We start from the raw sequence: 288358 nt of genomic DNA on the forward strand, positions 1-288358 counted from the left end.
ACCCTTTTGACCGAGTCCTTTGTGTTCAGGGCTCAGCCTCCCAGCAGCCGTCGCATCCGCCAGCTAAACGGCCTGCTTGTACGGGCCATGTCCTCCCAGCTCCTCCGGTAATCCTTTGTGCAGGAGGGGAGCAACATGCCGAGTTGGCCAATACCCTGCCGGCACTACTTTTAACGCACGGCCATCCCAGCACTGCACCGCTTTGCGATGGGCAACGTGGAGCGTGGGCTGGATCATGCGGTGGGTAAACGGGTTCATGTGACCATGGACTCCTGAAACAGCAGGTTTCGGGACAAACCGCTATCTGTCCTTCACAGCGCACTGGATCAGTTTGGTGGAAGGGGGCGAGGAGGGGACAGCAGCATCGGGCACAGCAGCAATCCAGTGGGTGGTGCCACCCCGCAGCAGGGTCAGAAGTGCAGCAGGTTGCTCAGATCCGGTTTCGCCCTCTGGCAAACCCGCCGCCGCCAAACGCCCCGCCTCAGCAGCAGTGTGAAGGCCCGCCACTGCCAAGCGCTGCTGGAGATGGTCAGCCTGGGGAAGGCCAAGCTGACGGCAGACCACATCCTGGCAAAACTCCAAGATCAGGAGAGGAGTTGTCTGACCCCCAGAGGCCTCAGAGTCAGAGAGGTGGTGTCCGACAACGGGGCCAGCCTGGTTGCTGCCATCCACCAGGGAGACCTCACCCACATCCCCTGTCTGGCCCACGTCCTGAACCTGGTGGTGCAGAAATTTGTGAGCACCTACCAAGGGATGGAGCCACTTTTGAAAGCGGCTCGGAAGACGGTGGGTTATTACCGCCGCTAGGGCGGTGCCTCAGCGGCCCTGGAAGCCGTGCAGCTGGAACTGAACCTCCCACGGCACCGGCTCATTATTGATGTTGCAACACGATGGAACTCCACCCTGGCCATGTTAGAGCGTCTGGTTGAACAGAGGCAGGCTGTCAACCACTACCTGGCCAGAGCCACCGCAGATGCCACCGTGTTCGGAACCAGCACCACCCACCTCCTGGACATCATCCTGAATGCAGAGTGGGAAAAAATGCAGCTGGTGTGCTTGGTGCTGCCACCAACATGGTCAGCCGGAACCGTGCATCACTGTGTGAGTGGGTGAGCATGGTGTGCATGCTGGACAAGGCCCTCGATGCTCTGCTGGAAGTGGAAGAGGCAGCCATGATCCAGCAGGAGCAGCAACAGCAACCTTCACAGTCCACCTCTGTGCATCAGGAGGAGGAGGTTGAGAACTTGGAGTTGGAGGACTTGGAGGTCCCTGACCTTGAAGATGAGGGGGCACAGCTGAGTGCACCTGCAGTGGTGTGGGAGTGGAGAGAGCAGGGGGAGGCTCAGGAATCAGAGGAGGAGGACAGCACCGGGGGTGATGATTCAGTGTATGGGTCAGCAGAGATGGCGTCCCTCTTTCCCATGGCAGTGCACATGCTGCAGTGCCTGCGCAGTGACCCAAGGGTCAAGCAGATGCGTGCTCGGGAGGACATGTGGATCACCCTGATGCTGGACACGGCTGAAGGGGAAGCTGCATCAGTTCCTGCCTGCAGGAGGAGACCCTGTGCGGCAAATGAGGGACTTGCAGCGGTTTCTGGTTCGGCACTTGGAGGAAGCCTTCCCCTAGACTCCCCCCCCTGCTGTCACAGTCTAGCCAGCACAGCAGCAGGTGCCTGCGTCCATCAGCAGCAGGCACCCATCAAACCTGCTGTCTCTCACGAAGGCACTGTATGCCACGCCAGTATAGCTGCCGACTAAGGAGGTTCCTGCAGCAGCATGTGGCTATCAAAGCCAGAACCAGCGTCTGACCTGGATGGTGGCAGACTACATGGGGTCCTACAGCGGGCTTGAGAGCGACACCCCTGTGGACCCCTTGGATTACTGAGTCAAGCACCTGGATATTTGGAGCGAGCTGGCGCAGTACGCCTGGAAGTCCTTGCTTGCCCCCCCTTCCAGCGTGGTGTCCGAAAGGTGCTTCAGTGCGGCCAGTGGTGTGGTCACCAAAAAGCGCTCTCGTCTGTCCACCCAGTCTGTGGACAGACTGACGTTTCTAAAAATAAACCAGGCTTGGGTGGTTGGTGAATTCCTGGCCCCTGTTGTTGGCAAGAGGAGGAAATGAAGTGGCTGGAAATCACTATGCCTGCCTTACCCACCCTTTACCACATACAACCTCCAGGCTCCGTCTTGACTTGAGTCATAAACCTGGTTCAAATTTTTTTTTACAGCCGTGGTACCAACACACTAGATGCCATGGAGAACTATGTAAACACAATTTCTGTGTAATTTTTTTGGAGGTGTCTCTGCTGTCCGAGTTGTGGGGAGGCCCCAACTGCAGCAGTATGACCGCTTCCTGGAACCTCTCCTAATGTTTTAACAGTGCCGTGGTACCAACACTAGGTACCCATGGTGAACTATCTAAACACAATTGCTGTGTAATTTTTTGGAGGTGTCTGTGCTGTCCGAGCTGTGGGGAGGCCCCAACTGCGGCAGTACGACCGCTTCCTGCAACCTCTCCTAATGTTTTAACTGTGCCTTGGTACCAACACTAGGTGCCATGGTGAACTATGTAAACACAATTACTGTGTAATTTTTTGGGAGGTGTCTGTGCTGAAAACTGTCATGTCCCAGATGTGCGGTTGGACTTTGGATACAATGTGGGCTGCACGACCGCTGTCTGGAACCTAGTCCTGATGTTAATTGACAGCCATTTTTTCTTTTTTTTTCGGGGGGGGGGGGGGGATTTTAAGTCCCCACATCATAAATTAGTGTTTCCCTTTAAAAAAACAACATAATGCTACATGCCTCATTTACCCTATAAAAACGTTTTAAAAGCAATTTAAAGCCCACTTATGGTTTTTCTATTCGGATATCCGAATCCGCCCGGATAGCCTGGATAATGTGCTCGGATATCCGCATGCACGCGGATATCTGAAAGTTCGGCTTCGGGTATGCGATCCGGATCCGGATATCTTGGTATTCGGATCCGGATCAATTCGGATTTTGAAAAGGGGTATCAGAGCACCCCTGGTCTCCAGGGGCGCTTCTAGGCTCCTAAGAGATCCGGGGCACTTTTAGGCACTCCAGCTGGAAAATGGGTGTGGCCATGCACCAGAATGTGGGTACTGTCACGGAAGAGCCATCAGAAAAGAGAATGCAATCGCAATCGGTTTGCTGCATCGATTGTCGTTGGTGTGCCAGATCAAAATCTTATGTGTGGGTCCTTGCAGTCAGCTTGGGGGTCTCTGTTTTTTTTCATAGCTGCTAGTGGAACTCTTTTCATTTAGCCCCTTTTGTCTTTGACTGTCCCAAGGTTTGTTTAATTAGCAAGGAACAAAGGGTTCATTTCACAGGCAGATCACAGTTAAGTGTGAACCTGCCATTTGAAATCATTTGGGGATTCCAGCAGAACTGAACCTTCCACACAGCAGGGCTTCAGACATGTCGGAGCCATTACATCAGCATTAAACATAATGTAGTATATGATTTTTAGCCTGTTTAACCACTTTGTCCTCCTTGACATATAAAAACGTCAAGGAGGACAGGCGCACTCCCGCGTCCGATCGTGCGCGTGCACGCGCACTCCCGGCCGCGGATTCGGTAGCCACGGAATCAATGTATCGGGCTATGGAGCCCGATCACTGATTCCTCTCCCCCGCTGAAAAAGCGACAGCTTCTCTCGGAAGCTTCGCTCTTTCTGAAGCTGTGTCCCTCTAAGCGTACATTGTACGCTTAGAGTGACGTCATGTAAACAAACTCGAGATTGCCATCTTGTGGCCAAAAAGTAAAACTACAAGTAAATTAAAAAAAACATTACAATACACAAATATTTCCCCAAATAAAACACTTTTATATCCCACCCTCCCAAAAATGCCCACATAAAATGTTTAATAAAAAAAAACAAAAAACATTACTATAAAAAAAAACACATAAATATTTGCCTAAGGGTCTAAACTTTTTAAATATCTACGTGAAGATGAAATATTTCTCTCTATTTTTTTTTTATAAGCTTGTAAATAGTGATGTATGCAAAACGGAAAAAATGCTCTTTTATTTCCAAATAAAATATTGTCGCGATACATTGTGATAGGGACATAATTTAAATGGTGAAATAACCGTGACAAATGGGCAATTACAATACGTGGGTTTTAATTATGGAGGCATGTATTATTTTAAAACTATAATGGCCGAAAACTGACAAATAATTAATTTTTTCATTTTTTTTCTTATTCTTCCTGTTAAAATGCATTTACAGTAAAGTGGCTCTTAGCAAAATGTACCCCCCAAGGAAAGCCTAATTGGTGGCGGAAAAAACAAGATATAGATCAGTTCATTGTGATAAGTAGTGATAACGTTATAGGCTAATGAATGGGAGGTGAACATTGCTCGGATGCATAAGCTGAAAACGACTGAGATGTTAAGTGGTTAAGGAATACAGTTTATATGAGAGGTATGAAAGTTATATCATTTGATTCGGGGAGTCTTGACGGACATTTTGATACCAGTCCTGGGGGCCAGGGATAAGCCACAACAGAGTATTAAACCTCTCAGGAACTAAACATAATATGGTAACCAAGTCTGATGTCATAGGAATTGTCATATTCTGAAGAATATGAATCTGTCATCCACACAAATAATGCATTTCCTGTTTTTGAATTACTGCATTTTACAGGTAAATCTAAAATCTCTCTCCAATGAATGAACTGTGATTGGTTTGTGAACCGGAGCGGGACGGCTTTGTTCCACCCCCAAAACTAGCTTCCATAAAACCAGGATGCATACAAGGAGGGGCAGTCCTTCCTTGTGTACCATCACCTGATAAAGCCAGCCAGCCAGGGGACCATGTGGCTGGCGGCCATTTCCTGAACTGAAACAAAGGACATTTTCTGTGTACTCAGATTTGCCAGAAAGGACATATTTTTGCCTGACCTTAAAATGAACCTCTGGACTAAAAATCGACTCAGAAGCACTGAAAAGGCTTTGTGTTTCTTTAACAGTTTCACAGCATCAGAACTTTGTTTCTCTTATACAAGCCTCATTTTTAGCTGCACAGAAGAAAACTGCCCGGGCAGTTTTCCCCTTATGCTGTGCAAAGCATGATGGGATTTCTGATTTTGTTGTTCTCGTTCTGCTGTCTTGGTACAATTTTTTTTTTAATTTTGAATTTGACATTTAAAGCCTAGCGTGTGCAGCTGGGAGGGGTAATCAGGACACAGGACAGTTGAACTGTGTCTCCTGCTCCTTGTCACCTCCTTTCAACCAAAAAGATGGCTGCCCCCATGACCAAGATGGCAGCCCCCATGAATCACAAACATTTGCCTGTTCTTTTAAAACAGGGTGAGTAAGAGATTATATTACCAATCTATTCGAATTAGCATAACTAATGTAATTTAATGACAGTATGTTTGTTTAGTCTGAAGTTCCCCTTTAAGAATACGTATTTTCCTTCCCTTTTTATTTTTATACTGTGCTACGATTGTCTCTATAATTGTTGATTTCAATGATTTTCGGTATATATTAATTATTCTGTCTGCCTTCGCTGAGAGGGGCGGGGGAGAGGCGGAGATCCGCCGCTGACAGACGCGTGTGAGGCAGGGCTGCAGCTCATAGCCCGGCCTCACACAGAAGCGCACAAGGGCAGCAAAATCCAAGACCAAGAAAGTCGTGGATTTTGCAGGGGGGATTTGGGGGGTAAAGACCCCTCGATATGCTGCAGGATAGCGGTGTTTTAGCAGAGGCAAACATGCCCCTGCTGAATATAAGCTAAAAATCCATTTTTTATCTGGCTTCAGATTCTCTTTAAACATAACTAGGCACAGTTACCTGGCTTCTGTGCTGGCTGGTCTGGCTTTCTGCTGGGCAGGCTGGCTTGCTGCCAGGTTATCTGGCAATTCCTCCATAGCATTCCCTGACCTTCTAGTGGACCCTTTATCACGGGCCCCCATTGAGGCACCACAACTCCCAGCATGCCCCTATAGAAGAATCACAGCTCTCTGCATGCCCCCATAAAGGCATCATAGCACCCAGCATGGTACCACAGCACCCAGTATGCCCACATAGAGGCATCACAGCACCTAGCATAACCCCGATTGATGCACCACAGCTCCCAGCTTGCCGACCATTGAGGCACCACAGCTGACTCTGCCTGGGAGACATCTGGGGCACCCCAGAATAGATCCTGTGCACATGCCATTGGTATTTGGGGCTAGCAATGCCCCTGGCTGTCTGAGATCTGTCTCAAGCAGGTTAGTACATTGTCCTTTACTAGTTATAATTTACTAGTTGAATTTTAAATGGAGGGTACTGTCAAGAAACATTGTGGATTATCTATAAACTTTTCTCATCCAATATCTCACCATATTCTGTCCTTTCTCATGAGTTATCGGTCTGTATCGGTTTCCACTGTAAGTAAAAGACTCTTTAAAGACCCACTATTGTGAAAAACTGTAAAATTTAAAATATATATACATAAAATAAACAGTTCTCTCAGAGTAAATTGCACTATAAATTATCCTTCTCCTATGTTACTGTCACTTAAAGTAGGTAGTAAAAGGCTGTCACATCGGACAGATGTTGGACTATTCTATCCCCTCATGGGGTAATCACAGTATTACCTTTATTCTTTACAAAAGCACTCCCTAGAAAGAATCTCTACAGAGATGTCAGCCAGCTTGCTTACTCGTTTGTACGTTATTTTGCCAGTTGGACTGAGCAACTGCAGTTCAGTAAGTACTTTTGTAAATAGAGAAATAACTGAGAATCCCTCATGAAGAGATGGACTAGTCCAAAACCTGACAGATCTGTCAGATTTTTTCTACCCGTTTGTAAATTACAGATATATATATATATATATATATATATATATATATATATATATATATATACTAGCCGACCCGCGGCGTAGCATACGCCGCATACGAGGGTAGAGGGCAAGAAGGGGGTATTGGGCACAGCGGTGGGGAGGGGGGTTGGACCCTCCCTCAACTGGGTCCCCCATGTGTGCTCTACCTCCAGCTTAAGCTCAGCAGGACCCCCGCCCCCCCCTCACCTGGGTCCCCATGTGCACTCCCCCTCCAGCTTAAGCTCAGCAGGAACCCCCCCCCCCTCACCTGGGTCCCCCATGTGCACTCCCCCTCCAGCTTAAGCTTAGCAGGAACCAATCCCCCTCGGTCCCCCATGTGCGCTCCCCCTCCTGCTTAAGCACAGTAGCAGCCGCCACTATTAGTAAGCGGCAGCGGGTGGGGATGACTCACCTCTACCGTATTCCATCGTGCGTTCCACTGTCGTCACTTCCTGCAATGCCGCACACTGTATTGGTGTAATTTGACTTTATAAAACAGAAGGAAATCTGCAATAATTCAGCTATAAGTGAACATTTGTGGTTACCCACAATGCACTGCTACTAAATATGAAAATTACCCCTTTTCCCCCTTGGTAAACCAAGCAAGCATCCAGAGCTGCTGGTGTAAAGCAAGCATATAGCTTTAAAGTTTACAGTCATATCAAACCCACATGTAGACAGCCTGTTTCAGACTTTTGGTCCTCATCAGTACATGGCAGGGATTGATACGGCTGTATGAGATAGGGCTTGGACCAGTACAACAGAGTAACCAAGCAGCTCAGGGTGACCCAAACCACTCGTAATGTATAGGGGATAAAAGGGACCAAAAAGCCCTCCTACTAAAAAAAGCAAAGCTTGGTGTAATTTGCCTTCCTAAAACAGAAAGAAATATGCAATTATTCAGCTATAAGTGAACATTTGTGGTTACCCACAATGCACTGCTACTAAATATGCAAATAATTCCCTTTTCCCCTTAGTAACCCAAGCAAGCATCCAGAACCACTGGTGTATAGCAAGCCTATAGCTTTAAATTTTACACAGTCATATCAAACCCACATGTGACAGCCTGTTTCAGACTTTTGTTCCTCATCAGTACATGGCAGGGATTGATACGGCTGTATGAGATAGGGCTTGGACCAGTACAACAGAGTAACCAAGCAGCTCAGGGTGGCCCAAACCACTCGGAATGTATAGGTGGATAAAAGGGACCAAAAAGACCTCGTACTAAAAAAATCAAATCTTGGTGTAATTTGCCTTCTTAAAGGACTTCCGAGGCCAAAATCTGCCCCCAAAACGTAAAAAAAGTTAACTACCTGCATGACTTTGTTAGGCAAGGAGGACGCCATCCGTGCCCTTCTGTGTCGTTCCGCCTGGTCCCCTCTGCTCAATAGCCCCCAGAAAGGCTGCGACCCCACGGCCGGGGTCGGTATCTGCAGCCTGCATAAAGATGGCCGCCGGAGCTGGCCACGGCTGCGCAGTCCGCATAGGCTATCATTCATAAAGCATTTCCGCATGCGGAAATGCTTAAAACAGCTGACTTTACCGACCACTTAGCAAAGTCAGCATTCATAAAGGCTCTTTCCGCATGAAAAAATGACACTACCGAGCAGAGTGATAAATCACCGCCTTGTGCTGTGATTATCGGAACAAATGTAGCAAAATGTTAATTCATAAAGATCACCGCAAGCGGTGTGAGGTCGGGAAGTACCGCTCCCTCTGATGTGGCGATGCCAATGTAAGTGAATGGAGACACACAGACCTCCCAGGCAGCTGCAGCAGAGCGGAACGCGGAGAAATGTATTAACTCGGCAGCTTCCGTGTCTCCGCAAGCCTACTGCCTGCCTACCGCCAGCCTAGTTCAGGGAATCTCTGCACTGCTACCGCACATGGATACTTTTTTATGAATGCCCACCCAGAAGTCTAAAACACCGCCAGCAGTGTTTTCCCGCACTGATTCTCCATACCGACAGCACTTTCATGAATGATAGCGATAGCCGCTACTGCGGCTGCGCAGCTCTAGGGCCAACCCCTGATCCACGTAACAGGCAGCGTGGATCGGAGGGTTGGTCCTAGAGCTGCGCAGCCGTGGCCAGCTCCGGCGGCCATCTTTATGCAGGCTGTAGATACCGACCCGGACCGTGGGGTCGCAGTCTTTCGGGGGCTATTGAGCAGAGGGGACCAGGCGGAACGGCACGGAGGGTGCGGATGGCGTCCTCCGTGCCTTACAAAGTCATGCAGGTAGTTAGCTTTTTTTACGTTTTGGGGGCAGATTTTGGCCTCGGAAGTCCTTTAAAACAGAAGAAACTCTGCAATAATTCAGCTTTAAGTGAACATTTGTAATTACCCACAATGCACCGCTACTAAATATGCAAATTATTCTTTTTCACCCTTAGTAAGCCAAGCAAGCCTATAGCTTTAAGTTTTACACAGACATATCAAACCCACATGTGACAGCCTATATCAGACTTTTGGTTCTCATCAGTACATAGCAGGGATTGAAATGGCTGTCTGAGATAGGGCTTGGACCAGTACAACAGAGTAACCAAGCAGCTCAGGGTGACCCAAACTACTAAGAATGTATAGGGGGGTAAAATAGACCAAAAATCCCTCCTACTAAAAAAAAGCAAAGCTTGGTGTAATTTCCTTCTTAAAACAGAAGCAAATCTGAAATAATTCCGCCATAAGTGAACATTTGTGGTTACCCACAATGCACTGCTACTGAATATGCAAATTATCCTTCTTTGCCCTTGGTTTGATATGACACTACTTCTTCTTCTTGCTTGGACCAGCCCCTTCTTCTTGCTTGGACCGGCCCTGGGGGCAGGGCGCTACTTCTTCTTCTTGTTTGAAGGTTGAGGCACTTACTCTATTATATATATAGATGATTTTGGCATACAGCTCATGAAAACCCAAATTTCCTATCTCAAAAAATTAGCATATTTCATCCGAACAATAAAAGAAAAGTGTTTTTAAAACAAAAAAAAAGTCAATCTTCAAATAATTATGTTCAGTTATGCACTCAATACTTGGTCGGGAATCCTTTTGCACAAATAACTGCTTCAATGTGGCGTGGCATAGAGGCAATCAGCCTGAGGACTGGATTTTGACATCCCTGCCATAGAGGTAAGAAATAAGTAAGGAGAGATCATTTGTGGGATCAGATTTATGAAACAAACCCATTGTTTTAAAGTAAGGACTCAGTTCAAGTTAAGGCTGAATTTCTTCGAGTTTAAATCTTGATTGATATTCATCTCACAGATACTGGCTGTCAACCACAACCTGCCAATCCCTTCATCCCAATCTTCTTAAGCTTCATCTATTTCACTGGCTTTGTTCTGAACTGTATCAGTTTATGGATCTTATGGTTCAAGGTCAAGCAATGGAACGCAATGGTGGTTCTCCAGTTCAACTTGGCCATCTCAGATGCTGTGGTCACTCTTGCGGTTCCTTTGCTCATTATCAATGGCCTGAACAAGCGATTGAGTTTTGGGGTGTTCTTATGTCATGTCAGTTTAAAGTCTTAAAGTCTTTATACTGAGCATCCATGTGTATGGGAGTATTTATTTCCTCACCATATATTTCTCAGTTACCTGCAATGTCAAAAGAAAGGCTTTGACAAGAAAACCATTTATCAAAAAACTTTGCCTTATTATCTGGAGTTTTCTGATGTGCAAAGCGATTCCTTCTTTTTCCTTAAAACTTCTGAGATTCATGGAGTTACAAAATGCTTCAACATCCATGAAACTGAACAAACAAACATAATATTTGTCTGGACCTGGGTCAACGTCATGACTGGGTTCCTCATTCCTCTCTCTGTAATTTTGGCCTGCTACCGTCTACTAATTAGGCATCTCATCAGGATCAAGCCAATGAACACTCTCAGCAAAATCATGTTACATAGTTACATAGTTACATAGTTATTTTGGTTGAAAAAAGACATACGTCCATCGAGTTCAACCAGTACAAAGTACAACTCCAGCCTGCTCCCTCACATACCCAGAGGCGCTTCTAGAGACCAGCTGACCAGCTAATTGCCTAGAGCAGATTTATTGCAGGGCGGCTTTGAGGGAAAAAAAAGTTTATTTTTCCTGTCCTTAAGAGGCTGAAAACTCAGGGAACAGAGATAAAAAGTTCTAATGAAAGCCTCTACTGCTCAGCCTCAAATAAGGAATCTACAAACCTTTTGTCTACAACACTTTGTATGGCATTCCCTAATGTTAGTGTTATCTCAGGATCTAGAGTGTGTCTGTGTGACTCCTGTCCTGCCCGCCCCTCCTTATGACTTAAGAGGAGGATGGTGTCTTTGTGTGCATTCCAGAACGGGACTTGGCAGGAGGAAGGAGTGAGATTTTTTTCCCCCTGCTACTGGTACAGTGTAGAAGTCTGTGGTTTATGGAGAGCCAACAATGTGAATCACTAGGCTGGCTGAGGGAAATAAATGTACAATTTGATGGCAAGCTGATAAATGTACACAGCATGATGCAGAAGAGAGGCTTGCCTCCTACAGTGTCTCTAGAAAAAAACTGTCTGCTTTCTCGCCATTGTAAAGACTGCATGTGGTCAGCTAGATAAGGTCGTAGCTCCCAAATGTCCCTCTTTTGGAGGGACAATCCCTCTTTGGGAGCCCTGTCACTCTGTCCCTCTTTCCTCCTCATATGTCCCTCTTTCAGGATTTTGTCCCTCTTTCTATGTAAATATATATATATATCTCTACTAAAAATGTGTTTGACTGTAAACTTTATTCCCATCCTTTACATTGATATATTACTAATTTTAAAATGTTAATATGAAGGAAAATGACCCAGGATAGAAAGGACCAGTGTGGTTTGAATTATAAAACAACATATTTTTCTTATGAAATCTGTACGGTATACGTGACTAGGGGTGTGACGGGGGAGTGATCAGGGGTGTGGCAGGGGCATGGCAGAAGTGTCCCTCTTTTTTTCATCTCAAAAAGTTGGGAGGTATGTATTACACAGGTTGAAAAGATTTAGACAGTCCTTAGACTCCAGGAGGGCTGCTGCAGCCTTGTGTAAGAGACTGGCAGGACAGGCGTCACATTACAGGCAAGTCGCCTCCGTGTTATGTGGCTGCAATACAGATAAGCTGTCTGCTCCATCTCAGGCTATTCTCAGTCTCTCTCCACTCCTCCTCTCTCCCTCATTCACCTTTGATTCCCCCCCCCTTCCCCTAGTGCTGGCTGTCTACTTGTCTTAAAGGAAAGCACAATAAAAGTGCTTTTCCTCCTCTCTCTGGATAGTGTAATTGTTAAGGGCTCTGCCTCAGGCACAGGCAACCTGGGTTCAAATCTCTGCTTCTTCCTACTCAGTAAGCCGGCACCTATTCAGTAGGAGACCTTGGGCAAGACTCCCTAACACTGCTACTGCCTACTGAGCGAGTCAACACTGAGTCCGCGAGGAAAAAAGTAATTATAAATGTTCCTTGTTACTCTCTACTTTGACCCCCCCCCTAATCCTACCCTTACAATTTAATCACCCAATCTTGTTATTAGTAACCCTAGCCTATAGCTGTCAATACATGCATTCATTTTTACAGACAGATTCTTTCAAAATGATCGAATATGGTGATTATCAACCACCACATCAATCAGAATTTCAATCAATCCATGGCAAAAATGTACCAAAAGTACAATCAAGTAGTACATTTTTACAATTGGACACAGTGGTATAGTGGCGGTAGATCACGGCTCGTAGTATTGCACTGAACCACTACTGTAATACAATTATTTTCTGGTGAAAAGCTGCCACATTGCAAATATTTTCATGGAGAGGGCGGGGGGGCCCACAGGTCTCCTTGCCTGGAGTGACAAAATGGCCAATGGCGCCCCTGCACATACCCCTGTTGATCCAGAGGAAGGCGAAAAAAACCCCACAAGGCATGGTCCAATTAGCCCCAAAAGGGAAAAATTCCTTCCTGACTCCAGATGGCAATCAGATAAAATCCCTGGATCAACATCATTAGGCATTACCTAGTAATTGTAGCCATGGATGTCTTTCAACGCAAGGAAAGCATCTAAGCCCCCTTTAAATGCAGGTATAGAGTTTGCCATAATGACTTCCTGTGGCAATGCATTCCACATCTTAATCACTCTTACTGTAAAGAACCCTTTCCTAAATAAATGGCTAAAACGTTGTTTCTCCATGCGCAGATCATGTCCTCAAGTCCTTTGAGAAGGCCTAGGGACAAAAAGCTCATCCGCCAAGCTATTATATTGCCCTCTGATGTATTTATACATGTTAATTAGATCTCCTCTAAGGCGTCTTTTCTCTAGACTAAATAAACCCAGTTTATCTAACCTTTCTTGGTAAGCGAGACCTTCTATCCCATGTATCAATTTTGTAGCTCGTCTCTGCACCTGCTCTAAAACTGCAATATCTTTTTTGTAATGTGGTGCCCAGAACTGAATTCCATATTCCAGATGTGGCCTTACTAGGGAGTTAAACAGGGGCAATATTATGCTAGCATCTCGAGTTTTTATTTCCCTTTTAATGCATCACAAAATTTTGTTCGCTTTAGCTGTAGCGGCTTGGCATTGAGTATGATTATTTAACTTGTTGTCGATGAGTACTCCTAAGTCCTTCTCCAAGTTTGATGTCCCCAACTGTATCCCATTTATTTTGTATGGTGCTAGACCATTGGTACGACCAAAATGCATGACTTTACATTTGTCAACATTGAACTTCATCTGCCATGTTATCCATGTCAATGACTACATTTGTGAGTTTGATAATATTCATAATCTGCTCCATTCCCAGTAACATCACCAGGGTGGTGGCAGCCACCATTGCATGTATCTTCCCAGGCTATAGTTCATGGTTGGAAAATGCTGAAGATGCCTTTAATATTAACGCAGCAATATTGGGAACAAATTGCTTGATGGACCCCATACTGTACTGCTTGGCTTCTGATAAATATAGAACTACATTCACAAGTTTGTGTGCTTCTTTCTGGTGTCCTTCTCTGCAAAGACAACATCAGGAGAACATCAAAGACTGTTAATGTGATTGACCAGGTTTAGGCAATCTAAAGGTATGATTTTTGTTCCTCCCTCCAATTGTGTTTATAAAAGTAATGGTCATAATGATGATTGTATTTGTATTCATGTAACAAGTAGTAATCTATGAAGCAGCAGAGTGAAACCAACTGGGTTTGTCCGTCCTCTTCCCAATAATGCATTTGGTAGGTCTCTGCATACATAAGAAGACAGGGCTTCATGTATCGGGATGGTTGGCAATGCCAAATTCCAATGCCGTAGAAAATCCGGTTTAAACCCTTGCTGATTACCGCTACTGCTACCGATTCTGCTTTCCGCTACCAACTTCCGCATTCCGATGCGGATTTCCGTGGAAATCGTGGACATTTTCTCCAACTTTAACATTGAATTTCTAAAAAACTACAAGGTCTTTTTGCCAAAAAATGTTTCGTCTTGTTCCCACACTTCTGATTAACATACCCTGAAACGTTGGTGTTTCTAGGACCTATGAGGACTTTGCTATTAACCACTAAAGTCGGCGGATTTTGACTGTAATGTAAAATGCAGAAAATTCGCATTACTGATACGCAGTAGTTTTATGACACTCAGAAGACTCAGAATAATTAAACCAATCAGAGCATTCTCTGATTGGCTTAAAATTACTGCATATCAGGTAATGCAGATTTTCTGCATTTTACATTACAGTCAAAATCTGCCGACTTTAGCGGTTAATAGCAAAGTCCCCATAGGTCCTAGAAACACCAAATTTACAGGGTATATTAAACAGAAGAGATGTAACAAGAAGAAAAATAATTTTTCAAAAAGACCTTGTAGTTTTTGAGAAAATCCATGTTTAAAGGGGAACTGAAGAGAGAGGTATATGGAGGCTGTCATGTTTATTTCCTTTTAATCAATACCAGTTACCTGGCGGCCCTGCTGGTCTATTTCTCTGCAGTAGTATCTGATTAAAACCAGAAACAAGCATGCAGCTAGTCTTGTCAGATCAGACTTATAAGTCTGAACCACTGAAACACCTGATCTGCTGCATGCTTGTTCAGGGGCTATGGCTAATAGTATTAGAGGCAGAGGATCAGCAGGGCTGCCAGGCAACTGGTATTGTCTAAAAGGAAATAAACAGGACAGCCTCCATATACCTCTCTCTTCAGTTCCCTTTTAAGTTGGCGGAAATTTCCACGAAAATTTCCACAATTTCCACGAAAATTTCCACAATTTCCACGAAAATTTCCACAATTTTCGCAGAAATTCACCTACCACACTTGTATTAACAATTTCTGCATTCCGATGTGGAAATGCAATTTCTGATCAGGAATGGAATCCGAACGAGCATCCCTGGTCATGTAATGCGCAGTAGTGAGGTCCTCCTGCGAACCCCTTGAGAGCTATATATGAGCCTGTTCCCCCCTCTCCCCCCAATCCGACGGCATTTAGACCATAGAATACACCATTTTTGGAAATTTTAACGTTCCTTTATGATTTATTAAGTTAAAATATTCACAAACCTCTAAACGCTGGAATTTATTAACCTTTTTTTTTTTACATGGAAATTTATAGAGAGTCTACATTTTCAAAAGTATGTAATTGAGAGAGCCAATTGTTGCCAAAATGTGCAACAGAGTTTGGGCAGCCTCTTAAAGGGTACCTAAGGCGATGTGGCATGATGGGATAAACATGTGTATGTACAGTGCAAAACATTAATAACCAGTTAAGTTAAGTTAAGTTAAAGAGTTAAGTTAAGGTATGCAAGTGACAGCTCTGCCTTGTCAGCAGCGCCAGATTTAGGCCTAGGCCACCTAGACCATGGCCTAGGGCACCACAGGAGGAAGGGCACCAAAGCAGCAGGCTGAACTGGTGCAGCATTTGCAAGCTTGGAAATGCTGCAATGCAGGGAGATCAGGCGAGCACCTGACCGCGGTACTCTGCTGCTAGCTGCCTGCGCAGCAGTCACATTGCTCTCTGTGCACGTTTGTATTGTGGCCGGCAGCTATGGACTTGGGCAGCATTGGAGACGGAAAGGAAGAGGAAGCTTCTGCACTGGAGATGAGCAGAGAAATGAGTGACACAGATGGCTGCTGGCTACCTATACTGAAAGGTGTGGGTGGAGGGGGAGTAGGGATTCATCTGTCTACCTATACTGGAGGGAAAGGAGGAGGAGTCATATGGCTACATATACTACAGGGAAGAGGGAGGAATCATACTGGAGGGAAAGAGGGAAGGAGTCATCTGGCTACCTATACTGGGAGTCATCAGGCTACCTATACTAGAAGGAAGGGGGAGGGGTCATCGCACTACCTATTGAAGGAGGGCGGCTGGTGACAGTGGCCTAGGGCGGTAAAGAGTAAAAATCCGGCCCTGCTTGTCAGGAATATAGTAAACCTCACTGATAAGCAAATTAGAGCCATAAAAGTTTTCCTGGAAGAATACAACTTCTGGGGGCAGGTGAGAGATAGAAAAGGTCAGTAGTCCAGGGTCCATATGCAATTAACTTTTTCTTATGAATTTTCTCCCAGATCTTTTTTTCATCTTCTATTTGAAATGATGTTTCAGCACTTTCCAACTGAAAAAGTACAGAAAAGTAGATGGAAAAGTACTATCAAAATTATTTTAAATCGGAATGAAACACAGCATTTCTTCTTTGCTCTAAAAAAATTATTTACAGCAGATTATATACAACCAGCATTTTGCAGCATTCAATTAGTTAAACACAGGGCTTGAAAGTTCAGTGCAGAGAAAGCTGGACGCATCCAAAGTGGAGATAATGGCGTCAATTCACCAGAGGTTACCAACCTATTTATCTCTTGGGAGGTAATTTACCTCCTGTGATATCTCCAAATAGGAATTCTCCAGAAGTATAGGGGAAAATATCGACAGAGAGAAATGCAAGAGATAAATGTGAGATAAGTATGAGATAAATAAGTGATAGTAGTTAGTTTTTCTCCAAATCACAATTCACCAGGGAAGCAAACAAGTGGTTCGACCCAGCACTCTCAATGGAGACAAGCGTGCTATAGCTGATCAGAACTTGTTGCTCATCAAGTTCAAAAATAGTGAAAAAAGAGATATCAGCAGCACCGCTACAGTGAAAAAGTTAGCTCTTTATTAGTGCAGTAAAATCATGTGGCAAAGATAGAGCTGGAGGCAACAGTTGCCTCCAGCTCTATCTTTGCCACATGATTTTACTGCACTAATAAAGAGCTAACTTTTTCACTGTAGCGGTGCTGCTGATATCTCTTTTTTCGCAATTCACCAGGGAAGAAAGGGGGTGTGGCCATTCGTTATTTTTTCATCTCTTTATCCCCTGAATAAACCTGGAGATATCGTGGTTTTCACACAGCAGCTGCTGCTGTGGAAGATGGAGCCTTTTGAGCTTACTCTGTTAGGCCTGGTGCACACCAAAAACCGCTAGCAGATCCGCAAAATGCTAGCAGATTTTGAAACGCTTTTTCTTATTTTTCTGTAGCATTTCAGCTAGCATTTTGCGATTTTGTGAAGCCTTTTTGGTGTAGTAGATTTCATGTATTGTTACAGTAAAGCTGTTACTGAACAGCTACTGTAACAAAAACCGCCTGGCAAACCGCTCTGAAGTGCCGTTTTTCAGAGCGGTTTGCGTTTTTCCTATACTTAACATTGAGGCAGAAACGCCTCCGTAATCCAAAATCTGCAGCAGCCCGGGAGTATGCGTTTCTGCAAAACGCCATCCCGCTCTGGTGTGCACCAGCCCATTGAAATACATTACCCAAGCGTATCCGCAGCCGCAAGCGGATCGCAAAACGCAGCCGAACCGCTCTGGTGTGCACTAGGCCCTAGAGCTTGCCTCTATTATGAGGAGACGAAGGCGCAGGAGGAGGGTCTGTTTAATCGCCCCTCGTATTTTTCGTGAGAGAACAGTTCTTGATAATTTTACTGAGACAGAGGTGGTGAAGAAGTTCAGACTCACTCGTAACATGATTTATGATATGATCCGGCAGTAAAAGGCAGGAATACTCTGGTCAGGTAGTGGTAAAACTCCACCTCCTACCCACAATGCTGCACTTTCAAGCTTACAGAGAGGAAAAGTATCCCATGTAAATCATTAATACCGATTACCTAACTCTCTGCTTTCTCACACTTTCCTCATGCATATCTCTCCATTATCCCCTGCTATCAAACACTTTTTTCTCTGTCCTCTAACACTGGTGAATTGACTCCAGAGTGTTAAAATACCTCATGAGATAAACTACCTACCTTTTTTCTCTTAGTAAATCCTCTCTGGTGAATTGACGCCAATGTTATCTTGTGTTTACTTAATTGTATCAAGTGAGGAATGTGACACATTCTCTGACTGTGCAGAAGCTCCTGGACACAGACAGAAACTCAAAGCATTTCTGCCTTCAATACAAGATGAATAAAACCAGTTGTGAATAAAAAGCAAAGGCCGCTTTCAAAGCAAAAAACTGTACTTTTGGGAACTTGTAATTTCTAAATGAATAATAATACTTATGCACAAATGCAAATATGATAACCGTATGGCATATAAAAAATAGGAAAACGTGTTTTTATTGAATATTATGTCAGAGTTTTATACCGTTTTAAGTATTTTCTTGCTTTCTAGTGGCTTAAAGGGCATTTTATTGACAAGTTTAAAATTATCCCATAGGAGAAAAATGTAATTGCATATGGCCCATATATTTTAACTCTGGGGCTCATATGCTATTAACTTTTTCTCTTGAGTTATCTCCTAGGAGATCATTTTCATATACTCATTAAAATAACTCTTCAGCATTTTACTAATGAAAAAGTACCTAAAAGTTATTGAAATGTAACTACAAAATTATTCTGTGTATTTTTTTGCTTGATGGTGGTTTTAAAATGGCATTTCATGACAAGGTGTAAAAATATCACCAAGGAGAAAACTCGGGAGAAAAAGTGAATTGCACATGGGCCTGGGACTTTTAATAGACTGCCACTGAGCAGAAACAACAAACCATGCAATCTACTTTGTAATTGTTTAAATATAAAATAAAACTATGGGTTGTCTAAAAAAAAGTCATTTTAGGAGTAAAAGCTTAAATACAATTGCTTATCTCATCAGTTTATTTTGACCTCGGGTTCACTTTAAAGGATACCCGAGGTGACATGATGATACTGCATAGACGTGTGTATGTACAGTGCCAAGCACACTAATAACTATGCTGTGCTGCTTTTCTCTTTTTTCTTTTTTTTTTTGGCTGAGTCAGGACTCGGTCAGACTATAGCATAACCCTCACTGAAAAGGAATTACAGCCATTAAACACTTTCCTAGCAGAAAATGGCTTCTGAGAGCAAAAAAGAGATAAAGGGGTCAATAGTTCATAGATTTGAGCTCTGGTATACTTCAGTGAAGGTGTCACTGAGCAGAAACAATTAAACTGTAAAAACTTAAAAAGTAGATTTAAATATAAAAGAAATCTGTGGGATATCTAAAAAAATGTCATTTCTAGAAGAAAGAGGATAGATGCAGTTGTTTCTCACATCAGTTAATTTTCACCTCGAGTGTCCTTTAAAGCCACACCTACCAATAGAAATTGTTTTTGAAGTAAATAATGAAATAATAACCAGAGAGGCTTGTTGCAGCAAATGGTGGGGATCCCCTGTCCCATGCCTAGTGTTGAGCTTGAATTTCATACAACTGTAATTTTACATCAAAACTCACAATGACAATGCAAAATTTCTAGCAAATCCGTAATTCATTCAATTTCGAAATTGTAATCAAATATACTCTTAAAGAGACTCTGAGGTCTTTTTTGCCTGCTTTTCTCATAAAATCCTCTTTAGCATGATTGCCCCACTTGAATCGCCGCATCCCCGCGGCAGATGGGGGATTTATTACAGAGAAATAGCCCTGCATAGCTCCCGGGCTCGCAGGGCTTTACTTCCTGAAAGAGGCAGGGCTTTATGCTGTAGCTCTGCCTCCTACGAAGTCAACCTCTGCTGATCGCCGCCTCTACCTGCCCCTCTCAGTCTTCTTTCACTGAGAGGGGCGGCGAGGAGGCGGAGATCCAAGGAGATTGATTGCGAAGAGGCAGAGCTCCAGCTCAAAGCTCTGCCTCTTTAGGGCAGCACGATCTGCGACCTACAAAGTCATGGAACTTTGCAGGTCGTTTTCTCTGTAACAAATCACACATCTGCCGCGGGGATGCGGCGATTCAAGTGGGGCAATCATGCTGAAGAGGATTTTATGAGAAAAGCAGTTAAAAAAAGAGACTTCAGAGTCTCTTTAAAGTCAGTGGGCCAGATACTTACCTAAGGAGACGGAAGGCTCTGGGTCCTATATAGCCCTCTTGCTCCTCTCACAGTCTCCTCGTTTAAGGGATAGCTTCCCTGTTTGAATCCCCCATCGCATGGGACTTCGGAAATCTTCGGGAATAAAGTCCTTCCGAAGACAGGCGGCTTCATACTGCGCACGCACGAGTGTGCGAGAGAGGGCGCTCGTGCGTGCGCATTATGGAGCGGCCCATCTTTGGGAGCACTCGAGCTCCCGAAAACTTTGGTGGCGGAAAGCAGTATTTAACCAGGGATGAGCAGAAACTACGCCAGTGCAAATTTACGCATCGTAGTTCGCATCTACGCATCGTAGTTCGTAGGTGAAGTTCCAAAACTACGCTTATGAATTTACACGCAGCAAAGTACCGTTACGCGTAGCTTATGCCCACTATGCGTAGTTAACATGTGTATTGCGTAGTGAACTACGAATGCTTTACTCGCGGCCAATTTTCCGCTTGCGATTGTATGCTTACAAATTTACGCATTGAAAAGGGGAATGTACGCATAGAAGAGTTACTGGTATAAGCATTTAAAGAGGAATTAATGCGTGAAATTTTCGGCATGCTGACATAAGCATCCGCATACATTACGCTTCGCACTACTCGTAATTGCGTATTTTAACGCGTAGTCTATGAAATGTATACCAGCCCTTAATTTAACCACTTTGGTCAAATACTGCTACCGAGGGAGCCAGTGCTGGATTGGGGACCAAGAGCAGCAGGAATGCTCTATAGCAGTGTTTCTCAACATTTTATTGGTATGTACCCCCTTTAAAACCCGTGTACTCACCAAGTACCCCCTAGCATAATAACCATTATGACAAGTACCCCTTTAACAAATACATATTGAATCGTAGTGCATAATAATGGTTCTAAACAACTTCCAAGTATTTACTATTGCTTTTAATTAGCTAAAATACTAATTTGGTGTTGTTTAAATAAGATTTATAATTTTCTAAATCTCTAAATTGGTTATTCTTGGTTAAGTGTATCAAGCCCGAGTACCTGGAACCATCAGAAGTACCCCCTGGGGTATGCGTACCACACGTTGAGAACCTAGGCTCTATAGGACCCAGAGCTTTCCCTGTCCTTAGGTAAGCATCTGGCTGATTTTTTTTTTGTTCCCATTGACTTAAATTGCACACTTTTACATACATATTTCCCCAAGCAAAATTAGCACATTACAAATCATCACTACCCTTGGCCATCATCACTCATGCCCGTCGCCTACCTTCACTCCTGGGCCACAGATTGGGAACCATTGGTGGAAAGCACTTGGATTTCTGCTCTGAGTCTCAGGTCACAAGCCTTTCTGACTCATCAGTTCCACATTCTAAAACAATGTATCTCTAAAGTTGTGGTCAGTATCTTCAGTATGAACTTTTCCTACTTGGCATCAAATTCATATTTGCACTGATGTGTTAGGGGAGTTTGACTTTGCAATGGTCACATTGCCCTTTTTACTCATTTGTAAGGGGAAAAGCCCACGTTTGACAGGAGTTATATCAAGGCACCAGACAGAATCTTGTTCAGTTTTTATCAGACATCTGAGCTGTCTCCGCGATCTGTCTCGTCAGTCTCGTCTCAAGCAGGTTAGTGTATTGTACTTTATTACTTTGCAACTCAACTTTGTAGGTAGGACACCAGGGGCTTAACAATAGACCCTGCAAGGGATGCAGCCACAGAGGGGCCAAGAAGCTGCAGGGGGGCCCCATGTGGGAGAAGTTTATTTTCTCTGTCCTGAGAGACTGACAACTAAGGGCACAGAGAGAGAAAAAACTTTCTGCTCTCTGCACAATTGTTCTAATGACTGTATCTGCTCAACCACTGATAAGGAATCATACAAAGTTTTGTAGACAAATATATGTACACAGTTCCTATTCAGTGTTCAGCAGGGTCTTGTGTACAGCGCCCTGCCCCCCCCCCCCCCCCCCCAACCTCTCTATCCCTCTCCAAGTGCTCTGTATTGTAGTGATGCTGGAGTCTGCAGAGCTAGTTCTGCTCCATCTTAACTGCATAACGACTGCATCACGGCAATGGGCGTGACCACGGCAACAGCCCCAGGACCGCCTAACACCGATTGACGTCAAGTCCTGGGGCTGGGTTTTGCAGGAGATCCCGCGCGGATACGTGTGCCTCTCCGCTTGGAAGGCAAAGCTCCACTCTGCCTTCAGTCTCCCAGCGGCGACCGCTGCTCGGAGACTGTTAGACGGCGAAATCAGCGTCTTTAAACATTGCACAGCGCTGCGATCTACAGCAGCACTGAACTGGGGACAGCCATGTGACACGGCTGTCCCCGTGGGACACAGGAGAGTGATCGGCTCTCATAGGCTGAAGTCTATGAGAGCCGATTGCCGTCATTGGATGACTGGGGGGAGGGAGGGAGTTAGGCAAAAAAAAAAAAAAAATACGTACATTTATTTTTTAAAAAAATAACAAAAATATTTTTTAAAAAAATAAATAAACAGTGGGGGAGCGATCAGACCCCACCAACAGAAGGCTCTGTTGGTGGGGAGAAAGGGGGGGGGGGGGTTACTTGTGTTCTGAGTTGTGCGGCCCTGCAGCGAGGCCATAAAGCAGCAGCGGCCAATTTACAGAAAAATTGCCCTGGTCTTAAGGGGGGTTTAACACTGCGGTCCTCAAGTGGATAAACAGGAAGAAAAAACAGCTAATACACTGATAAGGGGCATAACTACAAATCATGGAGCCTCCCAGCAAAACTTTGTTGGGGTCCGTCAATGTTCACACCCTTCCCTTGCCTCTTCTTGGGGACCCTCATAGCCAGTGGGCCTGTCTCACAAGGGTCATAAAACAAGTGTGGCCATCAGGATCTTCTCACTCATAACAAGTGTAGCCATAAAAACACCTGATCTGGAGTATCAGAGAAAGGGAAGGTGAGCAGTTAGGCCTCCACACAACTCTGGGCCAGGGGCGAAGAAATAGGGGTTGCAGAGGTTGTGACCGCATCAGGGCCCTCCCTCAACTACAGTATTAGTTCTCTATTTGTCCTGTGCTCATAATAATCACTTCTATAGATACTTTGAATAGTAGTAATCTGTAACGATTGGTGTCAGCACACAGAGAGTATCTGATTATTGATGATCTGCAGTATCACCAACAATACAGATGTATACCTGATTATTAGTGATCTGCAGAATCACCAATAATACAAGTATGGCTAACCTCTGGACACCTAATAAAGTGTAAGTGTTTGGGTGCAACTGTAACTTTAATAGTTTGAAGAAACCTCACCAGAGGGGCTGGTGAGGTACTATCAGTACACGAAGCGTGCACTAGCGTACAAACTTCAGCAGGCTGGAGAGTACAACAACGAAGAGGCTGAATCTCCCAAGGAGCGGGCGATTCAGAATGTAATGCAGGCAAGAAACAATAATACTACAATGACAGATACCCTACAGAGCAGGTAACTAAGGCTGAATACAGCCTAGCAGAACTACAACACTAGAGGGGCTGGCGTAGCTATACCTCACCAGTGGCGAGGGCCCACAGGTGAGTAGAATGGTCAGGCAGGCAAGGTTCGGCAACAGAGAGGTAAGTATCGGTACAAGATCGTGAGACAGAGAGTAATCGGTAATCAGGCAGAGGTTCAGCAACAGGAAGGTACGTATCGGTACAGAATCGTGAGACGAGAGAGTAATCGGTAATCAGGCAGAGGTTCAGCAACAGGAAGGCAGATAGGCAAAAATACAGGATCAGAAAGCAGGATCAGAGTCAGAGAAATGGCTAAGAGTCATACACAGGAGATCAATACAGTAAGCAATATCCTAGTCTGGGTGTGAACTCCTTGGCATCAACACCCGGGAACTAGTCTACAATAAACAATAGCAAGATAGCAATATCCTAGACTAGGTGTGAAATCCTTAGCATCAACACCAGGGAACTAGCCCAAGGTCTGAGCGCTAACACGCAAGCATTCACGACTACAGACAAAACTTGAATGAAGCCCGGAGGCTTAAGAAGCAGAGGAGACCCCACTGGCATGCCCCCCTACCAGCAGCCAATCCTGGGCGCCGTGGGGCTCCTCTGACATCAGCCGACCAGCAGGTCAGCTGACGTCTCTCCTCCCTGAATAAAGGTCCTGTCTGTGCGCGCACCCGCGCAAGACAGCGACCCTGTGAGCGGGAGAAAGCCCCGTCCTCGGCGTGCTACACGCCGAGAAGACGGGCAGGGGCACAGAGACGACTACGGCGGCGGAAGCGTTTGCCGCAGCCGACGTCCCCCAGACCACCTCCGCCGGAGGAACGAGCAATGCCCTGGAGGCAGCTGAAATGACGGTGCCGCTCGCCGCAGCTGCTATTACATATTCATTAACAAACTGTTCCCCATCCCTCTCTTGCACCTCTAATACTGTGGATGGCCTTTGGCAGGTTTTGGTGCAACGTATTGTTATGTATAGAGTGCTTTGGGGACCCCAATGTAAAACTTGCATCGGGGCCCACAGCTCCTTAGCTACGCCGCTGCTCTGGCCACCCTGCAGTCGCAGGTGCTACTCCGCTCTAGTTACGCCCCTGATGCTGACTCAGTAGCAGAGCAGGGACAAGGTCCTCCAGCACCAAGGCTGAGACGCCAAAGTGCGCCCCTCCATCCCCCCCCCCCCCCACCCCAGCTGACACACACTGATTGCTATTAGACTAAGAGGGCCACAGGGCCCACAACCTCCCCAACACCTTAATCTCTAGTTATCTGGCTTGCAGTCACTGCTATGTATCCCCTTTTCTTATTTCTTTCTGCTTCATACACAATTAGGAATGACAACTGAATGAATTGTGCGCCCCCTCCTACACTGCACCCTGAGGCTGGAGCCTCTCCAGCCTATGCCTCGGCCTGGCCCTGCTCAGTAGTAAAAAATAAGGGTATTTGTGGTCCAAAACTGTTTTCCAGGGTCAGTAAATATTAGATTAGCTAGTCATTTCTGAGCCATAGAACTGTCTTTACATACACCTTATTTTTCAGAATATAAGATGCACTTTTTGAAAAGTGGGTGTGTGTTATTATATTCCAAAATACGGAATGTAGCTATGCAGAGTGTGCAGGTAAGCTACTGCTATACTATACTTGCTCCTGCCGCCGCAATCCCCTCCCCTGGCTACAGGTCCTGCATCTTGTGCATTCCTCTTTTTCAACCTCTGCGATTGTCTCCCCCTGATTTTTGACCTCAAAAACTAGGTGTGTCTTATGTATGCCAGAGCATCCTAAATTCCGAAAAATACGATAAACTCTGTCCAGTACTACCAGGTTTCTCCTTCCATGTCACTCCTCTAAATCCAAGGATCCCAGGACTAGGACTGCTCAAATTCGGATCTGGGAGATACCTGGATAGTTGCTGTCCCTGTCCCTCGGCGCCTCCCATGATGCACTCCATGCGCGTCACGTGATTGCAAACACTTCCTCCTTCAACCCGGAAGGAGGAAGTGTTTGTAATCACGTGACCGCCGCATATACCGCATTGTGGGAGGCGCTGAGGGACGGACCGAAGAAGACGTCAGACAGGTAAGATTGAACCCCGGCCCACCCCGCACAGGTTTACTGGGAGATATCCGGATAGAACTATCCAGATGTCTCCCGGATCGGATTTGAGCAGCCCTGCCCAGGACGTATAAAGTACTGTGTATCTAAATTGTCAGATACAGTTGCATTGCTTTTTGCCTTAGGTAAGAATCTAGCTTTTTTATTATTTGAAGTCACAGGTTTGCTTTAAAAATAACTTAGAAGTGGGGAGCCTCTCAATGACCCAGATCCTCCCGGACCCCACTGCTGCTGTCTGGGACCCGTTTTTTGTTAGCAGCTGTGCTTCGTGTACTGGGCATGTGTGTGTATGGTCTGCACATGCTCAGTGGCACAGAGCTGATCGTGCATGGAGGAGAAAACTGTACACAAGCTGCTTGGTGCAACATGTGCAGGGACAGAAAATATTCCCACATGCACATAATGGTTGTGCTTGTACACGAATGGGTGCATGGCCAGAAAAGCACGTTCAACAAGCCATTGTCAGATATGCATAGAGGGACCCTGTGCTGGAACAGTGGGCCACAGGATGATCAGGGAAGAGGCTTCCCATTATTTATTGCATTTATAAAGCACTAACATATTACGCAGTGCTGGACACTGCGTGATGTCACTGTTAAAGTTACAGACAATATTTAGGGGTGACATACAGCAATAAGACAATACAGGAATACATGCAAACCAAATCACGCAGCACAGTATAAGTACACGATAATGTTTAGTCAGTCACTGGATGGGAGCATGGGTATTAGGCAAGTCGCATTCACTCAAGAGTTCACATTTAGATCCATAGGATTGGTGTACGGTAATGGAGGTGCGTGAACAGGTAGGAGACACAAGGAGGAGGACCCTGCCTGAAGGCTTACATTCTAGAGGGAGAGGTAGGGACACGGGAGGTAGGGGACAAGAGTTCAGCCCTCGGGTTTAGAGTAGCAGTAAGGGGGGTTGGTAGGCCAGAGTGAAAAGGTGCGTTTTGAGGGCCTCCTTGAAGATGCTGAAGAAGGGGACAATCCTAATGGGGGAGGTAGGGAGTTCCATAGTGTTGGAGCAACTCTTGAGAAGTCCTGGAGGCGAGGTAAATATCTATCTTTATTATTTTTGGCATCTTCAGGTACACTTTATCTCTTAAAGGACCAATATCAAATCGTAACATTTAAAATACATGTAAACACATTCAAATAAGAATTACATTTCTACCAAAGCAAAATAAGTCATAAATTACTTTTTTTTTGTAATGTTGCTGTCACTTCTAGTAGAAATCTGACAGAACCGACAGGTTTTGGAGTAGCCCATCTTCTCATAGGGGGTACTCAGGGTTTTCTTTATTTTCTAAAGCACTTAGCGAGTGGCGGTTGCTGTGTCCATCTGCTAAAAAAAGTGTGAGACCCCGTTTCCACTATCGCGAATCCGCATGCGTCTTGCGTATGCGGATTCGCATAGACAATATAAGTCAATGGGCCTGTTTCCACTTATGCCTCTGCGGGAGCGTTTTATTGTGCAGAGAAAATCTGCACGGAACACCCTGCAGAATTCGCCTGCGTGTGGATTGCAGGCGAATCGCACACAATGTATTTAATAGGGAAATCGCATGCGTTTTCCCCATGCGTTTTTTTGCCGCGAATTCGCATGCGAATTCGCATAGGTACCAATGTGAATTCACACAGGCAGTGACATGGTTAAAATCGCATATACCCTCACCTATGCGAATTCGCATGCGAATTCGCGGCAAAAGACGCATGCGGAATCGCATCCGCATGCGATTTCATCAGCGGTGGAATCCAGGCGATTCCGCACCGCAATAGTGGAAACGAGCCCTGAAGCAAGCAGGGAGGCTGGAGGCATCATTGTATGAATCTTTTCAGAAACTGTCTTTATAAAGGATAAAGGCCATGCTGAGAATCCCTCATGGAGAGATGGACTAGCCCAAAACCTGTCGGTACTGTGAAATTTCTACTACCTACTAGAAATGACAGCAACACAGGAGAAAGGTAATTTATGACTAATTTTACTGTGGAATAAATGTACTTCTTCTTTGTATGTGTTTACATGTATTTAGAATTTTACGATTTTCGAGATAGCGGTCCTTTAAATTACTCTTTTCTAGTTGAGGTTAAATAGATACATGCATCATACATTGATAAAGATAAGAGGGTTGTTTCCAAAGCTTTTCTCATGAATTAGTTTATCTTGCCTATTTTTTACTTCAACAGTAAGGACAGCTAATTTATGAGATAAACAGATAAGGGGCCCTTAATCAATTTACATTTTCACCTAAAGTGAACCTCCGGACTAAAAATCTAGTCAGCAGAACTGAAAAGGCTTGGTGTTTCTTTAACAGTTTCACAGCATTAGAACTTTGTTTTTCTTACCAAAGCATCATTTTTAGTTGCATTTTTAGCTACGCTCCACCCCATCAAAGAAAACTGCCTGGGCTTTTTCCCCCGATGCTGTGCAGAGCATGATGGGATTTCCTATGTTGTTATTCACATTGCCTAGCAACTGGGAGAGGTGCTCAGGACACAGGACAGTTGGAACTGTGTCTCATGCTCCCTGTCACCTCCTTTCAACCAAAAAGGTGGCCGCCATCATGAAATCAAACATTTGCCAGTTCTATTAAAACAGTGTGGGTAAGGGATTATATTACCTATCTATTTTAATTAACATAACTAATGTAACTTAATGACAGTCAGGGCCGGGCCGAGGCATAGGCTGGAGAGGCTCCAGCCTCAGGGCGCAGTGTAGGAGGGGGCGCACAATTCATTCAGCTGTCATTCCTAATTGTGTTTGAAGCAGAAAGAAATAATACAAGGGGATACATGGCAGTGACTGCAAGCCAGATAACTAGCTATTAAGGTGTTGGGAAGGTCGTGGGCCCTGTGGCGCCTCTTAGTCAATAGTAGAGATGAGCGTAATGACCTAATTACGATTTTGCGAAATTTCGCGTAATTAGTGTAATTACGATTATGGCCGTAAGTACATAATCGTAATGAAGAAGGATTTCGCGAAATTTCGCGTAAGCGTAATTTTCGCGTAATTTTCGCATTACAGTCGTATCATGCCGTAATTTCGCATTAAACGCTACCGTAATTTCGCGTTAAACCGTAACGCTCCGTATAATATAAAAAAGCCGCCGACTTTAAGGGTTAATAGCAAAGCCCCCTTAAAGAGACTCCGTAACAAAAATTGCATCCTGTTTTTTATCATCCTACAAGTTCCAAAAGCTATTCTAATGTGTTCTGGCTTACTGCAGCACTTTGTACTATCACAGTCTCTGTAATAAATCAATGTATCTTTCCCTTGTCAGACTTGTCAGCCTGTGTCTGGAAGGCTGCCAAGTTCTTCAGTGTTGTGGTTCTGCTATGCACTCCCCCCTCAGGGGGGAAAGAAACACACAAATGATCTCTTGAGATTCAAAAGGAATGCTGTATACAGCCTGCTTATGTATGGATGTATTTTCTATGTGTGGACATACTGTACATCAACCTACTTCCTGTTTTGGTGGCCATTTTGTTTGTTTATAAACAAACTTTTTAAAACAGTTTTTAACCACTTTTAATGCGGCAGGGAGCGGCGAAATTGTGACAGAGGGTAATAGGAGATGTCCCCTAACGCACTGGTATGTTTACTTTTGTGCAATTTTAACAATACAGATTCTCTTTAAATGCTAAGAGCCTCAAATTTGGAGAATATATTAAGGAGATCAGGAGGAATAAGAGGAAAAAATTTTTTTTCAAAAAGACCTTATAGTTTTTGAGAAAATCGATGTTAAAGTTTCAAAGGAAAAATGTAAACATTTAAAAACCCGCCGACTTTAACGGTTAATAGCAAAGCCTGCTTAAAGTTTAGGAACACCAAATTCCCAGGGTATATTAAGGGGATCAGTGGGAATAAGAGGAAAAAATTTTTTTTCAAAAAGACCTTATAGTTTTTGAGAAAATCGATGTTTAAGTTTCAAGGGCGAAAATGTCTTTTAAATGCGGAAAATGACAGTTTTTTTTGCACAGGTAACAATAGTGTATTATTTTCATAGATTCCCCCAAGTGGGACGAGTTTTACTTACTTCGTCCTGAGTGTGGGAAATATAAAAAAAAAACGACGTGGGGTCCCCCCTCCCAGACCTCTTTAACCCCTTGTCCCCCATGCAGGCTGGGATAGCCAGAATGCGGAGCACCGGCTGCGTGGGGCTCCGCACCCTGACTATACCAGCCCGCATGGTCCATGGATTGGGGGGTCTCGGAAGGGGAGGGGCAGCCAAGCTTTCCCCTCCCCCTCCGAGCCCTTGTCCAATCCAAGGACAAGGGGCTCTTCTCCACCTCCGATGGGCGGTGGAGGTGGAGGCCGCGATTTCCTGGGGGGGAGGTTCATGGTGGAATCTGGGAGTCCCCTTTAAAAAGGGGTCCCCCAGATGCCCACCCCCCCTCCCAGGAGAAATGAGTATAGAGGTACTTGTACCCCATACCCATTTCCTTTAAGAGTTAAAGTAAATAAACACACAGACACTTAGAAAAAGTATTTTAATTGAACAAAAAACATAACCACGAAAAAAGTCCTTTAATATTCTTAATTAACCATTAATACTTACCTGTCCCTTTAAATAAATGATCCCTCGCAATATCCTCGGAAATGTTCTATCAGTTACAATGTAACAAAGTTATTACAATGTAACAACTTTGTTACATTGTAACTACGCCGCACCCGACGTCACTCACCGCCGCCGCGTCTGTGCTGCAGGACCCGACAGAGCTCTGAGCTATAGCTCAGAGCTCTGAGAAGCATCTTTGTATTTGGGCTCCAAGGAGCCCCATTGGTCCTTAGCAGACCAATGGGGTTCCTTCAAATCAGAAGGAACCCCATTGGTCTGCTAAGGACCAATGGGGCTCCTTGGAGCCCAAATACAAAGATGCTTTCGAGAGCTCTGAGCTTAAAAGACATTTTTGCCCTTGAAACTTAAAAATCGATTTTCTCAAAAACTATAAGGTCTTTTTGAAAAAAATTTTTTTCCTCTTATTCCCACTGATCCCCTTAATATACCCTAGGAATTTGGTGTTCCTAAACTTTAAGCAGGCTTTGCTATTAACCGTTAAAGTCGGCGGGTTTTTAAATGTATACATTTTTACTTTGAAACTTAAACATCGATTTTCTCAAAAACTATAAGGTCTTTTTGAAAAAAAAATTTTTCCTCTTATTCCTCCTGATCTCCTTAATATATTCTCCAAATTTGAGGCTCTTAGCATTTAAGGGGGCTTTGCTATTAACCCTTAAAGTCGGCGGCTTTTTTATATTATACGGAGCGTTACGGTTTAACGCGAAATTACGGTAGCGTTTAATGCGAAATTACGGCATGAAATTTCGCGTTGAAAATTACGCTTACGGTATTTTCAATTACGATTTTAATGGCAATTTCGCTACGCTAATTTCGCATCGTAATCGCAAATTTCGCATGCGTAATTATAGTCATGCGAAATTACGACAATTTCAGCTCAACTCTAGTCAATAGCAATCAGTGTGTGATGGCTGGGGAGGCAGGGATGGAGGGGCGCACTTTGGTGTCTCAGCCTTGGGTGCTGGAGGACCTTGTCCCGGCTCTGATGACAGTATGCTTGTTTAGGCTGGAGTTCCTCTTTAAGTTTTCTCCTAGTTGATAGTTTTCTCCTAGTTGATAGTTTTCTCCTAGTTGATAGTTGTCTCCTAGTTGATATTACACTGTGAGCTTACCAATAAAATGCCTTTTTCAGCCACCAGCAAGCAAGAATATACTCAGAATAATTTTGACAGTACATCTTCATCTACCATGTGGCCAAGTAGCAACATTTTGGTTGCCCTTCACCGTCCTCCCCCCCCCCCCCCATTTATTTTATAAGGTTCCTTTTTTCTGCCCTCCCACCCCTGAATTAGGATTCCCCTAGTATTGGTAACCAGAGGTAGCCTCAGTACTAGGTAGCCCCCCCCCCCCCCTCCACCCATGGGAAGACAGTCCATTGTTTGAAAGTATAGGAGACTCAATTCAAGGTAAAACTGAATTTATTTGGATTGAATATAAAATATAAAGTCACTGATTGATATTCATCCCACAGATGTCTGCGATGTTGAACTCTTCTGGGAACGTTACTGGCTGCCAACCACAACCCGTCAACCCCTTCATCCCTGTCTTCTTAAGCTTCATCTTCTTCATTGGCTTTATGCTCAACTGTGTCAGTTTATGGATCTTCTGGTTCAAAGTTAAGCAATGGAACGCAATGGTGGTCCTCCAGTTCAACTTGGCCATCACGGATGCCTTCATCACCCCAGTGGTTCCTCTGATCATTACATACTGCCTGACGGGCCGATGGAGTTTTGGAGTGTTCTTCTGCCAGTTTAAGCTCTTCATACTGAGCATCCATGTGTATGGGAGCATTTATTTCCTCACCTTAATCAGCATCCACCGATATTTCTCAGTTACCCGCAATGTCAAAAGAAAGGCTTTGACCAAAAAAACATTTGTCACAAAAATTTCTGTTGTTATTTGGGGTATTCTGATGTTTCAAGGCCTTCCTTTTTTCTTTGTTCTTGAAACTTCTGAAATTCACGGCGTGACAAAATGCCTCAGCATCCATCAAACTGATCACATTAATTTATTTTTTGTGTGGACCTGGCTCAATCTCTTCTACGGGCTTCTCATTCCTTTTTCTGTAACACTGGCCTGCTACAGTCTACTAATTAGATACCTCTTTAAGGTCAAACCAATGAACGCTCTCAGCAAAGTCATGTTATCCAAGTCAGTGATGACTGTCTTTGTGTCTTTGATAATATTCATCATCTGCTACATTCCCAACAATGTCACCAGAGTCGTAGCTGCCTCCTTTGCGTGGATCTTCCCAGACCATTGCTCATTATTGGAAAAGTCTGAAGATGCCTTTAATATCACTGCAGCAATACTGGGAACAAATTGCTTCATGGATCCCATACTGTACTGCTTTGCTTCTGACAATTATAGAGCTACATTCACAAGTTGGTGTACTTTCTGTTGTACTTCTCTACAAAAAAACCATCAGGACAACATCAAAAACTGTGATTGTGGAGTGCAGGTTGAGGCACCTTAAAGGACACCCGAGGTGGAAATAAACTAATGAAATAAACAATAGCATCTATCCTCCTTTTCCTAAAAATGACTTTTTAAGATATTCCACGGTTTTATTTTATATTTAAATCTACTTTTTAAGTTTTTACTGTTTTATTGTTTTTGCTAAATGACACATTCATTGAAGTATGCCAGAACTAAAATCTATGAACAATTAAACCCTTTTTTATCTCTTTCCTGCTCTCAGAAGCCATTTTTCTGCTAAGAAAGTGTTTTATAGTTGTAATTTCTTATCAGTGAGGGTCACACTGTAGTCTGACCCAGTCCTGACTCAGACAGGAACTGCCACTTACATACCTGATGTTTAACTCTTTCAGGCAGAAAAAGTACAAAAAAGGAACACAGCCTAGTTATTTGTGTGCTAGGCACTGTACATACACATGTCTATCTCATCAAGTCCCATGTATCCTTTAAGATATTCAGCAGCATCCTGTTCTTCTTACTATGGTCAGCTCAGAAAACAAAGAACTGGTTTAAAGACTACATCAATTAAAGGGAACCTAAATTAAGAGCGATATGGATGTTTCCTTTTAAAGGATACCCCTGATGAAATTGACATGGGTATGTACAGTGCCTAGCACACAAATAACTATACTGTGTTCCTTTTTTTCTTACTCTGCCTGAAAGAGTTAAATATCAGGTATGTAAGTGGCTGACTCAGTCCTGACTCAGACAGGAAGTGACTACAGTGTGACCCTCACTGATAAGAAATTCCAACTATAAAAACTTTCCTAGCAGAAAATGGCTTCTGAGAGCAAGAAAGAGATAAAAATGGGAATTTCTTATCACTTCCTGTCTGAGTCAGGACTGAGTCAGCCACTTACATACCTGATATTTAACTCTTTCATGCAGAGAAAGAAAAAAAGGAACACAGCATAGTCATTTGTGTGCTAGGCACTGTACATACACATGTCTATCTCTTCATGTCACATGTCACTTTGGGTATCCTTTAAACAATACCAGTTGCTTGTCAGTCTGGCTGCAGTAGTGGCTGAATCCCAGACCTGAAACAAGCATGCAGCTAATTCAGTCTGACTTTACACAGAGCACCTGATCTGCATGCTTGTTCAGTGGCTGTGGCTGAAAGTATTAGAGGCACAGGATCAGCAAGAGAGTCAGGCAACTGGTATTATTTTAAAAGGAAAAATCCCTATCCCTCTCAGTTTAGGTTCCCTTTAAGAGCAAAACAAAAAATGGATTTGGATAGAAACTGGTCGAACAAATCATGATCTGGCTTCTAAAAGAGAGCTTGAAGTGCTTCGAACAAAGCATTTACACTTTGAACAAAGTACCATATTTTTCGAACTGTAAGATGCTACTGACTAGAACACACACCTAGGGTTAGAGGGCAAAAAACAGGGGAAAAAAATATATACTAAACCCGGTGTGTCTATTGTCCAGGGGCGTCTTATAGATGTTTTTCCCCCAATTATTGTGTCCTCCTCACATGATTCCCGCACTCTGATTGGCCCAATAAGGTGCTCAGGGCGGGAGGAGTGGAGCGGACGTTATGTTACTAGCATTCGTTATGCTGCAATACAGCAGTATAGCGTGTGCTGAGTGCCCGCCCCCCTGACTGAGTCTGATTACTCACGCTACTCTGCCACTAGCACGTGTCGCATGCAGGGAGCCAGACATCAGGCACTCTGATTCACTAGCACGCGAAACATCAGCTTTATGAAGTGATTTTCTGAGCAATTTTTTGAATGAATGAGTGTTTCTGCTCATTCATTCAAGCTGAATCGCTACAAAGAAATGCTACATGGCAAGCGTTTGCGATTTTATAAAAAATCACAACGCTGCTGTGGAAACACCCTCATAGGGTTTCAGTAGCCAACCGCTTTTCAAAGCGCTGGCGATCTGAAAAGCGCTCAGAAGTGCTCTTGGTGTACATCATCCCAGAGACAGCTTGAGATAAGGTTTTACTGCCCTGTTTTATAACTTAAAAGACAGAGGCCCATATGTAATTCACCTTTTCAGCTGCGTTTTCTCCTAGGAGATAATTTTTTATTTTCAATTTAAAATAACTTCACAGCACTTTTCAACTAAAAAAGTACCAAAAAGTAGGTGAAAAGGTACTATCAAAATTATTTTGAGTATTTTCTTGCTTTGCGGTGGCTTAAAATGTATTTTACTGACAAGTTTAAAAATATATATCATAGGAGAAAACTCAGGAGAAAACGTTAATTGCATATGGGCCAGAGTGTGGTTTCTAAACTGCAAATATGACAGTATGATGCAATGGTATATATGTATATTAAAAAAAAGCTATATAACTGAAAATAAAAATATGAAACACTTTTCTTTGCTACTAATGTTCCGTTCATCATTCGTACTACACCAGGGGTGTCAAACTAAAATAGTTGGAGGGCCGAAATGTAAAACTTAGACCAGGTCGAGGGCCGACAGTCATAACCCCAGGCATAGCAGGTGCTCCAGTATAGGTAGCCAGGCTTGGCAGGTGCCCCAGTATAGGTAGCCAGGCATAGCAGGTGCCCCAGTATAGGTAGCCAGGCATAGCAGGTGCCCCAGTATAGGTAGCCAGGCATAGCAGGTGCCCCAGTATAGGTAGCCAGGCATAGCAGGTGCCCCAGTATAGGTAGCCAGGCATAGCAGGTGCCCCAGTATAGGTAGCCAGGCATAGCAGGTGCCCCAGTATAGGTAGCCAGGCATAGCAGGTGCCCCAGTATAGGTAGCCAGGCATAGCAGGTGCCCCAGTATAGGTAGCCAGGCATAGCAGGTGCCCCAGTATAGGTAGCCAGGCATAGCAGGTGCCCCAGTATAGGTAGCCAGGCATAGCAGGTGCCCCAGTATAGGTAGCCAGGCATAGCAGGTGCCCCAGTATAGGTAGCCAGGCATAGCAGGTGCCCCAGTATAGGTAGCCAGGCATAGCAGGTGCCCCAGTATAGGTAGCCAGGCATAGCAGGTGCCCCAGTATAGGTAGCCAGGCTTGGCAGGTGCCCCAGTATTGGTATCCAGGCATAGCAGGTGCCCCAGTATAGGTAGCCAGGCATAGCAGGTGCCCCAGTATAGGTAGCCAGGCATAGCAGGTGCCCCAGTATAGGTAGCCAGGCATATCACGTGCCCCAGTATAGGTAGCCAAGCATAGCAGGTGCCCCAGTATAGGTAGCCAGGCTTGGCAGGTGCCCCAGTATAGGTAGCCAGGCTTGACAGGTGCCCCAGTATAGGTAGCCAGGCATAGCAGGTGCCCCAGTATAGGTAGCCATGCATAGCAGGTGCCCCAGTATAGGTAACCAGGCATAGCAGGTGCCCCAGTATAGGTAGCCAGGCTTGGCAGGTGCCCCAGTATAGGTATCCAGGCATAGCAGGTGCCCCAGTATAGATAGCCAGGCATAGCAGGTGCCCCAGTATAGGTAGCCAGGCATAGCAGGTGCCCCAGTATAGGTAGCCAGGCATAGCAGGTGCTCCAGTATAGGTAGCCAGGCATAGCAGGTGCCTCAGTAAAGGTATCCAGGCATAGTAGGTGCCCCAGTATAGGTAGCTAGGCATAGCTAGGTTTATTTGCCTGACATTTCCTTTAACATTGCATCCAGGCTCTCACAATGCAGCCCCAGGCCCTATCACCATGCGGCACCCCAGCCTCTCTCAAGATGGCGTCCAGGTTCTCACCATGCAGCCCCAGCATCTCTCACCATGGCACCCAGGCCGTCACCATGCATCCCCAGCATCTCTCACCATGGGACCCAGGCCATCACCATGCATCCCCAGCACGTCTTAACATGCATCCAGGCTCTCAAGATGGCGTCCAGGTTCTCACCATGCAGACCCAGCATCTCTCACCATGGTACCCAGGCCGTCACCATGCATCCCCAGCACGTCTTAACATGCATCCAGGCTCTCAAGATGGCGTCCAGGTTCTCACCATGCAGCCCCAGCACATCTCAAGATGGCATCCAGACTGTCACTATGCTGCCCAGAACCTCTCAAGATGCATCCAGGCTCTCAAGATGGCTTCCATGCTCTCACCATGCAGCCCCAGCACATCTCAAGATGGCGTCCAGACTGTCACTATGCTGCCCAGAACCTCTCAAGATGCATCCAGCGTCTCACTATGCCGTCCCAGCATCTCTTAAAATGGCATCCATGCTGCCCCAGGTGTCCAGCACATCTCCAAATGTGACCCAGCAATACTAATGTCGCCCCAGGTGCCCAGCACCTGTAAACATGTCAGCACAGGTGCCCAGCACCTTGAAATATATAATCATAGGCGCCCAGCCCTATAATTAACAGACTTAATTTGCCCAGCACTGCTGTAATATGCCTGCTGCTCTTACCAATTTGCTAACAGAGCTTCACCAGCCACATCGCGTGGCCCCTGGTGGAAAGACAGACGTCAGGAGGTGGACCAAGAGAGAGTGACAGAGCGTAGCCATGCTCTATCACTTGTGCGAGGAGAAGGTGGGCGGAGCAAGGGTGACGATGGGATAGGGGCCGGCTACCAGTGTGAGTAAGGATGCCGGGCGGGGAGCCGCTAACTAGCAAAGCCGCAAGCCAGATTTTATTTGCAATAGTGAACTTGCTGGCGGGCCAATTTAAAAGCGCCGCAGGCCAAACGCAATGTTAATTAAAAAAGCACTGACGGCCCAAGTTTTCTGGTGCTGCAGGTCAAATTTGGCACATATGTACTACACATATAATTCATTATCACATAAGTTTATTTTTACTCTAGTGTCACTCTAAGACTTGCTTTGCTGTCCTTTTAAGGGAAGATCTGACGTCCATGGACGTCAATGCATTTCCTTTTCAGCAAAAAGCAGAAGAACGTTTCCACGAACACACTGCACATAGTGATGAATAAAATAAATAGCTTTTGCTTTGCCACCATCTCTGAGGTCATCTTTAAAGTGTGTCGGGCATCGTTTTTGAAAGTGAATAAAAGGGGAAGTCCTGGCTGACTGCAGCCAACACCATGGCTTAGAGATTCTCCAGCTAGAGCATGCTATACTCATCCTAAGAACTGGTCAACAGTGACACCTATGGATGACTAAGCAGAATCTACTCATCCGATAACTACAGAGAAAGCCAGCATGCTATGTGTTTATCCAGGGCCAGATTTACCATAAGGCACTGTAGGCACATGCCTACAGGTGCCTGATGATAAAAAGGTGGCTCACTCCTTTCCCTAAGTGCCTTCATCCCTATGCAGAGTCCTGATGATAGTGTAAATGAGCAGTTACTCACCCTGCTCTTGGCAAGCCACTGACGAGATCTCCCTTTAGTCAGGGGCAGCTCTAGCTACCTAATACTTAAGGGCACTTCTAGCTACTTAATGTTGACGGTACCTCAGGCTACCTAATACTAAGGGGCACCTGTAGCTACCAATGATGGGCAAGTAAGGGAGAGGTGGCAGCTGGGCCAGCCAGCACACTTGCGGTGCAGTTCGGTTGGGATTTTTAGGTTCATGGAGGGTGAAGTCTAAGGACATCTGTGCCTATGGGCTCCTGTGAGGTAAATCTAGGCCTGCGTTGATCCATATAGTAACATACGGAACTGGCTTTTACTTATTGGATGCATTTTTAGCCAAACCAGTGGGGTAGGGTACAGGTGAAAGGGTGGTCAAAGGACCCTCTGGAGGGAAAAACAAACAGAGACAGCAGGAACCTTGATGGTGCAGTCAGTCACGACGGGAAAAAGAAAGCAAAAAAAACAAATGTGTACTCACAAAGGAAGTTTGCAGAAGCACAACCAACCGCTCTAGGCAGGTGGGCATCTATAAACCCGACTCAACTCGCGTGTCCAGGCAAGCTGGGTGTGGTCACGTAACTGGATAGGCTTATGGTTGGGTGAACGGCACAAGGGGGAAAAAAGAGCACCCAGGGTATGATAAAACTAAGTTAAAACCAGCTTAAAAAAAAAAAAGTTGAGCTAACTTACCTCAAATAAAGACACAATCATACAATTAATGACTTAATGTGCACTGGCAACATGTTTCGTGCGTCTGCGCCCACTTCCTCAAGCCAAGTAAAAGTGCCCATACAGTGCATAGAGCCAAGTTTAGACACCTCTTGACGCCTCTTTTTTCTTTTTAACTGGTTTTAACTTCGTTTTATCATACCCTGGGTGCCTCTTTTCCCCCAGTGGGGTAGGGATCCACTATGGGGGCTGTAACCACAGGGGGAAGAGGCGGTGGCCAGCGGTGAAATGGGGGTCTGAGAGGCAGGCCTCGTGGAGACTTACAGCTGGCCCTTGCTCTCCCTAAGTGCAGAGTAGCATCAGCAGGACTCGGGAGCAACAAGTGACTCCCCTCTCTGGGCTCCACCAGTAATCTGCAGTCCCCAGACATCCCTGTCTCAATGACTATAGCGCTAGAGGTTGGTCTAATCATAGAGATGGAGCTGCCCGGACAGGGACAGCGCTGCCATAAAGGTAAAGGGGGAAACTGCCCCAGGGTCCCCAGCACTACCGGACACCCTAGGCGGTCTCCCCGACTGCTCCTGAGTGCCTGCAGCCCCTGGAAGATATGTGGCTTCATGTCTGTATTGTAATAACTCACCTCCCCGGTGTGTTGCTCTGTCCATGCTCCATCTCTCTCTCCACTGTCTGCCTCTTCTCCATGACCCAGGGCAGGTAATTGAGGCATACAGTAACATGCAGGCCAGGCAGCAGGGCTGAAGACAGAGCACGGATGCAGCAGTGCGCCGGGACAGGTGAGTTATTACAATGCAGCCAGCCACACATCGTGCAGGGGCCCCGGGATCTCGGGAGAAGTCGGGGGGGGGGGGACCACCTGGGGGATGGGAGGTCTGACTTCGCTGGGGGTAGGTAGAGGGTCATTACACTACTGAATGAAGTACTGGCAATAATAAATAATTATACTTTACCCACTGGGCTAAAACCAATATGTACATAGAGGAGGTAGAGGGTCCCCATATTACCTTTGCCTTGGGGCCCCCGTGACGCTTAAATCGGCCCTGCACCCAGAGAGGATAGATTGGCGGTGGAGCCTGGAGAGGTGAGTCACTCGGTGCTCCTGAGTTCTGCTGCCACTACTCTGCACCTCTGTCTATCATTACCGAAGGGCTACTTAAAGCTGGGGAGCCCCTCTGGCTACTGAAAATTGGTGTGTGGAGGAAGGTGCACAAATGTGCCTTAAAGGGACACTTAAGCCTGCTGTGCCTGGCTACCTATACTGGGGCACCTGCTAGGCTGAAGTGGTTAAAGAGACACTTAAGCCAGAAAAAAAAATGAGTTTTACTCACCTGGGGCTTCTACCAGCCCCCTGCAGAAGTCCTGTGCCCTCGCAGCCACACACTAATCCTCTGGTCCCCTGCTGCCAGCTAGTTTCGTTTTTGCTGACAGGCCCGTCAGGACTGGCCACGCGTAGCTTTTTCCGCATTCACGAATGTAATTAGCGCTATTGGGGGCCGCAACGCGTACAAAGATACGCGGTGCCGTATTACCAACGCATAGATATGCGGCAACACGTATCTTTGTACGCGTTGCGGCCCGCAATAGCGCTAATTACAGTCGGGAATGCGGAGTAAGCTACGCATGGCCAGTCCTGACGGGCCTGTTGGCAAAAACAAAACTAGCTGGCAGCGGGAGACCAGAGGATTAGTGTGTGGCTGCGAGGGCACAGGACTTCTGCAGGGGGCCGATAGAAGCCCCAGGTGAGTAAAACTCCTTTTTTTTTTTCTGGCTTAAGTGTCTCTTTAACCACTTCAGCCTACCGGGTTGAGATTTGTTTACATCTGAGCAACTTTCACCTCCCATTCATTTGCCAATAACTTTAGTACTACTCATCACAATGAATTGATCTATATCTTGTTTTTTCCGCCACCAATTAGGATTTCTGTGGGTGATACATTTTGCTGAGAATTAATTTAAATTAATATCTAAATCCATTTTAACAGGAATATTAAGAAAGAAATGGAAAAAAATAATTATTGCTCAGCTTTTGGCCATTATAGTTTAAAATTAAGAAATGCTACCATAATTAAAACCCATGTACTTTATTTAACCAATTTGTCCCGCTTATTACACCATTTAAATTATGTCCCTATCGCAATGTATGGTGCCGATATTTAATTTGGAAATAAAGGTGCATTTTTTCAATTTGCATCCATCACTATTTAGAAGCCCATAATTTAATAAATCATTTTGCTATACTCCTTTGACATGAATATTTAAAAAGTTCAGACCCTTAGGTAACTATTTATGTTTTTTTTTTTTATGATTGTAATTTTTTATTTTATTTTTTATTAAAACTTGTATGTCGGTGTTTTTTGGTGTGGGAGGGAAACAGGGGATTTTAAAAGTTTGAAATTGAATTTATTCAATTCTATGTGTTTTTTGGTATAGTTTGCTATTTGGCCACAAGATGGCCACAGTCAAAAAGTCCTGGGAGCAATCGATCTCGCTCCCAGGAAGAAGTATGAAGACAGGGAACTTTTTGATCTCAGAAAAGCCGCAGCGTCTAAAGAGACCCTGTCGGCTTTTCTCCGGGGGGGGGGGTCCGATCAGTGAAAGGGATTTATAATCCCTTTCATTGATCGCTGGGCTAACGGCCAGCAGCGGGGGCGCGCACGGGGGGGGGGGGGGGCCCGCTGGAGCGCGCGCGACCCGCGGGAGTGCACGCAGCCTACCTGGACGAAAATTTTCGTCCAGTTAGGCTGAAGTGGTTAACATTTCTTTTTGTGGGAGGGCCCCAACCAAAACTTTGCTATGGGGCCCCATAATTTCTAGCTATGCACCTGAGCCAACCACCCAAATTTAGACACTCCATGAGGCCCTCAGTTGGCTGCAATATTCCATCTCTAATTGTCACTGAGGCTGGGTGCACACACAGCAGGAATGCTAGCGTTGCGGAAAACGCTGCGTTTTTGGCGCTAATGGAAGTCTATGGGCCGCAGAAAAAAACGCATACAAAAACACATATACGTTTCCAAACTTGCATTTTTAAAAACACTGGTTTTGTTGCATAATATTCATAAACGCATCAAAAACGCACATAATGAAAGTCAATGGGAGTGCAATGGTATGCGTTTTTCATGCGTTTTTCATGCGTTTTTATATGCATTTTTTCCCCCCAAATAATTGTTTATGCTGTATATCCACTTCCTGTTGTCTTCCTAGTGATTTGCATAAATGGAAATATAAAAACACATGAAAAACGCATACCAAACGCAGATGTGGTTTTGTATATGCAAACCACAATCGCATTAAAACGCATGCACAATGCATGAAAAACGCATCGCAAACACAGTAAAAACGCACACAACATTAACATAAAACATGACATAAAACACATCCTTTCACTTATGTTATGTGTGCACACAGCCAGAGCCGGCCTTTGGGGGTGGCAAGTGGGGCAATCGCCCCAGGCCCCGCATACTCTAAGGCCGCCTCTGACACAGCCTAATGCTGGGAATACACGGTTCGTTTCTGCCGTGCGTTTCTGCTCTCAAACGTTTCTGCCGCTCTATCTCGGCAGACGATTCTCTTATCTTCCGCTCGTTTTTCTTATCTTTTTCCATTTACTTCTATCAGAAAACAAGTGGCCAAGGAGTCGAAAGGAAGATCGGACATGTTGGAAATTATCGATCGAACCATCTAATCAGCTAAAAAAACGAACCGTGTATTCCCAGGACACAGGTATTATCTAGAATACTCAAGGGCAATAGTGGTTATTGTCTCGCTTTGGAGGGTGTGTGGCTGGGCAATGTGAACTGCTTCTGATTCTTCTTTCACCCACCGCTGCATATACTTATACATGTGATCTGATTGGCCCTAAAGTCCCATCTACACCATACAATTTGTTGTGCGATTCGATTCAATCTGACATGTCCGATCAGGATTCAGTTAGGTCCGATTTATTTTGCCATTGCAGAACAATGGCAAAATGAATAGAATCGAATCCTGATCGGACATGTCGGATTGGATCAAATCGAGGAATCGAATCGCACAAAAAATTGTATGTTGCAGATGGGGCTTTATGCTTTTCATGGAATCTTGTGGTGAGTTTATGCTATAGGAATACTTTTTGTTGTACATTTATTGTTTTGTTTTTTCTTACTTTATTTTAGAGTTCCCCAACCCTATTCTCAAGGCCCACCAACTGTTTTGCACTAAACCACAAATATTCACAGGTGAGGTAATCAGTGTCTCAGCAGAGCTGATTAGCTACCTCTGTGGCTGTCCACAAAACATGCACTATTGGTGGGCCTTGAGGACAGGGTTGGGGAACACTGCGAGACATATTTTGTATATATATATGCTCCACAGAATTCTTGTGAAATAAAGCTATTGCTACCTCCTGTGTATGAGTCATGATCCTACCATTAGTGGCCTTAACCACTTCAGCCCATGGGTTGTTGTCACCTTATAGACGCAAGCAGGGATGCTCAAAACCGAATTCGGGTGAAACCCGGATAGTAGCTATCCGGATTTCACCCTTCTAATTACAATTAGCTGTGCGGGCTGGGCAGGCGGGGGGTCAATCTTACGTCTCTGATGTCTTCTTCGGTCCGTCCCTCGGCGCCTCCCGCGATGCGGTCCACGCCGCGGTCACGTGAGTACAAACACTTCCTCCTTCGGGGTTGAAAAATGAAGTGTATAGTCACGTGACCGCCGCGTGGACCGCATCGTGGGAGTCGCCGAGGGACGGACCGAAGAAGACGTCAGAAAAGTAAGATTGACCACTCCCCCCCGCCCAGCACGCACAGCTGATTGTAATTGGAAGGGTGGAATCCGGGTAGCTACTATCTGGGTTTCAGCCGAATTCGGTCTTGAGCATCCCTGGACGCAAGCAATTTTCACATTTCAGCACTCCTCCCATTCACTCACCAATACCTTTATCACTACTTATCACACCTAAATAATCTATGTATTTTTTTTTTCAGGACAAATTAGGCTTTATGAGGGTGATAATTTTTTTTAAGTAATTATTGTATTCTCTCTGCATTTTAAAGGGAATAAATACACTATTTTTCCATTTCCACCCACTAAAGTTTTAAAATAAACTATGAGTGGTTAAAACTCACACATTTTATTTGCCCATTTGTCCTGGTTATCCCAACATTTAAATTATGTCCCTAGTGTAATGTATGGAGATATATTATTTGGAAATAAAGGTGTGTTTTTTCTTTGCTTTTTTTATTGTTTTCTCATTGTACCGTAGCAATAATTGCAAGCCCTAATTTGCAAAAATCAAAATAATATATCTTCATGGCATACATAATTAAAAAGCTGAGTCCCTAAGGTAACACTTTATGTAGGATGGATTGAGTTTGTCCCCATCTAATTTATATGTGACAGGGGTTCAAGCAAAAATTATTTTACAACTCATTATGAATAAATGAGGTCATATATATGTTTGATAAAATTGATGCACAGCAATCCATTATTTTCAAGGAGCGCCTATGGCTATTTTGCAGGTCGTTCAGATAGGAACTGGTTAGTGTTGGGAGTAGGTGATGGGTGTTTATGGTTGGGAATAGTTGAGGGGTTGTTAGGGTTAGGCATAGAAAGTGGAGGGTTCAGGTGAGTGTTAGGGAACAGTGAGTGATAGTAGAATACTGGTTAAATTAGTAATATTCTTCTATAGTGGAGAATTGAATATTGGTAAAATGACTGATATAGGTCTTGATTCACAAAAGAGTGCTAACTTAGTTAGCACGCCTAAAAACCCCTTAGCACGCCTAAAGCCCTTTAGGACACACAAAGTTTCAAGTTCAAGCGGTGCACGCGAAACATTGCACCGGGTGCACATATACCGATGCACCCGGTGCGCCTAAAAAGCCCAAAACGTCGCACCGAGTGCGCCCACAACATCGCACCGTGCGTCGACATTTTATGCGCACCCGGTGCGACGTTTCACGCATGCCGAACAGTGCTACACTTTGCACGCAATCAATAAAAGCTTTGGGCGTGCTAACTGAGTTAGCACCCTTTTGTGAATCGAGCCCATTCTATTACTGTGCTTTTGCACCTATTACCAATATTTTTCATCCATTCACCTACCTCTAACTAGGGATGATCGGAATGAGCAAATTCCGTTCCGCCGGAATTTCAGAATTCCGCCAGCGCTAAATTGGGTAGACTTATACTTGAGTCAATAAAAAATGCCAGCTTAACCTAGTTTAGTTCCTGGACATAGAAACTATGCCCAGGAACCATGCGCGCTCCCGCGCACTCCCGCGGCCGATCGCATGCGTGCACGCGTGCTTCCGTCCCACGGTTCGTTAGCCAAGCAATCAGTGAATCAGGTTATGGTGCCCGATCACTGATTCCTCTCCCCCGCTGAAAAAGCAACAGCTTCTCTCGGAAGCTGCGCCTTTTCTGGCTGTTGCCTCCCCCATGCGTCTCTCTAAGCGTATGTTATGCTTAGAGTGACGTCATGTAAACAAACTCATGGCCGCCATCTTGTGGCCAAAAAGTAAAACTACAACTAAAAGTAAAAAAATAAAACTCAAGACACATTTACATTATAAAACTATTGTTTACATCCCACTCTCCCAAAAATACCCAAATAAAATGTTTAATATAAAAAAAAAAACATTACAATAAAAAAACAAAAAACATGTAAATATTTACCTAAGGGTCTAAACTTTTTAAATATATATATAAAGATGAAATATTTCTATTTTTTTTTTTTTTTTTAAACTTGTAAATAGTGATAGATGCAAAACGGAAAAAATGCACCTTTATTTCCAAATAAAATATTGTTGCCATACATTGTGATAGGGACATAATTTTAACGGTGTAATAACCGGGACATATGGGCAAATACAATACGCGAGTTTTAATTAAGGAGGCATGTATTATTTTAAAACTATAATGGCTGAAAACTGAGAAATAATGAATTTTTTCCGTTTTTTTCTTATTCTTCCTGTTAAAATGCATTTACAGTAAAGTGGCTCTTAGCAAAATGTACCCCCCAAAGAAAGCCTAATTGGTAGTGGAAAAAACAAGATATAGATCAGTTCATTGTGATAAGTAGTGATAAAGTTATAGGCTAATCAATGGGAGGTGAACATTGCTCAAGTGAAAACGACGGAACGCGAATGGGTTAAGAGGGTTGAATATTGGAGTCGACTTATACACCAGGTATTCGAGTATATAAGGTATGTTCTTCCTAAAGTGATGCTGAAGATGTCTTTGCTATTTATTGTAAATACATAATTATAATAATACTAGCCAACCCGCGTCGTAGCATACGCCGCATCTATCTATCTAATAGAGTACGTGCCTCAACCTTGAAGCAAGAAGAAGTAGGCTTTCCATGAGAAAATGTATGCGTGCTCAAACACCAAGTTTAACCCTAGCAAGTCTGGCTTTGCAAATCCGGCCTAATTGGCTATTCATGAGGCAATGCTCATGCAAATATGCATTTGCTTTCGCATGCCAAACTATGCAGGGTCCAAAAACCAATACCGCAAAGCGATCGCCCTGCGGGTATTAGTTCATGCTACATTAGCACTATCCAGTAGGGCCACGGGGAGGATTCCGAATGCCCCCATACAACCGGGGGACTGCGGGGTCCCAGGCTCTCTTACTGCCTGGGAACCACAGCGGCACCCCGGAGGGGGAGGCTGGGTGGCGCAGCTGCACCCCCCCCCCCCAAGTGTGGTCAGCGCCGGGAAAAGCCATCCGCACCCACCTCCCAATATTAAAAACAGGCACTTACCTTAACGTCCATTGCGTTCTGCAACATGCACATTAACTTGGGGGCACCACATGAGAAAGGAGTGAAGCATGGGTCACCCCGAGCTTTAGAGCTCAGGGCTGGCTCACATACAACACTCCGGAATGGGGGGAGGACAGGCGCAGACAACTCACTCCAGGGCTCACACCACAAGAGCAAGCCATCCACCACCTGCCTCCAAAGGATACAACTGCAAAAAATGCTTTCCATGAGAAAAATTTTGCGTGCTCAAACACCAAGTTTAACTCTAGCAAGTCTGGCTTTCCAAATCTGGCCTAATTGGCTATTCATGAGGCAATGCTCATGCAAATATGCATTTGCTTTCGCATGCCAAACTATGCAGGGTCAAAAAAACAATACTGCAAAGTGCTCTTTCGCTGCCTGGGAACCACAGCGGCACCCCGGAGTGGGAGGCTGGGTGGCGCAGCCGCCCCCCCCCCCCCCCCCAAGCATGGCCAGCGCTGGGGAGAGCCGTCCGCACCCACCTCCTAATATTAAAAACAGCCACTTACCTTAACGTCCATTGGGTTCTGCTACATGCGCATTAATTTTCTCATGGAAAGCATTTTGTGCAGTTTGTATCCTTTGGAGGCAGGTGGTGGATGGCTTGCTCCGGTGGTGTGAACCCTGGAGTGAGTGCGCCTGTCCTCCCCCCCCCCCCCCCCCCCCTCTGGAGTGCTGTATGTGAGCCAGCCCTGAGCTCTAAAGCTCGGAGTGACCCATGCTTCTCTCCTTTCTCATGTGGTGCCCCCAAATTAATGCGCATGTAGCAGAACGCAATGGACGTTAAGGTAAGTGCCTGTTTTTAATATTGGGAGGTGGGTGCAGACGGCTCTCCCCGGCGCTGGCCACACTTGGGTAGGGGTCGTCCACGCCACCCAGCCTCCCCCTCCGGGGTGCCGCTGTGGTTTCCAGGCAGTGAGAGAGCCTGGGACCCTGCGGTCCCTCCAGTTGTATTAAAAGGGGGCATTGGGAATCCTCCCCGTGGCGCTCCTGGAGGCCTGGAGCACACCAAAAACTGCTAGCAGATCCGCAAAATGCTAGCAGATTTTGAAACGTTTTTGCTTATTTTTCTGTAGCATTTCACCTAGCATTTTGCGGTTTTGTAAAGCGTTTTTGGTGTAGTAGATTTCATATATTGTTACAGTAAAGCTGTTACTGAACAGCTTCTGTAACAAAAACGCCTGCAAAACCGCTCTGAACTGCCGTTTTTCAGAGCGGTTTGCGTTTTTCCTATACTTTACATTGGAGGCAGAAACACCTCCGCAATCCAAAAAATGCCTCACCTCGGGAGTATGCGTTTCAGCAAAACGCCTCCCGCTCTGGTGTGCACCAGCCCATTGAAATACATTACCCAAGCGTATCCGCAGCCGCAAGTGGATCGCAAAACGCTGCCGAACCGCTCTGGTGTGCACTAAGCCGGATAGTGCTAATGTAGCATGTAGCAGGGTGACTGCTTTGTGGTATTGGTTTGTGCATGCATTTGCATGAGCATTGCCTCATGAATACCCAATTAGGCCAGATTTGCAATGTCAGACTTGCTAGGGTAAGGCCTCTTTTCCATGGACTGTGAATAGGCAGTGAAATGGCTCTCAAACTCTCACAACTGCTCACTGCTGCCTGGTAACTGCTCACTGCTGCCTGGTAACTGCTCACTGCTGCCTGGTAACTGCTCACTGCTGCCTGGTAACTGCTCACTGCTGCCTGGTGACTGCTTGTTGCTGCCTGGTAACTGCTTGTTGCTGCCTGGTAACTGCTTGCTGCTGCCTGGTAACTGCTTGTTGCTGCCTGGTATCTGCTCACTGCTGCCTGGTATCTGCTCACTGCTGCCTGGTAACTGCTTGCTGAGCACACAGCTCAACAGTCCGTGGAAAAGAGGCCTTAAACTTGGTGTTTGAGCACGCATAAATTTTCTCATGCAAAGTACTTCTTCTTCTTGTTTGAATGTTGAGGCACTTAGTCTATTATATATATAGATTAATAATAATATGGTAGGATATTAGTACCATATTATTAAGTATACTGTATATATATATATAGCAATGGCACCTTCTGCAGCACTTTACAGAGTACATAGTTATGTCACTGACTGTCCTCAGAGAAGCTCACAATCAAATCTTACCATAGTCATAATCTACCGTAATGTCCTACCATATTATCATGTATTTATATAGCACTGACATCTTCTGCAGCACATTACAGAGTACATAGTCATGTCACGGACTGTCCTCAGAGGAGCTCACAACCTAATCCTACCATAGTCATAGTCTAATGTCCTCCCATATTATTATTATTATTATTTATTTATATAGCAGTGACATCTTCTGCAGCACTTTACAGAGTACATAGTCATGTCACTATGGCGCTTAACTTGAATCCTTGTGCAGATCGCTTGATACTCCTCCCTGTATTGCCTGATGAAGCGGGATTAAGCCTGCGAAACGCGTTGCAATTTTTTGGGAGTTTCTAATAAATGTGTTTGACTGTCTGAATCGCAGTCGTTGTCGTGTCTGCTTGAGGGAGGTAAGACCACCACTTCCTCCTTCATTTTTGCCAATTAAGTTGGTTTTTTAAGCTCATTTAATCTAATTTTATACTTTTGGTGCCTCTGTTCCTTATATACAATAGTCATGTCACTGACTGTCCTCAGACGAGCTCAAAAATCTTATCCTTGCCATAGTGAAAATCAAATGTCCTATTGAACTGAGCGTGTGAAGGTGTTACCCCAGCTCGCCTGCAAAGCACTTAGCCCCAGAACTGCCGCTTGAAAGATCAAGTACCAGTCCCTTTGGGGTGACAGTTAATGCCAGTGTGTATGCACCCTTAGGAAGTGAGGAGCTGGTGAAATTAGAGGCGCAGACACTTTAACCCAACTTATCCTAACCATTTAAATGAAGAAAGGCCAAATTTAGTGTGAAAAAAATTTAAAAAGACGTATATGATTATTTTTGATTTATAAAGTGGCAACATATTCCGTGGCGCTATACAAAGTAAGAAACAAACATGATGTACATAATAATACAGACAATGGTGTACACCAAATAGAGATACTGGTACAAGATACAGTATTGGTAATTACAGTAGCAAATGTAACATGAGGACTAAAATGATTGCAAGACACAAACTGAATAACATATTTACAGACACAAAAGGGTGAGAGAGCCCTGCCCTTGTGAGCTTACAATCTAAAGGAATGGGGAAGAGGGGGGGGGGGGGTAGTATTCAATATGCATACCTAGACTAGAGGCATGTTGTATCCATGTATGTGTAGATAATAAGATCAGGTAACCCAGAGCTATTAGTTTTGTATATCAGCAAGCACATAGGCAGCCAAGCTATCTCTGTTAAGGTGGCCACACACGATACAATAAAATGATCCGATTTTCCAGCAATTCGATAAAAACGATCGGATCTCCAGGAAAAATCGAAAGCTTTATTTATTTTTCATTCGACTGAAAAATCCGATCCGATTTCCCGTTTTTTTTTATATTTATCTATCTGGAATGCCAGATATTTTTCTTCAATTTCTCTAAAGATTGTATGGTGTGTGTTAGATTGTCAATTTATTAATATACACAACCATGCAATTTTCTCAGAGTTTCCAATCATTTTTATCCTAATTGGGGAAAAATTGAACATAGGTGTGTGGTACATTAGTCATATTGTTTTGAAATGTTGCAATCAGTCAGAAAATTTGATTGCAATTCTTAAATTGAACAGATATTTAAAAAAATGTATGGTGTGTGGCCACCTTAAGTGAGGTCCTGTTCTACAAGTGGAAGTATTCAATACTGGACATATACAGCAGCCAGTAAACACTAGTGATGATTGTAATGAGCTCATTACGATTACGGAATATTTTGCGTACATTTTCGCATTTACGCCTATACGTAATTATGATTTGTAAAATCAATTGATTTTGAATAATCAATCATAATTTTGCATACAATTGCGTAATTTCATGGCAACTTTAGCAGTTAATAGCAAAGCATACATGCTATTGCTCCTAAAATTGCTACATATGTTAAAGGGACACTTAAGCCAGGAATAAAAAAATCAGTTTTACTCACCTGGGCTTCTACCAGCCCCCTGCAGCCGTCCCGTGCCCTCGTAGTCATTCACGGAGCATCCGGTCCCCCACCACCAGTTAGTTTCGTTTTCGCTGACAGGCCCGACAGACCTGGCCACGTGAATTTTTCTTTACGTTCCCGTCCACAATAGTGTCCTGCGCCTGTGCAGGATGCTATTGAGGACGGGAGCATGAAGAAGGATACGTGTGGCCATGCCTGTGCAGGTCCAGGAAGCCCGCCGACTCCCTGTCAGGGCCTGTCAGCGAAAACAAAACTAGCTGGTGGTGGGGGACTGGAGGCTCCGTGAGTGACTGCAAGGGCACGGGACGGCTGCAGGGGGCTGGTAGAAGCCTCAGGCAAGTAAAACGGATTTTTTTTTCCTAGGTTAAGTGTCCCTTTAAGGAGAACAGTGGGTACAAGTTTGTGGTGGGTCAGAGTTTTTTCAACGCTGAAAAATTACAGTTTAAAAAACATTTTTCTTTGCATTTTTAAAATAAATCGATTTTCGCAAAAACTACAAGGTCTTTTTGACTTTTTTTTACTTGTACTCACTGTTCTCCTAAACATATATAGCAATTTCGGTAGCAATAGCATGTATGGGGGCTTAGCTAATACCTGCTAAAGTCGGCACAAAATTACGCAAAAATTATGCGACAAATTACACCAAATTATGAAATACTACTATTACATACGAAATTCATTACAATTTTCTCTGAAATTTCACATTACGATTACGATGCGAAATTTCAGCCCATCACTGCTAAACAAATCCGAACCTTTTATCCGATAGTTGTTATCCAGATTTCATCCTGTTAAATCAAAATACCTGTGCCGGCTGGGCGGGGGGTTAATCTTACCTATCATGACGTCTTCTTCTGCGGTCCGATCCGGCGTCACGTGACTATACACTTCCTCCTTCAACCCGGAAGGAGGAAGTGTTTGTAGTCACATGACTGCCGCGTGGACTGCATCGTGGGAGGCGCCGAGGGACGGACAAAGAAAACGTCATGATAGGTAAGATTAACACCCCCCCTCCCCCCCCCCCCCCCCCCCCCCCCCTCCACCGAGCAGGCCCAAGTGATTTGATTTACAGGATGAAATCCGGATAACAACTATCCGGATTTCATCCAAGATCGGATTTGAGCATCCCTGCTGGTAAACACTGGAAACATACAAAGACATTGCTAATTGATGACAGAGACATTGGGAATAGATACAAAGCAGTAGGACCAAAGGCCTTTACTAAAAACTACATGTAAGGACCATAAACTTTAACTTTTAATCTGTCCATTAAAATAGTATGCTCATACTCAAGCCCTCCAGTACTGGTAGCTAGAGGTAGCTCCCAGTATTAGCTAGCCCTAGTCAGAAGAAGTGCCCCCCCATAATAGGTAGCCATAGATGACCTCTCGTATAGGTGGACAGAAGTAGCCCCCTCAATACAGATAGCCAAGGAGTCCCACATATAGGTAGGGCAGTGGAACTTGGAGAAGGAAGTCCCTTATCTTATGCTGCCACTGCTGCAATGCTACTTCTTTGGGGGAGGGGGGTAGGATCCTCAAGAAGCTCACTGTGAGCCCCCATGCACCATAGGACCAATAAAGAGCTAATACTCTCAGGGCCCCTCTGGCCCAAGTGTGGTTGCAACCCTTGCACCCCCTATTGCTATGCAGGGGAGTCTTTAGGCATAGGCAGTACACACCATTGTCTGGAGTGACATTGGTCCTGGGGGCGCCATGTTGCTGGATTAAGCCCTGCCCCCGAATTAAGCCCTGCCCTTGGATTAAGCCCCACCCTGTGGGTGTTCTATTACTTGCTTCTGCTGCATATACTTAACATAAGTTGCAGGCAGCTACCACCTCTGTGCCTTGTGCATCCTTCCTTCCCCTTTTGTGCCTCCTGCTGTCCCTTTTGTGCCTCTTTCTGTCTCCTTCTGCCTCCTTCAGTCCCACTCTGCCTCCTTCTGTCCTCTTGTGCCTCCTTCTATCTCCCTTTGTGCCTTCTTCTGTCTCCATGTGCCTCTTTAGTCCCCATGTGCCACCTCTGTCCCCTGAACCTTCCCCTGTCCCCCTGTGCCTCCTTCTGTGCCCCTTTGTGCCTTCTTCTGTCTCCCTGTTGCTCTGTCTGTCCCCCTTTGCCTCCTTCTGTCTCTCTATGCCTCCTTACATCCCCCTCTGGCAGGGGCGTAACTAGACATCACTGGGCCCCCCTGCGAAACTTTGGATGGGCCCCCCCCCCCCCATGAGAAGCTTTGGATGGGGCCCCCAACCCCCTCGCTGCACAGGAAAACTGAGGACCAATGTGTTTTCCCCATGCAGATAAAAACACTTAGACTTAAAGGAAATGTCAGGCAATCTATACTACCCCCAGATCTACTTACCCGGGGCTTCCTCCAGCCTCTTGCAGCTGACAAATCCCTGGTTGCAGCTCTGCTCCCAGTACCTACATACACATATACACACACAGCTGTATTATTTTACTACATGAGAGCACATGCTATATGGAGGAACAACAATGACATGCTGAACATAAGATATAGTATTCTTTGTAACTTTGGCAAAACATTCAGAATGTCACTGATTGATACTCTTATTACGGGATCTTGGACTCAGTGAGACAACAAGCTCTCATTGAAGCAACAACAGTAAAGGTCCGTACACATGCCGAACTGGAGGCAACGACGGGTCCGTCGTTACCTCCCGCTGGGTGGGTGTTCCAACGACAGTCCGGCGTGTGTACGCACTGTCGGCGGACTGATACGGTTGCTTCTGAGCGATCCGCCGGGCTACTTCAGTGGTTTCCATTAAAGAGCACAAAGATGGAAAAAACAACAATATAGTCACACCCATTGTCCTTGTGACATGTAGAGATGAAGCGAACGGTTCGCCGGTGAACGGTTCCAGGCGAACTTTGATGGTTCGCGTTCGCCTGCAACAGGCGAACTTTTCCGAAAGTTCGATTCGCCCCATATTGCACTATGAGGGTCAACTTTTACACTCTGCATCACAGTCAGCAGGCACATTGTAGCCATTCAGGCTACACTAAGCCCTGGAGCCCCCCCCCCCTATATAAGGCAGGCTCGCCGGCCATTACAGTCACTCGTGTGCCTGCTAGAGACAGACTAGGGACAGCTGCTGCAGACTTGTTCGCCTAGGGACAGATTAGTTAGGTTCTTGGCTGCTTAGCTTGCTCCTGGCTGATTATTAATTGCTTTTATAGCACCCCTCAACAGCTCTTTTCAGAGCTAATCCTGTACTTTTTTTTTCTGTGTGTCAAAATGACACTTTTGTTGCATGCACAGCCTTGCTAATTCATAGTGTGTGCCACTGCCAGCAGCCCAGCACATTCAGTGACTACCTGTGTGTGTGTGACAGGGAGCTGCACATTGTACTACCCAGTACTGCATATACCCAGTGTGACAATCCAGCCCCGCGATCCCGTCGAGATCTGCTCCCGTTAGTGTACGCAGGAAGTACGGGCGCAGACGGACAACGAGACCGGTTGCTGGATCGTCAGAGGGAAGAAGAAAGAAAAGGCGACAGAGCGTGCCAATCCCGTCTAATCTGCTCCCGTTAGCATACGCAGGAAGTACGGTGAACAGACTGACAATAAAGATTGGTCGCGCAGCTGCCGACAATATGTAATGGGACAATCACTCACCAATCCCGTCTTACTAGGCCACTGTTGCCATGCAGGTCTCATGCACTAGAGACTGCTGGAGGCAAATTCACTGTGTGCGTAGTAAACGGTTAAGATTGGTTGGAGGTGCCCATACATGTACAATTCTGATTGTATATACAATCGGTAAACTAAAAATATCGATTTCGCGCTGGAAATCGGGTAAACTGCCACCACTGTCTGATTGGATGAATGGAGCAGACAGTCTCCAACTGGGGCGAAGAGACCCCAACGCTATCATAATAAGGTAGCCAGCCCAATCACGTTCAACACGCTCCAGTCACCGTTTGGGGAATAGTCACTTCCGACGGCTTAAAGACTGTGAGCAATGTGACGTTAAAGAAAGGTTACTGGGTCCCTATATGATGCAATCTCGAATTGTGTTTACAATCGAGAAACGAAAGTTATCGATTTCGCACAGGAAATCTGGTACTAGCTAATCCTAGAAGGAAGAAACGGTTATTTACAACCTAGCTAGCAAATCAACAATTTATAAGCAAACCATAAAACAATGCGGTAGTATGACTGACTCTTCAGAGGGCAAATTCGTTATAGCAGCAATCAGATGACCAGAACAGGCACAAGACTGAACGATAAAAATCGTTAGTTTATTTCTAAACTACATACACACAGCTTATTTTAGAACAAATTGATTGACAGAGAGAAAAGAGGAAAAGGAACAGAATGTCTGAATATACACAGTTCAAATACCGTTATTGGTAGTCCATGCGGCAATCGCAAGTCCTTGGCGTAATGTCCAAAATGGCGGTTGCCATGCAGCCAACAGGCCTTTGTTAGAAAGTTCCAAGATGGAGGTTTTGGCCCGTGTCCTTGCGGGCTGCCAGGATGTTACTAGGCATCAGATTGAAAGTAAAGGACTCAGAGCTTTCTGGGTTCTGTCTGGTTATAGCCCCCACTCCAGCAAGGAGGGGTTAGGGGGCATGGATCACACACCTCTTTGGAATAGGAGATCTCTGCCCCTCTCATAGAGACACAAATTTACCTGAATCATGATAAGTGTGCTCATCTGCAAACCGTACAAGTTAGGTTAAATCTAATAACATTTTTAGGTTTGTCAGAATTTATCAAGAACGTTGATACCAAACTTGGGGGATCAGACCCCTGGGGTATTAGAGGGTTATTTTAAAACAATCTTACGCTAGATCTGGCAGTCCGATTGGTCCGTAAACCTGTCAGAACCAGCGCCCTGTGGAATCCCATAACCTGTGCAGATTTCATGGCCAGGGAGATCTGCTATGCCAGGAATTATGAAGGAAATATGGAGAACATATGAATATTGGGATTCCTGAGGTCACAGCAGGTTTTCCTAAGGTCAGAAGTCTTTTGAAGCTCAGGGAGCAGCCGAGGTGTCAGATCTCATGCTAAGACTGGGGCCGATCAGGCTGGAGAAAGCTACACTTTATGAGCTTCTGTCAACTGATATCTACCCTTCACCTGATGGATGAGGTCATAAACACCTCAGGGGGTCCCCTGTGCTGGCAGAGAATCTTTTCACAGGAGGCTAATTAACTGACCATGAAAAGATTTCTCCAGCCCTTTGGCGAAGGGAAAAAAAAAGTGTATTTAAACCAAAAACTGTCAGTTTGGTTGGTTTGCGAAGAACTGGCGTTCGTAACTCCATGACGCATTCGATAGGTCATATCAACGGCGTCACATCTCCCCCCTTTACAAGATTGGGGAAGGAGCGGTTAGCAGGACCTTGACTGAAGCAATACCAACTTGCTACTTGAGCTCATTACAGCGGGGAAGCCTGGGTTCCACATGACCTTGGGGTTTGCCCTTTTTGTGTTGGTCAGTGGTTTAGCCAGGAAGCTACAGGGCTTCGCAAACTCCCTGTAGTATCCCGCTGATCCCAGAGAGGCCTGTACCTCTGTCATGACAATCTGATCTGCGTCTGGTTCAACGGTCAGATTGTCAGCTGACAGCTGTCCTAGTACCAGGGACGAGTGATCGCAGTGTTGCTCCCAAGTCGGGGGGAACACAGGGATGTCATCCGGGTACGTGACTGTACAACCGTGCTTGCTCTTCCACAGGTCGTTCCACGCCTGGGGAAAGGTGGCTTGGGCATTCATCATACCAAAATACATCCGCATCGAGGCGTTTAAGTCCAAGGGCAGGGTAAATGTGGATTCCAGGCGCGCCTCCGGCACGGTTGGAATCTGCCAGTATCCGTAGCTCCGATCCATGATCGTTAGGTAGTTGGCGGATGCCAGCCAATCCAGCAGAACACCGAGGGGAGTCATGGGATACGCAACGGTTATTGGGAGGTCGTCCGGCATCCTATAGGCCTCACAGAACCTGGTGGTCGGTGAGCTAGAGGATTTGCGGAGGACAGCCATCTGCAACATCTCCTCATACTTCATCTTTACTTTTGCTTGCACCTCCGGAGAGGCGCTGTGGGGGACCTGCCGTAAGGGCTTGTGAGTCCCCGGGTCCCTTCTGTGAACTGTTGTATCCTGCCCAGGGTTGCTGCAAAGATTTCGCTGTGGGGGCGCAGTGCACTTCAGCGAGGCCTTCTGGGAGTATGAGAGGTGGGGGGTGACTTTCACATCATCCGCCAATCCTCGTGTGGGAGCTATCAAGCCTGACAGGGGACCTGTGTCTTCCTGCTCTAAGTGGCCGTACTCTCCTAGAACTAACTGCGTTCTATCTGACTGGGCTTCTAACAGATCCACAAGGACCGTGCTTCCACCTGGGGTGTCAATTACATGGGGGATGGGTTCACTGGAGTAGTTACCATTCTCCCTGTACACCTGTAGTGGAGCTTCCACTGCGGGCGGCTTAGCAGTCTGGCCACTAAGCGCCTCCAGGTTGGAGTCTCTCTGTAGTATCCTCACGGATGTGGGACTACAAATCTCAGCTAGCTGCCTAGGGCGATCTGAGGTCAGCTGCTGAAAACCACACTCTCTGGGGTCAGAGCTGACAGGAATGCCTGCAGGCTCTGAGCTCAGGTTACCAACAGTACTGTGTGTGTCTGTCTGCACAGGTACACCACAATAAACATCACCTTTTGGGTAAATCAAAATCACATCAATATTGACATTGGTCTGGGGGTCAGAGATATCAGGGGAAGTCGAGACTTCTCCAGATAGTCCTGAGTCCGGACTACTGGTGACACTGAAGGCGTCACCCAGCGTACTCTCACAAACATGCACAACATTATCAAAAGCGTTTGCATAACATGACATGTCATTTTTAGCATGAGTGTCCCCCGCCTGAAAGTCAGAATTGTCAGAGGGAATCCCTGATGTCAGCTCTGAGTCCATGCGGATGGCCATAGAGCATGTAATGGCCAAAAAATGTACAGCGTTTCTATCACAATTATCACTGACACATGCAATTTCATTAGTAATAACAGGTGCAGAAAGAGATAAAAGACAGTCAGTTGCTGGTACATATAAATCTGAGGGTACCGCCCGCCCAGTGGCGTTAGGTACAGTAGCAATAGCAGGTAAGGGGTTGACATCTCCCTGTTTTCCCATAGGCTTGTACAGTACCTGGTGGTCAGGGAGTCCTGCTGGGAACTCCTGCATATCAGCAGAAAATTCCGAAGGGCACACAAGCGTGCCTAGATCAGTGCCAAGCACAGGAGGAGAGGGAAACTCAGCAACAGCCCACTCTGGAAAACCCACCCCCCATCCGGCCTTCTCGGGACCTGGGATAACAGGGTTGTGGTAGTTGGGCCTGACTTCAGTCAGGGTGAGGAGCTTTTGTGGGAGAATATCTTCCTCTGTGGCAAGGTCGGAACAGACCAAGGAAACATCTGCTTCTGGAGCACTGGAGCAAAAGATGATCTGGTCGTCCACTGGAGCACTGTGACGATTTCCGGAACCATAGAGCATCTCTGACATGCTGACAGGCTGTGCAGAGGGTGATGCAGGTGACGGATCAGGGTTGCTAGCCATCTTCGGGCTAGGGACGGTCGTTCTCTCCCTCTTGGGACAGAAGAACTTTATGTGGCCGGTTGCGCCACAAACATTACACGTGCGAAAGGCAGGTGTGTCAGACTGGGATGCAGCAATAGCAGCAGCTGCAGGTCTCAGTGGCACAAAGCTCACCGGACCAGGAGGAGCGAATGCAGTAGGTTTACCTCCTTCCAAGTCTTGGGACAGTGTTCTGGGACTGTCCAGCACCAGGGTTATCTGGCTGTCAGGTACAGGAACCTGATGGTACGCCCTCTCAGAGGTGCGTACAGGAAAGTCTCGTTCCGTGCCCTCTTCCATGGCAGGAAGATTTGCTGTGGGGGTCACGGGTAGAGGTTCGCATCTCTCCACCGAAACACATAGTGAAGAGTGCTGATTTGATTGGGTTAGCTGGGCCAACTCCAATTCACACTGGAGCCGTAGCTCTTTGTCCTGGAGATCCCACTGGCGCAGTCGCTCTTGGTGCTCTGCTTCAAGCTGGAGCATCCTTGCTTCATGCTGGCGCTGACGTTCTCGGAACTCCTGGTATATGCGCAGATCCTCACCGGTCAGGTTTGCCAACCACTCCGGGGGTATCAGGACTGCAGGGAATAGAGGCATTAAGCAAGGTGGCGACAAGGATTCCATCTCTGGGGTTATGCCACCAGCTCAGCCTTGCTTGTGCTGCAAGAAGCAATGCCGTGCGATTCGCAGAGGGCATGCAATTTCGGAACTGACCAATTCTAGTGAAACTGAACTGAATCAGACATTCAGAAGAGAAGAGTACAAGAAAGAGTAGGATATAGCAAAGAAAAAGTTAGGAAATGTAGACCAATCTATTCGCTATCAATGTGTACCGTTTTGTGCCCAGAACTCCGGTTCTGCAAGACAGGATACTTAGCGACCACTGTCTTATTATTCTGGTTGCAAAGACTGAGTTTGTCAGATCTTTGCGCTCTGATTTCCCAAAAGCTGGCTATGCCTGGTTTTGGGGTGTGCTATCACCACCACTGCCCACCAATGTGACAATCCAGCCCCGCGATCCCGTCGAGATCTGCTCCCGTTAGTGTACGCAGGAAGTACGGGCGCAGACGGACAACGAGACCGGTTGCTGGATCGTCAGAGGGAAGAAGAAAGAAAAGGCGACAGAGCGTGCCAATCCCGTCTAATCTGCTCCCGTTAGCATACGCAGGAAGTACGGTGAACAGACTGACAATAAAGATTGGTCGCGCAGCTGCCGACAATATGTAATTGGACAATCACTCACCAATCCCGTCTTACTAGGCCACTGTTGCCATGCAGGTCTCATGCACTAGAGACTGCTGGAGGCAAATTCACTGTGTGCGTAGTAAACGGTTAAGATTGGTTGGAGGTGCCCATACATGTACAATTCTGATTGTATATACAATCGGTAAACTAAAAATATCGATTTCGCGCTGATTGGATGAATGGAGCAGACAGTCTCCAACTGGGGCGAAGAGACCCCAACGCTATCATAATAAGGTAGTCAGCCCAATCACGTTCAACACGCTCCAGTCACCGTTTGGGGAATAGTCACTTCCGACGGCTTAAAGACTGTGAGCAATGTGACGTTAAAGAAAGGTTACTGGGTCCCTATATGATGCAATCTCGAATTGTGTTTACAATCGAGAAACGAAAGTTATCGATTTCGCACAGGAAATCTGGTACTAGCTAATCCTAGAAGGAAGAAACGGTTATTTACAACCTAGCTAGCAAATCAACAATTTATAAGCAAACCATAAAACAATGCGGTAGTATGACTGACTCTTCAGAGGGCAGATTCGTTATAGCAGCAATCAGATGACCAGAACAGGCACAAGACTGAACGATAAAAATCGTTAGTTTATTTCTAAACTACATACACACAGCTTATTTTAGAACAGATTGATTGACAGAGAGAAAAGAGGAAAAGGAACAGAATGTCTGAATATACACAGTTCAAATACCGTTATTGGTAGTCCATGCGGCAATCGCAAGTCTTTGGCGTAATGTCCAAAATGGCGATTGCCATGCGGCCAACAGGCCTTTGTTAGAAAGTTCCAAGATGGAGGTTTTGGCCCGTGTCCTTGCGGGCTGCCAGGATGTTACTAGGCATCAGATTGAAAGTAAAGGACTCAGAGCTTTCTGGGCTCTGTCTAGTTATAGCCCCCACTCCAGCAAGGAGGGGTTAGGGGGTGTGGATCACACACCTCTTTGGAATAGGAGATCTCTGCCCCTCTCATAGAGACACAAATTTACCTGAATCATGATAAGTGTGCTCATCTGCAAACCGTACAAGTTAGGTTAAATCTAATAACATTTTTAGGTTTGTCAGAATTTATCAAGAACGTTGACACCAAACTTGGGGGATCAGAACTCTGGGGTATTAGAGGGTTATTTTAAAACAATCTTACGCTAGATCTGGCAGTCCGATTGGTCCGTAAACCTGTCAGAACCAGCGCCCTGTGGAATCCCATAACCTGTGCAGATTTCATGGCCAGGGAGATCTGCTATGCCAGGAATTATGAAGGAAATATGGAGAACATATGAATATTGGGATTCCTGAGGTCACAGCAGGTTTTCCTAAGGTCAGAAGTCTTTTGAAGCTCAGGGAGCAGCCGAGGTTTCAGATCTCATGCTAAGACTGGGGCCGATCAGGCTGGAGAAAGCTACACTTTATGAGCTTCTGTCAACTGATATCTACCCTTCACCTGATGGATGAGGTCATAAACACCTCAGGGGGTCCCCTGTGCTGGCAGAGAATCTTTTCACAGGAGGCTAATTAACTGACCATGAAAAGATTTCTCCAGCCCTTTGGCGAAGGGAAAAAAAAGTGTATTTAAACCAAAAACTGTCAGTTTGGTTGGTTTGCGAAGAACTGGCGTTCGTAACTCCATGACGCATTCGATAGGTCATATCGACGGCGTCACACCCAGTAGCTGTTGTGTTTACTTAACCCACCTCATCACTGCATATACCTAGCTTTGTGTTGAGTGAACCCAGCTCACTGCATCTAACTACCTGTTGTGTTCAGTGAACCCATCTCACTGCATCTAAGTACCTTTACTGTTCAGTGAACCCACCTCACTGCATCTAACTACCTTTACTGTTCCGTGAACCCACCTCACTGCATCTAACTACCTGTTGTGTTAAGTGAACCCACCTCACTGCATATACCTACCTGTTGTGTTGAGTGAACCCACCTCACTGCATATAACTACCTTTACTGTTGAGTGAACCCACCTCACTGCATCTAACTACCTGTTGTGTTGAGTGAACCCACCTCACTGCATCTAACTACCTGTTGTGTTGAGTGAACCCATCTCACTGCATATAACTACCTTTACTGTTGAGTGAACCCACCTCACTGCATCTAACTACCTGTTGTGTTGAGTGAACCCACCTCACTGCATATAACTACCTTTACTGTTGAGTGCACCCACCTCACTGCATCTAACTACCTGTTGTGTACAGTGAACCCACATCACTGTATATACCTAGCTGTTGTGTTGAGTGAACCCACCTCACTGCATATAACTACCTTTACTGTTGAGTGTACCCACCTCACTGCATCTAACTACCTGTTGTGTTGAGTGAACCCACCTCACTGCATATAAATACCTTTACTGTTGAGTGAACCCACCTCACTGCATCTAACTACCTGTTGTGTTGAGTGAACCCACCTCACTGCATCTAACTACCTGTTGTGTTGAGTGAACCCACCTCACTGCATATAGCTACCTTTACTGTTGAGTGAACCCACCTCACTGCATCTAACTACCTGTTGTGTTAAGTGAACCCAGCTCACTGCATCTAACTACCTGTTGTGTTCAGTGAACCCACCTCACTGCATATACCTAGCTGTTGTGTTGGGTGAACCCACCTCACTGCATATAACTACCTTTACTGTTCAGTGAACCCACCTCACTGCATATAACTACCTGTTGTGTTGAGTGAACCCACCTCACAACATATACCTAGCATCCCCCCGAGATGGACAAAATGGACAAACCAGGTAGAGGAAGAGGTAGAGGCAGACCCAGAGGAAGGCCACCAGGCACCGGCAGGTCTGTGCGAGGTGGTGTTGTTGTGATTTCGTGCGGACCTGGCCCAAAGTACAGTGCTCAGAAGAAGGCACGTGCCATCACTTCCCAAAATTGTGAGGACGTGCTTGAGTATTTAACACAGAACACCTCATCTCCCGCAGCTACCAGTGCTACAACAAGCACCACATCCGCTGCATTCGACACTTTGCAGGAGTTATTTGGTGGTGGTGAAATCACTGATTCACAGCCACTACTGCAACAGCAACAAGAAGGCGCAGGTACACTACCTCATACGTCTGAGTTAGGTGGCAATAGTATGGACGTAACGTGTGAGGAGGGGGATGATGAACCACCTGAAGTTGGTGCAGTTGAGAAGGTGTCTGAGGAAAGCGAAGCTGGGCAGGAGGATTATGATGACGGTTATAAGGATACCACGTATGTTCCCAGTAGAGGAGATGACCAGGGGGACAGTTTAGAGGGGGAGTCAGAGAGGAGTAGGAGGAGACGACTCCATGATAGAAGCAGAGGGAGCTCGTCCTCAGAAACAGCTGGGGGCAGTGTCCGGCACCATGTATCACCAGGTATGGACAGCCAGCCAACATGCCCTTCAACGTCAGCTGCTGATGCCACCGTAGCGCCAACACCCCAGGGGGGCTCAGTGGTTTGGAAATTTTTTAACATGTGTGTCTCAGATTGGAACAAAGCCATCTGTTCTCTCTTACAGCAAAAATTGAGCCGTGGAAAGGCCAACTCTCACGTAGGGACAAGTGCCGTACGAAGGCACCTGGAGTAAAGGCACAAACAGCTATGGCAAGAACACCTGAGGAAAAGCAGCACCCAAGACAAGCCACCCTCCTTCTCCTCTTCCTCCTTCAGGTGCATCGTCTTCATCCACTTTCTCCCTTGCTCCTTCACAGCCACCCTCCTCCATACCGCCTCTTCCCTTGAGCGGTTCCTTCTCCTCTGCCCACAGCAGTACCCAGCTGTCCGTGAAGGAAGTATTTGAGCGTAAGAAGCAAATGTCTGCCAGTCACCCTCTTGCCCGGCGTCTGACAGCTGGCGTGGTGGAACTATTAGCTCGGGTCAACCTGGTGACCGATGGCAGCAAGCAGGGAGTAGGTGGCTGCGCAGCGGACCGACTTGTCACACCTCCACGGCTTGCAGGCAGGCCTCCAGCCACCTCCTCTCCGCCTGCTACCACCTCTTCGCTGTTGTCATCCTCCTCCTTGGCTGGTGCCGCGATCTCCTCTCCAGCTACACAGCCCCTGCACACCAGGGCCTATGCTGCATGCCAGGTACGACGGTGTCACGCAGTGTTAGACATGTCTTGCCTCAAAGCGGAGAGTCACACTGGAGCAGCTCTCCTGGCTGCTCTTAACAAACAGGTGGAGCAATGGCTGACCCCACACAAGCTTGAGATCGGCAACGTGGTGTGTGACAACGGCAGTGATCGCATTTCTGCGTTGAATTTGGGAAAGCTGACACATGTACCCTGCATGGCACATGTGCTGAATCTGGTTGTGCAAAGATTTGTGTCCAAGTACTCAGGCTTAGAGGACGTCCTGAAGCAGGCCAGGAAGTTGTGTGGGCATTTCAGGCGCTCTTACACGGCCATGGCATGCTTTGTGGACAATCAGCGTAGAAACAACTTGCCGGTGAGACGCCTGATTTGCGATAGCCCAATTCGCCCCTCCAGGAGAAAGACGTCACCCAGTACCTGTATCATTACAGTACAAGGACAAAATCTGGGAGGATGGGGATGTTGTGGCTCAAAAACTGGACACTGATGCGAAATGCATGCAGGGTCATGGAGCCCTTTGAGGAGGCGACCAAACTGATGAGTCGCGCTGAAGGCACCACCAGCGACTTGATCCCCTAACGCCTACTTCCTGGAGCGTGCCGTGCGTAGAGTGGTGGATACAGCTGTGGAGGAGCGTGAACGAGAACAGTTACGGCAGCAGGAGTCGTGGGAGCGATTTACATCCGAACCTGTTGTTTCCACAACACCTGCGGCAGCACAGAGGGGGGAGGAGGAAGAAGAGGAGTCGTATGGGGAAGGAAAGAAGTCAGACTCTGATGATGAGGAAGGTGTTTCTGTGGAGGAGGAAGAGGCGGCGGAAGAAGAACAACCACGGCAGCCATCACAGGGGGCTTCTGCTGCTCCACGTTCCCGTGGTATTGTTCGTGGCTGGGGGGAGGAAGAGGAGTTGCGTCCTGTCACTGAGGAGGAGCAAGAGGAGATGGAGAGTACGTCTGCATCCAGCTTTGTGCAGATGGCCTCTTTCATGTTGTCCAGCCTGTTGAGGGACCCCTGTATCAAAAAAGTCAAGGCGAATGACCTGTACTGGGTGGCCACGCTACCTGTTACCAACTCAACAGAAGGCGGAAAGGATGCAGCACTTGCAGAACAAGCTGTCGATGATGCTTTACAATGCGTTTAAGGGTGATGTGGCTGCACAAGGCAATCAAGGTACCACTGGCAGTAACCCTCCTCCTCCCAAGTCCACGCAGGCAAGGACAGGACGCTCCAGCGATCTCAGGGTGATATCGGACATGCGGACATTCTTTAGTCCAACTACTCACCATAGTCCTTCCAGATCCACCCTCCACCAATGCCTGGACCGGCAGGTAGCCGACTACCTGGCCTTGAGTGTGGATGTAGACACTGCGAGCAGCGACGATGAACCCTTGGACTACTGGCTGCGCAGGCTTGACCTGTGGCCAGAGCTGTCCCAATTTGCCATACAATCTCTCTCTTGCCCTGCCGCAAGCATCCTGTCAGAAAGGACCTTCAGTGCAGCTGGAGGCATTGTCACTGAGAAGAGAAGTCGCCTAAGTCACGACAGTGTTCAGTACCTGACCTTTATCAAAATGAATGAGGAATGGATCACGGAGGGCTACTGCACGACCGAAGACTAAGTCAGTCCCCACACAGAGCATCTCTGCCTGCAGGTCACTTGCCTTCTCCGCCACCACCAACAGGGTCCAAGACTCTAGGCGGATTCCTGAATTTTTAAGGCCGCTGCTAGCAGCGGTCGCTACACTAATTTTTCTGGTGCGTGTACATGCCTGCCTAATTTTTCTGGCTGCACTGCGGGGGGCTGCAACAAAAAAACAAAAGGCATGTACATGTGCCCATCCCCCTTCATGATCATTACCTTGCCGTGGTGAAGGGGCTTGCGTATCACAATGAAGCAATGACCGCCGGCTATTTGAGTGTCTCGGGTGGGGGTGGGACACAAAAGATAATAAGGTAATTCCTTCATTGTGGTCAGACCGAATTTGATCAGCTGGACAGTCACTGTTGTTCTATCATTGAGCTACCACAGCCCGGCGCTTGAAAACCGCCACGGTCTACACTCTCGCCACGGTGCGCACCAGTCCAGCACGGCCATCACTATGCAAACAGCTGTTTGCGTGCGTTACACGGTGAATTTGGTGTGTCAGTGTGAAGCAGAACTCTAATTACACTCCCTGATTGATGTATACCCATGCAAGATGTTTAAAAAGCACGTTAGTCCTGCAATTTAGCATTCAATGTGATTTCTGCCCTTAAAACGCTGCTTTGCATCACATCCAGATTTTTCCCCGGGACTTTGGGCATATATCCCACTCCGCCATGCCCCCCTTCAGGTGTTAGAACCCTTGAAACATCTTTTCCATCACTTCTGTGGCCAGCATAATTTTTTCTATTTTTCAAAGTTCGCATCCCCATTGAAGTCTATTGCGGTTTGCGAACTTTTCCGCGAACCAAACCTTCCGCGAAGGTTCAAGAACCGAAAATCTGAGGTTCGCGACATCACTAGTGACATGGACAGGAATATAGCAAATTATATAGATTATCAGAGAAACAAAAATGGTCAGCACTGACGTGGACACCATGACTTAAAATAAATCTGCCTGGTCAGTTTCCAGAAAACTAAGACACCTTGTAATTCCATTTACTTTGGTAGATTTAAGGATAAAGAAAGTCGGAACCCATTGACAAATCAAAAAAAGCCCAAATAAAGAGGCAAAGCTTCTTGATGAACGGATTGGCTGTCAAAGCCTTTCTTTTGACATTGTGAGCTACAGTGAAATATCGGTGGACGCTTATCAAGGTGAGGAAGCAGATGCTTCCATACATGTGAGGGCTGCCCAGACAGATCTTCAGCTGGCACAAAAATAGTCCAAAGATCCACTCATCCGTTAAGGTGAAAGTAACAATTAGGGCAGCTGTTGGAATGACGAGAAAGTCACAGTTGGCCAAGTTGAACTGGAGAACCGCAATTGAGTTCCATGTTCTAATCTTGAACCAAAATATCCACAAACTTGTGCAGTTCGGCACAAAACCAGCAAAGAAGATTATGATCACGAAAATGGGCATGGCGATGCCTTTGGTTCTTGGATGACATTCTGTTAAATTCTTAGTGGAGTTCAACATCCTGCAAATCTGTGAATAGAAAATTAGCCAACATTTTACAATTAAATATTTTTCTTGGCCAAAACAAATTCAATTTCACATGAAATGCAACCATCATCTTCAAACTTTTTTTTTTTTTTTTTTACGTAATATCATTCTAATGATAAACAAGGTGAAGAGGCACCCCGGATATATAAAACTTTGTTAAAATAAAAAATAGGAGTGGCTTACCTCTCCAATGACATTAACAAAGATAAGCAATAAAGATTTTTATTTTGCACAGGCAACGCGTTTCGTGGGTACTGGCCCACCTCCTCAGACCAGTGACAGTGCCACTTTAAGCAAGCCAAAAAGCCAGGAGCACCTCTTAATGATAAACTAAATCATGCCACAGCATAGAAATCAAGTTCCTAACCCTACCTGCAGGGGCATAACTACAAATCATGGGGCCCCCAACAAAACTTTGATGGGGCCCCCTTAACCACTTAAGGACCGCAGCATGTTTGGCTGATTTGTGCTGCGTGGGCTCTTCAGCCCACAGAACAGATCAGGATTGAGGCAGGGCGATCAGACTTCCCCCCCTTTTTTCCCCACTAGGGGGATGTCCTGCTGGGGGGGGTCTGATCGCCGCCGATCCGTGTGGCCGAGCGGGGGGGCTCCTTAAAGCCCCCCTCCGCAGCACTTTTCCCCCTCCCTCTCCTTCCCTCCCTCTTCTGCTCGAGATAGGCGGTACAGGACGGCGATCCATCCTGTATCGCCTCTAATAGGCTTTAGCCTATCAGACAGCGGCGATCCCCCGCCGATCTCCTTTACGGCGCTGCTGAGGCAGCAGCACTGTAGGATGTAAACACAGGGGATTTCTTCCCCGCGTGTTTACATTAAGCCTGTGAGCCGCGATCGGAGGCTCGCAGGCTGTTCACGGAGCCACCCTCCGTGAACTGACATGGAGCCATTTCCATGGAAACCCACTTACGACCAGCCGCCGTTAGGCGGTCGTTAAGTGGTTAATGCTCACACCCCTTCCCTCCCCTTGGCGACACTCACAGTCTGTGGGCCCAGCTTGCAAGGGTCATAAAACAAATGTGGCCATCAGGATCTTCATACCCATAACATGTGCAGCCACAAAAACACCTGATACAGAGTATCCAAGGGAAGGAAGATTAGTAGTACCTCTGCCCCACCTCTTCTGGGGCCCCCTGCAGGAGAGCAGAGGCTGCTCCCCTGTAGTTACCCCCTGGCCTACCTGATCTTGGATGAGAAGGATGGTTCGGGTGTCAGGTACAGAGAATAATGAGCTTTCTTAGGGATGAATGTGATCGTTTGTTTAAACTTCTGCCGATGTAAAACATTTCCGTATTTCAAACTTAGAGCAATGCCAGTATGCGCCACCCATTTCTGCAAAACTTAATTTCACACCAAGTGTGGTCAAGTGAAAAACAAGAAGAACGTGGTACTGATAATGGAATTCAGCCTTCTGAAAAACAGGAACATGTGGTTTCACCAATGACAAGTCCCGACAAGGGTTTTGTGTGAGGGAAATACTAAATAAAAATATACTACTTCCCTGTAACAGCTAGGGTCTAATTTACTAAATAATTATTATTATAATTTATTGCATTATAAGGCGCCAACATATTAGTGCTGGACAATAAAAACATACAATAATACAAAGATGACAGATGTAACAAGGTTATACAACATAGGACAAAGTTATACAAGGCAAAGAGGGTACAAGATATATGATCATGAGATTTTGGGCAGGTTAGGTAGGTCCAGTAATACAAGTACAAAGGGGTCATAGGAAAGGAGCACATGATCATGTGGAATACACTAGGGAAGGGAGGACCTTGGTAAAGTTTTACAATCTAAGAAGAGGGACACACTAGGTAGGGCTGTAGAATAAGTATTCACAAACAGTATTGATAGGAGGACCGCATACCTAACACAGAGTGCAATCTCACGCGATTACAAAATAGTTGAAAGGGACCTTGAGCTCAAGTTAAAACCATGCATTGGCCAGGAATCGAACCAAGGTCAACTGCTTGGAAGGCAGCTATGCTCACCACTATACTACCGACAGCACTACACGCTGAAGCCAGCCTAGCATGTACCATTGTGATATACCCAAGAGAAAAATGAGCTTGCTTGTTTGCCTAATTTGCTAGATGAAAGCAGTGGGACACATGGTGATACTGCTTACAAGATTAAATTCAAGACTTCAGAATCAGAAAGATCATGTGCCCCACTGGATGATGCTGGTGTAACACACACAGCAAAGGACAGCAATTTGAAGTCTGGAAGATTCCAGGGCAAGGGTGGGAAGGATGAAAAGCTAGGGGGCCATGCAACCCTTCCTGCTAGGGATGGCTTTGCCTTTTGTGTTCAACAGTTGTCCGAAGAAAACCCCAGATAGCCATTTAGCAGCCATGACCTATACACAGTCCTTGTAGCACAATAGGTTAGTGCATTTGGCTGTTAACTGAAAGGTTGGTGGTTCAAGCCCACCCATATGCCAGAAGCTACGGTAAATGCTGTTTAGAAGTGCCACAGCTGCATTCCATGGCTGTTGAAAGGAAACCAGAGATGAACGATTTGGCACAAAATAAACCTATCCCCTGATAGTTTTTACAAAATAAATACTATACCTGGTTTTTCCCACTCTGGGTTCAGTTTTTTTGTGTTTTTTTACTAAAACTCCATGCAAAACACAGTTCATCAGAAAAGCATATTATTAAGTGGGCTGTGTGCAAAATGAAATCACCATATCTAAAAATATCTTATGACTAGCAGATATTAAAAAAAAAATTCAGAATACCCTATATTAGCAGACACAGGCATAGCTCCTTCCTCGGCACCAGCATCTCCTCCCATTTCATCACAGCTCTCTGTGATGCTGCAAGTATACAGAACAGGAAAGCAGAGCCAGAAGGGGGCAGGCTTGGGCAGGAAAAGACATCAGAGACAACAGACTGAGCTATGATTCCTGAGCAAAGCCAGACTGAATGCTCAGTTGGGGATTTTATCAGGGCTGATAACAAGCAGGCAGAGCAGTGAAAGATGAAACAGAGAGCAGGGTAGGTGTTTTCTCTAATGTTCCCAATGATATATATGGTAATTGGTAAGATATATGAGGGTGCTTGGTCTCTGGTAAACTTTAAATGCTTAATTTTTGTACAGAACAGATAACACTGCTCTATTAAAGTGAATCTGAGATGAAAAACTAACTATAACAAGTAACTTGTCTATATATCTTATCTAAAGTTTAGACACAGCATATCTAGCTGCAAACAGCTTCAAAAGATTACGATTATTTATTCCCGTGATACAATGAGGGCAGCCATGTTCTGTTTGTCACATTGTCACAGGCTGAGGGCTGGAGATGCTATCAGCTTGCCTGTGTGTAAATGCAGTCCCCTCTCCTCCTCCCTCCTCCCCTCTGCCTCTGAAATCAATGGCTAGTAACCTCCTCCTGCCCAGACTGAGCTCCCATAAGCCCTTGCTACAGTGCCAAGGCACAAAAGGAGCTGTGGGCGAGGCTTGTTTAGTTTATAGGGAATTAGAGTATTAAAACAAAACAAAAAAAGCATTTGGCTTGAGGAATGCCCTATAAACTATATGAAAGGAACACAATTATGCAATGAGTAAAAGTTTATCTCGGATCCACTTTAACACTCTCAATGAAAAAAATAAATACATGAATAAAAGAAAATGAAGAGTGGATGGAGACACTTTAGCAGCAGTTTAAACAACAGTTTCACTTTCCCATGATGATAGTCAGACTCAAAACAAATACTGTATGAGACCCAGATCACTGGGAGACTAAAATATAGAAATGGAAAGTGGAATACTTGAATGGTTTTGTTTTGACACTGGTAACAGTAACTTGGAAGTTACTTCCCTGTATAACTGGAAGTAACATGTCTCAAGTATATACAAACACAAACTTTTCTCTTTAGTATCAGAAGCTTGAAAGTGAAACTTAAAGGGAACCTTAACTGTGGGCCCAAAAAAAAAAATCACTTACCTGGGGCTTTCCCAAGCCTCCTGCAGCCATCCTGTGCCCGCTAGAGATGTAGCGAACGGTTCGCCGGCGAACGGTTCCAGGCGAACATTGGGGGTTCGCGAACTTTTGCGGAAGTTCGATTTGCCCGATAATGCACTATGAGGGTCAACTTTGACCCTCTGCATCACAGTCAGCAGGCACATTGTAGCCATTCAGGCTACAGTAAGCCCTGGAACCCCCCCCCCCCCCCCCTTATATAAGGCAGGGTCTGGCGGCCATTACACTCACTCGTGTGCCTGGTAGTGAGAGGAAAGGGACAGCTGCTGCAGACTTGTTCTTCTAGGGACAGATTAGTTAGGTTCTTGGCTGCTTAGTTTGCTCCTGGCTGATTGTTATTGCTTTTATAGCACCCTAGCTCTTGTCAAAGCTCATCCTATACTTTTTTTACTGTGTGTCAAACTGACACTTTTGTTGCATGCACAGCCTTGTTAATTGATAGTGTGTGTGTGCCACTGCCAGCAGCCCAGCACATTCAGTGACTGTCCTGTGTGTGTGACAGGGAGCTGCACATTGTACTACCCAGTACTGCATATACCCAGTACCTGTTGTGTTTACTTAACCCACCTCATCACTGCATATACCTAGCTTTGTGTTGAGTGAACCCAGCTCACTGCATATACCTACTACCTGTTGTGTTGAGTGAACACAGCTCACTGCATATACCTACTACCTGTTGTGTTTACTTAACCCACCTCATCACTGCACATAACTACCTGTAGTGTTGAGTGAACCCAGCTCACTGCATATACCTACTACCTGTTGTGTTGATTGAACCCAGCTCACTGCATATACCTACTACCTGTTGTGTTTACTTAACCCACCTCATCACTGCATATACCTAGCTTTGTGTTGAGTGAACCCAGCTCACTGCATCCTACTACTACCTGTTATGTTTACTTAACCCACCTCATCACTGCACATAACTACCTGTAGTGTTGAGTGAACCCAGCTCACTGCATATACCTACTACCTGTTGTGTTGAGTGAACCCAGCTCACTGCATATACCTACTACCTGTTGTGTTTACTTAACCCACCTCATCACTGCACATAACTACCTGTTGTGTTGAGTGAACCCAGCTCACTGCATATACCTACTACCTGTTGTGTTGAGTGAACCCAGCTCACTGCATATACCTACTACCTGTTGTGTTTACTTAACCCACCTCATCACTGCACATAACTACCTGTTGTGTTGAGTGAACCCAGCTCACTGCATATACCTACTACCTGTTGTGTTGAGTGAACCCAGCTCACTGCATATACCTACTACCTGTTGTGTTTACTTAACCCACCTCATCACTGCACATAACTACCTGTTGTGTTGAGTGAACCCAGCTCACTGCATATACCTACTACCTGTTGTGTTGAGTGAACCCAGCTCACTGCATATACCTACTACCTGTTGTGTTTACTTAACCCACCTCATCACTGCACATAACTACCTGTTGTGCTGAGTGAACCCAGCTCACTGCATATACCTACTACCTGTTGTGTTTACTTAACCCACCTCATCACTGCATATACCTAGCTTTGTGTTGAGTGAACCCAGCTCACTGCATCCTACTACTACCTGTTGTGTTTACTTAACCCACCTCATCACTGCACATAACTACCTGTAGTGTTGAGTGAACCCAGCTCCCTGCATATACCTACTACCTGTTGTGTTGAGTGAACCCAGCTCACTGGATATACCTACTACCTGTTGTGTTGAGTGAACCCAGCTCACTGCATATACCTACTACCTGTTGCGTTTACTTAACCCACCTCATCAGTGCACATAACTACCTGTTGTGTTGAGTAAACCCAGCTCACTGCAAATACCTAGCATCCCCCCGAGATGGACAAATTGGATAAACCAGGTAGAGGAAGAGGTAGAGGCAGACCCAGAGGAAGGCCACCAGGCACCGGCAGGTCTGTGCGAGGTGGTGTTGCTGTGATTTCGTGCGGACCTGCCCCAAAATACAGTGCTCAGAAAAAGGCACGTGCCATCACTTCCCAAAATCGTGAGGAGGTGATTGAGTATTTAACACAGAACACCTCATCTCCCGCAGCCACCAGTGCTACAACAAGCACCACATCCGCTGCATTCAACACTTCGCAAGAGTTATTTGGTGGTGGTGAAATCACTGATTCACAGCCACTACTGCAACAACAAGAAGAAGGCGCAGGTACACCACCTCCTACGTCTGAGTTAGGTGGCGATAGTATGGACGTAACGTGTGTGGATGTGGATGATGGACCACCTGAAGTTGGTGCAGTTGAGGAGGTTCCTAAGGAAAGCGCAGCTGGCCAGGAGGATTATGATGACGATTATACGGATACCACATATGTTCCCGGTAGAGGAGATGACCAGGGGGACAGTTCAGAGGAGGATTCAGAGAGGACTAGGAGGAGACGACTCCATGATAGAAGCAGAGGGAGCTCGTCCTCAGAAATAGCTGGGGGCAGTGTTCGGCGCCATGTATCGCCAGCTATGGCCAGACAGCCAACATGCCCTTCAACGTCAGCTGCTGATGCCACCGTAGCGCCATCAGCCCAGGGGGGCTCAGCGGTTTGGAAATTGTTGTCTCTGCCAGCAAAAATTGAGCGTAGGGACAAGTGCCTTACGAAGGCACCTGGAGAGAAGGCACAAACAGCTATGGCAAGAACACCTGAGGAAAAGCAGCACCCCTCAAAAGACAAGCCACCCTCCTTCTCCTCTTCCTCCTTCAGGTGCATCGTCTTCATCCACTTTCTCCCTTGCACCTTCACAGCCACCCTCCTCCACACCACCTCTTCCCTTCAGCGGTTCCTTCTCCTCTGCCCACAGCAGTACCCAGCTGTCCGTGAAGGAAGTATTTGAGCGGAAGAAGCAAATGTCTGCCAGTCACCCTCTTGCCCGGAGTCTGACAGCTGGCGTGGCGGAACTATTAGCTCGCCAGCTATTACCATACAAGCTGGTGGAGTCGGAGGCTTTCCGTAAGTTTGTGGCCATTGGTACACCGCAGTGGAAGATACCAGGCCGCAATTATTTTTCACAAAAGGCCATACCCAAACTGTACCGTGCAGTTGAGAGGCAAGTGGTGTCATCTCTGGCACACAGCGTTGGGTCAAGGGTCCACCTGACCACAGATGCCTGGTCTGCCAAGCACGGGCAGGGCCACTACATTACATACACAGCCCATTGGGTCAACCTGGTGACCGATGGCAGCAAGCAGGGAGTACGTGGCTGCGCAGAGGACCGACTTGTCACACCTCCACGGCTTGCAGGCAGGCCTCCAGCCACCTCCTCTCCACCTGCTATCACCGCTTTGCTGTCGTCATCCTCCTCCTCCTCCTTGGCTGGTGCCGCCATCTCCTCTCCAGCTACACAGCCCCAGCACCCCAGGGCCTATGCTGCATGCCAGGTGCGATGGTGTCATGCAGTGTTAGACATGTCTTGCCTGAAAGCGGAGAGTCACACTGGAGCAGCTCTCCTGGCTGCTCTTAACAAACAGGTGGAGCAATGGCTGACCCCGCACAAGCTTGAGATCGGCAACGTGGTGTGTGACAACGACATCTCATTTCTGCGTTAAATTTGGGAAAGCTGACACATGTACCCTGCATGGCACATGTGCTTAATCTGGTCGTGCAAAGATTTGTGTCCAAGTACCCAGGCTTAGAGGACGTCCTAAAGCAGGCCAGGAAGTTGTGTGGGCATTTCAGGCGCTCTTACAAGGCCATGGCACGCTTTGCGGAGATTCAGCGTAGAATCAACTTGCCGGTGAGACGCCTGATTTGCGATAGCCCAACTCGCTGGAATTCCACCCTGCTGATGTTCTCTCGCCTGCTAGACCAGGAGAAAGCCGTCACCCAGTACCTGTATCATTACAGTACAAGGACACAATCTGGGAGGATGGGGATGTTGTGGCCCAACAACTGGACACTGATGCAAAATGCATGCAGGGTCATGGAGCCCTTTGAGGAGGTGACCAAACTGGTGAGTCGCAATGAGGGCACCATCAGCGACTTGATCCCCTACGCCTACTTCCTGGAGCGTGCCATGCGTAGAGTGGTGGATACAGCTGTGGAGGAGCGTGAACAAGAAGAGTTAGGGCAGCTGGAGTCGTGGGAGCCATTTACACACGAACCCGATGTTTCCACAACACCGGCGGCAGCACAGAGGGGGAAGGAGGAGGAAGAAGAGGAGTCGTGTGGGGAAGGAGAGGAGTCAGACTCTGATGATGGTGATGATGAGGAAGGTGTTTCTGTGGAGGAGGAAGAGGCGGCGGAAGGAGAACAACCGCGGCAGCCATCACAGGGGGCTTTTGCTGCTCCACGTTCCCGTGGTATTGTTCGTGGCTGGGGGGAGGAAGAGGAGTTGCGTCCCGTCACTGAGGAAGAGCAAGAGGAGATGGAGAGTACGTCTGCATCCAGCTTTGTGCAGATGTCCTCTTTCATGTTGTCCAGCCTGTTGAGGGACCCCCGTATCAAAATACTCAAGACGAATGACCTGTACTGGGTGGCCACGCTACTAGACCCTCGGTACAGGCACAAAGTGGCGGACCTCTTACCAACTCAACAAAAGGCGGAAAGGATGCAGCACTTGCAGAATAAGCTGTCGATGATGCTTTACAATGCATTTAAGGGTGATGTGGCTGCACAACGCAATCAAGGTACCACTGGCAGTAACCCTCCTCCTCCCAAGTCCACGCAGGCCCTGACCTTTATCAAAATTAATGAAGAATGGATCACGGAGGGCTACTGCACGACCGAAGACTAAGTCAGTCCCCACACACAGCATCTCTGCCTGCAGGCTGCTTGACTGCCTTCTCCGCCACTACCAACAGGGTCCAGGACTCTAGGCGGATTTCTGAATTTTTAAGGCTACACTAATTTTTCTGGTGCATGTTCATGTGCCCATCCCCAATTGTGATCATTACCTTGCCGCGGTGAAGGGGCTTGCGCATCACAATGAAGCAATGACCGCCAGCTATTTGAGTGTCTCGGGTGGGGGTGGCACACAAAAGATAATAAAGTCGTTGCTTCATTGTGGTCACACCAAATCTGATCAGCTGGACAGTCACTGTTCTGTCATTCAGCTACATCAGCCGGGCGAGCATGTAGGCTGAAAAGCCACCATCACCTGCACTCTCGTCATGGTGCGCACCAGTCCAGCATGGCCGTCACTACACAAACGGCTGTTTGCAGTCACTGCATACCTTTCACTGCATCTGTGACTGCACATTATACCTGGCAGTCAGTGCATAACTTGCACTTGAATGGATACACTTTTAAACAATTTAAAAATACAACCATCTAAACTTTCAAACAATTTAAAAATACAACCATCTAAACTTTCAAACAATTTAAAAATACAGCCATCTAAACTTTCAAACAATTTAAAAATACAACCATCTATCATTTTCAAAAAATTTAAAAAAAGGGCAAAAAAACTTGCCCTCCGTAAAACATTCTTGGCAAATGCTTTAGACTTGGTTTGTCTTCCGCTGGCTCAAGGGTCCATCTGACCACAGATGCCTGGTCTGCAAAGCACGGTCAGGGCAGCTACAGCATGGGTCTCAGCAGGCTCCCATTTCGGGCCGGAATCCAACCTTCATTCCCCGCGGTGACAATGGCAGACTTGCCCTCCATAACGGATTCCCGTTAAAGGATTTAAAGTTAATTTATTTCAATTAGGGCCGCAAAAGGTCCTCCTGAGTCCTGTATTGTTATTTTTGGTCACTACCTCGGGGCGGGCGTGCATGCCTGCCTGCCTCCCTCCTTGCCTGGATGTGTGGTGGTAGACGTTGATCAGGCTCCAACTCCGGAACGCAATACAAGAGGGAGCTCGTCCTCAGAAACAGCTGGGGGCAGTGTCCGGCGCCATGTATCGCGAGCTATGGCCAGACAGCCAACATGCCCTTCAACATCAGCTGCTGATGCCACCGTAGCACCATCAGCCCAGGGGGGCTCAGCAGTTTGGAAATTTTTTAACGTGTGTGTCTCAGATCGGAGGAAAGCCATCTGTTGTCTCTGCCAGCAAAAATTGAGCCGTGGAAAGGCCAACTGTCACGTAGGGACAAGTGCTTTACGAAGGCACCTGGAGAGAAGGCACAAACAGCTATGGCAAGAACACCTGAGGAAAAGCAGCACCCCTCAAAAGACAAGCCACGGAGAACAACCGCGGCAGCCGTCACAGGGGGCTTCTGCTGCTCCACATTCCCATGATATTGTTCGTGGCTGGTGGGAGGAAGAATGGATACACTTTTAAACAATTTAAAAATACAACCATCTAAACTTTCAAACAATTTAAAAATACAACCATCTAAACTTTCAAACAATTTAAAAATACAACCATCTAAACTTTCAAACAATTTAAAAATACAACCATCTATCATTTTCAAAAAATTTAATAAAAGGGGCAAAAAAACTTGCCCTCTGTAAAACATTCTTGGCAAATGCTTTCGACTTGGTTTGTCTTCCGCTGGCTCAAGGGTCCATCTGACCACAGATGCCTGGTCTGCAAAGCACGGTCAGGGCAGCTACAACATGGGTCTCAGCAGGCTCCCACTTCGAGCCGGAATCCAACCTTCATTCCCTGCGGTGACAATGGCAGACTTGCCCTCCATAACAGATTCCTGTTAAAGGATTTAAAGTGAATTCATTTCAAATACACAGCAGGGCCTCGAAAGTCCGCCTCCTGTATTGTTATTTTTGGTCACTACCTCGGGGCGGGCGTGCATGCCTACCTGCTGCCCTCCTTGGATGTGTAGTAGTAGCCGTTTCTCAGGCTCCACACCGGATTCCATCCCTCATTCCCCGGCCATTACAAATCACAAATGGCAGACTTGCCCGCCTCCATATGATTCTCGTGAAAGGAATGTGGTGTCATCTTTAACTGGTTCTCGTTAAAGGATTTAAAGTACATTCATTTCAAATACACAGCAGGGCCTCGAAAGTCCTCCTCCTGTATTGTTATTTTTGGTCACTACCTCGGGGCGGGCGGGCGGGCGTGCATGCCTGCCCGCTGCCCTCCTTGGATGTGTAGTGGTAGCTGTTGCTCAGGCTCCACACCAGATTCAAACCCCTCATTCCCCGGCCATTACCCGGGGTCACAATGCCAGACTTGCCCGCCTCCACAGGATTCTCATTGGTGCGGTACTGAACAAGTACACAGCAAGTAGAAAATGTAATTTAAAAACAAAACGTAAGCTTTTTAACAATGCCATGGAAAGTTGAGAAGGAAGTCACACATTACATTACCTGACATCACTGAGTGAGGAAGAGCAATCTCGCCATGTTGCGCAGTAGTCCAGCATGGCCGTCACTACACAAACAGCTGTTTGCGGTGCGTTACACAGTGAGTTTGGTGTGTCAGTGTGAAGCAGTACTCTAATTACACTCCCTGATTGATGTATACACATGCAAGATGTTTTAAAGCACGTTAGGCCTGCAATTTAGCATTCAATGTGATTTCTGCCCTTAAAACGCTGCTTTGCGTCACATCCAGATTTTTCCCCGGGACTTTTGACATGTATCCCACTCCGCCATGCCCCCCTCCAGGTTTTAGACCCCTTGAAACATCTTTTCCATCGCTTTTGTGGCCAGCATAATTTTTTCTATTTTTCAAAGTTCGCCTCCCCATTGAAGTCTATTGCGGTTCGCAAACTTTTCCGCGAATTGAACCTTCCGCGGAAGTTCGCGAACCAAAAATCGGCGGTTCGTGACATCTCTAGTGCCCGCGCCGGTCCTTCGGTGCCCTCCGGTCTCCCTCTGAAGAGGACGCTTTGCCGGAGGGCGACTGGCAGTCGGCCGAAAACGAAACTTAGCCCGCGAAGGCAAAGCTTCCTCTTCGGAGGGAGACCGGAGGGCACCGCAGGACTGGCGTGGGCACAGGATCGCAGCAGGAGGCTTGGGAAAGCCCCAGGTAAGTGAATTTTTTTGGGGCCCACAGTTAAGGTTCCTTTTAAATGAAAGCATAGACCTCTCCTGTTGAATTGGGTGCACACTATCCCCCTCCCCTGTATAACTGGGACTGGAGTGTATTGTTTCTTAGCAAGACGACACAAAGTTGTGTTGAAAATGAAGCACAATAATTCCCAATGACAGGCAGCAAAAAGCAAGATGATTGGACAGTGAGCAGAGCAGGATTGTCCTCAGACAACCTAGGCAGGTGCTTGTGGCCTAGTAGGTGTCAAGGGGGCCACCTGACACCTTCTCTAACCTCTCTCCACTTCAGCTTACTAAAAGGACCACAAGAGGGGCCCAAATCTACTACCTTGCCTAGGTGAGCACATCGAATCCAGAGCAGGAGATTTGGGCACAGCCGGCGCCACCATAGACCATAGTAGAAATTACAGCTATAGCGGTGCACAGGGAGTAACTTCGGTGCCGTCAGAAGACGGTGCTGATGTTACAATTAAGACACAGTAATTCGTCCGCCAGCAATAGCTGGCAGCCAAATCACATCATCCCCCACTAGAGATGTCCTGAACGGTTCGCAAGCGAACGTATTCCACCTCATATAAGGCAGCAGCATCGGCCATGTGCTCACTCTGTGTGCTGCTGTTTTAGTGAGAGAAGGGAGAGAGGTTTCAGCAGAGATAGGGAAAGCTTAGTTAGGCTCTTGTTAGCTTGCTCCTTGCTGATATTTATTGCCGAAAAGCACCACAAAACAGCTCTTTTGAGAGCTAATGTTCTTGTGATGTGGTTTTTTTTTGTGGCCCACTGACGATGCATATACAGTCCTGTCTATCGCAGCTGGCCCTCGCTAATTTCTATACTGTGCCAGGCCCAGCACATTCAGTGCCTAGTGTTACTGCTGCACATTGTATTATAATACCAGTCACTGCATAACTTTCACTGCACCTGTGTGACCGCACGCTGTTTTATATAGCAGTCACTGCACACCTTTCACTGCACCTGTGTGACTGCACGCTGTTTTATATAGCAGTCACTGCATACCTTTCACTGCACCTGTGTGACTGCACGCTGTTTTATATACCAGTCACTGCATACCTTTCACTGCATCTGTGTGACCGCACGCTGTTTTATATACTAGCAGTCAGTGCATCCATTTTCACTGCACCTGTGTGACTGCACATTGTTCTACCAGCAGTCCCTGCATACCTTTCACTGCATCTGTGTATCCGCACACTGTTTTATATAGCAGTCACTGCATACCTTTCACTGTATCTGTGTGACCGCGTGCTGTTTTATATACCGGCAATTAGTGCATCCATTTTCACTGCACCTGTGTGACTGCACATTGTTACACCAGCAGTCACTGCATACCTTTCACTGCACCTGTGTGACTGCACATTGTTATAACAGCAGTCACTGCATACCTTTCACTGCACCTGTGTGACTGCACATTGTTACACCAGCAGTCACTGCATACCTTTCACTGCACCTGTGTGACTGCACATTGTTATAACAGCAGTCACTGCATACCTTTCACTGCACCTGTGTGACTGCACATTGTTATACCAGCAGACACTGCATACCTTTCACTGCATCTGTGTGACTGCACTCTGTTTTATATACCAGTCACTGCATACCTTTCACTGCATCTGTGTGACCGCATGCTCTTTTATATACCAGCAGTCAGTGCATCCATTTTAACTGCACCTTTGTGACTGCACATTGTTATACCAGCAGTCACTGCAACCTTTTCACTGCATCTGTGTGATTGCACATTGTATTAGTCAAGTCAGTGCATACCTTTCACTTAATCTCCCCCAATATGGACAAAACAAAAGGCAGAGCCAGAGGCAGGCCACCCGGCAGGTCTGTTCAAGGTTGTGCTGACGTGATTTTGTGCAGCCCTGGACCAAAGTACAGTGTTCAGAAGGCATGTGCCATCAACTCCCAAGATTGCCAGGAAGTAGTTGACTATTTAACACAGAACACTTCATCTTCCTCAGCTTCCGCACGGAACCGTGACATATCTTCCTCCGCAGCCACCACTGCTACTACTAGCACCACATCCGCTCCATTTTACAGTTCGCAGGAGTTATTTGGTGGGGAATTAACTGATTCACAGTCATTATTTTTACAAGATGACGGCGCTAAGCATGTTAAACCACCGCCTAATATGTCTGAGTCTGAGTTAGGAGTCAGTATGGACGTAAGGTGTGAGGATGATGAAGTACCTGTTGTTGGTGCAGTTTTGGAGGTGTCTTATACAAGCGAAGCTGTGGAGGATGATTATGATGATGATGATACTGCCATGGATGTCACGTGGGTTCCCAATCATCCCAATAGACCAGATGAACAGGGAGACAGTTCAGAGGGGAAGTCAGAGAGGAGTAGGAGGAGATGAGGCATATCCGGCAGCATGTATCGCCACCTATAAACAGCCAGCCAACATGCCCTTCAAGGTCAGCTGCTGACGCCACCACCAAAGTGCCATCATTCCAGAGCTCAGCGGTGTGGATTTTTTTTTGTTTGTCTGCCTCAGATAAGAGCAATGCCATCTGTACTCTCTGCCAGCAAAAATTGAGTCGTAGAAAGACCAAGATTGCAAAGGGAGAAACAGAGGTGTGTGCATCTAACCAGTTTCACCTGACTTATATACGGCTGCCTCAAGTCTATTGACTCATTCAAATTTGAAATTTAACTGACTCTCGTCTAATTAAAATGGCAGAGCGTTGCAAACTGCAATCGCCTACCAGTAGTGCAGGATCTAAGGCTAACTCCCTGACATTCCTGCAGGAGTTGGCCCACGCAAATACTTGCATCTCAACAGGGGCACCTCGTGTAGGCCTCCTTGTACCCCCAGGAAATGAAGGGCAGCGCAAACGCCCCCACAAAGCATCCACTGCCCGGGAGCGCCGCAACTGCCCCCCACAGGGGGGGGCGAGAACGCATGAACGGCATACTCCCCAGACGCGGCCTACGCCCGGAGAGGACCATCCACGCTGCCCCCCAAAGGATAGATGCCCTAACCTTACGAATATTGCTTACCTGTGGTGCATATGCGCATCCTGGGAGCAAACACACCAAAAAGGGGCGAGGGGGGGGGGGGACACAGACACACCCCCGGTGCAACACTACTGCCGGGGGACCTATCCGCCCCCCCCCCCACCAACACCCCCAAGAAAAAAGAAACATACTGCATTGCAAAGGGAGAAACAGAGGTGTGTGCATCTAACCAGTTTCACCTGAAATATACTGGCTGCCTCAAGTCTATTGACTCATTCAAATTTGAAATTTAACTGACTCTCGTCTAATTAAAATGGCAGAGCGTTGCAAACTGCAATCGCCTACCAGTAGTGCAGGATCTAAGGCTAACTCCCTGACATTCCTGCAGGAGTTGGCCCACGCAAATACTTGCATCTCAACAGGGGCGCCTCGTGTAGGCCTCCTTGTACCCCCAGGAAATGAAGGGCAGCGCAAACGCCCCCACAAAGCATCCACTGCCCGGGAGCGCCGCAACTGCCCCCCACAGGGGGAGGGGGGGCGAGAACGCATGAACGGCATACTCCCCAGACGCGGCCTACGCCCGGAGAGGACCATCCATGCTGCCCCCCAAAGGATAGATGCCCTAACCTTACGAATATTGCTTACCTGTGGTGCATATGCGCATCCTGGGAGCAAACACACCAAAAAGGGGCGAGGGGGGGGGGGATGCTTCCATACATGTGAGGGCTGCCCAGACAGATCTTCAGCTGGCACAAAAATAGTCCAAAGATCCACTCATCCGTTAAGGTGAAAGTAACAATTAGGGCAGCTGTTGGAATGACGAGAAAGTCACAGTTGGCCAAGTTGAACTGGAGAACCGCAATTGAGTTCCATGTTCTAATCTTGAACCAAAATATCCACAAACTTGTGCAGTTCGGCACAAAACCAGCAAAGAAGATTATGATCACGAAAATGGGCATGGCGATGCCTTTGGTTCTTGGATGACATTCTGTTAAATTCTTAGTGGAGTTCAACATCCTGCAAATCTGTGAATAGAAAATTAGCCAACATTTTACAATTAAATATTTTTCTTGGCCAAAACAAATTCAATTTCACATGAAATGCAACCATCATCTTCAAACTTTTTTTTTTTTTTTTTTACGTAATATCATTCTAATGATAAACAAGGTGAAGAGGCACCCCGGATATATAAAACTTTGTTAAAATAAAAAATAGGAGTGGCTTACCTCTCCAATGACATTAACAAAGATAAGCAATAAAGATTTTTATTTTGCACAGGCAACGCGTTTCGTGGGTACTGGCCCACCTCCTCAGACCAGTGACAGTGCCACTTTAAGCAAGCCAAAAAGCCAGGAGCACCTCTTAATGATAAACTAAATCATGCCACAGCATAGAAATCAAGTTCCTAACCCTACCTGCAGGGGCATAACTACAAATCATGGGGCCCCCAACAAAACTTTGATGGGGCCCCCTTAACCACTTAAGGACCGCAGCATGTTTGGCTGATTTGTGCTGCGTGGGCTCTTCAGCCCACAGAACAGATCAGGATTGAGGCAGGGCGATCAGACTTCCCCCCCTTTTTTCCCCACTAGGGGGATGTCCTGCTGGGGGGGGTCTGATCGCCGCCGATCCGTGTGGCCGAGCGGGGGGGCTCCTTAAAGCCCCCCTCCGCAGCACTATTCCCCCTCCCTCTCCTTCCCTCCCTCTTCTGCTCGAGATAGGCGGTACAGGACGGCGATCCATCCTGTATCGCCTCTAATAGGCTTTAGCCTATCAGACAGCGGCGATCCCCCGCCGATCTCCTTTACGGCGCTGCTGAGGCAGCAGCACTGTAGGATGTAAACACAGGGGATTTCTTCCCCGCGTGTTTACATTAAGCCTGTGAGCCGCGATCGGAGGCTCGCAGGCTGTTCACGGAGCCACCCTCCGTGAACTGACATGGAGCCATTTCCATGGAAACCCACTTACGACCAGCCGCCGTTAGGCGGTCGTTAAGTGGTTAATGCTCACACCCCTTCCCTCCCCTTGGCGACACTCACAGTCTGTGGGCCCAGCTTGCAAGGGTCATAAAACAAATGTGGCCATCAGGATCTTCATACCCATAACATGTGCAGCCACAAAAACACCTGATACAGAGTATCCAAGGGAAGGAAGATTAGTAGTACCTCTGCCCCACCTCTTCTGGGGCCCCCTGCAGGAGAGCAGAGGCTGCTCCCCTGTAGTTACCCCCTGGCCTACCTGATCTTGGATGAGAAGGATGGTTCGGGTGTCAGGTACAGAGAATAATGAGCTTTCTTAGGGATGAATGTGATCGTTTGTTTAAACTTCTGCCGATGTAAAACATTTCCGTATTTCAAACTTAGAGCAATGCCAGTATGCGCCACCCATTTCTGCAAAACTTAATTTCACACCAAGTGTGGTCAAGTGAAAAACAAGAAGAACGTGGTACTGATAATGGAATTCAGCCTTCTGAAAAACAGGAACATGTGGTTTCACCAATGACAAGTCCCGACAAGGGTTTTGTGTGAGGGAAATACTAAATAAAAATATACTACTTCCCTGTAACAGCTAGGGTCTAATTTACTAAATAATTATTATTATAATTTATTGCATTATAAGGCGCCAACATATTAGTGCTGGACAATAAAAACATACAATAATACAAAGATGACAGATGTAACAAGGTTATACAACATAGGACAAAGTTATACAAGGCAAAGAGGGTACAAGATATATGATCATGAGATTTTGGGCAGGTTAGGTAGGTCCAGTAATACAAGTACAAAGGGGTCATAGGAAAGGAGCACATGATCATGTGGAATACACTAGGGAAGGGAGGACCTTGGTAAAGTTTTACAATCTAAGAAGAGGGACACACTAGGTAGGGCTGTAGAATAAGTATTCACAAACAGTATTGATAGGAGGACCGCATACCTAACACAGAGTGCAATCTCACGCGATTACAAAATAGTTGAAAGGGACCTTGAGCTCAAGTTAAAACCATGCATTGGCCAGGAATCGAACCAAGGTCAACTGCTTGGAAGGCAGCTATGCTCACCACTATACTACCGACAGCACTACACGCTGAAGCCAGCCTAGCATGTACCATTGTGATATACCCAAGAGAAAAATGAGCTTGCTTGTTTGCCTAATTTGCTAGATGAAAGCAGTGGGACACATGGTGATACTGCTTACAAGATTAAATTCAAGACTTCAGAATCAGAAAGATCATGTGCCCCACTGGATGATGCTGGTGTAACACACACAGCAAAGGACAGCAATTTGAAGTCTGGAAGATTCCAGGGCAAGGGTGGGAAGGATGAAAAGCTAGGGGGCCATGCAACCCTTCCTGCTAGGGATGGCTTTGCCTTTTGTGTTCAACAGTTGTCCGAAGAAAACCCCAGATAGCCATTTAGCAGCCATGACCTATACACAGTCCTTGTAGCACAATAGGTTAGTGCATTTGGCTGTTAACTGAAAGGTTGGTGGTTCAAGCCCACCCATATGCCAGAAGCTACGGTAAATGCTGTTTAGAAGTGCCACAGCTGCATTCCATGGCTGTTGAAAGGAAACCAGAGATGAACGATTTGGCACAAAATAAACCTATCCCCTGATAGTTTTTACAAAATAAATACTATACCTGGTTTTTCCCACTCTGGGTTCAGTTTTTTTGTGTTTTTTTACTAAAACTCCATGCAAAACACAGTTCATCAGAAAAGCATATTATTAAGTGGGCTGTGTGCAAAATGAAATCACCATATCTAAAAATATCTTATGACTAGCAGATATTAAAAAAAAAATTCAGAATACCCTATATTAGCAGACACAGGCATAGCTCCTTCCTCGGCACCAGCATCTCCTCCCATTTCATCACAGCTCTCTGTGATGCTGCAAGTATACAGAACAGGAAAGCAGAGCCAGAAGGGGGCAGGCTTGGGCAGGAAAAGACATCAGAGACAACAGACTGAGCTATGATTCCTGAGCAAAGCCAGACTGAATGCTCAGTTGGGGATTTTATCAGGGCTGATAACAAGCAGGCAGAGCAGTGAAAGATGAAACAGAGAGCAGGGTAGGTGTTTTCTCTAATGTTCCCAATGATATATATGGTAATTGGTAAGATATATGAGGGTGCTTGGTCTCTGGTAAACTTTAAATGCTTAATTTTTGTACAGAACAGATAACACTGCTCTATTAAAGTGAATCTGAGATGAAAAACTAACTATAACAAGTAACTTGTCTATATATCTTATCTAAAGTTTAGACACAGCATATCTAGCTGCAAACAGCTTCAAAAGATTACGATTATTTATTCCCGTGATACAATGAGGGCAGCCATGTTCTGTTTGTCACATTGTCACAGGCTGAGGGCTGGAGATGCTATCAGCTTGCCTGTGTGTAAATGCAGTCCCCTCTCCTCCTCCCTCCTCCCCTCTGCCTCTGAAATCAATGGCTAGTAACCTCCTCCTGCCCAGACTGAGCTCCCATAAGCCCTTGCTACAGTGCCAAGGCACAAAAGGAGCTGTGGGCGAGGCTTGTTTAGTTTATAGGGAATTAGAGTATTAAAACAAAACAAAAAAAGCATTTGGCTTGAGGAATGCCCTATAAACTATATGAAAGGAACACAATTATGCAATGAGTAAAAGTTTATCTCGGATCCACTTTAACACTCTCAATGAAAAAAATAAATACATGAATAAAAGAAAATGAAGAGTGGATGGAGACACTTTAGCAGCAGTTTAAACAACAGTTTCACTTTCCCATGATGATAGTCAGACTCAAAACAAATACTGTATGAGACCCAGATCACTGGGAGACTAAAATATAGAAATGGAAAGTGGAATACTTGAATGGTTTTGTTTTGACACTGGTAACAGTAACTTGGAAGTTACTTCCCTGTATAACTGGAAGTAACATGTCTCAAGTATATACAAACACAAACTTTTCTCTTTAGTATCAGAAGCTTGAAAGTGAAACTTAAAGGGAACCTTAACTGTGGGCCCAAAAAAAAAAATCACTTACCTGGGGCTTTCCCAAGCCTCCTGCAGCCATCCTGTGCCCGCTAGAGATGTAGCGAACGGTTCGCCGGCGAACGGTTCCAGGCGAACATTGGGGGTTCGCGAACTTTTGCGGAAGTTCGATTTGCCCGATAATGCACTATGAGGGTCAACTTTGACCCTCTGCATCACAGTCAGCAGGCACATTGTAGCCATTCAGGCTACAGTAAGCCCTGGAACCCCCCCCCCCCCCCCCCCTTATATAAGGCAGGGTCTGGCGGCCATTACACTCACTCGTGTGCCTGGTAGTGAGAGGAAAGGGACAGCTGCTGCAGACTTGTTCTTCTAGGGACAGATTAGTTAGGTTCTTGGCTGCTTAGTTTGCTCCTGGCTGATTGTTATTGCTTTTATAGCACCCTAGCTCTTGTCAAAGCTCATCCTATACTTTTTTTACTGTGTGTCAAACTGACACTTTTGTTGCATGCACAGCCTTGTTAATTGATAGTGTGTGTGTGCCACTGCCAGCAGCCCAGCACATTCAGTGACTGTCCTGTGTGTGTGACAGGGAGCTGCACATTGTACTACCCAGTACTGCATATACCCAGTACCTGTTGTGTTTACTTAACCCACCTCATCACTGCATATACCTAGCTTTGTGTTGAGTGAACCCAGCTCACTGCATATACCTACTACCTGTTGTGTTGAGTGAACACAGCTCACTGCATATACCTACTACCTGTTGTGTTTACTTAACCCACCTCATCACTGCACATAACTACCTGTAGTGTTGAGTGAACCCAGCTCACTGCATATACCTACTACCTGTTGTGTTGATTGAACCCAGCTCACTGCATATACCTACTACCTGTTGTGTTTACTTAACCCACCTCATCACTGCATATACCTAGCTTTGTGTTGAGTGAACCCAGCTCACTGCATCCTACTACTACCTGTTATGTTTACTTAACCCACCTCATCACTGCACATAACTACCTGTAGTGTTGAGTGAACCCAGCTCACTGCATATACCTACTACCTGTTGTGTTGAGTGAACCCAGCTCACTGCATATACCTACTACCTGTTGTGTTTACTTAACCCACCTCATCACTGCACATAACTACCTGTTGTGTTGAGTAAACCCAGCTCACTGCATACACCTACTACCTGTTGTGTTGAGTGAACCCAGCTCACTGCATATACCTACTACCTGTTGTGTTTACTTAACCCACCTCATCACTGCACATAACTACCTGTTGTGTTGAGTGAACCCAGCTCACTGCATATACCTACTACCTGTTGTGTTGAGTGAACCCAGCTCACTGCATATACCTACTACCTGTTGTGTTTACTTAACCCACCTCATCACTGCACATAACTACCTGTTGTGTTGAGTGAACCCAGCTCACTGCATATACCTACTACCTGTTGTGTTGAGTGAACCCAGCTCACTGCATATACCTACTACCTGTTGTGTTTACTTAACCCACCTCATCACTGCACATAACTACCTGTTGTGTTGAGTGAACCCAGCTCACTGCATATACCTACTACCTGTTGTGTTGAGTGAACCCAGCTCACTGCATATACCTACTACCTGTTGTGTTTACTTAACCCACCTCATCACTGCACATAACTACCTGTTGTGTTGAGTGAACCCAGCTCACTGCATATACCTACTACCTGTTGTGTTGAGTGAACCCAGCTCACTGCATATACCTACTACCTGTTGTGTTTACTTAACCCACCTCATCACTGCACATAACTACCTGTTGTGCTGAGTGAACCCAGCTCACTGCATATACCTACTACCTGTTGTGTTTACTTAACCCACCTCATCACTGCATATACCTAGCTTTGTGTTGAGTGAACCCAGCTCACTGCATCCTACTACTACCTGTTGTGTTTACTTAACCCACCTCATCACTGCACATAACTACCTGTAGTGTTGAGTGAACCCAGCTCCCTGCATATACCTACTACCTGTTGTGTTGAGTGAACCCAGCTCACTGGATATACCTACTACCTGTTGTGTTGAGTGAACCCAGCTCACTGCATATACCTACTACCTGTTGCGTTTACTTAACCCACCTCATCAGTGCACATAACTACCTGTTGTGTTGAGTAAACCCAGCTCACTGCAAATACCTAGCATCCCCCCGAGATGGACAAATTGGATAAACCAGGTAGAGGAAGAGGTAGAGGCAGACCCAGAGGAAGGCCACCAGGCACCGGCAGGTCTGTGCGAGGTGGTGTTGCTGTGATTTCGTGCGGACCTGCCCCAAAATACAGTGCTCAGAAAAAGGCACGTGCCATCACTTCCCAAAATCGTGAGGAGGTGATTGAGTATTTAACACAGAACACCTCATCTCCCGCAGCCACCAGTGCTACAACAAGCACCACATCCGCTGCATTCAACACTTCGCAAGAGTTATTTGGTGGTGGTGAAATCACTGATTCACAGCCACTACTGCAACAACAAGAAGAAGGCGCAGGTACACCACCTCCTACGTCTGAGTTAGGTGGCGATAGTATGGACGTAACGTGTGTGGATGTGGATGATGGACCACCTGAAGTTGGTGCAGTTGAGGAGGTTCCTAAGGAAAGCGCAGCTGGCCAGGAGGATTATGATGACGATTATACGGATACCACATATGTTCCCGGTAGAGGAGATGACCAGGGGGACAGTTCAGAGGAGGATTCAGAGAGGACTAGGAGGAGACGACTCCATGATAGAAGCAGAGGGAGCTCGTCCTCAGAAATAGCTGGGGGCAGTGTTCGGCGCCATGTATCGCCAGCTATGGCCAGACAGCCAACATGCCCTTCAACGTCAGCTGCTGATGCCACCGTAGCGCCATCAGCCCAGGGGGGCTCAGCGGTTTGGAAATTGTTGTCTCTGCCAGCAAAAATTGAGCGTAGGGACAAGTGCCTTACGAAGGCACCTGGAGAGAAGGCACAAACAGCTATGGCAAGAACACCTGAGGAAAAGCAGCACCCCTCAAAAGACAAGCCACCCTCCTTCTCCTCTTCCTCCTTCAGGTGCATCGTCTTCATCCACTTTCTCCCTTGCACCTTCACAGCCACCCTCCTCCACACCACCTCTTCCCTTCAGCGGTTCCTTCTCCTCTGCCCACAGCAGTACCCAGCTGTCCGTGAAGGAAGTATTTGAGCGGAAGAAGCAAATGTCTGCCAGTCACCCTCTTGCCCGGAGTCTGACAGCTGGCGTGGCGGAACTATTAGCTCGCCAGCTATTACCATACAAGCTGGTGGAGTCGGAGGCTTTCCGTAAGTTTGTGGCCATTGGTACACCGCAGTGGAAGATACCAGGCCGCAATTATTTTTCACAAAAGGCCATACCCAAACTGTACCGTGCAGTTGAGAGGCAAGTGGTGTCATCTCTGGCACACAGCGTTGGGTCAAGGGTCCACCTGACCACAGATGCCTGGTCTGCCAAGCACGGGCAGGGCCACTACATTACATACACAGCCCATTGGGTCAACCTGGTGACCGATGGCAGCAAGCAGGGAGTACGTGGCTGCGCAGAGGACCGACTTGTCACACCTCCACGGCTTGCAGGCAGGCCTCCAGCCACCTCCTCTCCACCTGCTATCACCGCTTTGCTGTCGTCATCCTCCTCCTCCTCCTTGGCTGGTGCCGCCATCTCCTCTCCAGCTACACAGCCCCAGCACCCCAGGGCCTATGCTGCATGCCAGGTGCGATGGTGTCATGCAGTGTTAGACATGTCTTGCCTGAAAGCGGAGAGTCACACTGGAGCAGCTCTCCTGGCTGCTCTTAACAAACAGGTGGAGCAATGGCTGACCCCGCACAAGCTTGAGATCGGCAACGTGGTGTGTGACAACGACATCTCATTTCTGCGTTAAATTTGGGAAAGCTGACACATGTACCCTGCATGGCACATGTGCTTAATCTGGTCGTGCAAAGATTTGTGTCCAAGTACCCAGGCTTAGAGGACGTCCTAAAGCAGGCCAGGAAGTTGTGTGGGCATTTCAGGCGCTCTTACAAGGCCATGGCACGCTTTGCGGAGATTCAGCGTAGAATAAACTTGCCGGTGAGACGCCTGATTTGCGATAGCCCAACTCGCTGGAATTCCACCCTGCTGATGTTCTCTCGCCTGCTAGACCAGGAGAAAGCCGTCACCCAGTACCTGTATCATTACAGTACAAGGACACAATCTGGGAGGATGGGGATGTTGTGGCCCAACAACTGGACACTGATGCAAAATGCATGCAGGGTCATGGAGCCCTTTGAGGAGGTGACCAAACTGGTGAGTCGCAATGAGGGCACCATCAGCGACTTGATCCCCTACGCCTACTTCCTGGAGCGTGCCATGCGTAGAGTGGTGGATACAGCTGTGGAGGAGCGTGAACAAGAAGAGTTAGGGCAGCTGGAGTCGTGGGAGCCATTTACACACGAACCCGATGTTTCCACAACACCGGCGGCAGCACAGAGGGGGAAGGAGGAGGAAGAAGAGGAGTCGTGTGGGGAAGGAGAGGAGTCAGACTCTGATGATGGTGATGATGAGGAAGGTGTTTCTGTGGAGGAGGAAGAGGCGGCGGAAGGAGAACAACCGCGGCAGCCATCACAGGGGGCTTTTGCTGCTCCACGTTCCCGTGGTATTGTTCGTGGCTGGGGGGAGGAAGAGGAGTTGCGTCCCGTCACTGAGGAAGAGCAAGAGGAGATGGAGAGTACGTCTGCATCCAGCTTTGTGCAGATGTCCTCTTTCATGTTGTCCAGCCTGTTGAGGGACCCCCGTATCAAAATACTCAAGACGAATGACCTGTACTGGGTGGCCACGCTACTAGACCCTCGGTACAGGCACAAAGTGGCGGACCTCTTACCAACTCAACAAAAGGCGGAAAGGATGCAGCACTTGCAGAATAAGCTGTCGATGATGCTTTACAATGCATTTAAGGGTGATGTGGCTGCACAACGCAATCAAGGTACCACTGGCAGTAACCCTCCTCCTCCCAAGTCCACGCAGGCCCTGACCTTTATCAAAATTAATGAAGAATGGATCACGGAGGGCTACTGCACGACCGAAGACTAAGTCAGTCCCCACACACAGCATCTCTGCCTGCAGGCTGCTTGACTGCCTTCTCCGCCACTACCAACAGGGTCCAGGACTCTAGGCGGATTTCTGAATTTTTAAGGCTACACTAATTTTTCTGGTGCATGTTCATGTGCCCATCCCCAATTGTGATCATTACCTTGCCGCGGTGAAGGGGCTTGCGCATCACAATGAAGCAATGACCGCCAGCTATTTGAGTGTCTCGGGTGGGGGTGGCACACAAAAGATAATAAAGTCGTTGCTTCATTGTGGTCACACCAAATCTGATCAGCTGGACAGTCACTGTTCTGTCATTCAGCTACATCAGCCGGGCGAGCATGTAGGCTGAAAAGCCACCATCACCTGCACTCTCGTCATGGTGCGCACCAGTCCAGCATGGCCGTCACTACACAAACGGCTGTTTGCAGTCACTGCATACCTTTCACTGCATCTGTGACTGCACATTATACCTGGCAGTCAGTGCATAACTTGCACTTGAATGGATACACTTTTAAACAATTTAAAAATACAACCATCTAAACTTTCAAACAATTTAAAAATACAACCATCTAAACTTTCAAACAATTTAAAAATACAGCCATCTAAACTTTCAAACAATTTAAAAATACAACCATCTATCATTTTCAAAAAATTTAAAAAAAGGGCAAAAAAACTTGCCCTCCGTAAAACATTCTTGGCAAATGCTTTAGACTTGGTTTGTCTTCCGCTGGCTCAAGGGTCCATCTGACCACAGATGCCTGGTCTGCAAAGCACGGTCAGGGCAGCTACAGCATGGGTCTCAGCAGGCTCCCATTTCGGGCCGGAATCCAACCTTCATTCCCCGCGGTGACAATGGCAGACTTGCCCTCCATAACGGATTCCCGTTAAAGGATTTAAAGTTAATTTATTTCAATTAGGGCCGCAAAAGGTCCTCCTGAGTCCTGTATTGTTATTTTTGGTCACTACCTCGGGGCGGGCGTGCATGCCTGCCTGCCTCCCTCCTTGCCTGGATGTGTGGTGGTAGACGTTGATCAGGCTCCAACTCCGGAACGCAATACAAGAGGGAGCTCGTCCTCAGAAACAGCTGGGGGCAGTGTCCGGCGCCATGTATCGCGAGCTATGGCCAGACAGCCAACATGCCCTTCAACATCAGCTGCTGATGCCACCGTAGCACCATCAGCCCAGGGGGGCTCAGCAGTTTGGAAATTTTTTAACGTGTGTGTCTCAGATCGGAGGAAAGCCATCTGTTGTCTCTGCCAGCAAAAATTGAGCCGTGGAAAGGCCAACTGTCACGTAGGGACAAGTGCTTTACGAAGGCACCTGGAGAGAAGGCACAAACAGCTATGGCAAGAACACCTGAGGAAAAGCAGCACCCCTCAAAAGACAAGCCACGGAGAACAACCGCGGCAGCCGTCACAGGGGGCTTCTGCTGCTCCACATTCCCATGATATTGTTCGTGGCTGGTGGGAGGAAGAATGGATACACTTTTAAACAATTTAAAAATACAACCATCTAAACTTTCAAACAATTTAAAAATACAACCATCTAAACTTTCAAACAATTTAAAAATACAACCATCTAAACTTTCAAACAATTTAAAAATACAACCATCTATCATTTTCAAAAAATTTAATAAAAGGGGCAAAAAAACTTGCCCTCTGTAAAACATTCTTGGCAAATGCTTTCGACTTGGTTTGTCTTCCGCTGGCTCAAGGGTCCATCTGACCACAGATGCCTGGTCTGCAAAGCACGGTCAGGGCAGCTACAACATGGGTCTCAGCAGGCTCCCACTTCGAGCCGGAATCCAACCTTCATTCCCTGCGGTGACAATGGCAGACTTGCCCTCCATAACAGATTCCTGTTAAAGGATTTAAAGTGAATTCATTTCAAATACACAGCAGGGCCTCGAAAGTCCGCCTCCTGTATTGTTATTTTTGGTCACTACCTCGGGGCGGGCGTGCATGCCTACCTGCTGCCCTCCTTGGATGTGTAGTAGTAGCCGTTTCTCAGGCTCCACACCGGATTCCATCCCTCATTCCCCGGCCATTACAAATCACAAATGGCAGACTTGCCCGCCTCCATATGATTCTCGTGAAAGGAATGTGGTGTCATCTTTAACTGGTTCTCGTTAAAGGATTTAAAGTACATTCATTTCAAATACACAGCAGGGCCTCGAAAGTCCTCCTCCTGTATTGTTATTTTTGGTCACTACCTCGGGGCGGGCGGGCGGGCGTGCATGCCTGCCCGCTGCCCTCCTTGGATGTGTAGTGGTAGCTGTTGCTCAGGCTCCACACCAGATTCAAACCCCTCATTCCCCGGCCATTACCCGGGGTCACAATGCCAGACTTGCCCGCCTCCACAGGATTCTCATTGGTGCGGTACTGAACAAGTACACAGCAAGTAGAAAATGTAATTTAAAAACAAAACGTAAGCTTTTTAACAATGCCATGGAAAGTTGAGAAGGAAGTCACACATTACATTACCTGACATCACTGAGTGAGGAAGAGCAATCTCGCCATGTTGCGCAGTAGTCCAGCATGGCCGTCACTACACAAACAGCTGTTTGCGGTGCGTTACACAGTGAGTTTGGTGTGTCAGTGTGAAGCAGTACTCTAATTACACTCCCTGATTGATGTATACACATGCAAGATGTTTTAAAGCACGTTAGGCCTGCAATTTAGCATTCAATGTGATTTCTGCCCTTAAAACGCTGCTTTGCGTCACATCCAGATTTTTCCCCGGGACTTTTGACATGTATCCCACTCCGCCATGCCCCCCTCCAGGTTTTAGACCCCTTGAAACATCTTTTCCATCGCTTTTGTGGCCAGCATAATTTTTTCTATTTTTCAAAGTTCGCCTCCCCATTGAAGTCTATTGCGGTTCGCAAACTTTTCCGCGAATTGAACCTTCCGCGGAAGTTCGCGAACCCGGTTCGCGAACCAAAAATCGGCGGTTCGTGACATCTCTAGTGCCCGCGCCGGTCCTTCGGTGCCCTCCGGTCTCCCTCTGAAGAGGACGCTTTGCCGGAGGGCGACTGGCAGTCGGCCGAAAACGAAACTTAGCCCGCGAAGGCAAAGCTTCCTCTTCGGAGGGAGACCGGAGGGCACCGCAGGACTGGCGTGGGCACAGGATCGCAGCAGGAGGCTTGGGAAAGCCCCAGGTAAGTGAATTTTTTTGGGGCCCACAGTTAAGGTTCCTTTTAAATGAAAGCATAGACCTCTCCTGTTGAATTGGGTGCACACTATCCCCCTCCCCTGTATAACTGGGACTGGAGTGTATTGTTTCTTAGCAAGACGACACAAAGTTGTGTTGAAAATGAAGCACAATAATTCCCAATGACAGGCAGCAAAAAGCAAGATGATTGGACAGTGAGCAGAGCAGGATTGTCCTCAGACAACCTAGGCAGGTGCTTGTGGCCTAGTAGGTGTCAAGGGGGCCACCTGACACCTTCTCTAACCTCTCTCCACTTCAGCTTACTAAAAGGACCACAAGAGGGGCCCAAATCTACTACCTTGCCTAGGTGAGCACATCGAATCCAGAGCAGGAGATTTGGGCACAGCCGGCGCCACCATAGACCATAGTAGAAATTACAGCTATAGCGGTGCACAGGGAGTAACTTCGGTGCCGTCAGAAGACGGTGCTGATGTTACAATTAAGACACAGTAATTCGTCCGCCAGCAATAGCTGGCAGCCAAATCACATCATCCCCCACTAGAGATGTCCTGAACGGTTCGCAAGCGAACGTATTCCACCTCATATAAGGCAGCAGCATCGGCCATGTGCTCACTCTGTGTGCTGCTGTTTTAGTGAGAGAAGGGAGAGAGGTTTCAGCAGAGATAGGGAAAGCTTAGTTAGGCTCTTGTTAGCTTGCTCCTTGCTGATATTTATTGCCGAAAAGCACCACAAAACAGCTCTTTTGAGAGCTAATGTTCTTGTGATGTGGTTTTTTTTTGTGGCCCACTGACGATGCATATACAGTCCTGTCTATCGCAGCTGGCCCTCGCTAATTTCTATACTGTGCCAGGCCCAGCACATTCAGTGCCTAGTGTTACTGCTGCACATTGTATTATAATACCAGTCACTGCATAACTTTCACTGCACCTGTGTGACCGCACGCTGTTTTATATAGCAGTCACTGCACACCTTTCACTGCACCTGTGTGACTGCACGCTGTTTTATATAGCAGTCACTGCATACCTTTCACTGCACCTGTGTGACTGCACGCTGTTTTATATACCAGTCACTGCATACCTTTCACTGCATCTGTGTGACCGCACGCTGTTTTATATACTAGCAGTCAGTGCATCCATTTTCACTGCACCTGTGTGACTGCACATTGTTCTACCAGCAGTCCCTGCATACCTTTCACTGCATCTGTGTATCCGCACACTGTTTTATATAGCAGTCACTGCATACCTTTCACTGTATCTGTGTGACCGCGTGCTGTTTTATATACCGGCAATTAGTGCATCCATTTTCACTGCACCTGTGTGACTGCACATTGTTACACCAGCAGTCACTGCATACCTTTCACTGCACCTGTGTGACTGCACATTGTTATAACAGCAGTCACTGCATACCTTTCACTGCACCTGTGTGACTGCACATTGTTACACCAGCAGTCACTGCATACCTTTCACTGCACCTGTGTGACTGCACATTGTTATAACAGCAGTCACTGCATACCTTTCACTGCACCTGTGTGACTGCACATTGTTATACCAGCAGACACTGCATACCTTTCACTGCATCTGTGTGACTGCACTCTGTTTTATATACCAGTCACTGCATACCTTTCACTGCATCTGTGTGACCGCATGCTCTTTTATATACCAGCAGTCAGTGCATCCATTTTAACTGCACCTTTGTGACTGCACATTGTTATACCAGCAGTCACTGCAACCTTTTCACTGCATCTGTGTGATTGCACATTGTATTAGTCAAGTCAGTGCATACCTTTCACTTAATCTCCCCCAATATGGACAAAACAAAAGGCAGAGCCAGAGGCAGGCCACCCGGCAGGTCTGTTCAAGGTTGTGCTGACGTGATTTTGTGCAGCCCTGGACCAAAGTACAGTGTTCAGAAGGCATGTGCCATCAACTCCCAAGATTGCCAGGAAGTAGTTGACTATTTAACACAGAACACTTCATCTTCCTCAGCTTCCGCACGGAACCGTGACATATCTTCCTCCGCAGCCACCACTGCTACTACTAGCACCACATCCGCTCCATTTTACAGTTCGCAGGAGTTATTTGGTGGGGAATTAACTGATTCACAGTCATTATTTTTACAAGATGACGGCGCTAAGCATGTTAAACCACCGCCTAATATGTCTGAGTCTGAGTTAGGAGTCAGTATGGACGTAAGGTGTGAGGATGATGAAGTACCTGTTGTTGGTGCAGTTTTGGAGGTGTCTTATACAAGCGAAGCTGTGGAGGATGATTATGATGATGATGATACTGCCATGGATGTCACGTGGGTTCCCAATCATCCCAATAGACCAGATGAACAGGGAGACAGTTCAGAGGGGAAGTCAGAGAGGAGTAGGAGGAGATGAGGCATATCCGGCAGCATGTATCGCCACCTATAGACAGCCAGCCAACATGCCCTTCAAGGTCAGCTGCTGACGCCACCACCAAAGTGCCATCATTCCAGAGCTCAGCGGTGTGGATTTTTTTTAGTTTGTCTGCCTCAGATAAGAGCAATGCCATCTGTACTCTCTGCCAGCAAAAATTGAGTCGTAGAAAGACCAAGATTGCAAAGGGAGAAACAGAGGTGTGTGCATCTAACCAGTTTCACCTGACTTATATACGGCTGCCTCAAGTCTATTGACTCATTCAAATTTGAAATTTAACTGACTCTCGTCTAATTAAAATGGCAGAGCGTTGCAAACTGCAATCGCCTACCAGTAGTGCAGGATCTAAGGCTAACTCCCTGACATTCCTGCAGGAGTTGGCCCACGCAAATACTTGCATCTCAACAGGGGCACCTCGTGTAGGCCTCCTTGTACCCCCAGGAAATGAAGGGCAGCGCAAACGCCCCCACAAAGCATCCACTGCCCGGGAGCGCCGCAACTGCCCCCCACAGGGGGGGGCGAGAACGCATGAACGGCATACTCCCCAGACGCGGCCTACGCCCGGAGAGGACCATCCACGCTGCCCCCCAAAGGATAGATGCCCTAACCTTACGAATATTGCTTACCTGTGGTGCATATGCGCATCCTGGGAGCAAACACACCAAAAAGGGGCGAGGGGGGGGGGGACACAGACACACCCCCGGTGCAACACTACTGCCGGGGGACCTATCCGCGCTTGCCCGTTTGCGCTGCCCTTCATTTCCTGGGGGTACAAGGAGGCCTACACGAGGCGCCCCTGTTGAGATGCAAGTATTTGCGTGGGCCAACTCCTGCAGGAATGTCAGGGAGTTAGCCTTAGATCCTGCACTACTGGTAGGCGATTGCAGTTTGCAACGCTCTGCCATTTTAATTGGACGAGAGTCAGTTAAATTTCAAATTTGAATGAGTCAATAGACTTGAGGCAGCCAGTAAATAAGTCAGGTGAAACTGGTTAGATGCACACACCTCTGTTTCTCCCTTTGCAATGCAGTATGTTTCTTTTTTCTTGGGGGTGTTGGTGGGGGGGGGGGGGGGGCGGATAGGTCCCCCGGCAGTAGTGTTGCACCGGGGGTGTGTCTGTGTCCCCCCCCCCTCGCCCCTTTTTGGTGTGTTTGCTCCCAGGATGCGCATATGCACCACAGGTAAGCAATATTCGTAAGGTTAGGGCATCTATCCTTTGGAGGGCAGCGTGAATGGTCCTCTCCGGGCGTAGGCCGCGTCTGGGGAGTATGCCGTTCATGCGTTCTCGCCCCCCCCCCCCCCCTGTGGGGGGCAGTTGCGGCGCTCCCGGGCAGTGGATGCTTTGTGGGGGCGTTTGCGCTGCCCTTCATTTCCTGGGGGTACAAGGAGGCCTACACGAGGCGCCCCTGTTGAGATGCAAGTATTTGCGTGGGCCAACTCCTGCAGGAATGTCAGGGAGTTAGCCTTAGATCCTGCACTACTGGTAGGCGATTGCAGTTTGCAACGCTCTGCCATTTTAATTAGACGAGAGTCAGTTAAATTTCAAATTTGAATGAGTCAATAGACTTGAGGCAGCCAGTATATAAGTCAGGTGAAACTGGTTAGATGCACACACCTCTGTTTCTCCCTTTGCAATGCAGTATGTTTCTTTTTTCTTGGGGGTGTTGGTGGGGGGGGGGGGGCGGATAGGTCCCCCGGCAGTAGTGTTGCACCGGGGGTGTGTCTGTGTCCCCCCCCCCCTCGCCCCTTTTTGGTGTGTTTGCTCCCAGGATGCGCATATGCACCACAGGTAAGCAATATTCGTAAGGTTAGGGCATCTATCCTTTGGGGGGCAGCATGGATGGTCCTCTCCGGGCGTAGGCCGCGTCTGGGGAGTATGCCGTTCATGCGTTCTCGCCCCCCCCTCCCCCTGTGGGGGGCAGTTGCGGCGCTCCCGGGCAGTGGATGCTTTGTGGGGGCGTTTGCGCTGCCCTTCATTTCCTGGGGGTACAAGGAGGCCTACACGAGGCGCCCCTGTTGAGATGCAAGTATTTGCGTGGGCCAACTCCTGCAGGAATGTCAGGGAGTTAGCCTTAGATCCTGCACTACTGGTAGGCGATTGCAGTTTGCAACGCTCTGCCATTTTAATTAGACGAGAGTCAGTTAAATTTCAAATTTGAATGAGTCAATAGACTTGAGGCAGCCAGTATATAAGTCAGGTGAAACTGGTTAGATGCACACACCTCTGTTTCTCCCTTTGCAATGCAGTATGTTTCTTTTTTCTTGGGGGTGTTGGTGGGGGGGGGGGGGGGGCGGATAGGTCCCCCGGCAGTAGTGTTGCACCGGGGGTGTGTCTGTGTCCCCCCCCCCCCCTCGCCCCTTTTTGGTGTGTTTGCTCCCAGGATGCGCATATGCACCACAGGTAAGCAATATTCGTAAGGTTAGGGCATCTATCCTTTGGGGGGCAGCATGGATGGTCCTCTCCGGGCGTAGGCCGCGTCTGGGGAGTATGCCGTTCATGCGTTCTCGCCCCCCCCTCCCCCTGTGGGGGGCAGTTGCGGCGCTCCCGGGCAGTGGATGCTTTGTGGGGGCGTTTGCGCTGCCCTTCATTTCCTGGGGGTACAAGGAGGCCTACACGAGGCGCCCCTGTTGAGATGCAAGTATTTGCGTGGGCCAACTCCTGCAGGAATGTCAGGGAGTTAGCCTTAGATCCTGCACTACTGGTAGGCGATTGCAGTTTGCAACGCTCTGCCATTTTAATTAGACGAGAGTCAGTTAAATTTCAAATTTGAATGAGTCAATAGACTTGAGGCAGCCAGTATATAAGTCAGGTGAAACTGGTTAGATGCACACACCTCTGTTTCTCCCTTTGCAATGCAGTATGTTTCTTTTTTCTTGGGGGTGTTGGTGGGGGGGGGGGGGGGGCGCGGATAGGTCCCCCGGCAGTAGTGTTGCACCGGGGGTGGGTCTGTGTCCCCCCCCCTCGCCCCTTTTTGGTGTGTTTGCTCCCAGGATGCGCATATGCACCACAGGTAAGCAATATTCGTAAGGTTAGGGCATCTATCCTTTGGGGGGCAGCGTGGATGGTCCTCTCCGGGCGTAGGCCGCGTCTTGGGAGTATGCCGTTCATGCGTTCTCGCCCCCCCCCTGTGGGGGGCAGTTGCGGCGCTCCCGGGCAGTGGATGCTTTGTGGGGGCGTTTGCGCTGCCCTTCATTTCCTGGGGGTACAAGGAGGCCTACACGAGGCGCCCCTGTTGAGATGCAAGTATTTGCGTGGGCCAACTCCTGCAGGAATGTCAGGGAGTTAGCCTTAGATCCTGCACTACTGGTAGGCGATTGCAGTTTGCAACGCTCTGCCATTTTAATTAGACGAGAGTCAGTTAAATTTCAAATTTAAATGAGTCAATAGACTTGAGGCAGCCAGTATATAAGTCAGGTGAAACTGGTTAGATGCACACACCTCTGTTTCTCCCTTTGCAATGTAGAAAGACCAAGACCCACGTAGGGACAACTGCCTTACGAAGGCACATGGTGAGAAGGCACAAACGGCAATGGGATGACCACCTGAGGAAAAGCAGCACACAAATGCAAAGCCACTCTCCGCCTCCTCTTCCTCCTTCAGCTGCAGCATCTTCAGCAGCTTTCTCCCTTTCACCTTCACAGCCACCTCCTCCACTCCGCCTCTCACCTTGAGCGATTCCTGCTCCTCTGCCCACAGCAGCCAGGTGTCTTTGAGCAGAAGAAGCCAATGTCTGCCAGTCACCCCCTTGCCCAGCGTCTGACAGCTGGCTTGGCAGAACTGTTAGCTCGCCAGCTGTTACCATACTAGCTGGTGGACTCAGGCCTTCTGAAAATTTGTGGTGATTGGGACACCGCAGTGGAAGATACAAGGCCGCAATTATTTTTCTCAAAAGGCGATACCCAAACTGTACCATGATGTTGAAAGGCAAGTGGTGTCATCTCTGGCACACAGCGTTGGATCAAGGGTCCATCTGACCATGGATGCCACGGATACCTGGTCTGAAAAGCACGGGCAGGGCAGGCACATTGGGTCAACCTGGTGACTGCCGGCAAGCAGGGAGTACGTGGCTGTGCATTGGACCTAGTTGTGACATCTCTACGACTTGCAGGCAGGCCTGCTCCCACCTCCTCTCCTTCTCCTCCTGCTATATCCTCTTCGCTGCCATCCTCCTCCTCCTCGACTGAGTGGCAGTGCAACTCTACTGGTGCTGCAATCTCTTCTCCAACTACATCCCCCCAGCTCCCCAGGGCCTATGCTGCATGCCAGGTACGACGGTGTCACGCCATCTTGGACATGTCTTGCCTTAAAGCCCAGAGTCACACTGGAGCAGCTCTCCTGGCTGCTCTGAACAAACAGGTGAATCAGTGGCTGACCCCGCACCAACTGGAGATCGGCAACGTGGTGTGTTACAACGGCAGCAATCTCTTGTCGGCTTTGAGTTTGGGAAAGTTGACACATGTACCCTGCATGGCACATGTGCTAAATCCTATAATACAAAGATTTGTGTGTAATTACCCAGACTTATAGGAGGTCCTGAAGTAATCCAGGAAGGTGTGCCGGCATTTCAGGCATTCCTACATGGCCATGGCGCCCTTGGCCGATATTCAGCAGAGAAACAACTTGCCGGTGAGGCGCTTGATTTGCGATAGCCCAACTCGCTGGAATTCAGCGTTCCTCATGTTTGGCCGCCTGCTACAACAGGAGAAAGCTGTCAACGAGTATCTGTACAACTACAGTGAAAGGTCATGTTCTGGGGAGCTGGGGTTTTTCTGGCCGAAGTACTGGACACTCATACGTAATGCCTTCAGGCTCATGCGTCTGTTTGAGGAGGTGACAAACCTGGTGAGTCACAGTGAAGACGCCATCAGTGACATAATTCCGTATGCTTTCTTCCTGGAGAGTGCCATGCGTAGAGTGGTGGAGCAAGCTGTAGAGGAGTGTGAACAGGAAGAGGAGTAAGAGTTGTGGGAAACATCACCTGAAGCATCATCAACACCTGCGGCATCACAGAGGAGGGGGGAGGAGGAGGAGGAATCGTCTGGGAAGAGGAGTCAGAGGAGGAAGGTGGCTTTGAGGAGGAGGTGGAAGAACAACTGCAGCAGGCGTCGCAGGAAGGCTTGTGCTGCTCACCTTTCCCGTGGTATTGTTCGTGGCTGGGGGAGGAGGGGAACTTACCTGACATCACTGAGGAAGAGCAAGATGAGATGGCTAGTACGTCGGCATTCAACTTTATGCAGATGGCGTCTTTCATGCTGTCCAGCCTGTTGAGGGACCCCCGTATAAAAAAAACTCAAGGGAAATGACCTGTACTGGGTGGCAACGCTACTAGACCCTTGATATAAGTACAAAGTAGCAGAGATGTTACCAAATTACCACAAGGCTGAAAGGATGCAGCACTTGCAACACAATTTGGGAAGTATGCTTTACAGTGCATTTAAGGGTGATGTCACAGCACAACGGAATAAGGGTGCTACTGCCAGTAATCTTCCTCCTCCTCCCATGTCCGCGCAGGCAAGGACAGGACGCTCTAGCGATCTCATGGTGATGTCGGACATGCGGACATTCTTTACTCCAACGCCTCACCTTAGCCCTTCCGGATCCACCCTCCACCAACGCCTCGACCAGCAGGTAGCCGACTACCTGGCCTTAAGTGTGGATGTAGACACTCTGAGCAGCGATGAACCCCTGGACTACTGGGTGCGCAGGCTTGACCTGTGGCCACTCTGTCACAATTTGCCATCCAACTTCTGGCTTGCCCTTCCTCGAGCGTCCTGTCAGAAAGGACCTTCAGCCCAGCTGGAGACATTGTCCGCGAGAAAAGAAGTCACCTAGGTCACAAAAGTGTTCAGTACCTCACCTTTATCAAAATGAATCAGGCATGGATCCCGGAAGGGCTACTGCCTGCCCGAAGACCAAGTCAGTCCCCACACAGCATCTCTGCCTGCCCGCCTGCTGGCCACTGCTGCCTGCCTGCTCCAAGACTAAGCCAGTCCTCTCACACAGCATCTCTGCCTGCAGGCCGCTTGACTGCCTTCTCTGCCACCACTAACAGGGTCCAGGACTCCAGATGGACTCATGAATTTTTAAAGGCGGCTGCTACCATCGGCCGCTATAATAGTTTTTCTGGTGCGTGTACATGCCTGCCCAATTTTTCTGGCTGCACTGCGGCTGCAACAACAAAACAAAAGGCACGTACATGTGTCAAATTCCCTTCGTGATCGTTACCTTTGCTGCGGTGAAGGGGCTTGCATATCACAATGAAGCAATGACCTATATGAGTGTGTTGGGGACACACCCAAGAAAATAAGGTCGTTGCTTCATTGTGAACAGACCAAATTCAAACAGCTGGACAGTCACTGTTGTTCTGTCATTGAGCTACCTCAGCCCGACCATATGGGCTGGAAAGCAGCCATCGCCTGCACTGCACTCTCGCCAACATGCGCACCAGCACGGCCATCTGTTTGCGGTGCGTTACACAGTGAGTTTGGTGTGTCAGTGTGAAGCAGTACTCTAATTACACTACCTGATCCATGTATACACACGCAAGATGTTTTCAAGCACTTTTAGACCTCCAATTTAGCAATGTGATTTCTGCCCTTTAGGGATTATAATCCTGCTGTGCATCAAATCTGTAATTTTCCCGGGACTTTTGGCGTGTATCCCTCTCCGCCATGCCCTCCAGGTGTTAGACCCCTTGAAACATCTTTTCCATCACTTTTGTGGTCAAAAACAGTGATTGTAGTTTTTGAAGTTCACCTGCCCATTGGAGTCTATTGCAGTTCGCAATGTTCGCCGTTTCACAAACTTTTCGCATGTTAATCCACGGGTTCGCGACATCTCTATTCCCCACCATCCACGTGGATCTGGAGGGGGAATAGTAATTAACGCCGCCGGGACTTGTGCAGGAGCAGGGTTATTTATTTTTTTATTTTATTTATAAAGCGCCAACATATTACACAGCGCTGAACATTAGTTTAGGTTACAGACAATATTTAGGGGTGACATACAGCAATATGACAATACAGGAATACACGAAAAAACAGATCACGCAGCACAGTATGAGTACAAGTTACTGCTTAGTCAGTCACTGGAGGGGAGCATGGAGATTAGGCCAGTTAGGTTCACTCAGATGTCTAGCATGGGTGCACAGTAATGGAGGTGCATGATTAGGTAGGACACAAAAGGAGGAGGACCCTGCCCAAAGGCTTACAATCCAGAGGGAGAGGTAAGGACATGGAAGGTAGGGGACCAGAGTTCAGCTGTGGGTTTAGAGCACTTGTGAGGGGTAGTAGGCCAGAGTGAAAAGGTGAGTTTTGAGGGCTTTCTTGAAGATGTTGAAGGAGGGGGCTGCCCTAATGGGTGGAGGTAGGGAGTTCCATAGTGTTGGAGCAGCTCTTGAGAAGTCCTTGAGGCGTGCATGGGACTGGGTGATGCGGGGGGCGGTTAGGCAAAGTTCATTGGAAGAGCGGAGTGAGTGGCTAGGTGTGTACCTCTGAGTAAGATCGGAAATGTAGGTTGGACAGGTTTTGTGGACAGATTTGTAGGTCAGACACAATATCTTGAATCTGATTCTGGACTGGAGAGGAAGCCAGTGGAGGGATTCACGGAGGGGGGCCGCACCTGGTGGAGCGATGGGAGCAGTGGATAATTCAGGCTGCCGCATTCATAATGGACTGCAGTGGGGCTGTTCGGGTCATATGGAGACCAGACCGCCGGGCATTGCAGTAGTCAAGGCGGGAAATTATGAGGGCATGGATGAGGAGTTTGGTGCTGGCAGAGGTCAGGAAAGGGCGAATCTTACAGATGTTACAAAGGTGGAAGTTGCAGGACTTTGTGAGGTTTTGGATGTGGGGAGTGAAGGAGAGTGTGGAGTCCAGGGTGACACCCAGACAGCAGGCTTGAGAGGTAGGGCGAATGGTAGTGTGGTTAGCCATATATCGGTTGTATCCTGTGCCCAAGTCTCCCGTCAGCCAATTCATAGGTATGCTGCCTAGGGCCCAATTACCTCTTAATCCATCTCTGACAGTGAGCAGTAGTTAGCACTCTAGTTAGATGAGTCTGAAATTCAGATAAGTGTGAAAAGTAACACTAACGTTGAAGTTGAACTAATGAAGTTCCTGTACAGTAGATGGAGTCACAAAATTTAGTGTTGCATGATTGTGTTGGATAACGATTTACCTCAAAATATCTTTACATTGCTAACTTCTAAAAACAGAAGCCACAGGCGCACGCACTTCCTTCGATACATAAAAAGTGATATAGAGCTACCTGGAGGAAGTTAACACTACTCCATACCAGAACACCGAAACATTCGCTGAGCTCTGTACCCAGGTCAAGACCAGGTAAGTTATTTGGGCTCTTTTATGTTTTGGCATGACTCTATTGGTAAGGCCATTCATTAGATAATGCCTTAAAATGGCTGAATGACTGATTTTTAAGAGATAATGAAATTATTTAACCACTTCAGGACTCAGCCTTTACCCTCCCTTAAGGACCAGCGCTGATTTCTAAGATCTGTGCTGGGTGGGCTCTACAGCCCCCAGCACAGATCAAATAACAGGCAGAGCGACCAGATCGCCCCCCTTTTTTCCCCACTAGGGGGATGATGTACTGGGGGGGTCTGATCGCTCCTGCAAGCTTGTGGGTGGCGGGGGGGAGGGGGGGCACCTCAAAGCCCCCTCCACGGCAGGATTCCCCTCTTTCCCTCTTCTCCCTCCCTGCCCCGGAGATCGGAGGCTGCACAGGAATGGATCTGTCCTGTGCAGCCTCTAACAGGCTCCTGTCTGTCATGTGACAGCGATCCCCAGCCGCTGATTGGCCGGGGATCGCTGATCTAGTACAACGCTGCTACTGTTAGCAGCTTTGTAAAAATGTAAACAAAGCGGATTATTTCCGCTTGTGTTTACATTTAGCCTGCGAGCCGCGATCGGCAGCCCGCAGGCTATTCACGGAGCCCCCGCCGTGAATTGACAGGAAGCAGCCGCTCGCGCGAGCGGCTGTTTCCTGATTAATTTGATCCTCTGCTGATCCTCTGCCTCTAATACTTTTAGTCCTTGACCCTGAATAAGCATGCAGCAGATCAGGTGTTTCTGACATTACTGTCTTACTGTCATGGAATAGTGTAAGGCTCTGTTCCCACTTGTGCTGGACAACGCGCGGCCAGTGGGAGTGAACAGTGTAGTGTCCACTCCGATGGTCCGCCGTGGTCCGCCTGTAGCCCAGGGAAGATGCATTACCTCCAAAGGCTATATGGGGGAAACACCTGATCTGCTGCATGCTTGTTCAGGGTCTAAGGCTAAAAGTATTGGAGGCAGAGGATCAGCAGGATAGCCACTTGCTTAGAAGGAAATAAATATAGCAGCCTCCATAGCCCTCTCACTGACAGTTGTCCTTTAAAAGCTCTGCCTCTGACACAGTAGAACCTTGTTCGAATCTTGGCTCTTCCTGTTCAATAAGCCAGCACCTATTCAGTAAGGAGACCTGGAGCAAGCCTCCCTAACAATGCTATTGCCTACACGTGTCCTTGTGGCTGCAGCTTGTAACGATTAGTGTCAGCAAGGACAGATTTTCTGATTATTGGTGATCTGCAGTATAACCAATAATACAGATGCTATACCTGATTATATGTGATCTGCAGAATCACCAATAATACGAGTATAGCAAGACACAGGACAACCAGGTGTAAGATAAGTGTTTGGTGCAACAGTAAATATAGATAGAGATACCCACTTTCCCAGAGGAGCTGGTAACGAGGGGTATCTCTACAGAACACTGGAGTCAGAAGTGATCGGTTCACCCGAGGAGCAGATGATGCACAGTAGACAGAAGGTACCAATCACCCGAGGAGCGGGTGATTCAGACTGTACTGTAGCTATCAACATGAGGAGCAGGTGATTAAGACTGTACTGCAGCTATCAACCTGAGGAGCAGGTAATTAAGACTGTACTGCAGCTATCAACCTGAGGAGCAGGTGATTAAGACTACACTGCAGCTATCAAACTGAGGAGCGGGTGATTCCTAAACTGAGAGTCCCTTACCAGCACTAAGTTCACTGGTGAGGGCAGGAGAGTCAGACAAGCAGGATCGGCAACACACGGACAGATACGGTACAAAGACAGAAGACAGAATCAGAGTAAGGTTCAAGCTGAGTCGGCAACAAGATCAGTTAGGCATAGACACAGAATCAGTAGGCAGAAGAGTAGTCAAGGCAAGCAGAGGGTCATAACAAATAATACAATTCAATTAGTACTTTAGCTATCAACAGAATCTGGCTAAGTGTGGATCCCCAGCTCCTGCTGGTTCTAGCACACTTTGGGATCTGACTAAGGTCTGAGTGCTAACACGTAGCATTTGCAACAGCAGACGAAGAGCAACTGACAGGCAGGTCCTATATATACTGAGAGCGCTCCACAGCGCCGCCCCAGTCACTTAGCCAATCCAGAGCACTGCTGGAGTCAGCTGATCGGCTGATCAGCTGACTCCCCTTCTATTCGCATAAAGGTCCTGTCGCCTGGCGCGCGCGCGTGTAGCCCTCAGTCTATGTGCAACTGAGGGACCAGGCAAAACTCCAACATGTAACTGCGCGGTGGAGGCCGCCGGCTGAGACGCGGATACAGCCACCATGCCGCTCACCGCTGCGGCGGCCTCTCCGCTATCTATTACACAGCTCTAGTACTTTGAGTCCACCAGGAGAAAAGCGCTATATAAATGATCAGTGTCCTTTCTACCATATTAGAGCTAAAAGTTATATGAACACATTTTTGATGGCTTTACATTTATGTGTCAGTTTCTTGATTTTTTTTTTTTTAGTTCACAGACTTTTGAAATGTTGAACTCATCTGGGAATTTCTCCAGTTGCCAACCTCAATCTTTTAACACAGCCATAGCCATCTCCTTGAGCATCATCTTATTCATTGGCTTTGTGCTGAACTGCATCAGTTTATGGATCTTCTGGTTCAAGGTGAAACAATGGAACTCAATGGTGGTTCTTCAGTTTAGCCTGGCCATCTCTGATGCTCTCCTAACCCCGGTGGTGCCTCTGCTGATTACCTACTACCTGACAGACCATTGGATCTTCGGACTGTTCTTCTGTCAGCTCACAGTCTTCTTGCTTAGCACTCACATGTATGGAAGCATCTACTTCCTCACCTTGATCAGCATCCACAGATATTTCACCATTGCCCACAGTGTCAAAAGAAAAACGTTGACCAGAAAACCGTTCATCACAAAACTTTGCCTCGTTGTCTGGGGTTGTCTTCTGTGTCAAGGTCTTCCATTTTTCTTTGCTCTCAAAACTTCTAAAGTCCACGGGGTTGCAAAATGCCTCAGCTTCCATCAAGGTGATCTGGGAATTTTGTATTTTGTTTGGAACTGGGTGATCTTTTTCTCTGGCTTTCTCATTCCTTTCTCCATAACGCTGGTCTGCTACAGTCTACTCATCCGCTACATCCTGAAAGCCAACCCAATGAATTCCCTCAGCAAAGTCATGTTGTCTAGGTCAGTACTGACCATCTTTGTCTCCTTGATAATATTCATAGTCTGCTACGTTCCCAGCCATGTTTTTAGAACTATGGCAGTCACCGCTTTGTTATTATCCCCAAATAAATGCTCTGTGTTAGAAAGTGCAGAAGTTGGCTACAATTTCTCTAGGCTGCTGGTGGGAATCAACTGCTGTTTGGATCCCATACTCTATTGTTTTGCATCTAAAAGGTTTCAGCGATCCTTCACAAGCTGTTGTACTCTATGGGGACAGCATGATATCCGAGCTGAGGCACCTTTAAATATTCATCACTCTAGTCCCCTCCCTGCTACAAGCACCACAGAAACTGGACTGTCTGGGCCAACTTAATAGGTATGATAAGTATTATTTGGAAAACTAAGTGAAGCCAGTTAAAAACATTACATTAAATGTTACATTAAGTTAAAAACAGGATAATTCCTCTATAGTCTACTTAAAGTGAACCTTAACCGAATGTTGAAAAAAAAAGTTTCACTTACCTGGGGCTTCCACCAGCCCCCTGGAGACGTCCTGTGCCCTCACTCCTGTAACAATGCTCCGATCCCCCGCCACCGTTAAGTTTTGTTCTCAGTGACTGGCCATGCTCGGCCCTGGCAGCGCGAGTCCCTCAATTGTGCTCCCGTCTCCATGGATGTCCGGCGCATGCGCAGTAATGAAACTCAGCGGCGGGGGCGTAAAGTCCTTCTGTTGGGGTGTACTGCCCATGCACAGCCCAACCATGGAAGTGGTAAAATTGGCCAATCATTCGCCAATCAAAATTGGATGGGTGTAAAGCCTGATACACACCTTTAATTTTGATTGGTCAATCACAGACCAATTTTACCACCTCCATGTAGTATGAGAGCTTACAGTACCCACACAATCTGCTTATAGTATTCAAAATCTGTTGACCCTTATACTACATAGAGTTGGTTAAATTGGCCAATCCAAATTAAGGTGTGTATCAGGTTTAAGAATAGTATATTATAAACAAAAAACACACCAATAAATCCTGCCACTGCCTTGTTGCTTAAAGGGATACTTAAAGACAGGCCTGGCCATGCCACGCCTTGTTCGAGTTCCCGTCCGCAATAGCGTCCTGCTCCTGCGCAGGATGCTATTGCGGGCGGGAATGTAAAGAAGGAGATGCGTGGCCAGGCCTGCGCAGGTGCAATAAGTCTGCAAAAACGATACTAGCTGGCGGCAGGGGACAGGAGGTTCCGTGAGTGACTGCGAGGGTACGGGATGGCTTCAGGGGGCTGGGAGATGCCCCATGTGAGTAAAACTGATTTTTTTTTATCCCTGGCTTTAGTTCCTCTTTAAGGGTGCATACACATATCTGATTTTGATTGGCCAATTTTGCCTCCATGTAACATAAGGGCCAATACATTTACCATGACAAGAGTGTGTAGGTAAGCTCTCACACTACATGGTGGTAACAATGGCCAATCATTGGCCTATCATAAATCGAATGCTTAAAGTGACCCAGAAATAGTAGTTTACTTACCTGGGGCTTCCTCCAGCTACATAAGCATGGCTGCGTCCCTCGCTGTCTTCTCACAGTCCTCCGTTTTCAGGCAATCAGTACCGGTAACTGGCTCAGTCGGCTCCAGTCTGAGTCAGCCGGATTCTTGTGCACATGTGCAAAACACCCCAGCTGATGTCACTGAGCCAGATACCGGTGCTGATTGCCGGTAAACGGAGGCATTCGGGAGGATGGCGAGGGACACATCCATGCTTATGGGGCTGGAGGAAGCCCAGAGTAAGTAAAAACACTTTGTACTGTACTGTCTCTGGTACACTTTAAAGCCTGTGACACACTTTGAATTATGATTGGCTGGTCACTAACTAATTTTACCACCTGTTTTACCACCACATGTAGTATGAGAGTGTGCCTACAATCCGTCAAAATCTGGTGACCCTCAAACTACGTGGAGGTGGAAAAATTGGGCAGTGTTTGGCCAATCATAATTAAAAGTGTATACCAGGCTGAAAACTTGATTTGATGAGCTTTTTCAACCCTCACATTGACATATTACCACCCCCCACAGTTGCCACTTCCTTATTCAGCAAACTAAATTACTTGTGCCTATACTTATAATTTGCTAACTTCACAATTGCAACACCATTCTCTGTGGCTTAGCTAGTTATCGACTGTCTCAGCTCGAATCTATCACAATCTCTACAGTATGACTCATTCACTTGCCCTCACACTTCCCTAAAGCTACTGACTGCCTATTACACAAAGGATACAATTCAAGGTCTTAGCTCTCACTTAAAGGATACCCGAAGTGACATGTGACATGATGAGATAGACATGTATATGTACAGTGCCTGGCACACTAATAACTATGCTGCGTTCCTTTTTTTTCTTTCTCTGCCTGAAAGAGTTAAATATCAGGTATGTAAGTGGCTGACTCAGTCCTGATTTAGACAGGAAGTGACTGCAGTATGACCGTCACTGATAACAAATTCCAACTATAAAACACTTTCCTAGCAGAAAATGGCTTCTGAGAGCAGGAAAGAGATAAAAAAAAGAGTCAACGCTTTGGCATACTTCAATGAATGTGTCATTGAGCAAAAACAATAAAACAGTTAAAACTTAAAAAGTAGATTTAAACATAAAATAAAACTGTGGAGTATCTTAAAAAGTCATTTTAGGAGAAGGAAGAGTGATACAATCGTTTATTTCATTAGTTTATTTTCGCTTTGTGTGTTCTTTGAAAATATGATCATTATGATCGATCAGAAATGATCAGTCGAGCCCATCAACAGGCAAACAACGGCTAACAAATTTGATCAGATTGATCGGACCGATCCACCTCCCTCCGCTCCCACCTAAATGCTCCCCTCAGCCTCTTCCAGTTCGGCCAGCAGTGCGCAGGTGCTCACCTGGTTTCGGTGGCCTTGATCGCTGCTGCCAAGCATGTGCATGACGTCACGATTGATGTCATATGCATGCGCAGAGCACTTCTGGCCGTGGGCGTGCAATCAAGGATGCACACCGCCAGGTCAGCGCCTGCGCCTTACTGCCCAACCCAGCAGCGTCTGAGGGGAGCATTTAGGTTAGAGTGGAGGGGGCAGATTAATCCCATCAATCTGACCAAATTTGTTATCAGTTTTGTGACTGTGAATGGGCTCGCAGGATCATATCCGATCAATCATGATGATGGTATCTTTAATTGGCACCTTAAAGAGGAACTCCGGTGAAAATAATGTAATAAAAAAGTGCTTCATTTTTACAATAATTATGTATAAATAAGTTAATCAGTGTTTGCCCATTGTAAAATCTTTCCTCTCCCTGATTTACTTTCTAACATTTTTCACATGGTGACATTTTTACTGCTGGCAGGTGATGTCAGTGGAAGGAGATGCTGCTTGCTTTTTTGGCAGTTGGAAACAGCTGTAAACAGCTGTTATTTCCCACAATGCAACAAGGCTCCCACAGTGTGATGTCAGAACCATGGTCCTGACATCACACTGTGGGAGGGGTTTCACGACAATATCAGCCATACAGAGCCCCCTGATGATCAGTTTGTGAAAAGGAATAGATTTCTCGTGGGAAAGGGGGTATCAGCTACTGATTGGGATGAAGTTCAATTCTTGGTTATGGTTTCTCTTTAAGTGAAAGCTAACAAATTTGATCAGATTGATGGGATTGACACTCTCACCTAAATGCCCGCTCGCCTCTTCCAGGTCGGCATGGTCAGGCAGTTGTGCGCAGGTGCTGACCCAGCGGTATGCGTAATTGATTGCTCTGCGCATGTGCATGACATCACGATTGACGTTGTGCACATGTGCAGAGTGCTCCTGGTTGTGGGCATGTGATCAAGACCGTGCCACCAGGTCAGCGTCACACTACTGCCTGACCGGGCTGACACAGAAGAGGCTGGGGGGGGGGGCATTTAGGTGAGAGTGGAGGGGGCAGAGGAGAACGGGGGGAGCGGTGGGCATGAGGACTGTTTCCCATTCATGCCCACCATTTTTTACATTTTTGTCAGGTCTGGTATCCTTTAAAGAGGAGCTGTCAGCCAAACTATCTCAGAAAAAAAACATATATATAAGCAGGGCCGAAGCTACCGTAGGAAAAAATAGGCAATTGCCCCAGAGCCTGTAGGTGCCCCTTCCCCATAAATTTGGCTGTAACAAAGGGCCCCTAATGACGCTTTTTGGTCAGGGGGTGTCTGTTGGGGGGCCCCTAATCTAATTTTGCCCTAGGGTCCCATTGTTACTTGAACCGGCCCTGTATATAAGTAGATAAATACTTGCTCTACTTACATAACATATGAATTGCACTGCCCACGTTTTTATTTTAGTGATTTTTCTACTGTTGTAAAAGAGAAAATACTTCTTAGCATTTTCCATTTTAATTGTGGCTATTTTAAAGCCAATCCCGATATAATTTCCTCCCTTACTCTCCTCTGCCTGATTATGTATGCATTGCCCACCCTTCACTATAGAAAGTGCATTGTCTCAGCATGAGAAATATTGGCCAATCAGAGAGGAACAGAGGTGTGGGAGGGGAAAACAGGAGGGAAAGAGGCTTCCGCCAATCAGACTGTACTAGTTAAGTCTGAGGCAGGGGTCACACTTGTCTTTCAGTTTTCTACACTTTTCAGAAAACTGAAAGACAAGTGTGACCCCTGCCTTACAGCAGCTAATGTATTTTATAGAGAAAACTGACAAATTGTGCAAGATGTCAGTTTTTTTTTCTGCGTGCGAAATCCGCATTCAAGTGTGACCTAGCCCATTGATTAACATGAGTTCTCAGTTGAAATCAGTTTTTCTGTGCAGAAAACGTGTACGAAAGCTGACAAGTGTGACCCCTGCCTGAGGGGGAGTAGAGAAGCAAAAATGGACAACCCAGCATGCCCTGCAATTTCCTTTTTGTGTTCCATAATTTTGTGTGTATCAAATAAGAGTCAGGTAAACTGGGGAATGATCATTTATCAACATTAAATGGAATAATGATTTGGATTGCCTGGTTAGTATCCTTATTACTGGTTTACCAGATAAAAATAAAGAATTGATTTTTTATTTTATGCCCGACAGTTACACTTTAAAGACAGCTTTGTATATTTTGTACATGGGGACAACTTTGTATCTCTGAAACTATGTAACTGGAGTCATTTGTAAGTAGGGGACGACTACTTGTACACCTTTTCCACATTTGTGTACAATCCATTGGCTGATCCATTATTTTGTGTGTTAGCTGTATGCCATCATTGTTTATGTACCTCTATATACAATGTATTGTTGTGCAGTGCCACAGAAGATGCTGGCGCTATGAAATCCAAAATAATAATAAAATAAAATACTTTTGACTGAAACTTTAGGTAGACTACGTTCTGTATTCAGTACTCGTTCTGGACAAATCACATCAGTTGCACCAAATCTTCTCAGAACTAGAACTGGTCAATGAGATGCTAATCGATGCAGTTTTTACGCACACTTTTGGGCCAATCGGATGTGCTTCCTGTTGGTTTTGATTGGCCTTCTTCCAAGGTGCATACAATTTGCATGCAAACCAGAATTATTTGCATCAGGCATGTAACTAACTCGGCAAGTGTGCAGTTCAGCCTCCCATCTAAGAGGCCTCAGGCCAGGAACCCACGACAAACCATTATCGCTAATTGCAATTGCTAGCGTTTTGTAAGCGATTTTATGAGCGTTTTCTGGCAATTTTGGAAGCGATTTTAAAAAGTGTAAGCTTTTTGCCAGCGATTGTGTAGCGATTGGTGATTAGCGTTTTTAATTCTGATTGGTCCTTTCAATTAATTTTAATTTTGTCTTTACAGTGTGCAGTAATTTAAAAACGCTAGCAGATCTCTCTGTATAGCAATTCATGAGCGATTACGCCAGCGTTTATATACTTTACATTGCAGAAACGCAAACGCAAAACATTAACACTCAAAAAATGCTGCATGTCCTGTGTTTGCGATTTTGGTAATCGCAATCGCTCCAGTGGAATTTTGCCCATCCATTAAAGTGGTATGAAACCCAGCATTTCTTCTTTGCTCTAAAAGATTATTTACAGCATATTGTATACTACCACCATTTTGTTTGTACTAGAACAGCATTCAACTTGTTAAACACAGGACTTACAAGCTCCCTGCAGGGAAAGCTGGACGCATCGGAACTGGAGATAACATTATCTTGTGTTAACTTAATTGTATCAAGTGAGGAATGTAAACATTCTCTGGCAATTCAGACACTCCAGAACACAGACAGATACTCAGAAAGCATTTCTGGGTACATTACAATATGAATACACCAGTTATGAATAAAATGCAATGTCAGCTCTCAGAGCAAAAAAAAAATGTACTTTGGGAACTTGTAATTTCTAACTGAATAATAATACTTATGCACAAAAGCAAATATGATAACTGTATGGGATACAAAAAGTAGGAAACCATGTTTTTATTGAACACTAGCTGATTGCCCGGCGTTGCCCGGGTATGTATTTGGCTGGTGTTGGCTCCGCATACTTTTTCTAACCCTAACACACAATTACTCAATGACCAAATTTGTGAGCTTTGCGGTCTTCGGTATCAATCATTTGCATTGAAACGAAAAAGTCTGATTGGCTGTTTGTGGCTCCACACCCTTTTCTGAATTTGAACCCCAGTCACCCAATGACCAACTGTACCAGGTTTGAGGTCTGTGCCATTAACAGTGCAAGTAATGGTAATAATTAAATATTCCCCTTGAAAAGCAATAGGTGAAGTTTGATTCACTTTTGTAGGCTTCACCCACTTTTCTACATAATAATCCCAGTCACCCAGTGACCAACCGTGCAAAGTTTAAAAACCCTGCCATTAACAGTGTAAGAATGGCTGCAGTTTACATTTTCCAGTGAAATTTGTATTTGTCTCCAGCCACTGATGACCCGGCGTTGCCCGTGTATGTATTTGACTGGTGTTGGCTCCGCCCACTTTTTCTAACCCTAACGCACAAACATTCAATGACCAAATTTGTGAGCTTTCGGGTCCTTGGCATCAATAATTTGTATATTCCCATAGAAATTAAACAAATCAGATTGGCTATTTGTGGCTTCACCCCCTCTCCAGCATTTGAACCCCAGTCACACAACTGTAGCAGGTTTGAGGCATCTGCTATTAACAGTGTAAAAATGGCAGCAATTTAAATATTCCCCTTGAAAATCAACAGGTGAATTTTGATAGGCTAGTATAGGCTCCACCCACTTCCCTGAATATTAATCTCAGTCACCCAGTGACCCTCTGGCAAAGTTTGGGAACCCTGCCATAAACAGTGTAAGAAGGTCTGCAGTTTACATTTTCCCACTGAATTTTGTTTTTGGCTCCACCCACTTTTTGTAACCTGGACGTACAGTCACTCAATGGCCAAGTTTGTGAGCTTTGGGGTCCTTGGCATCAATAATTTGTATTTTCCCATGAAATGAAACAAATCTGATTCACTGTTTGTGGGCGGCTCTGTCCCCTTTTCTGAATGTGAACCCCAGTGACCCAATTACCAACTATACCAGGTTTGAGGCTTGTGCCATTAACAGTGCAAAAATGGCAGCAATTTAATATTCTCCTTAAAAAGCGACATGTGATTTTTTATTGGCATTTTTAGGCTCCACCCACTTTCCTGAATATTAATCCCAGTCACCCAGTAACCAGCTGTGCAAAGTTTGAGAACCCTGCCATTAACAGTGAAGAAGGGCTGCAGTTTACAATTTCCCAGAAAAATCTGTTTTTAACTCCACCCACTTTTTGTAACCTTGACACATTGGGCTTGATTCACAAAGCCGTGCAAACTGTTTAGCACGGGTGTGCTAAACAGTTAGCTCGTGAAGTGCAGTTCGCGGACTTTTGCGCGCACAAAGTGCCGCGATTCGAGCAATCGCTGACTTTTTCGCACACCAATTTGCAGCGATTCGCGGCAAATTGCGTGCGCAAAAGTTCGCAATCGCACAAATCGCAGCACTTTGTGCTCGCAAAAGTCCGCGAACGGCACTTCACGTGCTAACTGTTTGGCACACCCCTGCTAAACAGTTTGCACGGCTTTGTGAATGAAGCCCATAGTCACTCAATGATCAAGTTTGTGAGCTTTTGGGTTCCTGGCATCAAAATTATGCTAATGGAAGCAGTTTATCCAATCTCCTTGAAAAGCGACATGTGAGTTTTGATACACATTTTTAGGCTCCACCCACTTTCCTGAATATTAGTCCCAGTCACCCAGTGGCCAACTGTGTCACGTTTGAGAACCCTGCCAATAACAGAATGGTTGAAATCAATCTAACAAATCTGATTGGCTGTTTGTGTCTCCACCCCTTTAGTGAATTTGGACCCCAGTCACCCAATAACTGACTGTATCAGGTTTGAGGCCCATGCCCTTAACAGTGTAAGAATGGTAGCAATGTAAATATTCCCCTTGAAAATCAATAGGTGAATTTTGATTGGCTGTTGTAGGCTCCACCCACTTTCTGAATATTCATCCCAGTCACCCAGTGGCTAATTGTGTAAAGTTTGGGCACCCTGCCATATTAAAAATGTAGTTGTTGGCACCGCCCACTTTTTCTAACCTTGACATACAGTCACTCAATTATCAAGTTTATCAGCTTTGGGGTCCTTGGTATCAATACTTTGTATATTCCCATAAAAAAATAAACAAATCAGGCATGTCAGGCATTTCCATTGACATTGTAATATACCTCTTGGAGGCATTTTTGAGTTTCCACTTCTACCACCTCTAGTCATTTGTCTTCTTCCAACCAATGCTTTGTTCTGTGCCATAAGGCCTCTAAATTTCCCACCCTCGGGTTATACTCGAGTCAGGCAGGGGACACACTTGTCTTTCAGTTTTCTGCATACTTTTTCTGCACACCAAGTGTGTTTCCATGCAGGAAAACGTGTGCGTTTTTTCATAGCAGATCGAGTAATTGATAGAGAAAACTGACAAAGTGTGCGGAATCATGATGCAGAATGTCAGTTTTTTTTCTGCGTGCGAACAACATATTGTGTAAAGTGTGAATTAGCCCAATGATTAACATGAGCTCTCAGTTTTTCTGTGCAGAAAACACGCACGAAAACAGTCAAGTGTGTTCCCTGCCTCAATCATTTTTTCGTGTTTATTTAGGTAAAAGTTAGGGGCTCGGCTAATTCTCGGGTTGGCTTATACTCGAGTATATACAGTTCCCACTGCGCTTGTGTGTATTATGCAGCCTGCAGCCTTACCCTGCATTGCAAGCACTCCAATTAATCAGCAATGTTTCTGCTTTAATAAATCTTATCTCAGTTCGACTGTGTAACGATTGGCGTCAGCACGCAGAGAGAATCTGATTATTGGTGATCTGCAGTATCACCAAGAATGCAGATATATACCTGATTATTGATGATCTGCAGAATCACCGATAATACAGATATATTGCTAACCTCTGGACACCTATAGGTATGTGAGTGTTTGGTGTAACAGTAGTACTTTGAGTAATGCACCTGCTGAGCAGGTGATCATAGGCAGTAAAGGAATACTGCTCTTGAGGACACAGGAACCTTTCAGCAGCCTGAGACTCTCCAAGGGGTGGAGTCAGGCTGGAGATAGGAAGGACTAGAGAGTGAGTGACACCTGAAGGTGGATGTCACTATCTGATCTGGAGACTATCTCTTAAGAAGAGAGATAGCTCTCGAGGTCGGGCACGCCTGGTCGGCAACACACGGACAGATAAAGTACAAAGACAGAAGGCTGATTCGGTATCCAAGGCAAGCAGGGTCTGGCAACGGAATATCAGATATGGGAGGTACCGAATCAGAGATCAGAGGGATAGTCAGGAAAACAGTAAGTCATAACAGATATCAACAAAGCCTAGTCTGGGTGTGAGGTCCGTGGTCTCTACACCCTGGAACTAGTCTGAAGTATAACAGATGGATAACACAAGTTCCCTAGTCTGGGTGTGAGGTCCGTGGTCTCTACACCCTGGAACTAGTCTGAAGTATAACAGATGGATAACACAAGTTCCCTAGTCAGGGTGTGAGGTCCGTCTCTCTACACCCTGGAATTAGTCTGAAGTATAACAGATAGATAACACAAGTTCCCTAGTCTGGGTGTGAGGTCCGTGGTCTCTACACCCTGGAACTAGTCTAAGCATAAACAGAATGACAGTACAAGTAATCTGGCTCAGTGTGAATTCCCAGGTCCACCTGGTTCAAACACACTGTTGGATCTGACTAAGGTCTGAGTGCTTCCACGTAGTGTTCGCAACGGCAGACAACTTGAGACTGGCCAGCAGTAACTATATATGGAGTAGTGCTCTCGGGCACCACCCCTAATTGATCAACCAATAGTAAGCTGTTCTGGAGTCAGCTGATCGGCGTGATCAGCTGATCTCTCCTTGCCCAGTATAAGAGTTCTGCCTCTCAGCGCGCGCGCGCGTATTCCTAAGCCTGTGTGCACTAACAGACTCAGCCACACCAGACACATGCTGCCGCGTGCAAACCGCCGCGCTGGACGCGGAAGCAGCGGCCTTACTGTTGTTACATGCGGCGGCTTTTCCACGTTCTGCCCTGTTACCAGACACGCGCTTCCGCCTGCAAAGCGCCGCATTGGACGCGGAATCAGCCGCCTCCTTAGTAGCACACGCGGCGGCTTTTCCGCGTTCTCTCACAGACTGGCTGTGTTTGGTATATTGCCACAAGAAGGAAGCCTGTAATCTCCCTTCCCACATTCCGGCTCATCACCGATTGGATATGGGCTGAAGGCAGTTCAGCGTGGAGCTGCTGAAATCTGATCTATGCTGTGAGCACATGTTTACAAAGCAAGGTAGATATGACAGTGTAGCTTCTAAAGGGGCCCATACATCTAACGATTTTCCCGCCGACATACGGCCGATTCGATCACAGTGATCGAATCGGCTGTGAAATCGCCGCTCACACCGCTGACAGAACGATCGATTTCCGTCTGAAATCGATCGTTCCCATCGATTCCCGTCGATCCGTCCGTGCAGAACATTTTTCTCGATTGCCGGCGGGTCGGGAGAGCGCCGATAGCGGCGTTCGAATGCCCGACGACCGACGCAATACAGCGTGTATACATTACCTTTTCCGGCTGGTGCGAGTCCCCTCTATCTTCTTTCCGTGCTGGGTTCCGGACCGGCTGCAGCTACACAGAACTTCCTGTCCCGGCAGGAAATTTAAACAGTACAAGACAAGACAAGACAAATAACATTTATATTGCGCTTTTCTCCTTGCGGACTCAAAGCGCCAGAACAGAGCAGCAGCCACTAGGGCGCGCTCTATTGGCAGTAGCAGTGTAAGTAGAGCACCCTCTACTATTTAAACTTCCCCTGGACAGGAAGTTCAGTAGCTGCAGGAACGCTCTGGAGCCCAGAGCGGAGAAGAAGACAGCGGGGACTCGCGCCAGCCGGAACAGGTAATGTATGTGGTGGGGGGGGGGGGGGCGATCAGCAGCAGCAGCTCCACAGATTGTGTTCGGTTTCAGGCTGAAATCGATTCACAATCTGTTTGCAGTAAAGGTGGCCATACGATCCCTCTCTGATCAGATTCGATCAGAAAGGGATCTATCTGTTGGTCGAATCTGATGGCAAATCTACCAGTGTATGGCCACCTTAAGAGGAGAAAAAGAGTAATGGAGGAAATGACATCAGGATTGGCTTCAGTCAGAAGAAGTCAAAATGGAAAATGCCAGGAACAGTTTTCTCTTTATTTACTATTTAATATTCACTGAAATCAAAATGTGGACAGTACAATACATGTTACATAGGTAGAACAAGTATTTATCTACTTACTAGCTGATGGTCCAGTGTTGCCCAGGTATGTATTTGGCTGGTGTTGGCTCCGCCCACTTTTTTAACCCTAACATACAATTACTCAATGACCTATTTTGTGAGCTTTGCGGTCTTTGGAATCAAACATTTGCATTGAAATTAAACAACTTTGATTGGCTGTGGCTCCAGCCCCTTTTTTTTTATTTGAGCCCCAGTCAACCAATGACCAACTGTACCAGGTTTGAGATTTGTGCCATTAACAGTGCAAGAATGGCAGCAATTAAATATTCCCCTAGAAAATCAATAGGCAAATTCTGATTGGCTTTTGTAGGCTCCAGCCACTTTTCTGAATATTAATCCCAGTCACCCAGTGACCAACTGTGCAAAGTTTGAGGAACCCTACCATTAACAGTGTAAGAATGGCTGCAGTTTACATTTTCCCAGTGAAATTTGTGTATGTCTCCGCCCAATGTTTGGTTATGGGGATAAAAAGTATCCTCTATGGTATTCCAGGTAATGTACTATGTGTATGTCAAATTTCATTCAAATCCGTTCATCCATTGTTCCGTGATCGAGTAACAAACATCCAAACATCCAAACTTTTGCATTTATAATATTAGTGAGATGAGATACAGTATGTGATTTTTTTTCCCCTGCGATAGTACGGCTGTCCATACTGCTATAAGCAAATCACAGACCCCCTCCTTTTGAACAGCACGGAAAATTATGAAAAATATACCAACAATAACTGGAGAAAATAAAACCAGAACTTAGAATTTGGGGGACACTCGGTAAAGCATAGACCAACCTCCTGTATAACTGGATGGACTAGGACTAAAATACACCAATACTAACTGGAGGGTGTTTTTTCTTCACAAGGTAAATCAAAGTATTTGGAAATAAAGCACACTAATCCCCAAGGACAGGCAGTGAAAAACAAAGATGATGGACAATTAGCAGCATTTAGGACTATATAATGTGCAAACTAAAAACAGCACTGTAACTAAAAATCATGGAGCAAACTTAACCACTTAAAGGACCAGTGCTCTATACCCCTCTAGTAACCAGGCCATTTTTTACAATTCAGCACTTCACAAATTTAACACTTTATTGTTTGGACATATAAAACTTAGCACCAAATGCATTTTACCTCCTTTTCTTCTCACAAATAGATTTTGGTGGTATTTGATTGCTGCTGCTATTTTTAGGGGTTTTTTATTTTAATTACAAGAGACTGAAATTTTGAAAACAAAAACATACAGATAAGTTAATTGGCTTCCTCCTAAATTGGCCCTAGACTATGATACATACACTACACGATATGCCTATACAATAATAATACATAAAATATATACTACAATAACATTTCTATAGCGCTTTCTCCAATAGGACTCACAGCGCTTAGGCTCTCTCAGATTCAGTAATTGGTAGTAGGATGAAGTATTCACACAACAAAAGTTATATTTCTGCAAATGCCAGACTGAACAGGTGGGTTTTCAGTCTAGATTTAAACACCTCTAGAGATGGAGCTGTCCTGATCTGTTGAGGTAAGGGGTTCCAAAACATAGGGGCAGCATGACAGAAGGCTCTGGGACCAAGTTTCCAAGTGGACTCTGGGTATGAATAGATTATTAGAACCTGTGGATTTGAGAATGCGGGGATTGCTACCCAGCTGCAGCATATCTTTCATGTATTCAGGACCTAGATTATTCAGAGATTTAAATGTCAGTAGGCCGATCTTGAATAGAACCCTCCATTCTGTAGGTAGCCAGTGAAGGGAGTGCAGGACTGGCGTTATGTGGCAGTGACGGGGTTGGTTGGTTAGCAGTCTGGCAGCAGTATTCTGTATCAGCTGTAGGTGGTACAAGTCCTTTTTTGGAAGGCCAGTGTAGTGAGCATTGCAGTAGTCCAGTTGGGAGGTAATGAAGGCATGAACTAAAGTTGGTAGATCTTCAGGGGGGATGATGTGCTTGATTTTTGCGATGTTCTTAAGGTGAAAATAGGATGATTTCACCACAGCAGAGATGTGAGTTCTGAAGTTTAAATCCCCATCAATTAGAAGTCCCAGGCTATGCACATGATCAGAGCTGCGTAGATCCGTGCCTCCTATTCCCAGTGGTGAAGACTGCAAGTTAAATTGTTTTGTTGTCATGCGCTGCCCTCCGGTCAGAAGGACTTCAGTTTTGTCTGCATTTAGTTTCAGCCAGTTGTCATTCATCCATTGCTGTAGTTCACGTAAGCAGGCATTTATAGTTGGAGTTGGGTCTGTCACACCAGGCTTGAAGGAAAGATACAGTTGGGTGTCGTCCGCATAGCAGTGGTATGTCAGGCCATGTTTCTGGATTAGTTTTCCAAGCGAAACATGTAAATTGTGAAAAGCAGGGTAGAGAGGATTGATCTGGGGCACCCCATACTTAAGTGGTATAGGGGTGGACAGGAAGGGCCCCATAGACACTTTTTGGGTTCTGCCACTCAAGAAGGATTTGAACCACTGAAGAACTATGCCATCAATGCCGCAGTATTCCTGTGGCCTGTTTATCAAGATGTCATGGTCAACTGTGTCAAAGGCTGCAGAAAGGTCTAGCAGTATGAGGATGGAACACTCTCCTCTGTCTCTTGCCATGAGCAGGTGGTTGCATATTTGGATGAGGGCAGTTTCAGTGCTGTGGTGTTTCCTGAAGCCAGACTGGTATGGGTCATAGCTGTTGTTTTGTAGGATTTTGGATTCTAGCTGGAGATAGACAGCTTTTTCTATTAGCTTACCCAGAAAGGGAAGGTTAGAGACAGGTCTGTAGTTGGTCATTGCATCAGGGTCCAGGGAGGGTTTTTTGAGGAAAGGCCTGATGATTGCTTCCTTCAGTAAAGCAGTAAATATCCCTGATTGTAAGGAACAGTTAACAATTTTGAGGAATACCGGTACAAACAGGTCGGGGCAGTTCAACATGAACTGTGTTGGGCCAGGATCCAGGTCACAGGTAGTTAGGCGGAGGTAAAGGAGGATGCTTGATGTGACTACTTCATCAATTTCTTTGAAGTTTGACCAAGGTGTTACGTTGTCTCTGCTAATGGTCTTCGGCGCTATATTAGGCTCAGATGCTGTAAGTTGGATGACGGACCTTATAGCGGAGACTTTGTCTGTGAAGGAATGGGCAAATTGGTCACAGAGGTCCTTTGAAGACTCGATATTAAGTTTTGACATGCCGGGTTGCAGAGTTTTTCCACTGTGCAGGATAGTTGGGCTGGTTTGTTAACTGCATTTGTAATCTCCTGTGATAGAAAGGATGATTTTTTTTGCCCGTGATTACCTTTTGGTAATTCTTCAAGTGGAGGATTAAGGCATGTTTGTCTTCTGGGGACTGAGATTTGCGCCACAGTCTTTCAAGTTTCCGGCCTTGTCTTTACAGCTCTTTAATAGAGTTATCAAAACACTGTGCATGATGGTGTTGAGTAAGATATTTGGTGCACAGCACAGAGGAGCAATGGTCTCAAAGGTGGAGGACAAACATTTGTTGTATTTAAATACCAGAGTATCAGGGTCCAAGCTGGAGTCAGTCAATTCACCAAAGCTAAGGTTATCTCGGATATGTTGTGGTGTTAGCCCTTTTAAGCGGAGATATTTTATTTGATTCTTGAATTGGTGTTTGACAGCTGGTATTGAGAGGGAGAAGTGGATAGTGTGATGGTCTGACCAGGCAACAGGATTAATTTCCACACTGGCTATTAACAGTCCAGTATGGAATATAAGGTCCAGAGTGTGACCTTTCCTGTAAGTAGCAGAGCTGATTGATTGGAGAAAGCCCAGTTCATGTAAAGGCATGAGTTAGCGCTATTCCAAATTTTGAAGAGGAGTCATCCACCCATGTATTGAAATCTCCAAGAACAATCCATCTGGGGTGTTCCAGTGTTAGGTTGCGTAGGAGATCTACAAGTTCCTTAAGGAAGTCCGCGTCCTTTTCTGGTGGGCGGTACATCAGCAATATGTTAATCTTTTTCTCAGCTGAAAGTTGCACCCCCAAGTATTCAAACGAGTTGGTAAGTCCCACAGTAAGTGGTATGATTTTCAAAGCTGATCTAAAGCAAAGTGCAACCCCTCCACCCCTGTGTTCTTTCCTGTTGCAGTATATCACAGAATAGTTTGTTGGCACAGCGGCCTCCAGGGTGGGGCCAACTGGTTCAGAAAGCCAGGTTTCAGTCAGGCAAGCCAGATCAGAAGATTGTATTCGATCATGTATGGTTGCGGTTTTGTTATTTATCAATCTGACGTTACAGAGGACAGCCTTGATGGGGCTACCCTGGGAGCTGAGGTCTGAGATTGAGGACTCCAGGACAGAACAGTCTCCAGATGTGTTGCTGTCATCTCTGCTGGATTGTGCTGGAGTTATTGAGGTTGTTGCCTGGGTGTACTCTGTAGAATTTGTCACAGAGTTATTTTGGTTCTGCAGTGTAGAACGTCTTTACCCACGTCCTCCGTACCCTCTTTGAGTCTTTCTGAGGATTCTAGCAGACTTAAGTAGAATTATTGTTGATTTGTCAATTGGATAAATATTTCTTGGTTGGTATGCAGCGAGAAGTGTCTCTGCTGAATATTGATGTTTACACATTAGAATGGACAAAAGAGACAGCTCAGGGCTCCTGCTGAGAAAGGCCCTATTTAGAGTCAAGGTGTGAACTTTCTCAGCTTCAGCTTAAATGGATGCCATCCCAAGTAATGCAGGTGTTCTGAAAGGTATCCTGCAGAGATCAAAGGGCCTATGTAGACTGAATTGTCCTTACACAGATGTATGGATGGACAGCATGGATTTGAAAATACAGTCCTTTGTTTAGGAGTTTGAAGATATAATATATAATATATGTCGAAAAATATAGTCTATTGAGCATGGATGCTGTAGATAATCGATGAAAGTTACTCACAGAATGGGGAGAGGGCGGGCACAAAGAGGCTGAAAGTCTTTAAAGTCTCAAGTCAATTCCAAGGAAGGTGTGCAGTGTACAGCAGTGGGTGATTCCAAGGAAGATCCAATCCAGCTTAAATCTTTGCCATCCCAAGTAATCCAGGTGTTCTGAAAGGTTATAGGTGTTTTGGAGAAGTGATGCATTAGAATCCACTGAAATTTCGGTCCAGTCTTTATATTTAGAGGTTTAAAGTAGCAGAAATGTAATGTAATGTCTGGAGCTGCCTTAGAGAGCAGCAGCACCAGTTTGGGTGCGCTCTCTAAATACCTATGGTAGGGAGTAGATTGTGGGAGTAGATTGTGAGCCCCTCCGAGGGACAGTTAAGTGACAAGACTATACTCTGCGCTGCGGAAGATGTAAGTGCTATATAAATACTTAAATTGATGATTACTAAAAAACAGCCTGCCAGTGCTGATCATTGGCTGGCAGGCTGATCGCTGGGGCCCACTGCGTAGACTGACGGGAGCTCGTGCGAGCTCCCGTCAAATCTCATTCCTCTTGAGATGACACATATACGCATCACTGAGGAACAGGAGAGCCATGGACCCACCGCCATTCAGTGTTAGGCAGTCGGAAAGCGGTTGTGTCCCAGTCGACCTTCACCTTTCAATGAAATAACGAAATTACCACTCCAAACATCTTCCCAAGGAGTTACAATCTTTCTCAACAGGAGCCGCTTTTCTGGGGTCCACTCGCTAGCAGCTGGCGCCACGAGGTTCACGTGGCCAGGAGCGTTCTGCTCAGGCACATACTACTATTATTAATACTGTTATTTTTGGCTCATGTGTCTTTTAAAGCAGGATTGTCACCATAAAAATTTAAACAGCAACTGGTCTGAGTGTATTAAGATGCTAATCCTGCATTCAAAACATTTTCTGCTGTTATGGTTTGGAGTTATAACATGCCTTAGGAGCACTGTCCTTTTCATTGCCATTGCCAAACAGTTGCATGCTGGGGGGTCTTTTTATCTATAATATATTCCCCCTCTTCCCTTTATTTCCCCATCCTTCTAATGACATAAGACAATACACTTCCTAGTATAGATCTCAGTGGGAGTGTCTGAACACTCTGGGAGTAGGGCGGGTAACAAATACACAATTAGCAAGAGGAGAAAAAATAGTGAGGGAGGAAATTATGTCAGGAGGTCATAGTTAACCAAGATGGAAACAGTCTAGAATAAGATTCTCTGCTTTTCCTTTATACAATTCACAGACAGGAATCAAAACATGGACAGTGCAATACATCTGTTATGTAAGAAGAACTAGTATTTACAGTGGTGTGAAAAACTATTTGCCCCCTTCCTGATTTCTCTTTCTTTTGCATGTTTGTCACACTTAAATGTTTCTGCTCATCAAAAACCGTTAGCTATTAGTCAAAGATAACCTAATTGAACACAAAATGCAGTTTTAAATGATGGTTTTTATTATTTAGTGAGAAAAAAAAACCTCCAAATCTACATGGCCCTGTGTGAAAAAGTGATTGCCCCCCCTTGTTAAAAAATAACTTAAAGGTGGTTTATTACACCTGAGTTCAATTTCTGTAGTCACCCCCAGGCCTGATTACTACCACACCTGTTTCAATCAAGAAATCACTTAAATAGGAGCTATCTGAGACAGAGAAGTAGACCAAAAGCACCTCCAAAGCTAGACATCATGCCAAGATCCAAAGAAATTCAGGAACAAATGAGAACAAAGTACTGTAATTGAGATCTATCAGTCTGATAAAGGTTATAAAGCCATTTCTAAAGCTTTGGGACTCCAGCAAACCACAGTGAGAGCCATTATCCACAAATGGCAAACACATGGAACAGTGATGAACCTTCCCAGGAGTAGCCGGCCGACCAAAATTACCCCAAGAGCGCAGAGAAAACTCATCCGAGAGGCCACAAAAGACCCCAGGACGACATCTAAAGAACTGCAGGCCTCACTTGCCTCAATTAAGGTCAGTGTTCACGACTCCACCATAAGAAAGAGACTGGGCAAAAACGGCCTGCATGGCAGATATCCAAGGCGCAAACCACTTTTAAGCAAAAAGAACATTAAGGTTCGTCTCAATTTTGCTAAAAAAACATCTCAATGATTGCCAAGACTTTTGGGAAAATACCTTGTGGACCGACGAGACAAAAGTTGAACTTTTTGGAAGGTGCGTGTCCCGTTACATCTGGCGTAGAAGTAACACAGCATCTCAGCAGAAGAACATCATACCAACAGTAAAATATGGTGGTGGTAGTGTAATGGTCTGGGCAGGGGAGGACTGGGACCTTTCAGCCTGGGGGGGAACACACACTAGAGACCCGTTTCCATGGCAGCCCCAGCCCAAAGGACGTCAGACACGCACCCCACAGGCTATATGCTGGTAGTCACGTGCCCATGTGGAAATACAGCAAGGATACTTCCAGGGCAGTGTGACAGGTAAAGTATAACTGCACAGGCACCGGGGGTCACATAATACATTTGGAGGGATGACAGCGAGGGGTTTCCGTTGTGTCCGTCCTTCGTGATTATCGCACGTCATCACCGCTGCGCACCAAATCAACCACATCGGCCTGAGATTTCCAAGCATCTCAGATTCAACCAATTTCCGCCCAAAATCAGTCAAATTGTCAATTGGGCATGATTGTGGCGGCACCGATTTTCACCCGATAGTAGTTATCAAAACAGTTGGTTGATCACCGAGACAACAGATGTATGGCCACCTTAATTCCCCAAGACTCTCCCCCCCCCACACACACACACACTTATGTCCATAGAGGTACTTTCCCTTCAGAAGAGGGACAGTTGGGAGCTATAATGGTGTGAAAGCAGACAGAGGGTTTTTTTTTTTCCATGGACCCTGCAGGCAAGCCTCTGCTCTGCATCTTGCTGTGTACATTTACCAGCATACCTGTCCTCTAATTGCTCCGTAATTTCAATTGCACCTTTATTTTTCTTAGCCAGCCTAATGTTTCACATTGCCTTATGCAAAAACCTGAATGCAGCAGGCACTGTACCAGCCCTAAATCATTAAATGAAAGGCAGCCTGGGGGGAAATCTCCCCCTTTCCCCCCTGGCCAGTCCTCCCCTGGGTCTGGGGTTGTTTTGCTGCTTCAGGACCTGGAAGGCATGCTGTGATAGTTGGAACCATGAATTCTACTGTCTGCCAAAAAATCCTGAAGGAGAATGTCTGGCCATCTGTTCGTCAACTCAAGCTGAAGCGATCTTGGGTGCTGCAACAGGACAATGACCCAAAACACACCAGCAAATTCACCTCTGAATGGCTGAAGAAAAACAAAATGAAGACTTTGGAGAGGCCTAGTCAAAGTCCTGACCTGAATCCTATTGAGATGTTGTGGCATGACCTTAAAAAGGCGGTTCATGCTAGAAAACCCTCAAATAAAGCTGAATTACAACAATTCTGCAAAGATGAGTGGGCCAAAATTCCTCCAGAGCGCTGTAAAAGACTTGTTGCAAGTTATCGCAAATGCTTGATTGCAGTTATTGCTGCTAAGGGTGGCCCAACCAGTTATTAGGTTCAGGGGGCAATTTCTTTTTCACACAGGGCCATGTAGGTTTTGAGTTTTTTTTCTCACTAAATAATAAAAACCATCATTTAAAACTGCATTTTGTGTTCAATTATGTTATCTTTAACTAATAGTTAACGGTTTTTGATGAGCAAAAGAATAAGAAATCAGGAAGGGGGCAAATAGTTTTTCACACCACTGTATCTGCTTCTTTATGTGTTTTTTACTTCTAGGTTAGCATGGGTGTCACTTGTTCTTTAAATGTATGATGCCACCAGCAGGTAAGAAAGGGAGTTGCACCAACCCCCTAGGATAGCATTATCTACACTCCAATTGCCGAGCAATCATGGCGGGCTAGCCCTTCCAAACTTATACTTATATTACTGTGCTGCAGTATTGGTGTCGTTGGTGGTTTGCGCAAGATACATATAACCCGGTGGTCACAGTGGAAGCTGCCAGATTGGGATCATATGAGAGACTCACCCTGTTAGTGTTTAGAGGATCAAGCAATGATGCAAGGGTTACAATCCCAATGAAGACAACCACTAAAGTCTGGCAGGACATGATCAAGCTGAGTGGCGGGAATAAAACACTGTCGCCACGCTCTCCACTTTGGGATAACCCCAACCTTTCACACTTTGAAGACATACCTGATCCCTTGCTTTGGGCTCAGTATGGCATTGAAGCAATACATCATATACAGTAGTAGAAGATAGTGTTGGGCGAACACCTAGATGTTCGGGTTCGCGAACGTTCGCCGAACATCGCCGCGATGTTCGGGTGTTCGCGCCGAACTCCGAACATAATGGAAGTCAATGGGGACCCGAACTTTCGTGCTTTGTAAAGCCTCCTTACATGCTACATACCCCAAATTTACAGGGTATGTGCACATTGGGAGTGGGTACAAGAGGAAAATAATTTTAGCAGAAAGAGCTTATAGTTTTTGAGAAAATCAATTTTAAAGTTTCAAAGGGAAAACTGTCTTTTAAATGCGGGAAATGTCATGTTTCTTTGCACAGGTAACATGCTTTTTGTCGCCATGCAGTCATAAATGTAATACATATAAGAGGTTCCAGGAAAAGGGACCGGTAACGCTAACCCAGCAGCAGCACACGTGATGGAACAGGAGGAAGGTGGCGCAGGAGGAGAAGGCCACGCTTTGAGACACAACAACCCAGGCCTTGCATGAGGACAAGAAGCGTGCGGATAGCAATTTGCATTTTGTCGCCATGCAGTCATAAATGTAATACAGATGAGAGGTTCAATAAACAGGGACCGGAAACGCTAATCCATCACAGATGTTCATTGTTCATGTTACTTGGTTGGGGTCCGGGAGTGTTGCGTAGTCATTTCCAATCCAGGATTGATTCATTTTAATTTGAGTCAGACGGTCTGCATTTTCTGTGGAGAGGCGGATACGCCGATCTGTGACGATGTCTCCGGCAGCACTGAAACAGCGTTCCGACATAACGCTGGCTGCCGGGCAAGCCAGCACCTCTATTGCGTACATTGCCAGTTTGTGCCAGGTGTCTAGCTTCGATACCCAATAGTTGAAGGGTGCAGATGGATTGTTCAACACATCTATGCCATCTGACATGTAGTCCTTGACCATCTTCTCCAGGCGATCGGTGTTGGAGGTGGATCTGCACGCTTGCTGTTCTGTGTGCTGCTGCATGGGTGTCAGAAAATTTTCCCACTCCAAGGACACTGCCGATACCATTCCCTTTTGGGCACTAGCTGCGGCTTGTGTTGTTTGCTGCCCTCCTGGTCGTCCTGGGTTTGCGGAAGTCAGTCTGTCGGCGTACAACTGGCTAGAGGAGGGGGAGGATGTCAATCTCCTCTCTAAAGTCTCCACAAGGGCCTGCTGGTATTCTTCCATTTTGACCTGTCTGACTCTTTCTTCAAGCAGTTTTGGAACATTGTGTTTGTACCGTGGATCCAGAAGGGTATAAACCCAGTAATTGGTGTTGTCCAGAATGCGCACAATGCGTGGGTCGCGTTCAATGCAGTCCTAGGCCGAAGAGGTCATAGCCTAGGGTCACAAAAACCTGTTTATTTGGGTAATTTCAATGGTAGTGATGCTGACGTACATAAATCTCAGCCATGGCCGTTAGCAACGTCTGAATTTCATGAAATGTCTCATGCAGGTAGAAGACATATTGTTAGACTTGGATTCCAAAGATGGGGTCCCTACATCTCTGTAAACCAGAGTTACAGGGGTCCAAAATTGGTAAAATCCCCCATAGGCTTTCATTGCCTCCCTATTTCACTTTCCAAAATCTCACATCTTTTCAAAGGGCAATTGCTCAGCAGTGGCAAATTTTCTAGCATTGTAGGGACCCTTAGGGGGAACATGACTGGTGAGTTTTGGGCCCCTAGGCCGAAGAGGTCATAGCCTAGGGTCACAAAAACCTGTTTATTTGGGCAATTTCAATAGTGGCGAGTCTGACGTACATAAATCGCAGCAATGGCCGTTAGCAACGTCTGAATCTCACGAAATGTCTCATGCAGGTAGAAGACATATTGTTAGACTTGGATTCCAAAGATGGGGTCTCTACATCTCTGCAAACCAGAGTTACAGGGCTCCAAAATTGGTAAAATCCCCCATAGGCTTTCATTGGGCCTACTATTTACCGTTCCAAAATCTCACACCATTTCAAAGGGCAATGGCTCAGCAGTGGCAAAACTCACCAGTCATGATCCCCCTAAGAGTCCCCACAATGCTAGAAAATTTGGTACTGCTGAGCCATTGCCCTTTGAAAAGATGTGAGATTTTTGAAAGTGAAATAGTGAGGCAATGAAAGCCTATGGGGGATTTTTCCAATTTTGGACCCCTGTAACTCTGGTTTGCAGAGATGTAGGGACCCCATCTTTGGAATCCAAGTCTAACAATATGTCTTCTACCTGCATGAGACATTTCGTGAAATTCAGACGTTGCTAACGGCCATGGCTGAGATTTATGTACGTCAGCATCACTACCATTGAAATAGCCCAAATAAACAGGTTTTTGTGACCCTAGGCTATGACCTCTTCGGCCTAGGGGCCCGAAACTCACCAGTCATGTTCCCCCTAAGGGTCCCTACAATGCTAGAAAATTTGCCACTGCTGAGCAATTGCCCTTTGAAAAGATGTGAGATTTTGGAAAGTGAAATAGGGAGGCAATGAAAGCCATGGGGGATTTTACCAATTTTGGACCCCTGTAACTCTGGTTTGCAGAGATGTAGGGACCCCATCTTTGGAATCCAAGTCTAACTATATGTCTTCTACCTGCATGAGACATTTCGTGAAATTCAGACGTTGCTAACGGCCATGGCTGAGATTTATGTACGTCAGCATCACTACCATTGAAATTGCCCAAATAAACAGGTTTTTGTGACCCTAGGCTATGACCTCTTCGGCCTAGGGGCCCGAAACTTACCAGTTATGATCCCCTAACAGTTCCTACAATGCTAGAAAATTTGCCACTGCTGAGCAATTGCCCTTTGAAAAGATGTGAGATTTTGGAACTGTAAATAGGAGGCCCAATAAAAGCCTATGGGGGATTTTACCAAATTTGGAGCCCTGTAACTCTGGTTTGCAGAGATGTAGGGAACCCATCTTTGGAGCCCAAGTCTAACAATATGTCTTCTACCTGCATGAGACATTTCGTGAGATTCAGACGTTGCTAACGGCCATTGCTGCGATTTATGTACGTCAGACTCGCCACCATTGAAATTGCCCAAATAAACAGGTTTTTGTGACCCTAGGCTATGACCTCTTCGGCCTAGGGGCCCGAAACTCACCAGTCATGTTCCCCCTAAGGGTCCCTACAATGCTAGAAAATTTGCCACTGCTGAGCAATTGCCCTTTGAAAAGATGTGAGATTTTGGAAAGTGAAATAGGGAGGCAATGAAAGCCTATGGGGGATTTTACCAATTTTGGACCCCTGTAACTCTGGTTTGCAGAGATGTAGGGACCCCATCTTTGGAATCCAAGTCTAACAATATTTCTTCTACCTGCATGAGACATTTCGTGAAATCCAGACGTTGCTAACGGCCATGGCTGAGATTTATGTACGTCAGCATCACTACCATTGAAATTGCCCAAATAAACAGGTTTTTGTGACCCTAGGCTATGACCTCTTCGGCCTAGGACTGCATTGAACGCGACCCACGCATTGTGCGCATTCTGGACAACACCAATTACTGGGTTTATACCCTTCTGGATCCACGGTACAAACACAATGTTCCAAAACTGCTTGAAGAAAGAGTCAGACAGGTCAAAATGGAAGAATACCAGCAGGCCCTTGTGGAGACTTTAGAGAGGAGATTGACATCCTCCCCCTCCTCTAGCCAGTTGTACGCCGACAGACTGACTTCCGCAAACCCAGGACGACCAGGAGGGCAGCAAACAACACAAGCCGCAGCTAGTGCCCAAAAGGGAATGGTTTCGGCAGTGTCCTTGGAGTGGGAAAATTTTCTGACACCCATGCAGCAGCACACAGAACAGCAAGCGTGCAGATCCACCTTCAACACCGATCGCCTGGAGAAGATGGTCAAGGACTACATGTCAGATGGCATAGCTGTGTTGAACAATCCATCTGCACCCTTCAACTATTGGGTATCGAAGCTAGACACCTGGCACAAACTGGCAATGTACGCAATAGAGGTGCTGGCTTGCCCGGCAGCCAGCGTTATGTCGGAACGCTGTTTCAGTGCTGCCGGAGGCATCGTCACAGATCGGCGTATCCGCCTCTCCACATAAAATGCAGACCGTCTGACTCAAATTAAAATGAATCAATCCTGGATTGGAAACGACTACGCAACACTCCCGGACCCCAACCAAGTAACATGAACAATGAACATCTGTGATGGGTTAGCGTTCCCGGTCCCTGTTTATTGAACCTCTCATCTGTATTACATTTATGACTGCATGGCGACAAAATGCAAATTGCTATCCGCACACTTCTTGTCCTCATGCAAGGCCTGGGTTGTTGTGTCTCAAAGCGTGGCCTTCTCCTCCTGCGCCACCCTCCTCCTGTTCCATCACGTGTGCTGCTGCTGGGTTAGCGTTACCGGTCCCTTTTCCTGGAACCTCTTATATGTATTACATTTATGACTGCATGCCGACAAAAAGCATGTTACCTGTGCAAAGAAAACAGACATTTCCCGCATTTAAAAGACAGTTTTCCCTTTGAAACTTTAAAATCGATTTTCTCCAAAACTATAGGCTCTTTTTGCTAAATTTTTTTTCCTCTTGTACCCACTCCCAATGTGCACATACCCTGTAAATTTGGGGTATGTAGCATGTAAGGAGGCTTTTCAAAGCACGAAAGTTCGGGTCCCCATTGAATTCCATTATGTTCGGAGTTCGGCTCGAACACCCGAACATCGCGGCCATGTTCGGCCCGAACCCGAACATCTAGATGTTCGCCCAACACTACACGTGACCCGTTCGGCCAATCACAGCGCTAGCCGAACGTTCGGGTAACGTTTGGCCATGCGCTCTTAGTTCGGCCATATGGCCGAACAGTTTGGCCGAACACCATCAGGTGTTCGGCCGAACTCGAACATCACCCGAACAGGGTGATGTTCTGCAGAACCCGAACAGTGGCGAACACTGTTCGCCCAACACTAGTAGAGGATGGGAAACTCCTGTCATTTAATCAACTTAAACAGCTTTACTCCCTCAAAAATAATATGTTCTTTCGTTATCTCCAGGTCAGTCATGCCTTTCGCTCACAATTTCCCGGAGGCAGAATACTCAACCTAGGCTCCTGCCACTTAGAAACTACACTAATGACGCGAATCATAGATAAAACACTATCCACATTATATTATGAGCTATTGCATACTGAAACTAAAGGGTGGGATAAATGTAAACATAAGTGGAACGAGGATATTGCGGGAATAGATAGCAAAGACTGGGAGGATATCTTGGAGGACTTTATCAAGCTCCCGATATGTTCTAATGATAGACTGATTCAAGTTAAGTTCCTGCATAGGACGTACATGACCCCAGTTCGGATGAACAGCATTTCATGTGCAAACAGTGCTACTTGCCCTAAATGCAACCAACAAGACGTTACCTTTTTTCATGTATTTTGGCAATGCCCTGTCATCGCTACGTTTTGAAAGCAGAACAGAAAATGGGTAAGCGCTCAAAACAAAAGTCTCTATTAATAAGTTCAGATGTGATTAGTGATGGCATCAATGCTGGCATCAAAAAACATCACAGGGACATATCCCCCCCCCCCCCAATGTGGAGAGACTCACCGGACTTGGCGGCCTAAGTGGGCCCGACAACGCCTCAGGGGTATAGGCCACCCCTCAGCCTCTCTGGCAACCTCCGGACTGCTGCACTCTCCACTTCCAGCTTGCTTGGCCAGTTTATGCGGATACCACCTCCATACAAAAACAGAAGCCGCACATAGCGTAAAAGTGCTAAAGGGTATAGTCCCACTTTTATTAAAAAAACTTAAAAACAACAGGCACAGCCTGTACGGGTTACTTTGGCGGCTACGCAGGAGTGGGGGACAGCAACAGCTATTGCTAGATGCTCTATCAGCCCGGCGTCTCCCCACCTCGTGAATCTACGGACCCCGCTGTGTAATACAAAATCGGCGCGTCAAACCCGTCACTGCGTCCAGTGACGTCAGTCGTTGCGCCGCTCCGTAGCTCCGCCCTACGCGTTTCATCGCTAGGCAACTCCTCAGGGGCTACTGAGCAAGGGAGCGGTGTGCATTTAAAGGCGGACGTGCGCGCGCAAATGGCTGTTACAGTACCCACTCCGCGTCACCGTCCACATAATGCAATTAATATACATTTAAACAATAAAACGGCAACATGAATAACATTGCACATAGGTAGGTTATAATTCATAATTATCAAGTAGTTAAAAGTATGACCGACACTAATGATTAATAGCTACAATAAAAACAAATGCCACAAGGTGGCACTAGTGGTTCAAATAACCAGATCTGTATTGCTGTAGAAGAATACCTCAAAAGCAACAGACCACCCACATCACCATCACATCAACTTGACAACAGGAACAGCAGTCAGTCAATAATATACAGCAAGTATTTTTACCCCAAAACGTAGTAAATTAAACATACCAATATTGAATTCATCAAAATTGACAATACTGTCAGCAAGCGATCAATAACACACAGTAAACAATCCCATCCCTTCAGTCCCACCCCGTTTCCCAGGTCTATCTTTAGTTAGTACTAATAAAGCAGTTTAGGTCAATGTCAATATTCAGGCCCCCAGGCTCCAGAACCCCCATTTTGTGGATCCACTGAGTTTCTAATTTGGATACCTCTCTTGTACGATCAGTCCCTCTCCATTGATTTTGCACCTTCTGTACCCCACACATCTTTAGGCCAGCAGTACAAGAGCCATGATGAGTGGAAAAGTGTCTAGGGACACTATGTTGTTGAAAACCCTTCCCAATTTTATATATGTGCTCCCCCCATGTCTTATGTAGTGCTCTAGTGGTCCTCCCAATATACTGGAGGCCACATGCACACCATAATACATAGACCGCATATGACGTATTGCAGGTAATGAAGTCTCTAATTTTAAAGGTGATGCCATTATGGAACGACTTGACCGAAGTGGTCTTGACAGTATAACCTTCACGGTAAGCCCTGCAGTCCCGGCAGGGATAAAAGCCCTCCGTCTGCCAGGGATTTCTCAATATCTTAGGGGGATCAACACAACTCGGGGCCAGGGCATCTTTAAGATTTTTGGCTCTTCTATAGATGAACCCAGGACGTTCAGGGATATGGGCCTTGAGTACAGGGTCTTGCTGCAAACTCCCCCAATGTTTTTTAAAAATTGCTTCAACCTGTCTATACTGTCTGCTATACCCCGTGAGGAATGAAAAGTCCATATTATTACTACCACGAGCTTGTGGTTCAAAAGTAAGGGCTCTGTCTAATTCTCCAATCTGCTCACGTTGCTGATAGACCATGTGCGGGTCGTACCCCTTCTCAATAAACCTCTTGGCCAACTTGTCTGACTGGGAGTGATAATCATCAAGGTGAGAACAGTTCCTCCGTATCCGAAGGAACTGTCCCCTTGGGACACCCCTGATCCAATTGGGGTGATGGCAGCTACCGACCGGAATGTAACCATTCCGGTCAGTCTCTTTAAAGTGAGTACGTGTCCACAGACTAGATCCGGACTTATGAATCTCCAGATCCAGAAACACGACAGACTCAGGACTACTAACTGCCGTAAGCACAATGCCGACATCGTTTCCATTAAGTATGGTGATATACTCATTAAACGTGAGCAGATTGGAGAATTAGACAGAGCCCATACTTTTGAACCACGAGCTCGTGGTAGTAATAATATGGACTTTTCATTCCTCACGGGGTATAGCAGACAGTATAGACAGGTTGAAGCAATTTTTAAAAAACATTGGGGGAATTTGCAGCAAGACCCTGTACTCAAGGCCCATATCCCTGAACATCCTGGATCCACAAAATGGGGGTTCTGGAGCCTGGGGGCCTGAATATTGACATTGACCTAAACTGCTTTATTAGTACTAACTAAAGATAGACCTGGGAAACGGGGTGGGACTGAAGGGATGGGATTGTTTACTGTGTGTTATTGATAGAGTTGAGCCGAAATTTTCGTAATTTCGCATTACTATAATTACGCATGCGAATTTTGCGATTACGATGCGAAATTAGCGTAGCGAAATTGCCATTAAAATCGTAATTGAAAATACCGTAAGCGTAATTTTCAACGCGAAATTTCGCGTTTCGTTCATGCCGTAATTTCGCATTAAACGCTACCGTAATTTCGCGTTAAACCGTAACGCTCTGTATAATATAAAAAAGCCGCCGACTTTAAGGGTTAATAGCAAAGCCCCCTTAAATGCTAAGAGCCTCAAATTTGGAGAATATATTAAGGAGATCAGGAAGAATAAGAGGAAAAAATTTTTTTTTCAAAAAGACCGTATAGTTTTTGAGAAAATCAATGTTAAAGTTTCAAAGTAAAAATGTATACATTTAAAAACCCGCCGACTTTAACGGTTAATAGCAAAGCCTGCTTAAAGTTTAGAAACACCAAATTCCTAGGGTATATTAAGGGGATCAGTGGGAATAAGAGGAACATTTTTTTTTTCAAAAAGACCTTATAGTTTTTGAGAAAATCGATTTTTAAGTTTCAAGGGCAAAAATGTCTTTTAAATGCGGAAAATGTCAGTTTTTTTTGCACAGGTAACAATAGTGTATTATTTTCATAGATTCCCCCAAGTGGGAAGAGTTTTACTTACTTCGTTCTGAGTGTGGGAAATATAAAAAAAAAACGACGTGGGGTCCCCCCTCCCAGACCTCTTTAACCCCTTGTCCCCCATGCAGGCTGGGATAGCCAGAATGCGGAGCACCGGCCGCGTGGGGCTCCGCACCCTGACTATACCAGCCCGCATGGTCCATGGATTGGGGGGGTCTCGGAAGGGGAGGGGCAGCCAAGCTTTCCCCTCCCCCTCCGAGCCCTTGTCCAATCCAAGGACAAGGGGCTCTTCTTCACCTCCGATGGGCGGTGGAGGTGGAGGCCGCGATTTCCTGGGTGGGGGGTTCATGGTGGAATCTGGGAGTCCCCTTTAAAAAGGGGTCCCCCAGATGCCCACCCCCCCTCCCAGGAGAAATGAGTATAGAGGTACTTGTACCCCTTACCCATTTCCTTTAAGAGTTAAAAGTAAATAAACACACAAACACATAGAAAAAGTATTTTAATTGAACAAAAAACATAACCACGAAAAAAGTCCTTTAATATTCTTAATTAACCATTAATACTTACCTGTCCCTTTAAATAAATGATCCCACGCAATATCCTCGGAAATGTTCTATCAGTTACAATGTAACAAAGTTATTACAATGTAACAACTTTGTTACATTGTAACTACGCCGCACCCGACGTCACTCGCCGCTCACCCGCCGCACGGACCCGACAGAGCTCTGAGCTATATAGCTCAGAGCTCTCTAAGCATCTTTGTATTTGGGCTCCAAGGAGCCCCATTGGTCCTTAGCAGACCAATGGGGTTCCTTCTGATTTGAAGGAACCCCATTGGTCTGCTAAGGACCAATGGGGCTCCTTGGAGCCCAAATACAAAGATGCTTAGAGAGCTCTGAGCTATATAGCTCAGAGCTCTGTCGGGTCCGTGCAGGACGCTAAGTCCCCGTCGGCTCCGCTGCCCTCCCCGCCTCTCCCACATGTCACCCACATGTCACCCACATGTGGGTGACATGTGGGTGACAGATGTGGGCGGGGTGGACAGCGGGAGCTGCGGGGACTTAGCGTCCTGCAAGGACGCGTAAGTGTATGCGGCGGGTGAGCGGCGAGTGACGTCGGGTGCGGCGTAGTTACAATGTAACAAAGTTGTTACATTGTAATAACTTTGTTACATTGTAACTGATAGAACATTTCCGAGGATATTTCGAGGAATCATTTATTTAAAGGGACAGGTAAGTATTAATGGTTAATTAAGAATATTAAAGGACTTTTTTCGTGGTTATGTTTTTTGTTCAATTAAAATACTTTTTCTATGTGTTTGTGTGTTTATTTACTTTTAACTCTTAAAGGAAATGGGTAAGGGGTACAAGTACCTCTATACTCATTTCTCCTGGGAGGGGGGGTGGGCATCTGGGGGACCCCTTTTTAAAGGGGACTCCCAGATTCCACCATGAACCCCCCACCCAGGAAATCGCGGCCTCCACCTCCACCGCCCATCGGAGGTGGAGAAGAGCCCCTTGTCCTTGGATTGGACAAGGGCTCGGAGGGGGAGGGGAAAGCTTGGCTGCCCCTCCCCTTCTGAGACCCCCCAATCCATGGACCATGCGGGCTGGTATAGTCAGGGTGCGGAGCCCCACGCGGCCGGTGCTCCGCATTCTGGCTATCCCAGCCTGCATGGGGGACAAGGGGTTAAAGAGGTCTGGGAGGGGGGACCCCACGTAGTTTTTTTTTTATATTTCCCACACTCAGAACGAAGTAAGTAAAACTCTTCCCACTTGGGGGAATCTATGAAAATAATACACTATTGTTACCTGTGCAAAAAAAACTGACATTTTCCGCATTTAAAAGACATTTTTGCCCTTGAAACTTAAAAATCGATTTTCTCAAAAACTATAAGGTCTTTTTGAAAAAAAAAATTTTCCTCTTATTCCCACTGATCCCCTTAATATACCCTAGGAATTTGGTGTTCCTAAACTTTAAGCAGGCTTTGCTATTAACTGTTAAAGTCGGCGGGTTTTTAAATGTATACATTTTTACTTTGAAACTTTAACATTGATTTTCTCAAAAACTATAAGGTCTTTTTGAAAAAAATTTTTTTCCTCTTATTCCTTCTGATCTCCTTAATATATTCTCCAAATTTGAGGCTCTTAGCATTTAAGGGGGCTTTGCTATTAACCCTTAAAGTCGGCGGCTTTTTTATATTATACGGAGCGTTACGGTTTAACGCGAAATTACGGTAGCGTTTGATGCGAAATTACGGCATGAACAAATACCCATTGTAATGCGAAAATTACGCTTACGCGAAATTTCGCGAAATCCTTCTTCATTACGATTATGTACTTACGGCCATAATCGTAATTACACTAATTACGCGAAATTTCGCGAAATCGTAATTAGGTCATTATGCTCATCTCTAGTTATTGATCGCTTGCTGACAGTATTGTCAATTTTGATGAATTCAATATTGGTATGTTTAATTTACTACGTTTTGGGGTAAAAATACTTGCTGTATATTATTGACTGACTGCTGTTCCTGTTGTCAAGTTGATGTGATGGTGATGTGGGTGGTCTGTTGCTTTTGAGGTATTCTTCTACAGCAATACAGATCTGGTTATTTGAACCACTAGTGCCACCTTGTGGCATTTGTTTTTATTGTAGCTATTAATCATTAGTGTCGGTCATACTTTTAACTACTTGATAATTATGAATTATAACCTACCTATGTGCAATGTTATTCATGTTGCTGTTTTATTGTTTAAATGTATATTAATTGCATTATGTGGACGGTGACGCGGAGTGGGTACTGTAACAGCCATTTGCGCGCGCACGTCTGCCTTTAAATGCACGCCGCTCCCTTGCTCAGTAGCCCCTGAGGAGTTGCCTAGCGATGAAACGCGTAGGGCGGAGCTACGGAGCGGCGCAACGTCTGACGTCACTGGACGCAGTGACGGGTTTGACGCGCCGATTTTGTATTACACAGCGGGGTCCGCAGATTCACGAGGTGGGGAGATGCCGGGCTGATAGAGCATCTAGCAATAGCTGTTGCTGTCCCCCACTCCTGCGTAGCCGCCAGAGTAACCCGTACAGGCTGTGCCTGTTGTTTTTAAGTTTTTTTAATAAAAGTGGGACTATTCCCTTTAGCACTTTTACGCTATGTGCGGCTTCTGTTTTTGTATGGAGGTGGTATCCGCATAAACTGGCCAAGCAAGCTGGAAGTGGAGAGTGCAGCAGTCCGGAGGTTGCCAGAGAGGCTGAGGGGTGGCCTATACCCCTGAGGCGTTGTCGGGCCCACTTAGGCCGCCAAGTCCGGGGAGTCTCTCCACGTTGGGGGGGGGGGGGGAGATATGTCCCTGTGATGTTTTTTGATGCCAGCATTGATGCCATCACTAGGGTTGCCAGGTGTCCGGTTTTACACCGGACAGTCCGGTTTTTGTGCGCTGTGTCCAGTGTAAAAAAACATGCTAAACCGGACAATTAAGTTGTCCGGTTTTAGAGCCCCCCCCCCGCAGCGCAGGAGGAGAACAGCGCAGCAGAGAGAGAGCTGGGAGCAGCGGTGGAGAAGGGGGGCAATCTCCCCCCCCCTTCCCTCACCTTAGGGTGCTCTCTCTCCCCCGCTGTCTCCTCCAATATGATGTGCAGGGCTGGCGAGTGGCTGCAGGCGGAACTTCCCTCTGTTCGGGTCCCGCAGCCGCTGAGAATCTCATTCATGAGCCGGACAACACTATCAGTCTGAATAGTGTTGTCCGGCTCATGAATGATTCGGATCTTTGATCCGGATCTTTTTTGAGTCGAAACTCAGCGGCTGCGGGACCCGAACTTCCGGCGCCTACGACACAGAGGTAAGTTCCGCCCGCAGCCACCCACCAGCCTGCACATCAATATTGGAGGAGACAGCGGGGGAGAGAGACAGCACCCTAAGGTGAGGGAAGAAGGGGGGGGGAGATTGCCCCCCTTCCCCCCGCCCCTGGCTACCTATTCTGGGCACATATAGCCCCTGGCTACCTATTCTGGGCACATATAGCCCCTGGCTACCTATTCCGGGCACATATACCCCCTGGCTACCTATTCCGGGCACATATACCCCCTGGCTACCTATTCCGGGCACATATACCCCCTGGCTACCTATTCCGGGCACATATAACCCCTGGCTACCTATTCCGGGCACATATAGCCCCTGGCTACCTATTCCGGGCACATATAGCCCCTGGCTACCTATTCTGGGCACATATAGCCCCTGGCTACCTATTCTGGGCACATATACCCCCTGGCTACCTATTCTGGGCACATATACCCCCTGGCTACATATACTGGGACATATATACCCCTGCCTACGTATACTGGGACATTTACACCCCTGCCTACATATACTGGGACATTTACACCCCTGCCTACATATACTGGGACATATATACCCCCTGGCTACATATACTGGGCACATATATCCCTGGCTACATATACTGGGAACACTGGCTGTTTGTCATTATGTGCATTTAGTGGTGAAAAGCTGTCTCTTTTGTGCATTTACTGGTGAAAAGCTGTCTCTTATTATGTGCATTTACTGGTGAAAAGCTGTGTCTTATTATGTGCATTTACTGGTGAAAAGCTGTCTCTTGTGCATTTACTGGGGAAAAGCTGTCTCTTATTATGTGCATTTACTGGCGAAAAGGTGTCTCTTATAATGTGCATTTACTGGTGAAAAGCTGTCTCTTATGTGCAGTTACTGGTGAAAAACTGTCTCTTATGTGCACTGGACCAGTACTACTGGTGAGGACAGTTAGTGACATGGCTATGTACTCTGTAATGTGCTGCAGAAGATGTCAGTGCGATATAAATACTATAATTTTTTTTTAAAAAAAGCCCATTGCTTAGCCCCACTCTACATAAAAGTGCGCTTCTGACTTCGCCCCTAACTCCACCCCCTGTCCGGTTTTCTCCTTCAGCCGACCTGGCAACCCTAGCCATCACTGATCACATCTGAACTTATTAATAGAGACTTTTGTTTTGAGCGCTTACCCATTTTCTGTTCTGATTTCAAATAGCTATTTCACTAATAGTCAGTCAGCGCTCCACCGTGCATGGACTGGTGTTTACAAAACTCTTATAAAGCATTTAACCATTTATTCCATTTCCTGTGAGCGCTTATGTACATTTCTGCTTTTATCGCTACGTTTTGGACCGAAGTTTTACAGATAATTAATGCCATTTTAACCATCCAACTTGTTCCTGATCCTAAGTTGGTGCTCCTGGGGATAATGGGCGAAACCTCCCTCAATAAGCATGCTCAGTATTTAATTCAACTACTTACCTTTTATGGTCGCAAAGAAATACTAAGAGTATGGAAGGGCGCTGGGGGCCCCTCGATTAATCAGTGGAAAAGAACAGTAAACCGATCTTTGACATTATATAAACTGACCTATTTAAGTAGGAATTGTCCAAACAAATTTGAAAAAATTTGGTCTCTATGGACTGGTAATCCACTCCTTCCTAAGCTAAAGGTATAATATTTAATATTAATAACTTTAATTTGGATATAGCGCCTGGTGGTGTGGTGCTGGGGGGCGGGGGTGGAGGCGACCTAACTAGCCTGTTCTTCCCTTCCTCTGTTTCTCCTCTTTTTCTCTTCTCTCCCTTTAAGCTATATACCCTGCATTAATACAGAGGTTATAATTTGATGTACTATAATTAAGTTAGGACAAAGTATGTAATGCTCCTGATACAATTTGGGCTCCCTGAACTCTATGGACAATTCTTAAAAGAATCTCTAGGAAGGAGCCACTATGTACTAGAGTATCCTGTACTATGATTTATGATATTGTTGACCTCTGATTGTATCTAAGCTTAATTCTGTCCTGTTGTGGCCTCTTGGCAATGTTTTGTTGTATTAAAATCAATAAAATGACTTGTTAAAAAAAAAAAGAAAGGGCGTTGCAGCAATCCTAGCAAGTGATTATTAGCATTTATGAGGAACATACAATGCTTCTTTTCCTTTCGATTTACAACTTGAAAATACAGAAGCACTCTCAAACAAAGGAAGAACTTGTGTTACTCTGTACTAGATGAGCAAGACAACCCAGACACTCCTATGAGATCGTTGTCTAGGAATAGGTGAGTTATTAGGACTTTATATGGTTTGGGCCACGAGTTGGTAGGTGGGACAATATAGGCAGAACTTTTGTAAAATGTCAAATGATATGACTACAGTAATAATTCATTTGTTTGTTCATGAAAGATACTGTATATTAAAGTGTAATATTCTGACTGATGTCCAGTTTCCTCTTTTCAGACTTTTGAGATGTTAAACTCGTCTATGAACTCAACCGGCTGTCAGCCACAGCACATCAACCCATTCATCCCCATCTTCCTCACATTCATTTTCTTCATCGGCTTCACCTTAAACTGCATCAGTGTATGGATATTTTGGTTCAAGGTCAAACAATGGAACTCAACAGTGGTCCTCCAGTTCAATTTGGCAGTCTCTGATGCCATCATCACTCCTGCTGTACCTTTGATCGTTGCATACTCATTGACTGACCATTGGACCTTTGGATTATTTTTGTGCCAGTTCAAGGTCTTCTTGCTCAGCACTCACATGTACGGAAGCATCTACTTCCTCACCGTAATAAGCATCCACCGATATTTCACTGTCGCCCACAATGTCAGAAGAAAGACTCTGACCACCAAACCTTTCATCACAAAACTTTGCCTTATCATCTGGGGCTGTCTTCTGTGTCAAGGTATTCCATTTTTCTTTGTCCTCAAAATTTCTGACGTTCATGGAGTTACAAAGTGTCTTAGCATACATCAGTCTGAACAAGCAGTTTTATTTTTCGTCTGGAATTGGATCATCCTCTTCTCTGGGCTTCTCATTCCTTTCTCCATAACACTGGTTTGCTATAGCCTTTTGATTCGATACATTCGCAAAGTCAACCCGATGAACACTCTCAGCAAAGTAATGGTGTCCAGGTCAGTCTTGACCATCTTCATCTCCTTGATAATATTCATAGTTTGTTACATTCCTGTACATATCACCAGGACCATGGGTGTTACTGTTGTATTGTTTTCCCCATCTCTATGCTCGTTCTTGGAAAGTATTGAGGTTGCTTATTACATCACTTGGATGACATCAGCAACAAATTGCTGCTTGGATCCCATACTGTACTGTTTTGCTTCTGAGAGATTTAAAAACACGTTCACAAGTTGGTGGATTTTTCTGAAAAAGCACCATGGCAGGAACATCTTGGCTCAAGATGACCAAACTGAGGCACGTTCAGATACCCAGTGCACTGCTCCACTCCCGTCTACAACTTTCACAGAAGCAGGCCTCACGGGATCAGCTGAACAAGAAAAATGAACACTGAGTACTGAAATAAGGCGTTCTATAGTCAAAACATACAATTCCGCTAAGTTTGGAAACAGATGACATGACTGTCTGCAGGTTTTAGTGAACCCAAAGTCGAAACTGTTCAAAAATGAAATACTTACCTAAGAGGAGGGAAGCCTCTGGATCATATAGTCTTCCCGGGTCCTCCTCGCTCTTGTTGGCACTTGCCGAGACCTTCCTTTCCATCAGGGCTGCGCTCCATTTCTGGCACAAGCGTGGCTGTGCTGCATTCACGCAAGCACCCACGAGAGGCTCTGGCTTACTGTGCAGGCATGGTTGTACTCACGCAGGTACAGTACAGCCACACTCATGCTTGAAGAGGGGAGTGGCTCCGATCAGATTTCTGAAAAACCCTTTTTAGAAATCTTTTGGGGGTTTGCAAGTGGCAAAGGGGGACCGGAGGATGTAGTGGGAAACCTCTACAGGATCCAGAGGCTTTCTTCTTCTTAAAAAGAGACTCTGTAACAAAATGTTGATCCTTATTTCTTCTATCCTATATGTTTCTATAGCTGTTCTAATGTGTTCTGTCGTACTGCTACCTTTCCTATTTGCACAGTGGCTGTATTATCTCTGTTATATGATCTAATCTTCTCTCCTATGTCGGCTCTGTCGGGCTGAGGCAGTCAGGCTGGAATGTGCTGTGCTGCTTGTGATTGGATAGAAGCTATACACACCCTCTCTTAACTTTTTCTCCTGAGTTATCTCCTAGGAAATCATATTCATTTTCTCTTTAAAGTAACATTTTGGCATTTTACAATTGAAAAAGTACCCAAAAGTTGTTGAAAAAGTAGTATTAAAATTAATTTGAGTATTTTCTTGTTTGCTGGTGACTGAAAAGGTATTTTATGGCAAGGTGTAAAATAACACCTAGGAAACAACTCAGGAGAAAAAGTGAATTGCAAAAGGGCCCAGGTTGTAAATCACCCTTCTCCATTGCTTATCATCCCTGTGCAAATGTTATGATAACTAGTCATGTTTGTAATGTAAGCAGTACAACAGCAGCATGCGTATATTTTAAAACAAAGCTAAAATTAGTCCTGTAAGTTCAATGATTTATTGCGCAGCCTCAATATGACAGCAGAGGCGTAGCTAGAGTTTTAAGCGCCCGGGGACAAAGACAGTTTTTGCGCCCCTCCCTGGACAAAATGAGCATAGCCACCCATCAGAATGTGGTTGTGGTCATGGGTGGAGTCAAATGTACAAATGCTATTTAGATAGCCAGATTTTCCCCCGTTTAGATAGCCAAATGTGCCCTCTTCCTCCATTCAGATATCCAGATGTGCCCCCTTTAACCTCCTTGGTGGTAATCCAGAGCTCGAGTCGGGGCAGAAAACCGCAGCTTAGAGCGGTAATCCCGACCTGTGCTTGCGGTAGCTGCCGAAGGCTGTGTGCAGAGCAATGCGCACAGCGGGCGTTTCTACATAACTCCCAGGGGATCCCGACATCGGCCGCAATTCTTCTTCCGCTCCTCCGAGGCTCTGCTTCCTCCTCGTGAGATCACCAGCTGTCGTCATGAAAAGTGACGACAGCCGGCAAACTCACATGACGACAGTCGGCAAACTCACTTTAGAGTTGCAGCGCCACCTGGAGGATGGAGGGAAAACTGCAGTGCTGGAGCCCAGGGAGGTGAGTGATTGCTGGGGCTGTGCAGATCTCTCTAGCAGCATGATTTTTTCCAGGTTTTAAGGTCAGAAAGGGGTGCAAAAAAATGCACCGCTATTAGACCCTAAAATCCGGAAAGAATCATAACGCCAAGGGGGTTAAATGGCCAAGTTTGCCCCCCCCCCCCCTTTATATAGCCAGATGTGCCTCCTTCCCCATTTAGATAGCCAGGTGTGCCCCCCTATAGATAGCCAGATGTGTCCAGCTCTTCTACTTCTGTTAAAGATTCTGTACTCTTGTGCAGAGGCAGGGAGAGAAGCAGGGACACTTCGGGCAACCAGCGAAAACACACGAGGGTGTAGGGGCCATGCTAAGCGCCCTCACAGTGCTGTGCCTGGGGACATATGTACCCCCTTGCCCACCCATAGCAACGCCTCTGTACTAAAGCACTTTTTTTCAAATCTGTCAATCTTCACAGAAAAGTGCTGATCCCAGATCGTCACTTTTCAAAGTACGGAGATTTAAAAAACAGTGATACATCAGAAAAATACTGTTTTTCAGTTGATTGCCACCTTTGTAAATACACCCGTTGCAATTTTGCTTCCATTGTCTGATGAGCAGGTCAGTAAATTCCTGAAACTTTCAGAGAATTGCTGGAAAGTACCTCTAAATTTTGTGCTCGTTTTAGGTCAAGTTCCTGTTTTCATGCCGGAAAGAAAGACAGTTAATTTAACCATTTCAGCCCGCGGGGATTTTTTACTTTATGTATCAGAGCAATTTTCCCCTGCCATTCATTCCCTAATAACTGTATCACTACTTAACACAATTTATTGATCTGTATCTTGTTTTTTCCGCCACTAATTAGGCTTTCTTTGGGTGGTACATTTTGCTAAGAATTATTTTTTTATAAATGCATTTTAACAGGATTAATAAGAAAAAAATGAAAAAAAAAATTCATTATTTCTCAGTTTTTGTCCACTATAGCTTTAAAATAATCCATGCTACCATAATTAAAACCTATGCATTTGATTTGCCCGTTTGTCTCAGTTATGAAACCATTTACATTTTGTCCCTATCACAATGTATGGCGCCGATATTTTATTTGGAAATAAAGGTGCATTTTTTTCCGTTTTGCGTCCATCACTATTTACAAGCTTATAATTTAAAAAGTGTTCGTAATATACCCTCTTCACATGCATATTTAAAAAGTTCAGACCCTTAGGTAACTATATATGGGTTGTTGTTTTTTTTTTTAATTGTAATTTTTTTTTTCCATTAAAAAATGTATTTGGGTAATATTTTGGTGTGGGAAATAAACAGTTAATTTTTAATGTTATTATATGTGTAAATTGTAATGTAAAAAATATGTAGATGTACTATTGAGTTAATTTTTTTCTTCTTGTTCTTCTCGATCACCAGAAGCACAAGGAGGACGGAGAAACATTTTATTTGCAGAAAGACTGAAGCCTCTAGTAAGAGCGCTTTGTTTTTTCTGCTGGGGACACGGATCAGTGATTGGGAACCATATTTCCGTTCACTGATCCCAGGGCTACCGGGGACAGCACGGGGGCGCGCCCGCAATCGCACCGCAACAGAGCAGCCGTCTGGACGTGAGGATCATGTCTGGGCGGCAGAAATGGTTAAAGAGGTCCTGTAGTGACACACAGCAGAATGCAGTAAGTTATTCGGGATACTCACTTTTATGGTAATTTTCCTGGTTTCAGCATCAGAAGTACCTATAGCTATATATTGCTGTATATTGTATGTAACCCCCACTCCCAGTGATGGTTAGCCCTGGCTGATTAGTTATGCGGAATTCTCAATCCCAGAGCATTGTGGGAGATCAGGTATATTTTGTATCGCTTTGGAAATTCTCGGAAACAAACATTCCGCAGAGATCACCTGCCAGTACTAAATATGTTACCACCTGAATATAAATAAGGGAGAGGAAAGATTTTACAGTGAGCAAAGAATGACTAAATAATTTATGAACGAGTATTGTAAAAAAAAAAAAAAAAAAGCAATTTTATTCATTACGTTATTTTCACCACAGTTCCTGTAAAGAGAACCCAAGCCACAGCTCAGGTTTAAAAGAAATAAATATGTCAGCCTCCATATCCCTCTCATTGCAGTTGTCCTTTAACACTGTGAGCTTGATTCATGAAAGTTTACAGCGCTAGGCATCGTGGGTTAAACCAGCGAGCGCATGCTACTGTCCGCGTAGCGTGCGCTCTTAAGCTGTGCACGCTCCCTTGGAGTGCCCGGCGATGGTATGTAGCCCGATCGTGATAAATTACTAGCACGGCCGCTACTACATTAAAGGGGCACTATGGCAAAAAATTGTAAAATTGTAAAATATATGCACACCTATGCAAATAAGTAGTATGTTTTTTCCAGAGTAAAACGAGCCATAAATTACTTTTCTCCTATGTTGCTGGCACTTACAGTAGGCAGTAGAAATCTGACATTACCGACAGGTTTTGGACTAGTCCATCTCTTCATAGGGAATTCTCAGGGATTTATTTATTTTCAAAAGCACTTAGTGAATGGCAATTGCTCTGACCAACTGCCAAAAAACAGTATAGCGAACAGGGAAGCTGGTCAGCATCATTGTTTAAATCCTTTTTTAGGGAATATCTTTATAGGTGGCCATACATAGTACAAATTTTCAATTAGATAATTTAGTTCGATTATTCCGTTAGATCGAATATAAAGATTTTTCCAGCATGTCCGATCATTTTTCCCGAAAAAACGGGATAATCGTTCGAATTTCTTGATCGAAAAAAAAAATATTTTCAACTTTCATTCAATTCGATCATTTAGATCGAATAAACAGGAAAATCGAACGTTTTTATTGTACCGTGTATGGCCACCATAAAGAATAAAAGCCTTGCTGACAATCCCCTATGAAGAGATGGACTAGTCCAAATCCTGTCACTTCTGCGAGATTTCTATTACCTACTGTAAGTGACAGCAACATAGGAGAAAGTAATTTATGGCTCATTTTACTCTGGAAAATAAGTACTTGTTAGTTGTCTGTTTGCATATATTCTAAATTTTACAGTTTTTCGCCATAGTGCCCCTTTAACATAGTCTCACTAGTAAAGTATCGAGGTTGTGCTACATACAGGGGCGTAACTAGAAATCACAGGGCCCCTCTGAAAAACTTTGGATGGGGCCCCCCAGGTGTCGTTGCTGGAGGGAAGAGTGCTGATGGCAGCCCGAGGTGAGGGAGGGGGGAATCGGGCCCCCCTCCCTGCTGCTATTTGTGCCTGCTGCTCCCCCTTCCTGCATTGCAGGGGCGCATCTGGGTAATATAGCGCCAATGGCAAACACTAAAATTGCGACCCCCCGGTCAGAGGCTCCCCTGTAAAAACTGCACCCTTTCTCATGCACATTTGTTATAGTGGTCTCTGTTTGTCAGTCTTCTTATTCCCTCTCTGTACTCTGTCAGTTCTGCATAAATAAATACATCATACTAATAATATAGTAGGATATTAGACTATGATTATGGTAGGATTAGATTGTGAGCTCCTCCGAGGACAGTCAGTGACACGACTATGTACACTGCCAATATATTTATGTAGCACTAACGTCTTTTGCAGCACTTTACAGGGGGTGAAATCACCCTGTGTGAGTCAGAGTGCAGCCAAAAGACAGCAATAACAGACAGGGGGGTCACACTGACAGCAATAACAGACAGGGGGTGACACAGACAGCAATAACAGATGGGGAGGTCACACAGACAGCAACAACAGGCAGGGAGGTCACACACACAGCAATAACAGACAGGGGGTCACACAAACAGCAATAACAGACAGGGGGGGGTCACACAGACAGCAATACCAGACAGGGGGATCACACAGACAGCAATAACAGACAGGGGGATCACACAGACAGCAATAACAGACAGGGGGGTCACACAGATAGCAATAACAGACAGGGGGGGTCACACAGACAGCAATAACAGACAGGGGGATCACACAGACAGCAATAACAGACAGGGGGATCACACAGACAGCAATAACAGACAGGGGGGTCACACAGATAGCAATAACGGACAGGGGGGTGACACAGACAGCAATAACAGACAGGGGGGTCACACAGACAGCAATAACAGATGGGGGGATCACACAGACAGCAATAACAGACAGGAGGGTCACACAGATAGCAATAACAGACAGGAGGGTCACACAGACAGCAATAACAGATGGGGGGATCACACAGACAGCAATAACAGACAGGGGGGGGGTCACACAGATAGCAATAACAGACAGGGGGGTCACACAGACAGCAATAACAGACAGGGGGGTCACACAGACAGCGATAACAGACAGGGGGGTCACACAGACAGCAATAACAGACAGGGGCGGTCACACAGACAGCAATAACAGACAGTGAGGGTCACACAAACAGCAATAACAGATGGGGTGGGGTCACACAGACAGCAATAACAGACGGGGGGGGGGGGCACACAGACAGCAATAACAGACGAGTACATAATGTACCAACCGAAGACAAAATCCACACAAGACCGCACCACACAAAAATGTCCAATGATAATTAATGAGCTTTATTGAAGTATATAATTGCACAAATGCTCATAGTTCAGTTAGTAGCTAGTAGAAGGTGAGGTGTTTTTAATTTCATTTCTCCCATTTAGCTGACTCCTGGGCTTTTGGCATGGTTCCCACTAGAACGCTGATAAAAACTAGCATTTTTGCCTGGTTAGAGTAGGACTCACCAGATCGGGGACACTTTGGCGCAGTTGGTGAGCTTAAACGCGTTAAAGCGTAACCAAAGAGCCCCTGTCACTGTTTTCCTGTTGTGTGCTGCAGCACCCTCTGTATTTATATATTTCTTATGGAGATTGGTGTTCTCCAGTGCTGCGTGCATGCTTTGCATAGTATTGCATAAAATTCGGTTTGTGCTGCTCATCCCTTGGCTTATATATATATATATATATATATATATATATATATATATATATGTATATGTATATATATATATATATATATATATATATGAATGAATGCATAAACACCGTCAGTAGGTGAACACAACATACTGGAGCCATCTAGTGGTAGAAACATATAACGGCTCACAGCAAACAATAAAAATACATGACAATCAGAATCACGTGTAGTCACGTGAGCGCCGAGTGGAACGCATCGTGGGAGGCACCGAGGGACGGACGAAGAAGACGTCACACAGGTAAGCTCGACCCCCTCCGCACAGCATTACTGGGTGAGATCCGGATAGCACTATCCGTACTCACCCGAATCCGAGCCCATGCCTAGCGGTGACATCACTCAAGCACTGCTACGTCAGGAAACCCGCTGGAACTATGAATTGGATACTAAGATACCGGTGGGTCTTCACAAGGATTTTACCTTTTTAGGATATCTTCATTAATATGCAGTTTGCCAACTTTAACCCCTAATTTTTCATTGGTTATGGTATATTCCTATTTCATACTCCACAAATGGGAGTTTTTCCACCCTTTCTTCACCCTCATCCCTGGTGTGTTGTTTGTTCTATCTTATTGTACATGGATATGTTTAGTGAGTAGACATATCCATGAAGAAGATTCTTTGTCTGTTTTTCCTCACCTTGCCAGTATATTCACGGTAGTATAGGTGTGCTGTATTGGGGGGTTTAGTGAGTAGACCCTCATGAGCACATTCATCACTGCATGGTTTGTTTGGCATAGTACGTTGTGGCTATCACTTTGTTGTATTGATGGTCCTATGGGGTAATCTTTTATTGTTCCTGTTTATTTACTGAGGCCCTTGAAACAGTTGAGGGATTTTCCTCAGCTTGTATTAACATCCAGCTTATACAATACAATACAATACAATAACATTTGTAAAGCGCTTTTCTCCCATAGGACTCAAAGCGCATAGCTGTGTCTCAGATTAATACAGGGTTTCAGGCTGGGTTGTGTTACAGAGGGGATAGTCAGATGTTCATGAATGCCAGACTGAAAAGGTAGGTTTTCAGTTTAGACTTAAATGTTTCCAGGGATGGGGCTGTCCTGATTGGGTGTGGCAGGGAGTTCCAAAGTGTAGGGCAGCATGACAAAAGGCTCTGTCTCCAAAGGTTTTGAGGTGGACTCTGGGGGTGACCAAGGTGTTACGTCCTTTTGATCTAAGATTGTGGGGGGTGTGATGTAGTTGCAACAAGTCCTTCAGGTATCCAGGGCCCAGATTGTGCAAGGATTTGAATGTCAGTAAGCCAATCTTAAACAGAATTCTCCATTTTATCGGTAGCCAGTGGAGTGAGCTCAGGGTTGGTGTTTATGTGGCGGTTGTTGGATTTAATGTTTTAAAATATAATACCAATTTATTTACATCTGTTGTTCTTTGATTTACTCCTAGTGATACCGTGCTTGCTATTGTGGGACGATGGTTGACTACTGAGGTTCCTGCTACTCACCTTCTGGATTTGCATAATAGAATTGGAATAAAGTCAAGATTGTCATATATTTTTATTGTTTGCTGTGAGCCGTTATATGCTTCTACCACTAGATGGCTCCAGTATGTTGTGTTCACCTACTGACGGTGTTTATGCATTCATATATATATATATATATATATATATATATATATATATATATATATATATATATACATATACACACACACCTTTTGTATTTTGTAAAACTTTTTTTATATTTTTGTGCATTGTTATGGGAGAATATTGTATTTATCCTTAATTTTGCCTCTACTTTTCTCTATATTGGCTTTTCCTTTACAACTTTTCAGTCTTTCTTATCTTATACATATATATGTGCTTAGCGCACTTGCGTGCCATACCTCACTTGATGTTTACAATTGCCTTGGCAGCCCCTCCCCCCCCATCTGACTGTTCACGCCAGCGGACGGGGCCCTGCGCTCCATGTGAGCTCAGCCTCTTGCCTTTCTGTACGTGGCCACGTACGCTGCAACTTTGACCGCCCGCCCCCTTCCTGTGACACACTTCCTATTTATACGGGGGACGCGCTGGCGTCCATTATGCCTGGTAGAAGCCGTTTGCTGTGGCGAATCGCGAAGGCAGACGTTCCAGGCACACACTACCCTTCCTCTTCCAGTTTCATCGTGTTGGTGATATCTTCTTTACACCTTGTTCTTCATCCAATCACGGTCCCTGCTGGGCCATTTTTCACCTCTCCTGTGTTTGTTGCACTTTAGCGCTGGTCACTTCTTTCTACTTGCTGCACACTGAGCACCTTGTTCACACTATTTGCACCTTATTTTGGATTTTGGTTCAATTTTTTATTCAGCACTAGTCACTTTACTCATCCCACGATTTACTCTGCAATTTACCTTGGTATTGGAGGAAGGGTTTGGGCTTATTTATGCATATATACCTCATTACTCTCTATATATTTATACATGTGTGTTACCTGGAGGAGTCTTTGGTTTTAATTGTTTTAAACATTTGTGCAATTATATACTTCAATAAAGCTCATTAATTATCATTGGACATTTTTGTGTGGTGCGGTCTTGTGTGGATTTTGTCTTTGGTTGGTACATTATGTTTCAGCTTCATATCCTTTCTGCACGCACTGTCCTTACTTTGGATTATTCTAATGAGCCGTTATGATTATGTATGACTGGTGCTGCCCCTTCTCTTGTGATTTAAATTAGCAATAACAGGTGGGGGCACACAGACAGCATTAACAGACAGGAGGTCACACAAACAGCAATAACAGACAGGGGGGTCACACAGACAGCAATAACAGACAGGGGGGTTACACAGACACCAATAACAGGCGGGGGGGTCCCACAGACAGCAATAACAGACAGGGGGGTTACACGGACAGCAATAACAGGGGGGGGTCACGCAGACAGCAATAACCGACAGGGGGGGGGGGGTCACACAGACGGCAATAACAGACAGGGGGGTTACACAGACAGCAATTAAAGATGGGGGTCACACAGGCAGCAATAACCGACAGGGGGGGTTACACAGATAGCAGCAATAACAGACGGGGGGGGGGTCACACAGCAATAACAGACAGGGGTCACACAGCAATAATGGCCCATACTCACGGGTTACAAATGTCGCCGCAACACGCGGCGCGCGCGTGTTGCAGCGACAGGTCACCCGTGAGTATGCGGCGTTGCCCGGGCGCGCACCCCGAACTGTCGCTCGTCGCCGGGCGATTGAACCGCTCAATCGCCTGCCGAAAGTCGCCGCCGCACCTGTCACTAGTCCGCGTGAGTACGCGGACTAGCGACAGCAACAAGATAAGTAATACATTGGGCTTCCGGTGGGGGGAGGCGCAACAGCGACAGCTTCCGCCGCATCAGTTGCCAGGTCCCTCCGCTGTGTGTATGCGGAGGGACCTGGCGACGAGCTGTCGCCGGCCTGTTGCGCACACGCTCACGTGTGCTGGCGACAGGCCAAAAAGTTGCCCGTGAGTATGGGCCATAACAGACAGGGGGGTCACATTGCAGGGCAGCCTGTCACACTACACATGCCTCATAGTGCAGCTGAACAGATGCTGCCTGCAGAGTCTGTGCTCCATATACAGCTCCCTTCCTCCTGTGCAGATCTAGTCTACATACCTTTCATGTCACAATGACTGTACTCCCCATCCTAAGGAGTCTGAGGGAGAGGATCAGTCCCAATCGCCAAGTCTCTCCTGCCATTCCAGCCCCACCATTTTCTGTCAGGAAAGTGTTTTATAGTTGGAATTTCTTATCAGTGAGGGTCACACTGCAGCACTTCCTGTCTGAGTCAGGACTGAGTCAGCCACTTACAAACCTGGTATTTAACTTTTTCAGTCAGAGAAAGAAAAAAAGGAACCCAGCATAGTTATTAGTGTGCTAGGCACTGTACATACACATGTGTCTATCTCATCATGTCACATGTCACTTCGTTTATCCTTTAAGTGTATTTTGGGGAACAGCTGCCAGATTACGATATATGTATGTTGGGGGAACCACTGCTGCCAGATTATGTCTATTTTGGGGGAACAATTGCCATATTATCTTTATTTTGGAGGAACCTCTACCAAATTACATGTATTTTTGGTGAAATGCTGTCAGATTACATGTATTTTGGGGGTAAACACTATTGCAGAGCTCAAACTTCCCTGGTAGACCTTTTACACCACTGCTAAGGTCATGTATATTTTATTTGGCCCCACCCATTATCACGCCCACATTCTGTTGTGTGGCCGTGCCCCTTTTTGGGGAGGGTGCAGTAATAGTCTTTGTCCCCCGGCGCTGAAAGCCCAACTACGCCTCTGCTTCCAGTTGACACTTGGATATCTGGGACACTGATGTGAAAATGAACATAACGCCAGATTACAGGTCTATATCTACTAGGTCAAAGTGTGTTGAACACAACTTGATTCAACTTTAAGAAAAATAAGGGTTGCGCACAATATCCAGTGCAAAAGTATAAGGCTTTTTTAAATTGGGCTAAAAGCAATCCGTAAAGTTGGCCACTTGGTGGATTGGTTTTAATCTGATTTAGTAAAGGCTTCTGCTTTTGCATTGATATTTTGCCCAACTTCTCTTCTTCACTACTGATCCAGGGACTGAGTCACCTGGTGCCTCCAACAACCTGTGTGGCTTTTCCTGCTCACAGTTTCTAGCACAGGAAACACAGAGTTCAACCATCTTCCAAAACATCAACTAGCTGCAAATGTAACCAATTGTGGTCAATAGGAGTCAACAGTTACTGCACAGTCCAAATTTGCTTCAAGTTACATCTGGCATGGTATGCTGGCTCCTCGAACAGCGACAGATACAAGCTACAGAGAGTCATCAGGTCAGTAGAGAGAATCATAGGGAAACCCCTCCCCCCGCTTGACCGCCTCTTCTACTCCAGACTGCGATCCAGAGCACAAAGAATTGCAAGTGATCCCTCACACCTAGGCCACTGCTACTTTAGACGGCTCCCATTGGGGAAGAGACTTCGGGTCATATCCACCAAGTCAGCTAGGCACAAGAACACCTTCTTCCCCTCTGCTGTCAACCTTCTGAACTCTAGTAAGTGGCTCCAACCCTAGGCCTGCAGTCAAATTGACTGCTTTGATAGGACGGTGGTCTGCCTCCAGCCTTCAACGTCACAGTGTTAAGCTGCTCAGTTCTGTACTGACAAGAATGATTTGTCTATGTTTATTATGTCTGTTCTGTCTCAGCCTGTAGTTTTCACTCTGTCAAAGCAAATTGTCTCCCTCCTGAGCTGTGTTTACATCTTCTGTGCCAACCCCAATTCCGGGCACGACTTGGGTCGCGCTTGGTGAATAAAAACCTTTTCTGATTCTGATTCTTTCTGATTCTGATAGTTAACACCTACCTTAAAGGGGCACTACAGCGAAAAACTGTAAAATTTTAAAGTAGTACATTTTTTCCAGAGTAAAATGAACGATAAATTACTTTTCTCCTATGTTGCTGTCACTTACAGTAGGTAGTAGAAATCTGACAGAAGTGACAGGTTTTGGAGTAGTCCATCTCTTTATAGGGGATTCTCAGCAAGGCTTTTATTCTTTATAAAGATGTTCCCTACAAAGGATTTAAACAATGATGCCGGCCAGCGTCCCTGTTCACTACACAGTTTTTGGCAGTTGGAAAGAGCAACTGCCATTCACTAAGTGCTTTTGAAAATAAATATATTCCTGAGAATTCCCTAAAAAGAGATGGACTAGTCCAAAACCTGTCACTTCTGTCAGATTTCTACTACCTACTGTAAGTGACAGCACCATAGGAGAAAAGTAATTTATGCCTCATTTTACTCTTAAAAAAATGTACTTCTTATTTGTATATGTTTACATATATTCTAAATTTTACAGTTTTTCGCTGTAGTGCCCCTTTAATTGTGCATAACATGCCACCTTCCAACTGCTGGAGAATGCCTGCACATGTGTTGGAGCAGCTGGAGGGTGATTCCTCAACTATTTGCCATTTGTGTCAACTTTCCAACAAAAGCATTTTGTTGTTCTAGACTCTAGAAACAAAAGTGACTTCGTTTATACACAGTAGTTTAAAGTTCCTTAGGTTCATTCACCATAGGTTTGTGGTCCAGACCAGACCAGCAGGGGCGCCGCGAGGCATAAAGCAGACCACGCGGCCGCTTGGGGCCTCAAGGTCTTAGGGGCCTCGGCGGCTTCGTGACGTCGGCGTGACGTCACTGTTTTCCCGCAGCCCCGCGGGGCTGGCAGAGCAGAGCAGGGCTACGGGAAGATGGCCGCCGCCGAAGCCCTGCTCTGGAGACTATTTATGTCTCCAGTACAGGGCTTCGGGTGGCCATCTTCCCGTAGCCCTGATTCAATCAGCGCGGGAGATTGGAGGAGGGAGGGAGCTCCGTGGGAACTGCGCGCCTGAGGAGGCGGCCGGGAGACGGGGAGAGAAGACTTCTGCCAGTGCCAGGTCAGTAAATTATTTTCTTTTTGGAGCTCTAATTGCGTTTATCTGCTGAAAATGTGCCCTAACTGCGTTTATCTTCTGAAAATGTGCCCTAATTGCGTTTGATATCTGCTGAAAATGCGTTTGATTTCTGCTGAAAATGTGCCCAAATTGCATTTGATTTCTGATGAAAATGTGCCCTAATTGCATTTGATTTCTGCTGAACTGTGCCCTAATTGCGTTTGATTTCTGCTGAAAATGTGCCCTAATTGCGTTTGATTTCTGCTGAAAATGTGCCCTAATTGCGTTTGATTTCTGCTGAAAATGTGCCCTAATTGCGTTTGATTTCTGCTGAAAATATGCCCTAATTGCGTTTGATTTCTGCTGAAAATGTGCCCTAATTGCGTTTGATTTCTGCTGAAAATGTGACCTAATTGCATTTGATTTCTGATGGACTGTGCCCTAATTGCGTTTGATTTCTGCTGAAAATGTGCCCTAGTTGCGTTGGATTTCTGCTGAACTGTGCCCTAATTGCGTTTGATTTCTGCTGAAAATGTGCCCTAATTGCGTTTGATTTCTGCTGAACTGTGCCCTAATTGCGTTTGATTTCTGCTGAAAATGTGCCCTAATTGCGTTTGATGTCTGCTAAAATGTGCCCAAATTGCGTTTGATTTCTGCTGAAAATGTGCCCAAATTGCGTTTGATTTCTGCTGAAAATGTTCCCAAATTGCATTTGATTTCTGCTGAAATGTGGGCCAAATTGCGTTTGATTTCTGCTGAAATGTGGCCCAAATTCTGTTTGTTTTCTGTTGAAATGTTGCACAAATTGCGTTTGTTTTCTGCTGAAATGTTGCACAAATTGCGTTTTTATTTTCTGGTGTCTGGGGTAACTGTTGCTGCATTTATTATTTAATGTACGCAAGAGAAGTTATGACTATATATAGCACCACACAATGGATATCAAAGGTATAACAATTTATTAGAATAATTCATCAAACGACACTATGCAGCATTAAAAACATCTAAAAAACAAAAATTATTATTATTGGATTATGCTATTTATTAATTGGATTATGCTATTTATGTACGTTACTCACGTTAATGCACTTTAGCTTGTGGCTTTCTGAACCCGGGTTCAATCCCTGTGGTAGCTCTCACTGCGCTACCCAGGAGATTCATTATACTGCTATTATAGCTTATATGGTGAGCTCATGCTTATGGATTTATACCAATGAGATGAGGTGTCCTTTTGTTTTTTAGATGTTTTTAATGCTGCATAGTGTCGTTTGATGAATTATTCTAATAAATTGTTATACCTTTGATATCCATTGTGTGGTGCTATATATAGTCATAACTTCTCTTGCGTACATTTTCCTATAGTGACTAAGCACACACTTATCCTTCATGGTGTTGCTGGGACATTCTTCTCATTTATTATTTAATGATCATAGTAGGCTATATTTGCTGTGCTACGGTTAAGCTCCGCCCATACAATGTCATGGCCATGCCCATCTCTCGTCGCGATCTCCCGCACATCCATTTTTCCCCACAAACAGCCCAGCCCCAATCCACCCTCCCGCTCCACCCACATGCCATGGCCACGCCCACTTATGAGGGATAGCCACACCCATTTTTTGCCGCTTCGCGCGCCGCAGGATGGGGCCACTTACTATAGTCCGCTTGGGGCCACAAAAACCTTAGCTGCACCCCTGCAGACCAGACAAAGCCTTGTGCACAGCAAGTACCTGGAACCGGAAGTTCCTCAGCGATGGATAGTAATTGAGCATTGTAGGGTACATAAATTGCAAAAGACACGTACGTGGCTTTGATATTATGTACATATTGCAAGCACTCTCCCCCTATTGTTTCCTGTCATTGTACACTGACCTGATGAAGTGGGTGTACACCCTCGAAATGCATTGTTGTGAGCTAATAAACAATTTTTTTAACCTTTTTCATTTTCCTGCTCTTCTTTAGAGGCAAGTCCTCCACTTATCCTTCTTGTTACGCCACCGTGAAGAGTGCCCCAAATAGTTGCTCGCCTTAACAGAGAGAAGCCCCTTTCCCCATCCTCCTCAACCCATTTCCTCTTCTACAAAACCGTTGACAGGCCCTCATCAACGGCTTACGCATGCACAGTAGCAAATACGCGCAATTACGTGCCGCAACATTGTATCGGTAATTGTTTTAAAATCCACATGTCCCCATAGACTAACATGATGATGCAGATCGCCACAAGTCGACGCATCACTGCAGTGTTGACGTAGTTTTGTACCTGCGTTAGGGCTGCAGCAAAAACGTCACTTCCGTTTCGTCGCACCGTACCGCGGAAGTATGAAAGTCTTCATATACTTTCAATTGCCCCGGATTGGGGTGTGGTATCACCCTAGTGTGAAAGGGCTCTAAAGATCCAATCCACCACGATGGTTGTAATAGCCATGTGTGGCAAAATGCTATTTGTATAATTGCACGCACATACATACGTCACGGGATCGCGGAAAGGATTGATAAAATTGCCTGCTATCGGAAAAATTTAGCAAAAAGTCACAACCAGGGTATGAGCTTTAACCTCTTGAGGACCGCGGTCTTAAACCCCCCTAGTGACCAGGCCATTTTTAACACAATAGGCCACTGCAGCTTTAAGGGTTCCCTGTAAGGCCGCACAACTCAGCACACGAGTGATTCCTCCCCCCCTCCTTTTCTCCCCACCAACAGAGCTCTCTGTTGCTGGGGTCTGATCGCTCCTCCGATGTTTAGTTTCTTTTTATGAATTTGAGTGTTTTTTAAATAATTTTTTTTTTTTGCACAGTGGGAGACATGGCAGCGCTTTCAAACAAAACTTATACTTGAATGATTTATCTGCATTGATGTGGAGCTCCAATAACTGGACTACATTACACAACTAGCACTCACTACAGGCAAAGGGGGGTGTTAGCTTCAGTAATAATGTGTGCACAAATTATTATGTAATAGACTTCTCCACAGCGGTGACGTACCCCCGCGGGTAAGACCTAACACTAATCTAATGATAAAAACATAATATTCCTCGTGCTGCTGATCATAAATGGTATACACATTTCAAAAAACCAACATACAGAGATAGATGCTCAAGGATGCACCTGAAATGCAAGCTAACAGAGGCAATGCAGAGCCCCTCTGGAACAAAATACATGCCATGAATGCAAAACAGATGCAAATTATGTGCTAATGCTAATCAAAATTTTTTTTTAAAGTGGATGTGAAGCAGTGAATGCAGCTAGCCACTAGTATACTTACGTTCAATCTGCACAGTGGGCGTAAACTAGGAGATGACGTAAGTATAGCGTGACCATAGCAACAATCAACAAGTACTGTGTAAAAAAATAAATGCACCTTCAATCACAAAATAGCACATCCCCACATACAGACAAAAGTTCTGTTCCAATAGAACTCCATGTGGGGAAAGCAACACAAGGCCATCAAGTGCAACAGTACCACTTGCACAGCTGGAAAGCAAAAATTTGTCACCGCACGCCGCCGCCCCCCCCCTCCCCCCCCCCCCCCCCCCCGGTAGCCTGGAGATCCCATTCATCGATCTAAGTCCCTGGTAGAAAAACCAACTGCTTCTTTTCAGAGGGCGCGGTCCTTCTGAAAGAAAAAAATCACGTCCTCCTTGTAGTTCCTGTGAGCGAGGATAGAAAAACAATACATAGAAAATAGATATATGGCGAGGATAGATAAACAAAAACTCATTGTGGCCAAATAGTAAAACTACATGCACATACATTTTTAATACAAAACGACACAATAAATTACATTTAAAATTAACTGTTTACCTCCCACACCCAAAAAATACCCAAATAAAATATTTAACTAAAAGAAAAAAAAATTACAATTTAAAAAAACAAAAACATAAATAGTTACCTAAGGGTCTGAACTTTTTTAATATGCATGTGAAGAGGGGATACAACTAATATTTTTTAAATTATAAGCTTGTAAATAGTGATGGACGCAAAACTAAAAAAATGCACCTTTATTTCCAAATAAAATATTGGCGCCATACATTGTGATAGGGACATAATTTAAATGGTGTAATAACCGGGACCAGTGGGCAAATAAAATACATGGGTTTTAATTATGGTAGCATGTATTATTTTAAAGCTATAATGGCTGAAAACTGAGAAAAAAGATTTTTTTCCTTTTTTTTCTTAATATTCCTGTTAAAATGCATTTACAAAAACATAATTCTTAGCAAAATGTACCACCCCAAGAAAGCCTAATTGGTGGAGGAAAAAACAAGATATAGATCAATTCATTGTGATAAGTAGTGATAAAGTTATTGACGAATGAATGGGAGGTGAAAATTGCTCGGATGCATAAGGTGAAAAACGACTGAAGGCTGAAGTGGTTAAAGGGATACTGTAGGGGGGTCAGGGGAAAATGAGTTGAACTTACCTGGGGCTTCTAACGGTCCCCCGCAGACATCCTGTGTTGGCGCAGCCACTCACCGATGCTCCAGCCCCGCCTCCGGTTCACTTCTGGAATTTCAGACTTTAAAGTCTGAAAACCACTGCGCCTGCGTTGCCATGTCCTCGATCCCGCTGATGTCATCAAGAGCGCACAGCGCAGGCCCAGTATGGTCTGTGTCTGCGCAGTACACTCCTGGTGACATCAGCGGGAGCGAGGACACGGGCGTGCAGGCGCAGTGGTTTTCTGACTTTAAAGTCAGAAATTCCAAAAGTGAACTGGAGGCGGGGCCGGAGCATCGGTGAGTGGCTGCGCCAACACAGGATGTCTGCGGGGGACCATTAGAAGCCCCGGGTAAGTTCAGCTCATTTTCCCCCGACCCCCCCACAGTATCCCTTTAAGTTAGTTAGTGTGGTAGAAATGTGAAGCTGTATTAGTCAAGAAAAATATTTGTAAGTTGTGGTGAGCGGTGTTACTGGCACCCAAATCTGCTTCAGAATGAAACAAGCATCACTGCTACATTTATATATGTCTCAGGGAGGAAGTCTATTTTCAAGAAAACATAAATCACGAATCCTGCCAGAAGCTTCTGCTCTTCTGCTTCCGACAACCGAATCGTCAGTTTGGAATTGTTTTTCTGAGCAGGTTAGTAAATATTTACTGAACAATGAAAAATGATCAATAGAGAGCACATATGCTGGTTAGATTGAGAGGACATCAGACTTAAAGTGGACCTAAACTCTTGCACAGGACAGAAGGAAAACATAGATAAATGCACCCTGTATGAATTTAAAGAGTTTCGCCTGTCTGATGCACCCTCATCTGTGACTAATCTTAACTGTAATTTGATCTCTCCCCTGTGTCAGCTGACTACCACAGCAGATAAGCTGATTTGAAAGCACAGGGTGTTAACAAAGTGTCGGTTTCCATGAAAGCAGGAAGTAGATACACTGCAGATTTATTGCAGGATTTGTATCAGCTGTACCAAAGAAATGTTTTTTCTTTAAAGGTTATTATGCTGTTGCATATTTTTTTAGAATAGAGAGTAAGTTCTGAGTCCAAGTCCGCTTTAAACTATAACTCAATTATCAAATCTGTAGTTTTAAAACTCATACTCTCTCACAGATTGTATATGATTCCCCAGGACTCTATTTGAAATTTAAAATAATATTCAAATACACTCCAATATACTCTCGGCAACTGTATTCACACTCTTTTTTTTTTTCTTTCTTTGCCCCTTTTATAGTTTTTTCGTTTAGAGGTTAATAATTTTGATGATACATAGTAGGGGTATAAATACTCCATACATTCTAGATATAAAGACATACTGTATATTTATTAGAATAGATCATCAAAATCTTTAAATGATGATCTAACTGTAATACAGTTTTATAAAGGTTGGATGCGACTTCCAGTGACTTTGTTGGTTGGATCTTAGTCCACCAGTTACTGGAGGATTCAGCTCCATGGAAAATAACAGACAACGAGCAGTATTATAGTGTTATTAGCATACATCTTATATTGTATTGTTGAATAGGATTTATGGCAGACACTGTTCTATAATAGTATTTATTCTGATCTGTTGAAATTGGTCTAATAGTTCATTGTTTTGATGTAATAATCAGACTGTTGTTGATATGTCTTTTTATGAAAATGACTGTATTTAAAAATTTGAAAACCCCCAATAAAAATTATTGAAACCTAAACTATAACTGTATGGGCATGACCATACATGAACTTATTATAGTTCTTAGTACTGGAAATATTTTCACCAGCTCTGTTGTCTGCTGCAGGGTATGGAGCCACTTGTTCTGTGCAGGGATGTCACTCATAGGGTCCCACAGCAAAACTTTGATGGGGTCCCCCGATGTACACCCCCCTCCCCTTGGTGCCCTTCATGGCCTTGGGGCTGATCTCACAAGGGTCATAAAACAAGTGTGGCCATTAGGATCTTCCCACCCATAACAAGTGTAGCCACAAAAACACCTGATCTGAAGGATGGGCCCCTTTATTGAAGGGAGTGAAGTAGTAGTTGGAGCCCCCTTACAGCTCTGGGCCACCCCTGCTCCTCTATAATTACGCCCCTGGTTCTGTTGGCAGTGCCTTGGCAATGGTGGCAAGAGCATCTGAAGCCATTTCAATTCCCTGTTTTTTTCGCACAGTTATCTTAAGCATTAACCACTTGAGGACTGCGGCGTTAAACCCCCCCCCCCCCCCCCCCCTAGTGACCAGGCCATTTTCACTTAATTGGCCCACTGCAGGGCTGCACAACACAGCACACAAGTGATTCCCCCCTCCTTTTCCCCCCACCAACAGAGCTCTCTGTTGGTGGGGTCTGATCGCCCCCACATTGTTTATTTATTTTTGGATTAATATTTATATAAAAGATTTTTAAATAAATTTAACTTTTTTTTGCCCCATTCCCCTTCCTCCCTCCCACCAGCCAGCCAATCATGCAATCGGCTCTCATAGGCTTCAGGCTATGAGAGCTGATCGCTCTCCTGTGGGCCAGGGGGACAGCCGTGTCACACGGCTGTCCCCAGTACAGCGCTGCTGCAGATCGGAGACTGAAAGCAGGAGATGCGCGCGCATCGTGCGCGCGATCTCCTGCTAGCCCCGTAGAAGACTGTTCACGCCAATGGGGGTGGAGCAGTCCTGGGGCTGCCGCACTGCTCACGCCAATTGGCGTGGAGCAGTCGGCAACAGGTTAAGATCAAAGCTGTAAGTAGGTAGAGAAGAAGAAACACAGTGAGGTCCGGGAGCCCAATCTGGTACCCAATAGGTACGGAAAAAAAATTGTAGATAGAGAAGGTAGAATACTCACAAGAGTGAGTTGCTGGGTGAGGCAACCACTCGTTCTCGCATGTGGGGAAGTCCCGTCCCCACTCGGACTTTTAAGTTGGTCGCTGCTCCAAAAAAAATAGATTTGTCAGGAACCTTCTGACATCGATCTTCCCCTAAGGATAGAGATACTGACTAGTTTTTAGGGAGGGTTTGGAGGCGCCCGGTAGGAAATAGTGGTATGAATAACACTCTATATGGTAGTATCAACAGTACATATAAAAAAGTCTGGTCCTACCTTATAGGTGTCCCATTTCGGGAAATATACAAGTAGATGTATGTAATTCAAAAGAGAATTTGTTTTTATTGATGCCTCAGACTTTTTATATGTACTGTTGATACTACCATATAGAGTGTTATTAATACCACTGTTTCCTACCGGGCGCCTCCAAACCCTCCCTAAAAACAAGATCAAAGCTGATTCACCGCATCTGCGCGGCAGAACGAGGTATTTATCACCCCCAAATCCCGGGGCAAAATTCCACGACTTTCCAGGTTGTAGATTACGCTGCCCTGGGGAGGCAGAGCTGTGCGCAGTAGCTTTGCCTCTATTCCAGTCAATCTCAGCCTCTCCCCGCCCCTCTAAGTGAAAGAAGACTGAGAGGGGCGGGGAGAGGCGGAGATTGACTGAAGCAGAATCAGAACTACTGCACACAGCTCTGCTTCTTCCAGAAAGCAAAATTCTGCAAACGCAGAATTTTGCCCCGGGGATTTCAGGGGGATAAATAAGTCGTTCTACCATGGGGATGCTGCGAATCAGCTTGGATCGTATTGCTTAAAATAACTGCTCGATAAAAAGAGGTAACTGTAATGGCTTCAGACTCTCTTCAATAATAACCTCCGGTCAATATCCGACCAATACTTTTGACAAGTTTCGTACTGTTTATGGATTGGAATAAAAGGAAGTAAACAGGATGTTCAACTACCTGCACCCGGAAGAGGTTAATGACAAAAGCTAGGTACACACATGCGATTACTGTCGTCTAGCAGAGGTCAGGAAACAATCCCTTGCAGGACAGCTTGGGGCCCGAGGCTGTAAAGACAGATTTCTAGACTTTGGGCAATGGTGCACAGCAGAAACAATGCGATCTGGGCTGCTCAGGAGTTGGAGGTCATTAGGGTCCATCATGACACATTGGTAAGCGACATCTGGCAGCTGCTGTACACACACCAGATCAAGGGTGTCATATACCTCCCAACTTTTTGAGATAAAAAAGAGGGACAGTTAAGCCACGCTCCTGTCACACCTCTAACCACGCCCCTGGCACACCCCTAGTCACACATACCATAAAGATATTATGAAAGAAAAATAGGTTTTATCATTCAAACCACACTGGTTCTTTCTATCCTGGGTCATTTTCCTTTATATTAACATATGGGAATAAGAAATATATAGATTTAAAGAAAAGGAATAAAGTTTAGAGTCAATTAAACACATTTTTCAGTAGAAAAATACATATATGTACACAGATCTGTACATCAGTCCTGAGAGAGGGTCAAATGAGGAATAAAGAGTGACAGGGGGATTGGGTTCCCAAAGAAGGACTGTCCCTTTAAAAGAGGGACAGTTTGGAGCTAAGGTGTCAAGCTCAATCACATAAGGGGACAAAATCTAAATCCTAGTCTAAGTCAAGGGCCAAATTGTTTATTAAGATATAAAATTTGTTGTCTCAAACTAAGTGAAGTAACTATAGTGACTGTGAGGGGCTTGCTCCTCCCCCTTCTGCAGAGTAACAGAGTGGAGCAGTTTAATATTTACCTGGAGGGGGTCATGTGGGTTGTTGCTCTACCCCGGTTCAAATTGTCTGAACCAGAAACACTGGTGTGCTCCACTGGATGGAGGCAGCGCCGTATTTTCCATAAGGCACTGTAGGCATATGCCTGCAGGCGCCTAAGGGAAAGGCAGCCCTTTCTCCTCAGATTACTGACCTCAGGAGTTTACAGTCTAATCCCTGTCTCGTATCACTAACCTCAGGCACTTACACCCCAATATCAGGTAACTAAAGATGATATGAGACAGTGATTAGAGTGTAAAGGTGGCCACTAACGGTCCAATTTCTAGCGAAAAATCGTTCGAGCAATCAGAAATTCTGATCGGACGAAAAATCGTTCACTACACCATCAACTAACCAATCATTGCTTCCTATCTATCACGACCACCAAGAAAATTCAAATTTTCGTTCGACGAAAATTCATTCGGGCGACATTTTTTTTACTCGTTCATAATCGATTGCATCCACCAATGGAGATTATTTACAACCAATCCGATCAGAATTTCTGATCGCTCGAACGATTTTTCGCTAGGAATTGGACCGTTAGTGGCCAGCTTAAGATTCAAAGGACAGTTAGTGACATAAGGCAGGGATTACAGTTCAGAATATTTTTACTTGGGGGTGCAGCCTGTGTTCAGGGGTGGAGTTTAGGGCACCAGAATGCCTGTGCCTACAGGCCTCTGAGTTGTAAATCCAGCCCTGGATGGAGAGCAGTGTGCTGTCATCATTATTTTACTGCTTACAATGATGCACATTTGATGCTCTGGAGGGCCACATAAAATGGCAAGGAGGGCCGCATTCGGCCCGTGGGCCTTGTGTTTGACACCCATGATCTAGATCAGGGGTGCCCATTAGGTAGATCGCGATCTACCGGTAGATCACAAGGACTTCATGGTAGATCCTGACCGCACTAAATTTTCCATTCTGTGTATACAATTGTGCTCCTAAAATTGCACATAGGTAGATCATTTTGACATGCTAATTTTTTGAAGTAGCTCACAAGCCAAAAAAGTGTGGGCACCTCTGATCTAGATAAACGAATGATCCTCAGCCATTATCGAACGCCTTTTATCTAGTGTGTAAGTATCTTCACTGTGAGGGATGGTCGGAAATGCTTATTTCCGATTCTGCGGAAATTCCAATTTCTGCCTATGCCAATTTTCGATTTTCCCTTTTTCTGATTTTCCGATTCTCCATTTCTCCAATTTCTTATTTTCCTTTTTTTCCGACTTCCGATTAGCATTTACTAAGTCATTTTTGCATCAGTGCGAATGCAAAAAATTAAAAAAAAAAATCGTAAAAACAGAAATTGGAAAAAACGGGAATCCGAAAATGGAAAATCAGTCTTGTGATTTCTCTAAAATTACTGCGGTGATCCGAAAAATTTTGCATACTCTGATTAGTCCAATGCTTCCGAGTTCTGTGATTGGGCTAAAATTAACAAATTGCGGTAAATCGGATTTCGGCAGAATTCCGATCGGAAATGCTGATTTCCGATCAGAGATGCAGAAATTCCAATCCCGCGAAATCCGACTGAGCATCCCTATTAACTGTACAAAGTTTATTGCAAGCTTCCGAAACTTTACGTTTCTTCTTCAGGCATGATACAGATGAGAACCGTACAAAAACGGATGTAAGATACAGAGACTTATACAGCTAGTCATTAAAGGTATTACCCGACTCAGCATTTCTTAGTTTGATGTCCGAACATATTTCTCATTCAGTTCATGTCCTGTGTTATATTTCCTCTTTCTCTCACCCGTTCCTCCAGGATGTTGAATGCCAATGCCACACAAAATTTCACCGGTTGTATACCTTATAGCTTTCACATCTATGTTCCCATCTGCCTCAGCCTAATTTTTGCCTTTGGTTTCATACTGAACAGTACCAGCCTCTGGATATTCTGGTTCCGAGTAAAACGATGGAACTCGACTGTGGTTCTCCAGTTCAACTTGGCCATCTCTGACGCCATCATCACCCTAGCAGTTCCCTTGACTGTGATCTACACCGTGACCAGCCATTGGACCTTTGGAACCTTCTCCTGCCAGTTGATGGTATTTTTGTTCAGTACCCACATGTACGGAAGTATCTATTTCCTCACCATGACCAGCCTGCACAGGTACTTCACCATCGCCCACCACGGCAAGAGATCCAGCTTTATCAGCAAGCCATTCATCACAAAATGTTGCCTTGTGGTCTGGGCTTTTCTTGGTGTCCAGGGAATTCCATATTTTTTCACTGTAAAATCCTCTGAAGTTCACGGAGTTCCCAATTGTCTCAGCATCAATCAACATGACCAAAAACTTTTGCTGTTTGCTGTAAACTGGGTCATCCTGTTCACCAGCATTCTCATTCCCTTCTCCGTTATGGTTATCTGCTATAGCCTTTTGACCCGGTTTATTCTCAAAGTCAATCCAGTGAACCCCCTCAGCAAAGTCATGGTATCCAAATCTTTGCGGATGATCACAGTGCCCTTAACCATACTTTGTCTTTGTTACCTCCCGTCCCATGTCAGCAGAACTGTAGCGCTAACTGTTAGCCTGTTCTTTCCAAAATCCTGTCCTTGGCTGCGGAGCATTGAAGACATCTACACCATCACGTGGGTCCTTTCGGAGCTGAACTGTTGTTTGGATCCCATATTGTATTGTTTTGCCTCAGACAGATTTAAATATATATTCCTGGGCTTGGCTAGACTTGACAGACCTCACAGGAATCAGGACAATAGTGAAGAACATCAAACAGGGACAACTTCAGGAGCCCGTCATCTCAGTCCACTTCCAACAACAAGTTCCACTGAGATTGGATTGTCTAAGTGTTAGCGTAGATGGAAATTTTAAGTTCAATTTAGGGCCAGTTAAACAATAATTAAAAGTCAGGGTAACCCGCAGGTCAAGTGCAAGTCAACTGCTTGTTGCTGGTTCACCTGACAGGGGGCTAAGGAGGCCCTGGCCTGGGGTGCAGAGCCTTTATATTGTGCCTTACTTCCTCCCACTTCCTCTTTAGTGTAGTCGCTGTGCAGCCAATCACTTAGCAGCTCCCAATGCCTATCACAAGAAATCCAGTGTCTAGAGAGCCACTAGGTTATTGGCTGCACGGCAGCTTCACTGAAGAGGAAGTGAGAAGCACCTGTCCCCTGCTGGAACAAGGTACAGTATGAAGCTACGCTGCCACGCTTAACAGCAAAATCTTGGCGCATGGACGCTGCCTGATATGGGTGTAGCTATATATGCAATGGCATTGGCCCGGTGCACAAGAACGTGTAATTTGGGTGCCAGCGATAGCCATACCCTTAATTATGTGTCCCTCCCGAGTTGCAATGACTTGGAGGGGGAATAGTATTTTACGCCACTGGGAATTTCAGAGGCAGCAGGGTGAGCCTCGTCCAACTCACCCTGCACCCAACTCGTGTATGGGGGAGGAGCACAAAAAAAAATACTATTAGTGGGTTGCCTGCCAAATTTTGGGGGGAGGGGGGATCTGAGATGGTTTAGTTCTACCCTGAGCCTTTCTCTTCAAGTTGAGTTCACTTTGAGCTCAGTGTGTATCTGGCTGATGGTCTGATGTCGAACTAAACATAATCCAAAGCTAAAGTTCTGTATTCTCTAGCCTGAAGTGTTTTGAACACAACTTAAAGGACCTCTGTCGCGAAAATCTTAAAATTTAAAATACAGGTGAACATATTCAATTAAGAAGTACGTTCCTTCCAGAGTAAAATGAGCCATAAATTACTTTTCTCCTATGTTGCTGTCACTTACAGTAGGTAGTAGAAATCTGACAGAACCGACAGGTTTTGGACTAGCCCATCTCCTCATGGGGGGTTCACAGGGATTTCTTTATTTTCAAAATGCTCTTAGTGAATGGCAGTTGCTCCGTCCATCTGTCAAAAAATTGGACGGTGAGCAGGAAGGTTGGTCAGCATCTTTTTATAAGTCTTTTTCAGGGAGTGTTTTTGTAAAGGCCATTCTGAGAATCCCCTATGGAGAGATGGACTAACTCAAAACCTGTCGGTAATGTCAGATTTCTACTACTTACTGTAAGTGCCAGCAACATAGGAGAGAAGTAATTTATGGCTCATTTTACTCAGGAAGAAACATACTTTGTATTTGTATGTGTTTTAAATGTTAAGATTTTTGCAACAGTTCTCCTTTAACTGCTCTCAATTCCCTTTCAGCATTATTATCTCTAATGGCTAAGGTGCACTAAATTCTTTCAGCTCTTGATGCAGTTTGCCTGACGCAGAATAGCAGTGTGAGATCACGTAAGGAGGCTGTATAGAGATGGTAAAGTGTACAGCAGGTGTATACTACTCTGACATATGTGTTACAATATTTTGTGTTTTTTTCTTTATTTGCTATAAATGTATTAAACAAGAGGGTACCAATAACAAAGGCTTCAGGATGTCTTTGGGGCGGAACGGTGGCATACCGGACAGCATCCTACCCTTGCAGCGCTCAGTCTCCGGTTTGAACCTGGACCAAGCCACTATCTGCATGCATGAAGTTTGTATGTATTCCCCATGTTTGCTGGGTTTTTTTTTCCCAGTATCCTCATGATTTGCAGTTACAGCTCTGTAGTACACTACCACCTCCTTAAAGTGGATCCGAGATAAACTTTTACTCATTGCATAATTGTGTTCCTTTCCTGTTGATTATAGGGCATTCCTCAAGCCAAATACTTTTTTTTTGTTTTAATATTCTAATTCCCTATAAACTAAACAAGCCTCGCCCACAGCTTTTTACAGTGCCTTGGCTTTTTGAGACAGTAGCAAGGGCTTATGGGAGCTCAGTCTGGGCAGGAGGAGGAGGTTACTAGCCAGAGATTTCAGAGGCAGAGGAGAGGAGGGAGGAGGAGAGGGGACTGAATTTGTCACATTACACACAGGCAAGCTGATAGCATCTCCAGCCCTCAGCCTGTGACATGGCTGCCCTCATTGTATCACAGGAACAAATAATCATAAACTATTGAAGCTGTTTGCAGCTAGATTTGCAGTGTAAACTATCTAAACTTTAGATAAGATATATAGACAAGTTAGTTATTATAGTTAGTTTTTCATCTCGGATCCGGTCTAAAGTGGACCTGTATTCAAAACTTCCTCTCTGCTCTAAAAGATAAGCAACAGCATAACAACCTTTAAAGAAAAACATTTATTTGTTACAGCTCACAGAACTTGTACAATGAATCTGCAGTGTGTCTACTTCCTGTATTCATGGAAGCAGACAAAGGGTTAACATCCTGTGTTTACATATTAGCTGTGTCTGCCGAGAACGGTTGAATTTCTGTGCTGACACAGATGAGATACCAAATTACACTTGAAGGTGAGGGGGAATTAGACAGGTTCTTCACCTTAAATACACACAGGGTGTATTTCACTCTGTTTTCCTTGTGTCCTGTGCAAGAGTTAAGGTCCACTTTAAAACTGAAGGTAATTACTTTTGTTTGTTTACCTTGTTTGCAATCACTTCAAGAAAGTAGTGGCTACCATAACCAATGATTGCGCTTTGCCTCTGTAAGTCAGGTTGCCTCTGTAAGCCGCTAGTGCATGCTGAATGCTTTCTGACCTGTGATAGAAATGGTAAAAAAGCAATTACTACTAGTGCTAGACAATGAGAGGCTGTTAGTTCCGGCTCGTGAAGAAAGTTAATTCAAATTGTCTGCTACCTTGACCTATCAGAATTGGCAGGACTCAGGAAGTGAATTTGATTGGCCCAATTTCAAGCCGCATACCAATTTTGCACAAAATTTGCATTCACCTTCAAATCTATAAATGCAACTCTAAATAATGTAGGTAAACAGGAGGTTCCGCTTAGGATAAGATACACTAAAATCCGGTTAAAAAGGAGGTAGCGATGGACTTGCCTCTGAGTAAATGACACAAGTAATCAAATGTATAAAAAGGCATTTAATTACAACATTCTGAACTCCGAGCAGAGCAACGGGTTTCGCAGGAATTTCCTGCTTCTTCAGGCAAAAATGTAGGAGTCTGTGGCACAGGAAGAGAGGTGCCGAGCCTACATTTGCTGTGCCACCGACTTCTGGCCTTTTGCCAGAAGAGGCAGGAAATATCTATTGACCCACAATGTTGCACTCCTCGATGCAGTCCAATACTATAGGTCAGTGATCTGCAAACTTGGCTCTCCAGCTATTAAAGAGAGTCTGAATCGTCCCTAAATCACTGTTTATAATCCTGTTAAGAATGATTGCCCTACCTAAAACACTGCATCCCCGCGGCTGAAGTCTCAATTCCCCCGAAATCCCCTGGTGAAGATAAGGGGATTGCTTCCTGTAGAGGCAGAGCTTTGGGCAGTGGCTCTGCCTTTACTCTGTCAATCTGTACAGATCTCCGCCTCCTCCCCGCCCCTCTCAGTCTTCTTTCACTGAGAGGGGCGGGAAGAGGCAACGATCATTGCAGATCGATTGGACTGGAGGCAAAGCAACAGCCCAAAGCTCCGCACAGGGGAGGACTGACCATTAGGGCACTCGGGCACGGACCGAGGGCCCGTGGTCAGGGGGGGGCCCGCCACCCGCCAGAGAACCCTGAGTAGGAGGGGAGACAGCCAGTGAAGGAGGGTGATGGGCATAGCAGCGGAGTCAATGACGTCGGTGACGTCATCGCGAGCGTCGCCATGGCGATGGGGGAAGCCTAGCAGGAGATCCCGTTCTGAACGGAATCTCCTGCTTGCGCTGATCGCCTGAGGCGATCGGAGGGGATGGGGGGATGCCGCTGCACAGCGGCTATCATGTAGCTAGCGCTAGGCTAGCTACTAGATTTAAAAAAAAAAAAAAGTGCTGCACCCCCTCCTGGGCGATGTAATTGTATCGCCCAGAGGGTTAACAGCTAGAGAGCCAAGTTTGCAGATCTCTGCTATAGGTCGTCAATCTACTACTGCTACCACTCCTACTCCCAATCACAATTTCCAGACTGATCCAATCAATAATTCTGATTGATTTCAGGTAAAAATGAATCATAATTATCATCAGGTAACCTTGTTGAGGCATCCATTTCTAGCAGATTGATTGATCAAATCTGCCGGGAATCAATAGGAAAATCGAAAAGTATATGGGCATCAGAATCGTTTATTTCACCAAGCATGACTGATTCCTGCCCAAAATTGGGTTTGGCACTAGACAAAGTAAAAGACATAGATGGAAAAGATAGGTGCACAACATGTAGTTAACAAAACCAAGAAACAACAGTATGCATCATACAAAACAATTTCAAATTGTGACACGAAAAGTCTAATCGGCTAGTCTTGTGGGCAGGTTCGCTGGTTGGCCAGAGAACACTGCCCAGGCCACAGCTTGTGTGGAGGGAAGACCCTGAGGGGATCGAAGTATGTGAAGGGAGTTCAGAAGGCTGACAGCAGAGGGAAAAAATTAGTTTGTGTGTGTGGAGATGGGCCGATGGAAGCGGCTGAAGAAGCAGTGACCTGGGTGAGAGGAGTCTCTGGCAATCCTCAGGACTCTAGATTGCAGTCTAGTGTTGTATAGGAGGGCATCTTTACAGAATGGGGCAGTTCTGATAAACTTCCTCCCTCCTCACTACTTTAAAACTTATTATCTCTGCTTACCAAAGTTCTGCCTGATTTCCAACCACGTCAACAATCTTTAATTTTAGAAGGACTGTTTCTGCATTTTATTTTTGGTGGAGAGCTTTCGCTTCCTGTTGGGCGAGTTGCAGCCTGCAATGGGCAGCCCCATATAGAATGCACATCTGTCTTCAGTGCCCTGAATCCAAGTATTCCTCTGAATCCTACAGGTCAAACTCCGGCCCGCGGGCCAAATCTGGCCCTCAGAGCTAGTGTTGGGCGAACACCTAGATGTTCGGAAGGTAGAAGACCGAGAGCCCAATATGGTGTAGTATGTATTAAACAGAAGTGGGGTGCAGTATGAAGTGTAAGTAATATACTCACAAACCCGGGTTGCCTCCGAAGCAACCACTGTTCAGGCAGGTGGGGAGAACAAGCCTGTCCCCACTCAGGATTAAGACGTCGCTCTCTGTAGATAGGAGGAAATGTTAGGGTAGATCACCCTTCCACCAAGGGTGGACTTCTGGATGCGCAAAGGTGTACAGAGGCGCTGGTAGGATAAAAGTTGCTAAAAAGTTTAAAATTGTTTCGGTTGTGGTGGTGGACCAGCCAACCATAAACAGACAAAATGCTGTCAATATTCAAAAATTATGCAATTTATTCGATTACTCCCAATGAAATTTCATTGGGAGTAATCGAATAAATTGCATAATTTTTGAATATTGACAGCATTTTGTCTGTTTATGGTTGGCTGGTCCACCACCACAACCGAAACAATTTTAAACTTTTTAGCAACTTTTATCCTACCGGCGCCTCTGTACACCTTTGCGCACCTAGATGTTCGGGTTCACGAACGTTCGCCGAACATCGCCGCGATGTTCGGGTGTTCGCGCCGAACTCCGAACATAATGGAAGTCAATGGGGACCCGAACTTTCGTGCTTTGTAAAGCTTGCTTACATGCTACATACCCCAAATTTGCAGGGTATGTGCACCTTGGGAGTGGGTACAAGAGGAAAAAAAAATATTTGAAAAAGAGCCCATAGTTTTTGAGAAAATTGATTGAAAAGTTTCAAAGGAAAAACTGTCTTTTAAATGTGGAAAATGTCATGTTTCTTTGCACAGGTAACATGCTTTTTGTCGCCATGCAGTCATAAATGTAATACAGAGAAGAGGTTCCAGGAAAAGGGACCGGTAACGCTAACCCAGCACAAGCAGCAGAACACGTGATGGAACAGGAGGAGGCGCAGGAGGAGAAGGTCACGCTTTTTGAGACACAACATCCCAGGCCTTGCATGAGGACAAATAGCGTGCGGATATAGCAATGCTTTTTGCCGCCATGCAGTCATAAATGTAATAAAGATGAGAGGTTCAATAAAAAGGGACCGGCAACGCTAACCCAGCAGCAGCAGCAGCAGCACACGTGATGGAACAGGAGGAGGCGCAGGAGGAGAAGGCCACACTTTTTGAGACGCAACCCAGGCCTTGCATGAGGACAAAAAGCGTGCGGATATAGCAATGCTTTTTGCCGCCATGCAGTCATAAATGTAATACACATGAGAGGTTCAATAAACAGGGACCGGAAATGCTAACCCAGGCCAGCAGCAGCAGCACACGTGATGGAACAGGAGGAGGCGCAGGAGGAGAAGGCCACGCTTTTTAAGACACAACATCCCAGGCCTTGCATGAGGACAAATAGCGTGCGGATATAGCAATGCTTTTGCCGCCATGCAGTCATAAATGTAATACAGATGAGAGGTTCAATAAACAGGGACCGGAAACGCTAACCCAGGCCAGCAGCAGCAGCAGCACACGTGATGGAACAGGAGGAGGCGCAGGAGGAGAAGGCCACGCTTTTTGAGACACAACATCCCAGGCCTTGCATGAGGACAAATAGCGTGCGGATATAGCAATGCTTTTTGCCGCCATGCAGTCATAAATGTAATACAGATGAGAGGTTCAATAAACAGGGACCGGAAACGCTAACCCAGGCCAGCAGCAGCAGCAGCACACGTGATGGAACAGGAGGAGGCGCAGGAGGAGAAGGCCACGCTTTTTGAGACACAACATCCCAGGCCTTGCATGAGGACAAATAGCGTGCGGATATAGCAATGCTTTTTGCCGCCATGCAGTCATAAATGTAATACAGATGAGAGGTTCAATAAACAGGGACCGGAAACGCTAACCCAGGCCAGCAGCAGCAGCACACGTGATGGAACAGGAGGAGGCGCAGGAGGAGAAGGCCACGCTTTTTGAGACACAACATTCCAGGCCTTGCATGAGGACAAATAGCGTGCGGATATAGCAATGCTTTTTGCCGCCATGCAGTCATAAATGTAATACAGATGAGAGGTTCAATAAACAGGGACCGGAAACGCTAACCCAGGCCAGCAGCAGCAGCAGCACACGTGATGGAACAGGAGGAGGCGCAGGAGGAGAAGGCCACGCTTTTTGAGGCACAACATCCCAGGCCTTGCATGAGGACAAATAGCGTGCGGATATAGCAATGCTTTTTGCCGCCATCCAGTCATAAATGTAATACAGATGAGAGGTTCAATAAACAGGGACCGGAAACGCTAACCCAGGCCAGCAGCAGCAGCAGCACATGTGATGGAACAGGAGGAGGCGCAGGAGGAGAAGGCCACGCTTTTTGAGACACAACATCCCAGGCCTTGCATGAGGACAAATAGCGTGCGGATATAGCAATGCTTTTTGCCGCCATGCAGTCATAAATGTAATACAGATGAGAGGTTCAATAAACAGGGACCGGAAACGCTAACCCAGGCCAGCAGCAGCAGCACACGTGATGGAACAGGAGGAGGCGCAGGAGGATAAGGCCACGCTTTTTGAGATACAACATCCCAGGCCTTGCATGAGGACAAATAGCGTGCGGATATGGCAATGCTTTTTGCCGCCATGCAGTCATAAATGTAATACAGATGAGAGGTTCAATAAACAGGGACCGGAAACGCTAACCCAGGCCAGCAGCAGCAGCAGCACACGTGATGGAACAGGAGGAGGCGCAGGAGGAGAAGGCCACGCTTTTTGAGACACAACATCCCAGGCCTTGCATGAGGACAAATAGCGTGCGGATATAGCAATGCTTTTTGCCGCCATGCAGTCATAAATGTAATACAGATGAGAGGTTCAATAAACAGGGACCGGAAACGCTAACCCAGGCCAGCAGCAGCAGCAGCACACGTGATGGAACAGGAGGAGGCGCAGGAGGAGAAGGCCATGCTTTTTGAGGCACAACATCCCAGGCCTTGCATGAGGACAAATAGCGTGCGGATATAGCAATGCTTTTTGCCGCCATGCAGTCATAAATGTAATACAGATGAGAGGTTCAATAAACAGGGACCGGAAACGCTAACCCAGGCCAGCAGCAGCAGCAGCACACGTGATGGAACAGGAGGAGGAGCAGGAGGAGAAGGCCACGCTTTTTGAGACACAACATCCCAGGCCTTGCATGAGGACAAATAGTGTGCGGATATAGCAATGCTTTTTGCCGCCATGCAGTCATAAATGTAATACAGATGAGAGGTTCAATAAACAGGGACCGGAAACGCTAACCCAGGCCAGCAGCAGCAGCAGCACACGTGATGGAACAGGAGGAGGCGCAGGAGGAGAAGGCCACGCTTTTTGAGACACAACATCCCAGGCCTTGCATGAGGACAAATAGCGTGCGGATATAGCAATGCTTTTTGCCGCCATGCAGTCATAAATGTAATACAGATGAGAGGTTCAATAAACAGGGACCGGAAACGCTAACCCAGGCCAGCAGCAGCAGCAGCACACGTGATGGAACAGGAGGAGGCACAGGAGGAGAAGGCCACGCTTTTTGAGACACAACATCCCAGGCCTTGCATGAGGACAAATAGCGTGCGGATATAGCAATGCTTTTTGCCGCCATGCAGTCATAAATATAATACAGATGAGAGGTTCAATAAACAGGGACCGGAAACGCTAACCCAGGCCAGCAGCAGCAGCAGCACACGTGATGGAACAGGAGGAGGCACAGGAGGAGAAGGCCATGCTTTTTGAGGCACAACATCCCAGGCCTTGCATGAGGACAAATAGCGTGCGGATATAGCAATGCTTTTTGCCGCCATGCAGTCATAAATGTAATACAGATGAGAGGTTCAATAAACAGGGACCGGAAACACTAACCCAGGCCAGCAGCAGCACACGTGATGGAACAGGAGGAGGAGCAGGAGGAGAAGGCCACGCTTTTTGAGACACAACATCCCAGGCCTTGCATGAGGACAAATAGTGTGCGGATATAGCAATGCTTTTTGCCGCCATGCAGTCATAAACGTAATAAAGATGAGAGGTTCAATAAACAGGGACCGGCAACGCTAACCCATCACAGTTGGTCATTGTTCATGTTACTTGGTTGGGGTCCAGGAGTGTTGCGTAGTCGTTTCCAATCCAGGATTGATTCATTTTAATTTGAGTCAGACGGTCTGCATTTCCTGTGGAGAGGCGGATACGCCGATCTGTGACGATGCCTCCGGCAGCACTGAAACAGCGTTCCGACATAACGCTGGCTGCCGGGCAAGCCAGCACCTCTATTGCGTACATTGCCAGTTCGTGCCAGGTGTCTAGCTTCGATACCCAATAGTTGAAGGGTGCAGATGGATTGTTCAACACAGCTACGCCATCTGACATGTAGTCCTTGACCATCTTCTCCAGGCGATCGGTGTTGGAGGTGGATCTGCACGCTTGCTGTTCTGTGGGCTGCTGCTGCATGGGTGTCAGAAAATGTTCCCACTCCAAGGACACTGCCGATACCATTCCCTTTTGGGCACTAGCTGCGGCTTGTGTTGTTTGCTGCCCTCCTGGTCGTCCTGGGTTTGCGGAAGTCAGTCTGTCGGCATACAACTGGCTAGAGGAGGGGGAGGATGTCAATCTCCTCTCTAAAGTCTCCACAAGGGCCTGCTGGTATTCTTCCATTTTGACCTGTCTGACTCTTTCTTCAAGCAGTTTTGGAACATTGTGTTTGTACTGTGGATCCAGAAGGGTATAAACCCAGTAATTGGTGTTGTCCAGAATGCGCACAATGCGTGGGTCGCGTTCAATGCAGTCTAGCATGAATTGAGCCATGTGTGCCAGAGTCCTGCCAGAATCCTCATCATCCTCTTGTGAGCGCTGTGATAGTTGTTGTGATGCATCATAGTCGTCACCTTCTTCCTGGTCTGCTTCTGCTGACCATTCGCGCTGAATTGTGGAAGTCCAACGTGCACCGCTCTGGCCCTCGTCAGTGGTGACAGGAAATTCCTGCTCCAACTCCAGCTGTTCCTCCTCCTCTTCTTCGTCATAGCTGCTGGGGCCAGCGTTTCCTGAGGCGGATGGCCTGATGTTGGTACCATCACGCTGATCGTTTTCTCCTTCAGATTCCCCCAGTTGCATCATGACAGCTGTTTCCTTGATTTTCAACATTGACCTCTTCAGTAAACACAACAGTGGTATGGTAATGCTGACTGAAGAGTTGTCACTGCTCACAAGCAACGTGGATTGCTCAAAATTTTGGAGGACTTGGCAGAGGTCCAACATGTTGGCCCAATCGGATCCACAGAAGCTTGGCAGCTGTCCGGATGCGCCTCGGTACTGCGCCGTCATGTACTGGACCACTGCACTCTTCTGCTCGCAAAAGCGGGCTAGCATGTGCAGCGTAGAATTCCAGCGCGTAGGGACATCACACAGCAAGCGATGGTGGGGGAGATTGAAGCGCTCCTGCATCTTGGCGAGTGCCCCCGAAGCAGTACTGGAATTTCTACAATGTTTGGCCACTCGTCGCACCTTCAACAGAAGATCGGCCACGCCTGGGTATGTCCTCAGGAACCGCTGAACTACTAGGTTCATCACGTGCGCCAGGCAAGGGATGTGTGTCAGCTTAGCCAACCTTAAAGCGCGAATGAGATTACTCCCATTATCACACACAACCATGCCCGGTTTCAGGTCCAGTGGTGCCAGCCACAAATCCGTCTGTTCCTTTATTCCCCTCCAAATTCCTCCCCTGTGTGCTGCTTATCCCCAAGGCAGATCAGCTTCAGCAACGCTTGCTGACGCATGCCAACAGCTGTGCTGCACTGCTTCCACGATCCTACTGCTGCTGGGTTAGCATTTCCGGATGAGGTACAGCTTTGAGATGCGTTGGAGGAGAAGGAGTCAGAGAGGTAGGTGCTGCTGTTGTTATCCAGTGGGAGGGACGGCGGTGCAGCTGTTTGCGGCGTGGGCAACACCCGCGCCGTAGCAGGTGAGGAATCGCTGCCAGGCTCCACAAGGTTCACCCAGTGCGCGGTAAGGGAGATGTATCGACCCTGGCCGAACGCACTCGTCCAGGTGTCAGTGGTGAGGTGAACCTTGCAGGCAACGGCATTCTTCAAGCTTCGGGTTATTTTGCTGACCACGTGCTCATGCAACTCAGGCACTGCAGAGCGCGCAAAGTGGTAGCGGCTGGGAACCACGTAACGTGGGATGGCCACTGACATCATGCCCTTGAAGCTGTTTGTCTCCACCACTCGATATGGCAGCATTTCGCAGGCCAGAAGCTTGGCTATGCTGGCTGTTACTGCCATGGACCGGGGGTCATTTGCTGGCAATTTCCTCTTGCGCTCAAACATCTCCGAGACAGACAACTGAACCGTAGGGCTGCACACTGAACGGCTGTTGGTTGTTGTGTTTGATGAACACTGGGAGACCTCAAGAGCACTACTCCGGAAAGTGACAGTGTCAGCGTCATCTGATGTTTGTGAATGTTGTGAACCACGCAATGGCTGGGCTACTGCTGCTGCTGAGGCGGGTCTGGTGGTGAGTCTGGTGACCCCAAGGGAGGCAGTGTTGCTGGTACCCTGTCCTGCCGCGTTTGCCCACAGAGTGGGATGTTTGGATAGCATGTGGCGGCTCATGCTGGTGGTGGAGAGGTTGTTAATACTTTTCCCCCTGCTCAGGCGGGTCTTGCACACCTTGCAAATCGCCATAGTACCATCCTCAGTGCAGTCTTCAAAGAAAGCCCAGACTTTGGAGCACCTGCCTTGCTGGCAATTTCTGTTTGCGCCTCTTTTGCCTCTCGCGCCGCCTACCTTGTGGCACAAGGCGAACTCGTGCAGCAGTGGATTCTTCAACAGACTCACCTGTGCTGCTGCTATGACGGCGATGTTCTCGTTCACAAACAAAATCTGGGTCTATGTCCACATTGTCCATACCCTCCTCTTCCATCTCCTGAAACTCGTCATATGTCATTGTGGGGGGCCGCCACCGTGGTGTAGAGCCCCCCAGAACAACCTCTGCGCAGCTCACTCCAACGTCGTCTTCCAGATCCAACGTCGTCCTCCAGATCTTGTCGGCCGACCTCCTGCAATTGCAACCCCTCCTGCCCAACTTGCTCTGGGATTTGGGTTTCAAAGTCCTCGGACTCGCCTTGTATTTCAGTGCGCGGTGCATTTCCCACAGTTAATGGTTGTGAATCCGGGCACAACATTTCTGGCTGTTCCTCCATTGACCTTTCAAAGGTGGAAGTTTGTTGGGCTAGGAATAGCTCCTGCGAATACCCCATTGTGTCCTGAGGTAATTCATCGGACTGGTTATCTGGCAGTTGTGTGCGTGGTGTCGCTGCCGGTTGTGTCAGCTTTGTGCCCACTGGCTCCTTGTAACTGGCTGAGGACTCGGACCTCGTGCGTGATGTGCTGGTGCTGCTTAACCCACTGCTGGACGCTTGAGAGGTCATCCAAGTAATTATCTGGTCCTGTTCTTTTGGATTTGTGAGGGTTGTTGTCCTGGACAACATGGGTGGTATTGAGTGGGTTTTCTTGGGTGCTCCCCTGTGGCCTGTACGTGAACCGTCAGGGGAAACACCTCTTCCCTTGCCCCTCCCTCTTTCACCGGATTTCTTCCTCATTTCACTTATCCTTAAAGTACACGCTGACTGGCAGCAGTACAGTGGCAGTACAGAAATGCTATACAGTGGTGGGTGAGCGGTGTACCACTATTCCCAGCAGCGACACAGAGCACAATGCTATACAGTGGTGGGTGAGCGGTGTACCACTATTCCCAGCAGCGACACAGAGCACAATGCTATACAGTGGCGGGTGAGCGGTGTACTACTGTTCCCAGCAGACACAGAGTGGCAGTAAACACAATAATGCTATATAGTGCTGGGTGAGCGGTGTACACAGAGTGGCAGTAAACACAATGCTATATAGTGTGGCTGAGCGAGTGGTGTACTACTGTTCCCAGCAGACACAGAGTGGCAGTAAACACAATGCTATATAGTGTGGCTGAGCGAGGTACACAGAGTGGCAGTAAACACAATGCTATATAGTGTGGCTGAGCGAGCGGTGTACTACTGTTCCCAGCAGACACAGAGTGGCAGTAAACACAATGCTATATAGTGTGGCTGAGTGAGGTACACAGAGTGGCAGTAAACACAATGCTATATAGTGTGGCTGAGCGAGCGGTGTACTACTGTTCCCAGCAGACACAGAGTGGCAGTAAACACAATGTTATATAGTGTGGATGAGCGAGGTACACAGAGTGGCAGTAAACACAATGCTATATAGTGTGGCTGAGCGAGCGGTGTACTACTGTTCCCAGCAGACACAGAGTGGCAGTAAACACAATGCTATATAGTGTGGCTGAGCGAGCGGTGTACTACTGTTCCCAGCAGACACAGAGTGGCAGTAAACACAATGTTATATAGTGTGGCTGAGCGAGGTACACAGAGTGGCAGTAAACACAATGCTATATAGTGTGGCTGAGCGAGCGGTGTACTACTGTTCCCAGCAGACACAGAGTGGCAGTAAACACAATGCTATATAGTGTGGCTGAGCGAGGTACACAGAGTGGCAGTAAACACAATGCTATATAGTGTGGCTGAGCGAGCAGTGTACTACTGTTCCCAGCAGACACAGAGTGGCAGTAAACACAATGCTATATAGTGTGGCTGAGCGAAGTACACAGAGTGGCAGTAAACACAATGCTATATAGTGTGGCTGAGCGAGCAGTGTACTACTGTTCCCAGCAGACACAGAGTGGCAGCAGTAAACACAATGTTATATAGTGTGGCTGAGCGAGGTACACAGAGTGGCAGTAAACACAATGCTATATAGTGTGGCTGAGCGAGCAGTGTACTACTGTTCCTAGCAGACACAGAGTGGCAGTAAACACAATGCTATATAGTGTGGCTGAGCGAGGTACACAGAGTGGCAGTAAACACAATGCTATATAGTGTGGCTGAGCGAGCAGTGTACTACTGTTCCCAGCAGACACAGAGTGGCAGTAAACACAATGCTATATAGTGTGGCTGAGCGAGGTACACAGAGTGGCAGTAAACACAATGCTATATAGTGTGGCTGAGCGAGCAGTGTACTACTGTTCCCAGCAGACACAGAGTGGCAGTAAACACAATGCTATATAGTGTGGCTGAGCGAGGTACACAGAGTGGCAGTAAACACAATGCTATATAGTGTGGCTGAGCGAGCAGTGTACTACTGTTCCCAGCAGACACAGAGTGGCAGTAAACACAATGCTATATAGTGTGGCTGAGCGAGGTACACAGAGTGGCAGTAAACACAATGCTATATAGTGTGGCTGAGCGAGGTACACAGAGTGGCAGTAAACACAATGCTATATAGTGGGCTGAGCGAGGTACACAGAGTGGCAGTAAACACAATGCTATATAGTGTGGCTGAGCGAGCAGTGTACTACTGTTCCCAGCAGACACAGAGTGGCAGTAAACACAATGCTATATAGTGTGGCTGAGCGAGGTACACAGAGTGGCAGTAAACACAATGCTATATAGTGTGGCTGAGCGAGGTACACAGAGTGGCAGTAAACACAATGCTATATAGTGGGCTGAGCGAGGTACACAGAGTGGCAGTAAACACAATGCTATATAGTGTGGCTGAGCGAGCAGTGTACTACTGTTCCCAGCAGACACAGAGTGGCAGTAAACACAATGCTATATAGTGCGGCTGAGCGAGGTACACAGAGTGGCAGTAAACACAATGCTATATAGTGTGGCTGAGCGAGCGGTGTACTACTGTTCCCAGCAGCGACACACAATGACTGGGGGGACCCTGGCTAGCGTGGCTGGAGCGCGAACTACCCTGCCTGCCTACCCAAAGCTAAACCCACAGACAAATGGCGGAGATATGACGTGGTTCGGGTATTTATTTACCCGAACCACGTGAAAGTTCGGCCAATCAGAGCGCGTTCGGGTCCGAACCACGTGACCCGTTCGGCCAATCACAGCGCTAGCCGAACGTTCGGGGAACGTTCGGCCATGCGCTCTTAGTTCGGCCATGTGGCCGAACGGTTTGGCCGAACACCATCAGGTGTTCGGCCGAACTCGAACATCACCCGAACAGGGTGATGTTCTGCAGAACCCGAACAGTGGCGAACACTGTTCGCCCAACACTACTCAGAGCCATTAATTTGGCCCTCAAGTGGTTTCCCCACTTGGTTTGGCCCACTCTAGACCACCAGGGAAACCATATTGGAGGTGAAGCCCTAGATCACCAGGGAAGCCATATGGGGGAGAGAGGAGGAAAGCACTAAACAGCAGGGAACTGTATAGAGGAGAGAATGGGGGCCACCTGGGAACGTTATAAGGGAGGAAGGTGGCCAGTAGACAATAGACATTAGGGTTTGCCCGCAACTTGGTCCCAGTGTACAATTTCGGCCAACTTTGTATTTGAGTTTGACACCCCTGCTCTAAATAGAGTCTTCATGAGGACTTCACTGTTTAGTGAGGAGTTAAAATTGTGACATCTGTTTATCAACATGAACCTATTAACATGAGCCTACCTTGAGGCCTTTTACGTTTGCAGGTGAAACCTGCGTTGTGTTACCCTAGTTTACCACAAGGGGCCGAAAAAGAAATGCAAGTCTATGGAGGCTGTTACACTTACTGCAGTCTGTGGCAGTGCGCCGGAAGTATCTGATCCGATGCAACAGCAGCAGAGCATTACCGCAAGCCCCGTGATTCAAGATACTCTGAGATACTTACCTTTGGGGGAAGCCTCGGGGTCCCAGTGAGGCTTCTCCGTTCTCTGTAGCCTGGGGAATTCAGCGCTGGCTCCCCCAAAACTCGACAAAGCCTGACAATTACTGCGCAGGTTCAGCAATATTTACCTACCACGATTCTGCACAGGCACAGTAGCGCTCTTCGTCCGGCTAAGGTGAAAATACCCGAGCCCGATTGATCCGCTATACTGCGCAGGTACAAAGGACGCACACCTCCGAAGTAGAGCAGATACGATCGGGCTTGGCTACTTCCACCTTAGCCCGAGCGAAGAGCCGCTACTGCGCCTGTGCAGGATCGCGGTGGGTAAATATTGCCCCCACCGGTGTTTGGGGGGTCACAGCGCTGGAGGAACAGGGAAGCCTCGTTAGTGTCCAGAGGTTTCCCCCTCCCGAGGTAAGTATCCCCAGAGGGTTTTTTTTCCGGTTACAGGTTTTCTTTAACGCATGGTGCTTGGGGTGATGCAAGTCTACGGGCGACGCACGTATTGTAAATGATGAAGCATGGTGCAATGTGGCGCACATGGGCAGACTGACAGGAATCCCAGTGATGTACTTCCTGCCCAGCAGGGAGTACGTCACTGAATGGGGGCGGGGCTATGCATATGACCCTGACGGCGCACTCTGTTTTTTGTGATGCAGCAAGAGCATTGCACTGCAATGCAAAACATAAGTGTGTAACCCCATTTATCCATTAGTACCAGGCCCCGGCTGAGGGGAATCCACCGGACACTGACTCAGATGAAATTATCAAAGATTTATTTGTGACCTAACGGTGGTCACTAGTAGCTTCAATCAACCCGTAACACTTCAACTACACAATACACCTCCCCTGCACATCACAGGTCAAAATACACAATCTTCTACTCTTCACAGCCGGTGCACTGGTAAAAGCTGCGGGATAAAAAGGTTAAGTTACATACAAATTATATATGAAAGTTGAGCTACAAAGGTCTTCTTGTACAACAATCAATCACTTTACAGCATGTTTACATCACAGTACCGTTGTTGGGGCATGGGATGGGAAAGGGGATGGTCTACTGAGCAATTCAGTTCCTAAACAGTTCTCGATCCCTTGCAACCAAGTCCAAGCTGTATTTCTCAGTAAAACCTTGGGGGGACTCGTAACAGTTCTTAAGATGGTACCGTATAGTTTCACAGTTTGTTGGTTGATCCCAATAGGATGTTCACCTTGTTCAAAGATCTCTCAGCCTCTTTACCCTCGATAATTTACCACAAACCCACTTTACACTTAACACACCTGTCTGGATAGTAACAAACACAATAAAATATAAATCAAATAATCAAAAAGGGTTAGGAAAATAAAAATAAACAAAATAAAATATAAAAGTAACCAATGCATCCAGCTGTACCACCAGAATCACCATCCCACAATATATAACTCTCTTTTTTGTGCACTCTGGCTTTTAGGCTGAATGAGCTCTAATTTAGAATTGTTGCAAAACTTGTACTCCAAGTAAGTTGACTCTGTATCTTGATCAGAGGTAAGTTCACTCCTCACTGTAGCACACTTTTAGTATCACAAGATGCAATGCAACTCCTCCTTTTTCACTTATCTTCTTCAATACTGACAGGTTCTCTTTTCTTTCACGGCCTTAGTTATCTCCTCTTTCTTTAGGACCGTGTACTCAGGTAATATGCATAAATCACACTTTGGTTCACTTTTTGTATCACTCTCTTAGTTACACTTCAGAACATAACACAGAAGAACACATGATCTTTAACTCTTGACTTGAAACGGACTTGACAGGCACACGGTCTCTGAATCAGGCCTAAAGCAAGCGGGTGGCTCTGTCATCTCAGCGGGGTACTTATTGGAGGCTGATAATGTCTCTTGTAACAGAAAGGCCTCACACTCAATACACTTCATATAGTAAGCAGCAGATTCCTTCACTTTAGCTGGCAGCTTATTCTTGCATCAACAACTGTATCATCAACACTAGTTCTCTGTATCTTTAAGGCTTTTGCACACAGACAGTCTCTAGTAACAGCACTATGAACAAGCATGGCCTCTTCAGGTTCTGGGTTGCTATATTTCTATCTCAGCATGCCTCCGCTGAACAATGGCTACTAACTGAACATACACTGTAACTTGTAGTTGGCTCTAGGGCCCATACTCATCTGACTGCCAGTGTTTCTTTCTGTCCGGGCTAGCTCGGATTTGCTCTGTGTACGCTGCCTCTGGTTACTGTCTAGCCTGGCTGCCGCTGTCTCTTTGCTCTGCTATGGTTGCTGCGTGGCTGCCGGGTCCCCTCTTAGTCTCTGGGGTGACTGCTGTGGCTGTTCTCCTTGTGGCCTCCTCCCCACTCTCTCTGCCGCCTCTTGACTTCTCAAGTTCCTCTCACCACTCCACTCGACTGGCGCGCTCTGACTCGCCTAGACCAGTTCCCTCCGGCTACACCCTTCTAGCTCCGCCCCTCCGCGCCTGTGCTGTAGCTTCCGACAGGCAGCGCAGGGCTTCTGGAAAGTTCCACTGCTCTGTGTGCTTTGGTCGCCTACCAACAGTCTATGCGACCATCAGGTGCTCGGATACCCCTTTTCAAAATCCGAATTCATTCGGATCCGGATACCCAGATATCCGGATCTGAATTGGATATCCGAACTTTCTGACATCCGCGTACATGCGGATATCCGAACGCATTATCCGGGATATCCGGCCGGATTCGGATATCCGAATAGAAAACCGGAAGTGTCCTTTAAATTGCATCTAAAACGTTTTTTAAGGTAAATAAGGCATGTAGCATCATGTTTTTTTAAAGGGAAACACTAATTGATTATGTGGGGACTTAAAATCCCGGGCGGATCACTCAGAAGCAGCCGTATCAGTCCGCCGCCAGTGCGTACACACGCCGGACTGTCGTTGGCACGCCCACCCAGCGGGAGGTAACGACGGACCCGTTGTTGCCTCCAGTCCGGCGTGTGTACGCACCTTTAGGTTTTTCCAGGGGCGTTCCTAGGGTCCTTGGAGATTGGTGGCACCTGTGGGCACAAGGTGGGTCGTGTATGGCAAAAAATGGGCGTGGTCATACAGTGAGTGGGCCATGGGTGGGGCCAAATTTACATGAACTTAGCAGCGGTTTAAGCTACAGATAAGGGGCCTGCCCATCGAAATATTGGATGGAGCCCCACGTCCTTTATTTAGATAATTTACAATCAGTATAGGCATAGTTCAGATCAAAGATGTATACGCACATACAATTTTCATTGGTCAATCACTGACCAATTTTACCACCCCCATGCAGTAAGTGGGCCAACAGACAATGAATTTGATGAACAGAGTTAAAATTGGCTAATCAAAATTATATGTGTATACCAGGCTTTACAGCTAATACTGTACATACTGAAAGTAGCAGGGATCAGCACACACTGCAGGTAGTTTACTATCAGTACAGGCACAGAGTAACAGCTTATACTGTACATACTGTAGGCAGCAGAAATCAGCACACTGCAGCTAGTTTACTATCAGTACAGGCACAGAGTAACAGCTTATACTGTACATACTGGAGGTAGCAGAGATCAGCAGACACTGCAGCTAGTTTACTATCAGTACAGGCACAGAGTAACACCTTATACTGTACATACTGGAGGTAGCAGAGATCAGCAGACACTGCAGCTAGTTTACTATCACTATAGGCACAGAGTAACAGCTTATACTGTACATACTAGAGGTAGCAGAGATTAGCACACACTGCAGCTAGTTTACTATCAGTACAGGAAGTACAGAGTAACAGCATACACTACACATACTGGAGGGAGCAGTGATCAGACCACACTTCTGCTTGTTTACAGAGTAAAAGCTTACACTTTACATACTGAAGGTTGCAGGGATCAGCCCACACTTTCAGGGGCGTAGCAATAGGGGGTGCAGAGGTTGCGACCGCATCAGGGCCCTTGGGCCAGAGGGGCCCACCTCAACATCATTATTCGCTCTTTATTGGTCCTGTGCTCATAATAATCACTTCTATAGATACTTTGAGTAGTAGTAATCATTAACAAACTGTTCCCCATCCCCTTCTTGCACCTCTGACACTCTAATTGCCATTGGCAGGTTTTGGTGTGCCATATCAATTATTGTTGTTAGTAGCAGATTTGCATATGATTTGCATCTGAATTGAATGCAAAGTGTGCAGAAAATCTATTTAGGTTCTGCACACTGAGCTGGTGGTCATTTCAGATGCAGCCTTAGTGGTATGCGCTGGCGTTCTCCTCGCTGTTCAACAAAATGTAAGTTACACTTTTTTTTTTTTGCTTAGCTGCTCCCAAGGTTTTAAAGTGTACCCGAGGTGACATGTGACATGATGAGATAAACATGTGTATGTACAGTACTAAACATATTAATAACCAGGCTGTTTTACTTGTTTTATTTTGCTGCCTGAAATAGTTAATTTTTAAGGCTGGAAATGACAGCTTCTCTCTTGTCAGAACCTTGTCAGGAATATAGTAAACATCACTGATAAGCAAATTACAGCCATAAATGTTTTTTGTGGCAAAATACATTTTCTACATATTTCTGAGAGCAGATGGAGAGAGAAAGGGTTAATATAGTTCATGTATTTTCATTTAGGGACACTTAATAGACTGCAACTGAGCAGAGACAACAAAACATTCAATCTACTTTCTAAATGTTTAAATATAAAATAAAATCCTGGGATGTCTTAAAAAGTCATTTTTAGGAGTAGGAGGATAAATATAATTGTTTATCTCATCAGTTTATTTTCACCTCGGGTTCACTTTAAATTTAGGTTAGGTCACTTGCCCGGAGGTTTGCCTCACCGTGGCGCAAGTGTCTAGTATAATATACTTTGCATGCAAACCATATTGGAAGCTAAAGTTCCTCTTAGTTTAATAAATGTTAGCACTTGTCTTGGATGCAGGGCATGCATTTTTCAGTCTGGCAGAGGCAGTGTATGCCTGTGCGATTAACCATTCAGTTGCAACATGTGTTTAGGGGTGCGCAGCCTTTCCCCCCACCTTTTCTTAACTTTGTAACTATGTAACTATTAGGTTAGCTGCTCCCAGCCCCTCCTCCTGAGTTTCCTGTTTGCATAATAAGTAGTAGCAGATTTGCATATGATCTGCATCTGAATTGAATGCGAAGTGTGCAGAAAATCTATTTAGGTGCTGCACACTGAGCTGGTGGTCACTTCAGATGCAGCCTTAGTGGTATGCGCTGGCGTTCTCCTCGCATATCAATTGTTATGTATAGAGTGCTTGGGGGGCCCCAATGTAAAACTTGCATTGGGGGCCCACAGCTCCTTAGCTACGCCACTGCACACTTTGGCGAGCTCACAGGCATAGAGTAACAGCGTATACTGTAGGTAGCAGAGATCAGCACACACTGCAGCTAGTTTACTATCCGTACAGGCACAGAGTAGCAGCTTACGCTGTACATACTGAAGGTAGCAGAGATCAGCCCACATTTCAAAGAGTTAACTATCAGTACAGGCTCAGTGCTTTTTAAATACATAATAATAATAATAATAATATGGTAGGACATTAGACTATGACTATGGTACTGACCTTACTATGAACTCTGTAAAGTGCTGCAGAAGAGGTCAGTGCTATATAAATACATAATAATAATATGGTAGGACATTAGACTATGACTATGGTAGGGATTAGATTGTGAGCTCTCCTGAGGACAGTGAGTGACATGACTATGTGCTCTGTAAAGTGCTGCAGAAAATGTCAGTGCTATATAAATACATAATAATATGGAAGGACATTAGATTATGGCTATGGTAGGGATAATATATTGGGGCTCCTCTGAGGACAATGAGCGGCATGACTACTCTATTAAGTGCTGCAGGAATGGCAGTGCGGAGGACGGGGCACAGACTGAGATGTACAAACACTCTATACCAGGGGTCCCCAAATGTTTTGGGTCGAGGGCCAGGTCAACATACTTTAGACTGCTGGGGGGCCGGAGTATACATAAGATGATGTACAAGACTTTGCGGGCCAGACAGTAAAGTATACCCAGGTGACAATCTGCAGTCTAATTGGACAGCAGTGTCACCTGATGTGGAATTTGAATGGAAACCAGCGAAATTACTGCTTTATGGCTTCCATGTGGATGGGTGGTGCCAGCACTGCTATTCCATATGTGGATCATCAATATTTAACGATGTCGCTGACCGCATCTGTAAGTAATACAGTTTCTGTGTAGGGGGCCGGTAAAAAAGCCTCAGGGGGCCACATTCGGCCCGCGGGCCTTAGTTTGAGGACCACTGCTCTATACACACACACACACACACACTCTATATATACACACACTATACACACACATACTCTATATACACACACACAGAGAGTCAGACACACACACAAACACAAACAGAGAGAGAAAGGAACACACATACATGGGGACAGATGGAGGCACACAGCACACAGCACACATGCAAAGTTTCCATACTACACACACTCTCTCTCTCTCTCTCTCTCTCTCAGCACAACACACATAGAGAAGGAAGGGGCAGGGACGGATCAAGACCAAGTTGCGCCTGGGGCAAGGTCAGGTTTTGGCGCCTAAAGGTCAGGTTTTGGAGCCTAAACTGCCATTCATTTTGCCGCCTTTTTAAGAATTTAACAAACTGCGCCTGGGGCAAGATACCCGCTTGCCCCCCCCCCCCCCCCTTTAGATCCGTCCCTGAGAAGGGGGAAGGCAGAGGGAGAGGGGAGAGAGAGACATTAGAAAGGAAACAAGCCAGACTGAAAGCCAGCCAGAGTATATTACCTCCCCCGACGTGCTGATTAGCTGCTGCATGCTCGGTGTCCCTGGCTGGCTCTGGCTGTCAGTCTGCTCTGTGTCCTTCTCCACTGACAGTCTTCAGCTTGCTCCAAGCCACATATCCTCCTCAGGCTTCAGTGTGTGCTGGCTGGGAAGTGCAGGTGCCGCTGCCCACTGATTCAGCTCTCCTGAGGGAAACTTGCTGGCTGCTGCTGCCCATGCTCCCCATCAGGCCCAGGAACTTCAGGAAGACCGCACTCCGTTCAAAACGGCTGGGAGGCGGAGCTTCAGTGTGGCCAATCTTGGAGATGACAGGGAGAAGGGGTAGAGCAGCTGGGTTGGTGCTATGCTGCGCTGGCCAATGCTGCAAGGGGAGCAGAGAGCAGCATAGCAACAAACGGGGACTGAAGTGCCCCGCATGACCCGACAGAGGTTCGTGGCACAGTGGGTGGAGATCCGTAGCACGTGCCTCGGATCTTTAGCCCTAGTGACGCCCCTGGGTTTATCACTGTATACAGCACTTGCTAGGCCAGCAGCACTGGAGATGTCTCGCAGTAAGCAGTAACAAGCAAGGACGAGATTTCTCATCATGGCACCTCTCCTTAATATACAGGGAGGCTGACCAAGGTTCCCTTCTGTGATTGGGTGCTAAGGCTTAGGCTGGGAGCCCTCTGATTGGCTCATTGAGGTCAGGAGGGGCTGGCCAGCGTTCCCTTCTGTGGTTGGTTAAATCCAATAATAATAATAATAATCCAAACATTTGTATAGCGCTTTTCTCCTGTCGGACTCAAAGCGCTCAAGAGCTGCAGCCACAGGGACGCGCTCAAGAGGCCACCCTGCAGTGTTAGGGAGTCTTGCCTTGAACTCCTTACTGAATAGGTACTTGACCTAGCCAGGATTCGAACCCTGGTCTCCCATGTCAAAGGCAGATCCCTTAACCAGTACACTATCCAGCCACTTGGTTGCTAGGGCTTAGGCTGGGAACTCTCTGATTGGCTCAATGACGTCATGGACGTCATTTCCTTAGTTACAGTATCTGGATTCGGATATCCGACCGGATATCTGGATTGCGGATAAATATCCGCGTAGTGCTATTCGGATTTGCAAAGAAATCCGGAATCCGGATCCGAGGTCGGATAGCTAAAAAGTTCGGATTTTCTGGGTAGTTTGGATATCCGGAATCCGGATGAGCACCACTGGCGACCATTACAACGCCTCCACTCCTCTCCCATGCGCTGTTTTAGTTCCACAGGCGAACATCTAAGGCAAAACTTAGCCTTAGATGCTAAAGTTACCTCACACATAGAAATACATTAGCAAAACTTTTGGGACCCTCTTTTAGAGGGTTACAAGTGTAAAACTGGCCTAAAGAAAACTTTTAAATATAAAAGGAGGTAAAAAAAATCAGATAATCAGATACCTCGGTACAAGAAAGCCTCTGGCTTCTTCTGACGCTTTCAATGTCCCCCCTCCAGAACCTGAACACAGCTGGATGGTAGCCCCTGGAGCAGTGGCGTAGCTAAGGAGCTATGGGCCCTAATGCAAGTTTTACAATGCCCCCCCCCCCCCCCCCCCCCCCAAGCACCCTATACATAACAATTGATACGGCGCATCAAAACCTGCCAAGGACAACCACAGTGTCAGAGTTGCAAGAAGGGAATGGGGAACAGTTTGTTAATGATTACTAATATTTAAAGCATATATAGAAATGATTATTATCAGCAAAGGACCAATGGAGAGCTAATACTGCAGTTGAAGGAGGGCCCCTAGGGGCCCCTCTGGCCCAAGGGCCCGATGCGGTCGCAACCTCTGCACCCCCTATTGCTACAACCCTGCCCTGGAGAGTCACAACCAAGCTTCCATTGCAGTGGCGCTCATTCATGGACAGGAGCTTGGCCATGCACACTCTTCAACAAAGCCCTTGTCAAAGAGGTTCAGAGCTCCCAGTGATGGATGGTGACGGGGATGGGGAAGCCAGTGGACCGTTCAGAGACTTCCCTCTTCTGAGGTAAGTAACCTTTGGGACACTGTTTTTTTCCCTTGAAGCACAGGTAAAATGAAAGGGATATGGAGGCTGCTATATTTATTTCCTTATTAAACGATACCAGTTGCCTGGCTGTCCTGCTGATCCTCTGCCTCAATTCCCTTTAGCCATAGACCCTGAACCAGCATGCAGCAGATCAGGTGCTCTGACGGAAGTCAGACTGGATTAGCTGCATGCTTGTTTTAGGTGTGCTTTTCAGACACTACTGTAGCAATAGAGATCAGCAGGACTGCCAGGCAACTGGTATTGTTTAATAAGGAAATAAATGATATAGCAGCCTCCCTATCCCTCTCACTTCAGGTGTGTTTGAAAGATATGATCTTCCCCTGACGTATCGGCTCTTGAGCAGCTGAAGGTGGGGAATTCACCGCCTGGCACAGCCAGGGTGTTTGTGAGGACTTGGCATTGGTGGTGGACAGGTGTCCTCCCCCCATGGAGTCACATCTGAGTGCGTCCACTGCTGAGCTCAGAGGCAACATGTTGTGGTTCTCTACCGCCAGGTAACACCACCGCGTATCAATCAATGACAAAAACGCTTCCATTCTGCTGCATTTTACTTCCACACTTATGGCATGGCGCCAGTGGGCGATAAATAAGACGCTGAACTGCTTGACATGTGCGAGGCTCAGCCTCCCCTCTGAAAGAGGGCTAAAGCTGCATGTGAGCAGCCTACAGGTGCATACACCGACACAATTACAGTCACCTGCAAGGTTTAGTAATTGATCCCTTGGGTGGCAGTTCGAGGCTGAATGTTGTACAGACACTTCACTAACCTCAAGCCTAGCGACCTGTTCTGTTGCTATGGAGGGAGGAGGGATGACGGCACAGCACATGACAGAGCAGAATCAGGCAGGAGGGGCAAGGAGAAGAACAAGGTGTTCAAGCTACACTAAGCCAAGATAATTTAGCGCCCTGGATCTCCCAGTGATGCATTGGGGCAGCCGTACACATGCTAGATTCTTGCCACCGACCCCACGTGTATGAGTTTTCACTGTCCAATGCATCTGCTCTCTTTTCCACTATAGGCTGAAAACGGATGCATTTTTCCTTTCCATAGCAGTGCATTGTGAAAATTCTTTTAGTTAAAACACGTATAGTGGAAACCGAGCCATAGAAAAATATGGACGCTACTTTGAAAATCAGTTCTCCTTTCACTTATAACTGAGAGCAACTGATTTAGGGCCCTTTTCCACTAAGAGCTGGATGCGGTGCCGCTTCCACATCGCATCCAACCGCGGGCACTTCCGCATCTCCCAATGTGGCCCCCCCATGGGAGGAGACGGGACACGGATGCAGCCATGCGAGAATCTGCAGCATGCTGCATATTCTTGGATTGCAGCGCTCAACTCCGCATAACCAGCACGCAATGGAAACTGTTCCACTGCCGTGCCTTGGTTTTAGTTCTGGTACGGTGCAATGCAGTAGCCGCATCAAACCATGTGGAAAAAGGCCCTAAAGCAAACTTGAACTGAAAAATAAAAGTCAAATTAAACATACACAAATCATAATTACCTCCTATATAGTCTATGCATCAAACTTTTCCCTCTCTCCTGCATCCTGTTTGTTCACTATGTTCGATGGAATTCTCTGTCCTCCATTTTAAAAATGTTCATGACCCCCATGACAGCTTCTGGATCAGCACACTGTTAAACTGTAATATGGCCCACTTGAGCCATCGGGAAACATGAATATTACCTTGCACATCAGTTGTCCTTCCAGTTATAACTGACAGCAACTGATACATAACTGACAGCAACTGATATATTTCAGTTCTGACAAAATTTTGTCATAACTGGAAGGATTCTTTGTTAGAAGAAAATGGCGAGCTTCTGGGAGGAACTGGCGCTGAGGTAAGTATGTAATATTCATTTGCATGTACATCATGTGTTTATTCAGTGGCGTAGCAATAGGGGTTGCAGAGGTTGCGACCGCATCGAGGCCCTTGGGCCCGAGGGGCCCCATAGAGCCCTCCCTGAACTTCAGTATTAGCTCTCTATTGGTCCTGTGTTCATAATAATCACTTCTATAGATACTTTGAATAGTAGTGATCATTAACAAGCTGTTCCCCATCCCCCTCTTGCACCTCTGACACTGTGGTTGTCCTTGGCAGGTTTTGGTGCGCCGTATCAATTGTTATGCATAGAGTGCTAGGGGGGCCCCATGTAAAACTCACATCGGGGCCCACAGCTCCTTGGCTACACCACTGTGTTTATTTTAAATAATTTTACTCGATTCAGGTACACTTTAGGTGTAAAAGGGCGCCAACAGTTCTTATGTCTATATTCAGTATTACCGGTACTTTATGATGCGACCAATTTCAGGCCGAGCATGTCGATTGGACACACTGCAAGATGTTGGGCTGTTGTGATCAATCAGGTGGGTGGCAATAACAACAAGCGATATCGGGACTAGCAACGAACGCGATGAAACCCCGGCGCTGTCCTCCCTAATTGCAAATGTCCCCGGAGCAATTTATCTGTCCGTGTCAGGCGCTGGCTCCGCTCATACATGCTCCCCAAGTGGCTTCCAGAGTAACATGGGCACATGTGACATCACACACGCCCCCGTGTACGCCGGCAACCATGTGTGGTGTGTGTATGCGGACTGTGGACAGAGCCTGGAACCAGCGGCTGACATGGACAGGTAAAGGGCACCTTTGACATTAGGGGGCACAGTGACAGGCCGGCGAGGCGGTGGATGTGGTGCCACAAGGCAGATTCCTGATCGATTTCAGCATGATATTGATTGTGAATTGGCCTGTGGTGTATGGGCAGCCGACAGATCTCTCTCTATTAGGCCTAAAAGATAAATCAAATTTAAACTGAAATCACCAAGATCACAATTTCGGTTATCGTTAAAGCAGCAATTATCACGATCACGTCATTTCCACGTGGGGGAAGTTTGAAGAAGCGGCTTCTAACTTCCCCAAAGTCCCGGCGCGTGCGGCCCACAGCGTTGGACATACCTTTCGCACGAGTCCAACGATGTCCATCCTTTATCGCCGTCTGCCGGCTCCTGTGGTTGGCAAAACTCTGGGTTCCTGTATGTCGCATGATATACAGGAAGTATTCCGTGCATTAGTGCCTGCAGGAGGCAAAGTGGATAGACGGGCATCGCTGGACTCGTGTTGGAAGCTATGTCCAGAACTGATGCAGCATGGGGAACAGAGGGTGCACAGAGAGAGAGACACAGAGAAAGAGAGCGGGCACAGAGATACAAAGGGGGCAAGAGAGAGACCTAGAGGAAACAAAGAGGCAAAAGGGGCACAAAGAGAGACAGGGGGACAGAGGGGGAACAAAGCTTGATTTGAAGGAAATCGTGAATTGAATAAAAATCGCAATTTTGGACAGAAATCGCTCAATTCAATTTTTCCTAAAATCGTTCAGGCCTACTCTCTATTCATTTTCGATCAGAGATTTGTCTATTGGTTGAATCTGCCCATCATCGCTAGATGTATGGATACCTTGAGGGTACGTTTCCACTAACGCGAATTTGCATGCGTTCGTCGCATGCAAATTCGCATAACCAATAAAAGTGAAGGAGCCTGTGTCCACTTGTCAGGAAAACGTTGCGTTTTCTTGTGCAGGAAAAATCTGCACAACAGAGTTATCCGAATTCGCATGCCGCACACCCGCACGCAAATCGTCGGTAATGTAACTAAATAGGAAAACCGCAAGCTCTTTAGTCTTGCGGTTTTCACGGCGTTTCCGCGTGCGATTTCGTCTAAAAACCCAAGTCAATGCTTGCCGGCATTGACATGGTTAAAATCGCGTCGTTAAAACCGCAGGCGATTCCGCGTGAAAATCCGCATGGACACGTCAACGAATCCGCAACCGGATTCGTTGACGCGGTTTCCGCAAGCAAATCGCGCCGCTCAAGTGGAAACGTACCCTTAGTGACTGACCCTCCGACAGGCAGGGCTGTGGAGTCGAGGAGTCGGAGCAATTTTTGGGTACCTGGAGTCGGTAGTTTCATAAACTGAGGAGTCGGATGATTTTTGAACTGACTCCACAGCCCAGCCGCCGGGTATCTCTGTCATTGCACAAGGTCAATAGGTCAACAACTGTAGGAACTGTACAGAGATCTACTGGTGTGGGGCCCACGGATTATCACACAATTACTAATCTACTACCAGGGCTGGTTATACAAATAGGCGAAGCAGGCATGTGCTTTGAAGCAGCTGATGCTAAAGAGGCAGATTCATGTGGCCAGCACAACCACTGCCACCACCCTGGTTTCAATCCCAGCTAGGGCACTATCTGCAGGTTTGTATGTTCTCCCTATGTCTGGGTTTCCTCTGGGCACTCTGGTTTCCTCCCAAATCCCAAACATAAGTAACTGATAAGTTAAAGGGAACTTGAAGTGAGCGGGATATGGAGGCTGTCATATTTATTACAACTTGCAATTTATTTACAATACCAGTTGCCTGGCAATTCTGGAATTTCCTTATGCTGTATTTTTGCTACACACCATCTACCTCCTAAATTTGGCATGCAAATTAAACCAATTTTACCCCCTTCCGTGTAGTGACTGGATGGAGTAATGGGTAAGGGCTCTGCCTCTGACATGGGAGACCTGGGTTCGAATCTTGGTTCTGCCTGTTCATTAAGCCAGCACCTATTCAGTAGGAGACCTTAGGCAAGTCTCCCTAAGGCCACATACACACATCAGACTATAGTCTTTGGAAAATGAAAGATCACAGACCAATCTTACCCCCTTCCATGTAGTATGAGAGCCATACCTACACAGTCTTTTCTATGGAGCTGAACTCCACATCAGACAGAAATCTTTGCAAGATGCTGCACACACACGGATGCTGCACACATGCAACAGATCATTATCTGCAAGATCTGTTCCTGCAAAATGCATTCATAGTCTATGATATCTGCAGATCAGTGGCGTAACAATAGGCCCTGCAGCCCCTGCTCCTGCGGGGGGGCCTGGGGCCCGCTCGGGGCCATTTTGTGGGGGCTGGAGGGGAAAGCCTTGGCCACAGTCGGCGGGGAGAGGGGAAGTTCTCCCTCACCTCGGGGCTCTCCCCTCTGCGCTCCCCTCCAGCTAGTTATAGTGTGTGGGCAGCAGCGGGCAGATACAGTGGAGGAAATAATTATTTGTCCAATAACAAAGAAATGAAAAGTCTCAGAACAGTATCATTTCAGTGGTAGGTTTATTTTAACAGTGGCAGATAGCACATCAAAAGGAAAATCGAAAAAATAACCTTAAATAAAAGATAGCAACTGATTTGCATTTCATTGAGTGAAATACGTTTTTGAACCCTCGAACAATAAAAGACTTAATACTTAGTGGAAAAACCCTTGTTTGCAAGCACAGAGGTCAAACGTTTCTTGTAATTGATGACCAAGTTTGCACACATTTTAGGAGGAATTTTGGTCCACTCCTCTTTGCAGATCATCTCTAAATCCCTAAGGTTTCGAGGCTGTCTCTGTGCAACTCTGAGCTTGAGCTCCCTCCATAGGTTTTCTATTGGATTAAGGTCCGGAGACTGACTAGGCCACTCCATGACCTTAAAGGGAAGGTTCAAGCAAAAAAAATAAATGAGTTTTACTTACCTGGGGCTTCTACCAGCCCCATGTAGCCATCCTGTGCCCTTGTAGTCACTCACTGCTGCTCCAGTCCCCCGCTAGCAGCTTTCTGACCTCGGAGGTCAGGGCCACATTGCATACATTTTTACGCATTCCAGCTAGTGCAGGAACAAATATTTACGCGTTGCACCACTAACGCGTAAAAATGTATGCGTTAATGTTCCTGCACTAGCGGGAATGTGTAAAAATGTACGCAATTCGGCCCTGACCTCCGAGGTCAGAAAGCTTCCAGCGGGGGACTGGAGCAGCAGTGAGTGACTACGAGGGCACAGGATGGCTGCATGGGGCTGGTAGAAGCCCCAGGTAAGTGAAACTCATTTTTTTTTTTTGCTTGGACCTTCCCTTTAATGTGCTTCTTCTTGAGCCACTCCTTTGTTGCCTTTGCTGTATGTTTTGGGTCATTGTCGTGCTGGAACACCCATCCACGAACCATTTTCAGTTTCCTGGCAGAGGGAAGGAGGTTGTCGTTCAGGATTTCACGATACATGGCTCCGTCCATTTTCCCGTTAATGCGATTAAGTTGTCCTGTGCCCTTAGCAGAAAAACACCCCCAAAGCAAAATGTTTCCACCCCCATGCTTGACGGTGGGGACGGTGTTTTGGGGGTCATAGGCAGCATTTTTCTTCCTCCAAACACAGCGAGTTGAGTTAATGCCAAATAGCTCTATTTTGGTCTCATCAGACCACAGCATCTTCTCCCAGTCACTCACAGAATCATTCAGGTGTTCATTGTCAAACTTCAGACGGGCCTGCACATGTGCCTTCTTGAGCAGGGGGACCTTGTGAGCCCTGCAGGATTTTAATCCATTGCGGTGTAATGTGTTTCCAATGGTTTTCTTGGTGACTGTGGTCCCTGCTAATTTGAGGTCATTCACTAACTCCTCCCGTGTAGTTCTAGGATGCTTTTTCACCTTTCTCAGAACCATTGACACCCCACGAGGTGAGATCTTGCGTGGAGCCCCAAAGCGAGGTCGATTGATGGTCATTTTGTGCTCCTTCCATTTTCGAACAATCGCACCAACAGTTGTCACCTTCTCTCCCAGCTTCTTGCTAATGGTTTTGTAGCCCATTCCAGCCTTGTGCAGGTCTACAATTTTGTCTCTGACATCCTTGGACAGCTCTTTGGTCTTTCCCATGTTGGAGAGTTTGGAGTCTGCTTGATTGATTGATTCTGTGGACAGGTGTCTTTTATACAGGTGATTAGTTAAGACAGGTGTCCTTAATGAGGGTGACTAATTGAGTAGAAGTGTCTAACCACTCTGTGGGAGCCAGAACTCTTAATGGTTGGTAGGGGTTCAAAAACTTATTTCACTCAATGAAATGCAAATCAGTTGCTATCTTTTATTTAAGGTTATTTTTTTGATTTTCCTTTTGATGTGCTATCTGCCACTGTTAAAATAAACCTACCATTGAAATGATACTGTTCTGAGACTTTTCATTTCTTTGTCATTGGACAAACTTACAAAATCAGTGAGGGGTCAAATAATTATTTCCTCCACTGTACATACCTTTTTCCATGCGTTCCGTCACAGACTCCTCGCTCTAGCGGCTGACGTCACTTCCGGAAATGACGTCAGCCGCTAGAGCGAGGAGTCTGCGATGGAACGCATGGAAAAAGGTATGTACCTGTCCACCGCTGCCCACACACTGTAACTAGCTGGAGGGGAGCGCAGAGGGGAGAGCCCCGAGGTGAGGGAGAGGGGGGGGGAACTTCCCCTCTCCCCGCCGACTGTGGCCAAGGCTTTCCCCTCATGCTGCCACCCCTCCAGCCCCCACAAAACGGCCACGAGCGGGCCCCAGGGGGGGGGGCCGCTCTGAAATTCTGCAGGGGGGCCCGGTGGGGCCTAGTTACGCCCCTGCTGCAGATCCTCATATACACCTTGTTTAACAGACATTCATCTGCAGATCAGACAATCATCTGCAGATCTGAAGATCCGTCCTGGTGGATCTGATCTGCAGATGAATGTCTGTTAAACAAGGTGTGTATGAGGATCTGCAGATATCATAGACTATGAATGCATTTTGCAGGAACGGATCTTTTGCAGGAACGGTTCTTTTGCAGATACTGATCTGTTGCATGTGTACAGCATCTTTGTGTGCAGCATCTTGCAAAGATTTCTATCTGATGGGGAGTTCAGCTCAATAGAATAGACTGTGTAGGTATGGCTCACATACTACATGGAAGGGGGTAAAATTGGTCTGTGATCTTTCATTTTCCAAAGACTATGGTCTGATGTGTGTATGTACCCTAAGGCCTGGAATCCACTGCAAAACGCTATCGCTAATCACAAGCACTAGCATTTTGTATGAGCAGTTTGTCAGCGGTTTCATGAGCGTTTTAGGAAGTGATTTTACAAAGTGTAACAATTTGCCAGCGATTAGCATTTTAAAGTCTGATTGGTCCTTTCAATTAATTTTAATTTTGTTACAGTGTGTGGTAAGGTTAAAACGCTAGCAAAATCGCTCCATGCAGGTTTTAATGAGAGATTAAGCCAGCGTTTATATACTTTACATTGAAGCGCTAACGCTCCCAAAATGCTGCATGTCCTGCGTTTGCGATTTGAGGAATCGCAAACGCTCCAGTGGAAGTTGCCCTATCCATTAACATTAGCTGAGCGTTTTGGCAAAACGCTAGCGTTTTGAATCGCTCCAGAAATGCTCAAAAAAAACGCTCTTGTGGGTTCCAGCCCTTACACTGCTACTGCCTATAGAGCGTGTCCTAGTGGCTGCAGCTCTGGTGCTTTGAGTCTGCTAGGAGAAAAGCGCGATACAAATGTTATTTGTCTTGTCTTGTATGAAAGCATACTCTACACAGTCTATTCTATTGAACTGAACTCCCCATCAGATAAAAATCTTTGCAAGATGCTGCACACAAAGATGTTTGTACGCATGCAACAGATCAGTATCTGCAAAAGATCAGTTCCGGCAAAAGATCCGTTCCTGCAAAATGCATTCATATCTGCAGATCTCATAAACACCTTGGTTAACTTCAAATCTGACGATCATCTGCAGATCTGACAATCATATGCAGATCTGACGATCCATCCTGGTGGATCTGATCTGCAGATGAATATCCATTAAACAAGGTGTGTGTGAGATCTGCAGATATCATAGACTATGAATGCATTTTGCAGGAACGGATCTTTCCGTTTCTGGAGCAAAAAAGGACAACCCAGCATGCCCTGCAACTTCATTTGTGTGATAATGTACCAAATAAGAGTCAGGTAAACTGGGGAATGATCATTTATCAACAAGAAAAGTAATAGTGATTTTAACTTTTAGATTGCTTGGTTAGCATCCTTATTACTTGTTTACCAGATAAAAATAAAGAATTGACACACTTTAAGAAAGGCAAGACTCCTTACTTTTTTTGAGACTGCCAGCAGTACAAGCTTGTTGAAAAAAAGACTTCACCCGAGACCAGATATACATCGCTGGAACCTTATAGGAACAGATGTTCTGGCACCATAAACCCGCCCTCCATCGAACCCATGAACCCGCAATGCGAATGCACGCCGCTACGGCGCCTGCCCTACCACTCTTTTTTCTTCCCGGTGTGCCTGTGCTCACCATCCCACACCGGAGCATGGAGACGGTCCAGATGGGTGGGCTGGATGGGCAGAGCTGCCCCAAAAGCAAGACCTCTGGAGGAAGCCGTTCCTGGTACTTTTCTGTTAGCTGGGCGCATCCACTAGGTGGTGACAAAACTTCACCAGAATTACATCTTTCCCTACTATCCATGGCGGCCTGGAGGGGGAATAGTAATTATCGCCACCTAGTGGATGCGCCCGGCTAACGGAAAAGTACCCCATTCCTTCTAACATCTCATATCTGGTGCAGAAACTTCAACTGAGCATATGAGAGTCAGAATCAGAGATAATATGGCATTCCAGTGTGGTGTGGTCAGATACTGCATAATACAGTGCAATAAGTTAAAGGATACCCGAGGTGACATGTGACATGATGAGATAGACATGAGTATGTACAGTGCCTAGCACACAAATAACTATGCTGTGTTCCTTTTTTTCTTCTCTGCCTGAAAGAGTTAAATATCAGATATGTAAGTGGCTGACTCAGTCCTGACTCAGACAGGAAGTGACTACAGTGTGACCCTCATTGATAAGAAATTCCAACTATAAACCACCTTCCTAGCAGAAAATAGCTTCTGAGAGTTCATAGATTTTAGCTCTGGCATACTTCAATGAATGTGTCATTGAGCAAAAACAATAAAACAGTTAAAACTTGAAAAATAGATTTAAACCTAAAATAAAACTGTGGAATATCTTAACCACTTCGGTACCAGCAGCCTCTGCCCCCATAAGGATCAGAGGCTGCTGGTACGCTAAAACGCTGCATACCGACGAATCGGCGCAATAATCCATCTCTCCCGCCGGTCACGCCGCTCTGTCCCCGACGCAGGCTGCTCTCTCTGCCGCCTCTATGACAGCAGAGCGCTGTGCGCAGATCAGGAGCCGCTTTCATTGGCTCCTGTCACTCAATGTAAGTCAATGGGATTGGCTTACAGTAATGACAGGGCCAGAAGCCAATGAAAACGGCTCCTGCCCGGCTCACAGTGCTCGGCCATCATAGAGGCGGCAGAGAGAGCAGCCTGCGTCGGGGACAGAGCGGCGGGAGCAGGCGGAGGCGCGCGGTGAGTGGGGAGTAGAGCTTACGTCCGGTCAGAACCGCAGCGCCACCCGCCCGACGTAGATTTGTACTGCGTCGGTTCCTAATTGGTTAAAAAGTCATTTTTAGGAGAAGGAGGATAGATACAATTGTTTATTTCATTTGTTTATTTTTGCCCCAGGTGTCCTTTAATGTAAATGTTTAAGAATGTTATGGCAGTTGTCTGAGCTTTGATCCTGCGAAAAAGTATTTAGGTATTTATAAGAGCAACTGAATAGTAAATTAGGAAAAAAGGGTTTGCTTGGAACAAGTACACAGCCAGGGGTGTCACAGCTGGAACAAGCATGCAGCCAGTCACAGAGGGAACAAGAATGCAGCCAGTGGAGTCATGCCTGGAACAAGCATGCAGCCAGTGGAGTCACGCCTGTAACAAGCATGCAGCCAGTGGAGCAATGCCAGGAACAAGCACGCAGTCAGTGGAGTAACGCCTGGAACAAGCATGCAGCCAGAGAAGACACACCAGGAACAAGCATGCATCCAGTGGAGTCACACCTGGAGCAAGCATGCACCCATTGGAGTCACACCTGGAGCAAGCATGCACCCAGTGGAGTCACACCTGGAACAAGCATGCAGCCAGCGGGGTCACACCTGGAACAAGCATGCAGCCAGTGGAGTAACGCCAGGAACAAGCACACAGCCAGTGGCGTCACAGCAGGAACAAGCATGAAGCCAGTGGAGTCATGCCTGGAACAAGCATGCAGCCAGTGAAGTCACACCTGGAACAAGCATGCAGCCAGTGGAGTAACGCCAGGAACAAGCACACAGCCAGTGGCGTCACAGCAGGAACAAGCATGAAGCCAGTGGAGTCACGCCTGGAACAAGCATGCAGCCAGTGGAGTCACGCCTGGAACAAACATGGAGCCGGTGGAGTAACTCCTGGAACAAGCATGCAGCCAGTGGAGTCACGCCTGGAACAAACATGGAGCCAGTGGAGTAACGCCTGGAACACACACGTAGCCAGTGGAGTCACACCTGGAACAAGCATGCAGCCAGTGGAGTCACACCTGGAACAAGCATGCAGCCAGTGGAGTCACGCCTGGAACAAGCATGCAGCCAGTGGAGTCACGCCTGGAACAAACATGGAGCCGGTGGAGTAACTCCTGGAACAAGGTTAGATAGGTGCCAGCCTGCAGTATAGATTAGATAGATAGGTGCCAGCCTGCAGTATAGATTAGATAGGTGCCAGCCTGCAGTATAGGTTAGATAGGTGCCAGCCTGCAGTATAGATTAGATAGATAGGTGCCAGCCTGCAGTATAGATTAGATAGGTGCCAGCCTGCAGTATAGGTTAGATAGGTGCCAGCCTGCAGTATAGATTAGATAGATAGGTGCCAGCCTGCAGTATAGATTAGTTAGGTGCCAGCCTGCAGTATAGGTTAGATAGGTGCCAGCCTGCAGTATAGATTAGATAGATAGGTGCCAGCCTGCAGTATAGATTAGTTAGGTGCCAGCCTGCAGTATAGGTTAGATAGGTGCCAGCCTGCAGTATAGATTAGATAGATAGGTGCCAGCCTGCAGTATAGATTAGATAGATAATCTATACTGCATTCCAAACATTTTTTACAAATAAATAATTGCAAAGTGGGGTGTGCGTAATTATTCAGCCCCCTGAGTCAATACTTTGTACAACCACCTTTTGCTGCAATTACAGCTGCCAGTCTTTAAGGCTACTTTCCCACCAAGACATTGCGTTTTAGGGGACGTTATGGTCGCATAACGTGCCCCTAACGCAACGCATGGTGGTGTTGAAGTTGGATGTCAGATTGAGCTGCGCTATTATGCAGCTCTCAAAGCAGCGGCTCCAGGTTAGTGATAGGAAGTCCGGATCTTTTTAAGGATTCGGATCATTTGAATCGGATCATTGAAAAGATCCGGATCTTTGAACCGAATCATTTGAATCATTTTACTAGGGAAGCAGACTGGGTGAAATGACTAGCAGGACAGGACTTTTCCTGCACTGTACATTCTGTATGTTCCTGTTTCTTCCAGACAGACATCCACTGGGAACCGAATCTTTCATTGTGATGATCCGTATGATTCGACTCACAAAAAAGATCCGGATCAAATGAACGATTCGTTCATGATCCGGACAACACTACAGTCCCACCAGGAGTCACCACAGTGCAGTGAATATTAATTAGCCATGGCAGCAGAGGAGGAGGGGAGACCTCCTCCTCCAACATTACTGAGCATGTGCAAACAGTCTAACGTGGCTTAGCCCAGTATAACGTACAGCATGCAGCACTTTGTTTAAACGTGCTGCGTTACTATGTAACGCAATGTGTGCACTGTGAACAGCACATTGATTTTACAGTGCTGTGAGTTAGGCTGCGTTACTGGCTGCTGTAACGTGGGACTTTAACGTCCCACTGTGAAACCAGCCTTAGGGTATGTCTCTAAAAGCTTTGCACATCTAGAGACTGAAATCCTTGCCCATTCTTCTTTGCAAAACAGCTCCAGCTCAGTCAGATTAGATCAGGGGTCCCCAAACATTTTGGGTCGAGGGCCGGGTCAACATACTTCAGACTGCTGGGGGGCCGGAGTATACAAAAAAATTATGTAGAAATCTTTGTGGGACAGATGGTAAAGCATGCTCAGGCGACAACCTTCAGTCCAATTGGACAGCAGTGTCACCTAATGTGGAATTTGATTGGAAAGCAGCAAATTACTGCTTTCTGGCTTCCATGTGGATTGGTGGTGCCAGCACTGCTATTCTATATGTGGACCAACAATATTTAAAGATGTAGCTGACTGCATCTATAAGTAATACATTTTGTATATGGGGAGGGGGGGCGGTAAAAAAGCCTCTGGGGGCCGCATTCGGCCCACGGGCCTTAGTTTGAGGACCACTGGATTAGATGGACAGCGTTTGTGAACAGCAGTTTTCAGATCTAGCCACAGATTCTCGATTGGATTTAGATCTGGACTTTGACTGGGCCATTCTAACACATGGACAGTGGCGGCTCCAGGAATTTTTTTAGGGGGTGCTATGCAGGTGCTGGACCAATTTCCGGGGGAGCTGACGACCTGCGGCAAAAAATGGGTGTGGCTACATACGAAAATGGGCGTGGTCATGACTGGATGAGGGCGGAGCTAACTGTAATTTAAAGTGAACCCAGGGTGAGAGTGATATGGTGGCTGCCATATTTATTTCCTTTTAAACAATTCTAGTTGCCTGGCAGCCCTGCTGATCTATTTGGCTGTAGTAGTGAACTGAATTACACCAGAAACAAGCATGCAGCTAATCTTGTCAGTTCTGACAATATTGTCAGAAACCCCTGACCTGCTGCATGTTTGTTCAGGGTCTATGGTTGAAAGAATTAGAGGCAGAGGACCAACACGTCAGCCAGGCAGCTGGTATTACTTAAAAGGAGATAAATATGGCAGCCTCAATATTATTCTCACCTCGGGTTCCCTTTAAAAGTGCAACGCAAAGACAGAGGGCCCAAGTTTTGGTGACCCTTTCCCCAGAAAATTCACATAATTGTGCAGGTTTTCTCAAGAAAATACACGTAATGTGAGCAGATTTGAACAAAAAACATATTCAATAACCCCAATATGCACAATCGTTAGCAGATATGCCCCCAATATGCACAATCGGTAGCAGATATGCCCCCAATATGCACAATCGGTAGCAGATATGGCCCCAATATGCACAATCGGTAGCAGATATGGCCCCAATATGCACAATCGGTAGCAGATATGGCCCCAATATGCACAATCGGTAGCAGATATGGCCCCAATATGCACAATCGGTAGCAGATATGGCCCCAATATGCACAATCGGTAGCAGATATGACCCCAATATGCACAATCCGTAGCAGATATGACCCCAATATGCACAATCCGTAGCAGATATGACCCCAATATGCACAATCCGTAGCAGATATGACCCCAATATGCACAATCCGTAGCAGATATGACCCCAATATGCACAATCCGTAGCACATATGACCCCAATATGCACAATCGGTAGCAGAAATGACCCCAATATGCACAATCCGTAGCAGATATGACCCCAATATGCACAATCCGTAGCAGATATGACCCCAATATGCACAATCCGTAGCAGATATGACCCCAATATGCACAATCCGTAGCAGATATGACCCCAATATGCACAATCCGTAGCAGATATGACCCCAATATGCACAATCCGTAGCACATATGACCCCAATATGCACAATCCGTAGCAGAAATGACCCCAATATGCACAATCGGTAGCAGAAATGACTCCAATATGCACAATCGGTAGAAGAAATGACCCCAATATGCACAATCGGTAGCAGATATGACCCCAATATGCACAATCCGTAGCAGATATGACCCCAATATGCACAATCCGTAGCAGATATGACCCCAATATGCACAATCCGTAGCAGATATGACCCCAATATGCACAATCCGTAGCACATATGACCCCAATATGCACAATCGGTAGCAGAAATGACCCCAATATGCACAATCTGTAGCAGATATGACCCCAATATGCACAATCCGTAGCAGATATGACCCCAATATGCACAATCCTTCCTCCGCAGTTTTGACCACAATCAGCACCACCTGAAAAAGAAAAGAAAAACCCATTTACTCACCTACAGCCAGAAGACCTTCTTTCCCGAGTCCCGACCTCCTGTCCCGACCTCCTTGTGGCGCCCGCACGCCCACGATCCTCTTCCTTCCTGACGTCACGAGACTTCCTGCCTGCATGCTGAGAGCAGGGCTACGGGAAAATGGCCGCCCGAAGCCATGCACTGCAGACTCGAAGTCTGCAGAACAGGGCTTCGGGCGGCCATCTTACCGTAGCCCTGCCTGCTGCTCCGGGCTGCCGCTGTGTGAACTGACTTGGCGTCTTTTAGACGCCTGAAGTCAGTTCAGTCCAGGGGGTGCTTGGACAATTCTAGCTTTATGTTTAGGGTCGTTGTCCTGCTGGTAGGTGAACCTCCACCCCAGTCTCAAGTCTTTTGCAGACTCCAAGAGGTTTTCTTCCAAGATTGCCCTGTATTTGGCTCCATCCATCTTCCCATTAACTCTGACCGGCTTCCCTGTCCCTGCTGAAGAGAAGCACCCCCAAAGCATGATGCTGCCACCACCATATTTGACAGTGGGGATGGTGTGTTCAGAGTGATGAGCAGTGTTAGTTTTCCGCCACACATAGCATTTTGCATTTTGGCCAAAAAGTTACATTTTGGTCTCATCTGACCAGAGCACATTCTTCCACATGTTTGCTATGTCCCCCACATGGCTTGTGGCAAACTTCAAACGGGACTTCTTATGCTTTTCTGTTAACAATGGCTTTCTTCTTGCCACTCTTCCATAAAGGCCAACTTTGTGCAGTGCACGACTAATAGTTGTCCTTCGGACAGATTCCCCCACCTGAGCTAAAGATCTCTGCAGCTCGACCAGAGTCACCATGGGCCTCTTGACTGCATTTCTGATCAGCGCTCTCCTTATTCGGCCTGTGAGTTTAGGTGGACAGCCTTGTCTCTGTAGGTTTACAGTTGTGCCATACACCTTCCATTTCTGAATGATCGCTTGAACAGTGCTCCGTGGGATGTTCAAGGCTTTGGAAATCTTTTTGTAGCCTAAGTCTGCTTTAAATTATCAATAAGTTTATCCCTGACCTGTCTGGTGTGCTCTTTGGACTTCATGGTGTTGTTGCTCCCAATATTCTCTTAGACAACCTCTGAGGCCGTCACAGAGTAGCTATATTTGTACTGACATTAGATTACACACAGGTGCACTCTATTTAGTCATTAGCACTCACACTCACCAGGCAATGTCTATGGGCAACTGACTGCACTCAAAGGGGGCTGAATAATTACGCACGCCCCACTTTGCAGTTATTTATTTGTAAAAAATGTTTGGAATCATGGATTTTCGTTCAATGTAAAGTATATAATCACTGGTGTAAACGCTCATCAAAACTTGCTCGGAGCGATTTTGCTAGCGTTTTAAGTTAATGTACACTGTAACAAAATTAAAAATAATTGAAAGGACCAATCAGACTTTAAAACGCTAATCGCTACCCAAGCGCTGGCAAATTGATTACACTTTCTAAAATCGCTCCCTAAAACGCTCAGGAAATCGCTTACAAAACGCTAGCGATAGTGATTAGTAATAGTGTTTTGTAGTGGGTTCCAGGCCTCAAGGTTGAGGTACGTACTCTATTAGATGGATAGATGCGGCGTATGCTACGACGCGGGTCGGCTAGTATAATAAAATATCTTAGAGAGTGATCAATTAATTAGGGCACTTTTCTACTAGGCACATTTCGTTTGAAAATGTTTAGATTTCAGGGTTGAACCATGGCTAAGGGGGAACCAACTGGATCCCAATTCCTTCTCAGGTGGTCCGCGTGTTCCCAGACTTTTCACTTGAGTGTGTAAGAGGGGTACCCATTATGACCACCTATCCCCCTCATCATTTTCCAAACCTAGCAAAGAAATGAACAGCGCTACTTAAAAACAGATGAGTGCTTACCTGCAAAAAAGTGCACACCCCACTCATGGGATTCAAATGCACAATGAGCATACACATGACCTGTCTACCACTTGGAGGATGTTAGTTTCACTAACAATTTGCAATTTGTTAGGTACTTGTCCCTCCCACTGTCGAAGAAGTCTTTCCTCCATGGGAGGGGACCTAACACTAACTAAATTCTACCTATACCTATGCATATGCATAGCCTGGGCGCGCTACCAGTAAAATCGAGAATTGCGCAAAAAAAGTGGGATCAGCGCATCACCAGGCCGCCTCTGAATGGCCCCAGCTCAGAGATGCGCTGGGCCCCCCTAGAAACTGCAAACGCACCTTGAACCCAAACAGAGGCTCTGCATATACACCAAAGGAAAACTATTAAGTGGGAGCAGCTGACCAGAAATAAATCAATCAAACATAGCAAAGAAATGAACAGCGCTACTTAAAAACAGATGAGTGCTTACCTGCAAAAAAGTGCAGACCCCACTCATGGGATTCAAATACACAATGAGCATACACATGACCTGTCTACCACTTGGAGGATGTTAGTTTCACTAACAATTTGCAATTTGTTAGGTACTTGTCCCTCCCACTGTCGAAGAAGTCTTTCCTCCATGGGAGGGGACCTAACACTAACTAAATTCTACCTATGCATATGCATAGCCTGGGCACGCTACCAGTAAAATTGAGAATTGCGCAAAAAAAAGTGGGATCAGCGCATCACCAGGCCCCCAAACCGCCATCCCCTATACCTCTTTCACTCCAATCCCCCAACCCGCCCTAAAAGAGCCTACCTTGCCGTGGTGGGCCGGCTTACAATCCTATTGGCCAAAATGTGTTTTACTTTCAGCCAATTGGATTAACCAAAGTACTCTGCCAAAAAAAGAACATAATAAAACATCTGAAGGGGAGAACATCTAATTAGGGCCCTTTTCCACTAAGCACATTTTGATCCATAAATCGTATTGTGCCCGTTTTGCCAATAGCAACAGCCTGGCGATGAATATGTAAAATGCCTTGCCGGGTTTTAGAGCCAGGAAAAGGTCCTCCAGCACCCAAGGCTGAGACACCGAAGTGCGCCCCCCCCCCCCCATCCCTCCTATCCCAGCTGTCCCACACTGATTGCTATTAGCATAAGAGGTGCCCTATGCACCCAACCCCCACCAACACCTTAAAGAGAACCAGAGATGTTGGGTGAAAAGGTTTTATACATACCTGGGGCTTCCTCAAGCCTCATAAGCCTGGATCGCTCCGACGCCGCCGTCCTCCGCTGCCTCTATCCGCCGGTGCCGGGTCCCGTAGTTTCGGCCAGTCGGGCCAGTCGACGTAAGCACGCTTCCAATTTACCGCATCACAGGGGCTCCCTTCGAATCCTTACCCGTGCGGCTCCATACTACGCAGCCGCATGCGTATGGATATGGAGGGAGCCCCTGTGATGCGGAAAATTGGTCGCGTCTGCCGGAAATGACGGGATCCGGTACCGGCAAAAGAGGAATCGGAGGACGGCGGCGTGAGAGCGATCCAGGCTTATGGGGCTGGAGGAAGCCCCAGGTATGTATAAAAGCTTTTCCTATTTTTTTATTTTCCTTCCTCTCTGGTTCCCTTTAATCTCCAGTTATCTGGTTTGCAGTCACTGCTATGTTCCCCTTTTTCCTATGCTTCAAACACAATAGGGAAATGATAGCTGAGTGAGATGTGCACCTCCTCCTACACTGCGCCGAGACTGGAGCCTCTCTAGCCTCTGCCTCGGCCCTGGCGAGTGGAACTGAGGCCCTCATTAAAATAAAAGTAGGTTGCTGCGGCGGACCAGAGGATGGGTTTGTCCCGGTGCAGGGCGGCTGCAGGGGGCTGGTAGAAGTTACTCTTTTTTTTTCCATACAGTTAAGGTTCTCTTTAATTCACCCCTTCCGCTGTGCACTGCATTCGGGGCCCTCTCTTGCCACATATACAGGGCTCTCTGGCTACCTATATGGGAGACTCTAAAACAGGAAATTTGGGCACTGCCGTTCAGATATTTAAATAGGCACCTATGTTGGCGCCCCAAAATTGTATTTTTTTCAGTGACTCAGAGCCGGAACAAGGTCCTCCAGCACCCAAGGCTGAGACACCAAATCCACCCCCCTATCCCTCCCACCCCAGCTGCCACACACTGATTGCTATTAGACCAAGAGGTCCCCAACCCCTCCAACACCCTAATCACATTATCTGGCTTGCAGTCACTGCCATGTATCACCATTTCTTATTTCTTTTTGCTTCAAACACAATAGGGGAATGATAGGTAAGTGAGTTGTGCGCCCCCTCCTACACTGCGCCCTGAGGCTGGAGCCTCTCTCTCACCTCTGCCTCGGTCCTGCAGTGACTGGTGGGGGAGGGGCATAAGGTCAAAGGAAACCTGTAATATTAAAAAAAGGACAAAAAAAAAAGATTCATTTACCTGGGGCTTCAGCCAACCCGCTGTCCCCGGGAACATCCTGCATAAGAGCAGTATGAGAAAAGGTGAGGGACACACGAACAAGGACGTGAGCTGCCAGGGCTGCCAGGGGCCCTGGACTTGCGATAACAAAACAGCCACAGCAAGAGATCGGAGGATCGTACAGAGATGGCGCAGGCACAGGAAGGCTGCAGAGGGGCGGCAGAAGCCCCAAGTAAGTAAAACTTTTTTTTTTATATTACAGTTTTCCATTAAGGTTGGCTGGGGACATGCCTATAATTAAGCCACTGGGAGACTTGGGCGCAGGGTAAAGCCGAAGAGTGGCTCACCCTGCTTCTGCAAAAGGTCTATTTACTATTCCTCCTCCAGGTCGCAGTGGATAATGGGCAAAGCTGTAATTCAGCTGCCAAATTACGCTGTTTTTAAGGGCAAATGAAGCGAGAGGGATATGGAGGATGCCAGATTTATTTCCTTAAATAACAATCCCAGTTGCCTGGCTGTCCTGCTGATCCTCTGCCTCTAAGGGCCTTTTTCCACCAGCCCATTTTACAATCGCTACGGTTTGCTTTTTAACATAGGAATCGCGGTAGGTCATTTCCACTACCGCGATTCGTTTTTTACTTGATCGCGATGGCGCCGCGGAGCGACTTTTGCCGCGATTTTGCTATGCAGTGCATAGCAAAATCGCGGCCGCGAACGTCGGGGAATCGCCGCTAATTGCGATTCAGCAATCGCTATCGTTCAGCGTGAACGCTAGCGATTGCTAGTGGAAAAGGGCCCTAATACTTTCAGCAATAGACCCTGAACAAGCATGCAGCAGATCAGGTGTTTCTAACATTTTATTAGATCTGAGAAGTTTAGCTGCATGCTTGCTTCTGGTGTATGTTTCAGACACTACTGCAGCTAAATAGGTCAGCAGTGCTTTCAGGCAACTAGTATTGTTTAATATGGCAGCCTCCATATCCCTCTCACTTCAGTTGTCCCTCAAAGTAATTTGGGCGCCTTTTGATGGAACCCAAATTACTGTCTAAGCGCAGCTATAGCTGCAATTCCTATTTGGTGCCAGCTGCGCCAAAATCTCCAGTGATGTTTTTACAGCACTCCTAGCTAGGGGAGGGACGTGGGTGGTTAAAGCTGGCCAAGTGGGGTGGGTGGTTGAGGTTAGCCGTGGGACAGGGAAGTGAAGGGTAGGCATTGACAGTGGGAGTGTTCAGTGTAGGGTTATGTTTAGCTTTAATAAAATATTGGTGTGTATTATGACATTTTATTATCGTCATTTACACTGCAATCACTGTCAATGATGCATGTACAGCAGACAGTATATACAGCGCAGCACACGCTCCCTCACCCTTCCCCGTTGCACACAATGCCTCACCTCTATCCACTAGCATGACACAGCAATAGCAGAGGGGCGTGGTCACGTGTCACTGCAGGTGCAGCAGCAATAGCAGGGGGCGTGGTCACGTGTCATTGCAGGTGCCATCCTCAGCGGTGCTGGAGCTGCCCACCTGCACACGCGCTTCACATGCTGCTATGACGTCACCACCATCCACTAGCATGGCACAGCAATAGCAGAGGGGCATAGTCACGTGTCACTGCAGGTGCCATCCTCAGCGGTGCTCGAGCTACCCACCTGCGTCACAATAGTTGCTATGACGTCACCCTGGCACTCATTCTTCTCTCAGACGGAGCGGCGGTAGCATCGGAGGCAGACGTGCGGCCTCTCTCTCTGCATCCCGGTTATCCAGGAGCTCTCTGCCCCGACATTCTCTGGCAGAAGCTCCAGGAAGCAACAAGCAGTTATATCCTGGAGCTCCCCCTAGCGGCCGGTAGCAGGAATTACACAGTGAGGTAGGATGGAGGCGATACAGTTCGATCTCTAATAACAGAAATGGGTTTATGGCACCCATCCTGGGCTGATCGATTACTTAAAAAAAAAAAAACTGCCTGGAATTCCTTTTGGTAGCAAATATACATGGTCAGGGTCTTTATCCTGAGGGGGACTTTACCCTGAGCAGCGGTCATTGACCACAATGGGCTCTATTCTCAGAGGCCAAATCACCGCAAAATTACCGCCAGTGGTAATCTCCGCATTTTTTCTGCATTCACTAAAATTTTCCTCATGTTTTCCGCATGCGGTAAAAAGAGTGCGGAAACGGCAATTAAACATGCGTTAAAAAGGTTGCATGAAAAATAGTTTAAAATTTTTTTTTCAAATTCCACCAAGCACAGCACTTAAAGAGAACCCGAGGTGGCATTTCAGCGCCTCGCCAGCACAATGTTTACTCTAGCGCTGTCTGACAGACTGCGCTAGGGTAAACATTGTGCTGGCGACACGCTGCGTGTCGCCAGCACTGCGGGGGTATAGCGGCGAGCAGGGGGGTCTTTGAGGCACACCATGGGGCAACAGAGGCTGGTGTTAGTGTGCACAACCAGCCTCTGTGCCCCACTAACGTAATGAAATGCCACCTCGGGTTCTCTTTAAGCCTCCAGACGTCATTAAAATCAATGGGATGCGAAATATATCACCTACTACTTGTAGGTGATAAAAAAATCGGTAATTAACGCTGAAATAATGCATCTGAAATATTTTGTGAATGTGTTTTTTTGGCGAAAATACCGACTTTTGCGGAACCGCACATTTACCGCATGCGGAAACAACATGCGGAAAATTTTGTGAAACTCAACATGACGATGTTTTGGTAGCAAATTTCCCACACTGACTTTACCGCATGCTGGAAGTCATTGAGAATAGTGCCCAATGTCCCCTTACAACTCCGGGGCCTCTAAATCGAACCACAGCCTGCCCGAACTAGTCCATGATAAGCCCCGCCTCCAATGGTCGTTAAGCTCCGCCTACAGTAATATGCGTGTGTGCAGCTGGTTGCTAACCTGGTGAGGTGAGTTAAAGGGAACCTTATTAAGTAAAAAAAAAAAAAAATCAAAACAGGTTTAACTTACCTGGGGCTTCTACCAGCCCCCTGCAGGTGTCCTGTGCCCACGCTGTCACTAAGCTGCCCTCCAGTCCCCCTCAGCGATCCTCTTCCAGACTGACTGGCCACTGCGCATGTGCGTCTCCTCAAAACACTCCCATCTATGTGCAGTAGAGATTTTTTAGTGCTGCAAATCCGCAGAGTGCTCCTATCCATGAGAGAGCGATTAGCAGGCGAGCGGACCAGAGGCTCACATTAGAACGTAGGGTGCTGCTGGGCGCTGGAGGATGGGTTTGTCCCGGTGCAGGCACAGGGCAGCTGCAGGGGGCTGGTAAATGCACTTTTTTTTGTCTTTCATACAGTTAAGGTTCACTTTAATTCACCCTCTGCTGTGCTGTGTATTCGGGACCCTCTCTTGCCACATAAACAGAGCTCTCTGGCTACCTATGTGGGAGACTCTGAAATAGGACATTTGGGCGCTGCCATAGGCAACCATTCAGCTATTTAAATGGGCACCTGTGTAGGTGCCCCAAAAATTGTAATCGGCCCCTGGAACCGGCCCTGGCCATACCTCCAAACTTTTTGAGATAAGAAAGAGGGACACTGCCACAATCCTGATTATGCCCCCTTCACACCCCTAGTCACGCATACCATAAAGATTTCAAAACAAAAATATGTTATTTTATCATTTAACCTCCTTGCCGGTTATCCCGAACACAGTTCGGGGTAACCTGCGCAGGAGGATTTCTCAGGCCCCGCTGGGACGATTTGCATAATTTTTTTTCCTACACGCAGCTAACACTTTGCTAGCTGCGTGTAGTACGCGATCGCTGCCGCTCGCCGCCGATTCGCCGCTACCCGCCGCGCCGAGCCGCCCCCCCGCCCCAGACCCCTGCGCAGCCTGGCCAATCAGTGCCAGGCAGCGCTAAGGGGCGGATCGGGATTCCCTCTGACGTCACGACGTCCATGACGTCGGTGACGTCATCCCGCCCGGTCGCCATGGCGACCGGGGAAGCCCTGCAGGAAATCCCGTTCTCAACGGGATTTCCTGCATACTCTGATCGCCGAAGGCGATCGGAGTGGGTGGGGGGATGCCGCCGCTCAGCGGCTATCATGTAGCGAGCCCTGGGCTCGCTACATGATTTTAAAAAAAAAAAAATTAAAAAAAGTGCAGCGCTGCCTCCTTGCCGGATTTTTTATAACGGCAAGGAGGTTAAACCACACTGGTACTTTCTATCCTGGTTCATTTTCCTTTATATTAACTTTTGAAAATAAGAAATATACATATGATTACATAGATGTATACATCAGTCATAAAAGAGGGACAAATGAGGAAGAAAGAGGGACAGTGTCCCCAAAGAGGTACTGTCCCTCCAAAACAGGGATAGTTGGGAGCTATGAAATGCTGCAAGAGACAGCTATCTGTTGCAAGCATACAAGTACAGTAATGCTTGAACATCTAGTTGAAGAAACCAGTGTAAAAACCTTGTATTAAAGCTGTGCTTACTGTTATACAGCCTGACAGTATATGCTGTGCCTAGAATTAATCTTTTATTAATAGATATAACCTATATATTACAGTATAGTATATACAGCACTGGCAAGGTGTGCTTAATCACAAGCTCCATGTCACCATCTACATCACCTGCGGGACGGAAACGCGACCTCAGCGGACAACGGAAGCAGCGCTCGAGCGACAAAAGGCTGGAGGAGGTCGGTGTGTCTCTGCTCTACACAGCCGAGGAGGACAAGACTAGAGGCATCCCACGGAGTATCCAGGAACCGTAAGTAAGCCGGCAGCATTGTGTGCGGAGCTCCCCCTTGTGGACGTTACTGGGAAAATGTCCATTGAACTTGTGTGCGGAGCTCCCCCTTGTGGCCGTACTGTGAGAATGTTAATTTTTGCAGATGTAAATACCAGGAGACGGTTATATCGGAGGGGGCTGTGAGAAAGCGTGTGTATAATCTGAGTGTGGGGAATACTGAACTCTAAGCTAATGACAGTCTAGCTTGGTAATCACAATACAATAGGGGGCATAGTAGTTAAAACTCGCATGTCTTCCTCCGATCCTCACAGCTACCATCTATTTCCTCTCCCAGCATCTGTGTATTGGTAACAGCGCCCCCTACCATGACGTGACTGCATGTCACCACAGGGGGCGCTGTTACTAATACACAGGTGCTGGGAGAGGAAATAAATGGTAGCTGTGAGGATCGGAGGAAGACATGCGAGTTTTAACTACTATGCCTGCTCTCCCACCCGCTGCAGCCACCTTAATATCTAACCTCTACTGCGGGGCACCTACCTATCTAATCTATACTGCAGGCTGGCACCTATCTAATCTATACTGCAGGCTTGCACCTATCTAATCTATGCTGCAGGCACCTACCTATCTAATCTATACTGCAGCCACCTTCCTATCTAATCTATACTGCATTCTGGCACCTATCTATCTAATTTATACTGCAGACACCTATCTAATCTGTACTGCAGGGCACCTACCTATCTAATCTATACTGCAGGCACCTATCTAATCTATACTGCGGGATACCTACCTACCTATCTAATCTGTACTGCAGGACACCTACCTGTCTAATCTATACTGCAGGGCACCTACCTATCTAATCTTTACTGCAGGGCACCTACCTATCTAATCTATACTGCGGGGCGCCTACCTATCTAACCTATACTGGAGGCATGTACTTATCTAACCTATACAGAGTGTGTGCTTCCACAGAGTGTGTGTGTGTGTGTGCGTGCGCGCGTGTGTGTCCACAGCATATGTCTCTAGGCCCCGCATATGACACTCGCCCCAGGCCCCGCGTACTCTAAGGCCACCTCTGAGAGACAGGGCATAATTGCATGGCATTAGTATTTATATAGCGCCGACATGTTTCGCAGCGCTGTACAGAGTATATGATCTTGTCATTTAACTGTCCCTCAGAGGAGCTCACAATCTAATCTCTACCGTAGTCATATGTATATATCCTGTAGTGCATGTTTCATAATCTAGGGCCAATTGAGGGGGAAGCCAATTCATTAATCCTGTATGTTTTGGGGATGTGCGCAAAAACCAGAGTGCCTGGAGGAAACTCACACAGACACAGGGAGAACATAGGACACAGACACGGCTAAAGCAGTGGCCATTAGAAATTGAGGTCAGACGCGGAGCTAGGGTGGGTCGGGGTAGGACACATGCCCCGGGGCGCCGGGTCCCCGAAGGCGCCCAGCTGAGCTTCAGAGTTTTTTTGTTTTTTTTTGGGAGGGGAGCAGCGCATAGAAGAGGGAGAGCTGTGAGCAGCGGTGGAGAAGGGGGGCCATCTCCCCCCTCCTTCTCTCACCTTAGGTGCTCTCCCTCCCTCGCTGTCCCCTCCACAACTAATGTCCGTCCGGGTGGCTGGCAGCGGCGGGCGGGACTTACCTCCGTCTCGCTCCAGCGCCGGAAGTTCGGGTCCTGCAGCCGCTGCTCTGGACTAGACCAGAGAGTAGCAGCAGATCCATCCGGCGCTGCGACGAGACGCAGGTAAGTCCCGCCCGCCGCTGCCAGCCACCCGGACGGACATTAGTTGTGGAGGGGACAGCGAGGGAGGGAGAGCACCTAAGGTGAGAGAAGGAGGGGGGAGATGGCCTCCCTTCCCTACCGCTGCTCACTGCTCTCCCTCTTCTATGCGCTGCTCCCCTCCCCAAAAATATACATATACTGGGGACATATACCCCCTGCCTACATATACTGCGGACATATACCCCCTGCCTACATATACTGGGCACATATACCCCCTGCCTACATATACTGGGGACATATACCCCCTGACTACATATACTGGGCGCATATATACCCCCTGACTACATATACTGGGCACATATACCCCCTGGCTACATATACTGGGGACATATACCCCCTGACTACGTATACTGGGCGCATATATAACCTCTGACTACATATACTGGGCGCATATACCCCCTGACTACATATACTGGGCACATATACCCCCTGGCTGCATATACTGGGCACATATACCCCCTGGCTACATATACTGGGGACATATACCCCCTGACTACATATACTGGGCGCATATATACCCTCTGACTACATATACTGGGCACATATACCCCCTGACTACATATACTGGGCGCATATATACCCTCTGACTACATATACTGGGCGCATATACCCCCTGACTACATATACTGGGCACATATACTCCCTGGCTACATATACTGGGGACATATACCCCCTGCCTACATATACTGGGGACATATACCCCCTGCCTACATATATTGGGGACATATACCCCCTGCCTACATATACTGGGGACATATACCCCCTGCCTACATATACTGGGCACATATACCCCCTGACTACATATACTGGGCGCATATATACCCTCTGCCTACATATACTGGGCGCATATACCCCCTGACTACATATACTGGGCACATATACCCCCTGGCTACATATACTGGGGACATATACCCCCTGCCTACATATACTGGGGACATATACCCCCTGCCTACATATACTGGGGACATATACCCCCTGCCTACATATACTGGGGACATATACCCCCTGCCTACATATACTGGGGACATATACCCCCTGCCTACATATACTGGGCGCATATACCCCCTGGCTACATATACTGGGTGCATATACCCCCTGGCTACATATACTGGGGACATATACCCCCTGCCTACATATACTGGGGACATATACCCCTGCCTACATATACTGGGCGCATATACCCCCTGGCTACATATACTGGGCGCATATACCCCCTGGCTACATATACTGGGGACATATACCCACTGCCTACATATACTGGGGACATATACCCCCTGCCTACATATACTGGGGACATATACCCCCTGCCTACATATACTGGGGACATATACCCCCTGCCTACATATACTGGGCACATATACCCCCTGACTACACATACTGGACACATATACACCTGGCTACATATACTGGGCACATATACACCTGGCTACATATACTGGTCACATATACCCCTGGCTACCTGTTCTGTGGACAGACATCTCTACCCCTGGCTACCTGTTCTGGGGACATTTATACCGCTGGCCACCTATTCTGGGGACATCTATACTGCTGGCCACCTATTCTGGGGACACCTATAGACCTGGGGCTACCTATTTTTGGGGAACCACTGCTGTCGGATTGAGTGTATTTTGGGGAACTGCTGCCAGGTGAGAGGTGTCTACCATATTAAGGGGGCATTCTGCCTATTTATGTGAAATGCTGTCTATTTATGCGCCTCATGAGTGCTGAATTTGTCTTGTTGGGGGCCTCATGATTTGTTGGGGGCCTCAAGATTGCTGAATTTGTCTTGTTGGGGGCCTCAAGATCGCTGAATTTGTCTTTTTGGGGGCCTCATGATTCGTTGGGAGCCTCAAGATCGCTGAATTTTTCTTATTGGGGGCCTCATGATTTCTAAATTTGTCTTGTTGGGGGCCTCATGATTGCTAAGTTGGTCATGTTGGGGGCCTCATGATTGCTGAATTTGTCTTGATGGGGGGGGGGGGGGGCTCATGATTGCTGAATTTGTCTTGGAACATGCTGGAAGGTACATACTGAGGGAGGGTGGATGAGCGTGAGCCTGCTAACTTCCTGTACATTTGGCTCCACCCATAACCACGCCCACATTTATTATATAGTCACGCCCCTTTTTTGGCGCTGCGCAGCCTTCCCCTTAGGGGGCACATTAATAGTCTTTGTCCCTGGGCGCTGAAAGCCCTAGCTACGCCTCTGATTGAGGTTAGCCCACAACTTGGTCCCAGTGTTTAATTCTGCCCCCTTTGTACTGGTTTTTGCCACCCCTGCCTTAGAGCCATCCTGTTCCTCTCTGCATCCCCTCGTTCCACTGCCACCGCCCCCATTCCAGTTTTAAACTTTAATGTGGATGAGGCCTTCGGGTACCCTCGGAGGTCCACTGAATTACTCGGGTCTCCAAGTACTTCCAAAGATGAGCAGCTCCATACTAGAAGAACTGAAGAAGCAGCCGGCGGGACATTTGAACAAGGGCCCCTGCAGTGGAATGAGGGGACACAGAGGAAAGGGAAGGCTATTAGGGATCCAGAGTCTTCCCTCTTCTGAGGTGAGTATCTTACTTTTTTATAGCAGGTTACAGCTTTCCTTTTTTGGTTGGCGCTCCGCAATACAATATCAGAAACATCCTGTGTAAATAAACCTTCTAGCACTGTTCCTATGCTGTCCACTGACCAGTCCCATAATCCCTTGAGAGTGAGGCGAGTCATTCGATAGTAAGGCCCAAATGAACCCGGCATACACACAATATGGTCGCAAACTGTCAGTAGCTGCTGCTCATTACGCCTTGCAGTCACCTTCCACTGTCAGTCCCACAATTATTATGTAACATTCCTCTTCACACACAGGCCCAACAGGGAGATGGAACATGACAGCTATCCTCTGATTCTTCTTAAAGAACCATTATCACAAAATAATGTGAAAATGTAAAATACATGTAAACACATAAATAAAAAGCACGTTTCTCCCAGAGTAAAATGAGCTATAAATTATTTTCTACTATGTTGCTGTCACTTACAGTTAGTAGCAGAAATCTGACAGAACTGACAGGATTTGGACTAGTCCATATCCTCATGGGGATTCTCAGCATGGCCTTTATAAAGACGCTCCCTAAAAAGGATTTTTTTATTTGGGAGAAACGTACTTCTTATTTGTATGTGTTGACATATATTTAAAATTTTACGACTTTCGCAATAGTGGTCCTTTTAAAGGAAAACTGGAGAGAGAGGTATAATGAGGCTGCCATGTTTATTTCCTTTTTAAGCAAAACGCATGCTGGGTGGGGGTGACGCAGGCTGCCTATTAGTGGCATGTTGTGTCTGCGCATGCTGGGTGGGGGTGACACTGGTTGCCTATTAGTGGCATACTGTGTGTGCGCATGCTGGATGGAGGTGACACAGGCTGCCTATTAGTGGCATATTGTGTGTGCGCATGTTTAGTGGGGGTGACACTGGTTGCCTATTAGTGGCATATTGTGTGTGCGCATGTTGGGTAGGGGTGACACACTTTGCCTATTAGTGGCATATTGTGTGTGTGCATGCTGGGTGGGGGTGATACAGGCTGCCTATTAGTGGCATATTGTGTGGGCGCATGCTGGGTGGGGGTGACACTGGTTGCATATTAGTGGCATATTGTGTGTGAGCATGCTCGGTGGGGGTGACACAGGTTGCCTATTAGTGGCAGATTGTGTGTGAGCATGCAGGGTGGGGGTGACACAGGCTGTCTATTAGTGGCATATTGTGTGTGAGCATGCAGGGTGGGGGTGACACAGGCTGCCTATTAGTGGCATATTGTGTGTGAGCATGCTCGGTGGGGGTGACACAGGTTGCCTATTAGTAGCATATTGTGTGTGTGCATGCTGGGTGGGGGTGACACAGGCTGCCTATTAGTGGCATATTGTGTGTGAGCATGCAGGGTGGGGGTGACACTGGTTGCATATTAGTGGCATATTGTGTGTGTGCATGCTCGGTGGGGGTGACACAGGTTGCCTATTAGTGGCATATTGTGTGTGAGCATGCAGGGTGGGGGTGACACAGGTTTTCTATTAGTGGCAAATTGTGTGTGAGCATGCAGGGTTGGGGTGACACAGGTTGTCTATTAGTGGCATATTGTGTGTGCGCATGCTGGGTGGGGGTGACACAGGTTGCCTATTAGTGGCATATTGTGTGTGAGCATGCAGGGTGGGGGTGACACTGGTTGCCTATTAGTGGCATATTGTGTGTGCGCATGCTGGGTGGGGGTGACACAGGCTGCCTATTAGTGGCATATTGTGTGTGTGCATGCTGGGTGGGGGTGACACAGGATGCCTATTAGTGGCATATTGTGTGTGTGCATGCTGGGTGGGGGTGACACAGGTTGCCTAATAGTGGCATATTGTGTGTGCACATGCTGGGTGGGGGTGACACAGGTTGCCTATTAGTGGCATATTGTGTGTGAGCATGCTGGGTGGGGGTGACACAGGTTGCCTATTAGTGGCAAGCTGAGTCGCAACCTCCAGTCCAACAATGTCCGGGAGGTCTGGAAAGGCCTAAGGGCAGCCACCAACTTCAAGTCCCCCTCTCAACACATACTCCCGAGCACTGCACTAGCCGAGGATCTCAATAAATTCTATTGCAGGTTCGAGGCACAACCCACTCACCCTGCGGTTCAAACAACCACACCCTCACCCAAGCATCCACCCCCCTCCCCTCCTCTACACGCTAGTCATACTCCCCCAACACAGGTAACAGTCCAGGAGACCGATGTGCTACGGCACCTCCGGAAGCTAAACATCAGGAAGGCCTCAGGCCCAGACGGCATATCCCCATCTTGTCTAAAAACATGTGCGGACCAGTTAGCCCCGGTCCTCACTTCCATCTTTAACAGATCCCTGGAGCTGGGCAAGGTTCCCTCCTGCTTCAAAAAAGCCGACATCATCCCGGTCGCCAAGAAGCCAGGAGTCACGGACCTAAACAACTTCAGACCCGTCGCCCTAACCCCGATAATCATGAAGACCTTCGAGAGACTAGTTCTCTCCTACCTGAAGCTCCACACTGCCACCCTACTGGATCCTCTACAATTTGCATACAGAGCAAATCGGTCTGTGGAAGACGCCATTAATATCTGCCTTGCACATATCACTGAACACCTGGATAAACCGAAGACCTACGCAAGGATCCTCCTCCTGGACTTCAGTTCCGCGTTTAACACCATCTGCCCAAATATTCTGCACGACAACCTAGAACAGCTTGGTGTTGACCCAACCCTTTGCACCTGGATCAAGGACTTCCTTACGAACAGGACACAGCTAGTGAGACTCGGAGACTGCTCCTCCAGTGTGAGAACCACAAACACAGGCGCCCCGCAAGGGTGTGTGCTGTCACCGATGCTCTTCTCCCTGTATACAAACAGCTGCACCTCCTCTGTGGACACTGTCAAGGTCATCAAGTTTGCGGACGATACCACCATCGTAGGACTCATGGGTGATAAATCGGAGCGGGAATACCACAGCGAGATCGAGCGGATTCTCAGGTGGTGCTCAGACAACAAACTTGTACTAAACACAGCAAAAACGGTGGAACTGATAGTGGACTTCAGAAGGAACGCCCCACCACCCAGCCCAGTCATCATAGATGGTACCGAAGTCACCAGGGTACACAGCGCACGGTTCCTAGGCACCACCATCACGGAGAATTTGAGATGGGACGAGAATACCTCCACAACCCAAAAGAAGGCCCAGCAGAGACTGTTCTTCCTGAGGCAACTGAGGAAGTTTGGAATGCCCAGGGAGCTACTGACCAGTTTTTATATGGCGACCATCGAATCTGTCCTTTGCTCCGCCATCATTGTCTGGTACTCGGGGGCAAATGCAAAGGACAGGCTCAAACTCCAGAGAGTCATCAATGTGGCTGCGAAGATCATTGGGTCGCCCCTGCCACCCCTGGACCTTCTCCATGCATCCAGAATGAGGTCTAGGGCAAATAGAATCACACTCGACCCCTCCCACCCTGGTAACCACTTCTTCAGTCCCCTACGCTCGGGACGCCGCTATAGGTCCATCTACACCAAAACCACCAGGCGTAGGAATACTTTCTTCCCTCAAGCGATCACTCTCCTTAACTCAGACCCTCTCCCAAATTTCATCTCCTAAGCCCCTCCAGCACCCAGGGGCACGAACGAGCGCCCATAGGATGACATGGTCATCTTTGCATAACACTGTATACACCATTGCACTATATGGTGACAACTGCTCGATGTGTCACTGCTATGGTGCAATGTTCTCCTTATAACTGTACCACGTGTAGGGTTACTTGCACTGTCGTCACTGGCCAGTATGTTGTAATGTTTTCTATAAATTGTACTATGTGTAGTGCTACTTGAACTGTTGTCACTTGCCAATATGCTGTAATGTTTCGTTATAAATTGTACTATGTGTAGTGTTATTCGCACTGTTGTCATTGTCAATATGCCTTGTGTCCACAAATAATTCCGAGGGCGGCGCCTGTCGCACTTGGCGAATAAAGTCATTCTGATTCTGATTCTGATTCTGATTCTGATATTGTGTGTGAGCATGCAGGGTGGGGGTGACACAGGTTGTCTATTAGTGGCATATTGTGTGTGCGCATGCTGGGTGGGGGTGACACAGGCTGCCTATTAGTGGCATATTGTGTGTGTGCATGCTGGGTGGGAGTGACACAGGTTGCCTATTAGTGGCATATTGTGTGTGAGCATGCAGGGTGGGGGTGACACTGGTTGCACATTAGTGGCATATTGTGTGTGTGCATGCTGGGTGGGGGTGACACAGGTTGCCTATTAGTGGCATATTGTGTGTGAGCATGCAGGGTGGGGGTGACACAGGTTGCCTATTAATGGGATATTGTGTGTGTGCATGCAGGGTGGGGGTGACACAGGTTGCCTATTAGTGGCATATTGTGTGTGTGCATGCAGGGTGGGGGTGACACTGGTTGCCTATTAGTGGCATATAGTGTGTGAGCATGCTGGGTGGGGGTGACACAGACTGTCTATTAGTGGCATATTGTGTGTGCGCATGCTGGGTGAGGGTGACACAGGCTGCCTATTAGTGGCATATTGTGTGTGCGCATGCTGGGTGAGGGTGACACAGGCTGCCTATTAGTGGCATATTGTGTGTGCGCATGCTGGGTGGGGGTGACACTGGTTGCCTATTAGTGGCATATTGTGTCAGCGCATGCTGGGTGGGGGTGACACAGGTTGCCTGTTAGTGGCATATTGTGTGGGTGCATGCTGGGTGGGGGTGACACAGGTTGCCTATTAGTGGCATATTGTGTGGGTGCATGCTGGGTGGGGGTGACACAGGCTGCCTATTAGTGGCATATTGTGTGCGCATGCTGGGTGGGGGTGACACAGGTTGCCTATTAGTGGCATATTGTGTGGGCACATGCTGGGTGGGGTGACACAGGTTGCCTATTAGTGGCATATTGTGTGTGCGCATGCTCGGTGGGGGTGACACTGGTTGCATATTAGTGGCATATTGTGTGTGCATGCTGGGTGGGGGTGACACAGGCTACCTATTAGTGGCATATTGTGTGTGCGCATGCTGGGTGGGGGTGACACTGGTTGCCTATTAGTGGCATATAGTGTGTGAGCATGCTGGGTGGGGGTGACACAGACTGTCTATTAGTGGCATATTGTGTGTGCGCATGCTGGGTGAGGGTGACACAGGCTGCCTATTAGTGGCATATTGTGTGTGCGCATGCTGGGTGAGGGTGACACTGGTTGCCTATTAGTTACATATTATCTGTGCGCATGCTGGGTGAGGGTGACACAGGCTGCCTATTAGTGGCATATTGTGTGTGCGCATGCTGGGTGGGGGTGACACTGGTTGCCTATTAGTGGCATATTGTGTCAGCGCATGCTGGGTGGGGGTGACACAGGTTGCCTATTAGTGGTGGCATATTGTGTGTGTGCATGCTGGGTAGGGGTGATGCAGGCTGCCTATTAGTGGCATATTGTGTCAGCGCATGCTGGGTGGGGGTGACACAGGTTGCCTATTAGTGGCATATTGTGTGTGCGCATGCTGGGTGGGGGTGACACAGGCTGCATATTAGTGGCATATTGTGTGTGCGCATGCTGGGTGGGGGTGACACTGGTTGCCTATTAGTGGCATATTGTGTGTGTGCATGCTGGGTGGGGGTGACACAGGCTGCATATTAGTGGCATATTGTGTGTGCGCATGCTGGGTGGGGGTGACACAGGTTGCCTATTAGTGGCATATTGTGTGTGCGCATGCTGGGTGGGGGTGACACTGGTTGCCTATTAGTGGCATATTGTGTGTGTGCATGCTGGGTGGGGGTGACACTGGTTGCCTATTAGTGGCATATTGTGTGTGCGCATGCTGGGTGGGGGTGACACTGGTTGCCTATTAGTGGCATATTGTGTGTGAGCATGCTGGGTGGGGGTGACACTGGTTGCCTATTAGTGGCATATTGTGTGTGTGCATGCTGGGTGGGGGTGACACAGGCTGCATATTAGTGGCATACTGTGTGTGCGTATGCTGGGTGGGGGTGACACAGGTTGCCTATTAGTGGCATATTGTGTGTGCGTATGCTGGGTGGGGGTGACACAGGTTGCCTATAGTGGCATATTGTGTGGGCGCAGGGCCAGGCCGAGGCATAGGCTGGAGAGGCTCCAGCCTCAGGGCGCAGTGTAGGAGGGGGCGCACAATTCATTCAGTTGGCATTCCTAATTGTGTATAAAGCAGAAAGAAATAAGAAAAGGGGATACATAGCAGTGACTGCAAGCCAGATAACTAGATATTAACCACTTCACAACTGAGGGGTTTTACCCCTTCAGCATCCGAGCAATTTTCTCCTTTCAGCGCTCCTTACATTCATTCGCCTATAACTTTATCATTACTTATTGCAATGAAATGAACTATATCTTGTTTTTTTCACCACCAATTAGGCTTTCTTTAGGTGGGACATTATGCCAAGAATTATTTTATTCTAAATGTGTTTTAATGGGAAAATAGGAAAACATTTGGAAAAAAAAAACATTATTTTTCAGTTTTCCGCCATTATAGTTTTTAAATAATGCATGCTACTATAATTAAAATCCATGTAACTTATATGCCCATTTGTCCCAGTTATTACACCGTTTAAATTATGTCCCTATCACAATGTTTGGCGCCAATATTTTATTTGCAAATAAAGGTGCATTTTTTTCAGTTTTGTGTCTATCCCTAATTACAAGCCCATAATTTTTAAAGTAACAGTGTTATACCCTCTTGATATAAATATTTATAGATTTCAATCCCTAAGGTTACTATTTAAGTTTTTTTTTTTTTTATTGTAATTTTTTTTAATTTATTTTAATATTTCAAAAAAAAAATATTGGTAACAATTGGGGAGTGTGGGAGTTAATTAGTTAAAATGAATAGTAAAAATAATGTATTTGTATGTGAAAAAAATGTTTTGGTGTAGTATTACTTTTTTTAACATTTTTTTTTAGGCGTCCTGCAAGCGTCGGAAGGACGCTTGCAGGAAGGGAGGCTGGGAAACTGAGTTTTTTCACAATGATCGCGCTGCTTCTCGTAGGATTTTCTCGTTCATTGATCTCCGGGCGAGCGGGCGGCGGCGTGCACGATCGCGGGAGTGCGAGCGGGAGCGCGGACAGCGGCAGCAGCGGCGGTAGCGGCAGGGGGTGCGTATATCTATGCTCCGGGCGGGGAAGTGAAGTCCAAAGGAGCGTAGATATACTGTACCCGGGCGGCGAAGTGGTTAAGGTGTTGGAGAGGTTGTGGGCCCTGTGGCCCTCTTAGTCTAATAGCAATCAGTGTGTGACGGCTGGGGTGGGAGGGATGGAGGGGCGCACTTTGGTGTCTCCGCCTTGAGTGCTGGAGGACCTTGTCCCTGCTCTGTGTGGGCACATGCTGGGTGGGGGTGACACAGGTTGCCTATTAGTGGCATATTGTATATGCGGTTGTGTGTGCGCATGCTGTGGAATGTAGTGTGCGCATGCTGGGTGGGGGTGATACAGGCTGCCTATTAGTGGCATATTGTGTATGCGATTGTGTGTGCGCATGCTGGCTGGGGGTGACACAGGCTGTCTATTAGTGGCATATTGTGTGTGCGCATGCTGGGTGGGGGTGACACAGGTTGCCTATTAGTGGCATATTGTGTGTGTGCATGCTTGGTGGGGGTGACACTGGTTGCCTATTAGTGGCATATTGTGTGGGCGCATGCTGGGTGGGGGTGACACTGGTTGCCTATTAGTGGCATATTGTGTGTGCGCATGCTGGGTGGGGGTGACACTGGTTGCCTATTAGTGGCATATTGTGTGGGCGCATGCTGGGTGGGGGTGACACTGGTTGCCTATTAGTGGCATATTGTGTGGGCGCATGCTGGGTGGGGTGACACAGATTGCCTATTAGTGGCATATTGTGTGTGCGCATGCTGAGTGGGGATGACACAGGTTGCCTATTAGTGGCATATGTGTGTGCGCATGCTGGGTGGGGGTGACACAGGTTGCCTATTAGTGGCATATTGTGTGTGCGCACGCTGGGTGGGTGTGACACAGACTGCCTATTAGTGGCATATTGTGTGTGCACATGCTGAGTGGGGGTGACACAGGTTGCCTATTAGTGGCATATTGTGTGTGTGCATGTTGGGTGGGGCTGACACAGGCTGCATATTAGTGGCATATTGTGTGTGCGCATGCTGGGTGGCTGTAACACAGGTTGCCCATTAGTGGAATAATGTGTGCGCATGCTGGGTGGGGGTGACACTGATTACCTATCAGTTGGATATTGTGTGTCTGCACATGCTGGGTAGGGGTGACACAGGCTGCCTATTAGTGGCATATTGTGTGTGCGCATGCTGGGTGGGGGTGATACAGGCTGCCTATTAGTGGCATATTGTGTGTGCGCATGCTGGGTGGGTGACACAGGCTGCCTATTAGTGGCATATTGTGTGCGCATGCTGGGTGGGGATGACACAGGCTGCTTATCAGTATCATATTGTGTGTGCGCATGCTGGGTGGGGATGACACAGGCTGCATATTAGTGGCATATTGTGTGTGTGCATGCTGGGTGGGGTTGACACAGGCTGCCTATTAGTGGCATATTGTGTGTGTGCATGCTCAGTGGGGGTGACACTGGTTGCCTATTAGTGACATATTTTGACTGCGCATGCTGGGTGGGGTGACACTGGTTGCCTATTAGTGGCATATTGTGTGCGAATGATGGGTGGGGTTGACACAGGTTGCCTATTAGTGGCATATTGTGTGCGCATGCTGGGTGGCTGTGACACAGATTGCCCATTAGTGGCATATGGTGTGTGCGCATGCTGGGTGGGGGTGACACAGGTTGACTATTAGTGGCAAATTGTCTGCGTATGTTGGGTGGGGATGATACAGGCTGTCTATTAGTGACATATTGTGTGTGCGCATGCTGAGTGGGGGTGACACAGGCTGCCTATTAGTGGCATATTGTGTGTGCGCCTGCTGGGTGGGGGTGACACAGGTTGCCTATTAGTGGCATATTCTGTGCGCATGCTGGCTGGGGGTGACACAGGTTGCCTATTAGTGGCATATTGTGTGTGTGCATGTTGGGTGGGGCTGACACAGGCTGCATATTAGTGGCATTTTGTGTGTGCGCATGCTGGGTGGCTGTAACACAGGTTGCCCATTAGTGGAATAATGTATGCGCATGCTGGGTGGGGGTGACACTGGTTGCCTATTAGTGGCATATTGTGTGCGCATGTTGGGTGGGGTTGACACAGGTTGCCTATTAGTGGCATATTGTGTGCGCATGCTGGGTGGCTGTGACACAGATTGCCTATTAGTGGCATATGGTGTGTGCGCATGCTGGGTGGGGGTGACACAGGTTGACTATTAGTGGCATATTGTCTGCGCATGTTGGGTGGGGATGATACAGGCTGTCTATTAGTGACATATTGTGTGTGCGCATGCTGGGTGGGGGTGACACAGGCTGCCTATTAGTGGCATATTGTGTGTGCGCCTGCTGGGTGGGGGTGACACAGGTTGCCTATTAGTGGCATATTCTGTGCGCATGCTGGCTGGGGGTGACACAGATTGCCTATTAGTGGCATATTGTGTGTGTGCATGTTGGGTGGGGCTGACACAGGCTGCATATTAGTGGCATATTGTGTGTGCGCATGCTGGGTGGCTGTAACACAGGTTGCCCATTAGTGGAATAATGTGTGCGCATGCTGGGTGGGGGTGACACTGGTTGCCTATTAGTGGCATATTGTGTGCGCATGTTGGGTGGGGTTGACACAGGTTGCCTATTAGTGGCATATTATGTGCGCATGCTGGGTGGCTGTGACACAGATTGCCTATTAGTGGCATATGGTGTGTGCGCATGCTGGGTGGGGGTGACACAGGTTGACTATTAGTGGCATATTGTCTGCGCATGTTGGGTGGGGATGATACAGGCGGTCTATTAGTGAAATATTGTGTGTGCGCATGCTGGGTGGCAGTGACACAGGCTGCCTATTAGTGGCATATTGTGTGTGCGCATGTAGGGTGGGGGTGACACAGGCTGTCTATTAGTGGCATATTGTGTGTGCGCATGCTGGGTGGGGGTGACACAGGCTGCCTATTAGTGGCATATTGTGTGTGCGCATGCTGGGTGGGGGTGACACAGGTTGCCTATTAGTGGCGTATTGTGTGTGCGCATGCTGGGTGGGAGTGACACAGGTTGCCTATTAGTGGCATATTGTGTGTTCGCATGCTGGGTAGGGGTGACACAGGCTGCCTATTAGTGGCATATTGTGTGTGCGCATGCTGGGTGGGAGTGATGCAGGCTGCCTATTAGTGGCATATTGTGTGGGCGCATGCTGGGTGGGGGTGACACAGATTGCCTATTAGTGGCGTATTGTGTGGGTGCGGGCGCATGCTGTGTGGGGGTGACACAGGCTGCCTATTAGTGGCATATTGTGTAGGCGGATGCTGGGTGGGGGTGACACAGATTGCCTATTAGTGGCGTATTGTGTGGGTGCGGGCGCATGCTGTGTGGGGGTGACACAGGCTGCCTATTAGTGGCATATTGTGTGGGTGCGGGCGCATGCTGTGTGGGGGTGACACAGGCTGCCTATTAGTGGCATATTGTGTGGGCGCGGGCGCATGCTGGGTGGGGGTGACACAGATTGCCTATTAGTGGCATATTGTGTGGGCGCATGCTGGGTGGGGGTGACACAGGCTGCCTATTAGTGGCATATTGTGTGGGCGCATGCTGGGTAGGGGTGACACAGGCTGCCTATTAGTGGCATATTGTGTGTGCGCATGCTGGGTGGGGGTGACACAGGCTGCCTATTAGTGGCATATTGTGTTGGCGCATGCTGGGTGGGGGTGACACTGGTTGCCTATTAGTGGCATATTGTGTGGGCGCATGCTGGGTGGGGGTGACATAGGCTGCCTATTAGTGGCGTATTGTGTGGGCGCGGGCGCATGCTGGGTGGGGGTGACACAGATTGCCTATTAGTGGCATATTGTGTGGGCTCATGCTGGGTGGGGGTGACACAGGCTGCCTATTAGTGGCATATTGTGTTGGCGCATGCTGGGTGGGGGTGACACAGGCTGCCTATTAGTGGCATATTGTGTTGGCGCATGCTGGGTGGGGGTGACACTGGTTGCCTATTAGTGGCATATTGTGTGGGCGCATGCTGGGTGGGGGTGACACAGGCTGCCTATTAGTGGCATATTGTGTGGGCGCGGGCGCATGCTGTGCGGGGGTGACACAGGCTGCCTATTAGTGGCATATTGTGTGGGCGCATGCTGGGTGGGGGTGACACAGGCTGCCTATTAGTGGCATATTGTGTGGGCGCGGGAGCATGCTGTGCGGGGGTGACACAGGCTGCCTATTAGTGGCATATTGTGTGGGCGCGGGCGCATGCTGGGTGGGGGTGACACAGATTGCCTTGCCTGGAGTGCCATATATAGTCAAAATCATGTATGGATTGCCGATGTAACTGTGCACTGAAAGTTCACTCATGCTGGTAAAGGGGAAAATTTGATTCCTGATGCACGTAAGAGCATATTTAACCTTCACTGCATATTTACATCACATGTAACTCCTACACTGCTGCTAAATTCTGCTGATCTGACATATATCCTTCAGATCGATCTGAAAGTGTATGACTCATATTGATAAATAATCACAACAAATTAGCCTTCCTTGGCGTGGCACAGTGTCACTGGGGAAGGAGAGGTCAGTGTGGGTGCTGGGGGAGGCAGGGTCACTGTTAGTGCTGAGGATGGGAGAGAACACGGTGGGTGCTGGGCATAGCTAGAAAGAGCCAGGAGAGGGATGTTGCTTCTCTCCAGCATTCCACTCCAGGGAAGGATTGGGACCTTTTGGACTGGAGGGAAAACACAACCTAGTGGCCCTTTTATGGCAGCCCTAGCCCATTGGTTAGTATTGTAATAATCATTACCCCACATATGAAATGCAGTAATCATTACTCCATGTATGAAATGCAGCAACCATTACGGCACATATGAAATGTACCACATGGACTCCACAGCCCTCATTACCCTGGATATGAAATGCGGCACACGTTTATATGAAACACTGCACACGTTATTCCACATATAAAATGTGACACACATTAGCCCATACGAAAAGGGGCACGCATTCCCCTTTATATGAAATGCAGCATGTTAGCCTATATAGAAAATGCAGCATGTTAGCCCATTTAGAAAACGAAGCACCTTAGGCCATATAGAAAATGCAGCACGTTAGCCCATATATAAAATGGAGCATGTTGGCACATATAGGTTGACTATTAGTGGCATATTGTCTGCGCATGTTGGGTGGGGATGATACAGGCTGTCTATTAGTGACATATTGTGTGTGCGCATGCTGGGTGGGGGTGACACAGGCTGCCTATTAGTGGCATATTGTGTGTGCGCATGTAGGGTGGGGGTGACACAGGCTGTCTATTAGTGGCATATTGTGTGTGCGCATGCTGGGTGGGGGTGACACAGGCTGCCTATTAGTGGCATATTGTGTGTGCGCATGCTGGGTGGGGGTGACACAGGCTATCTATTAATGGCGTATTGTGTGTGCGCATGCTGGGTAGGGGTGACACAGGCTGCCTATTAGTGGCATATTGTGTGTGCGCATGCTGGGTGGGAGTGATGCAGGCTGCCTATTAGTGGCATATTGTGTGGGCGCATGCTGGGTGGGGGTGACACAGATTGCCTATTAGTGGCGTATTGTGTGGGCGCGGGCGCATGCTGGGTGGGGGTGACACAGATTGCCTATTAGTGGCATATTGTGTGGGCGCATGCTGGGTGGGGGTGACACAGGCTGCCTATTAGTGGCATATTGTGTGGGCGCATGCTGGGTGGGGGTGACACAGGCTGCCTATTAGTGGCATATTGTGTTGGCGCATGCTGGGTGGGGGTGACACAGGTTGCCTATTAGTGGCATATTCTGTGCGCATGCTGGCTGGGGGTGACACAGGTTGCCTATTAGTGGCATATTGTGTGTGTGCATGTTGGGTGGGGCTGACACAGGCTGCATTTTAGTGGCATTTTGTGTGTGCGCATGCTGGGTGGCTGTAACACAGGTTGCCCATTAGTGGAATAATGTATGCGCATGCTGGGTGGGGGTGACACTGGTTGCCTATTAGTGGCATATTGTGTGCGCATGTTGGGTGGGGTTGACACAGGTTGCCTATTAGTGGCATATTGTGTGCGCATGCTGGGTGGCTGTGACACAGATTGCCTATTAGTGGCATATGGTGTGTGCGCATGCTGGGTGGGGGTGACACAGGTTGACTATTAGTGGCATATTGTCTGCGCATGTTGGGTGGGGATGATACAGGCTGTCTATTAGTGACATATTGTGTGTGCGCATGCTGGGTGGGGGTGACACAGGCTGCCTATTAGTGGCATATTGTGTGTGCGCCTGCTGGGTGGGGGTGACACAGGTTGCCTATTAGTGGCATATTCTGTGCGCATGCTGGCTGGGGGTGACACAGGTTGCCTATTAATGGCATATTGTGTGTGTGCATGTTGGGTGGGGCTGACACAGGCTGCATATTAGTGGCATATTGTGTGTGCGCATGCTGGGTGGCTGTAACACAGGTTGCCCATTAGTGGAATAATGTGTGCGCATGCTGGGTGGGGGTGACACTGGTTGCCTATTAGTGGCATATTGTGTGCGCATGCTGGGTGGCTGTGACACAGATTGCCTATTAATGGCATATGGTGTGTGCGCATGCTGGGTGGGGGTGACACAGGTTGACTATTAGTGGCATATTGTCTGCGCATGTTGGGTGGGGATGATACAGGCTGTCTATTAGTGACATATTGTGTGTGCGCATGCTGGGTGGCAGTGACACAGGCTGCCTATTAGTGGCATATTGTGTGTGCGCATGTAGGGTGGGGGTGACACAGGCTGTCTATTAGTGGCATATTGTGTGTGCGCATGCTGGGTGGGGGTGACACAGGCTGCCTATTAGTGGCATATTGTGTGTGCGCATGCTGGGTGGGGGTGACACACGCTATCTATTAATGGCGTATTGTGTGTGCGCATGCTGGGTGGGAGTGACACAGGTTGCCTATTAGTGGCATATTGTGTGTTCGCATGCTGGGTAGGGGTGACACAGGCTGCCTATTAGTGGCATATTGTGTGTGCGCATGCTGGGTGGGAGTGATGCAGGCTGCCTATTAGTGGCATATTGTGTGGGCGCATGCTGGGTGGGGGTGACACAGATTGCCTATTAGTGGCGTATTGTGTGGGTGCGGGCGCATGCTGTGTGGGGGTGACACAGGCTGCCTATTAGTGGCATATTGTGTGGGCGCATGCTGGGTGGGGGTGACACAGATTGCCTATTAGTGGCGTATTGTGTGGGTGCGGGCGCATGCTGTGTGGGGGTGACACAGGCTGCCTATCAGTGGCATATTGTGTGGGTGCGGGCGCATGCTGTGTGGGGGTGACACAGGCTGCCTATTAGTGGCATATTGTGTGGGCGCGGGCGCATGCTGGGTGGGGGTGACACAGATTGCCTATTAGTGGCATATTGTGTGGGCGCATGCTGGGTGGGGGTGACACAGGCTGCCTATTAGTGGCATATTGTGTGGGCGCATGCTGGGTGGGGGTGACACAGGCTGCCTATTAGTGGCATGTTGTGTGTGCGCATGCTGGGTGGGGGTGACACAGGCTGCCTATTAGTGGCATATTGTGTTGGCGCATGCTGGGTGGGGGTTACACTGGTTGCCTATTAGTGGCATATTGTGTGGGCGCATGCTGGGTGGGGGTGACACAGGCTGCCTATTAGTGGCGTATTTTGTGGGCGCGGGCGCATGCTGGGTGGGGGTGACACAGATTGCCTATTAGTGGCATATTGTGTGGGCTCATGCTGGGTGGGGGTGACACAGGCTGCCTATTAGTGGCATATTGTGTTGGCGCATGCTGGGTGGTGGTGACACAGGCTGCCTATTAGTGGCATATTGTGTTGGCGCATGCTGGGTGGGGGTGACACTGGTTGCCTATTAATGGCATATTGTGTGTGCGCATGCTGGGTGGGGGTGACACAGGCTGCCTATTAGTGGCATATTGTGTGGGCGCGGGCGCATGCTGTGCGGGGGTGACACAGGCTGCCTATTAGTGGCATATTGTGTGGGCGCATGCTGGGTGGGGGTGACACAGGCTGCCTATTAGTGGCATATTGTGTGGGCGCGGGCGCATGCTGTGCGGGGGTGACACAGGCTGCCTATTAGTGGCATATTGTGTGGGCGCGGGCGCATGCTGGGTGGGGGTGACACAGATTGCCTTGCCTGGAGTGCCATATATAGTCAAAATCATGTATGGATTGCCGATGTAACTGTGCACTGAAAGTTTACTCATGCTGGTAAAGGGGAAAATTTGATTCCTGATGCACGTAAGAGCATATTTAACCTTCACTGCATATTTACATCACATGTAACTCCTACACTGCTGCTAAATTCTGCTGATCTGACATATATCCTTCAGATCGATCTGAAAGTGTATGACTCATATTGATAAATAATCACAACAAATTAGCCTTCCTTGGCGTGGCACAGTGTCACTGGGGAAGGAGAGGTCAGTGTGGATGCTGGGGGAGGCAGGGTCACTGTTAGTGCTGAGGATGGGAGAGAACACGGTGGGTGCTGGGCATAGCTAGAAAGAGCCAGGAGAGGGATGTTGCTTCTCTCCAGCATTCCACTCCAGGGAAGGATTGGGACCTTTTGGACTGGAGGGAAAACACAACCTAGTGGCCCTTTTATGGCAGCCCTAGCCCATTGGTTAGTATTGTAATAATCATTACCCCACATATGAAATGCAGTAATCATTACTCCATGTATGAAATGCAGCAACCATTACGGCACATATGAAATGTACCACATGGACTCCACAGCCCTCATTACCCTGGATATGAAATGCGGCACACGTTTATATGAAACACTGCACACGTTATTCCACATATAAAATGTGACACACATTAGCCCATACGAAAAGGGGCACGCATTCCCCTTTATATGAAATGCAGCATGTTAGCCTATATAGAAAATGCAGCATGTTAGCCCATTTAGAAAACGAAGCACCTTAGGCCATATAGAAAATGCAGCACGTTAGCCCATATATAAAATGGAGCATGTTGGCACATATAGGTTGACTATTAGTGGCATATTGTCTGCGCATGTTGGGTGGGGATGATACAGGCTGTCTATTAGTGACATATTGTGTGTGCGCATGCTGGGTGGGGGTGACACAGGCTGCCTATTAGTGGCATATTGTGTGTGCGCATGTAGGGTGGGGGTGACACAGGCTGTCTATTAGTGGCATATTGTGTGTGCGCATGCTGGGTGGGGGTGACACAGGCTGCCTATTAGTGGCATATTGTGTGTGCGCATGCTGGGTGGGGGTGACACAGGCTATCTATTAATGGCGTATTGTGTGTGCGCATGCAGGGTAGGGGTGACACAGGCTGCCTATTAGTGGCATATTGTGTGTGCGCATGCTGGGTGGGAGTGATGCAGGCTGCCTATTAGTGGCATATTGTGTGGGCGCATGCTGGGTGGGGGTGACACAGGCTGCCTATTAGTGGCATATTGTGTGGGCGCATGCTGGGTGGGGGTGACACAGGCTGCCTATTAGTGGCATATTGTGTTGGCGCATGCTGGGTGGGGGTGACACAGGCTGCCTATTAGTGGCATATTGTGTTGGCGCATGCTGGGTGGGGGTGACACTGGTTGCCTATTAGTGGCATATTGTGTGGGCGCATGCTGGGTGGGGGTGACACAGGCTGCCTATTAGTGGTGTATTGTGTGGGCGCGGGCGCATGCTGTGTGGGGGTGACACAGGCTGCCTATTAGTGGCATATTGTGTGGGCGCATGCTGGGTGGGGGTGACACAGATTGCCTATTAGTGGCGTATTGTGTGGGTGCGGGCGCATGCTGTGTGGGGGTGACACAGGCTGCCTATTAGTGGCATATTGTGTGGGTGCGGGCGCATGCTGTGTGGGGGTGACACAGGCTGCCTTTTAGTGGCATATTGTGTGGGCGCGGGCGCATGCTGGGTGGGGGTGACACAGATTGCCTATTAGTGGCATATTGTGTGGGCGCATGCTGGGTGGGGGTGACACAGGCTGCCTATTAGTGGCATATTGTGTGGGCGCATGCTGGGTGGGGGTGACACAGGCTGCCTATTAGTGGCATATTGTGTTGGCGCATGCTGGGTGGGGGTGACACAGGCTGCCTATTAGTGGCATATTGTGTTGGCGCATGCTGGGTGGGGGTGACACTGGTTGCCGATTAGTGGCATATTGTGTGGGTGCATGCTGGGTGGGGGTGACACAGGCTGCCTATTAGTGGCGTATTGTGAGGGCGCGGGCGCATGCTGGGTGGGGGTGACACAGGCTGCCTATTAGTGGCATATTGTGTGGGTGCGGGCGCATGCTGTGTGGGGGTGACACAGGCTGCCTATTAGTGGCATATTGTGTGGGTGCGGGCGCATGCTGGGTGGGGGTGACACAGGCTGCCTTTTAGTGGCATATTGTGTGGGCGCGGGCGCATGCTGGGTGGGGGTGACACAGTGTGCCTATTAGTGGCATATTGTGTGGGCGCATGCTGGGTGGGGGTGACACAGGCTGCCTATTAGTGGCATATTGTGTGGGCGCATGCTGGGTGGGGGTGACACAGGCTGCCTATTAGTGGCATATTGTGTTGGCGCATGCTGGGTGGGGGTGACACAGGCTGCCTATTAGTGGCATATTGTGTTGGCGCATGCTGGGTGGGGGTGACACTGGTTGCCTATTAGTGGCATATTGTGTGGGCGCATGCTGGGTGGGGGTGACACAGGCTGCCTATTAGTGGCGTATTGTGAGGGCGCGGGCGCATGCTGGGTGGGGGTGACACAGATTGCCTATTAGTGGCATATTGTGTGGGCTCATGCTGGGTGGGGGTGACACAGGCTGCCTATTAGTGGCATATTGTGTTGGCGCATGCTGGGCGGGGGTGACACAGGCTGCCTATTAGTGGCATATTGTGTTGGCGCATGCTGGGTGGGGGTGACACTGGTTGCCTATTAGTGGCATATTGTGTGTGCGCATGCTGGGTGGGGGTGACACAGGCTGCCTATTAGTGGCATATTGTGTGGGCGCGGGCGCATGCTGTGCGGGGGTGACACAGGCTGCCTATTAGTGGCATATTGTGTGAGCACGGGCGCATGCTGGGTGGGGGTGACACAGATTGCCTTGCCTGGAGTGCCATATATAGTCAAAATCATGTATGGATTGCCGATGTAACTGTGCACTGAAAGTTCACTAATGCTGGTAAAGGGGAAAATTTGATTCCTGCTGCACGTAAGAGCATATTTAACCTTCACTGCATATTTACATCACATGTAACTCCTACACTGCTGCTAAATTCTGCTGATCTGACATATATCCTTCAGATCAATCTGAAAGTGTATGACTCATATTGATGAATAATCACAACAAATTAGCCTTCCTTGGCGTGGCACAGTGTCACTGGGGAAGGAGAGGTCAGTGTGGGTGCTGGGGGAGGCAGGGTCACTGTTAGTGCTGAGGATGGGAGAGAACACGGTGGGTGCTGGGCATAGCTAGAAAGAGCCAGGAGAGGGATGTTGCTTCTCTCCAGCATTCCATTCCAGGGGAGGATTGGGACCTTTTGGACTGGAGGGAAAACACAACCTAGTGGCCCTTTTATGGCAGCCAGCCTTAGCCCATTGGTTAGTATTGTAATAATCATTACCCCACATATGAAATGCAGTAATCATTACTCCATGTATGAAATGCAGCAACCATTACGGCACATATGAAATGTACCACATGGACTCCACAGCCCTCATTACCCTGGATATGAAATGCGGCACACGTTTATATGAAACACTGCACACGTTATTCCACATATAAAATGTGAAACACATTAGCCCATACGAAAAGGGGCACGCATTCCCCTTTATATGAAATGCAGCATGTTAGCCTATATAGAAAATGCAGCATGTTAGCCCATTTAGAAAACGAAGCTCCTTAGGCCATATAGAAAATGCAGCACGTTAGCCCATATATAAAATGGAGCATGTTGGCACATATAGGTTGACTATTAGTGGCATATTGTCTGCGCATGTTGGGTGGGGATGATACAGGCTGTCTATTAGTGACATATTGTGTGTGCGCATGCTGGGTGGGGGTGACACATGCTGCCTATTAGTGGCATATTGTGTGTGCGCATGTAGGGTGGGGGTGACACAGTTTGTCTATTAGTGGCATATTGTGTGTGCGCATGCTGGGTGGGGGTGACACAGGCTGCCTATTAGTGGCATATTGTGTGTGCGCATGCTGGGTGGGGGTGACACAGGCTATCTATTAATGGCGTATTGTGTGTGCGCATGCTGGGTGGGAGTGACACAGGTTGCCTATTAGTGGCATATTGTGTGTGCGCATGCTGGGTAGGGGTGACACAGGCTGCCTATTAGTGGCATATTGTGTGTGCGCATGCTGGGTGGGAGTGATGCAGGCTGCCTATTAGTGGCATATTGTGTGGTCGCATGCTGGGTGGGGGTGACACAGATTGCCTATTAGTGGCGTATTGTGTGGGCGCGGGCGCATGCTGGGTGGGGGTGACACAGATTGCCTATTAGTGGCATATTGTGTGGGCGCATGCTGGGTGGGGGTGACACAGGCTGCCTATTAGTGGCATATTGTGTGGGCGCATGCTGGGTGGGGGTGACACAGGCTGCCTATTAGTGGCATATTGTGTTGGCGCATGCTGGGTGGGGGTGACACAGGCTGCCTATTAGTGGCATATTGTGTTGGCGCATGCTGGGTGGGGGTGACACTGGTTGCCTATTAGTGGCATATTGTGTGGGCGCATGCTGGGTGGGGGTGACACAGGCTGCCTATTAGTGGTGTATTGTGTGGGCGCGGGCGCATGCTGTGTGGGGGTGACACAGGCTGCCTATTAGTGGCATATTGTGTGGGCGCATGCTGGGTGGGGGTGACACAGATTGCCTATTAGTGGCGTATTGTGTGGGTGCGGGCGCATGCTGTGTGGGGGTGACACAGGCTGCCTATTAGTGGCATATTGTGTGGGTGCGGGCGCATGCTGTGTGGGGGTGACACAGGCTGCCTTTTAGTGGCATATTGTGTGGGCGCATGCTGGGTGGGGGTGACACAGGCTGCCTATTAGTGGCATATTGTGTTGGCGCATGCTGGGTGGGGGTGACACAGGCTGCCTATTAGTGGCATATTGTGTTGGCGCATGCTGGGTGGGGGTGACACTGGTTGCCTATTAGTGGCATATTGTGTGGGTGCATGCTGGGTGGGGGTGACACAGGCTGCCTATTACTGGCGTATTGTGAGGGCGTGGGCGCATGCTGGGTGGGGGTGACACAGGCTGCCTATTAGTGGCATATTGTGTGGGTGCGGGCGCATGCTGTGTGGGGGTGACACAGGCTGCCTATTAGTGGCATATTGTGTGGGCGCATGCTGGGTGGGGGTGACACAGGCTGCCTATTAGTGGCATATTGTGTGGGCGCATGCTGGGTGGGGGTGACACAGGCTGCCTATTAGTGGCATATTGTGTTGGCGCATGCTGGGTGGGGGTGACACAGGCTGCCTATTAGTGGCATATTGTGTTGGCGCATGCTGGGTGGGGGTGACACTGGTTGCCTATTAGTGGCATATTGTGTGGGCGCATGCTGGGTGGGGGTGACACAGGCTGCCTATTAGTGGCGTATTGTGAGGGCGCGGGCGCATGCTGGGTGGGGGTGACACAGATTGCCTATTAGTGGCATATTGTGTGGGCGCATGCTGGGTGGGGGTGACACAGGCTGCCTATTAGTGGCATATTGTGTTGGCGCATGCTGGGTGGGGGTGACACAGGCTGCCTATTAGTGGCATATTGTGTTGGCGCATGCTGGGTGGGGGTGACACTGGTTGCCTATTAGTGGCATATTGTGTGTGCGCATGCTGGGTGGGGGTGACACAGGCTGCCTATTAGTGGCATATTGTGTGGGCGCGGGCGCATGCTGTGCGGGGGTGACACAGGCTGCCTATTAGTGGCATATTGTGTGGGCACGGGCGCATGCTGGGTGGGGGTGACACAGATTGCCTTGCCTGGAGTGCCATATATAGTCAAAATCATGTATGGATTGCCGATGTAACTGTGCACTGAAAGTTCACTAATGCTGGTAAAGGGGAAAATTTGATTCCTGCTGCACGTAAGAGCATATTTAACCTTCACTGCATATTTACATCACATGTAACTCCTACACTGCTGCTAAATTCTGCTGATCTGACATATATCCTTCAGATCAATCTGAAAGTGTATGACTCATATTGATGAATAATCACAACAAATTAGCCTTCCTTGGCGTGGCACAGTGTCACTGGGGAAGGAGAGGTCAGTGTGGGTGCTGGGGGAGGCAGGGTCACTGTTAGTGCTGAGGATGGGAGAGAACACGGTGGGTGCTGGGCATAGCTAGAAAGAGCCAGGAGAGGGATGTTGCTTCTCTCCAGCATTCCATTCCAGGGGAGGATTGGGACCTTTTGGACTGGAGGGAAAACACAACCTAGTGGCCCTTTTATGGCAGCCTTAGCCCATTGGTTAGTATTGTAATAATCATTACCCCACATATGAAATGCAGTAATCATTACTCCATGTATGAAATGCAGCAACCATTACGGCACATATGAAATGTACCACATGGACTCCACAGCCCTCATTACCCTGGATATGAAATGCGGCACACGTTTATATGAAACACTGCACACGTTATTCCACATATAAAATGTGACACACATTAGCCCATACGAAAAGGGGCACGCATTCCCCTTTATATGAAATGCAGCATGTTAGCCTATATAGAAAATGCAGCATGTTAGCCCATTTAGAAAACGAAGCTCCTTAGGCCATATAGAAAATGCAGCACGTTAGCCCATATATAAAATGGAGCATGTTGGCACATATAGGTTGACTATTAGTGGCATATTGTCTGCGCATGTTGGGTGGGGATGATACAGGCTGTCTATTAGTGACATATTGTGTGTGCGCATGCTGGGTGGGGGTGACACATGCTGCCTATTAGTGGCATATTGTGTGTGCGCATGTAGGGTGGGGGTGACACAGTTTGTCTATTAGTGGCATATTGTGTGTGCGCATGCTGGGTGGGGGTGACACAGGCTGCCTATTAGTGGCATATTGTGTGTGCGCATGCTGGGTGGGGGTGACACAGGCTATCTATTAATGGCGTATTGTGTGTGCGCATGCTGGGTGGGAGTGACACAGGTTGCCTATTAGTGGCATATTGTGTGTGCGCATGCTGGGTAGGGGTGACACAGGCTGCCTATTAGTGGCATATTGTGTGTGCGCATGCTGGGTGGGAGTGATGCAGGCTGCCTATTAGTGGCATATTGTGTGGGCGCATGCTGGGTGGGGGTGACACAGATTGCCTATTAGTGGCGTATTGTGTGGGCGCGGGCGCATGCTGGGTGGGGGTGACACAGATTGCCTATTAGTGGCATATTGTGTGGGCGCATGCTGGGTGGGGGTGACACAGGCTGCCTATTAGTGGCATATTGTGTAAGCGCATGCTGGGTGGGGGTGACACAGGCTGCCTATTAGTGGCATATTGTGTTGGCGCATGCTGGGTGGGGGTGACACAGGCTGCCTATTAGTGGCATATTGTGTTGGCGCATGCTGGGTGGGGGTGACACTGGTTGCCTATTAGTGGCATATTGTGTGGGCGCATGCTGGGTGGGGGTGACACAGGCTGCCTATTAGTGGCGTATTGTGAGGGCGCGGGCGCATGCTGGGTGGGGGTGACACAGATTGCCTATTAGTGGCATATTGTGTGGGCGCATGCTGGGTGGGGGTGACACAGGCTGCCTATTAGTGGCATATTGTGTTGGCGCATGCTGGGTGGGGGTGACACAGGCTGCCTATTAGTGGCATATTGTGTTGGCGCATGCTGGGTGGGGGTGACACTGGTTGCCTATTAGTGGCATATTGTGTGGGCGCATGCTGGGTGGGGGTGACACAGGCTGCCTATTAGTGGCATATTGTGTGGGCGCGGGCGCATGCTGTGCGGGGGTGACACAGGCTGCCTATTAGTGGCATATTGTGTGGGCACGGGCGCATGCTGGGTGGGGGTGACACAGATTGCCTTGCCTGGAGTGCCATATATAGTCAAAATCATGTATGGATTGCCGATGTAACTGTGCACTGAAAGTTCACTAATGCTGGTAAAGGGGAAAATTTGATTCCTGCTGCATGTAAGAGCATATTTAACCTTCACTGCATATTTACATCACATGTAACTCCTACACTGCTGCTAAATTCTGCTGATCTGACATATATCCTTCAGATCAATCTGAAAGTGTATGACTCATATTGATGAATAATCACAACAAATTAGCCTTCCTTGGCGTGGCACAGTGTCACTGGGGAAGGAGAGGTCAGTGTGGGTGCTGGGGGAGGCAGGGTCACTGTTAGTGCTGAGGATGGGAGAGAACACGGTGGGTGCTGGGCATAGCTAGAAAGAGCCAGGAGAGGAATGTTGCTTCTCTCCAGCATTCCATTCCAGGGGAGGATTGGGACCTTTTGGACTGGAGGGAAAACACAACCTAGTGGCCCTTTTATGGCAGCCAGCCTTAGCCCATTGGTTAGTATTGTAATAATCATTACCCCACATATGAAATGCAGTAATCATTACTCCATGTATGAAATGCAGCAACCATTACGGCACATATGAAATGTACCACATGGACTCCACAGCCCTCATTACCCTGGATATGAAATGCGGCACACGTTTATATGAAACACTGCACACGTTATTCCACATATAAAATGTGACACACATTAGCCCATACGAAAAGGGGCACGCATTCCCCTTTATATGAAATGCAGCATGTTAGCCTATATAGAAAATGCAGCATGTTAGCCCATTTAGAAAACGAAGCTCCTTAGGCCATATAGAAAATGCAGCACGTTAGCCCATATATAAAATGGAGCATGTTGGCACATATAGAAAATGCAGTATGGTAGCCCATATATAAAATGGAACTTGTTGGCACATATAGAAAATGCAGTATGGTAGCCCATATATAAAATGGAGCATGTTGGCCCGTATAGAAAATGCAGTATGGTAGCCCATATATAAAATGGAGCATGTTGGCCCATATAGAAAATGCAGTATTTTAGCCAATATATAAAATGGAGCATGTTGGCACATATAGAAAATACAGTATGGTAGCCCATATATAAAATGGAGCACATTAGCCCATATAGAAAATGCAGCACGTTAGCCCATATAGAAAATGCAGCACATTAGCCCACATAAAAAATGCAGAACGTTAGCCCATATAGAAAATGCAGCACATTAGCCCACATAAAAAATGCACAACGTTAGCCCATATAGAAAATGCAGCACGTTAGCCAATATAGAAAATACAGCACGTTAGCCCATATAGAAAATGCAGCACGTTAGCCCATATAGAAAATGCACCTTGTTAGCACACATAGAAAATGCAGAACGTTAGCCCATATAGAAAATGCAGCACGTTAGCCAATATAGAAAATGCAGCACGTTAGCCCATATAGAAAATGCAGCACATTAGCCAATATAAAAAATGCAGTACGTTAGCCCATATAGAAAATGCAGCACGTTAGTCCATATAGAAAATGCAGCACGTTACCCCATATAGAAAATGCAGCATGTTAGCCCATGTATAAAATGCAGCATGTTAGCCCATATGGAAAATGCAGCATATTAGTCCATATATAAAATTCAGCAAGTTAGCCCATGTAGAAAACGCAGCACATTAGACCATACAGTGGGTTGCAAAAGTATTCGGCCCCCTTGAATTTTTCCACATTTTGTCACATTACTGCCACAAACATGAATCAATTTTATTGGAATTCCACGTGAAAGACCAATACAAAGTGGTGTACACGTGAGAAGTGGAATGAAAAACATACATAATTCCAAACATTTTTTACAAATAAATAACTGCAAAGTGGGGCGTGCGTAATTATTCAGCCCCCTGAGTCAATACTTTGTAGAACCACCTTTTGCTGCAATTACAGCTGCCAGTCTTTTAAGGTATGTCTCTACCAGCTTTGCACATCTAGAGACTGAAATCCTTGCCCATTCTTCTTTGCAAAACTGCTCCAGTTCAGTCAGAATAGATGGACAGCGTTTGTGAACAGCAGTTTTCAGATCTTGCCACAGATTATTGATTGGATTTAGATCTGGACTTTGACTGGGCGATTCTAACACATGGATATGTTTTGGAAAGGTGGGGGGGAAAGGCTGCGCATCCCTAAACACATGTTGCAATTGAATGGTTAATCGCACAGGCATACACCGCCTCTGCCAGACTGAAAAATGCATGCCCTGCATCCAAGACAAGTGCTAACATTTATTAAACTAGGAGGTACTTTAGCTTCCAATATGGTTTGCATGCCACGGTGAGGCAGACCTCCGGGCAAGTGACCTAACCTAAATTTAAAAACTCGGGACTGGTGGTCATTTCAGATGCAGCCTTAGTGGTATGCGCTGGCGTTCTCCTCGCTGTTCTACCAAATGTAAGTTACACATTTTTCTTGCTTAGCTGCTCCCGAGGTTTTAAATTTAGGTTAGGTCACTTGCCTGGAGGTCTGCCTCACCGTGGCGTAAGTGTCTAGTATGATATACTTTGCATGCAAACCATATTATCAGTATTAACGTTTTATTAGATGGAGTACGTCCAACCAATAGGTTTGAATTTCCGAGCAGAACCAAAATAAGTGATGGAGAGTTCCAGACTGACCACAGTTCCTCCAGCATGCCGGGGAAAGTGAAGGGTTCCACTTATGTAAGCGAACTGGGGTCTGATACCACAATAGCAATTATTTTGTAGATATTTTCTTTTGTGAGCACACAAATAGAGGATTTAGAAGCGTTAGTCCATATCTTTGACCATGTATCAAGATTAGTATCTGTTTCCAGTGCTTGGTCCCAGTACTTCATGTAGCGATGTTGGTATTCCAAGGTATTGCGTTATGGAGAGTTCAGCCATGTATAAAAGGAAGAGATTAATCCTCTTTGTGTGGGGCCAGCATCCCATATTGCTTCAAACTCCGTTTTATGTGGAAATTCCGTATTAGGAGAAATGGAGGCTACAAAATGCCGAATTTGCATATATTGCATTGGTGAGTGCTATGTGATCCCTAAGATCATCAGGTATACAGTTTCCCCGTAAAGGGATTCATTAAATCTGAAATAAACCAAATATCTTTTTGATACCATATTGATGTTGAAGTGCGCCTAAGACCTGGAGTAAACCTGGGATTGCCAAAAATTGGGACCTTTGCTGAAACCTGCGGAAAGAGGGATATACGCCTCCCCACTACTGCCCATAATTTCAGATTGGACCGTAGGGAGGAGTATATCCCCCCGCCTCCATAGGAGGAGAACTATTTTTCCATAGGAAAGCACTAGGATGATAGGGTCTGAATGCTGCAAATTCTATCTGTGCCCATTTTGCATGAGGTCTTCTCTCAAACCATGCTACCATCTGCCTAAATTGGCTTGCTACATAATAGTTATAAATATTTGGGACTGATAGGCCTCCATGTTGTCTTTGTAGGGTTATAATCTTTTTTGAGATCCTAGGTGGTTTGCTATGCCGTATAAAGCGTAGTAGAGCCTTTTGAAGGGGGATCAATATAGTTTGTGGCATCCATATAGTAATTGTGGAAAATATATAGACTAATTTAGGTAGGGAGTTCATTTTAAAAGCCGTCATACGACCGATCCAGGATATATTGTAATCTTTCCATTTGTTTAGGTCTTTAATAATACGAATAATTAACCACTTTACCCCCCAGTGCTAAATTTCTCCGTCCCTCTGCGCACTGCTTCACCCCCAGGGACGGAGAAAGGCGCACTTGTTTGTTTACTGGCTGGGAGTGGGCGGGGACCTCGCGCGCACACTCCAGCCAGCCAGCACAGCAGGTGACTAATTGGATGTTAGGAACAAGCGTTCCTAAATCCAATTAGACGCGCCGATTGCGGACACAATGGGAGACTGCTTCAAACAGAAGCAATCTCCATTGATAACAATTAAATGTAAACAAATGTGCAGCGCGCGATCGCGCGCCCCCGCGACCCGCGCGCGCGCGCACACACCCCCGCTCTGCAGTGCAATGATTGGTTATGGGGACCCCAGTCCCCAATAACCAATCATATCACTGAAAACAATCAATGGAAGCAGCGCTGCAAGGCACAAATAGCGCTGGTGCTTCAGGGGTAAAACCCCTCCGTTGTGAAGTGGTTAAAGGAGAAACATTAAATTGGATTAATTTCTTGGAATCACAAGGGAGATGAATTCCCAAATATTTGAGGGTATCCTTCTGCCACCTATATGGAGACCGCAATTTCAAACCCTCTACCATTAAGGAGGGAAGATTAAAGGAAAGGGCCTCTGTCTTGCTATCATTAATTTTATAATTTGAGAAGTTACCAAACCTAGAGAGCTCTGCATGCATATTGGGGAGGGAGACATGTGGGTTGGTTACAGATATCAATACATCATCCGCAAATAGCGAGATTTTGTATGCAGAATCCCCAATTTTAATCCCTACTATATCAGGGTTGCCCCGAATCCGCGCCGCCAGAGGCTCTATAGAAAGAGCAAAAAGCAGGGGGGACAGGGGACAGCCCTGACGAGTACCGTTGGATATTGAAAAGTATTGAGGAGGGTCTGTAAACGGTATTTTTAAGGCTACCTGGGGGTTAGTATACAATTTATAGAGAGTGTTGAGAAACGCTCCCTCAAAGCCCATGGTCCTCAGAGTTTGAAATAGAAAAGGCCAACTTAACCTATCGAAGGCCTTTTCTGCGTCAAGGCTTAGTAGTATAGATGGAAGTTTTGAGTGATTGATGAAATCTATCAAATTTATAGTACGACGAATATTGTCCCCTGCAAATCTGCCCATAACGAAACCTACCTGGTCCCTATCTACTAGAGATGGCAATAGCGGAGATAAGCGATTTGCCAAAATTTTAGTGAAAATTTTTAAATCTGTGTTTAATAGAGATATTGGCCTATAATTCTTGGGGTCTAACAGATCCCTATCAGGTTTGGGCAATACCACCATATGGGATTTTAGCATTGTATCAGGAATAGGATCCATTCCCAGAAAATTATTAAATAATAGAGCCATTTTTGGGGCTAAAAGATCCCGAAATTTTTTATAGTAGGCCATTGTAAACCCATTAGGACCAGGGGCTTTGTGGGGTTGAGCCTTTTTAAGAACCTCAAGAATCTCTTCCAATTCTATACCTGCATTTAGTGTGTTTAATTGATTAGATGACAGTATGGGGAGCCCACAGGATCTTAAGTAGTTTTTCATTTCTGCTTGGGGTGGATGGGTATAATTTTCTGCGTTTTGAAGATTGTATATTTCAGAGAAATATTCCTTAAATATCTGGGCTATACGGCGAAGGTCCTGATGTATTACCCCCTTTTTGTCTTTAAGGGTAAGGACTGCATTTCGTGTTTTCATGTCCCTTAGTTTTTTGGCGAGTAGTGTATGGGCTTTATTCCCTTTCTCATAAAACAGTTGCCTCGTGAATAACAAAGACCTTTCAACTGAAGTATATTGGAGATCGGCTAGTTGCTTGCGCAACCCTTCCAGTTTATGAAATAACTGTTTAGAGCGGCATTTTTTTGTGAGATTCTTCTAACGAGGCAATTTGAGTAAGAAGATCAGTAACCTTGTAAGGGCTTCTCTTTTCCTTTTGCTAGCTATTGCGATAAGTTTACCCCTAATGCTAGCCTTATGGGCTTCCCATACAGTAGAGTAATGAGTCACTGATCCCGTGTTTATTTGGAAAAAACTGTTTAAATTTTCTAGGATATCTTGATGTACTTCCTCATCCAAGAGTAAACTGTCATTTAGCTTCCAAACCGAGGGAATTTTTGGGTTGTTAGCCAGATTTAAAGTTAGGTCTAGTGGGGCATGGTCTGACCAGGAGATTGGGCCTATCTCAGAAGAAATCAAAGTATTCAGCAGGGCAGGAGTTATAAAAAAAAATGGTCTATTCTAGTGTATGTAGAGGAAGAATGGGAATAAAATGTGAAATCTGTGTCTTCTGCATGCAGAGCTCTCCAGGCATCACACAATCCAAACTGTATCTGCAACAGCCTGAAGCTCTTAGCAGTTTTGCAAATAGTGGAGAAATTGGTGGGAGTGGTCTCGGATCTACGATCCCTGGTAGGGAAGCATATTAAGTTAAAATCTCCCCCTATGATCACATTTGGACATTTTAGCTGTTCCACTTTCTTAAAAACCTTTTCCAAGAATTGCAGTTGATGGTCGTTTGGTACATAAACGACCACCAATACAATATCTAGTCCGTGCAAGGAACCGTGTAATATAATGAATCTACCCTTGGGATCACTGCATTCAGTTTTAATCCGAAATGGGCATCTGTTATGTATTAAAAGTGCAACTCCCGTTTTTTTTTCTGCGGCGCTAGCCATAAAAGAGGTCGGATAGGCCTTGCTTTTCAGATATCCCGATTGCTTAGAAGAAAACCGTGTTTCCTGTAGGAAAACAAAATCTGCGCCAATGCGCTCCAGATCCCGTAGGGCTAAGTATCGTTTACGAACCGAGTTGAGCCCTTTGGCATTGAGTGTAACCAACTTTATCATGGTGGGAGATTATAGAAGCCAACTTTGATTATGCAGTGAGCCCAAATTAGGGGGATCCATGACTTGTAATAAGCATAAACATACAATGGCGAGTGACTGGCAGGCAAGATAATCAGAGGACAGGGTGGAAATAAGGAAAGAAAAGAAGAGAGAGGAAAACAGAGACAGAAAAAGACCAGCCCCTAACTTTAGGGGAACAAACAGCATAACATTTCCATAAACTAAGCATTGCATGATAAACATCAGTGATATAATAAAGAACTGTACATGCAATGCAAGTAAAACATATTTATGAAAGACAAGGGTATATATATCCCTTGTATGGGTGCGCCCCACTGTACACCCACAGAGGGGATGCATGCTGGCATCTTGCGACCGGGTGTCCCAGAACCGCACCTTCAGGCTGCATAATATAAAACTAATAACTTGTAACTACATAGCGTCAAAAAATTTTTTTACAAATATCGAAAAGAAAAACTTGTATTGTGGTAAGAAAAATTATAGACAGTGTCCTAGTCCCGAGCTCAGGTGATAGGGACCTCTGGTGAGAGGCAGGGTGGTGATGCAGTTTGATCCTGGGATTTAGCAGGAGATCCATTTGTTTGGGAGTAAGATTTATATTTCCCCGGCATGCGTAGTCCTAGGCCTTTAAGTAAATCCGGAGCATCTTCTGGGGTGGAGATGGCGTGACATGTGCCCTCTTTGACCGCTATCAGCTTAAAGGGATATCCCCATCTATACTGGATATCGTTTTCCCGTAATAATGCAGTGACAGCTTTAAGTTTTCAGCGTTTAGCTAGTGTGATGGGGGATATATCATTAAAGATTTGTACTTCGTGGTGCTGGTATTACTACCTGATGACCTCGCAATACTCAGCTGGGTATAAATACAGGATGCTGGGATTACTACCTGATGACCTCACAGTACTTAGCTGGGTATACACAGAGGATGCTGGTTTCACTATCTGATGACCTCACAATACTCAGCTGGGTATAAATACAGAATACTGGGAGCCTCTGGCTTATTATTTATTTTTATTATTTATACAACTCTTTATTATTGAAAAAGCAAATCATTATGTCACATAAGGATTTCATTACAGCAATGATGGTAATTACAGCGGCATATATAGTAGCCAGAGAGAAAGTTATATAAACAGATATACCAAATTGTATCAGAAAGGACCGTTGCATATAACTGTCAAATAGCTATAGCTATAGGACTCTACGGAAGGAGTTGCTGATGCTAGAGGTCTGCCGCTGATCGCAGCTAGGATGCTGCAAGGAAGAAATATTTTAAAGTAATTGTTTTTTTAATTATTTAACAAAAATATCATAGTCACATTTATATATATTTTTTTTTGTTTCAACGTTTTATTGAAGAGATAAGCAAAGTAATTTTATACGCAAAAGCCAACCAGCCTCACGCAGGAAGCGTTACAGGGTGGGGGGGGGGAGGTCAGTGTGGGTGTAGAGGGATAATATGTGAGGAGAGATCAGTGGTCAGTGTGGGAGCTGGGGGGGGAGTGGTCTGTCAGGGGAGGCACCATATTACCTGCTTACCTCACTACTTCTACCTGAAGTGTTTTTCCCGTATGTGGTGGGAGGAGCTTTCTGCGGTTAGTGGGCAGAGCTTACAGCGACTGAGGGGAGGAGCTTCTCGCAGCCGATGGGCAGTGCCCAGGCATGGGCTTAAATTCGGCTAAGGGAGATCCGGATAGTAGCTATCCGGATTCACCCAGTAATGCTGGGAAGGAGGAAGTGTTTGTAGTCACGTGACCACCGAGTGGAGTGCATCGTGGGAAGCGCCGAGGGACATACCAGAAGACGTCAGACAGGTGAGATTGACCCCCGCCCCCCCCCCAGCACATCATTACTGGGTGAATCTGGATAGCTACTATTCGGATCAGTCTTAGCCGAATTTAAGCCCATGCCTGGCAGTGCCGACATCCCCATCTCCCTGCAGCTCCGGGGTCACATGACAGGCACTGTGCTTCTCCAGTCACATCACACTCCTCTTAGCTTTCCATCACCGCCCCCTGGAGGCTCCGTATAGCATTACTCGTGTCTGCCAGCGACCCCCTCCTCCACCCCCAGCAGCGATCTCCCCTCTCTACCCCCTTATCACCCCCGCAATCTGCCCCTGAACAGTCGTCTCCCTGCCGCTAGCGCTGTGACCGCCAGGGGGCGCCCATGGATTGGAAGATTTACACATGAAAGCGGTGGCATTCCTCCAGGTTTGCTGTTTGGCTGTTCAGGGGGGAGTCAGGAGATGGAGAGGCACCGGGAGTCCCAGGTTTGGGGGTCACAGATCGCCTGAAAACCCACGAGGAGGCGGGAGAAGAAGCACAAGTCTGGCGCAGTGGCGCGCGGAGGCTGTGTCTGTTCTCACCGTGGTCCGCTCTGTGGCTTTATAAGGAGGCACTGCTGCAGGAGCGAAACACTCCCCTACAGACCGCCGAGCCAAGCAGGGCTCCTCTGCCACTGATCGAAGCTCTGATGCAGCAAACTGAAGGGAGGAATGTTTTAGTAATTATTGTTTTGTTTTTTTTATTATTATTTAAACAACTATCATAGAGTCACATAAGGATTCCAATACAGCAATTATGGTAATTAAAGTGGCATATATACTGTGTTTCCCCAAAAGAAGGACATCCCCTTAAAAAAAGACCTATCCCAAATTTCAAGCATGCTCGAAATATAAGACCTATCCCTAATATAAGCCCTAGTAGCTGTGCAAGTCCCGTCCGTCTGCCCCCCTTCACCCACCTCCATTTTACCTCCTGCTGACCCCCTGCTCCTCCTGAAAGATGCATCCCCGTTCTTCACTGCCTGCCGACACAACGGTAATTCAAACCGCAGGACAACTGTAAACTGATGATTCTCCCACTGCTGCCTTATTTCCTGCTGGCCCCATTCTCCATTGCCTGTCGTCATAATTCAAACCGCTGATCAGCAGTAAGCTGCGGATAAGGTAGCTAGTTACACTGTAACAGCGATTATGTGTACAGGAAGTAACATCTCTATTTACTTCCTGTTCATGGAAGCGCTTTTACAGTGTAACTAGCTGCCTTAACCACAGTTTACCGCTCAGCAGCTTAAATTATGATGGCGGACAATGAAGAATGCTGCCTAGTGATGGAGCAGCTTATCAGCTCCGATTGTGACTGACAGGCTGAAGGCGAAGCTCCGCTTTGTTTACAGCAGGGAACGGGTGCTCGAGCGAGCGCTCATTCCCTGCAAATCTCGTTCCTGGGGAGATCATGCCACCTGGCGTGAGCAAAGAACGAGTAAGCCCCTCTGCCACTTGCAATCCTGCGCTAGGCGGTCGCAGAGTGGTTAAAGTGATCGGGAACTCAATTTGCACTTCTTTGCAGCCATGGCGACAATACTCTTCTGAGTACAAACTGCTTAGAAACTCACACCTGTTTGGAATTAGAAATTGATTGGCTCATACAATTCCTTTAAAACAGTGCACCTTGCCTGTCTGTTTGCTGATCCATTTCTTCCAACACATTTCCTACATTACATTCAGCATATTGCTCCACCCCCTAGTATCATCTGTGAAGATGTGCTAAATATGGAGAAACCCCCAAAAAATGGCCACTAAAATAATGACACATCATCTTTCAAATAGCCTAATTATGCTTCCGTCATGTTTTAATTTCTGTTACTTCTCCCCATTACACCCTGTTGTTTATTTACCATGCCTTTCTCATCAAATGTACAGCCATGCACCAGCCACATGCCAGAGTGTCACAGTAGCCAGTGTGGCAATATGATATGATGTTAGACCTCTGGGGGCTCCTGGACTGTGTTAGGTGTGCAAGGTGTCTTGCAAGGTGGCTATGGTAACAAAAAGTGCAGTTAGTTAATTATGGTATATTTTTTTTCTTTGGATGGCTACCTTAGCTTAATATAATAGGTTATATTTGTTGGTTGCATGGTTAGGTTAGTTATTTGTAGTAGATTGTTTTTTGTTGGTTGGATAAAAAATTATAGCTAGCTTCCGACTGACATTTATGCTCCATCTCTCCTTCTATTAACGCATTTCTGATACAGTTTATTTGTTTGGCTGGAACTACTATTATTTGCTTAGTGTAGGCAGCCCATTCTTTCTCATCTTACAATGGGGATCATTAAAATGAACCAGCCTGTTAGAGAGAATGAGCAAAGAAAACCTGTTGCTGAACTCTGGGGCCTCTAAGGCAAGTAGAAGAGTTCATGTTGTCTTTGTCTTCCACTCTTAGGTGGTCATGTGGTCCTCTTCGCTGCTTGTCCCGTCTGTGCATTCGTACAACTGTAAAGTGGGGAATGAGGGGGATACCGCTTTACGGAGGACAGATGAGCAGTACCCCGGTCAAACTGAGTGAAAGCAAGGGGAGTCAAGACTAGCTTGTTCTTCTCTGTGTGGACACCCAAGGAGCAGGAGGAAACCAAAGTAATTTATGACCACTCCTTTTGTTTATATAGTTCTGATATAAACAGCTTGTGTGGAAGTTGTTGTTGTTGTTAGTGTAAGTAGTCTATTCTTCCTCAACTTACACTGAGGATTTACATGAGCTAGACTGCCGCTGAACTCCAGGGGCCCCTAGGGCACTTACAGAGTTTTAGGTTGTTCTTGTCGCATAGTCTTAGGTGGTCATACGGTCCTCTTCGCTGCTCATCAGGTCTGTGCATTCGTACAACTGTAAAGTGGGGAATGAGGGGGCTACCGCTTTACGGAGGACGGATGAGCAGTACCCCAAAAAACAAGAGGAAACCAAAGTAATATATGACCACCCTTTAAAACACACATACACTGACTGACATACACTGACAGCTTTTATCCCAGACTAACTTACCTTAACTGACTCATACTGACTGATACCCAGTCCCAGACATACACACTGTGACAGACACACACTCACTTTAGAATGACATACCCAGACCAACACCTCATCCCATGGACTGTAGCATAGTGCTAACCACAGAGATGAGATTAGGATAAGATTAGACCTACCCACACACACACCAAACACTTGAACAGGGCATATTGGTGAGCAGCACCACTTAGGAGCAGGAGATGTAGGATTAGATTAGGTGTTACATATCACACATGCACCCCAACACTAGAATAGCTTTCAGGGTGACTAGCACCAATTAGAGTAGGCCAGCATAGTGTAGTGTAGGCCCCGCCCGAAAAGAGTCTACCTTGTCGCTGGTGGGCGGGCTTACAATCCTGTTGGCGAAATGTTTCATTTTTGCCAACTGGATTAACCAAAAGACTCTTACTTAACCATTTATGCCTCCAGGACGTAGTACCTACGTCCAGGAGGCCACGTGCACCTCTGCGCGCTCCCACAGCCGATCGCGTGCGTGTACGCGCGCGACCGGCCCGTGGTCCGTTAACCAGGCAATCAGTGAATCGGGCTATGGTGCCCGATCACTGATTCGTCTCCCCCGCAGAAAAAGCGACAGCTTCTCTCGGAAGCTACGCTTTTTCTGGCTTCATGCGTCCCTTTAAGCGTATGTTACGCTTACAGTGACGTCATGTAAACAAACTCATGGCTGCCATCTTGTGCCAAAAAGTAAAACTACAACTAAATGTGAAAAAAATAAAAATGCACATATATTTACCCCAAACAAATACTATTTACATCCCACCCTCCCAAAAATACCCAAATAAAATGTTTAATATATATAAAAAAAAACATTACAATTAAAAAAACAAACATGTAAATATTTACCTAAGGGTCTAAACTTTTTAAATATCAATGTAAAGATGAAATAGTTCTATTTTTTTTTTACTTTTAAACTTGTAAATAGTGGTGGATGCAAAACGGAAAAAATGCACCTTTATTTCCAAATAAAATATTGTCGCCATTCATTGTGATAGGGACATAATTTTAATGGTTTAATAACCGGGACAGATGGGTAAATACAATACGTGAGTTTTAATTATGAAGGCATGTATTATTTTAAAACTATAATGGCTGAAAACTGAGAAATAATGATTTTTTTCCATTGTTTTCTTATTCTTCCTGTTAAAATGCATTTACAGTAAAGTGGCTCTTAGCAAAATGTACCACCCAAGGAGGCCTAATTGGTGGCGGAAAAAAAAAGCTATAGATCAATTTATTGTGGAAAAGTAGTGATAAAGTTATAGGCTAATGAATGGGAGGTGAACATTGCTCGGATGCATAAAGTGAAAACGACTGAAGGCTGAACTGGTTAAAAAAAAAATGCGTGATCAGTTCTGTGGCCCAAGTCATCAATTTTAATGTGTTTTTTTATTTCTTCCTGTCCCGAGGTACATCACTCAGTCCACAAAACTAAAGACGACCCCATTAAGCAGTTTTTACTTTCACTTAAGGATTTTAAAAAAGATTTCTTTGTGGTTCTTAAAGAACCACTATCACGGAAAATTTAAAAATGTAAAATACATGTAAACACATACCAATAAGCAGTGTTTCACCCCGATTAAAATGAGCCCCAAATTACTTTTCTCCCATCTTGGTGTCACTTACAGTAGGTAGTAACAATCTGACGGAACCAACAGGTTTTGGTCTAGTCCATCTCTTCATGGGGTATTCTCAGCATGGCCTTTATAACTTTCAAAGACACTCCTTAAAAATAATTTATATAAAGATGCTGGCCAGCCTCCCTGCTCGCTGCACACTTTTTTAGCAGTTAGACGGAGCAACTGCCATTCACTAAGTACTTTTAAAATTAAAGAAAACCCTAAGAACCCCCCACTAGGAGATGGGCTAGTCCAAAACCTGTTGGTTCTGCCAGATTTCTCCTACCCACTGTAAGTGACAGCAGCATAGGAGAAATGTAATTAAGGGCTCATTTTACTCTGGAAGAAATGTACTTCTTATTTGTATGTGTTTACACGTATTTTACATTTTACAATGTTCACGATAATGGTCCTTTAAGCACCTGAGGAACACATGTTTATACCCCCCCTGGTGACAAGGCCATTGTTTACATTTCCACACTTTACAACTTTAATGGTTTATTGCTCAGTCATACAACTTAGCACCCAAATCAATTTTACCTCCTTTTCTTCCCACTAATAGAGCTTTCTTTGGGTGGTCTCTGATTGCTGCTGCGATCTTTACAGCCATTAGGAGGGACAATTAAGTGACAGGGCTGTCCTCTGTACAGCGATGCGCTGGATTGCAGCACTGTACACATATTTATTAGCTGTTTATGTCTTTAAGTCAGCTTATCAGCTCCGATTGTGACTGACAGGCTGAAGGCGAAGCTCCGCTTTGTTTACAGCAGGGAACGGGTGCTCGAGCGAGCGCTCATTCCCTGCAAATCTCGTTCCTGGGGAGATCATGCCACCTGGCGTGAGCAAAGAACGAGTAAGCCCCTCTGCCACTTGCAATCCTGCGTTAGGCGGTCGCAGAGTGGTTAAAGTGATCTGGAACTCAATTTGCACTTCTTTGCAGCCATGGCGACAATACTCTTCTGAGTACAAACTGCTTAGAAACTCACACCTGTTTGGAATTAGAAATTGATTGGCTCATACAATTCCTTTTAAACAGTGCACCTTGCCTGTCTGTTTGCTGATCCATTCCTTCCAACACATTTCCTACATTACATTCAGCATATTGCTCCACCCCCTAGTATCATCTGTGAAGATGTGCTAAATATGGAGAAACCCCCAAAAAATGGCCACTAAAATAATGACACATCATCTTTCAAATAGCCTAATTATGCTTCCGTCATGTTTTAATTTCTGTTACTTCTCCCCATTACACCCTGTTGTTTATTTACCATGCCTTTCTCATCAAATGTACAGCCATGCATCAGCCACATGCCAGAGTGTCACAGTAGCCAGTGTGGCAATATGATTGGTTGTGTCCCTGATGACATCAAAATGGGCCCTGATGACATCACAATAGTCAGAAAAGCATAAATAGGATGCTCTGGAGTCTCTTGAAGCAGATGATGTTAGACCTCTGGGGGCTCCTGGACTGTGTTAGGTGTGCAAGGTGTCTTGCAAGGCGGCTATGGTAACAAAACGTGCAGTTAGTTAATTATGGTATATTTTTTTTCTTTGGATGGCTACCTTAGCTTAATATAATAGGTTATATTTGTTGGTTGCATGGTTAGGTTAGTTATTTGTAGTAGATTGTTTTTTGTTGGTTGGATAAAAAATTATAGCTAGCTTCCGACTGACATTTATGCTCCATCTCTCCTTCTATTAACGCATTTCTGATACAGTTTATTTGTTTGGCTGGAACTACTATTATTTGCTTAGTGTAGGCAGCCCATTCTTCCTCATCTTACAATGGGGATCATTAAAATGAACCAGCCTGTTAGAGAGAATGAGCAAAGAAAACCTGTTGCTGAACTCTGGGGCCTCTAAGGCAAGTAGAAGAGTTCATGTTGTCTTTGTCTTCCACTCTTAGGTGGTCATGTGGTCCTCTTCGCTGCTTGTCCCGTCTGTGCATTCGTACAACTGTAAAGTGGGGAATGAGGGGGATACCGCTTTACGGAGGACAGATGAGCAGTACCCCGGTCAAACTGAGTGAAAGCAAGGGGAGTCAAGACTAGCTTGTTCTTCTCTGTGTGGACACCCAGGGAGCAGGAGGAAACCAAAGTAATTTATGACCACTCCTTTTGTTTATATATTTCTGATATAAACAGCTTGTGTGGAAGTTGTTGTTGTTGTTAGTGTAAGTAGTCTATTCTTCCTCAACTTACACTGAGGATTTACATGAGCTAGACTGCCGCTGAACTCCAGGGGCCCCTAGGGCACTTACAGAGTTTTAGGTTGTTCTTGTCGCATAGTCTTAGGTGGTCATACGGTCCTCTTCGCTGCTCATCAGGTCTGTGCATTTGTACAACTGTAAAGTGGGGAATGAGGGGGCTACCGCTTTACGGAGGACGGATGAGCAGTACCCCAAAAAACAAGAGGAAACCAAAGTAATATATGACCACCCTTTAAAACACACATACACTGACTGACATACACTGACAGCTTTTATCCCAGACTAACTTACCTTAACTGACTCATACTGACTGATACCCAGTCCCAGACATACACACTGTAACAGACACACACTCACTTTAGAATGACATACCCAGACCAACACCTCATCCCATGGACTGTAGCATAGTGCTAACCACAGAGATGAGATTAGGATAAGATTAGACCTACCCACACACACACCAAACACTTGAACAGGGCATATTGGTGAGCAGCACCACTTAGGAGCAGGAGATGTAGGATTAGATTAGGTGTTACATATCACACATGCACCCCAACACTAGAATAGCTTTCAGGGTGACTAGCACCAATTAGAGTAGGCCAGCATAGTGTAGTGTAGGCCCCGCCCGAAAAGAGTCTACCTTGTCGCTGGTGGGCGGGCTTACAATCCTGTTGGCGAATTGTTTCATTTTTGCCAACTGGATTAACCAAAAGACTCTTACTTAACCATTTATGCCTCCAGGACGTAGTACCTACGTCCAGGAGGCCACGTGCACCTCTGCGCGCTCCCACAGCCGATCGCGTGCGTGTACGCGCGCGACCGGCCCGTGGTCCGTTAACCAGGCAATCAGTGAATCGGGCTATGGTGCCCGATCACTGATTCGTCTCCCCCGCAGAAAAAGCGACAGCTTCTCTCGGAAGCTACGCTTTTTCTGGCTTCATGCGTCCCTTTAAGCGTATGTTACGCTTACAGTGACGTCATGTAAACAAACTCATGGCTGCCATCTTGTGCCAAAAAGTAAAACTACAACTTAATGTAAAAAAAAATAAAAATGCACATATATTTACCCCAAACAAATACTATTTACATCCCACCCTCCCAAAAATACCCAAATAAAATGTTTAATATATAAAAAAAAAACATTACAATTAAAAAAACAAACATGTAAATATTTACCTAAGGGTCTAAACTTTTTAAATATCAATGTAAAGATGAAATAGTTCTATTTTTTTTTTACTTTTAAACTTGTAAATAGTGGTGGATGCAAAACGGAAAAAATGCACCTTTATTTCCAAATAAAATATTGTCGCCATTCATTGTGATAGGGACATAATTTTAATGGTTTAATAACCGGGACAGATGGGTAAATACAATACGTGAGTTTTAATTATGAAGGCATGTATTATTTTAAAACTATAATGGCTGAAAACTGAGAAATAATGATTTTTTTCCATTGTTTTCTTATTCTTCCTGTTAAAATGCATTTACAGTAAAGTGGCTCTTAGCAAAATGTACCACCCAAGGAGGCCTAATTGGTGGCGGAAAAAAAAAGCTATAGATCAATTTATTGTGGAAAAGTAGTGATAAAGTTATAGGCTAATGAATGGGAGGTGAACATTGCTCGGATGCATAAAGTGAAAACGACTGAAGGCTGAACTGGTTAAAAAAAAAATGCGTGATCAGTTCTGTGGCCCAAGTCATCAATTTTAATGTGTTTTTTTATTTCTTCCTGTCCCGAGGTACATCACTCAGTCCACAAAACTAAAGACGACCCCATTAAGCAGTTTTTACTTTCACTTAAGGATTTTAAAAAAGATTTCTTTGTGGTTCTTAAAGAACCACTATCACGGAAAATTTAAAAATGTAAAATACATGTAAACACATACCAATAAGCAGTGTTTCACCCCGATTAAAATGAGCCCCAAATTACTTTTCTCCCATCTTGGTGTCACTTACAGTAGGTAGTAACAATCTGACGGAACCAACAGGTTTTGGTCTAGTCCATCTCTTCATGGGGTATTCTCAGCATGGCCTTTATAACTTTCAAAGACACTCCTTAAAAATAATTTATATAAAGATGCTGGCCAGCCTCCCTGCTCGCTGCACACTTTTTTAGCAGTTAGACGGAGCAACTGCCATTCACTAAGTACTTTTAAAATTAAAGAAAACCCTAAGAACCCCCCACTAGGAGATGGGCTAGTCCAAAACCTGTTGGTTCTGCCAGATTTCTCCTACCCACTGTAAGTGACAGCAGCATAGGAGAAATGTAATTAAGGGCTCATTTTACTCTGGAAGAAATGTACTTCTTATTTGTATGTGTTTACACGTATTTTACATTTTACAATGTTCACGATAATGGTCCTTTAAGCACCTGAGGAACACATGTTTATACCCCCCCTGGTGACAAGGCCATTGTTTACATTTCCACACTTTACAACTTTAATGGTTTATTGCTCAGTCATACAACTTAGCACCCAAATCAATTTTACCTCCTTTTCTTCCCACTAATAGAGCTTTCTTTGGGTGGTCTCTGATTGCTGCTGCGATCTTTACAGCCATTAGGAGGGACAATTAAGTGACAGGGCTGTCCTCTGTACAGCGATGCGCTGGATTGCAGCACTGTACACATATTTATTAGCTGTTTATGTCTTTAAGTCAGCTTATCAGCTCCGATTGTGACTGACAGGCTGAAGGCGAAGCTCCGCTTTGTTTACGGCAGGGAACGGGTGCTCGAGCGAGCGCTCATTCCCTGCAAATCTCGTTCCTGGGGAGATCATGCCACCTGGCGTGAGCAAAGAACGAGTAAGCCCCTCTGCCACTTGCAATCCTGCGTTAGGCGGTCGCAGAGTGGTTAAAGTGATCTGGAACTCAATTTGCACTTCTTTGCAGCCATGGCGACAATACTCTTCTGAGTACAAACTGCTTAGAAACTCACACCTGTTTGGAATTAGAAATTGATTGGCTCATACAATTCCTTTTAAACAGTGCACCTTGCCTGTCTGTTTGCTGATCCATTCCTTCCAACACATTTCCTACATTACATTCAGCATATTGCTCCACCCCCTAGTATCATCTGTGAAGATGTGCTAAATATGGAGAAACCCCCAAAAAATGGCCACTAAAATAATGACACATCATCTTTCAAATAGCCTAATTATGCTTCCGTCATGTTTTAATTTCTGTTACTTCTCCCCATTACACCCTGTTGTTTATTTACCATGCCTTTCTCATCAAATGTACAGCCATGCATCAGCCACATGCCAGAGTGTCACAGTAGCCAGTGTGGCAATATGATTGGTTGTGTCCCTGATGACATCAAAATGGGCCCTGATGACATCACAATAGTCAGAAAAGCATAAATAGGATGCTCTGGAGTCTCTTGAAGCAGATGATGTTAGACCTCTGGGGGCTCCTGGACTGTGTTAGGTGTGCAAGGTGTCTTGCAAGGCGGCTATGGTAACAAAACGTGCAGTTAGTTAATTATGGTATATTTTTTTTCTTTGGATGGCTACCTTAGCTTAATATAATAGGTTATATTTGTTGGTTGCATGGTTAGGTTAGTTATTTGTAGTAGATTGTTTTTTGTTGGTTGGATAAAAAATTATAGCTAGCTTCCGACTGACATTTATGCTCCATCTCTCCTTCTATTAACGTATTTCTGATACAGTTTATTTGTTTGGCTGGAACTACTATTATTTGCTTAGTGTAGGCAGCCCATTCTTCCTCATCTTACAATAGGGATCATTAAAATGAACCAGCCTGTTAGAGAGAATGAGCAAAGAAAACCTGTTGCTGAACTCTGGGGCCTCTAAGGCAAGTAGAAGAGTTCATGTTGTCTTTGTCTTCCACTCTTAGGTGGTCATGTGGTCCTCTTCGCTGCTTGTCCCGTCTGTGCATTCGTACAACTGTAAAGTGGGGAATGAGGGGGATACCGCTTTACGGAGGACAGATGAGCAGTACCCCGGTCAAACTGAGTGAAAGCAAGGGGAGTCAAGACTAGCTTGTTCTTCTCTGTGTGGACACCCAGGGAGCAGGAGGAAACCAAAGTAATTTATGACCACTCCTTTTGTTTATATATTTCTGATATAAACAGCTTGTGTGGAAGTTGTTGTTGTTGTTAGTGTAAGTAGTCTATTCTTCCTCAACTTACACTGAGGATTTACATGAGCTAGACTGCCGCTGAACTCCAGGGGCCCCTAGGGCACTTACAGAGTTTTAGGTTGTTCTTGTCGCATAGTCTTAGGTGGTCATACGGTCCTCTTCGCTGCTCATCAGGTCTGTGCATTCGTACAACTGTAAAGTGGGGAATGAGGGGGCTACCGCTTTACGGAGGACGGATGAGCAGTACCCCAAAAAACAAGAGGAAACCAAAGTAATATATGACCACCCTTTAAAACACACATACACTGACTGACATACACTGACAGCTTTTATCCCAGACTAACTTACCTTAACTGACTCATACTGACTGATACCCAGTCCCAGACATACACACTGTGACAGACACACACTCACTTTAGAATGACATACCCAGACCAACACCTCATCCCATGGACTGTAGCATAGTGCTAACCACAGAGATGAGATTAGGATAAGATTAGACCTACCCACACACACACCAAACACTTGAACAGGGCATATTGGTGAGCAGCACCACTTAGGAGCAGGAGATGTAGGATTAGATTAGGTGTTACATATCACACATGCACCCCAACACTAGAATAGCTTTCAGGGTGACTAGCACCAATTAGAGTAGGCCAGCATAGTGTAGTGTAGGCCCCGCCCGAAAAGAGTCTACCTTGTCGCTGGTGGGCGGGCTTACAATCCTGTTGGCGAAATGTTTCATTTTTGCCAACTGGATTAACCAAAAGACTCTTACTTAACCATTTATGCCTCCAGGACGTAGTACCTACGTCCAGGAGGCCACGTGCACCTCTGCGCGCTCCCACAGCCGATCGCGTGCGTGTACGCGTGCGACCGGCCCGTGGTCCGTTAACCAGGCAATCAGTGAATCGGGCTATGGTGCCCGATCACTGATTCCTCTCCCCCGCAGAAAAAGCGACAGCTTCTCTCGGAAGCTACGCTTTTTCTGGCTTCATGCGTCCCTTTAAGCGTATGTTACGCTTACAGTGACGTCATGTAAACAAACTCATGGCTGCCATCTTGTGCCAAAAAGTAAAACTACAACTTAATGTAAAAAAAAATAAAAATGCACATATATTTACCCCAAACAAATACTATTTACATCCCACCCTCCCAAAAATACCCAAATAAAATGTTTAATATATATAAAAAAAAACATTACAATTAAAAAAACAAACATGTAAATATTTACCTAAGGGTCTAAACTTTTTAAATATCAATGTAAAGATGAAATAGTTCTATTTTTTTTTTACTTTTAAACTTGTAAATAGTGGTGGATGCAAAACGGAAAAAATGCACCTTTATTTCCAAATAAAATATTGTCGCCATTCATTGTGATAGGGACATAATTTTAATGGTTTAATAACCGGGACAGATGGGTAAATACAATACGTGAGTTTTAATTATGAAGGCATGTATTATTTTAAAACTATAATGGCTGAAAACTGAGAAATAATGATTTTTTTCCATTGTTTTCTTATTCTTCCTGTTAAAATGCATTTACAGTAAAGTGGCTCTTACCAAAATGTACCACCCAAGGAGGCCTAATTGGCGGCGGAAAAAAAAGCTATAGATCAATTTATTGTGGAAAAGTAGTGATAAAGTTATAGGCTAATGAATGGGAGGTGAACATTGCTCGGATGCATAAAGTGAAAACGACTGAAGGCTGAACTGGTTAAAAAAAAAATGCGTGATCAGTTCTGTGGCCCAAGTCATCAATTTTAATGTGTTTTTTTATTTCTTCCTGTCCCGAGGTACATCACTCAGTCCACAAAACTAAAGACGACCCCATTAAGCAGTTTTTACTTTCACTTAAGGATTTTAAAAAAGATTTCTTTGTGGTTCTTAAAGAACCACTATCACGGAAAATTTAAAAATGTAAAATACATGTAAACACATACCAATAAGCAGTGTTTCACCCCGATTAAAATGAGCCCCAAATTACTTTTCTCCCATCTTGGTGTCACTTACAGTAGGTAGTAACAATCTGACGGAACCAACAGGTTTTGGTCTAGTCCATCTCTTCATGGGGTATTCTCAGCATGGCCTTTATAACTTTCAAAGACACTCCTTAAAAATAATTTATATAAAGATGCTGGCCAGCCTCCCTGCTCGCTGCACACTTTTTTAGCAGTTAGACGGAGCAACTGCCATTCACTAAGTACTTTTAAAATTAAAGAAAACCCTAAGAACCCCCCACTAGGAGATGGGCTAGTCCAAAACCTGTTGGTTCTGCCAGATTTCTCCTACCCACTGTAAGTGACAGCAGCATAGGAGAAATGTAATTAAGGGCTCATTTTACTCTGGAAGAAATGTACTTCTTATTTGTATGTGTTTACACGTATTTTACATTTTACAATGTTCACGATAATGGTCCTTTAAGCACCTGAGGAACACATGTTTATACCCCCCCTGGTGACCAGGCCATTGTTTACATTTCCACACTTTACAACTTTAATGGTTTATTGCTCAATCATACAACTTAGCACCCAAATCAATTTTACCTCCTTTTCTTCCCACTAATAGAGCTTTCTTTGGGTGGTCTCTGATTGCTGCTGCGATCTTTACAGCCATTAGGAGGGACAATTAAGTGACAGGGCTGTCCTCTGTACAGCGATGCGCTGGATTGCAGCACTGTACACATATTTATTAGCTGTTTATGTCTTTAAGTCAGCTTATCAGCTCCGATTGTGACTGACAGGCTGAAGGCGAAGCTCCGCTTTGTTTACAGCAGGGAACGGGTGCTCGAGCAAGCGCTCATTCCCTGCAAATCTCGTTCCTGGGGAGATCATGCCACCTGGCGTGAGCAAAGAACGAGTAAGCCCCTCTGCCACTTGCAATCCTGCGTTAGGCGGTCGCAGAGTGGTTAAAGTGATCTGGAACTCAATTTGCACTTCTTTGCAGCCATGGCGACAATACTCTTCTGAGTACAAACTGCTTAGAAACTCACACCTGTTTGGAATTAGAAATTGATTGGCTCATACAATTCCTTTTAAACAGTGCACCTTGCCTGTCTGTTTGCTGATCCATTCCTTCCAACACATTTCCTACATTACATTCAGCATATTGCTCCACCCCCTAGTATCATCTGTGAAGATGTGCTAAATATGGAGAAACCCCCCAAAATGGCCACTAAAATAATGACACATCATCATTCTAATTGCCTAATTATGCTTCCGTCATGTTTTAATTTCTGTTACTTCTCCCCATTACACCCTATTGTTTATTTACCATGCCTTTCTCATCAAATGTACAGCCATGCACCAGCCACATGCCAGAGTGTCACAGTAGCCAGTGTGGCAATATGATTGGTTGTGTCCCTGATGACATCAAAATGGGCCCTGATGACATCACAATAGTCAGAAAAGCATAAATAGGATGCTCTGGAGTCTCTTGAAGCAGATGATGTTAGACCTCTGGGGGCTCCTGGACTGTGTTAGGTGTGCAAGGTGTCTTGCAAGGTGGCTATGGTAACAAAAAGTGCAGTTAGTTAATTATGGTATATTTTTTTTCTTTGGATGGCAACCTTAGCTTAATATAATAGGTTATATTTGTTGGTTGCATGGTTAGGTTAGTTATTTGTAGTAGATTGTTTTTTGTTGGTTGGATAAAAAATTATAGCTAGCTTCCGACTGACATTTATGCTCCATCTCTCCTTCTATTAACGCATTTCTGATACAGTTTATTTGTTTGGCTGGAACTACTATTATTTGCTTAGTGTAGGCAGCCCATTCTTTCTCATCTTACAATGGGGATCATTAAAATGAACCAGCCTGTTAGAGAGAATGAGCAAAGAAAACCTGTTGCTGAACTCTGGGGCCTCTAAGGCAAGTAGAAGAGTTCATGTTGTCTTTGTCTTCCACTCTTAGGTGGTCATGTGGTCCTCTTCGCTGCTTGTCCCGTCTGTGCATTCGTACAACTGTAAAGTGGGGAATGAGGGGGATACCGCTTTACGGAGGACAGATGAGCAGTACCCCGGTCAAACTGAGTGAAAGCAAGGGGAGTCAAGACTAGCTTGTTCTTCTCTGTGTGGACACCCAAGGAGCAGGAGGAAACCAAAGTAATTTATGACCACTCCTTTTGTTTATATAGTTCTGATATAAACAGCTTGTGTGGAAGTTGTGGTTGTTGTTAGTGTAAGTAGTCTATTTTTCCTCAACTTACACTGAGGATTTGCATGAGCTAGACTGCCGCTGAACTCCAGGGGCCCCTAGGGCACTTACAGAGTTTTAGGTTGTTCTTGTCGCATAGTCTTAGGTGGTCATACGGTCCTCTTCGCTGCTCATCAGGTCTGTGCATTCGTACAACTGTAAAGTGGGGAATGAGGGGGCTACCGCTTTACGGAGGACGGATGAGCAGTACCCCAAAAAACAAGAGGAAACCAAAGTAATATATGACCACCCTTTAAAACACACATACACTGACTGACATACACTGACAGCTTTTATCCCAGACTAACTTACCTTAACTGACTCATACTGACTGATACCCAGTCCCAGACATACACACTGTGACAGACACACACTCACTTTAGAATGACATACCCAGACCAACACCTCATCCCATGGACTGTAGCATAGTGCTAACCACAGAGATGAGATTAGGATAAGATTAGACCTACCCACACACACACCAAACACTTGAACAGGGCATATTGGTGAGCAGCACCACTTAGGAGCAGGAGATGTAGGATTAGATTAGGTGTTACATATCACACATGCACCCCAACACTAGAATAGCTTTCAGGGTGACTAGCACCAATTAGAGTAGGCCAGCATAGTGTAGTGTAGGCCCCGCCCGAAAAGAGTCTACCTTGTCGCTGGTGGGCGGGCTTACAATCCTGTTGGCGAAATGTTTCATTTTTGCCAACTGGATTAACCAAAAGACTCTTACTTAACCATTTATGCCTCCAGGACGTAGTACCTACGTCCAGGAGGCCACGTGCACCTCTGCGCGCTCCCACAGCCGATCGCGTGCGTGTACGCGCGCGACCGGCCCGTGGTCCGTTAACCAGGCAATCAGTGAATCGGGCTATGGTGCCCGATCACTGATTCCTCTCCCCCGCAGAAAAAGCGACAGCTTCTCTCGGAAGCTACGCTTTTTCTGGCTTCATGCGTCCCTTTAAGCGTATGTTACGCTTACAGTGACGTCATGTAAACAAACTCATGGCTGCCATCTTGTGCCAAAAAGTAAAACTACAACTTAATGTAAAAAAAAATAAAAATGCACATATATTTACCCCAAACAAATACTATTTACATCCCACCCTCCCAAAAATACCCAAATAAAATGTTTAATATATAAAAAAAAACATTACAATTAAAAAAACAAACATGTAAATATTTACCTAAGGGTCTAAACTTTTTAAATATCAATGTAAAGATGAAATAGTTCTATTTTTTTTTTACTTTTAAACTTGTAAATAGTGGTGGATGCAAAACGGAAAAAATGCACCTTTATTTCCAAATAAAATATTGTCGCCATTCATTGTGATAGGGACATAATTTTAATGGTTTAATAACCGGGACAGATGGGTAAATACAATACGTGAGTTTTAATTATGAAGGCATGTATTATTTTAAAACTATAATGGCTGAAAACTGAGAAATAATGATTTTTTTCCATTGTTTTCTTATTCTTCCTGTTAAAATGCATTTACAGTAAAGTGGCTCTTAGCAAAATGTACCACCCAAGGAGGCCTAATTGGTGGCGGAAAAAAAAAGCTATAGATCAATTTATTGTGGAAAAGTAGTGATAAAGTTATAGGCTAATGAATGGGAGGTGAACATTGCTCGGATGCATAAAGTGAAAACGACTGAAGGCTGAACTGGTTAAAAAAAAAAATGCGTGATCAGTTCTGTGGCCCAAGTCATCAATTTTAATGTGTTTTTTTATTTCTTCCTGTCCCGAGGTACATCACTCAGTCCACAAAACTAAAGACGACCCCATTAAGCAGTTTTTACTTTCACTTAAGGATTTTAAAAAAGATTTCTTTGTGGTTCTTAAAGAACCACTATCACGGAAAATTTAAAAATGTAAAATACATGTAAACACATACCAATAAGCAGTGTTTCACACCGATTAAAATGAGCCCCAAATTACTTTTCTCCCATCTTGGTGTCACTTACAGTAGGTAGTAACAATCTGACGGAACCAACAGGTTTTGGTCTAGTCCATCTCTTCATGGGGTATTCTCAGCATGGCCTTTATAACTTTCAAAGACACTCCTTAAAAATAATTTATATAAAGATGCTGGCCAGCCTCCCTGCTCGCTGCACACTTTTTTAGCAGTTAGACGGAGCAACTGCCATTCACTAAGTACTTTTAAAATTAAAGAAAACCCTAAGAACCCCCCACTAGGAGATGGGCTAGTCCAAAACCTGTTGGTTCTGCCAGATTTCTCCTACCCACTGTAAGTGACAGCAGCATAGGAGAAATGTAATTAAGGGCTCATTTTACTCTGGAAGAAATGTACTTCTTATTTGTATGTGTTTACACGTATTTTACATTTTACAATGTTCACGATAATGGTCCTTTAAGCACCTGAGGAACACATGTTTATACCCCCCCTGGTGACCAGGCCATTGTTTACATTTCCACACTTTACAACTTTAATGGTTTATTGCTCAGTCATACAACTTAGCACCCAAATCAATTTTACCTCCTTTTCTTCCCACTAATAGAGCTTTCTTTGGGTGGTCTCTGATTGCTGCTGTGATCTTTACAGCCATTAGGAGGGACAATTAAGTGGCAGGGCTGTCCTCTGTACAGCGATGCGCTGGATTGCAGCACTGTACACATATTTATTAGCTGTTTATGTCTTTAAGTCAGCTTATCAGCTCCGATTGTGACTGACAGGCTGAAGGCGAAGCTCCGCTTTGTTTACAGCAGGGAACGGGTGCTCGAGCAAGCGCTCATTCCCTGCAAATCTCGTTCCTGGGGAGATCATGCCACCTGGCGTGAGCAAAGAACGAGTAAGCCCCTCTGCCACTTGCAATCCTGCGTTAGGCGGTCGCAGAGTGGTTAAAGTGATCTGGAACTCAATTTGCACTTCTTTGCAGCCATGGCGACAATACTCTTCTGAGTACAAACTGCTTAGAAACTCACACCTGTTTGGAATTAGAAATTGATTGGCTCATACAATTCCTTTTAAACAGTGCACCTTGCCTGTCTGTTTGCTGATCCATTCCTTCCAACACATTTCCTACATTACATTCAGCATATTGCTCCACCCCCTAGTATCATCTGTGAAGATGTGCTAAATATGGAGAAACCCCAAAAAATGGCCACTAAAATAATGACACATCATCATTCTAATTGCCTAATTATGCTTCCGTCATGTTTTAATTTCTGTTACTTCTCCCCATTACACCCTATTGTTTATTTACCATGCCTTTCTCATCAAATGTACAGCCATGCACCAGCCACATGCCAGAGTGTCACAGTAGCCAGTGTGGCAATATGATTGGTTGTGTCCCTGATGACATCAAAATGGGCCCTGATGACATCACAATAGTCAGAAAAGCATAAATAGGATGCTCTGGAGTCTCTTGAAGCAGATGATGTTAGACCTCTGGGGGCTCCTGGACTGTGTTAGGTGTGCAAGGTGTCTTGCAAGGTGGCTATGGTAACAAAAAGTGCAGTTAGTTAATTATGGTATATTTTTTTTCTTTGGATGGCTACCTTAGCTTAATATAATAGGTTATATTTGTTGGTTGCATGGTTAGGTTAGTTATTTGTAGTAGATTGTTTTTTGTTGGTTGGATAAAAAATTATAGCTAGCTTCCGACTGACATTTATGCTCCATCTCTCCTTCTATTAACGCATTTCTGATACAGTTTATTTGTTTGGCTGGAACTACTATTATTTGCTTAGTGTAGGCAGCCCATTCTTTCTCATCTTACAATGGGGATCATTAAAATGAACCAGCCTGTTAGAGAGAATGAGCAAAGAAAACCTGTTGCTGAACTCTGGGGCCTCTAAGGCAAGTAGAAGAGTTCATGTTGTCTTTGTCTTCCACTCTTAGGTGGTCATGTGGTCCTCTTCGCTGCTTGTCCCGTCTGTGCATTCGTACAACTGTAAAGTGGGGAATGAGGGGGATACCGCTTTACGGAGGACAGATGAGCAGTACCCCGGTCAAACTGAGTGAAAGCAAGGGGAGTCAAGACTAGCTTGTTCTTCTCTGTGTGGACACCCAGGGAGCAGGAGGAAACCAAAGTAATTTATGACCACTCCTTTTGTTTATATAGTTCTGATATAAACAGCTTGTGTGGAAGTTGTTGTTGTTGTTAGTGTAAGTAGTCTATTCTTCCTCAACTTACACTGAGGATTTGCATGAGCTAGACTGCCGCTGAACTCCAGGGGCCCCTAGGGCACTTACAGAGTTTTAGGTTGTTCTTGTCGCATAGTCTTAGGTGGTCATACGGTCCTCTTCGCTGCTCATCAGGTCTGTGCATTCGTACAACTGTAAAGTGGGGAATGAGGGGGCTACCGCTTTACGGAGGACGGATGAGCAGTACCCCAAAAAACAAGAGGAAACCAAAGTAATATATGACCACCCTTTAAAACACACATACACTGACTGACATACACTGACAGCTTTTATCCCAGACTAACTTACCTTAACTGACTCATACTGACTGATACCCAGTCCCAGACATACACACTGTGACAGACACACACTCACTTTAGAATGACATACCCAGACCAACACCTCATCCCATGGACTGTAGCATAGTGCTAACCACAGAGATGAGATTAGGATAAGATTAGACCTACCCACACACACACCAAACACTTGAACAGGGCATATTGGTGAGCAGCACCACTTAGGAGCAGGAGATGTAGGATTAGATTAGGTGTTACATATCACACATGCACCCCAACACTAGAATAGCTTTCAGGGTGACTAGCACCAATTAGAGTAGGCCAGCATAGTGTAGTGTAGGCCCCGCCCGAAAAGAGTCTACCTTGTCGCTGGTGGGCGGGCTTACAATCCTGTTGGCGAAATGTTTCATTTTTGCCAACTGGATTAACCAAAAGACTCTTACTTAACCATTTATGCCTCCAGGACGTAGTACCTACGTCCAGGAGGCCACGTGCACCTCTGCGCGCTCCCACAGCCGATCGCGTGCGTGTACGCGCGCGACCGGCCCGTGGTCCGTTAACCAGGCAATCAGTGAATCGGGCTATGGTGCCCGATCACTGATTCCTCTCCCCCGCAGAAAAAGCGACAGCTTCTCTCGGAAGCTACGCTTTTTCTGGCTTCATGCGTCCCTTTAAGCGTATGTTACGCTTACAGTGACGTCATGTAAACAAACTCATGGCTGCCATCTTGTGCCAAAAAGTAAAACTACAACTTAATGTAAAAAAAAATAAAAATGCACATATATTTACCCCAAACAAATACTATTTACATCCCACCCTCCCAAAAATACCCAAATAAAATGTTTAATATATAAAAAAAAAAACATTACAATTAAAAAAACAAACATGTAAATATTTACCTAAGGGTCTAAACTTTTTAAATATCAATGTAAAGATGAAATAGTTCTATTTTTTTTTTACTTTTAAACTTGTAAATAGTGGTGGATGCAAAACGGAAAAAATGCACCTTTATTTCCAAATAAAATATTGTCGCCATTCATTGTGATAGGGACATAATTTTAATGGTTTAATAACCGGGACAGATGGGTAAATACAATACGTGAGTTTTAATTATGAAGGCATGTATTATTTTAAAACTATAATGGCTGAAAACTGAGAAATAATGATTTTTTTCCATTGTTTTCTTATTCTTCCTGTTAAAATGCATTTACAGTAAAGTGGCTCTTAGCAAAATGTACCACCCAAGGAGGCCTAATTGGTGGCGGAAAAAAAAAGCTATAGATCAATTTATTGTGGAAAAGTAGTGATAAAGTTATAGGCTAATGAATGGGAGGTGAACATTGCTCGGATGCATAAAGTGAAAACGACTGAAGGCTGAACTGGTTAAAAAAAAAAATGCGTGATCAGTTCTGTGGCCCAAGTCATCAATTTTAATGTGTTTTTTTATTTCTTCCTGTCCCGAGGTACATCACTCAGTCCACAAAACTAAAGACGACCCCATTAAGCAGTTTTTACTTTCACTTAAGGATTTTAAAAAAGATTTCTTTGTGGTTCTTAAAGAACCACTATCACGGAAAATTTAAAAATGTAAAATACATGTAAACACATACCAATAAGCAGTGTTTCACCCCGATTAAAATGAGCCCCAAATTACTTTTCTCCCATCTTGGTGTCACTTACAGTAGGTAGTAACAATCTGACGGAACCAACAGGTTTTGGTCTAGTCCATCTCTTCATGGGGTATTCTCAGCATGGCCTTTATAACTTTCAAAGACACTCCTTAAAAATAATTTATATAAAGATGCTGGCCAGCCTCCCTGCTCGCTGCACACTTTTTTAGCAGTTAGACGGAGCAACTGCCATTCACTAAGTACTTTTAAAATTAAAGAAAACCCTAAGAACCCCCCACTAGGAGATGGGCTAGTCCAAAACCTGTTGGTTCTGCCAGATTTCTCCTACCCACTGTAAGTGACAGCAGCATAGGAGAAATGTAATTAAGGGCTCATTTTACTCTGGAAGAAATGTACTTCTTATTTGTATGTGTTTACACGTATTTTACATCTTACAATGTTCACGATAATGGTCCTTTAAGCACCTGAGGAACACATGTTTATACCCCCCCCCCCCCTGGTGACCAGGCCATTGTTTACATTTCCACACTTTACAACTTTAATGGTTTATTGCTCAGTCATACAACTTAGCACCCAAATCAATTTTACCTCCTTTTCTTCCCACTAATAGAGCTTTCTTTGGGTGGTCTCTGATTGCTGCTGCGATCTTTACAGCCATTAGGAGGGACAATTAAGTGACAGGGCTGTCCTCTGTACAGCGATGCGCTGGATTGCAGCACTGTACACATATTTATTAGCTGTTTATGTCTTTAAGTCAGCTTATCAGCTCCGATTGTGACTGACAGGCTGAAGGCGAATCTCCGCTTTGTTTACAGCAGGGAACGGGTGCTCGAGCGAGCGCTCATTCCCTGCAAATCTCGTTCCTGGGGAGATCATGCCACCTGGCGTGAGCAAAGAACGAGTAAGCCCCTCTGCCACTTGCAATCCTGCGTTAGGCGGTCGCAGAGTGGTTAAAGTGATCTGGAACTCAATTTGCACTTCTTTGCAGCCATGGCGACAATACTCTTCTGAGTACAAACTGCTTAGAAACTCACACCTGTTTGGAATTAGAAATTGATTGGCTCATACAATTCCTTTTAAACAGTGCACCTTGCCTGTCTGTTTGCTGATCCATTCCTTCCAACACATTTCCTACATTACATTCAGCATATTGCTCCACCCCCTAGTATCATCTGTGAAGATGTGCTAAATATGGAGAAACCCCCAAAAAATGGCCACTAAAATAATGACACATCATCTTTCAAATAGCCTAATTATGCTTCCGTCATGTTTTAATTTCTGTTACTTCTCCCCATTACACCCTGTTGTTTATTTACCATGCCTTTCTCATCAAATGTACAGCCATGCATCAGCCACATGCCAGAGTGTCACAGTAGCCAGTGTGGCAATATGATTGGTTGTGTCCCTGATGACATCAAAATGGGCCCTGATGACATCACAATAGTCAGAAAAGCATAAATAGGATGCTCTGGAGTCTCTTGAAGCAGATGATGTTAGACCTCTGGGGGCTCCTGGACTGTGTTAGGTGTGCAAGGTGTCTTGCAAGGCGGCTATGGTAACAAAACGTGCAGTTAGTTAATTATGGTATATTTTTTTTTCTTTGGATGGCTACCTTAGCTTAATATAATAGGTTATATTTGTTGGTTGCATGGTTAGGTTAGTTATTTGTAGTAGATTGTTTTTTGTTGGTTGGATAAAAAATTATAGCTAGCTTCCGACTGACATTTATGCTCCATCTCTCCTTCTATTAACGCATTTCTGATACAGTTTATTTGTTTGGCTGGAACTACTATTATTTGCTTAGTGTAGGCAGCCCATTCTTTCTCATCTTACAATGGGGATCATTAAAATGAACCAGCCTGTTAGAGAGAATGAGCAAAGAAAACCTGTTGCTGAACTCTGGGGCCTCTAAGGCAAGTAGAAGAGTTCATGTTGTCTTTGTCTTCCACTCTTAGGTGGTCATGTGGTCCTCTTCGCTGCTTGTCCCGTCTGTGCATTCGTACAACTGTAAAGTGGGGAATGAGGGGGATACCGCTTTACGGAGGACAGATGAGCAGTACCCCGGTCAAACTGAGTGAAAGCAAGGGGAGTCAAGACTAGCTTGTTCTTCTCTGTGTGGACACCCAGGGAGCAGGAGGAAACCAAAGTAATTTATGACCACTCCTTTTGTTTATATATTTCTGATATAAACAGCTTGTGTGGAAGTTGTTGTTGTTGTTAGTGTAAGTAGTCTATTCTTCCTCAACTTACACTGAGGATTTACATGAGCTAGACTGCCGCTGAACTCCAGGGGCCCCTAGGGCACTTACAGAGTTTTAGGTTGTTCTTGTCGCATAGTCTTAGGTGGTCATACGGTCCTCTTCGCTGCTCATCAGGTCTGTGCATTCGTACAACTGTAAAGTGGGGAATGAGGGGGCTACCGCTTTACGGAGGACGGATGAGCAGTACCCCAAAAAACAAGAGGAAACCAAAGTAATATATGACCACCCTTTAAAACACACATACACTGACTGACATACACTGACAGCTTTTATCCCAGACTAACTTACCTTAACTGACTCATACTGACTGATACCCAGTCCCAGACATACACACTGTGACAGACACACACTCACTTTAGAATGACATACCCAGACCAACACCTCATCCCATGGACTGTAGCATAGTGCTAACCACAGAGATGAGATTAGGATAAGATTAGACCTACCCACACACACACCAAACACTTGAACAGGGCATATTGGTGAGCAGCACCACTTAGGAGCAGGAGATGTAGGATTAGATTAGGTGTTACATATCACACATGCACCCCAACACTAGAATAGCTTTCAGGGTGACTAGCACCAATTAGAGTAGGCCAGCATAGTGTAGTGTAGGCCCCGCCCGAAAAGAGTCTACCTTGTCGCTGGTGGGCGGGCTTACAATCCTGTTGGCGAAATGTTTCATTTTTGCCAACTGGATTAACCAAAAGACTCTTACTTAACCATTTATGCCTCCAGGACGTAGTACCTACGTCCAGGAGGCCACGTGCACCTCTGCGCGCTCCCACAGCCGATCGCGTGCGTGTACGCGCGCGACCGGCCCGTGGTCCGTTAACCAGGCAATCAGTGAATCGGGCTATGGTGCCCGATCACTGATTCCTCTCCCCCGCAGAAAAAGCGACAGCTTCTCTCGGAAGCTACGCTTTTTCTGGCTTCATGCGTCCCTTTAAGCGTATGTTACGCTTACAGTGACGTCATGTAAACAAACTCATGGCTGCCATCTTGTGCCAAAAAGTAAAACTACAACTTAATGTAAAAAAAAAAAAAAATGCACATATATTTACCCCAAACAAATACTATTTACATCCCACCCTCCCAAAAATACCCAAATAAAATGTTTAATATATAAAAAAAAAAACATTACAATTAAAAAAACAAACATGTAAATATTTACCTAAGGGTCTAAACTTTTTAAATATCAATGTAAAGATGAAATAGTTCTATTTTTTTTTTACTTTTAAACTTGTAAATAGTGGTGGATGCAAAACGGAAAAAATGCACCTTTATTTCCAAATAAAATATTGTCGCCATTCATTGTGATAGGGACATAATTTTAATGGTTTAATAACCGGGACAGATGGGTAAATACAATACGTGAGTTTTAATTATGAAGGCATGTATTATTTTAAAACTATAATGGCTGAAAACTGAGAAATAATGATTTTTTTCCATTGTTTTCTTATTCTTCCTGTTAAAATGCATTTACAGTAAAGTGGCTCTTAGCAAAATGTACCACCCAAGGAGGCCTAATTGGTGGCGGAAAAAAAAAGCTATAGATCAATTTATTGTGGAAAAGTAGTGATAAAGTTATAGGCTAATGAATGGGAGGTGAACATTGCTCGGATGCATAAAGTGAAAACGACTGAAGGCTGAACTGGTTAAAAAAAAAAATGCGTGATCAGTTCTGTGGCCCAAGTCATCAATTTTAATGTGTTTTTTTATTTCTTCCTGTCCCGAGGTACATCACTCAGTCCACAAAACTAAAGACGACCCCATTAAGCAGTTTTTACTTTCACTTAAGGATTTTAAAAAAGATTTCTTTGTGGTTCTTAAAGAACCACTATCACGGAAAATTTAAAAATGTAAAATACATGTAAACACATACCAATAAGCAGTGTTTCACCCCGATTAAAATGAGCCCCAAATTACTTTTCTCCCATCTTGGTGTCACTTACAGTAGGTAGTAACAATCTGACGGAACCAACAGGTTTTGGTCTAGTCCATCTCTTCATGGGGTATTCTCAGCATGGCCTTTATAACTTTCAAAGACACTCCTTAAAAATAATTTATATAAAGATGCTGGCCAGCCTCCCTGCTCGCTGCACACTTTTTTAGCAGTTAGACGGAGCAACTGCCATTCACTAAGTACTTTTAAAATTAAAGAAAACCCTAAGAACCCCCCACTAGGAGATGGGCTAGTCCAAAACCTGTTGGTTCTGCCAGATTTCTCCTACCCACTGTAAGTGACAGCAGCATAGGAGAAATGTAATTAAGGGCTCATTTTACTCTGGAAGAAATGTACTTCTTATTTGTATGTGTTTACACGTATTTTACATCTTACAATGTTCACGATAATGGTCCTTTAAGCACCTGAGGAACACATGTTTATACCCCCCCCCCCCCCCCCCTGGTGACCAGGCCATTGTTTACATTTCCACACTTTACAACTTTAATGGTTTATTGCTCAGTCATACAACTTAGCACCCAAATCAATTTTACCTCCTTTTCTTCCCACTAATAGAGCTTTCTTTGGGTGGTCTCTGATTGCTGCTGCGATCTTTACAGCCATTAGGAGGGACAATTAAGTGACAGGGCTGTCCTCTGTACAGCGATGCGCTGGATTGCAGCACTGTACACATATTTATTAGCTGTTTATGTCTTTAAGTCAGCTTATCAGCTCCGATTGTGACTGACAGGCTGAAGGCGAATCTCCGCTTTGTTTACAGCAGGGAACGGGTGCTCGAGCGAGCGCTCATTCCCTGCAAATCTCGTTCCTGGGGAGATCATGCCACCTGGCGTGAGCAAAGAACGAGTAAGCCCCTCTGCCACTTGCAATCCTGCGTTAGGCGGTCGCAGAGTGGTTAAAGTGATCTGGAACTCAATTTGCACTTCTTTGCAGCCATGGCGACAATACTCTTCTGAGTACAAACTGCTTAGAAACTCACACCTGTTTGGAATTAGAAATTGATTGGCTCATACAATTCCTTTTAAACAGTGCACCTTGCCTGTCTGTTTGCTGATCCATTCCTTCCAACACATTTCCTACATTACATTCAGCATATTGCTCCACCCCCTAGTATCATCTGTGAAGATGTGCTAAATATGGAGAAACCCCCAAAAAATGGCCACTAAAATAATGACACATCATCTTTCAAATAGCCTAATTATGCTTCCGTCATGTTTTAATTTCTGTTACTTCTCCCCATTACACCCTGTTGTTTATTTACCATGCCTTTCTCATCAAATGTACAGCCATGCATCAGCCACATGCCAGAGTGTCACAGTAGCCAGTGTGGCAATATGATTGGTTGTGTCCCTGATGACATCAAAATGGGCCCTGATGACATCACAATAGTCAGAAAAGCATAAATAGGATGCTCTGGAGTCTCTTGAAGCAGATGATGTTAGACCTCTGGGGGCTCCTGGACTGTGTTAGGTGTGCAAGGTGTCTTGCAAGGCGGCTATGGTAACAAAACGTGCAGTTAGTTAATTATGGTATATTTTTTTTCTTTGGATGGCTACCTTAGCTTAATATAATAGGTTATATTTGTTGGTTGCATGGTTAGGTTAGTTATTTGTAGTAGATTGTTTTTTGTTGGTTGGATAAAAAATTATAGCTAGCTTCCGACTGACATTTATGCTCCATCTCTCCTTCTATTAACGCATTTCTGATACAGTTTATTTGTTTGGCTGGAACTACTATTATTTGCTTAGTGTAGGCAGCCCATTCTTTCTCATCTTACAATGGGGATCATTAAAATGAACCAGCCTGTTAGAGAGAATGAGCAAAGAAAACCTGTTGCTGAACTCTGGGGCCTCTAAGGCAAGTAGAAGAGTTCATGTTGTCTTTGTCTTCCACTCTTAGGTGGTCATGTGGTCCTCTTCGCTGCTTGTCCCGTCTGTGCATTCGTACAACTGTAAAGTGGGGAATGAGGGGGATACCGCTTTACGGAGGACAGATGAGCAGTACCCCGGTCAAACTGAGTGAAAGCAAGGGGAGTCAAGACTAGCTTGTTCTTCTCTGTGTGGACACCCAGGGAGCAGGAGGAAACCAAAGTAATTTATGACCACTCCTTTTGTTTATATATTTCTGATATAAACAGCTTGTGTGGAAGTTGTTGTTGTTGTTAGTGTAAGTAGTCTATTCTTCCTCAACTTACACTGAGGATTTACATGAGCTAGACTGCCGCTGAACTCCAGGGGCCCCTAGGGCACTTACAGAGTTTTAGGTTGTTCTTGTCGCATAGTCTTAGGTGGTCATACGGTCCTCTTCGCTGCTCATCAGGTCTGTGCATTTGTACAACTGTAAAGTGGGGAATGAGGGGGCTACCGCTTTACGGAGGACGGATGAGCAGTACCCCAAAAAACAAGAGGAAACCAAAGTAATATATGACCACCCTTTAAAACACACATACACTGACTGACATACACTGACAGCTTTTATCCCAGACTAACTTACCTTAACTGACTCATACTGACTGATACCCAGTCCCAGACATACACACTGTGACAGACACACACTCACTTTAGAATGACATACCCAGACCAACACCTCATCCCATGGACTGTAGCATAGTGCTAACCACAGAGATGAGATTAGGATAAGATTAGACCTACCCACACACACACCAAACACTTGAACAGGGCATATTGGTGAGCAGCACCACTTAGGAGCAGGAGATGTAGGATTAGATTAGGTGTTACATATCACACATGCACCCCAACACTAGAATAGCTTTCAGGGTGACTAGCACCAATTAGAGTAGGCCAGCATAGTGTAGTGTAGGCCCCGCCCGAAAAGAGTCTACCTTGTCGCTGGTGGGCGGGCTTACAATCCTGTTGGCGAAATGTTTCATTTTTGCCAACTGGATTAACCAAAAGACTCTTACTTAACCATTTATGCCTCCAGGACGTAGTACCTACGTCCAGGAGGCCACGTGCACCTCTGCGCGCTCCCACAGCCGATCGCGTGCGTGTACGCGCGCGACCGGCCCGTGGTCCGTTAACCAGGCAATCAGTGAATCGGGCTATGGTGCCCGATCACTGATTCCTCTCCCCCGCAGAAAAAGCGACAGCTTCTCTCGGAAGCTACGCTTTTTCTGGCTTCATGCGTCCCTTTAAGCGTATGTTACGCTTACAGTGACGTCATGTAAACAAACTCATGGCTGCCATCTTGTGCCAAAAAGTAAAACTACAACTTAATGTAAAAAAAAATAAAAATGCACATATATTTACCCCAAACAAATACTATTTACATCCCACCCTCCCAAAAATACCCAAATAAAATGTTTAATATATAAAAAAAAAAACATTACAATTAAAAAAACAAACATGGCCCCGCCCGAAAAGAGTCTACCTTGTCGCTGGTGGGCGGGCTTACAATCCTGTTGGCGAAATGTTTCATTTTTGCCAACTGGATTAACCAAAAGACTCTTACTTAACCATTTATGCCTCCAGGACGTAGTACCTACGTCCAGGAGGCCACGTGCACCTCTGCGCGCTCCCACAGCCGATCGCGTGCGTGTACGCGCGCGACCGGCCCGTGGTCCGTTAACCAGGCAATCAGTGAATCGGGCTATGGTGCCCGATCACTGATTCCTCTCCCCCGCAGAAAAAGCGACAGCTTCTCTCGGAAGCTACGCTTTTTCTGGCTTCATGCGTCCCTTTAAGCGTATGTTACGCTTACAGTGACGTCATGTAAACAAACTCATGGCTGCCATCTTGTGCCAAAAAGTAAAACTACAACTTAATGTAAAAAAAAATAAAAATGCACATATATTTACCCCAAACAAATACTATTTACATCCCACCCTCCCAAAAATACCCAAATAAAATGTTTAATATATAAAAAAAAAACATTACAATTAAAAAAACAAACATGTAAATATTTACCTAAGGGTCTAAACTTTTTAAATATCAATGTAAAGATGAAATAGTTCTATTTTTTTTTTACTTTTAAACTTGTAAATAGTGGTGGATGCAAAACGGAAAAAATGCACCTTTATTTCCAAATAAAATATTGTCGCCATTCATTGTGATAGGGACATAATTTTAATGGTTTAATAACCGGGACAGATGGGTAAATACAATACGTGAGTTTTAATTATGAAGGCATGTATTATTTTAAAACTATAATGGCTGAAAACTGAGAAATAATGATTTTTTTCCATTGTTTTCTTATTCTTCCTGTTAAAATGCATTTACAGTAAAGTGGCTCTTAGCAAAATGTACCACCCAAGGAGGCCTAATTGGTGGCGGAAAAAAAAAGCTATAGATCAATTTATTGTGGAAAAGTAGTGATAAAGTTATAGGCTAATGAATGGGAGGTGAACATTGCTCGGATGCATAAAGTGAAAACGACTGAAGGCTGAACTGGTTAAAAAAAAAAATGCGTGATCAGTTCTGTGGCCCAAGTCATCAATTTTAATGTGTTTTTTTATTTCTTCCTGTCCCGAGGTACATCACTCAGTCCACAAAACTAAAGACGACCCCATTAAGCAGTTTTTACTTTCACTTAAGGATTTTAAAAAAGATTTCTTTGTGGTTCTTAAAGAACCACTATCACGGAAAATTTAAAAATGTAAAATACATGTAAACACATACCAAAAAGCAGTGTTTCACCCCGATTAAAATGAGCCCCAAATTACTTTTCTCCCATCTTGGTGTCACTTACAGTAGGTAGTAACAATCTGACGGAACCAACAGGTTTTGGTCTAGTCCATCTCTTCATGGGGTATTCTCAGCATGGCCTTTATAACTTTCAAAGACACTCCTTAAAAATAATTTATATAAAGATGCTGGCCAGCCTCCCTGCTCGCTGCACACTTTTTTAGCAGTTAGACGGAGCAACTGCCATTCACTAAGTACTTTTAAAATTAAAGAAAACCCTAAGAACCCCCCACTAGGAGATGGGCTAGTCCAAAACCTGTTGGTTCTGCCAGATTTCTCCTACCCACTGTAAGTGACAGCAGCATAGGAGAAATGTAATTAAGGGCTCATTTTACTCTGGAAGAAATGTACTTCTTATTTGTATGTGTTTACACGTATTTTACATTTTACAATGTTCACGATAATGGTCCTTTAAGCACCTGAGGAACACATGTTTATACCCCCCCCCCCCCCCCCCTGGTGACCAGGCCATTGTTTACATTTCCACACTTTACAACTTTAATGGTTTATTGCTCAGTCATACAACTTAGCACCCAAATCAATTTTACCTCCTTTTCTTCCCACTAATAGAGCTTTCTTTGGGTGGTCTCTGATTGCTGCTGCGATCTTTACAGCCATTAGGAGGGACAATTAAGTGACAGGGCTGTCCTCTGTACAGCGATGCGCTGGATTGCAGCACTGTACACATATTTATTAGCTGTTTATGTCTTTAAGTCAGCTTATCAGCTCCGATTGTGACTGACAGGCTGAAGGCGAATCTCCGCTTTGTTTACAGCAGGGAACGGGTGCTCGAGCGAGCGCTCATTCCCTGCAAATCTCGTTCCTGGGGAGATCATGCCACCTGGCGTGAGCAAAGAACGAGTAAGCCCCTCTGCCACTTGCAATCCTGCGTTAGGCGGTCGCAGAGTGGTTAAAGTGATCTGGAACTCAATTTGCACTTCTTTGCAGCCATGGCGACAATACTCTTCTGAGTACAAACTGCTTAGAAACTCACACCTGTTTGGAATTAGAAATTGATTGGCTCATACAATTCCTTTTAAACAGTGCACCTTGCCTGTCTGTTTGCTGATCCATTCCTTCCAACACATTTCCTACATTACATTCAGCATATTGCTCCACCCCCTAGTATCATCTGTGAAGATGTGCTAAATATGGAGAAACCCCCAAAAAATGGCCACTAAAATAATGACACATCATCTTTCAAATAGCCTAATTATGCTTCCGTCATGTTTTAATTTCTGTTACTTCTCCCCATTACACCCTGTTGTTTATTTACCATGCCTTTCTCATCAAATGTACAGCCATGCATCAGCCACATGCCAGAGTGTCACAGTAGCCAGTGTGGCAATATGATTGGTTGTGTCCCTGATGACATCAAAATGGGCCCTGATGACATCACAATAGTCAGAAAAGCATAAATAGGATGCTCTGGAGTCTCTTGAAGCAGATGATGTTAGACCTCTGGGGGCTCCTGGACTGTGTTAGGTGTGCAAGGTGTCTTGCAAGGCGGCTATGGTAACAAAACGTGCAGTTAGTTAATTATGGTATATTTTTTTTCTTTGGATGGCTACCTTAGCTTAATATAATAGGTTATATTTGTTGGTTGCATGGTTAGGTTAGTTATTTGTAGTAGATTGTTTTTTGTTGGTTGGATAAAAAATTATAGCTAGCTTCCGACTGACATTTATGCTCCATCTCTCCTTCTATTAACGCATTTCTGATACAGTTTATTTGTTTGGCTGGAACTACTATTATTTGCTTAGTGTAGGCAGCCCATTCTTTCTCATCTTACAATGGGGATCATTAAAATGAACCAGCCTGTTAGAGAGAATGAGCAAAGAAAACCTGTTGCTGAACTCTGGGGCCTCTAAGGCAAGTAGAAGAGTTCATGTTGTCTTTGTCTTCCACTCTTAGGTGGTCATGTGGTCCTCTTCGCTGCTTGTCCCGTCTGTGCATTCGTACAACTGTAAAGTGGGGAATGAGGGGGATACCGCTTTACGGAGGACAGATGAGCAGTACCCCGGTCAAACTGAGTGAAAGCAAGGGGAGTCAAGACTAGCTTGTTCTTCTCTGTGTGGACACCCAGGGAGCAGGAGGAAACCAAAGTAATTTATGACCACTCCTTTTGTTTATATATTTCTGATATAAACAGCTTGTGTGGAAGTTGTTGTTGTTGTTAGTGTAAGTAGTCTATTCTTCCTCAACTTACACTGAGGATTTACATGAGCTAGACTGCCGCTGAACTCCAGGGGCCCCTAGGGCACTTACAGAGTTTTAGGTTGTTCTTGTCGCATAGTCTTAGGTGGTCATACGGTCCTCTTCGCTGCTCATCAGGTCTGTGCATTTGTACAACTGTAAAGTGGGGAATGAGGGGGCTACCGCTTTACGGAGGACGGATGAGCAGTACCCCAAAAAACAAGAGGAAACCAAAGTAATATATGACCACCCTTTAAAACACACATACACTGACTGACATACACTGACAGCTTTTATCCCAGACTAACTTACCTTAACTGACTCATACTGACTGATACCCAGTCCCAGACATACACACTGTGACAGACACACACTCACTTTAGAATGACATACCCAGACCAACACCTCATCCCATGAACTGTAGCATAGTGCTAACCACAGAGATGAGATTAGGATAAGATTAGACCTACCCACACACACACCAAACACTTGAACAGGGCATATTGGTGAGCAGCACCACTTAGGAGCAGGAGATGTAGGATTAGATTAGGTGTTACATATCACACATGCACCCCAACACTAGAATAGCTTTCAGGGTGACTAGCACCAATTAGAGTAGGCCAGCATAGTGTAGTGTAGGCCCCGCCCGAAAAGAGTCTACCTTGTCGCTGGTGGGCGGGCTTACAATCCTGTTGGCGAAATGTTTCATTTTTGCCAACTGGATTAACCAAAAGACTCTTACTTAACCATTTATGCCTCCAGGACGTAGTACCTACGTCCAGGAGGCCACGTGCACCTCTGCGCGCTCCCACAGCCGATCGCGTGCGTGTACGCGCGCGCCCGGCCCGTGGTCCGTTAACCAGGCAATCAGTGAATCGGGCTATGGTGCCCGATCACTGATTCCTCTCCCCCGCAGAAAAAGCGACAGCTTCTCTCGGAAGCTACGCTTTTTCTGGCTTCATGCGTCCCTTTAAGCGTATGTTACGCTTACAGTGACGTCATGTAAACAAACTCATGGCTGCCATCTTGTGCCAAAAAGTAAAACTACAACTTAATGTAAAAAAAAATAAAAATGCACATATATTTACCCCAAACAAATACTATTTACATCCCACCCTCCCAAAAATACCCAAATAAAATGTTTAATATATAAAAAAAAAAACATTACAATTAAAAAAACAAACATGGAAATATTTACCTAAGGGTCTAAACTTTTTAAATATCAATGTAAAGATGAAATAGTTCTATTTTTTTTTTACTTTTAAACTTGTAAATAGTGGTGGATGCAAAACGGAAAAAATGCACCTTTATTTCCAAATAAAATATTGTCGCCATTCATTGTGATAGGGACATAATTTTAATGGTTTAATAACCGGGACAGATGGGTAAATACAATACGTGAGTTTTAATTATGAAGGCATGTATTATTTTAAAACTATAA

The 288358-nt window shown here is 46.2% G+C and overlaps 3 protein-coding genes, 1 long non-coding RNA gene and 2 pseudogenes across 6 annotated transcripts; 4 read left to right on the forward strand and 2 right to left on the reverse strand.

Annotated features, from left to right (window-relative positions):
* The first annotated feature begins 1073 nt into the window (after window positions 1-1073).
* Window positions 1074-13857, forward strand: LOC137527461 (lysophosphatidic acid receptor 6-like; annotated as a pseudogene).
* Window positions 13858-21178: 7321 nt separating this feature from the next.
* LOC137527770 (P2Y purinoceptor 1-like) lies at window positions 21179-32816 on the forward strand. 3 transcript variants are annotated; one of them, XM_068248646.1, is made up of 2 exons: window positions 21179-21224; window positions 31731-32816. In XM_068248646.1, the coding sequence occupies exon 2, from the start codon at window positions 31731-31733 to the stop codon at window positions 32733-32735; it is 1005 nt and encodes a 334-aa protein (XP_068104747.1). In that variant the 5' UTR covers window positions 21179-21224; the 3' UTR covers window positions 32736-32816. The 3 variants fall into 3 exon arrangements, with proteins under 3 accessions (XP_068104747.1, XP_068104748.1, XP_068104746.1); XM_068248647.1 differs by lacking the exon at window positions 21179-21224 and adding an exon at window positions 21688-21722; XM_068248645.1 differs by lacking the exon at window positions 21179-21224 and adding an exon at window positions 28169-28283.
* A 20320-nt stretch (window positions 32817-53136) lies between these two features.
* Window positions 53137-66579, reverse strand: LOC137527462 (P2Y purinoceptor 1-like; annotated as a pseudogene).
* A 41391-nt stretch (window positions 66580-107970) lies between these two features.
* On the forward strand, window positions 107971-108993 carry LOC137527463 (P2Y purinoceptor 4-like). The gene has a single exon (XM_068247977.1). The coding sequence runs from the start codon at window positions 107971-107973 to the stop codon at window positions 108991-108993; it is 1023 nt and encodes a 340-aa protein (XP_068104078.1).
* LOC137527768 (P2Y purinoceptor 1-like) lies at window positions 108585-170510 on the forward strand. The gene is made up of 4 exons (XM_068248642.1): window positions 108585-108641; window positions 144354-145033; window positions 163403-163510; window positions 169250-170510. Exons 2-4 carry the CDS (start codon window positions 144363-144365, stop codon window positions 170295-170297), a joined length of 1827 nt encoding a protein of 608 aa, XP_068104743.1. The 5' UTR covers window positions 108585-108641; window positions 144354-144362; the 3' UTR covers window positions 170298-170510.
* LOC137527771 (uncharacterized) lies at window positions 144932-215698 on the reverse strand. Its single transcript, XR_011023215.1, has 3 exons — window positions 215654-215698; window positions 172923-173036; window positions 144932-145404 (listed from the first exon to the last, which is right to left on the reverse strand). It is a non-coding gene; the product is annotated as an uncharacterized lncRNA (long non-coding RNA).
* Window positions 215699-288358: the final 72660 nt, after the last annotated feature.

The sequence above is a fragment of the Hyperolius riggenbachi genome, chromosome 8 (genome assembly GCF_040937935.1).
Source record: "Hyperolius riggenbachi isolate aHypRig1 chromosome 8, aHypRig1.pri, whole genome shotgun sequence".
NCBI lineage: Eukaryota > Metazoa > Chordata > Amphibia > Anura > Hyperoliidae > Hyperolius > Hyperolius riggenbachi.

Bases quoted from the DNA above. Each gene is read 5' to 3' on its own strand.
- LOC137527770 (XM_068248646.1), top strand. From the start codon at position 31,731: ATGTCTGCGATGTTGAACTCTTCTGGGAACGTTACTGGCTGCCAACCA.
- LOC137527768 (XM_068248642.1), top strand. From the start codon at position 144,363: ATGTTAAACTCGTCTATGAACTCAACCGGCTGTCAGCCACAGCACATC. The intron at 145,034-163,402 runs GTCAGTCTTGAC...TATATGTCTCAG, and splicing joins AGCAAAGTAATGGTGTCCAG to GGAGGAAGTCTATTTTCAAG. The intron at 163,511-169,249 runs GTTAGTAAATAT...CCGTTCCTCCAG, and splicing joins GGAATTGTTTTTCTGAGCAG to GATGTTGAATGCCAATGCCA.
- LOC137527463 (XM_068247977.1), top strand. From the start codon at position 107,971: ATGTTGAACTCATCTGGGAATTTCTCCAGTTGCCAACCTCAATCTTTT.